This window comes from Thamnophis sirtalis, unplaced genomic scaffold (genome assembly GCF_051295495.1).
Source record: "Thamnophis sirtalis isolate CommonGarterSnake01/CBP01778 unplaced genomic scaffold, rThaSir2_p1.2 scaffold_15, whole genome shotgun sequence".
In the NCBI taxonomy this organism is placed as follows: Eukaryota; Metazoa; Chordata; class Lepidosauria; order Squamata; family Natricidae; genus Thamnophis; species Thamnophis sirtalis.
The window spans coordinates 12,231,835-12,520,192 of NW_028261395.1; the positions used below are offsets into that span (position 1 = coordinate 12,231,835).

The following is a 288,358-nucleotide window of genomic DNA, read 5'->3' on the forward strand; positions in this document are numbered from 1 at the left end:
TGGGCCCCAGACTCTTCCATCTCTTCCCAAGTGATCTATGTGAGGGGACAGAAAGGGAACTCATCAGGTTTGCAGATGGCACCAAGCTTGTGGGAATTACTAGAATATAAGCTCAATATCCAGAAGACACAAACATTGGACGCTACCTAACAAGATGCAGTTCACTGGTGAGAAAAGCCAGGATCTGCACTGAGGAGACCCCAATGCCCAGGTACAGAACAGGGGGTAGCAGGCTCAGCAGTGGCACCTGTGGAAGGATCTCCTGGCAAAGCACTTAAGGATCAGCCAGAACTCTGCTGCAGATGACAAAATAGGCCCAGGCAGTCTTAGGCAGCAATAAAAGAGGGGCAGATTCAAGTCGGAGAGAAAGGCTGGTAGAGCTTTCTGTCTCTCTGGTCAGAGCATTCTTGGAATACTTTGTCCAATTCTGGTCACCCCAGAAAAGAAAAAGTTCTGGAGATTCTGGAAAGTGTGAAGAGAAGAGGAACAAAGATGATTTAAAGTCTAGAGGCCAAATCATTTGAGGAACGGTTGAGGGAGTTTGCTATGTTGAGCCGAGACAAGGTGGGAAGGATTGGGCAGCCATGATAGAATCTTCTGGCACTTTGAGGGGCTCCCACAGAGAAGAGGGGGGTGACTTCATCTCCAGAGCCCTGGAGGGAAGGAGAAGAGGAAATGGGTGGGAGTTTGTTAAAGAGAGACCTGATCTAAAAGTCAGGAGAAGTTTTCAAACAGTAGGAACAATTAAGCCAATGAATAAGTTGCCTCGCAAAGTAGAGAGTTCTCCATTTCTGGAAGTTTTCAAAGTGGGCAAGAGAACCATTTGACTGGGATGGTATAAAGTTCCTGCCTTGAGAAGAGGGCTGGACTAGAAGACCTCCAAAGTCCCTTCCAGCTCTATAAATCTACCTCCTCTGTTCTACCACCCCTAAGACTACTTCACCACCCACCACCCACCGGCCACTGACCAGCTCCAGTTGGCCTTTGTGGCCCCTGGCTTCCCCTCCTGTTGCTTCTCTCTTGCAGCCTCTGGAGAAGCAGGAGCTTCTGGCTGCCCCCGAGACCCTCAACCCAGCCCTATATTCCAGCTATGCCACCAGCTCCCTCAGCCTTGTGGCTTCCGGGGGTCTCTGCTGCCTCAAGGCATCTCCTGCAGACGCCTCGGCTCCCAGTTCAGCTTCTAGCTGTTCTCTTCTCTTCTCCTCTCCTGTGGGCTGCCCAGATCCCAGCTGCTCAGCTCGTTTGGCTGCTCGGTTCTGGCTCCCAGATCCGGCTCTGTTCAGACTCTCTGCCCCCTCACAGCAGAGCCCTCATCCTCCTCATTTCTGCCCCTCGGCCTCAGATGGCACTCCGAGGCTTCGAGCTGAGCCTGGGGATCCACCGCTACCAATCTCACCACTGCCATGGCCATCCCCTCCACCCTCCTTCTTGGCTCGGAGCCCTGGGATTCCTCAGTGCTCTCAGGGCCTGATGCTCAGTGGCTGGGAGGCTTTCAGCTCCAGCTCGGCTGACAGTCCTGCAGTGACTGGTAAGGTGGGGGTAAGGGAGGGGCTTCAGCTGGTAAAGGTGGGGCTCCCCTGACTTTCCTGGCACACTGGGTGGCAAGTCAAGGGAAGGGAGGGGAAGAATCTCTTTTCCCTTTCAAATGGATAAAAGGCCGCCCTTCCTCTATTCCATGTATGGGGAGAGAGAGTGTCAGCAAAGTTGTCCCATGTGTTGCTCACTCAGGAGTGCCAACATCATTTCTGAAGAAGGCCACTTGGCTGGTGACCTCCCTGTGGAGATCTTCCCTGACCTTCTCCAAACACCTGTTCTGCAGCTCTAATTCTTGGATGGCCATTCTGACATGGGTCAATCCTTCTCTGTTGCCCTCCAGAGTTTTCTGCAGGTCTTCCATTCTGGCCTGGTAAACACAGGTCTGCTGATGCTGCAGATGGTTGAGGTGCTTCTTCTCATTTCCCCCTCACATTCCGAACAATGGAGACTTTCTGCTTCAGTTGGCTGGAGTGGCTTTTCTCCACAAAGTGGAACTTTGGTCCATCTCAGCCAGTTCATGCTGCAGACTCTAGAGGGGCTTCTTGAGTTCTTAAGAAGGTTCCAGGCCGCTTTGAGGAGCTTCTCAGAGGTTCTAAGGCAGCCTTCTCAAGTTTGAGGAAGGCCACTTGGCTAGGAACCTCAGACATTTCTTTCTGGAGTTCTTCAGTGTGTTTCACCAAAGATTCTTTCTCTGGCTCTAACTGGTGGATCATTGTGTTGGCATGGTCCAAGCTTCCTTTGTGGTCCAGCAGAGTTTTCTGCAGGTCTTCTGTTGTGGTCTGAAGTTGATCCACTGTCTGCTTGAGACAACTGTGCTTCTCTTTCATCCGTTGTTTGTCTTTCATGGATTCCTGGATCTGAATGTCAACGGAATCTGGTTAATCTGGAGATCATGGAGGCCATCACTGCTCATTGAGAAAACAGCCCAAGGATATTCTCTAAAGGACCTTTTCTTCCCTGCTGCTGACCTGTTTGGAAAATGGAGAGACACAGTCACTTCTTCTCAGGGGACATTTTGTTAATTGCCTAAAGTCCACAGATGCCTTCAAGTGGCCCAGTTTGAGAAGGACTGACTTAATCCATCACAAGTGATCTCCCGTCAAACTATCCTGACTTCCCATTTGATTCTGGCTCCCATTCGAGGCTTATCTCCTATCAAGACTCTCCAAAGGAGTCAGAATCTACGATCAGTCAATTCAGCCCCCTCTGGCACTGCTAGGGGGTTTCACGTGAGAGGGAACGGGGGGGACCATTCGGATTAGGAAAAAGCCCCCCCCCCCCTCCAAGTACTTACCAGTCCCATCCAAGGCAGGAAATCCTGGTGGGTCCCTTTGAGCCAGTCCCTCTCTCTCAGCCACAGCCTACCTCACAAGCATGTTGTTCTGAGGATGATGGAGTCTTCAGTATGTTCACTGCCTTGAGCTATTTGGAGAAAGAATAAAGGTGGATAAAACTCTGAGTAATTTAAAATAAAAAATAAGTCGATCAGCAGGATGAGTCTGTTTGGGAAATAACTACATCTGGCCAATGGAATCCCATTTTTTATGTTAATCTTTCCAGGTCAGTTTCTACCTTTGGGGTCTCAATGCCTCTCCAACTGGGACAACCTGGAGCCAATTTTTTCCCCTAGATCACATTGTCGTGTTTGGTTGCACCCACACTTTTCTAATCTCTCCCCCTTATTTCTGCCTTAGAGGGAAGGGTCTCTCCCTCCTGAGGAGCCCAGGCGAGGGAGACCCTGCAATGCCCCCAGTGCCATCCATCCAATCCAGCCACTTCCAAGGGATGTTGAGCAGAGCCTCCATTATGTGGTCCAGACTCCCCAAGGATGATGGAGGTTGCCATGGCGAGCTCCAGCCAATGATCTCAGGAGGAGCCTCTGATGTCACAAGCCAAGCATTTGATTGGCCTGGACCTGAGATTTGAATAATAATCGCCAACTGGCTGCCTTTCCCTGGGGGGGGGGGAGTTATCCATTGATGAGCCAATCCTGAAGGAGCTTTGCGCCCCGAATTCAGTTCAGCCAGAGTGGCTCCCTCTGAAGGGGGAACCCTCCGTCGCCTGGAGAGGTTGGGGAGCCCCAGATTCCGCCCCTTCTCTGGGGATGGAGTCCAGATTGAGAATCTTGTCCCTTGGATCTGGAATCTGGTATGAGAGAGCCAGAGAATCCAGGTTTCCCTGCACCTGCCCAGATGATGAAAGGGAAATATGCATAAAATATTAGATATTATTCCTCTTAAAAGGGCATTGTGGGAAGGTGCCTGAAGAAACAATGGATCCAATGATGTACAGTCCCTAACCAAGTATCCTACACATAGTCCTCAATTTATATCCATTCATTTAGCAACAGTTCCAAGTTCCACAGCCATTGAAAAAAGTGCTTTATGATGGGTCCTCATACTTTTGACTAGTGCAGCACATAGTCGCCACTTGGGTTCCTGGCAATCAACATGGATTTTTGACAAGGAAAATCAGTGGGCAACTACTCTTGTTCTTAATCACAGGGTTTGTTTTAATCATCTTCATTAAATATGGAGAAACTCCCATTGTCAAAGCCAAAAACCGGGACCTCTCCTACATCCTCCTGGTCTCCCTCCTGCTTTGCTTCTTGTCTTCTTCTCTCTTCATTGGTCAACCAAGGAAAGCCACCTGCCTTCTCCGACAAACGGTTTTCAGCATCATCTTCTCAGTTGCCGTTTCTTCTCTCTTGGCCAAAGCCATCATGGTGGTGCTGGCTTTCATGGCCACAAAACCAGGAAACCGAGTGAAGAGATGGTTGGGGAAGAGCTTGGCCAACTCCATCATCCTGTCTTCTTCTGCAGTCCAAATTATCATCTGCTCCATCTGGCTGGGAGTTTCTCCCCCCTTCCCTGACTCTGACCTCCACTCCCAGCCTGGAGAGATCATCCTGCAATGCAACAAAGGGGCTGTTGTCTTAGTTTGAGTCCCGCATCTCTCTAGAGGTGAAAACGGGGTGAGATAGACCGCAAATTAAATGAAAACAGCGGTTTTCAAAGTCTATGGGAAATTGCACTAACAATAGTAGCCTGCCATCTCGTGGCCATTTCGCATATGACAGACAACAACCTGTAATTCCAAAAATTAATGTAAATAAAATAAGGATGCAAATCGGGCGAAATCCGACATGAGATCTTACTTTGAGTCCCCCATCTCTATTGAGATGAAAACGGGGTGAAATAGACCTCAAATGAAAACAGCGGTTTTCAAAGTCTATGGGAAACTGCTTTAGCAATAATAGCCTGCCACCTCGTGGCCATTTTGCGTATAGCAGGTGGGGACTAGACATCGCAAAAGTTAATATAAATAAAAATATTCAGGGTGGGGATTGGGCGAAATCCGACGTAGGATCTTATTGTGAGTCCCACATCTCCCTAGAGGTGAAAACGCGATGAAATAGACCTCAAATTAAATGAAAACGTGAATGAGAATTTAGTCCTGTATAGCTGATGCTCTACTTCCCTCCTCTACATCTAGGAGACAAATGTGTCTGTCCCAGTTCTTGTCAAGATAGTTAAAGTCCCCCATTACTATTAGAGTGTGCTTTCTGCTGCATATCTTAGTCAACCGATTAGCAAAATGTTCATTTATATCCTGTCAACCATCCCACTAGCAAGTAGCATATGCGACCCGGAGGGGGGGAGAGAACCTCCTGGAACATAATAAAGTATAACTTTACTTAGATCCATAAAGGGACAGACCAGTGGTGGATTCCTACTGGTTCAGACTGGTTCGACCGAAGAGGTAGTGGTTTGGCAATCTGGGTCACTAGAACCAGCAGCGACTCAGGCCTGCCACGCCCTCAAAGTGGTTCTCCCGGTGGTGCCATAGGCTCCACCATCTTGTTTTTCACTTTTGCACATGCACAGAAGCATTTTTCTTGCATTGTGCATGCCTGTGCAGCATACATAAAGCGCACGCGTAAGAGGCGTGCATGAGGCGTGCACGAGCGATCTGGCAGTAGAGCCTGCGGGAACCGACTGTAGGAAGTTATCACCCAGCCCTCTCCCAGAAAAATGAAATATCCTAGGAAATATTGAAAGGGCAGAATATTTCTCTGGATGTGAAAAGAAAGAAACATGTTTTAAAAGACAGAATAGCTGCCTGCAGCTTCCTGCCCATCCCCCTTTGTCAATGGGCCGTTAAGAAGGCCAAGCTAGTCCCTTTACATAATAAAGACTTCTCCACTGCAGCCCCAGGGGGATGGGAGTAAAGGCATGATAATATTGGCCCTTTACTCAACTGACCACATGGCATCTGAGAACTCAACCAAACTTGAGACTCTAAACACAGCCTAGAGAGTTGCCCCTGCATGGCTCCATGGGAGTCTGACAACCAATCAGAATACATTTCTTACACAGGAACAGGAAACAGAGAGGTGGGACTGAACAGGGTATAAAAAGCCTAGCAAGCCCCTCCCTCAGCCCTTCTCTTCTTCTCCACCAACGTAGAAATATGTGATCACCTTTTCTGTTCAGGGTTCAAGCCATGTGGCCCTGTCCACCAATAAACCATCTTTCCAAGAAGCCTCCATGTCTCCAGTGTCTTTTTCCCCACTTGGACCGAACCCAGAAGGACATTTCTTTCATCACCACCCCTGGGACAGATGAAGTGAAGCCAATTCTAAAGGTTGCCACAGGCAGCTGCGTAGGTGAAGTTCTCCTTTTCCCCTGTCCGTTGTTTGCCAATCCAACACAATCTTTGTGTTTTGGGAAACAGCCTGTGCCGTTTAAAGAGGACCCGTAACATAACCTTGAAGTGAATGAACTTCCACAGGGTGCGGCTGGCTCTCTTGAGTCCTTCCCCCCTGGGCTTCCACCCCCTCCCTTCCGATTCTGTTGTCAAGCTGAGAGGAAAATTGCAGGCAGGGATAGAATCCAAATCAGCGTTGATGTTTCCTCTGTTTGGATAGGGGGGGTCTGTAGAATATGGCAATGCCATTCCTTTCCCCTTGTCTATTAGCCCAAAGGGATTCAAGGAAGCCTTCGTCCCTTTTCCCCTGCATTTCTAATGAAGTGTAGCTACTTCTTATACAAAACGCAAATCTGCCACCTCTTTGATTAGATACGTTTCTTTTGAATAATTTAAATCTTAATAATTTAAATCTTCCAGCTAAATATTGCATGTTCTACATCTGTACAGGACACGGTGGCTCAGTCGCTAAGATGCTGAGCTTGTCGATCAGAAAGTTCGGTGGTTCAAATCCCTAGCGCCACATAACAGAGTGAGCTCCCGTGACTTGTCCCAGCTTCTGCCCACCTAGCAGTTTGAAAGAACCTTTACTGGACTTCTGTGGTTTAAGGCTGATGGCATTTTCCTGTCTTTGTACACGACTTACAAGCAGGCTTTTATCTCTTCCTTCTGCCACGTCTGACTTTTATATTTTAATTCCCATTTTATCCTGTATTATATCTGTGCATAGATTCCATCCTCTGATCCTTCAGTGGCACACAGAGCCCTCTCTGCGCTCACGCCAGCCCCAGCCCAGCTCCCCTGTGCATGTACATGCACGCCTGCCTCCCGCCATCCAGCTGATTTTGGGGCCTCTGTGACGGGCCAGGGCGCATGCGGGGGATGCGTGAACATGGGGGGAGGCGCTCGCATTGCGCAGCAAACTCTGGTGGATGGAAGTGAGTGTGACAGACCTGGCCCTGCAGTGCTTCCTCTCTCAGTTGGAGGCTTCCTTCAGCCTTCAAACAGTTGCAGATTGGGATTTATTTGGCTTCCAGGTTGGTGCAGGAGGCTTTCCAGGGCCAAAATGGGGTGTGGAAGCACAGGTTTTTTTTTTGTCTGTTTTGGCCCTGGAAAGCCGCCTGCACCAACCTTGACCCCCCCCCCCGGCAACTGTTTGAACTGAGCGAGGAAGCACTGGGGGGGGGGGGTGTCCAGGCCACTCACACTCGCTTCCAGCCTGCCAGAGTTCGCTGCCCCAGGGCAGGAATGAGAGCCTGTCCTGGGGAGCCCACTGCCGCTTGGGCAAGAAGGACAAGGACGAAGAAGAAGAGGAGGAGGAGAATGGCGATGCTTTGCACAAGCCGGCAGGGAGCGGTTCAGGTGGGGCTGGCTGGCTGGTTGGGGAGGGGGCAGTCATGGTGCTTAGGTGGCTACCACTGCCAGCAGCTTGCATGCCCCGACTGAAGGTGGAATTTGCCGGGGGAGAAATGAGAGGCTCTGCTCAGGGCTGAAATTCAGCAGGTTCTGACAGGAAATTTTGAGTAGTTCGGAGAATGGGCAGATTCCACCTCTGGCTGGCCCCAGAATGGGGTGGGAATTGAGATTGTGCAGCGTCGAGGCAATGAAGGATTGGACCATGGGATAGACTTGTGGGTGTTGGGGGCTGATGGCCAAATATGGCCTTTTCAGGCTCCTGCCTCGGTGTGCCTGTTTTCCAATTAGACAAACCGAGACAGGAAGATCATTTTATTACAAGTTACCAGAATATTCAGACAAAAGGGATTCCTCATTCAAAGAGGGAACCCCGATCTTCAGCTTACATCCCCTTTTATAGTTAACAGAACAAAGAAACCTGAAAGAGAAAAGTTGATTGGACGGGATAATAGCATACATATTTATTAAAATGAGGTCTGAAGGGGAATAAATTCTAAGGAGAAAGGTTGTTTAGGGTTCACAAGAGATAAGCCAGACCCCAATTTGTACTAACAAACTTTTCTTATCTGGAGCTAGTCTCCAGCTGGTTTATCAGTTTAGGAATGTTAAAAACTAATAAATCTTGAACATCACTTTAAAAGAAAGAATATAAATCAGATTAAAATACAAACTAACTATATTAGTTAAGAAATAACAAAACCCATGTTATTTTCCCCTCAGGGCAAACTCTTGGACTTTCAGCTAGGTGGGAAAACCTGGAAGCTTTCAGATTCGGGTTTTCCCAGATGTGCCAACGTGGCTATTTTAATAAAGTGGAATTTCGAGGAACTTCTTGCCTCAGATTCTTATTTTATTTGGGATGCTACTTGGAACTCTGAGAATCCCACTTTATCAGGATACCCTCATAAACAGCTTTTAAATAATCTTCCAACTCGATCGCTTATTGGGAAGGTGAACCAAGGCAGATTTGACTATCAGGCACAAGGAGTTTTGAAATCACCTCCAGTTTAGGATTAGTACAGGACCGTGGTGGTGAACCTATGGCACGCTTGCCCTAAGTGGCACGCCTAGCCATGTTGCCGGCATGTGTGGCCTTGCCTGTCCATCTTCCAAGTGTCTGGCGCACTGTACTTCATGCACCTGGCAGTGGTGAAAACCAGCGTGCGCATGCATACCGGTGAGCTGATCGTCATGTGTCCCAGAACCCGGAAGTTCGGCTTTTCTGGAGCGTGGCCACAATCAGTGTGCCCACATGAAATGTGCAGGTATGTGACATTTCCGTACCTTTTTGGCATTTGGTGCAGAAAAGGTTTGCCATCCCTGGCTCAGAGACTTCTAAGAACCAACCAGGATAGCTTCCAAACTCCGATCAGGGTCTTAGGGTTATATGTGAGTCCAACTAATTGTGGCATGTTTCACATCTGGTGGCCATAAAAACCCATGGTTTCTGCCTTATGCAAGCCGGCCAATGGCTGATGGTCTCTTCAGGTGTGTTTCTTGTTTTCCAAAATGGAGGTCACGTGTGGAGGGTTGTTGCTCTGCGTCCTTGTTTTTCAAACTTTAAGATGAATGGACTTCCACCCCCAGAATTCCCTACCCAACAATGCATCTCCCAGGATTCACTGGCCATCAAGCTGTCCTGGGAATTCTGGGAATCAAAGTCAGTTCATCTTCAAGTTCCCAGTCTGAAAAATGCTGGTCTGTATTCTCACCTTCTGTCAGGAGTTAAACTCTGCACCAAGACTTGGCTAATCAACACATTTCTGAATAAGCAGGAGACAATTTTGCAGATGAATCCTGGGTTGTTTGGCTAATCCCTGATTAGGCTTCCTCTTTTTTAACTTTTGTTTTATATCTGGTTTTTATCTTTCTCTCTCCCCTTGGAAGACCCAGCCCTGCATGGTTTCTCCCCCACAGGAGCCTCTCCTGGAAAGACACAAAGCAAACCTTGAGAAACCCCAGGGGCTGCATCCGCCCCCCCCCCCAAAAAAAAAATCACCCCAGGACCCATAAATCAGGATAGTCTCTCCCAAGGAATCAGGGGTGGGGGGAGCTGCCCCAAATTCCCTTCTCCTTCCTGGCCATTTTGGGCCTTTTCTATGGGTCTGGGCTTTGCTTTCCCAAGTGTCTTATGCATGAAAACAGGTGGCAGTGGAACATGGGATGAGCTCTGTTATGTATTCTGAAACCTTCAAAAGGGCTGGCAACAGCTCTGCTGCTCCCTGATTGGCTAGGACGCAGCAGAGGCTGTTGCTAGCCTTACCTAACAGCTAATCTTCCCTGATTGGCCGAGGTACTGCTTCAGCAGTTGCTGTGCAGTACCCGGCCCCTGATTGGTTAATGTGATTGTTACAACTACTATAAATACTGGGCGCGTTTTGTGAAGCCACGAATCGCTGTTATCTTACTTCTGTAATAATAAAGGTCATCTTTCTGGCTATCCATGGCTCCTGCATTTCCATCCACTCAATACCTTAAAACTGGCGATGAAGGTGGGATACGCGATTCCCGCAGGGCCTGGAACAAGAAAAAACAGCCAGTCGCAGCCACCTCTACCTCGCACAACTCCAGAGGCTACCCGAGCTACCTTTGCACAACTCCAGAGGCTACCTTCCAGCAGGAGCAGCAGCTGTAGCCACCGCCGTTGGAGCCTGCCAGCGTATCCGCCAACTTGGCATCGATCAGACGCGGCCTCCGTCCGCCCGAGGGGGTGTTCCGCACTCACCTTGGACGGAGCGCCGCCGATGCACAAGGACGAGCATTGGACCGCGAGGCTCAAACACAACTACCTACAGTTAAAAGAGTTCGTGAAGGACCCGCCGGAACCCAAGGCCAGCATGCGCCTAGCTGAAGCAATTTCCAGCAACCGAGGAGCTTCAAGTTACGCCAACTTGGAGGACGAGCAACAGACCCCCGGTCTACGCCTACTCTGAGGACGAGCCGCAGTCTGCGGAAGCCAACCTCAGCTGGAACTGTCTGGGCCCGAAGCCGTTGGGTTTTCCTTGCACCTCACGGATCCAGCCAGCTGTCCCGATAGCACAAACTGCTTCACGATCTGGCCACTCAGCCTGCCTGCGAAGTCTGTCTGCCTCTCTGCTATGGAGTCTGCCTGCCAGCCTGCCTGCAAAGCCTCGCTGCCTCCCGAAGAACCGCCTGCCTGCCTTCTGCCTCCACTGTCTGCCTCCCAACGAGAAGTTCGAGGAGCTCCGGGGCCAGCCGAGTTCAAGCCGCCGCGGCCTCCGCACCCTCACCGCCTGCGCAGCCTGCCCTGCCAGCTCTTTTCTTCCATCGGGCCTCCTCTCTGCCCTGCCGGCTCTCATCCGCCTCCGCCTCCCGAGCCGGCCGCTCTCAACGCTCCAAACCCAGGGCCGCCGTTCTCTCCCAACGAAGCCTGGCCACCTGCGCGTCTCTACTCCTCCCAAAATTTCAAAAGTTCGTGTGCCTTGCCATCTACGCCTCCAGGCCTCCGCTGCCACCCTTCTGCACGAGTCTCCAGCCTCCCAAGGCCACCTGCCTGCTCAGCCTTGCCACTGCTCCCCGCTCCGGTTTCCCGCTCACAGACCTCGCCTGCCTTCAACGAGGGTCCTGACGCCGCTGCTGCGGCCACCGCGCCTCACCGGTCCAATTCCAGACGCAAGAACGCCTCCCGAAGCCGCCTCCAGGGCCGGTCTCCGCTTCAGAGGTTGCCTCCGCTCAACGGACCTCCAATAGATTTTTTTTCTCTGGACTCCTCCGTGTGGCTTACAGCCCAGGATCGGAGGGTTTTCAATGGGGTTTTGTGAGCATGCGTAGAACAAGGGGGAAAAGGGAATGAGAAATTTGCTAAAATGGGGTAATGTAAATTAGAAGTCAAAAATAGAGTGTGCAGAGGAAATGTAGAGTGAATTAACTGGGGGAAAGGAGAAGTGGGGGAAAGGAGAAGTGAATGAATTTAACTGTACTTGAGAAGTGAATGAATTTAACTGTACTTGAGAAGTGAATGAATTTAACTGTACTTGAGATGTGCATTAGCTGGGGGAAAGGAGAAGTTTTAACTGTACATGAAATGTGAATTAACTGGGGGAAAGGAGAAGTGAATGAATTTATCTGTGCTTGAAATGTGAATTAACTGGGGAAAGGAGTGAAAAATGGAGTTGTCATACAATCTTCTCTAAACTACAGATCCCAGAATGCTCCTGGGGCTGTGCTCCTGGGGCATTATCCTTGTGATTTCTTCGTAATAACAATAGCAGAATTGAATTGCTTCTGGGTAATCTTAGTTCTAAAATGTTACACACACACACGCAAATGTAACACACAGACAAACTGACTAAAATGAGTTAAGGTTCTTACAATGTTCTGGAACGTTCAAAGCTCCTTGTTATGATCCTATGTGTCCGTCCCCCCCATCAAACAGTCACCACCTCTTCAAGTCCATCTACATCGAAGAGGCCTGGTCCGAGATCGTCTGCGCATGCTCCTTAGCCAAGCTTGCGCAGATCTGGGGGGAAGGGGTGTTATGTATTCTGAAACCTTCAAAAGGGCTGGCAACAGCTCTGCTGCTCCCTGATTGGCTAGGACGCAGCAGAGGCTGTTGCTAGCCTTCCCTAACAGCTAATCTTCCCTGATTGGCCGAGGTACTGATTCAGCAGTTGCTGTGCAGTACCCAGCCCCTGATTGGTTAATGTGATTGTTACAACTACTATAAATACTGGGCGCTTTTTGTGAAGCCACGAATCGCTGTTATCTTACTTCTGTAATAATAAAGGCCATCTTTCTGGCTATCCATGGCTCCTGCGTTTCCATCAACCCAATCCTTAAAAAGCTCCCTCCTTCCTAGGACTCAGAGACGGAACTTGGAGGGGGCTTTCCATCTGCAACATGAGGCTCCTGAGTTCCCCTTTCTCTCCCCCCCTTCATTCCTCCCTTGCTGTGAGGGGCAGCCTTGATTTCTCCATCTCTTTCCACTTGGTTTCTTCTGACTTCTCCCTCTCTGTGTGTTTATTTGTGGGTGTTTTTTTTAACTAGGCAAAGTTCTGATAATTACTTTTCCATTAAAGTTGATTTGATTCTTGTAGTCTGGACACACTGTTGCATCAGCCCTTTTGTAGGGGTGCCCTTGAGCATTGACTTTCAAAATAAAGCAAATGTTGGCATGGAATCAACAGGCAGCTACTTCAGATCCGTGACATGCTGGGGCATTAACTGTCTCTCGGGGTTTTCTCTCTAACCACGATGGCAACAAATGTCACATTTCTAGTTAGCTTCATCCACATGTGCCGTGTATTCCCTCTGGGCTCAGTTTCAAGCATGGAGACCCCAAACCTCTCAATTCTAAATGACCAGTTTAATTCGATATCTGCCCCTGTTATTATGAGCCATATGGGGATTATTTCCCTTTAATTTCCCTCCATTTCCCAAGAATGTTTGAATTCAGGAACGAGTTGAATTATCCAGGGATCTCTCCTCCTGAGAGGGAGAATTATGCTAAAAGTTTCAGCTCTGCTATTTGGCCGAATCTTCCAGGGGAGACTTTGGGCAGAGAAATAGGGAGTTTGGGGGCAGGCAAGGTCTGTACTCTTGAATGTACATCTCTCTCTTTTCAAGATGAAGCTGAGTGTTTCTCTGTGTTTGAATCAGGAAAGACACTGGATCATATTCCACCTTGTGAGTCTTCTTTGAATTCTTCTAATTCTTCTTTAAAAACAGGAAGGGGATTGATTGATTCGCCCCATGAATGATGGACCTCCTGCTTCTGCTTCTGATGCTGCTTTTGTTCCATCCAGTCTCTGGGAAGCTGGGAATGAAATGCCTGCAGAGTTTGGAGCACCAGGATGGAAAACAACCACAGAGCTTTAACAGCCCAGGAGACCATCTCATCGGTATAATCGCCACTGGAAGGGAAATATTGCATACAAACTTGCTTTTCAACATGGCTCCTTCTCTTCAGTTTGTTTTTCGTGATCCGTAAGTTATTCAAGGTGATAGAGTTGCACTCCCTCCATTCTAACACTCTCCTTCTTTTCTGTTTTTATTTTTCATTTATTCCTATATTGTGGATTGTGTCTAATTTCCTCAATGATTTTGATTTCCATAGCTTCTCTCTTTTGTCTGATTTTGTGAAAGAAACTCAAATCAAAAAATAGGCCTGAAAAAAAAAAGCTGAAAGGGCTGCAGATTATTTTCCTCTCTCAGTTCAATCCTTAATTTATCACTTGAATAATGAATTTTATTTAAAGTAGTGGTGGAACCAGTTGTAGTTGTCGTACCTCAGCCCATTTCCATATTTGCATAACTGATCATTGCTTTTGGATCAATGTTGGCTTAAGGTTCAGTAGGCTTTTGGAGGCTTATATATTTTAAAAAAGTATTTGTTGGTGCCCATTATAATAACATTTTTGTTTACAATAGGGATGTTTATGGTTTTCCAGATGCCTTAGTATTCATTCTCAACATCCAAACGGTCAACAAGAATTCCCAGTTCCTACACAATCTCACACTGGGCTACAACATCCATGACAACTATTGGAGCACTTTCCGTGCTTCAGATGCCTTGCTGGACATTCTCTCCACTGGAGAAGCCAATGTCCCCAACTACGGCTGTGGAAGGAAGGAGAACCTTCTGGCTCTTCTTGATGGAGCTAGAAGGGAGATCTCCATCCAGATGTCAACATTAGGAGGCACCTACAAAGTCCCACAGGTTTGTGTGTGTTTCTCTCCATCTGGCAAAGTGAGGGGTGGGTGGTGGTGGGTGAGCAATAGATGCAATCATGTCTTCTCCATGGAATCCAAGAGCTGCTTTTCTCCATATTAGCAAAAATGTCAATATTTTACCCCTTTAGGTTCATGTTGAGATTAATCATAAAAGGCCTGAAATGCAAGCAATTTATTCTCTGGAGAAGACATTCTACCAACTATTTGACTGATCAAAAATATCCCTGGTTGTTGGGGCCTCAATTGGCATCTTCATTTTCACATATAAAAAAGTTCTACAATATCCAGTCGGATTGAAGTCGGCAATAGTAGCATTTTATCTGTTTAAAAAGTGGAATAAAAAGAAGTCTAGCAATTATAGACCAAATTGACTAGGAGATGTTGTGGCTAAATTTTATGCCATGATCCTCTTAGTTAAACTTGAGAAAAATGGATTCCTTGCAGAAGAACCAGAAGGTTTTAGGTAGTGAAGAGCTATATAGATTTTATAATAAATATTGCATGTCAATAATCTAATATTGCTAACAATTTGTCTTAAAATCTCTTATCTATATCAGCAAACTAAAACAGAGTTTGTTGCACTAGATGTTAGTGCATTTGTCATAATTAACAGAGAAATATTATATAGGAAATTGATTGCCCTCAAAATGGAACTCAGCCTGTTGGCCCTGATCCAAGCTCTTTCTCCAGTTCCTTGTTTAAGAGGGAGGTTTGGGTTCAATGGAGCCATGAGAAGAAGGATTGATACTTACCAAGGTGGAAGGGAAGGATGCATATTTGAACCCTTGTTAATCAGTCTAGATATTGACAACCTACTTCAACGAATGAAGGATCCAAACACAGATCATAAATAAATGTTATTTCATTCTTTGACAAAAATTACTAAATTAATGGGCCAGCGAAATGCAGTGCACATAGTATACAGTACTTTGATTTTAGAAAGGCTTTGACAAAGTAAACACCATCTACTTCTTCAAAAGCTAAAAATATATGGGATAGACAGCATCACCTCCAGATGGACTCAGCCTGTGGTCCTCAATGGAACTACGTCTACATGGAGGGAAACAAGCAATGGGGAACCCCAAGGTTCTATTTTAGGCCCAGTACTCTTCAACATCTTCATCAATGATTTAGATGAGGGATAAATGGGAAACTCATCAAATTTACAGAAGACAGTAACTGGCAGGAATAGCCAATACCCCAGAAGATAGGCTCAAAGTCCAGGTGGATCTAGATGGACTTGAACCCTGGGCCTAAGAAAATGAAATTCAATTTAGAGAAAAGTAAAGTCTTACACTTAGGCTAGAAAAACCAAATGTACAGATACAGATTAGATGAAACATGGCTCAATAGCAGTAACTGTGAGAGGGATCTTGGAATCTTAGTGTACAATCTATCAAATGTGAGCCAACAATGTGTGACAGCAGCCAAAAAAAGCCATTACAATCCTAGGCTGCATCAACAGAAGGAGAGAATCCAAATCACGTGAAGTATTGGTACCGCTTTATAATGTCATGGAAAAACCACCCTTGGAATAGTGCATGGATGGAGAACCTTTTCAGCACCAAGTGCTCTTGTCAGGGACGCGATCTGGAAGAGGAGTTGCCCAGTGTGCATGCGCACCAGGCAGCTCCTCTTCCGGTTTCTGGCATGAACGCGTGCAATGATCAGTTGGCTGGTGTGCATGCGCATGTGGAAACCGGAATACCATCTCTTCCAGTTTCTGGCACTGCAATGCACGCAAATGCCAGCTGATCATTGTGCACACATGTGCACTAGAAACCCAGAAGAGCAACAGGTAAGGCCACGCATGCCAGGCAACATGGCTTTGCTCAAACTAAGAAGCTGAGGCAGTGGGCACCATTTCCCCTCCTGAGGCCTCCATGCATCAGGGCCCCCCAGAAACACTCTGCCAGCCAAATGCTTCTTTCTTAATTTTGCAGTTTCCGTACGTGGGGCTTGCAAAGGTAAGGCATGAGCTCAGCCGGCGGGTGGGGGGTGGAGGGTGGCTGGGGTGATTTGGGTGGGGCAGCCTCATGGTCCCAAGTGGGATTTATCCGGCCTGTGGGCCGTAGTTTGAGGACCCCTGGAATAGGGTCTCCTTCTTGAGCAGAGGGTTGGACTAGAAGAACTCAAAGTTCCCTTCCAACCGTTTTATTTTGTTATAACTTCTGTTATAGGTACATATGTTTAGCATGCTAAATACCTATTGGAATATGCTGATTTACACTGTGATATTATCATACTTACACATTGGATTATATACCCTGTGAGGAAGACTTGGGTTCTTTTCTCATAATAATTATCTGATACTTAATAAATCAAGCTCAAAAGTTATGGTCTTTGGGAAATGACATCCTAGCCATAGATGGTCAGCCAATAGAGCAAGTAAGACCTTTCCTTACCTGGGGTAGTTTTCTCTGAGACTGAATCTTGGCTCCCTCATCATTAAAGGAGCTCAGTTAGATCAAAGACATGAGTGAAAGTGGTGCTTAAAAGAAAACCTCATAGCTCTCCAGCTTCTTCAGCCCCAATTATTGAAGTATGTGAGGCCAAGTTTTTCCCCATGTTCTTACATCAATCTGATGTTTGGCGCTTCAGAGAGAAACCACCAGCAGAACCAACTGAATCCCAGCCGCTGAGGAGTATCTTGGGGTGGACAAAAGGACTCCAGCTGCTGCCCCTCAGAGCTGATTTGGGAATTTACACAATTTCTGCTTTGCCTAAAATCAGAAAATATGGGTATTGGCATTAAATTTAATCTATGAAAACTGACAGACTCAGAAAAATGTGGCTGTTAGAACAGAGAAAACTTCAATTAAAGACCAATCTTGTATTGTACAACTGACAAGTTGTATTAGGAATTGACCAATGTTCCCTCTAATTTTTTTTCAGTGTGAGTGGGAAAGTATAGTGTTTGAGCGGCACAGTTTCATGCCTGAGCACCTAAGAGAGCCACAGTTTGAACTGCTGTCACGTCTGCTGGACATTTGCGCAATATTCCAAGCGTCAAGCGCCGATTGCGAGCGAGGTTTCAGCCTGATGAATGCCAGGCATGAAAATGTGCTACTCAAACACTATACTTTTCCGCTCACCCTGAAAAAAAAAGACTTCTGCTCAGCTTTTACATTGTTAGACTGGCTAGAGAGAGACATGGCACCAACAGGGTCCTGGGTCCTGGCATTTTGCAGGCAACCTGTCCTCTCACATTCTTTGGAATGCAACCCATCACATGTGAATTAGATTTTGCCAATTATCCTATTAAAAGATAATCCTATTATTCTAAAATACGACTAACTCAATATTAAAAACTGTAAATATTTAATCCTGATAAATAATAGCAGTAATTGTTATTTAGTATGAGTAAAATCAGTATTGATATATCAATATATCTATCAAAATTGACAATAAACACTAAAATAACAATACAAATATATAATGTGAAATATAAATGTAATAAATATAATATATAAATGCAACATAAATGTAATAAAATAATTTATCATGAAACTCTCCCCCTTTAAAGTAGTAAGATCAATTAAATAGTCTAGCAAGTTTGGACTATATGCTATATGTTATGTTACTTAAGAATATATATACCTCAGAATCAGATACAACATCCACATCATTTCCAAATGAATCGATAAAACCATATGCCATGCCAAAACTATTTTAAATAAAGATATGAAATTAATCAAGTCTTGCATTTATTTTTCAAAATGAATGTACTATTTTTTTGTTATTTGAGTTTGTACCCCATCTTTTCATCTCCAAGGTATTCAAAGCAGCTAAAAGATTTTTTTAAAAAAAATTGAAATCTACTTAAAAACTGGTGTTAACATCACCATAATCTAATTCAAAAAGCCTGGCTAAAAGGGGAATTATCCTTTTCTAAAACCAAAAAAGAAAGAACTGCTTGTATTCTGTAGTATTTAATCAATGCATAGCTTTCAAATGTAATCCAAATTATATATCTAAACAACATTATAAATCATTTAAATATCAGAAGATTCGAGCATTGTTTTTTCTGATCTCTTGGCAGAAAGGATGTGTACTGGCATTTTATGGAATTTAAAATGATTAAGTCCATGACACAAATTGCACAATAGGAAATCCAGGCCAGAATGCATTTAACTTATTGTATCACCAGGGACCAGAATTTAGCAGGCCCAGGGAAAAAAAAGTAGGTAAGGCCACTTTATAGCTAAATTTGATACCATTTAAAATTAAATAGGATTAAAATCTGTGGTTTATAATTTACCCAGTTGTGTAATGTTGCCCGCCCCACTCCTTTCGCCGGCAGTAGCCCGCTGCACCAAGGGGGCATGTAAGAGGGAGGGGGAAAACAGGAGGAGTTACGAGTCGGGGGAGCAGGTTGAAAGCCACCGCACAGGTGGAAAGGCAGCCAACCAGCCTGCCACCGCCGGCCACCGCCAGCCCCGCCACTCTTCCCGCCCCCTTCCCAGCCCCACAAAGTCCAGCAGTCCCAGCAGAAGCAGCCCCGGGTCTCCACTGCCGCTCTCCATATTTTCTGGGCGGGGTCTCGCAGGAAGGAATCCCCTCTCCAAGGGATCCCCCGCCCCGAACATGGACTTGAAGAGCCGTTCTCTTCAAAACAAGTCTGGGGAGGTCCTTTGCAGGCGGCAAGTTGTAGCCGCCTGCAAAGGACTTCCCCACGTTTCCTTTACAGAAATCTCTGCGCGGCAGATAGATACTGCTGCGCGGGATTTTTTTGTGACGTGCGCGGCCGCGCAGGCGCGCACCTTAGAGGGAACAGTGGAATTGACCTCTCCATGTTTCTTGTACAACTGGAGAAAAAGCTACAAAGATTCCTCCACAAAGAATCTGGGCCATAGAAGCATTAAAATATGCAGCAACCCTCAAAATTATAATAGGCCGTTTATTGGAATAGAATACTTCAGTTGGCATTTGCACATGTTAATCTAATTGAAATAAATTGTAGGGGTAAGATACAGTAATATGATTTACATTGTTTATAGTTTTTTAATTTGTTTATTATTTTCTGCTTTTATTATATAATCTGGCTAATATTCTGTCTTTAATATTTTAAACAATGTCTAATTAACAAATTATTCTAATGCTTTCTTGAGAACAAGATTGGATTTATTAAAATCTAATATTGTGGACTTGATCTGACCGCAAATATAAGACAGCATTCTTCATTGTGGAAGGTTTTTGAATGCAGCTCAGAATCTGATAAGTCCATTGAAACTCTGAAGATGAGGCTACGGATTATCAGCTTTTATTTCTGCAGAAAGCAAAAGACTAGACGACCTTTTGGTCTCCCACCTTAACAGATCAGGCAGGGAGAGAAAAACCAAAAAAAGCACACCAAAAACTTTTCCAAATATCTTACAGCTCACACAGCTTGCACAGAACATCATTGCTATAGAAACATAAATTGATATCATGTGAATTTCATGATTTTTCTCAGTGCTCTGAAAACAATGGACTTTAAAAGGGAAAAGAAATACATTTTCTGGCATATAACTCAGAGCTTTGTTAGGGAATGCAGAAGTTACATTTTAAGTTACAAACAAGGCTCCTTGGCAGAATCCACATTTTACTTTTCACAAGACGTTACTTTGCTAGGCTAAGCTTGGCAATTTGCCTAGAAGCAGGATGGCGAACCTATGGCAACAGGTGGCACGCGGAGCCATTTGTCAGGGCACGCGAAGTGTTGCCCTGTTACCTGGCAGGCACGCATGCCATTTCAGTTCAGCCTTTTTAAAAGCCATTTTTCGCCCTCCCTAGGCTTCAGGGGCTTTATAGGAGCCTGAGGAGAGCGAAAACAGACCCCCCCCCCCGAGTCCCTGAAGCCACCAGAGTCCAAAAAAAGGGCCCTAAGGGCAAACTGGATGCTTGGGAACAGACTTCCGGTTCGCTCGTAGGGCAGGTTTAAGCCCTCCGGAGCCTTCAGGGACATTCAGGGGGCTTCCCTGAAGCCTTGGGAGGACTAAAAATGACCCTATGAGCAAACCGGAAGTCCCTGAAGCCTTGGGAGGACTAAAAATGACCCTACGAGCAAACCGGAAGTGACTTATGGTTTTCTCGTAGGGTCGTTTTTCGTCCACCGGAGCCGTCAGGGAAGCCTCCTGAGGGCTCCTGAAGGCTCCAAAGGGCTTAAACTGGCCCTATGAGCAAACCGGATGTCACTTCCATTTGCTCATAGGATCGTTTTTAGTCCTCCTGAGGCTTCAGAGAAGCTCCTGAAGCCTCCAGAGGGCCTCCGGGGAGGTGGGGGAGGCTGCTTTCACCCTCCCCAGGCTCCTATAAAACCTCTGGCGCCTGGGGAGGGTGAAAAAAGCATGCAAAAAAGGGGGGTCATAGCTGTTATGCACGCATGCACGTTGGCGGGGAGGTGTCACACATTGCATTATGGGTGCAGCATGCCCGCGCACGAACCCCCCCCCCCCCTGTGCTCACCCGCTTATGGCACGTGAGCCAAAAAAGGTTTGCCATCGCTGGCCTAGATGTTTTATCCATGCAAGTTTGAGAGCAACACATGCAGCACTCAGGTCATCTGTTAGTCCAGGGGTGTCAAACTCAATTTCATTGAGGGCCCCATTGTGGTTGATTTTGGAGGCCATGGTGGGCGTGCTCTCACTGCTGCTGTGCTCACTCTCCTTGGTTGCCAATGGTGAGTGCAGGAGGGCAAAGTATGTGGGTCAGAGGGAGGCCCACTCTCTCTCCTTATGAGACCTAGCTTTGTAACCAAAGCATCCTCAATGATAGGATGGGAGACCACCAGGAGAGGTCAGGAGAAGGGGACAAGGGGTTGGTAAAAGGCACCAGGGCTGCTGTAGATCAAGTGCTAAGGCAAGATTAACCTCACACTTTCACTCTCTCATTATAATCTCCTTCCTTCCCTTCTGTTAGCTGCCCTCTTCATTCTTCCTTCCCCTCTTTCCCTCTTTTTGCTTCCTTGCTCTCTTCCCCTCTTTCCTTATTTTTCTTGGTCTTTCCTGTCCCGACTGGGATGCTCCAATGCAAAAGGGGAAACATTCCTTGCCTTGTGATCAAATGCCACTTTTGCTAGTAGTTTGTGGCCACTGAAAAGACTGAGAACAAACCAGGCTCAGTTTATTCCATGCTTGCATTTCATGAGAGAAAGTGTGCTTCAGCCAGGGCACCCAAACTGCTGCCAATGGTGTGGGCGACAGCTGAGCAGGGAGGCAGGTTGTGTTTGTACTTTCATCCCCATTCAAGCAGGGCCCCTCATTTCCTCCCTGGGACAGTTGGGGCATGCAGGCTGCTGCCACCTAAGCACCATGATTGCCCCCTCCCCAGCCAGCCAGCCCAAGCGGCAGTGGGCTCCACAGGACAGGCTCTCATTTCTGCACTGGGGCAGAAAACTCTGGTGGGCTGGAAGTGAGTGTGGATGCCCCCCTCCCCAGTGCTTCCTTGCTAAGCTGGAGGCTTCCTTCAGCCTTCAAACAGTTGCAGGGTTTTTTATTTGCTCCCAGGTTGGTGCAAGAGGCTTTCCAGGGCCAAAATGGGGGGAAAAAACCCTGCACTTTCTGCACCCCATTTTGGCCCTGGAAAGCCTCCTGTACCAACCTCAAAGCAAAAAATTAAAATTAAAACCCTTGCAACTGTTTTAAGGCTGAAGGAAGCCTCCTACTGAGCGAGAAAGCACTGGAGGCCCAGACCATTCATTCCAGCCCACCGGAGTTTCCTGCGCAATGTGAGCACGTACACACACACACACACACACACACACACACACACTCACGCGTCCCCCGCCCTGGCCCCCCACAAAGGCCCGAAAACCAGCTGGCCGGCAGGAGGTGCGCCTGCATGTGGATGCTAGTGGAGCTGGGCTGGGGTGGCTGGTGTGCCGGGAGGGGACGCTCTGCATGCCACAGGTTCACCATCACGGCTCTAATCCTTTCAATTCCTTTTCCAGATCAATCATTTAGAAGCTTCAGAGGCTCTGAGTGATAAAAGCAAATTCCCCTTTTTCCACCACATGTTCCCCAAAGAAGGAATCCAGTACCCAGCAATTGTCCTGCTGCTCCTCCACTTCAGATGGACCCTGATTGGCCTCTTTGCTTCAGACACAGAAAAGGGAGAGAATTTCATGAGGACTTTTCCTCCTGTGCTTGTCAGGAATGGAATTTGTGTGGTTATATCACAACTGTTCTCAACAACTGGACATACAGCAGCCCTCCGGGATTCCCTCTCTAAGTGGAGACAAGTCAACGTCTTTGTTCACTTCATAGAATTTGATGTCATTTGGGAGAGAATTCTTCCTTTCCATTTAACTTTTATGCGTCTCCCAGGACCCATTGAGGGGAAAGTCTGGATCTTCACAAGCTTTAAAGGGTACAGAATAAACAAGCTCAGACTTCTCAGATACATCCATAGTATTTGGAACTTTGGTTATCTGCCAAAAGAAAGGCCAAAAGATTCTGCCTTTAAACCCTTTTTCTTTGTGGAAGAAAAGTTTCAAGATCATTATTTTCATTGTTCTCTTTCCAAGAATGTCTTTTCTGTCAAAGGCCGCAGAAGATGCACCCAGAAAGCCCCAATGGAGACCCAGAGGAAATGGGACAGATTAAGGGGCCCAAATGACTACCAATATTACAGTCTCGCGAAGACTCTGGTCCAGGCCCTGAATGCTGCATATTCCTCCAGATCGAGGAGGGGAAGGAAAGAGGATGAAAAGATCTTGGGGTCTCCAAGGCTGCAGCCATGGCAGGTAAGGGGATCCCGATATGGATCCATTAATCTTAGATCCTTTGGAGGAGGAATCCAGAGGAGGAGGAGGGGAACCATGTCAACAGATCTGGCCAATCTAATTATTCAGAGAATTAGTGGTTCCAAAGAGTAGATACCATGGCATTTTTATATTTAGCACTGCTAATTGGAAAATGCTGTATTCTTTTCAAAATAAATCCCCTTATTTGTGGGTTTGTGATTAGCCTGGTGGAATTCCACCTTCCTTCCGTCCCCATTGCAGGTGGGTCTGTGTGCAGCTGGACAGGCAGCTAAGCCCCCCTATTCTCCTCCAATGAAAGGGAGCCTGGCCTGGATCTGGATGCTTTATTGGGAGGAGAGGGCAGGTGAAATTGAGGAGATGCAAAGAGTGGAAATCAAATAGAAAGACGAGATAGGCAGCATTAACTAACAGCCAGCAAAGAAGCATCTGGACCCTCTCCAGCGATGCTCCGTGTGAGGGACGGAGGCCATCTCCGGATGACCAGGGGTCTCGGTCACAACGGCTGCTTCCGTCTTCTCCAAAGGCTGACAGAAAAGGGAGTCTGGCTTCAGACCTTATAGTTAGGCTTATCTGGCCGCGGCCACTAGGTGGCGCGAGAGCAACAACAGCACAAGAGTCACCGTATTTTTTGGAATATAAGATGTACCTTTTCCCCTCAAAAAAGAGGCTGAAAATCTGGATGCATCTTATACATCCAATACAGCATTTTTTGCCTCCCGAAGCCCCGCCCCCTTCACCAAAATGGCCCTGCATAGCCTTATGGAGGCTTTCAGAGAGCTCCTGGGGGCTGGGGAGGCAGAGTAATGAGGAAAAAATGGACCATTTCCCCCCCCCCCAACCCCCAGCAGCACTCTATAAGCCTCCATAAGGCTATGCATGCAAATTTTTGGGGGCAAAAAACAGGCTTGTTTTTGCGAAAAACAGGCCATTTTTTGCTCATTTTAGCCCCCCCCCCCCAAGCACTATGCAAGCCCCACAAGGCTATTCATGACTTTTAAAAAAGTGGGGGGGGCGTTTTCACATAAACAGGCTGTTTTGGGGAGGTTTGTAGAGTGTATAAACCTTTTTTTCCCTCTCGGAAAGCTCTTTAACTGGTTGATGAGAATTACATTGATCTAGTGCTGTGCCAGCAGAAACAAAGTCTTAGGTGCTGCAGATTGTCAGCGATTTCCTTCTCCAGCACATGGATAAATACACCTGGAAACATATACCTACCTATCTACTCTCTCTCTCGCTCCCTCCCTCCCTACTATATTTCTCTCTCTATCTCTTTTTATTTCTCTCTCTCTCTCCCTACCTACCTACTGTATTTCTCTCCTTTCTCCACCTCTACCTACTTAACTACTTTTTTTAAAAAAAGAAAAGCCTCTTCAAAACCTTGGTGCATCTTATACTCTGGTGAATCTTACACTCCAAAAAACACAGTACATGTTGTGGCATGACAACCTTTATAAATTAGGAGGAGACCCTGAGACCATCTAGCCCAACCCCTCATCTCTTCAGGAATCCCAGTTCAAGCTTCTCTGACTGATGGCTGCTCAGTCTTTGCTCTCAGACGATCCATGAAGAGGAGACTGAACTTCTCTGCTTTACTGGCTGAGCTCTAAAACAGCTCATCCTTTTATCATATTTTTTATCTCATTCAGTTAAAATCTCCTCTCTTGTAACTGAATTCACTTTTTCCATGTCTGCCACTCTGGAATAAGAGCGAGCAGATCTTACACTCGTGTGTAACAGGAGTCAGTTATTGGAAGAGGGTTCTATCCAGTGGTGGAATTAAAATGTTTTTACTACTGGTTCTGTGGCTTGGTGGTCTTGTGACTGGGTGGGCATGGCTTGGTGCTCATGTACCTGGGTGGGCGTGGCTTGGTGCTCATGTGATTGGGTGGGTGTAGCCAACTTGACATCACTCACGTCAAGAGATACCTTGCCTGGCCTCTCCTTTCGTCAACAAGATACAATTTCCCTGTCTATTTATTTACTACTAATGAACATCCAAAATACACAATTTAATCCTATCTATATATGCCATATGTGTACATACATATTACAAGGTATAGTGTGTTTATAGGCACACAAAAAGATACATTACTTTATACACTGTATGTGTATACACACACACACACACAGCTCTTCTAAAACTATACACATTCAACCTCACTTATTGCGTTTGGAAAAAGACACCCAGAGTCCACTTTCTGGCACACATTTAACTATCACTTCTGCACACTACAACATTACACAGGCCTTCAGATGTTCTTCCCTAGCCTGCACATGACTGTCAGAGCCAGGAGATGTCATAGATTGAGTAAAATGTGGCAAAACTCACTTAACAACACTCTTGCTTAGCAACCAAAATGTTGGGCTCAATTGTTATAAGTCAAGGACTGTCTCTGCATTCCTCTGCATGGCAGCCTTGTCCTAGTAAACTCCTTCCCTTTTCTCGCAATTTTCCTCTCTGTTAGAGGCACCAAAATAATCCAGAGGATATAAGGTCTCCAGCTGGAGCAGGGGGTTGGACTAGATGGCTTCCAAGGTCCCTTCTGACCCTACTAGAGCAGGGGTTGGACTGGAAAATGACCTCCAAGATCCCTTCCAGCCCTTTCAAACATTGTTGTGCTGTTTGAAAGAGCCTTCTGAAGCCATGGCTTGTGTCCTTCCTTCCTCTCATTTTCACTCTCACCCTCCCTCCCTCCCTCTCTCCCTCCCTCCCTGTATCTATTGACCCATCCATCCAACTATATCTCATTCACTTCCTCCTCCCTCTCTCTCTTTCTTTCTTTCCCTTTCTCTATAACTCCCTCTTTCTCTCCCTCTCTCCTTTCCTTTCCTTTCCCAAATCTCCCTCAATCTTCTTGAAAGGATCCATTTCATCAGTCATCCGTCCTGTCCACTTTGAGTCTTCAGGGTCCAGCCATCTCCAAGCAGCCTGCCTTCAAACCAGACTCCTCCTTCAGGGATGCCAGCAACAAATTAAATTCCACTCCATCCAATCCATCCTATTCAACAATTGTTGCTTGCTTCTGATTATCGCCTTTAAGTTGATTTAAAACCCTTGTTATTTTATCAAACTTTTAAAATGAAGTTTCAAATAAGGCTTCTAAGTTGAAAGACTTTATATTCTTTAAATCACATCACAGAAACTCAGGATCCTCACTAACTTTTCAGACTGAGAAAAGAGCTGGTGGGAGATTTGTTATTTCAGATCTGCAAAAAACTTTTTAATGTCATATTACAATCAAGGAGAATTAGCACATTTAGAGAAGTTTTCCATCAGGATGACCAGGGAGAACATTAGCCTGACAACTTTCTTCTTGATCAACCCATGCTTTCTGGGAAACCTGTTGTTTTCAAAGAGTTTATGGATCATCTTTTTTTCTCTCTGTTCATTTTATTTGTCATTTGCTCTAGAATGTTCCCTATAATTGACCAATTGTGTCGATTATATTTTCTTTATATTTTGTCACTAAATGATTAACAATTTTTTCTCAAACTTTTTCATTCACTTTTGAAGATAATGGCAGTATTTGTATCCTATTTAAACATATTTGGAGATTGGACAATTGTAGAAGAAAGATTCAATGTGGGATAAGAAACAAAGTTTTCTGCTTTTCAAATTCCTGGATGTTCCCATTCTAGTTTCATCCCTTTCTGGAGAAGAATGAATATTGGAATATTTCTAATATTAAACTATACTTGGACCAAAATGGAGAGATAACAGCAGATCTGACTATTGACAGCTCCTTGGTTCTCCCCAAAAAGGATGTTGTTGAAAAGACTCTGGGGTATTTTATAAGACAGAGACTTTCTATCAAAGAAGATGCTCTTTCACGGCTAAAGTTGCTCAATAAGGTGAGATAAATTTTGTGTCTTTTCTCTGTTTTCCAAAGCCTGAGGTCCAATTTCAAAGCCGAGAGTCTCCAGGGTGGTTGGCATCCCATGCCAGTTGGTGTTATCTGATTGTAGTTCTTCAACAGACGGGACCTACAGTGAGTGGAGGGGCTTTGCCATGTTTTATGGAAATCTTTCAAGATCTTACTGGTCAGAGGTTTCTTTCTTCATCACAGTTTTATTCTTTTTTGAAAAATCTAATGGAATAGAAATTTCCTAAATCTTTTACAATAAATTTTATTTTCAGTTTTAATATGAATATATCATCATATGTAAATCTTTTTTCAATTCCATCTCTGCTGACTTTATTAAGTAGAAAAGTTCTTTATTGTAATGTTAAATGCCAAAAGCAAAAGGGAGGAACTAAATGAAGAATCTGCCAGTAGTTAGTTATACCTCCTGCATCTTCTTAGTAGTAGTCAGGTATTTCATATTTACTTACATGAAGACCAGAGGCTATTTGGCTAATGTCAGTGTCTATCTCTATTTTCCATGAATGTTGACTACTAACACATTTTCTTTGGCTTTCTTCATTTTTCTGCTCAGTCCCTGCCTCAGTCCAACTGTGCAGAAAATTGTCATCCTGGATTTGTCAAGAGGGCTCGAGAAGGAGAGCCAGTTTGCTGCTATGACTGCATTCCTTGTCCGGAGGGGACCTTCTCCACTCAGGAAGGTGGGTCACACTGAGGAAAATGAGAGGCTTTGTGGAACTGGATCCATCCAGAACCTTTTCATGAAAGTGCAAGTTAAAAGACACAAGCTCAGCTTTTTTTAATTTTTAACATGCACAGTTTCTTATCTAAAAGGAAGTAAATCAAAAAGTCTTTGAAGGAGGGGCTGGGAGGAGATGGGAGGAGTGGTTGGGAGACTGGGCAAGCTTTACTAATAGCAGAGGAAACATCTCTCCTCCTTTTTAGTCTGGATATGTGCTAAGTTCACCTTTCTAGTAACATCCGAGTTCTTTGAAACTTGATGGATTGTTTTAGGTCCACCTTCTGAAAGACCCTGCAATTCACTGTATATTGGATCCTCCCCTTGAGGATCACTGAAAAGGTGTCACTGGTCCATAATGTGGTGCTGTGGATAGTTATGGAGGCAACTCATTGCACAAATATTCTGCTAATCATATAGATCAATCAATCAATCAATCAATCAATCAGAGAAGAGCTGGAAAGGACCTTGGAGGTCTTCTAGTGCTGCCCCCTGCTCAAGCAGGAGACCTAATACCATTTCAGACAAATGACTATCCAGTCTCTTCTTAAAAAACATCCAATGTTGAAGCACCCACAACTTCTGGAGGCCAGCTGTTCCACTGGTTAATTGTTGTCACTGTTAGGAAATTTCTTCTGGATTCCATATAGCTTTCAGATGTTACAGGATACTGTAGGTATCCTCTAAGTCCAGTATATTAACTGCCATGTGGCAGGACTCTAAATATTTGTATAAAAAGATTATATTATTCATTATTAACCTGTAATATTGTAGCTTCCTTTGAATTACATTACATGTTAATAATTAGAAATAATTAACACCCTAGGACTTTCCTCAACTTCATATATCTAGCTACTTTAAAAAAAAATTAAATCCTTCTTATGCTATTTTTAATGAAAAATAAAAGGAACAAAATATTAAAGAAAATTGATTTTTTGGTTTCTCAGATGCAGAAAAATGCACCAAATGTCCAGATGACAAATATCCAAATGAGGCCAGAGTCCAATGTATCCCCAAAGTTATAGCCTTCCTGTCTTATGAAGAACATCTGGGCATCATCCTGGTCTCTTTTGCCCTGCTCTTGTTCCTAACTACAGTCCTTGTTTTAATTATCTTCATTAAATATGGAGAAACTCCCATTGTCAAAGCCAACAACCGGGACCTCTCCTACATCCTCCTGGTCTTCCTCCTGCTTTGCTTCTTGTCTCCTTCTCTCTTCATTGGTCAACCAAGGAAAGCCACCTGCCTTCTCCGACAAACGGTTTTCAGTATCATCTTCTCAGTTGCCGTTTCTTCTCTCTTGGCCAAAACCATCATGGTGGTGCTGGCTTTCCTGGCCACAAAACCAGGAAATCGGGTGAAGAGATGGTTGGGGAAGAGCTTGGCCAACTCCATCATCCTGTCTTCTTCTGCAGTCCAAATTATCATCTGCTCCATCTGGCTGGGAGTTTCTCCCCCCTTCCCTGACTCTGACCTCCACTCCCAGCCTGGAGAGATCATCCTTCAATGCAACGAAGGGGCCGTTGTCATGTTCTACGTCACCCTCAGCTACATGGGCTTCCTGGCTGCCATCTGCTTCACGGTGGCTTTCCTGGCCAGGAATCTGCCTGGGGCCTTCAACGAAGCCAAGCTGATCACCTTCAGCATGCTGGTCTTCTGCAGTGTCTGGGTGACTTTTGTGCCCACCTACCTGAGCACCAAAGGGAAATACATGGTGGCTGTTCAGGTCTTCTCCATCCTGGCCTCCAATGCTGGTCTGCTGGGCTGCATCTTCATCCCCAAGTGCTACATTATCCTTCTGAGGCCAGACCTGAACACAAAGGAGCATCTCACAGCCAGAATAAATGTAAAAACATGAGACGTAACACCATGAGTTTAAAGAATTGTAAAGTTTCCTTTTATTTGAAAGAACACATTATTTCCACTTAGAGAGTATGCAGGAGTCAAAGAAAATCATATCTATATTTTGGGGAATGGGGAATGATGGAATGCCTGGAATTCTTGTAACTCCCTTCCCTTTAATCTCAATAAATCTTGCTAAAGTAAAAGTCATTCAGAGGAATTTGCTGTCCAGCAGCTGCCAATGAACATGGCACCTTTTAAAAATTCATTGGAACAATTATTCCTACTGACAGCAGCTAAAAGTGTATCTGTGTGTGAGTGAGTGAGAAGGAAAAGAGGAAAGATGGAAGCTGTAAGAACCAACCTCCAACCATGTTGTATGATAATCTCCATGAGAGCCATTGCTCTTCCCACTAAGCCAGAGAGGTCACAGGCCTCCAGGTCTTCTCTCGTATGTGTTGTGGCCCGCTGGCAGCCAGAAGAGCTGGCAGCAGAGTCAGAGAGTGAGAAGGTTGGGGAGGAACATGGGCCAGTCCTGGGGGCTGAAGAAAGTTCAGACAAGGGCTCTGCATCAGAGGCAGAGAGGGAGCTAGACAGCAGTGAGGCAGAAGAACACCTGGAGCCTGTTCCCAGCGTGCGCATGCTCAGAATTGCCAGAAGAGAAGAACAATTAAGAAAGCAGGGTCGACTTGGGAGTAAAGCCACACTTTAGAGGTGATTGGCCCCTCCCATAGGAAACAAAAGAGGAATGAAAGGGGTGTGGGCTTTTGCAGGAAACAATTTTTTCATTCAGTCCGGAAAGTTCTGTTTGTGACTATAAGAGACTCTGTGCCAAGTGTGGCCTTGCCTTCCGTTTGGAAACTAGTTATCTGGCAGCTCTCCGAGCGAGATAAGGTTCGTGTGGATAAACATTCCTCTGAAAGACTGTTTGCCAAGCCTTGCTGACTGTGAATGAAAGGAATTCACAGTCGTGTAAAGAAAAGAGGTTTTGCAGGGACCAAGACTTTGCTTCTTGCTTTCTAAGGATGCCTGGCTCAGAACAAGTTGGTCCAGTCCTGTGCAATGGGATTTTCTATGAGATCCACCATCTTCACTCCATCCCACTATTGGTTATTTTGCAACCGGTTCTTCCCCCAACACATTGGGCTAGAATGAGGCTGGAGTCCAGGAGACGTGGGTGGAGAAAACCTGGAGAATGAGCCACAAGACATCTTGACCAGAATGGAACTGCCTGTGGCTGCACCATGTGAATAGTGGCAAGCAGGAGATTGGGAGTATCGCAAACTCCCTCAGCCCTTCCAACATAACAACATCTAGGAGAAGAGGAGACTCACTCCAGGATTCCCAGTTTTTTCTTTCCGTAGAAATGGAGAAGGTTCAGTCTCTGCCCAGAAACAGACATCAGCTTGTCAAGGACCACAACCACCCCTGTGGCCTGTGAAAACCCTTTCTGAGAGAAGCAATAAACAGCTTTCTCAAACTTTGGTCTCCCTTTGCACACTTGAGCGACAGTCCAACAAGTTATTTGTTTCCAACTGTAGACCAATAATGGGTCTACGTCTACATGGAGGGACGTAAGCAGTGGGGCACCATGAGGTTCCGTCTTAGGCTCTTCAGTGTCTTCATAAACGACTTGGATGAGGAAATACAAGGGGAACTTAACAAATGTGGAGATGATACTAAGCTGGCAGGAATAGCCAACACCCTAGAACAGGGGTAGTCAACCTTTTTATATCTACCGCCCACTTTTGTATCTCTGTTAGTAGTAAAATTTTCTAACCGCCCACCGGTTCCACAGTAATGGTGATTTATAAAGTAGGGAAGTCAATTAAATTTAAAAAGGAAAGTGCTTCAGGGAAGGGAAGGGGGAGGGGGAACTGGCGGAGTGGGGAGTGGGGAGGGGATGGGAGGGGAATGGGAGGAGGAGAGGAAGGGGAGGAAGAGGGGGAGGGGAGGAAGAGGAGGGGGAGGAAGAGGGGAAGTCCATGTAGCTGAGGGTGACGTAGAACATGACAACGGCCCCTTCGTTGCATTGCAGGATGATCTCTCCAGGCTGGGAGCAATAGTCGCCTGCCATCTCGTGGCCATTTTGCATATGACAGACAGCAACCTGTAATTCCAAAAATTTATATAAATAAAATAAGGATGCAAATCAGGCGAAATCCAACATGAGATCTTACTCTGAGTCCCCCATCTCTATTGAGGTGAAAACGGGGTTTAATAGACCTCAAATTAAATGAAAACAACGGTTTTCAAAGCCTATGGGAAATTGCATTAGCAATAATAGCCTGCCATCTCGTGGCCATTTTGCATATGGCAGGTGGGGACAAGAAACCGCAAAAGTTAATATAAATAAAAATATTCAGGGTGGGGATCAGGCGAAATCTGACGTAGGATCTTATTGTGAGTCCCGCATCTCCCTAGAGGTGAAAACGCGGTGAAATAGACCTCAAATTAAATGAAAACGTGAATGAGAATTTAGTCCTGTATAGCTGATGCTCTACTTCCCTCCTCTACATCTAGGAGACAAACGTGTCTGTCCCAGTTCTTGTCAAGATCGTTAAAGTCCCCCATTACTATTAGAGTGTGCTTTCTGCTGCATATCTTAGTCAACCGATTAGCAAAATGGTCATTTATATCCTGTCAACCATCCCACTAGCAAGTAGTATATGCGACCGGGGCGGGGGGGGGGGGGAGAGAACCTCCTGGAACATAATAAAGTATAACTTTACTTAGATCCATAAAGGGACAGACCAGTGGTGGATTCCTACTGGTTCAGACTGGTTCGACCGAAGAGGTAGTGGTTTGGCAATCTGGGTCACTGGAACCAGCAGCGACTCAGGCCTGCCACGCCCTCAAAGTGGTTCTCCCGGTGGTGCCATAGGGTCCGCCATCTTGTTTTTCACTTTTGCACATGCACAAAAGCATTTTTCTTGCATTGCGCATGCCTGTGCAGCATGCATAAAGCGTACGTGCGAGAGGCGTGCACAAGGTGTGCATGAGGCGTGCACGAGCGATCTGGCAGTAGAGCCTGCGGGAACCCACTGTAGGAAGTTATCACCTAGCCCTCTCCCAGAAAAATGAAATATCCTAGGAAATATTGAAAGGGCAGAATATTTCTCTGGATGTGAAAAGAAAGACACATGTTTTAAAAGACAGAATAGCTGCCTGTAGCTTCCTGCCCATCCCCCTTTGTCAATGGGCCGTTAAGAAGGCCAAGCTAGTCCCTTTACATAATAAAGACCTCTCCACTGCAGCCCCAGGGGGGATGGGAGTAAAGGCATGGTAATATTGGCCCTTTACTCAACTGACCACATGGCATCTGAGAACTCAACCAAACTTGAGACTCTAAACACAGCCTAGAGAGTTGCCCCTGCATGGCTCCATGGGAGTCTGACAACCAATCAGAATACATTTCTTACACAGGAACAGGAAACAGAGAGGTGGGACTGAACAGGTTATAAAAAGCCTAGCAAGCCCCTCCCTTGGCTCTTCTCTTCTTCTCCACCAACATTGAAGCATGTGATCATCTTTTCTGTTCAGGGCTCAAGCCATGTGGTCCTATCCACCAATAAACCATCTTTCCAAGCAGCCTCCATGTCTCCAGTGTCTTTTTCCCCACTTGGAGCCGAACCCAGAAGGACATTTCTTTCATCACCACCCCTGGGACAGATGAAGTGAAGCCAATTCTAAAGGTTGCCACAGGCAGCTGTGTAGGTGAAGTTCTCCTTTTCCCCTGTCCGTTGTTTGCCAATCCAACACAATCTTTGTGTTTTGGGAAACAGCCTGTGCCGTTTAAAGAGGACCCGTAACATAACCTTGAAGTGAATGAACTTCCACGGGGTGCGGCTGGCTCTCTTGAGTCCTTCCCCCCTGGGCTTCCACCCCCTCCCTTCTGATTCTGTTGTCAAGCTGCGAGGAAAATTGCAGGCAGGGATAGAATCCAAATCAGTGTTGATGTTTCCTCTGTTTGGATAGGGGGGTCTGTAGAATATGGCAATGCCATTCCTTTCCCCTTGTCTATTAGCCCAAAGGGATTCAAGGAAACCTTCGTCCCTTTTCCCCTGCATTTCTTATGAAGTGTAGCCACTTCTTATACAAAACGCAAACCTGCCACCTCTTTGATTAGATACGTTTCTTTTGAATAATTTAAACCCTCCAGATAGATATTGCATGTTCTACATCTGTACAGGACATGGTGGCTCAGTGGCTAAGATGCTGAACTTATCGAACTTATGGCTTTTATCTCTCCCTTCTGCCACGTCTGACTTTTATATTTCAATTCCCATTTTATCCTGTATTATATCTGTGCATAGATTCCATCCTCTGATCCTTCAGTGGCACACAGAGCCCTCTCTGCACTCACACTGGCCCCAGCCCAGCTCCCCTGCACATGTACATGCACGCCCGCCTCCCGCCATCCAGCTGATTTTGGGGCCTCTGTGACGGGCCAGGGCGCATGCGGGGGATGTGTGAACATGGGGGGAGGCGCTCGCATTGTGCAGCAAACTCTGGTGGATGGAAATGAGTGTGACAGACCTGGCCCTGCAGTGCTTCCTCTCTCAGTTGGAGGCCTCCTTCAGCCTTCAAACAGTTGCAGATTGGGATTTATTTGGCTTCCAGGTTGGTGCAGGAGGCTTTCCAGGGCCAAAATGGGGTGTGGAAGCACAGGGTTTTTTTTGTCTGTTTTGGCCCTGGAAAGCCGCCTGCACCAACCTCAACACCACCACCCCTGCAACTGTTTGAACTGAGCAAGGAAGCACTGGGGGGGGGGGGGGTGTTCAGGCCACTCACATTCGCTTCCAGCCTACCAGAGTTCGCTGCCCCAGGGCAGGAATGAGAGCCTGTCCTGTGGAGCCCACTGCCGCTTGGGCGAGGAGGACAACGACACGAAGAATAGGAGGAGGAGGAGAATGGCGAGGCTTTGCGCAAGCCGGCAGGGAGCGGTTCAGGCGGGGCTGGCTGGCTGGTTGGGGAGGGGGCAATCATGGTGCTTAGGTGGCTACCACTGCCAGCAGCTTGCATGCCCCAACTGAAGCTGGAATTTGCCATGCCGGGGGAGAAATGAGAGTCCCTGCTCAGGGCTGAAATTCAGCAGGTTCTGACAGGAAATTTTGAGTTGTTCGGAGAATGGGCAGATTCCACCTCTGGCTGGCCCCAGAATGGGGTGGGAATTGAGATTGTGCAGCATCGAGGCAATGAAGGATTGGACCATGGGATAGACTTGTGGGTGTTGGGGGCTGATGGCCAAATATGGCCTTTTCAGGCTCCTGCCTCGGTGTGCCTGTTTTCCAATGAGACAAACCGAGACAGGAAGATCATTTTATTACAATTTATCAGAATATTCAGATAAAAGGGATTCCTCATTCAAAGAGGGAACCCCGATCTTCAGCTTACATCCCCTTTTACAGTTAACAGAACAAAGAAACCTGAAAGAGAAAAGTTGATTGGACGGGATAATAGCATACATATTTATTAAAATGAGGTTGAAGGGGAATAAATTCTAAGGAGAAAGGTTGTTTAGGGTTCACAAGGGACAAGCCAGACCCCAATTTGTACTAACAAACTTTTCTTATCTGGAGCTAGTCTCCAGCTGGTTTATCAGTTTAGGAATGTTAAAAACTAATAAATCTTGAACATCACTTTAAAAGAAAGAATATAAATCAGATTAAAATGCAAACTAACTATATTAGTTAAGAAATAACAAAACCCATGTTATTTGCCCCTCAGGGCAAACTCTTGGACTTTCAGCTAGGTGGGAAAGCTTTCAGATTCGGGTTTTCCCAGATGTGCCAACGTGGCTATTTTAATAAAGTGGAATTTCGAGGAACTTCTTGCCTCAGATTCTCATTTTATTTGGGATGCTACTTGGAACTCTGAGGATCCCACTTTATCAGGGTACCCCCATAAACAGCTTTTAAATAATCTTCCAACTCGATCGCTTATTGGGAAGGTGAACCAAGGCAGATTTGACTATCAGGCACAAGGAGTTTTGAAATCACCTCCAGTTTAGGATTAGTACAGGGCCGTGATGGTGAACCTATGGCACGCTTGCCCTAAGTGGCACGCCTAGCCATGTTGCCGGCATGTGTGGCCTTGCCTGTTCATCTTCCAAGTGTCTGGCGCACTGTACTTCATGCACCTGGCATTGGTGAAAACCAGCGTTCGCATGCGCACCGGCTATCTGATCGTCATGTGCCCCAGAACCCGGAAGTTCGGCTTTTCTGGAGCGTGGGCACAATAATCGTGCCCACATGAAATGTGTAGGTATGTGACATTTCCGCACCTTTTTGGCACTCAGTGCAGAAAAGGTTTGCCATCCCTGGCTCAGAGACTTCTAAGAACCAACCAGGATAGTTTCCAAAACATGATCAGGGTCTTAGGGTTATATGTGAGTCCAACTAATTGTGGCATGTTTCACATCTGATGGCCATAAAAACCCATGGTTTCTACCTTATGCAAGCCGGCCAATGACTGATGGTCTCTTCAGGTGTGTTTGTTGTTTTCCAAAATGGAGGTCACGTGTGGAGAGTTGTTGGTCTGCGTCCTTGTTTTTCAAACTTTAAGATGAATGGACTTCCACCCCCAGAATTCTCCACCCAATAATGCATCTCCCAGGATTCACTGGCCATCAAGCTGTCCAGGGAATTCTGGGAATTAAAGTCAGTTCATCTTCAAGTTCCCAGTCTTAAAAAATGCTGGTCTGTATTCTCCCCTTGTGTCAGGAGTTAAACTCTGCACCAAGACTTGGCTAATCCAGACATTTCTGAATAAGCAGGAGACAATTTTGCAGATGACTCCTGGGTTGTTTGGCTAATCCCTAATTAGGCTTCCTCCTTTTTAAGCTTTTGTTTTATATTTCTGGTTTTTATCTTTCTCTCCCCACTTGGAAGACCCAGCCCTGCATGGCTTCTCCCCCACAGGAGCATCTCCTGGAAAGACACAAAGTGAACCTGGAGAAACCCCAGGGTCTGCGTCCGCCCCCCCCCCCCAAAAAAAATCAGCCCTAGGACCCATAAATCAGAATAGTCTCTCCCAAGGAATCAGGGGTGGGGGGAGCTGCCCCAAATGCCCTCCTCCTTCCTGGCCATCTTGGGTCTTTTCTATGGGTCTGGGCTTTGCTTTCCCAAGTGTCTTATGCATGAAAACAGGTGGCAGTGGAACATGGGATGAGCTCCCCTCTTCCAAGGACTCAGAAGATGGAACTTGGAGGGGGCTTTCCATCTGCAACACGAGACTCCTGAGCTCCCCTTTCTCTTCCCCCCTTCATTCCTCCCTTGCTGTGAGGGGCAGCCTTGATTTCTCCATCTCTTTTCACTTGGTTTCTTCTGACTTCTCCCTCTCTGTGTGTTTATTTGTGGGTGTTTTTTCAACTAGGTAAAGTTCTGATAACTACTTTCCCATTAAAGTTGATTTGATTCTTGTAGTCTGGCCACACTGTTGCATCAGCCCTTTTGTAGGGGTGCCCTTGAGCATTGACTTTCAAAATAAAGCAAATGTTGGCATGGAATCAACAGGCAGCTACTTCAGATCCGTGACATGCTGGGGCATTAAATGTCTCCTGGGTTTTCTCTCTAACCACGATGGCAACAAATGTCACATTTCTAGTTAGCTTCAGCCACATGTGCCGTGTATTCCCTCTGGGCTCAGTTTCAAGCATGGAGACCCCAAACCTCTCAATTCTAGATGACCAATTTAATTCAATCTCTGCCCCTGTTATTATGAGCCATATGGGGATTATTTCCCTTTAATTTCCCTCCAGAGAATTTCCCAAGAATGTTTGAATCCAGGAACGAGTTGAATTATCCAGGGATCCCTCCTCCTGAGAGGCAGAATTATGATAAAAGTTTCAGCTCTGCTCTTTGGCCAAATCTTCGAGGGGAGACTTTGGGCAGAGAAATAGGGAGTTTGGGGACAGGGAGGGTCTGTACTCTTGAATGTCTGTCTCTCTCCTTTCCAGGTGAAGCTGAGTGTTTCTCTGTGTTTGAATCAGGAAAGCAACTGGATCATATTCCACCTTGTGAGACTCCTTTGAATTCTTCTCATTCTTCTTTAGAAACAGGAAGGGGATTGATTGATTCGCCCCATGAATGATGGACCTCCTGCTTCTGCTTCTGATGCTGTTTTTGTCCCATTCAGTCTCTGGGAAGCTGAGAATAAAATGCCCACTGAGTTCGGAGCACCAGGATGGAAAACAACCACAGAGCTTTTACAGCCCAGGAGACCATCTCATCGGTATAGTTGTCACTGGAAAGGAAAGACTGCATACAAACTTGCTTTTCAACGTGGCTCCTTCTCTTCAGTTTGTTTTTCGTGATCCGTAAGTCATTCAGGGTGATAGAATTGCACTCCCTCCATTCTAACACTCTCCTTATTTTCTGTTTTTATTTTTCATTTATTCCTATATTGGGGATTGTGTCTAATTTCCTCAATGATTTTCCATGGCTTCTCTTTTTTGTCTGATTTTGTGAAAGAAACTCAAATTGAAAAATAGGCCTGAAAAAAAGGTGAAAGGACTGCAGATTATTTTCCTCTCTCAGTTCAATCCTTAATTTATCACTTGAATAATGAATTTTATTTAAAGTAGTGGTGGAACCAGTTGTAGTTGTCGTACCTCAGCTCATTTCCATATTTGTATAACTGATTACTGCTTTTGGATCAATGTTGACTTAAGGTTCAGTAGGCTTTTGGAGACTTATATATTTTTAAAAAGTATTTGTTGCTGCCCATTATAACAACATTTTTTTTTACAATAGGGATGCTTATGATTTTCCAGATGCCTTAATGTACATTTTCAACATTCAACTTCTCAAGAAGAATTCCCAGTTCCTGCACAATCTCACACTGGGCTACAACATGCATGACAACTATTTGAGCACTTTCCGCACTTCAGATGCTTTGCTGGACATTCTCTCCACTGGAGAAGACAATGTCCCCAACTACGGCTGTGGAAGGAAGGAGAACCTTCTGGCTTTTCTTGATGGAGCTGACAGGGACATCTCCGTCCAGATGTCAACATTAGGAGGCACCTACAAAGTCCCACAGGTTTGTGTGTGTTTTTCTCCATCTGGTAAAGTGAAGGGTGGGTGGTGGTGGGTGAGCAATAGATGCAATTATGTCTTCTCCATGGAATCCAAGAGCTGCTTTTCTTCATATTAGCAAAAATGTCAATATTTTACCCCTTTAGGTTCATGTTGAGATTAATCATAAAAGGCCTGAAATGCAAGCAATTCATTCCCTGGAGAAGACATTCTACCAACTATTTAACTGATCAAAATATATCCCTAGTTTTTGCGGCCTCTATTGGCATCTTCATTTTCACATATAAAAAATGTCTACAATATCCAGTCGGACTGAAGTCGGCAATAGTAGCATTTTATCTGATTAAAAAGTAGAATAAAAAGAAGTCTAGCAATTATAGGCCAAACTGACTAGGAGATATTGTGGCTAAACTTTATGCCATGATCCTCTTAGTTAAACTTGAGAAAAATGTATTCCTTGCAGAAGAACCAGAAGGTTTTAGGTAGTGAACAGCTATATAGATTTTATAATAAATATTGCACGTCAATAATCTAATATTGCTAACAATTTGTCTTAAAATCTCTTATCTATATCAGCAAACTAAAACACAGTTTGCTGGCTTTCTAAATGTTAGTGCATTTGTCATAATTAACAGAGAAATATTATATAGGAAATTGATTGCCCTCGAAATGGAACTCAGCCTGTTGGCCCTGATCCAGGCTCTTTCTCCAGGTCCTTGTTTAAGAGGGAGGTTTGGGCTCAATGGAGCCATGAGAAGAAGGATTGATACTTACCAAGGAGGAAGGGAAGGATGCATATTTGAACCCTTGTTAATCAGTCTAGATATTGACAACTTACTTCAACGAATGAAGGATCCAAACACAGATCATAAATAAATGTTATTTCATTTTTTGACAAAAATTACTAAATTAGTGGACCAGCGAAATGCAGTGCACATAGTATACAGTACTTGGATTTTAGAAAGGCTTTGACAAAGTAAACGAAAGCTAAAAATATATGGGATAGACAGCATCCGCCCCAGATGGACTCAGCCTGTGGTCCTCAATGGAACTACATCTACATGGAGGGAAACAAGCATGCCGGTTTGGCATCACGCCGATGCGAGCTGCCGACAGATCCTCTGCTCGGTTCGCCCGGCCTTTTGCACGAGCGTGGCTGTAGCAGGCAAGGTCTTTTCGAGGTGCGAGGACCAGTGGAGAGGGGAAGCATCGGAGCAGCAGAGGGAGAACGGCGATTTCCCCCACGAAGCGAGAGGCTCCCTCAGATCGAGTGCAAAGGAGTTCGGCTGATTAATGGCCGACCAGAAGACGTGACTGCCAGCCTTTAACAAGGAAGGGAAAGACAGCTGCAGGGAACATATCGGATTGAAAGACGGTAAACGAAAGACCTTGATTTAAGAACCTAAATTTGAAGAAATTAATAATATAATTGTTCTGAGCACGGATACGTAAGTGGGTGCATTGAGCTGAAGCGGCAAGTAAAGACGGACAGGGAAAGATTTAAGAGAGCCGAGTGGCAGATCGGATAGAGAAGGACTGAGTTTTTGAATATTTAAATTTGGAGGATTAACAGTGGGCAAGACGGTGAAGAGAAAGACAGTCGGTTGGATCTGTCCTCCTCGTGGGAAAAAGGGGAAAAAGATCTGTGAGTCACAAGGGTTTGAATCAGCTTTAAAACTTTGGTGAGGCGGTGCCGAGGCATACTGATAGAGAGAACAGAAGGGCGACACCTTGAAAGCTAAAACTGAGCGCCGGGGGGGGGGGGGGAACAAACCACCCCCCCTGCCTCTTTCTTTACCTCACTGACAACAAGAAGTGATTGATGGGTGAGCTTTGAAACGACTTTCGTGAGCTCTGACCTCTCCCGTCTCTTGACTCTCCACGCTGAAACGTTTTTTCCCTATCTAGTGGACGCCTCTTAGATACTACAGAACTGTTCTACTGTATACTGTATAGTACTGCTCTAATTTAACTATCTTTCTTTTTTTGGGGTGTGCATTATAGTGGATTGATTGTTGTTGAACAACACACTGAGACTTGGGTAACTGATATATTGTTAACATTACTGTCTAGATACCTAACTCATTGGTTAATCAATTAATTAATTAAGTATAAATTATTCAAAAAGTTTATAGATTAATGTAATAGAACTGTATAAATACTCTAACAGCAGCTAGAAGGTACTGGAACTACAGATCAAAAGGGGAGAGCTGAATTAAGTTAAATGGCAACAAGAATAGTAACCTTAACTAAAGGAAGCAAAAAACAAACTTCTCTATCCACTCCGGTGAGGGAAAAGTCGCCTGAGGGCAGGCAGACGGGAGATAAGACAGCCTCAACTTCACAAGGCCAGGAGGTAACAATGGACTCTCTACAGGAAGCAATATTGAAGATGAATGAAAACATCACCAAAGGCCTGGAGGGAGTAAAGAACGAAATGAGTGAAGCCAAAAATAATATGGGGAGGATTGAAGAGCATGTAGGGGCTATCCAAGCAGCTTTGTCAAGGAATGAACAGGAAATCAAAAAAGTTAAGGAGAGAACGGAAAAAGTAGAAAAAAAGGATAAGACAGAGGATAGACTGGAATCCATAAACACAAATCTGGAGGAGGCCATCCTCCACCTAGAATTAGAGAGATCAGCGTTTTATTTGAGACTACAAAATGTAGAAGAAGCGAGAGATGAAAATCTTTGGGAGCTGATTGCAGAAATTCTGGGACTAGTTCTCGACAGGCCCAAAAATGAGGTCATTAACGAATTGGATGAAGTTTACAGAATTAACACAAGTTTTGCGAGACGCCATCGACTTCCAAGGGAGATCCATGTGAGGGTTCTAAGAAGACAATTGAGAGAGGATATTTTAAGCACAATAAGAGGGGACTCATTAACATATAAAGGTAAAGAAATTCTTATCTTAAAGCAGATCCCCTGGAGAGTTAGAGAGAAGAGAAGGAAATATAACTTCCTCTCCTCACAATTAAATAGACATAGAATCCAGTTTTGATGGCTCCTTCTGGAAGGAATGCTAGTAACATGGAGGGAAAAGAAGTACCGGATAGACACCTTGGAGAAAGCTCAAGAATTCCAGGAACTTTTATTTGCAGACGAAGAGAGGTTTAATAAAGAAGGAACCTTAAGTAGAAGACAGGAAGATATTATAACTGAATCCCAACTGGAGGGGCGAGAGACGAGAGAGGTCAGAGAGCAAGAGAGATATGGCAGAGAAGAATCAAGAGCAAGGTCATCAATTGAGACAAGATCTAAAGGTGCCCTCAAAGCAAACAACATGTAAAGGAGTTGAGGAATGGGAAACGAATATACTATCAGCAAATATAAATGGTCTTAACATAACATCAAAAAGAAAACGTGTACTGTTGGATTTATTGAAACAAAAGTTAGATGTAATCTGTCTTCAGGAAACCCACATTAAAGAAAAATATAATAACCTGTTGAAATGCCCAAAATTAGGTAAAGCATTTTGTTCGTCAGCACAAACAAGAAAAAGGGGAATTGTGATGTATATAAAAGAATGGTTGAACCCCAAATTAATATATGCAGATAAAGAGGGTAGAATATTAATGGTGGAGATAACGAATGGTGGGGAAAATTTTTTACTAGTTGGAATTTATGCCCCAAACCAAAAACAAGAAAGATTTTATGTAAATTTACACAAGAGGATAAATGAAATAAAGTGGCAAAATATATGTATCCTAGGGGATTTCAACGCAGTAGTAGACGGTAAAATGGATTACAAGGGTTTACACAAGAAAAGTACTAGAAGGAAACTACCGACTACCTATGCAAATATGGTGAAGGAACTAGACCTCTATGATGTCTGGCGAACAATGAATGACAAGATACAACAGTACACATTCTACTCTCAACCACATAATTCTTGGTCCCGTATCGATATGGTCTGGTCAAACCTGGCACTACTTATGGATACTGTAAATATTGAAATAACAACAAACAAATGGGCCGACCATCATCCAGTCTTATGGCAATGGAAAGGAAAGACAAGGATAAAATCTAGGTGGACACTAAACCAGAACATATTACAAGAGAAACAATTTGTACAATCAATAGAAAAGGAATTGGGATATTTTTTCAAAGAAAACGGTAAAGAGCAGACATCAATACAAAATGTCTGGGATATGATGAAGGCAGTCATGAGGGGAACATCAATAGCTTATATAGCAAGAAGAAATAAAATGCATAGGGAAAAACTTAATACATTGAACAAAGAATTAAGAGAGATAGAGCTGCTGATTCAGAAAGAGCCAGACAATATTAAATACAGGGAAAAAGGAGAGTTAATTAAACACCAAATAAATTTGATTTCTCAAGAGGAAGTAGCACAAAACATTAAGAGAATGAAGCAGAATTATTTTGAACATGCAAATAAAACTGGGAGATGGCTGGCTCACAAAATAAGAAAAGATGATGCAAAAAGAACTATTAAACAACTGAGCGACGAGGAGGGGAACTTGAAACAGGAAATAGGGGAAAAGAAAAAGATTGTACAGAACTACTATAAGAAACTATATGAACCGGACGAAATTAGTGAACAAGACATCAGAAAATACCTAATAGAACAGAAACCTCCAGTCTTGCCGGAGGAGATGAGAGAGATGCTTGACAAGGAAATTACACAAGAGGAATTGAAAAAGGCCATTCAAAAACAAAAAAAACAATAAAACACCTGGTCCAGATGGGCTTCCGTCGGAAATCTATAAAAAACTCCAAAATACCGTAAAAGACAAATTATTACAATTATTTAATGAGGCACTACAAAACGGTAAGGTTCCAAAATCATGGGGGGAAGCTTTCATTACCCTAATACCAAAGGAAGAGGCGGATAGTAGTAAAATTCAAAACTATAGACCTATATCCTTGTTAAACGCGGATTACAAAATTTTTATATCAATTTTGGTGGAAAGATTGAAAATAATATTAAATCAAAACATCCATTCGGACCAAAACGGCTTTCTCCCTAGAAGACACATTCGGAACAATACAAGAATAATAATTAACACCTTGGAATTCTACGAAACAAGATCTGAGAAACAATTAGCATTAATTTTTGTCGACGCGCAGAAAGCATTCGATAATTGGAATTTTTTAATCACACAACTAAAAATGATGAAATTTGGCGACAAATTTATTAAGATTATAGAAACTATATATTCACAGCAATTAGCAAACATTATAATTAATGGAGAATTAACAGAGAGGGTACGAATCGGAAAGGGTGTTAGACAAGGGTGTCCGCTCTCCCCATTACTATTTATTATGTCGTTAGAGGTACTCCTAAATCAGATAAGATTAAATCAGGAAATTAGGGGTTTGACCATAAAAAAAGAACAATATAAAACACAGGTCTTCGCTGATGACATGGTCTTTATTGTGGAAGACCCTCTAATCTCAGGACCGAAATTAATGAAGGACATTGAGGACTTTAGGCATGTGGCCGGATTAAAAATAAATAAGGAAAAAACAAAAATGATTATAAAGAACTTTCCCAAAAAACAGATAGAAGAACTAGAGAAAGCAATGGAATTAAAGGTAACTAAAAAGGTCAAATACTTTGGGATTTGGCTATCTGCGAAATGCTCTTCTATAAAAGAAGATAACTATGATAAACTATTACGAAACATCCAAAAAGATTTTAAAAATTGGTCGAAGCTACAAATATCATTGATGGGAAGAATCGCAGTAATCAAGATGAATGTCTTGCCAAAAATACTCTATTTATTTCAAACGGCACCAGTCAAATTAGGAGAAAATTTTTATAACGATTTGGATAAAATGGTACGAAATTTTGTGTGGAATGGCAAAAAGCCTAGAATAAAATATAAGCATCTTCAAGATAAAAGAGCGCAAGGTGGAATGGGCCTACCGGAATGGAAAGCATATCATCAAGCAGCAACAACAATGTGGATAAAAGAGTGGGTAATGTTAACCAACAAAAGAATCCTAATGATAGAGGGCCACGACTTGCAATGGGGGTGGCACAATTACTTATGGTGTGAGGGAAATAAAGTCCACAATTATTTTAGAAGACACCATTTAAGAGGGGTACTGATTAAGGATTGGCTGGAAATTAGAAGGAAATTCTACATCCAACTACCCAAATGGATATCCCCGACGGAAGCCCCGATATACCCAAATTTGATAAATTTTGACAAAAATGTTATTTACAAACAGCTGTTAGATGACCAAAATAGACTAAATTCCAGGGAAAATTTGGCTGAAATGGGAATAAATATTGATTGGTGGCCATATTTTCAAATACAAAATAAATACAAATCAGATCTAGCACAATTTGGCTTTCAGGACAAGGACCAGGAATTGGATAAAATCTTAATAGGACCAGACGAGAAATTAATCTCGAAAATATATAACTGCTTGCTGATCCGAAAAATGGAAGCAGAAAGAGTGAAAGAAGTCATGGTAACCTGGGCCCAGAATATCGGCCACACAATTGACCTGGATGACTGGGAAAGGGTATGGGAGTGGAACCTGAAATTAACGAAATCGACGGCCTATAAAGAAAATATATACAAAATGTTCTACCGCTGGCATCTCCCTCCGACAAGACTGGCAAAAATTTTCTCAAAATTATCGGCCAAATGCTGGAAATGCAAAACAACGCTGGGCACGTACTACCACATGTGGTGGAGATGTCCGGTGGCTAAGACATATTGGAAGCGAACGCTAAGATGGCTGAATGAAATCATGTCAATTAAATTAAGTCTTAAGCCGGAAATGTTTCTATTAGGGATAACAGATCAAAAAATATGTAAAACCAATCAATACCTTCTCGCCCACATCTTGACGGCGGCAAGGATCGCTTACGTGCAGTGCTGGAAGAGTGAAAATGCCCCCACTAGCACAATGGTGATGAACAAAATCTTAGAATTAGCAGAAATGAACAGATTGACAATGCGGATTAACGATCCAGATGGATCTAGAAAGACTTGAATCCTGGGCCTATCTAGCAAAAGGAAATCCAATGTAGAGAAAAGTAAAATCTTACACTGAGGCTAGAAAAACCAAATGTACAGGTACAAATTAGGTGAAACCTGGCTCAATAGCAGGAACTGTGAGAGGGATCTTGGAATCTTAGTGGACAATCTCTCAAATGTGAGCCAACAATGTGTGGCAGCAGCCAAAAAAAGCCATTGCAATCCTAGGCTGCATCAACAGAAGGAGAGAATCCAAATCACATGAAGTATTGGTACCGCTTTATAATGTCATGGAAAAACCAGCGTTGGAATAGTGCATGGATGGAGAACCTTTTCAGCACCAAGTGATCTTGTCAGGGACGCAATCTGGAAGAGGAGTTGCACAGTGTATATGCCAATGCATACATGTGCACCAGGCAGCTCCTCTTACCGTTTCTGGCATTCACCCACATGACAATCAGCTGGCTGGTGCGCATGCACTCGCAGAAACCGGAAGACCAGCTCTTCCCCTTCCTGGCACTACTGTACACACAGAGGCCAGCTTATTGTTGCACACACATGCGCACCAGAAACCCGGAAGAGCAATGGACAAGTCCGCGCGTGCCAGATGACATGGCTCTGCGTTCCACTCAGCCCAAGCTAAGAAGCTGAGGCAGAGGGCGCCATTTCCCCCTCCTGGGGCCTCTGTGCATCCCGTTTTTGGCTTCCCCAGTCCCCAGAAACACTCTGCCAGCCAAAAACTTTGGTCTTGCTTTACAGCTTCAGTCCGTGGGGCTTGAAAAGGGAAGCCCTGCGCTCAGCTGGTGGGTGGGGGCTGGAGGGTGGGTGGGGTGATTCGGGCGGGGTAGCCTCGTAGTCCCATGTGGGCCCGATTAATGGCTTCAGTGGGCTATATCTGGCCTGTGGGCCGTAGTTTGAGGACCCCTGGTATAGGGTCTCCTTCTTGAGCAGAGGGTTGGACTAGAAGACCTCAAAGGTCCTTTCCAACCCTTTTATTTGGTGATAAGTTCTGTTATATGTATATATGTTTAGCATGCTAAATACCTATTGGAATATGCTGATTTACACTGTGATATTATCATACTTACACATTGGATTATACACCCTGTGAGGAAGACTTGGGTTCTTTTGTCATAATAATTATCTGATACTTAATAAATCAAGCTCAAAAGTTATGGTCTTTGGGAAATGACATCCTAGCCATAGATGGTCAGCCAATAGAGCAAGTAAGGCCTTTCCTTACCTGGGGTAGTTTTCTCTGAGACTGAATCTTGGCTCCCTCATCATCAAAGGAGCTCAGTTAGATCAAAGACAGGAGTGACAGTGGTGCTTAAAAGAAAACCTCATAGCTCTCCAGCTTCCTCAGCCCCAATTATTGAAGTATCTGAGGCCAAGGTTTCCCCCATGTTCTGACATCAATCTGATGTTTGGGGCTTCAGAGAGAAACCACCAGCAGAATCAACTGAATCCCAGCCGCTGAGGATTATCTTAATGTGGACAAAAGGACTCCAACTGCTGCCCCTCAGAGCTGATTTGGGAATTTACACAATTTCTGCTTTGTCTAAAATCAGAAAATGTGGATATTGGCATTAAATTTTATCTATGGAAACTGACAGACTCAGAAAATTGTGGCTGTTAGAACAGACATAATTTCAATTAAAGACCCATTTTGGATTGTATTACTGACAAACTGTATTAGGAACTGAGGTCTCCCTGTTTCTTGTACAACTGGAGAAGAAGCTAAAAAGATTCCTCCACAAAGAATCTGGGCCATAGAAGCATTAAAATATGCAGCAACCCTCAAAATTATAGTAGGCCGTTAGAATACTTCAGTTGGCATTTGCACATGTTAATCTAATTGCAATAAATTGTAGGGGTGAGATACAGTAATATGATTTACATTGTTTATAGTTTTTTACTTTATTTATTATTTTCCACTTTTATAATACAATCTTGCTAATATTCTGTTTTTAATATTTTAAACAATGTCTAATTAACAAATTATTATAATGCTTTCATGAGAACAAGATTGGATTTATTAAATATTGTGGACTTGATCTGACCCCAAATATAACACAGCATTCTTCATTGTGGAAGGTTTTTGAATGCAGCTCAGAATCTGATAAGTCCAGTGAAACTCTGAAGATGAGGCTACGGATTATCAGCTTTTATTTCTGCAGAAAGCAAAAGACTGGATGACCTTTTGGTCTCCCACCTTAACAGAGCAGGCAGAGAGAGAAAAACAGGAGTGCGCCAAAAACCTTTCCAAACATCTTACAGCTCACAGAGCTTGCACAGAACGTCATTGCTATAGAAACATAAATTGATATCATGTGAATTTCATGATTTTTCTCAGTGCTCTGAAAACAATGGACTTTAGAAGAGAAAAGAAATACATTTTCTGGCAAATAACTAAGAGCTTTGTTAGGGAATGCAGAATTTACATTTTAAGTTACAAACAAGGCTCCTTGCAGAATCCACATTTTACTTTTCACAAGACGTTACTTTGCTAGGCTAAGGTTGGCAATTCGCCTAGAACCAGGATGGCGAACCTATGCCACGCGTTCTACAGGTGGCACACGGAGCCATTTGTCAGGGCACGCGAAGTGTTGCCCTGTTAGCTGGCAAGAGTGCATGTGCAGAATGGCCAGCTGAGTTCAGCCTTTTTTAAAGCCATTTTTCGCCCTCCCTAGGCTCCAGAGGCTTTATTTGAGCCTGAGGAAGGCGAAAACAGTACCCCCCCCTCCGAGGCCCTGAAGCCACCAGAGTGCAAAAAACCAGCCCTACAGGCAAACCGGAAGCTAGGAACAGACATCACTTCCAGTTTGCTCATAAGGTCATTTTTAGTCCCCCATAGGCTTCAGAGAAGGTCCTGAAGCCTCCGGAGGGCCTCCAGGGAAGCAGGGGAGGCTGTTTTCACCCTCCCCAGGCTCTCATAAAACCTCTGCTGCCTGGTGAGGGTGAAAAAAGCATGCAAAAAAAGGGGGTTGTGCCTGTTATGCATGCATGCACGTTGGGGGGGAGGTGTCACACATTGCATTATGTGTGCAGCACGACCCTCCCGAGCTCCCCCGCTTATGGCACGTGAGCCAAAAAAGGTTTGCCATCGCTGGCCTAGAAGTTTTATCCATGGAGTTGGCACCTTAGGTTACAATGGAGCTTCTCTCAACAGCAATTTAACAAAAGCTGAATTAGGTTACACTCTGTGTATGCTCTAATCCAGTGATGGCAAACCTTTTAGAGATCGAATGCCCAAACTGCAACCCAAAACCCACTTATTTATCTCGGATTGCCAACACGACAATTTAACCTGAATAATGAGGTTTTAGTTTAGAAAAACAACTCATAGGTGATTAATGTCTTTTCTCTGAAAAAACCCCCACAATAACAGCACTTTCAATGATACAAAGACCTTTTTATTGAAAGGTAAAAGTTTGCATTTGGCATCCTTTTGATTAATGTGACCTTTGCTGTTGAATGCACACTGATAATTTTTCTAACCTTGACTCAGACTTTGGAAGTTTGAGAGCAACACATGCAGCACTCAGGTCATCTGTTAGTCCAGGGGTGTCAAACTCAATTTCAATGAGGGCCCCATTGAGGTTTAATTTGGAGGCCATGGTGGGCGTGCTCTCACTGCTGCTGTGCTCACTCTCCTTGGTTGCCAATGGTGTGTGCAGGAGGGCAAAGTATGTGGGTCAGAGGGAGGCCCACTCCCACTCCTTATGAGACCTAGCTTTGTAACCAAAGCATCCTCAGTGATAGGATGGGAGACCACCAGGAGAGGTCAGGAGGAGGGGACAAGGGGTTGGTCAAAGGCAGCAGGGCTGCTGGAGATCAAGTGCTAAGGCAGGATTTACCTCACACCTTCACTCTCTCTCATTATAATCTCCTTCCTTCCCTTCTTTTTCCTTCCCTCTTCATTCTTTCTTCCCCCCTTTTCTTATTTTTCTTCGTCTTTCCTGTCCCGACTGGAATGCCCAAATGCAAAAGGGGAAACATTCCTTGCCTTATGATCAAATGGCACTTTTGCTAGTACTTTGTGGCCACTGAAAAGACTGAGAACAAACCAGGCTCAGTTTATTCCATGCTTGCATTTCATGAGAGAAATCGTGCTTCAGCCAGGGCACCCAAACTGCTGCCCATTTTGTGGGCGACAGCTGAGCAGGGAGGCAGTGTGTATGTGTACTTTGATCCCCATTCAAGCAGGGCCTCTCATTTCCTCCCCGGCACAGTTGGGGCATGGAGGCTGCTGCCACCTAAGCACCATGATTGCCCCCTCCCCAGCCAGCCAGCCCCACCTGACCTGCTCCCTGCCAGCTCCTGCAAATCCTTGCCATTCTCCTCCTCCTCTTCTTCGTTTTGTTGTCCTTCTCGCCCAAGCGGCAGTGGGCTCCACAGGGCAGGCTCTCATTTCTGCACTGAGGCAGAAAACTCTGGTGGGCTGGAAGTGAGTGCAGATGGCCTCCCCCCCCCCCCCAAATGCTTCCTGGCTCAGTTGGAGGCTTCCTTCAGCCTTCAAACAGTTGCAGGGTTTTTTCTTTGCTCCCAGGTTGGTGCAAGAGGCTTTCCAGCGGAAAAATGGGGGGGAAAAACCCTGCGCTTTCTGCACCCCATTTTGGCCCTGGAAAGCCTCCTGCACCAACCTCGAAACAAAAAATAAAAAATAAAACCCTTGCAACTGTTTTAAGGCTGAAGGAAGCCTCCTACTGAGCGAGAAAGCACTGGAGGCCCAGACCATTCATTCCAGCCCACCGGAGTTTCCTGCGCAATGTGAGCACGTGCACACACACACACACACACACACACACACTCTCACACGTCCCCCGCCCTAGCCCCCCACAAAGGCCCGAAAACCAGCTGGCCAGCAGGAGGTGCGCCTGCATGTGGATGCTAATGGAGCTGGGCTGGGGTGGCTGGTGTGCCGGGAGAGGCTCTGTATGCCACAGGTTCCCCATCATGGCTCTAATCCTTTCAATTCCTTTTTCAGATCAATGATGCAATCGCTTCAGAGGCTCTGAGTGATAAAAGCAAATTCCCCTTTTTCCACCACATGTTCCCCAAAGGAGGATTCCAGTACCCAGTAATTGTCCAGCTGCTCCTCCACTTCAGATGGACCCTGATTGGCCTCTTTGCTTCAGACACAGAAAAGGGAGGGAATTTCATGAGGACTTTTCCTCCTGTGCTTGTCAGGAATGGAATTTGTGTGGTTATATCACAACTGTTCTCAACAACTGGACATACAGCAGCCCTCAGGGATTCCCTCTCTAAGTGGAGACAAGTCAACGTCTTTGTTCACTTCATGGAATATGATTCCCATTGGGAGAGAATTCTTCCTTTCCATTTAACTTTTATGCGTCTCCCAGGACCCATTGAGGGGAAAGTCTGGATCCTCACAAGTTTTGCATCATATGAAATGGACAAGCTCAGACTTCTCAAATACATCCATAGTGTTTGGAACTTTGGTTATCTGCCAAAAGAAAGGCCAAAAGATTCTGCCTTTAAACCCTTTTTCTTTGTGGAAGAAAAGTTTCAAGATCATTATTTTCATTGTTCTCTTTCAAAGAATGTCTTTTCTGTCAAAGGCCGCAGAAGATGCACCCAGAAAGCCCCACTGGAGACCCAGAGGAAAAGGGACAGAGAAAGGGCCCAAAATCACTACGAACCTTACAGTCTCGCGAAGACTCTGGCTCAGGCCCTGAATGCTGCATATTCCTCCAGATCGAGGAGGGGAAGGAAGGAGGGAGAAAAGATCTTGGGGTCTCCAAGGTTGCAGCCATGGCAGGTAAGGAGATCCTGATATGGATCCATTAATCTTAGATCCTTTGGAGGAGGAATCCAGAGGAGAAGGAGGGGAACCATCTCAACAGATTTGGCCAATTTAATTACTCAGGGAATTAATGGTTCCAAAGAGTAGATACCATGGCATTTTTATATTTAGCACTGCTAATTGGAAAATGCTGCATTATTTTAAAATAAATTCCCGTATTTGTGGGTTTGTGATTAGCCTGGTGGAATTCCACCTTCCTTCCGTCCTCATTGCAGGTGGGTCTGTGTGCAGCTGGACAGGCAGCTAAGCCCCCCTATTCTCCTCCAATGAAATGGAGCCTGGCGTGGATCTGGATGCTTTATTGGGAGAAGAGGGCAGGTGAAACTGAGGAGATGCAAATAGTGGAAATCAAATAGAAAGACGAGATAGGCAGCATTAATTAACAGCCAGCAAAGAAGCAGCTGGAACCTCTCCAGCGATGCTCCGTGTGAGGGACGGAGGCCGTCTCCGGATGACCAGGGGTCTCGGTCACAACGGCTGCTTCCGTCTTCTCCAAAGGCTGACAGAAAATGGAGTCTGGCTTCAGACCTTAGAGTTAGGCTTATCTGCCCCCGGCCACTAGGTGGCGCTAGAGCAACAACAGCACAAGAGTTCCCGTATTTTTCAGAATATAAGACGCAGCCTTTTTCCGTCAAAAAGAGTTTGAAAATCTAGGTGCGTCTTATACATCCAATACAGCATTTTTTGCCTCCCGAAGCCCCACCCCCTTCACCAAAATGGCCCTGCATACCCTTATGGAGGCTTTCAGAGAGCTCCTGGGGGCTGGGGAGGGCAGTAATGAGCAAAAAATGGACGATTTTTGCCCCCCCCCAACCCCCAGCAGCACTCTATAAGCCTCCATAAGGCTATGCATGCATTTTGTTTGCACAAAATGGGGTTGTTTTTGAGAAAAGTTGGCCATTATGTGCTCAGTTTTGCCCTCCCCTAGGAACAGTCTGCAAATCCCACCAAGGCCATTGATGACTTTTTTAAAAGGGGGGGGGGGGCGTTTTCACAAAAACAGGCTGTTTCGGGAAGGTTTGCAGAGTGTAAAAACTTCCCCCCCCTCTTGGAAAGCTCTTTAACTGGTTGATGAGAATTACATTGATCAAGTGCTGTGCCAACAGAAACAAAGTCTTAGGTGCTGCAGATTGTCAGCGATTTCCTTCTCCAGCACATGGATAAATACACCTGGAAACATCTACCTATCTACCTACTCTCTCTTTCTCCCTCTCTCCCTACTGTATTTCTCTCTCTATCTCTTTTTATTTCTCTCTCTCTATCCCTCTACCTACCTACCTACCTACCTACCTACCTACCTACCTACCTACCTACCTACTTTTTTTAAAAAATTGCGTCTTCAAAACCTTGGTGTGTCTTATACTCCGATGCATTTTATACTCCGAAAACTACAGTACTTGTTGTGGCATGACAACCTTTATAAATTAGGAGGAGACCCTGAGACCATCTAGCCCAACCCCTCATCTCTGCAGGAATCCCAGTTCAGGCTTCTCTGACTGATGGCTGCTCAGTCTTTGCTGTCAGACGATCCATGAAGAGGAGACTGAACTCTGCTTTATTGGCTCAGCTCTAAAACAGCTCATCCTTTTATCATATTTTTTCTCTCATTCAGTTAAAATCTCCTCTCTTGTAACTGAATTCACTTTTTCCATGTCTGGCACTCTGGAATAAGCGTGAGCAGATCTTACACTCATGTGTAACAGGAGTCGGTTATTGGAAGAGGGTTCTATCCAGTGGTGGGATTCAAATCTTTTTTCTACTAGTTCTGTGGGCATGGCTTGGTGGTCATGTGATTGGGTAGACGTGGCCAACTTGACATCACTCACGTCAAGAGGTACCTTGCCTGGCCTCTCCTTGCATCAACAAGATACAATTTCCCTGTCTATTTATTTACTACTAATGAACATCCAAAATATACAATTTAATCCTATGTATATATGCCATATGTTTACATACATATTACAGGGTATAGTGTGTGTATAGGCACACAAAAAGATACATTATCTACTTTATACACTGTATGTGTATGTACACACACACACACACACACACACAGAAACACAGAGCTCTTCTAAAACTACACATTCAACCTCACTTATTGCGTTTGGAAAAACACACCCAGAGTCCACTTTCTGCCACACATTTAACTATCATTTCTGCACATTAGAACATTACACAGGCCTTCAGATGTTCTTCCCTCGCCTGCACATGACTGTCAGAGCCGGGAGATGTCATGGATTGGGTAAAATGTGGCAAAGCTCACTTAACAACGCTCTTGCTTAGCAACCAAAATGTTGGGCTCAATTGTCATAAGTCAAGGACTGTCTCTGCCTTCCTCTGCATGGCAGCCTTGACCTAGTAAACTCCTTCCCTTTTCTGGCAATTTTCCTCTCTGTTAGTGGCACCAAAATAATCCAGAGGATATAAGGTCTCCAGCTGGAGCAGGGGGTTGGACTAGATGGCTTCCAAGGTCCCTTCTGACCCTACTAGAGCAGGGGTTGGACTAGAAAATGACCCCCAAGATCCCTTCCAGCCCTTTCAAACATTGTTGTGCTGTTTGAAAGAGTCTTCTGAAGCCATGGTTTGTGTCCTTCCTTCCTCTCATGTTCTCTCTTTCCCTCCCTCCCTCCCTCCCTCCCTCCCTCCCTGTATCTATTGACCCATCCATCCAACTATATCTCATTCACTTCCTCCTCCCTCCCTCCCTCTCTTTCTTTCCCTTCCTTCCATAACTCCATCTTTCTATCTCTCCTTTCCTTTCTTTTCCTTTTCTTTCTTCTTCCTTTTCTTTCGTCCCCTGACTCTCCCTCAGACTCCCAGGAAGGAAGGGAGGGAGGGAGGGAGGGAGGGAGGGAGGGGGTAGGGAAGGAAAGGAAATGGGAAAGAAGGAAAGGATAAAAAACAGTGGGAATGGGAGCAAGAGGCCACAGCAAAGGCAGCCAAACAAGCTGGGCTGCATGGACATGTGGTTGAGGCAAGGGAGCCAAAGAGCAGCTGCAGCAATGACTCTAAGGCCCCAGCCAAGGCCTGCAAGGCAAGTAGTGGTGGGGCAGTGCATGGCCAGGCAGAATTTTTACTATGTGGGGGCTGAACTTGCTGAATCCCACCACTGGCTGTATCCTCCCGTCTCCAACCAAGAGATTGTGTCAGTTGGAAAAGAGGCTCCCAGATTCCTCCTGATCTTCAGCTCTTCTCCTTGTTGTGTTTCCTCAAGGCTAAGAGCAGCTCCTTTGATCTCTTCCTTGGCTTCATTGTCTTTCCCTGAAGTTCACGTAGATTTTATACAAATTCTCCTCCAACCTCGGTGCCTACAAGGCAGGGGTGGGTTTCTCACCCCGTTCCAACCGGTTCGGTTGGAACGAGGCCGGCGGCATCCTCGTGCATGCACGCGCCGTGCGCGTGCACACGTGCGCCACACGCATGCGTACTGGCATCTGTGCGATGCTCCAGCTGCTCCTGGAGGATCGCGCAGGCGTTGTATGCGTCCTGCGCATGCGTGGAAGCGCAGAATTCGGCAAAACTGGGTAAGGAGCAGGCGCGCGCGCGCGGGCGCGCAGGCGCGGGGGGGAGGCCTTCGCCGTTCCCGGAAGTTACTTACTTCTGGGTTCGGCGACCAACTGGATCGCGGGGACCGCCGCGAACCGGTTGAAACACACCCCTGCTACAAGGGGACCTGGTCGTTGAGTTGGGGTCTCCCCAAACCAGAACATTCACTTCAGTGGTGGGTTTCAATTTTTTTAGAACCTATTCTGTGGGTGTGGCCTACTTTGTGGGTGTGGCTTGGCAGTCATGTGACCGGGCAGGTATGGCCAACTTGACATCACTCATGCAGACTCAGTCACATGACCACCCCCCCCAAGCCATGTGGCAATTTTTTGGGGAACTCCTATGAAAGGGGGGGAACCTTCCAAAAATAGACAACTGGAGGATTAAGGGCTGAAATTAGGGAGATCGGAGAAGTCACAACAGAGAGGAATCCAGTAGAAAGCTATCACACATTGGGGAAAGAACTTTGGGAGATCTGAGGAGGCAAGACAGAGGGGAATCCAGGAGAAAACTCCTGAGCTTGCCTCTGCTGTCTGATGGATCGTGCCGCTGGACCTGTCCAGCGGGCGGGGGTGAGCGTGGAGCAACAGAGCTGGGGCAGGCAGGCAGGCGTTTGGAAGTTACGTCCGGGTCCATTTCACCATCCGGTTATCCCGATCCGGTGAGAACTGGCAGAAACCCACCACTGATTCACTTCCTGAGATTCTTACAGCTGCATCTCCCTTCTTTCCATGAACATCTCCCGGCTGACTCAGATTCTGTTTCCAGTTAACTACGATTTTGAGTCATTTTCACAAGTAAATATATCAAGTTTGGTATCCCTCATCTTTTTTACAGTCCATCATTCATGTTCTTATATGAGACTTTATTGTTAGTCAAGTCCTAGTTGCTAAAAATCAGATATTTTTCTACTGCTTTTTACTTATGCGCCCTTCTCTTCGTGGTAATCATAAATATTGTTTCTGGAAACTCTTATAAAAATTTTTATTCAAAAAGGTAAAATAAAACTATTACAATGATAAAACAAAAGTAGACAACACATTTTTTTAAAGGTGCATTAAAAACAGGCAAAAACATGCATATCCCCCCCCCCCTGTTGAACACAATATAGCAGTAATAGTTTCTCCCCCTTGCAAAACAGCCCCAATATTATAAATTACACATCTATTTGCAACTACTTGACTTGTCATCTATCTGCTGTATATAAAAAACGTAGTTAACAGGCAATACAACAATAGTCCTTCGGGATTGGGCGGCATATAAATGTGTCTAATAAATAAATAAATAAATAAAATAAATAAAGTTAAATTTCAAAAGTTCAAACTTCTGTGTTATCTGCTGTTGTATTTAACCCACAGAATATTTACAGGGGCTTCTTCTCTACTACAGACCACCACATTCATTACCTCTGATCCATCCAGAATCTGCCCAGGGTTAAACAGCTTTGGTTGATTCTTAATAATAAGACATTTCCTTAAAATTTTAATTAGGATCTTTCTCAACAACTGCTTTCCATTCCCCAAAGTCATGGAACCTCCTGAAAATGGAAACATGACGACTCTTAAACTCCGTGGCATGACAAAACCGCGCTCGACTAAAGCGCGCCTGATTAAACCGCGTCACTGACGTCATCAACAGGGCGACAACAGCGAGCGCGGAGAAAGAAGGGTGCTTTAAATAACACTTTGAAAGCAAGCCGATTCAAGTTAAGGTAAGGGTTAGGTTTAGGGTTAGTATTAGGTTTAGGGTTAGGGTTAGGTTTAGGGTTAGGGTTAGGGTTAGGGTTAGGTTAAGGGTTAGGGTTAGGGTTAGGGTTAGGGTTAGGGTTAGGGTTAGGGTTAGGGTTAGGGTTAGGGTTAGGGTTAGGGTTAGGGTTAGGGTTAGGGTTAGGTTAAGGGTTAGGATTAGGTTAAGGGTTAGGTTAAGGGTTAGGTTTAGGGTTAGGTTTAGGGTTAGGTTTAGGGTTAGGGTTAGGTTTAGGGTTAGGTTTAGGGTTAGGGTTAGGGTTAGGTTTAGGGTTAGGTTTAGGGTTAGGTTTAGGGTTAGGTTTAGGGGGGTTAAGTTTAGGTTTAGGGGTTAATTTTAGGTTTAGCGTTTACAGCGTGCTTCTGTCTCCGCGCTGTTGTCGCCCTGTGATGACATCAGCTACGCAGTTTCGTCGAGCAGGCTTTAGTCGAACGCGGTTTTGTGGTGGAACCCTTAAACTCTTTGTTTTCCAGTTAAATATGACAAGTTCATTCCCCAATTTCCCTCAATCTTCTTGATAGAATCAATTTCATCAGTCCTCCATTCTGTCCGCTTTGAATCTTCAGGGTCCATGGCCTCTCCAGCCATCTCCAAGCAGTCTGCCTTCAAACCAGACTCCTTCCTCAGGGATGCCAGCAGCAAATTAAATTCCAGTCCATCCAATCCATCCTATTCAACAATTGTTGCGTGCTTCTGATTATTGCCTTTAAGTTGATTTAAAACCATTTTTATTTTATCAAACTTTTAAAATGAAATTTAAAATAAAGTTTCAAATAAAGCTTCTAAGTTGAAAGACTTTATATTCTTTAAATCACATCAAATTAGCTTACTCTAAGATCCTATTAATTACCATATTAATAACAGAAAAATTGACGACTAATGGCAAATTATAATCCATCACCTTCAGGTTTCATAGGAAAGATTAAAAATTGTTAAAAATTATTTGAGTAACATTTTGAAGACAGTTTTTATCCATTTAGTTATCATACCACCTCTCAAGTTTCCACAAAATTCACAAAATTCTTTGTGAGTCCTTTATTAAAACCCAGTTCTATCACCAGAGCTCCCATAATCCATTTAGAAAGTGTAATGATATGTGAGAATGACTTTTGGGGTGAGCAGAAGAGAGGCTGCCTAGGGAGGGATCGGATAAGAGGGGAGAATCCTGCAGCTGCATAATGGGAGAGAAACTCAGAAAGGATCCTCCCTAACTTTTCAGGCTGAGAAAGTGGGAGATTTGTTCTTTCAGATTTTAAATTTTTTGTTAAAGTCACATTACAATAAAGCAGAATTAGCACATCTGGAGGTGTTTTCCATCAAGATTAAAAGGGGGGAGATTAGCCTGAAAGATTTCTTCTTGATCAACCCATCCTTTCAGGGAATCAACCTGTTGTTTTCAAAGAGTTTATGGATCATCTTTTTTTTCTCTGTTCATTCTATTGAATGTTCCCTATAATTGACCAATTGTGTGGATTATATTTTCTATATACATATTTTGTCAGTATGTGATTGACAGATTTTTCTCAAACTTTTTCATTCACTTATGAAGATAATGGCAGTATTTGTACCCTATTTAACCATATTTGGAGATTGAACAATTGTAGAAGAAAGATTCAATGTGGGATAAGAAACAAAGTTTTCTGCTTTTCAGATTCCTGGATGTTCCCATTCTAGTTTCATCCCTTTCTGGAGAATAATGAATTTTGGAATATTTCTGAGGCAAAACTGTACTTGGACCAAAATGGAGAGATAAGAGCAGATGTTGGCATTCACGGCTTCTTGGTTCTCCCCAACGAACATTCCAGGGAAGAGATTCTGGCGTATTTTATAAGACAGAGACTTTCTATCAAAGAAGATGCTCTTTCACAGCTAAAGTTGCTCAATAAGGTGAGAGAAATTTTGGTGTCTTTTCTGTTTTCCAAAGCCTGAGGTCCCATTTCAAGTGGGCAAAGCCTCCAGGGTGGTTGGTCTTCCATGCCAGTTGGTGTTATCTGATTGTAGTTTTTTAACAGATGGGACCTAAGTGGAGGGGCTTTGCCCTGTTTTATGGAAATCCTTCAAGATCTTACTGGTCAGAGGTTTCTTTCTTCATCAGTTTTATTCTATATTTAAAAAAATCTAATGGAATAAAAGTTTCCTAAATCTTTTACATATGTCATCATACTTAATTTTTTTTCAATTCAATCCATTAATAAAGTTTAAAGTAGAAAAGTACTTTATTGTAATATTAAATACCAAAATCAAAAGGGAGGAAATAAATTAAGAATCTTCCAGACTTCCTGGGCAGGACCTTGCTGATGGTAGCAGCTTAATAGAGCTGCTCCCGAGTTCCTGGTCGCGTTATCTGTCTAGACATCTGACAGGTACCTTATCCTTCAGGCAAAGAAGGGAAGGAGAAAGATCCAACTGGCAAAGTGCCTTTTTGATCTTTGCAGCTTTTATGTCTGCGAAGAGAGGGGAGGGCAGCTGAGGCTGAATCATCTCCGTGCCGGAATCTACAGCTGTTTTTTTACAGCCCAAAGTAAGATCCCCCCACTTAGAACAATATTTGAACTATTTGATTTTAATACAAGCAGAGTCCATACCTGAGAACTTCATTTGCTTATTTAAATCTTAGCTTCATTTTTTACAAGATCTTTCTTTGTTAATTTGGCTACTTAAAAAAGCTTTTAAAATGGCGACTGTGAATTCTCCGTAACAATGCTCACCTTCTTAATCTTCTTGCAAAGAACAGCTATAAAATTTCAAAGGAAGGGAGTGATTTATCACTCTGCCTTATAGCCGGCCAGCAGACTTTCATTAATTAGTTTCACTTCTACAAGATTTTACAAGACCTTTTTTAATTAACTTTGCTAATATATATTTCTAATATAGAGAAGTCTAAAATGACGTTGAATATGCTGAGCTGTTTCGTTATAATGCTTTTTTTCTGAAACCTTCTGAAAAGTCCTACAGAGCTAATAAAGGGGTGATTTAATACATCTTTTCGTAGCTGCATAGCGGGCCAGTAAAGTTTGATTAATTGCTTGAAGATAAGACTTGGAATGGCCTCAAAACTAGGTTCTGGACTGAAACACCCTCCTAGAAGTACATCCCCAATACCTGGCACAAAGCCGCAGCCTCCACCCTCTATGCCCCCTACTGGAGACTTGCTAACGAAAGAACTTTTTTTGGAAACTTTTAGAGTTTTGAAAGAGGAGATAAAAGAACTTAAGGCGGACTTGTATGATAAAATTGATACTAGGATTGATAAAATGAAAGATGATATGCTGGGACTTGTAACTGTATTGACAGAACATGTTTCTGGAATTGAAGATAATCTAGAGGATCTTTACAAAGCTAATACCAATTTGACATCCAAAAGTGAGGTGGTTCAACAAAAAGTTGAAAATGCTGAAAAACAAATTATTATGATACAGTACAGGCAGATGGAGCTGGCATTAAGAGTAAGGGGGTTACGTGAGGATAAACAGGAGAACTTGAAACAGATTCTTTCAGAAGCTTTTGATTGTCTGGTGGGAAGACCGGGGTCTAACTTTGACTGGCAGATCGATAAAGCTTATCACGTTAATTCTTGGGTGGCAAAACAGAAGCAACTTCCCCGAAACGTAGTTATATATTTCACTACAAGAGAGCTCAGAAACATGATACTACAAGAGTCCTATAACACTAGGCTCCAAATTGGGAGCCAGGATTTGACTATTCTGAAAGAAATACCACCTCAAATGCTAAGAGCCAGGAGAGACTACGCTTTTTTAGTGGAAGAACTCAGAAACCATCAGATACAGTACAGATGGGATGCACCATTTGGTATTATATTTACATTTGACAGGCAAAGATATCGTCTCAACTCCGTATGGAAAGCTTGAGATTTTTATCACAATATTTTGAAGGTGGGACACCCTGCACCATCTGGATCTGGAGAAAGACCACAAGAAGGACAAGACAGACAGCAAACCACACAACTACCAGACAAGATGTACCATCTCCCCTCCCTAAAAGGGCAAGGTGTTATGGAACAAAGACCTAGCCGTATGACTACCAGATGAATGGAAAAACAAGCTAAAAGGCAACAGCCTCAACAATCACCGGCCATCGATCAAGGAGTTACAGCAACAAGCTCAGAAGCCATGGGAGGAGCTAGGCCAAAGGTTAAACAGGCCATGAAGGAGGCTCTAAAAAAGCTTCAGGTAACCAAAGATGACATCTAAGTTTCTAACATGGAATGTCAATGGATTGAATTCTCCACAGAAGAGAAAGAAAATATTTCACTATCTTAAACAGTTTAAGAATGATATAATATGTTTGCAAGAAACTCATATCAAATCAACTGACCAAAAATATTTGATTAACCCAAAACTTGGTCAACATTTTGTAGCTTCTGCTATGGAAAAGAAAAATGGTATAGTTGTATACTTAAGAAAAGACATCAAAGCTGAATTAATTGAAGCAGATACCTTTGGAAGATATATCGCATTAGATCTAATCTTAGAAGGGAAAAAGACATTACTTTTGGGAATTTATGCTCCTAATCAACAGCAAGACGGATTCTATAGAAATCTTCATGCTAAATTAGTGCAGTGGGATTATAGGTCTTGCATACTATTGGGCGATTGGAATGGTGTGATAGACACTAAAAGAGATAAGAAGACTTCTCACCCAAATACTAAGATGCGAGCAAAGTTACCCAAACCTTTTTTTGACATGATGGACGACTTTGAACTAAGAGATATTTGGCGAGAAAGAAATGCAGAGGAATATGATTTCACTTTCTTTTCTGATAGACATCAATCCCTTTCAAGGATTGATTTTATACTAATCACCAATGATTTGCTTTCTAGGGTGAAGAAGACAAAGATTGTGGCTAGGGTCCTTTCGGATCATAACCCAGTTTGGATGGAATTGGGAAGGGCAGTGCAGGCAAGAAGGTCTTGGAGATTGAATGAAAACTTATTTAGATATGAAAAGTATATTAATGATTGTAAAAAATTGTTATCTAAATACTTTGTTTTGAATATGAATAAAGGTACACCTATGGAATTCGTATGAGATGCAAGCAAAGCGTATATGAGGAGTGCTGATGAATATAAATAAAACACATAGATATAAACAAGGGCTAAAACAAACAGAATTGGAAGAGGAAATTAAGAGGAAAGAGTTGGAGTTAACAATGAATCCAGGTGATACAAAGGTTAAGGAAGCAATCACCATATTAAAATCTCAATTTGACATGTTGATCTCTGACCAGATAGCCACTAGTTTATTATATGCAAAACACAATACTTTTTGTAACGCGAACAAACCTGACAGATGGTTAGCTTATCAGATTAGGAAAAAAAGGAAAACTCGAAATATATCTAAACTGACTTACAGAGGGAAGGAGGTGTTTCAACAGGAGGAGATTCAAAAGGCATTTCGGGAATTTTTTACAGAATTGTATAAAGGGGATAAAATTAATGGTTTAGCTATAGATAAATATTTAGATAAAGAGAAAATACCTCCAGTTAGAGAAGAGCACAGGCAAAAATTGAACCAACCAATAACCTCGGGGGAAATTTTGCAGATAATTAAGCAATTAAAGTTAGGGAAAGCACCAGGTATAGTTGGTTTGACAGCGGTTTACTATAAAAAATTACAGTTAGAGGCTTCCGGGGAGGGACTTGCCGTCATCGGCAGCTTAACGGAGCTGCCCCCAGATTCCTGGTTCGTTATCTATTTAATATCTATTAGATATCTCTTTTTTCAGGCTAGAAAAAAGCAGAGAGCGACTCAGTCGGCAAGAGTCTTCTTTGAAGTTCGCAGTTTTTTTGGGGGGGCTGCGAAAGGAGGGGGAGAGTCAGCCAAGGCTGAGTCATTTACTCCGGCCAGAAAATCTCAGCTGTTTTTTTTACAGTGCAAGGCAAGACCCCCCCCCCTTGGACAATTTTTGTAACTATGTTATTGAAATTAAGACAGGCAGAAACCGAACTTGAGAACTCTATTTTTTTTCTCCTACCAAAAATCCCAGTTTCAACATGATAAAAAAATCCCTTTGTGCAATTGGTTCTAAGATGGCGATCTTGTAGCTTTCGCATTTGTATAATTTTAGCTTCCTGGCACAGCCGACAGAGAGAAAGATCAAAGGTATTGCCTGATAGCATTCTCCAACTAATTAACATTGTTTCCTTGAAGACCTACCAAGAATTTATTTTTATTTTTCTTATCAATTTTTAAAAGCTGTTAAGCCTCCTTGTCAATATAGAGATATTTTAAACACAGATGAATATGAATTGTTTCATTACAATGCTAACTTTTTGAGATGTGCTTTGTTACAACGTTCCTTTTTGAAATCTTTTGAAAAACCTCTATGAACAAATAAAGGGGGGACTCAACACTTTCTTCCCTTGCAAGTTACATAACGGGCCAGCAGAGTTCGAGTAATACTTGACTAATTGTTTGAAATAATGGCACCAAAATCAAAGTCGGGGAGACGTTCTTTTAGCAATACACCTCATGCATTTGGCATGAAGTCGCAGCCTTTACCTTCTACGCCCCCTACTGGAGATTTGCTAACGAAAGAATTTCTTTTTGAGACACTTAGAGAATTCAGAGAGGAGATAAAGCAACTTATTACAGACTTTTCTGACAAGTTTGACACTAGGATTGCTAATACAAAGGAGGACATGATAGGATTTGTAACTGTATTGACAGAGTATGTTGCTGGAATGGAAGATAAGCTAGAGCTTCTGGAGGAAGCCAATACCAACTTGACATCCAAAATCGAAGTGATGCAACCAAAAGTTGAAAAAGCTGGAATGGAAGATAAGCTAGAGCTTCTGGAGAAAGCCAATACCAACTTGACATCCAAAATTGAAATGATGCAACAAAAAGTTGAAAATACAGAAAAACAAATTGTTATGATAAATTATAAAAAGATGGAGCTTGCATTAAGAATCAGGGGACTGCGTGAAAGGGAACAGGAGAACCTGAAACAGATTTTCTCAGAGGCCTTCAGTCGTCTGGTGGGAAGACCGGGAATCAACTTTGATTAGCAGATTGAAAAAATTTACCGCCATAATTCTTGGACGGCAAAACAGAGACAGCTTCCTCGAGATGTAATCATATATTTTGCTACAAGAGTCTAGAAATAGGATACTACAAAAGTCTTATAATACCAAGCTACAAATTGGCAGACAGGATCTGATTGTCTTCAAAGAAACACCACCCCAAATGTTAAGAGCCAGGAGAGATTACGCTTTTCTTGTGGAAGAACTCAGAAACTGTCAGATAGATGGGATGTGCCATTTGGTATTATAATTACACTTGGTGAGCAAAAATATTGTCTCAATTCTGTATGGGAAGCCCGAGATTTCTATCATAAGACCCTGAAGGTGGGGCATTCTGAATCATCTGGATCCGGAGAAAGACAACGAGAAGGACAAGATAAACAACAAATTACACAACCACAAGATAGAAAGCGTCATCTTTCCTTCCCGGTAGGGCAAGGGATCAGAGAACAAGGACCTAGTGGTACGACTACTAGACGAATGGGGAAATAAGGCAGACTGCAACAACTTTAATAGTTATTGGCCATTGATTAAAGAGTTATGTCCGAACTTTTTATAAAAGAGAAAGAAAATATTTTGCTATTTCAAACAGCCTCAATCTTGAACATGGTCAATACTTTGTGACTTCTGTCATGCAAAAGAAAAATGACATAGTTGCATACTGAAGAAAAGATATTGACTTGATGGATAATTATGAACTTTTATATAAATTACTGATGATTTATTTTCTGGGGCGAAGAGGACGGAGATTGTGGTGGGGGTTCTTTTGGATCATGGCCCAGTTTGGATGGAATTGGGAAGGGTAGTGCAGGTAAGAAGATCTCGGAGGTCGAATGGAAGCTATTTTGATATGAAAAGTATATTAATGATTGTAAAAATTGCTATTTGAATATCATGTTCGGAATATGAATAAGGGCATATTTAGGGAATTTCTAGGAGACACAAGAAAAGCATAGATGAGAGGAGTACTGATGAATATAAAAATATATATGTATATATATGTATATTAGAAAATCAAGGAGTATATGAAATCCCATGCACTACTTGCCCCGCCACATACATCGGACAGACCAACAGAAGAATAAGTGCACGCATTGAAGAACACAAAAATGCAATCAAAAAAGAAGAACCAACTTCTTCCCTGGTCCAACACCTCAAAGCCACAGGACATAAAATTGACTTCAATAAGACAAGAACCATCGCCAAGGCCGAACACTTCAACAACCGTATAATCAGGGAAGCAATCAAAATAGAAAAACACCCACATAGCATGAACAGGCGAGATGACACCTCCCGCCTGCCAGCCCTTTGGAAACCCGCCCTCATTAACAAACGAATCCCAAACATGAAGAAAGAGACCAGGCCCACACTCACAATAGCCACACAGAATACTACCAAAAAACATCCACAAAGAAAACAACCAAAAACACAAACTGATGAGGAGGCACGACCCAGAACCAGAAGGCAGACTGCTAAAGCACAATCAGCCTCTTCAAAACCCCTCCTACCCTCACAGGAAACACAACCCCCCAAACAATCAGAACAGAACACCCCTCCACCAAATAATGACACACTTCCACCTAATCAAGACACACCCAAACCCCCATTCAATCAGTTTTAATCCCCTACTGGCAGTTAAAACTTAATCCCCTACTGGCAGTTAAAATTTAATCTCCTACCAGCAGTTATAAGGAACAAACAGCCAAGATCCCACACTACTCCTGGAAACACCAAACCTGAAGTAGTCAGCAGCAGCCTGAAGATGACGAATGTGACTTCGTCAAAACGTCGCCAAGACATCTCCAATTCTACGCGGGAGAAAACCCGAACAACTAGAGACCTACATATATATGTACGTATATATACATATATAGGTGTGTGAAGGTATATATATATATATATATATATATATATATATATATATATATATATATATATATATATATATATATATATATATATATATATATATATATATATATATATACATACATACATACACACACACACACACACACACACATACATACATACACACACACACAAATACAAGGCAAAAAAAAAGAGTTGGAAGAGGAAATCAAAAGAAAAATTCGAAATGTATCTAAATTGTGTTATAGAGGAAGGAGGCACAAAGGGAACAAAATTAATGGGTTTGGAAATAGACAGAACAAAGCAAACTGTTTAAATTTGTGTAATGGTGAGAAGCTGAGTTTAATGTATACGAACAATGTAAACTGCTCATTATGGGACTAAGAAACTCCAGATAGTTTATGTTTAACATTAGTAATAACTTAAACTGTTCAAAATTTGGGTAACAGTAAGAAGCTGAGCTCAATGTTGAGATATTTTAGACTGTGATTGTTAAAATGCTATACCGTGTACAGGCTCTGGGAAATTGGGGGGAGGGAAGGGAGGTGGGGTTCTGGGGGGAGGGGGGGAGAGGGGAAATACAATATGTGTTAAATTCTAAAGTACATGATTCCACTTGTATACTGTGGCTTTTTAATGTTAGTGTTAAAATAGAACAAGCTGAATATATTGGAAGGTAATAGAAGTACACCGAAGGGAGGAGTTGAGAGAAAGAAGAAGGAGAGTGGAGAGGGTGAGAGAGAGAGGAGGAGAGAGAGAGAGGAGGAAGAGAAGGAAGGGAGGGATTGGATTAAGAGAGGGAGTGATAGAAGGGGGGGAAGTAGGTAGTAGAGGGGTATGTAAGAAGGAAGAATGAAAGTTGGAGGGGGTTGAAAGAGGGTGTATGGTGGGCCAAGGAGGTATATTGGGCTTGTATTGTAGAGGGCATTTTCTATATAAGTGAGGGCTGTGTTTATTATTCAATGTTATATGTCCCAGTTATGCACAGTAAACATGTGATTGTATAGAATGGAATGGAAATAAAAAAATTTAAAAAAAAAATTTAGTTAGAAATGGTAGAACCTCTTAGAGAATTATTTAATAAGATTCAAATGGAAGGTAAGTTGCCTCCATCTTGGAAGACAGCTTTATATCTTTGATACCCAAAGAAGATCAAGATACCACCCAACCAAAAAATTATAGACCTATCTCATTACTTAATGTAGATTATAAAAATTTTACTAAAATACTAGCAAATAGGTTAATGCTGGTTATTCAACAATTGATACACACCGACCAAACAGGTTTTATACAGGGGAGACAGATGAAAAGTAATGTTAGATTAATTATTAGAATATTTGGGAAAGAACAACCAAATTCCTGCTGCGTTCATATTTTTGGATGCTGAGGTGGAAACTGGCAATTTCTGTTGAAGATATTGCAAAAAATGCAGACAGTAAACAGCACAAATCATAGTCAATGGAAGTTTAACAGACTCTTTTCAAATTGGAAAAGGTACAAGACAGGGCTGTCCTATTGTTTATTATAACTTTGGAAGTATTGTTGAATAAAATACGGGGCTTGGATGATCTAAAAGGGATCAAGATTAGGCAGCAAGAATACAGAGTGCGCGCTTTCGCGGATGATTTGGTCATAATATTGGAACAACCGCAGGAATCCAGTATGGTTTTAATGAATACGATTAATCAATATGGTCAAGTGTCTGGTTTTAAAATAAATTTAGGAAAAACAAAAATATTAGCTATAAATATGAATACTAAACAAAAGGAAGAACTAGGATGGATGCTAGGATGTGAGGTAGTCAAAAAAGTCAAATATCTTGGAGTTAATATTTTAACCTCAAACGGGAAATTATATAAGCATAATTATGAACCACTTTGGCATAATATACAGATAGAGATGAAAAAATGGGAGAAATTGCACTTATCTTTGCTGGGTAGGATAGCGGCAGTGAAAATGAACATCTTACCAAAAATTTTATTTCTCTTCCAAATGTTACCTATACTTAAAAAAGATGCGAATCTTTTAGAATGGCAGAAGGGTATCAACAAATTTGTATGGGCAGGAAAGAAGCCAAGGGTAAAGATGAAAATAATACAAGATGTACGCGAGAGAGGAGGCTTGAAATTACCTAACCTAAAACTATATTATGATGCAGTGGCGCTATCTGTAATTAGTGATTGGACTCATTTAACTAATGATAGAATATTGAATATTGAGGGACACGATCTGGTATATGGTTGGCATGCCTACCTGTTATTCAACAAAAAATTGGACAAGAATTTTAAAAGTCATATTTTAAGAAATGCTTTACTGCGGGTCTGGAAAAAATACCAATATAAATTAAATGACAAGATACCCATGTGGGCAATTCCTAGACACGCAATTGAAAATATGAATATAGCACAAAAACAGGATAGAATTATCTACAGACAGCTTCTCATTTTGGAAAGGGGGGTACTACAACTAAAATCTTTAGAGGTATTAAAAGAGGAGAAGGTAGTTCAAACATGGTTCCAGTATGGGCAATTACAGGCCAGGTGGAAAATAGATTAAAAAATTGGTTTTATCAAAATTGAGGATAATCTGTTTAAACAAATAAGAGATCAAAGTTTAATGCATATAAAGAGGATATATAATGTACTAATACAGATGGATTCGGAAACAGAATTAGCTAAGGTTGTATGATAAAGTGGGCTCAAAATATTGAAGAACCAATAATGCTGGATACATGGGAAAGAATCTGGGTAAGAAATATGAAATTTACACAAGCTCAAAACCTGAGAGAAAATTTTTATAAGATGTTCTATAGATGGCATTTAGATCCTAAAAAGCTGGCTTCTATGTATCCGAATTTAAAGCCTAAATGTTGGCGATGTGGTTCTCTCGATGCTACATATTTTCATATATGGTGGACCTGCCAAAAACCTAAGGCATTTTGGATAAAAATATGGTGGATTATGCAAAATATTTTTAAAAGAAGAATAAAGTTTACTCCTCAGTTATTTCTACTAGGTATAAGTACTGATTTTACAGTGATAGAGACTTGATTCTGCATTTAATAATGGCAGCAAGACAGTTGGTGGCGCAATACTGGAAGAAGGAGTTGCCTACAACTCAAGAATGGACATTGAAAGTTACAAATTTAGCCAAGATGGCTAAAATATCGGCATATCTTAAAGATCATTCAAATGAGAGATATAAACAAGACTGGAAAAAATGGATTGAGTATATACAAAACAAATATGGGACTAAGAAATTCCAGATAGCCTATGCTTAAGATCAGGAATGATTTAAACTGTTCAAAGTTAGCGTAGCAAGAAGAAGCTAAGACCAATGTAGAGATGTTATTAACCCCTTTTTTTTCTTTATTTCTTTTTTCTCAATATATTTTACACTGTGTTTGCTAAAAATCTATACCGTGTACGGGCTCTGGGAAGTCGGGGGGTGGAGGGAGGTGGGGTGTTGGGGGGGGAGGGAAGGATATATACTAGGTTGGGTTAGATTTCAATGTAATGCGACTTCACATGTATACTGTTTTTCTTTAATTTCTCTGTAAAAATAGGATAAGTTAAGTACATTGACATATAGTGGAAATACACCAAGGGGAGGAGGAGAGGGATAGAAGAAATAGGGGTAGAGAGGGCAGGAGAGAGGATGGGAGGGAGGGTGAGAAGGAAGGGAGGGAGTGGATCGGGAGAGAGGAGTGGTAGAGGGGGAAGGGAAGTAGGGTAGAGGGGATGATGGAGGGAGGATAGAAAGTTGGAGGGGGTGGAAGAAAGAGGTGTATGGAGAGTGGAAGAGGTATATTGGGTTGCTATTTTTTTGGGTATTGTTGTCAAGAGGAATTGCTGCGATTATTGTTTAATGTTGTATGGCTCCGGCTATGTACAGTATATATGTGAGTGTATGAAAATGAAAAAATGGAAAATAAAAACCTTTTTCAAAAAATAAAATAAAATAAAGAATCTTCCAGTTGTTATCCCTCCTGCATCTGTTTAGTAGTCAGAGATTTCATATTTACCTCAGTGAGGACCAGAGGCTACTTGTCTCCATCCATTTCTCCCTCCATTTTCCATGGACGGAGAATCCTAACATCTTTTCTTTGGCATTCCTCATTTTTCTGCTCAGTCCCTGCCTCAGTCCAATTGTGCGGAAAATTGTCATCCTGGATTTGTTAAGAGGGCTCGAGAAGGAGAGCCAGTTTGCTGCTATGACTGCATTCCTTGTCCGGAGGGGACCTTCTCCACTCAGGAAGGTGAGTCACACTGAGGAAAATGGGAGGCTTTGTGGAACTGGATCCATCCAGAACATTTTCATGAAAGTGCAAGTTAAAAGACAGATTGAAGTTCACCAGTTTTTTTTTAACCTGCACAATTTATTATTTAAAAGGAAGTAAATCAAAAAAAAATTTGAAGGAGAGGCTGGGAAGAGTCGGGAGGAGGAGGTGGAAGACTGAGCAAGCTTTACTACTATTTAAGGAAATATCTCTTCTGCTTTTTAGTTTGGACTTGTGCTGCTAAATTCACTTTTCTAGGAACATCCGAGTTCTTTGAAATTTGATAAATTGTTATAGGTCCACCTTCTGAAACACCTTGCAATTCACTGTACATTGAATCCTCCCCTTGAGGATCACTGAGAAGGTGTCACTGGTCCATAATGTGGTGCTGTGGATAGTTATGGAGGGAACTCATTATGCAAATATTCTGCCAGTCATATAGATCAATAAATCAGAGCTGGAAGGGACCTTGGAGATCTTCTACCCCTGCTGAAGCAGGAGAATCTATACCATTCCAGACAAGTGACTGTCCAGTCTCTTCTTTAAAACATTCAGTGTTGAAAAACCCAAAACCTTTGGAGTCCAGTTGTTCCACTGGTTAATTGTTCTTACTATTAGGAAGTTTCTCCTTAATTCAAGATTGTTTTTAAGTGTTACAAGATACTGTAGGTGTCCTCCAAGTCCAGTATATTAACTGCCATGTGGCTGAACTCAGGATGTTTGCCTAAAATATATATATATATATATATATATATATATATATATATATATATACATATATATATACATATATATATATATATATATATATATATATATATATATATATATATATATATATATATATATATATATATCCTTCTTATGCTCTTTTTAATGAAATCATTAATAAATACTTCTTGGAAAATGTCCATGGTATCAGTTGTTATCCAAAGAAGGTATTTACTGTAAGATAAAAGGACAGAATATTAAAGAAAATTGCTTTTTGGTTTCTCAGATGTGGAAAAATGCATCAAGTGTCCAGATGACAAATATCCAAATGAGGGCAGAGTCCAATGTATCCCCAAAGTTATGGCCTTCCTGTCTTATGAAGAACATCTGGGCATCATCCTGGTCTCTTTTGCCCTGCTCTTGTTCCTGACTACAGTCCTTGTTTTAATTATCTTCATTAAATATGGTGGATCTCCCCTTGTCAAAGCCAACAACCGGGACCTCTCCTACATCCTCCTGGTCTCCCTTCTGCTTTGCTTCTTGTCTCCTTCTCTCTTCATTGGTCAACCAAGGAAAGCCACCTGCCTTCTCCGACAAATGTTTTTCAGCATCATCTTCTCAGTTGCCGTTTCTTCTCTCTTGGCCAAAACCATCACGGTGGTGCTGGCTTTCCTGGCCACAAAACCAGGAAATCGGGTGAAGAGATGGTCGGGGAAGAGTTTGGCCAACTCCATCATCCTGTCTTCTTCTGCTGTCCAAATTATCATCTGCTCCATCTGGCTGGGAGTTTCTCCCCCATTCCCTAACTCTGACCTCCACTCCCAGCCTGGAGAGATCATCCTTCAATGCAACGAAGGGGCTGTTGTCATGTTCTACGTCACCCTCAGCTACATGGGCTTCCTGGCTGCTATCTGCTTCACGGTGGCTTTCCTAGCCAGGAATCTGCCTGGGGCCTTCAATGAAGCTAAGCTTATCACCTTCAGCATGCTGGTCTTCTGCAGCGTCTGGGTGACTTTTGTGCCCACCTACTTGAGCACCAAAGGGAAATACATGGTGGCTGTTCAGGTCTTCTCCATCCTGGCTTCCAGTTCTGGTCTGCTGTTCTGCATCTTCATCCCCAAGTGCTACATTATCCTTCTGAGGCCAGACCTGAACACAAAGGAGCAGCTTACAGCCAGAACAAATGTAAAAACATGAGATATAAGACCATTATGATATTGGAAGAATTGTTAAAGTTTATTTTGTTTGAAAGGAGATATTCTTTCCATTTAGACAATATACAGGAGTCAAAGAAAATATTCATATGTTTCAAAATAGGATATTATTGAATTGTTCTAGCTCCCTTCCTTTTCAACTTAATAAACCTTGCTGAAAGTCATTCAGTGGAATTTGCTGTTCAGCAACAGCTACTGAATGTGACACCTTTAAAAAATAATTCTGCCACTTGTTGCTACAGCTAAAAGTGTTTGTGTGTGTGTGAGAGAGAGAGAGATAGAGAGAGAGGGAAGGAGGGAGGGAGGGAGGAGGAGAAGGAGAGGGAGAGATCAGGAAAAGGGGTGAGGAGGAAGCTGTGGGAACCAAGCACCAGCCTGGTTGCCTGATCCTCTCCCTGAGAAAGCCGGAATGATGTGAAATGCCATGTTTGACTGGCTGTCAGCTGGGGAGGGAAATCTTCATCCCTCTTATAGAATTCTTTCTTCATTTCCTGATAAAATCTCCTTTGCAGAAAGTGTTCAGCAGAAGAGCTGCAGAAGATTCATCCAGGTCCAAGAGGGGGCTGAATAAGAGAGGAGGGACTTCAAGGTTTTTAGGAAGAGGCACCCATGGAACCTCTTCTGCTCTCCAACCACAGAGATTGCAGATCAATTGGGAATCAATGTTTAGGTTTCTGAATGGCTCCTAATCGGGAATAGAATCCCTCTGAAAATTCTATTTTAAAGAGATAAGAGAAGCTCTGATGGATCAGACCAAGATCAGTCTAAGATTCAGTGACCACACAGAGGCCTCTGGTTCTCCCACAAGCAGAAGAAGGCAGAGACTTATGGCTTTGCTCAAGGTGGAACAGACATTTCCCCACAATTTCACTTCCCTCCATCCCACCACCCAATATTGGACACGCAGCCATCTCACACTCTAGGAATCCCCAATTCTGTTATCCAACATTCATCTGAGAAAATATCTCCAAGTTTCAAGCTCCCCCTCCCCTGCTCTGCCCCCCATCAAAAAGGACTGGAGGACTGGAACTCGTGTCTCCTGTTGATTGGCCCAAAGTCAGTCATTTGGCTTTTATTTTGAAGGTGGAATTAAAACTCCCGCGATTGGCAGAAAGTCCCTCAGCTTGGCTTTGATTCCCACCCCAGCAGGCACTCCTTGTCCCTCCAACACAAAAGTCTCTTTCTGCGCACGCGCTTCCCTGCTCCCCCAGACAGACAGCTGTCACTCAAGCCCCTGCCCTGCCCCGCTTCCTCGCACCCTGGTCGGGCAGTGCCATCCCCTGCTGGCAGTCTGCCTGAGCCCCCGGCCCTCCCGCCGCCTCGTCCCCGCAGAAGCCTCCTCGGGGCTGGCCGGGAGCCTTGCCAGGGAGCCAGTCGGAGCGCCGAGGGTGAGCGAGGGATCAGACAGGCTTCCTCCCATGGGGGCTGCGGGGATGGTGGGCAGGGGCTCCCTGCGCCTCTTCCCACCCAAGCCACGTCGGGGCTCCGGCTCCAGAGGCTCCTGCGCCCCCGCCCAGGAGAGCGGCTGAAGGATCTGTGGGGGTCGGGGGTGGCCCCAGGACCTGAGAGCCGGAGAAGCCCAGGGGGGTCTGAGCCCACGGGGGACCCCAGGAGGCTACTGGGCGAGACTCTCTCGGCACCTCCCCACCGCAGACTGTGCAAGGCAGGTGGGCGATCGCTGCAGAGGGGGCGGCGTGGGAGGAGCGGATCGGGCACCCCCAGTTGCAGGGGGTGGGCGGGGAGAAACGGCGCCCGGCTCCACTCCCGGGGCAGGAGAGGCCAGGAGCAGCGGCTCCAAAGTTGGATGCCCTTGGAAGGGGGGCGGGGGAGGGTGGCAGGGAAGCAAACTTTGTGTGTGTGTGTGTGTGTGTGTATGTGTGTGTGTGTGTGTGAATCTTCCCCCTTTTTAATCTGCATCCAGGTAAAGGGGTCCTTGTTTGTCCCTCTCACCCCCTTAGTCACTTCCCTGCTCTTCCTCTGACCCAGCACTTCAGGAGTTCAGGAGTAAGCTGTGCGAACTGTAGTAAAGTAGCAGAAAGAACCCAGAAGGCATGTACAGAAAAATTAATAAACACGGAAACCTTTGCCTTCCAACAATTGGCGACCCACGAAGGGACTCTTAGCTCACCCATCCACCGACCCAGGCCCAAGGAATCACTGCCCTCTTGCCAGCTGTGGATGTTTTCGTCTGCAGGACTTCCACGACTCAGCACAGCTAAAAAGGGTAGTAAAAGGAGATCCGGAGTTTGAACTCTACAGCTCCCTGAAAGGAGGTGAGTACCGTTCCAAATTTTTTTACTTAGGGTAACACGGGGGAGTAAAAGAGTGTGTGCGTGTGCGTGTTTGTGTGTGTGTGTGTGTGTGTGTGTGTGTTGGAAGGCTCAGATCCACAAGTAGCGATCGGAATCCACCTCCCCTGCCTAACCCTCAGCTGCACCTCAGCCTGCTGCTAGTCCGAAAGGGCAGTGACCGGCAGGGGTGAGAAAGCAAAGGGGGGGGGTGTCTTGTTGGGGTGTGGAAACTGATTTGCGAAAAGGGATACCAAGGCAGCCGAGCGGGCAACAAGTGGGGGAAAAATATTGCTAAAAAGTAACGATCCGAGTGGGGGGAAACAAATCCCAGGAAAATCGTACATTGTAGCTAAAGCCCAGAAAAGGTAGAGAAAGGAAAAGAGGAGGTGCGCATACCCGCTGATGACAGAACCCCTCCTGGGTAGCTGCAGGGCCGGTCCTCCCGAGTCTTTCCCCAGGACTCGAAAACTGTTGGAAAGTCCCTGCGAGTAAGGGTGCAAAAGACCCCGTGTAGAGGGGCGCGAAGGTTCCCACGGTGAGGAACGTGAAAAGGCCCTCCATAGGGCGCGAAATGTCCCTCCATAGGGTGCGAAAGAGTTCCCTCCGTAGGGCAAGAAAAAGTCCCTTTAAAAGGGAGGGGTGAGAAAAGGTCCCCTAAGGACGCGAATTTTGAAGCGGGAAATACGAAGCGGCAAGCCCGGCTAGGATGAAGTGAGCGCCACATCTGAGCGGGATCATGGGAAGCGGTAGCTCAAGGGCAGCCAGGGAAACCCCCCCTAAGGGAGCTGTTGGGGGGCCTGGGACGAAAAGCAGATGCCCGTCCTGGCCGGAATGAAAAAAAGGAAAGCAAAGGAGATATGTAGAGAATGGGCTTTACTCAAGGATGAAACTGGGAGACCAATTGGGCCAAAGAGCTGTTCATTTAACTTTAAAATCCTGAAACCACTTAGACCTAGAATTAAAGCTAGCCACTTACCCTACTGGTACTGCTGGGCCGAGCTACCTAGACTTAAAGACCCCCCCCCCCCTAGAGAAACCTCTGGAGAAAACGGGTAAACACCCTGAGAAGGAAGAAACAGGAGTACATTTCATGGCTCCCCTCTTAAGTAAACCAGTACCAGGAAGGAATAGGGGACAGTTAGAGTATGTACTGACACATACCCCATTTTTGGCCTCAGAGCTAGTAATCTGGAAGAGGGACACCCCCACATTCAGGGCCGATCCTCAAACAGTGATACAGACCATAAGGTCCATAGTGGAAAGCCATAACCCCTCATGGGGAGACATGACCCGGTTGCTGCCCGTTCCTTTAACGAAAGACGAGCTCCTCAAACTATTTGAAACAACTGAGCTAATTGCCAAACGACCCGTCATAGCTGCGCCGGGGCAAGTAGCCCGGCCAAGGGTTGCTTGGCCCCTACACTGTCCCGATTGGGATTATAACGATGCAAATCACTGGGATGAATACAGTAGGGCGAAGAAAAACCCAATAGAGGCCCTAGAGGAAATAGGGACGGAGCCCCTCAACTGGGCTGAATTTCAAAGGGTCACACAGAGAGAAGTGGAAAATCTGGATGCCTTCTGGGTACGCTTGTCGGAAGCAGCCGCCACATATGCCCGCCCAGACCTCCACTGTCAGAAAGATCAAAGAATATTGGCCTCGGCGTTTGTCAATCAATCAGCTGATGACATCCATGAGCATTTTCACTAGTGGGAGTGCCAGGGCTAGCAGTGCGAATTCCAGAAGTTTCAATAGCCTGGCATGTACCCCAGCAAAAGGTTTAAGTTCGACTTCCCAGGCGCTGGATGCCTTGAACAGAGAGCTGCGACAAGTTAGAGAGGCCACCTTGGAGAATCGTGCAGCAATAGACTTCCTATTGTTGAAACATAACAATGGATGCACAGAATTCAGAGGGCTGTGCTGCTTCAATCTAGATCAAAGCTCTGAAATTGTAGAGAAGGGCATCCACCACTTAAAAGAAGAATTGGCTCAGAATATAGGCCATGACCCACCCTGGTCATGGATTTATTCCTGGCTACCAGACTTCCATTGGCTAAAAGTACTCCTGGCAGGAATCGTCGCAGCCTGTGTCATAGGAGCCCTCATGCCTTGTCTCTGCCATTGCATTCCCCCTTGTCTAGCCTGCTTAAGGACCTGCCAACCCTCTCAAGCCCCACAAAGGACAACCAAACATCGCCAAGCAGCCCTCAGGATGATCCAGGTAGACCAGGACTTTCAAGGATACCCAGACGAGGCACCCAACGATACCGAGGGGCAAAAATAATTGACATCAATTATTTTGCCCCAGTTCAGAATGAGGGATTGTAGGAAGGTAGCAGAAATAACCCAGAAGGCATGTACAGAAAAAAATTAATAAACACGCAGCCAGGAGCCACAGCCAGAGAAAGCCCCACACGTAGCCAGGAAAAGGTTACACTCAGTCACAAAAGGAACGTGAGAGAATAGGATTAGGAAGTTGGGGAAAAAACCCCAAGTCTAGCAATGACCAGTCAGAATAACACAAACACAAAATCCAATCCCAAGATAACACAAACGTCATGACTATTTACATAGAGCAGACACCTTGGTATAAGCGCCCAAACAGGAAAACACCCTCCTCCGCGTGTCTTAGGACAGGAATAGCCCAAGGACGAGACACTGGACGAATGAAATCCGAAGACAAGAGAATCAAGATCAGAACAATCATCTGGAATAAAAGAACTTTATAAAATCCGAATTTACACAAGAGCCTGAAGCAAGAAAATCTGTATAAAAGGGGAAACCAAACTGTATATGGTCTGCTGCAGACCCGGGAACGACAGAGCTGTGTCTCGTCCTTCCTATTCGTTCTTTCTTCAATAAAAACTCATAACTTCCAGGCAGCTGTCTTCACGAAACTTTCTTTTAGCCTCGCTGGTGACTCCCAGCTGGGAACAGACCGGAAACCTTTGCCTTCCAACATCTAGCTTAGTGGAGCTTCCATATGAAGAGGCAGTCTACAACAAAAGAGCCAAAAGATGAGAAATAGGCAGCTTTGGTGATCTGTTGGTAGCTTCCCGGAGGCCTTCGGCTGGTGTTGATTTGTGTAGGAAAGGTGGAGAAGGTGAGCTTTGATTAGATCCCAAGTCATGTCCTTGGGATTCTACTGGCTTGATGATGTCATCCTTCCAGCTCAACTGTCTGTTAACTGTCAATCATCTGAGTGAAGATGGCTTTCAGGAGGCAAGTAGTCTTCGGAAGGGCTCCTGGGCTCTTCCCAATTTTGTAGCCATCTTCTCAGAGGGTGGGAAATTTCACCGGTGGGAACAGCCGTTTCTTATCTTCTTAGGAAAGAAAAACTGTCCCCAAATTTTTTTCAGGGCAGTTTTCTCTTTAATTCCTAATTGGCACGAAGAGCCTGCTTTAATTACTTTCCATATGATTAGGATCGCATAGCATCTTTATTTGTTTGTTTGTTTGTTTGTCAAACATGTACAAGATGACAAGTATAGGTATGAAGATAACCAAGGGAACAACGGAAATAAATACAGATAAATGGGGTCAGTAAGACAGGGACGGTAGGTGTGCTGGTGTGCTTATGCACACCCCCTTTACAGACCTCTTAGGAATGGGGTGAGGTCCATAGTAGACCTCTGAATTAAGAAAACCTTCTTAAAATTAGATCAACTCAACATATCTAGTCATGTAAAACCAAAACCAGGTTAAAAGCGAGGAGCTCAAGCCAAGAGTATTATTTTCCCACTCTGGTTTCTTGAGTCAGGGAGATTCTGGAAAACAGGCTTCAGTTGTTCCCTTTACTTACATCCCTTTTTCTCTCTTCTAGGGCATTTCTCAGCTGCTTCTCCTGTTTCGGAGGGAGAAGGGAGAAGGCGAGGGGCCCAGCAGCTGATGCTCCCAGTTCTCCAGCCTGCCGACTGGAGGACGTCACCAAGGCTCCCAAGAAGACATCTGTGACTTTTACTGTGGATGTGGAGCTGCAGAAAAAAGAGCGATGTGGTGAGTTGACGTTTTGGATTGGGCTGGAACATTGCGAGGAAACGGGAAGGATTTCCTTTAGTCATGGACACCTAAATGTAGGGATATGCAGAACACAGACCTGCATCTTTGCAGATTCCAGGTGGCACAGAGGGAGGGGTCACTGGCCAGGCTGTTCCTGACCCACTAATCATCCCTCCTTCTGCAGCTTCTGCCTCTATGTTGACTCCCCCCAATCGGCTCTTTTCCTTCCAATTGGCTCTTCTCCTTCCAATTGGCTCTTCTCCTTTCCATTGGCTCTTCTCCTTTCCATTGGCTCTTCTCCTTTCCATTGGCTCTTCGGCGAACCTTGAAGATGGTTCGGTGGCACTTATTCACATCTTGGTGAGTGGGCAGGGAGAATATAGAGCAAGGTTTGCCTGGGGCCTCAGTGAGAAGATGCCTCATGGCCAGGAGACTCCACCAGCTCTGTCAACCAGAGAAATCTTTCATCTGGGGGAGAGCTAAAATGCTGCTGAGCACCTGCATCTCCTTTCCCAGATATCCCCAAAAATGACAGGATTTGAAAGAAGATCCTCTTCACCAAAAGGGAGATCAAAAGTGAAGAGAACTTACTCCATCAAGCTGCCTGTCATAAAAGGGACCGACAGAGGAGCCAGAAACTATGGGAAGAGGTCCAGGAGAGGATGAAGAAGACAGACCAACCAATAGGTACCCCTTGGAATTAGAGGGCCCCATAGCTAAGCTTTTCTCCCTGGTGTGAATCCCAGTCTCAATGGGGTGCAAAATATTCCCTGGGATGGAGAAAGAATCAAAAGGGTTTCCCCCTCCCTTTCTGAAATGGAGAACACAGGGGACCCTGGGGGAAAGACACCCCACAGCCTCCCAAACTTAGAACCTGACTCTTCTCCATTGCAGCAGGAACGCAGCAGCATCCAAGGCCTCTCTTCCATCGCCACTCTGTTTAGGCAGAAGCAGAGTGGGCAAATGGCAAACAAACAGATCCCATCTCTGAAGCTCTTTCCACCCTTCCTGCATCTCCTGTTCAGGGTTTCTCCCTCTGGGAAGCCAGGTGAAGCTCTCCCTGCAGCTCCCACCAAGTCCTCACATTCAGATGGTTTCTCCCTTCTGCAGCCTTTCCTGGGAAAGAAGAGAAGGACTCAATGTGAAGATCTTTCCACATTCCATGCATTGTTCTGCTTTCTTCCTGAGGGGATCCTTTGATGGGAAGGGAGGGATCTCCTCTTCCTGAGACTCTTTCCAGCCTTTGATCATTGAAATGGCTTCTCCTCTTGGTTCTTTGGCTGCCTCCACCTGTGTACTGGACCCGTGTCCCTCCTGGCTGGTTGCTAACAGCAGGGAGGTGACACAGGGCTGGATCCAAGCGGTTATTACCGCCTCGCTTCGGGAGGGGCACTTCCCCGCCGCACTTAAAACGGCGGTGGTGAGACCCCTCCTGAAGAAACCATCTTTGTATCCAGCCGTACTTAACAACTACCGTCCAGTCTCCAACCTCCCCTTTATTGGGAAGGTTGTTGAGAAGGTGGTGGCCTACCAGCTCCAGAGGTCCTTGGAGGAAGCCGATTACCTGGACCCCTTCCAGTCCGGCTTCAGACCTGGTTACAGCACAGAAACCGCTTTGGTCGCATTGACCGATGATCTCTGGAGAACCAGGGATGGAGGCCACGCCTCCATCTTGGTGCTCCTTGACCTCTCGGCGGCTTTCGATACCATCGACCATGGTATCCTTCTGCGACGACTGCGGGAGGTGGGGGTGGGAGGCACTGTTTTGCAGTGGTTCTCCTCCTACCTCTCGGACAGGTCGCAGTCGGTGTTGGTCGGGGGACAGAGATCGACCATGAGGCCCCTAACATATGGGGTGCCGCAGGGGTCGGTCCTGTCCCCCGTACTATTTAACATCTACATGAAGCCGCTGGGCGAGATCATTCGGAGGCACGGGATAAGATACCACCAATATGCGGACGATACGCAGCTGTATCTGTCCGCCCCGTGCCAACTCAATGAAGTGGTGGACGTGATGAACCAGGGTCTTGAGGCCGTCAGGGACTGGATGAGGGCTAACAAGCTTGTACTCAACCCAGAAAAGACCGAGTGGCTGTTGTGTTTCCCTCCCAAAAATTTGGTTAGTGTTCCATCGCTCAGGCTGGGGGTCCAAATTTTACACCCCTCAGACAGGGTTCGCAACTTGGGAGTCCTCCTGGATCCACAGCTGACCTTTGATTACCACCTGTCGGCTGTGACCAGGGGGGCATTTGCCCAGGTTCGCCTGGTGTGCCAGTTGCGACCCTACCTGAATCGGGAGGCTCTCACAACAGTCACTCGCGCCCTCGTGACCTCTAGGCTGGAATACTGCAACGTGCTCTACATGGGGCTGCCCTTGAAGAGCATCCGGCGGCTTCAGCTAGTCCAGAATGCGGCCGCACGAGCAATTGTGGGTGCACCTTGGTTCACCCACATAACACCTATCCTCCGCGAGCTGCACTGGCTACCTGTTGACCTCCGTGTGCGCTTCAAGGTGCTTCTTACTACCTACAAAGCCCTTCATGGTAGTGGATCTGCGTACTTGGGAGACCGCCTCCTGCCAATCACCTCCTCTCGACCCATAAGATCTCACAGATTAGGCCTCCTCCGAGTGCCATCTGCCAGCCAGTGCCGGCTGGCAACTACGCGGAGGAGAGCCTTTTCAGTAGCAGCTCCGACCCTTTGGAACGATCTCCCTGTGGAGATTCGTACCCTCACCACCCTTCAGACCTTCCGCACAGCCCTCAAGATCTGGCTATCCCGCCAGGCCTGGGGGTAAAGAGCATAATCTGCCCCCACCCAAATGTTGAATGAATGTTGCTTGATTTTAATTATACATTGTGTTTTTATGTTATTGTATGTTTTCCCCTCCCATACAAGTTGTTAGCCGCCCTGAGTCCCCTCAGGGAAAAGGGCGGCCTATAAATAAACTCAACTACAACTACTACAACTTTTCCTCCTTTTAGTTGGAGGGGACTCTCCTCCCAGGTCAAGTACAGTTGGAGGGGACTCTCCTCCCAGGTCAAGTACAGTTCCTTGCGATGACATCAGATTTGGCTCTGAATAATTCTCATCAACTCCTAGACTGAAATAAAGAAAATCCCATTAAAACACAAGAAGGAGAGATCTGTCTACCTACTTTGTGTGTCTTCTTTTATCAGCAATAATGTATTTCTTCTCTTTCAATTTGTTGAAATTTGGGTTGTTTTCATTTTGACTCTGTCCCAGACAATTTAAGATATCCTTGCTAGGCCATTTGTACATTTCACAACAGGTTGGTTTTTGTTTTATGTGGGTCCCGCTTCCATTAGGCTTAGAAAAGGAGCGAGGTCAGGTTTGACTGGATTCAAGGGAAAAAAGCGGGTGGTAAACTCCATCTAAGGCTAAATACCAGCATGAGACCGATAGTTGACAAGTACCGTAAGGGAAAGTTAAAAAAAGGACTTTGAAGAGAGAGTTCAAGAGGGTGTGAAACCGTTAAGAGGTAAACGGGTGGGGTCTGCGCAGTCCGCCCGGAGGATTCAACCCGGAGGGCGAGGTTAGCTGTGCCAGCGGATCCCCTCCCTCCCGCCGCCCCCTCGCGGGAAGGTGGGTTCCGGGAGGGGACCGCCGCCTGGATGGCTCCGCCCCTCGTTGGGCGCATTTCCGCCGGAGCGGTGCACCGCAACGACTCCGGGTCAGCTAGGTGGCCCGCTGCCCTCGCTGGGTGGCGGGTGTTACAGCCCGCCGGCAGCAATTCTCACCGCATCCTGAGGCCGAAGGAGAAGACCACCACCACACCCGCCTCCCCCACCGGCTCCCTGCCACCGATCCCGCCGCTGTGGATAATTATGGGGGAACTCATTACACAAATAATCTGCTAGTGAAGTAGATCAATCAATCAGAATAGAGCTGGAAGGAACCTTAGAGGTCTTTTAGTCCTACCCCCTGCTTAAGCAGGAGGCCCTATACCAGTGATGGGGAACCTTTTTTTGCCCCTGTGCCAAAAGGGGGGGGGAGCGCAAGGGCATCCAGGAAACTGAGTGAAGAGATGGTTGGGGAAGCGTTTGGCCAACTCCATCATCCTTTCTTCTTCTGTTGTCCAACTTGTCATCTGCTCTATCCAGGGACATACAGTCAGGGGAGGTGGGGCCTCACCAGTGTCATGAGGAAAAGAAAAGAAAAAAGGAAAAAGGCTAAGGTAGTTGCTGCCAGAATGACTCTGCTTAGTGCTAACTGCAGGGGGAGGCGAGAGAACTACGGGCCTCCTTTGCATAAGGAATTTTTTGCCTTTTAACCCTTGCTCAGAGTTAAGCAAGGGTTAAAAGGTGAAAAATTCCTTATGCAAAGGAGGCACGTGGTTCTCTGCCTCCTGGTCTGGGAGCAGCAGGTCTTGCCTAAGTTGCCTTTTTCTTTTTACATTTTCATCATGGCGGACAAGAGGAGAGTTGAAATGATCCTCTGACACAGCTGGAAAAGGTGGGTCCGAGGGAGGGGGCAGGGGGGAAGAATTCAAAATTCCAATCATCCATCCCCTATAATATGCAGCTATAAAGTGATATTTGATGTTTGACCGAGTATATAAGTGTAGTAATATGGGACATCATTTTGAAATGGTCAGTTTCCTATAGAAAATTATAGTTATTCTTGAACACTTCCCAAAATTCACTGCAACATGTATGTATTATTTGGTTCACCAGTTGAGACAGAAATAGTTCCCTGAAGAATATTTAAAGTGGTAAAAAGAAGCTGACGTCTTCAAATGAGGAACCCGGTCAAGGTTGGAGCGAGAGTTGCGGAGGCGAAAGGCAAAGAGGGGTGGGGGTGGGGTGCCAAGAGCCCCCTCCCCTTTTTGCACTCCACAAGCCAGGCCCGCAGCAGCAAGAGGTTCAGCTCCGCTTCTATCACCCCCCCTCTGCTCCAGAGAAGCCGGCCGCGGGTGAGTCTCCGCAGCCCTGGTTCCATCTCCAAGCAGCCCCGGAAGGAAACGGTACAGCCCCGCTTCCCTCCTTGGACTTTCCGGGAGCGGAGGACCCGCATTCCGCTCCCCCTTCCAAGCCCCGAGTGGCCAGCCTTTTGCCTCCGTGGCTCTCGCTCCAGCCTTGTCCGGGCTCCTCCTCGGCGGGCCTGCTGGAGCTCTGGGAAAAAGCAGCAGGAGTCGAGGCTGGCCACTCGGGGCTTGGAAGGGGGAATGGAATACGGGTCCTCCGCTCCCGGAAAGTCTGGGGAGGGAAGCGGGGCTGGCCCATTTCCTTCTGGGGCTGCTTGGAGATGGAACCGGGGTTGCGGAGACTCACCCGCGGTCAGCTTCTCTGGAGCAGAGGGGGGGTGATAGAAGCGGAGCTGAGCCTCTTGCCCCTGCGGGCCTGGCTTGCAGAGTGCAAAAAGAAGAGGGGGGGCTCTTGGAACACCCCACCCAGGGGAGAGGGCCTCTTGGAACATCCCACCTCTCTTCGCCTTTCACCTCCACGGCTCTCGCTCCAGCCTGGGCAGAAACCAGCACTCTTTTGCTGCGGGTGGGATGTACCCCTGGTGGCCTGCGGTTCCGGCGCCTGCAAGGTGGAAGTGTTTGCCCTGCGGTGCGGGCAAAAGCCGAAAGAAAGCGCCCCGCCGCTTCTGTCTGACATAGAGGCGCCCCCGGGCCCCACAGCTGGGTCGGACATAGCTGCGGGGCGCAGGGCGCCTCTATTTCAGACATAGCTGCTACCGGGGGGGGGGGGGGCAAAAGCCATTTTCTTTCTTTTTGCCTCACCAGCCATAAGCTTCACCACACGTCACTGGCTCTATCTGGCTGGGAGCTTCTCCCCCATTCCCTGACTCTGACCTCCAGTCCCAGCCTGGAGAGATCATCCTCCAGTGCAACGAAGGGGCCGTTGTCATGTTCTACGTCACCCTCAGCTACATGGGTTTCCTGGCTGCCATCTGCTTCACGGTGGCTTTCCTGGCCAGGAATCTCCCTGGGGCCTTCAACGAAGCCAAGCTGATCACCTTCAGCATGCTGGTCTTCTGCAGCGTCTGGGTGACTTTTGTGCCCACCTACCTGAGCACCAAGGGGAAATACATGGTGGCTGTTCAGGTCTTCTCCATCCTGGCCTCCAGTGCTGGTCTGCTGGTCTGCATCTTCATCCCCAAGTGCTACATTATCCTTCTGAGGCCAGACCTGAACACAAAGGAGCAGCTTACGGACAGAATAAATGTAAAAGCATGAGACATAATGCCATAATACTGAAAGAATTGTAAAATTTCCTATTATTTGATAGAAGACATTAATTATTTCCACTTAGCTAGTATGCAGAAGTCAAAGAAAATTATATCAACATGTTGGGAAATGGGAAATGGTTGAATGAGTGTAATTTTTGTAACTCCCTTTTCAGCTCAATAAATCTTGAAAGTCATTCAGAGGCATGTTCCTTTCCCACTTATTTTGCTTGTCAGAAGGTCAGAAATGGTGATCACATGACCCAAGGACTCTGCAACCATCATAAATACATGCCAGTTGCCCAGGATCTAAATTTGGATCATGTGACCATGGGGATGCTGCAGTGGTCATAAGAGAGAAAAATGGTCATAAATCGCTTTTCTCAGTGCCATTATAACTCTTAAGGGTCAGTAGAGAAATAGTTGTAAGTTAAAGACTCCTTTTACCATTGCTAGGAGTTGGTCCTGGATGATTTGGGCCCAGGGCTGCTTTGGGGGCCATAAACTCCTGAGCTGCCTCTGAGCTCCCACCTAGGGATGGCCATCTGAAGTCCCCCCAGCACCATAATCTCAGGGGACTCCACCGCCCACCCAGCCCCAGAGATCAGGCAGGGAGTCTGGTGCAAGAACAGCAGCCCTCACTGACCCCTCCGAGTGCCTAACTGAAGAAACAGCCTCTCTCATCTGGCCATCTGTGGGGCAAGAGTCCTGCATGCCCCCCAAGCATCCAGGAGTTAAACTCTGCACCAAGACTTGGCTAATCCACACATTTCCGAATAAGCAGGAGACAATTTTGCAGATGAATCCTGGGTTGTTTGGCTAATCCCTGATTAGGCTTCCTCCTTTTTAGCTTTTGTTTTATATCTCTGGCTTTTATCTTCCTCTCCCCCCTTGGAAGACTCAGCCCTGCATGGCTTCTCCCCCACAGGAGCCTCTCCTGGAAAGACACAAAGTGAACCTGGAGAAACCCCAGGGGCTGCATCCGCTCCCCCCCCCCCAAGAAAATCAGCCCTTGGACCCATAAATCAGGATAATCTCTCCCAAGGAATCAGGGGTGGGGGGAGCTGCCCCAAATGCCCATCTCCTTCCTGGCCATCTTGGGCGTTTTCTATGGGTCTGGGCTTTGCTTTCCCAAGTGTCTTACGCATGAAAACAGGTGGCAGTGGAACATGGGACTTGGGCTCCCTCCTTCCCAGGACTCAGAAGATGGAACTTGGAGGGGGCTTTCCATCTGCAACATGAGGCTCCTGAGCTCCCCTTTCTCTTCCCCCCTTCATTCCTCCCTTGCTGTGAGGGGCAGCCTTGATTTCTCCATCTCTTTCCACTTGGTTTCTTCTGACTTCCCCCTCTCTGTGTGTTTATTTGTGGGTGTTTTTTCAACTAGGCAAAGTTCTGATAACTACTTTTCCATTAAAGTTGATTTGATTCTTGTAGTCTGGCCACACTGTTGCATCAGCCCTTTTGTAGGGGTGCCCTTGAGCATTGACTTTCAAAATAAAGCAAATGTTGGCATGGAATCAACAGGCAGCTACTTCAGAGCCGTGACATGCTGGGGCATTAACTGTCTCCCGGGATTTTCTCTCTAACCACGATGGCAACAAATGTCACATTTCTAGTTAGTTTCAGCCACAAGTGCCGTTTATTCCCTCTGGGCTCAGTTTCAAGCATGGAGACCCCAAACCTCTCAATTCTAGGTGACCAGTTTAATTCAATATCTGCCCCTGTTATTATGAGCCATATGGGGATTATTTCCCTCCAGAGAATTTCCCAACAACCAAGAACTTGTTGAATTCTCCAGGGATCCCTCCTGAGAGGGAGAATTATGATAAAAGTTTCAGCTCTGCTCTTTGGCCAAATCCTCCAGGGGAGACTTTGGGCAGAGAAATAGGGAGTTTTGGGACAGGCAGAGTCTGTGCTCTTGAATGTACATCTCTCTCTTTTCCAGATGAAGCTGAGTGTTTCTCTGTGTTTGAATCAGGAAAGACACTGGATCATATTCCACCTTGTGAGACTCCTTTGAATTCTTCTAATTCTTCTTTAGAAACAGGAAGGGGATTGATTGATTCACCCCATGAATGATGGACCTCCTGCTTCTGCTTCTGATGCTGCTTTTGTTCCATCCAGTCTCTGGGAAGCTGGGAATGAAATGCCCGCAGAGTTTGGAGCACCAGGATGGAAAACAACCACAGAGCTTTTACAGCCCAGGAGACCATCTCATCGGTATAATCGCCACTGGAAAGGAAATATTGCATACAAACTTTCTTTTCAATGTGGCTCCTTCTCTTCAGTTTGTTTTTCGTGATCTGTAAGTCATTCAGGGTGATAGAGTTGCACTCCCTCCATCCTAACACTCTCCTTCTTTTCTGTTTTTATTTTTCATTTATTCCTATATTGGGGATTGTGTCTAATTTCCTCAATGATTTTGATTTCCATGGCTTCTCTCTCTTGTCTGATTTTGTAAAAGAAACTCAAATCGAAAAAAAAGCCTGAAAAAAAAGCTGAAAGGGCTGCAGATTATTTTCCTCTCTCAGTTCAATCCTTAATTTATCACTTGAATCATGAATTTTATTTAAAGTAGTGGTGGAACCAGTTGTAGTTGTTGTACCTCAGCCAATTCCCATATTTGTATAACTGATCATTGATTTTGGATCAATGTTGACTTAAGGTTCAGTAGGCTTTTGGAGGCTTATATATTTTTAAAAAGTATTTGTTGCTGCCCATTATAGTAACAATTTTTTTTTACAATAGGGATGTTTATGGTTTTACAGATGCCTTAGCATTCATTCTCAACATCCAAATGGTCAACAAGAATTCCCAGCTCCTGCACAATCTCACACTGGGCTACAACCTCCATGACAACTATTGGAGCACTTTCCGCACTTCAGATGCCTTGCTGGACATTCTCTCCACTGGAGAAGCCAATGTCCCCAACTACGGCTGTGGAAGGAAGGAGAACCTTCTGGCTCTTCTTGATGGAGCTCCCAGGGACATCTCCGTCCAGGCATCAACATTAGGAGGCACCTACAAAGTCCCACAGGTTTGTGTGTGTTTTTCTCCATCTGGTAAAGTGAGGGGTGGGTGGTGGTGGGTGAGCAATCGATGCAATCATGTCTTCTCCATGGAATCCAAGAGCTGCTTTTCTCCATATTAGCAAAAATGTCAATATTTTACCCCTTTATGTTCATGTTGAGATTAATCATAAAAGGCCTGAAATGCAAGCAATTCATTCAACCAACTATTTGATGGATCAAAAAATATCCCTGGTTGTTGGGGTCTCTATTGGCATCTTCATTTTCACATATAAAAAAGTTCTACAATATCCAGTCGGATTGAAGTCGGCAATAGTAGCATTTTATCTGATTAAAAAGTGGAATAAAAAGAAGTCTAGCAATTATAGGCCAAATTGACTAGGAGATGTTGTGGCTAAACTTTATGCCATGATCCTCTTAATTAAACTTGAGAAAAATGGATTCCTTGCAGAAGAACCAGAAGGTTTTAGGTAGTGAACAGCTATATAGATTTTATAATAAATATTGCATGTCAATAATCTAATATTGCTAACAATTTGTCTTAAAATCTCTTATCTATATCAGCAAACTAAAACAGAGTTTGTTGGCTGTCTAGATGTTAGTGCATTTGTCATAATTAACAGAGAAATATTATATAGGAAATTGATTGCCCCCAAAATGGAGCTCAGCCTGTTGGCCCTGATCCAAGCTCTTTCTCCAGTTCCTTGTTTAAGAAGGAGGTTTGGGTTCAATGGAGCCATGAGAAGAAGGATTGATACTTACTAAGGAGGAAGGGAAGGATGCATATTTGAACCCTTGTTAATCAGTCTAGATATTGACAACCAACGAATGAAGGATCCAAAAACAGATGATAAATAAATGTTATTTCATTCTTTGACAAAAATTACTAAATTAATGGACCAGCAAAATGCAGTGCACATAGTATACAGTACTTGGATTTTAGAAAGGCTTTGACAAAATAAACGACCATCTACTTCTTCAAAAGCTAAAAATATGTGGGATAGACAGCATCACCCCCAGATGGACTCAACCTGTGGTCCTCAATGGAACTACGTCTGCATGGAGGGAAAGAAGCAATGAGGGACCCCAAGGTTCCATTTTAGGCCCAGTACTCTTCAACATCTTCATGAATGATTTGGATGAGGGATAGATGGGGAACTCATCAAATTTACAGAAGACAGTAACTGGCAGAAATAACCAACACCCCAGAAGATAGGCTGAAGGTCCAGGTGGATCTAGAAAGACTTGAACCCTGGGCCTAAGAAAATGAAATTCAATGTAGAGAAAAGTAAAGTCTTACACTGAGGCTAGAAAAACCAAATGTACAGGTACAGATTAGGTGGAACCTGGCTCAATAGCAGAAACTGTGAGAGGGATCTTGGAATCTTAGTGGACAATCTCTCAAATGTGAGCCAACAATGTGTGGCAGCAGCCAAAAAAAGCCATTGCAATCCTAGGCTGCATTAACAGAAGGAGAGAATCCAAATCACGTGAAGTATTGGTACCGCTTTATAATGTCATGGAAAAACCATCCTTGGAATAGTGCATGGATGGAGAACCTTTTCAGCACCAAGTGCTCTTGTCAGGGACGTGATCTGGAAAAGGAGTTGCCCAGTGTGCATGCACACTAGGCAGATCCTCTTCCGGTTTCTGGCACTGCAATGCATGCAAATGCCAGCTGATCATTGCGCACACATGTGCACCAGAAACCCAGAAGAGCAACAGGCAAGGCTGTGCATGCCAGGCAACATGGCTTTGCTCAAACTAAGAAGCTGAGGCAGTGGGCACCATTTCCCCTCCTGAGGCCTCCGTGCATCCTGGGCCCCCAGAAACACTCTGCCGGCCAAATGCTTTTTTCTTAATTTTGCAGTTTCAGTACGTGGGGCTTGCGAAGGTAAGGCATGAGCTCAGCCGGCGGGTGGCTGGGGTGATTTGGGTGGGGCAGCCTCATGGTCCCATGTGGGTCGGATTAATGGCTTCAGTGGGATTTATCTGGCCTGTGGGCCGTAGTTTGAGGACCCCTGGAATAGGGTCTCCTTCTTGAGCATAGGGTTGGACTAGAAGACCTCAAAGTTCCCTTCCAACCGTTTTATTTTGTTATAACTTCTGTTATAGGTACATATGTTTAGCATGCTAAATACCTATTGGAATATGCTGATTTACACTGTGATATTATCATACTTAAACTGGGTTCTTTTCTCATAATAATTATCTGATACTTAATAAATCAAGTTCAAAAGTTATGGTCTTTGGGAAATGACATCCTAGCCATAGATGGTCAGCCAATAGAGCAAGTAAGACCTTTCCTTACCTGGGGTAGTTTTCTCTGAGACTGAATCTTGGCTCCCTCATCATCAAAGGAGCTCAGTTAGATCGAAGACAGGAGTGAAAGTGGTGCTTAAAAGAAAACCTCATAGCTCTCCAGCTTCCTCAGCCCCAATTATTGAAGTATGTGAGGCCAAGGTTTCCCCCATGTTCTTACATCAATCTGATGTTTGGGGCTTCAGAGAGAAACCACTAGCAGAACCAACTGAATCCCAGCCGCTGAGGAGTATCTTGGGGTGGACAAAAGGACTCCAGCTGCTGCCCCTCAGAGCTGATTTGGGAATTTTCACAATTTCTGCTTTGCCTAAAATCAGAAAATATGGCTATTGGCATAAAATTTAATCTATGAAAACTGACAGACTCAGAAAATTGTGGCTGTTAGAACAGAGAAAACTTCAATTAGAGACCAATCTTGTATTGTACAACTGACAAACTGTATTAGGAACTGAGGTCTCCCTGTTTCTTGTACAACTGGAAAAGGAGCTAAAAAGATTCCTCCACAAAGAATCTGGGCCATAGAAGCATTAAAATATGCAGCAACCCTCAAAATTATAGTAGGCCGTTTATTGGAATAGAATAATTCAGTTGGCATTTGCACATGTTAATCTAATTGAAATAAATTGTAGGGGTGAGATACAGTAATATGATTTACATTGTTTATAGTTTTTTAATTTGTTTATTATTTTCCGCTTTTATTATACAATCTTGCTAATATTCTGTCTTTAATATTTTAAACAATGTCTAATTAACAAATGATTCTAATGCTTTCATGAGAACAAGATTGGATTTATTAAAATCTAATATTGTGGACTTGATCTGACCCCAAATATAACACAGCATTCTTCATTGTGGAAGGTTTTTGAATGCAGCTCAGAATCTGATAAGTCCAGTGAAACTCTGAAGATGAGGCTACGGATTATCAGCTTTTATTTCTGCAGAAAGCAAAAGACTGGACGACCTTTTGGTCTCCCACCTTAACAGATCAGGCAGAGAGAGAAAAACAGGCGCACACCAAAAACTTTTCCAAACATCTTACAGCTCACACAGCTTGCCCAGAACGTCATTGCTATAGAAACATATATTGATATCATGTGAATTTCATGATTTTTCTCAGTGCTCTGAAAACAATGGACTTGAGAAGGGAAAAGAAATACATTTTCTGGCCTATAACTCAGAGCTTTGTTAGGGAATGCAGAACTTACATTTTAAGTTACAAACAAGGCTCCTTGGCAGAATCCACATTTTACTTTTCACAAGACGTTACTTTGCTAGGCTAAGGTTGGCAATTCGCCTAGAACCAGGATCGCAAACCTATGGCACACGTGCAACAGGTGGCACGCGGAGCCATTTGTCAGGGTACGCAAAGTGTTGCCCTGTTACCTGGCAGGCACGCAGGCCATTTCAGTTCAGCCTTTTTAAAAGCCATTTTTTGCCCTCCCTAGGCTCCAGAGGCTTTATAAGAGCCTGAGGAGGGCGAAAACAGACCCCCCCCCCGAGTCCCTGAAGCCACCAGAGTCCAAAAAAAGGGCCCTAAGGGCAAACTGGATGCTTGGGAACAGACTTCCGGTTTACTCATAGGGCAGGTTTAAGCCCTCCGGAGCCTTCAGGGACATTCAGGGGGCTTCCCTGAAGCCTTGGGAGGACTAAAAATGACCCTACGAGCAAACTGGAAGTGACTTATGGTTTTCTCGTAGGGTCGTTTTTCGTCCACTGGAGCCGTCAGGGAAGCCTCCTGAGTGCTCCTGAAGGCTCCGAAGGGCTTAAACTGGCCCTATTAAAAGATAATTTGACAACTAGACAGATTCTTTGGGTTTTAAAAGTTTCTTTACCATGTGGAATGGGATAAAGGAATGATTACCCTTAAGATTAGTTGTTCTGTTTGCTCCCCCTAACTAAAACAAATGAAACAGGATATTTGTACCAATACCCCCTGTGGGGAGGAAAATGAATAATGAATGTCATGTCTCTGTTTTGGGAGATTGTGTAGAGGTCTACATGACACAGGAAAGGGGTCTACGTGACACAGGAAGGCCAGGTATTTGGGGATGATTGATAAGTTGTCAAAGAGTATAAAAGACTGTACAGAACTGTCATTCGGGGTTCAGGTTTTGCTCCTGAACCTTTGCGCAAATAAACCTTTCCCTTTGACAAAGAGCTGGTCTTGTCTCATTTTCTGCAACATTTCTGGCACCCCAGAATGGGACAACCAGGCGATCTTTCGCTCCGGACGACCAGGACCCCACGCTGGCGGAAGGATCCGAGCCCCGGGTACCTCAGGCGCCACGAGGCTTCTTGCTTCGGAGGAATGGGGGAGGACACCTTCCACCATCGAGGGAAATCCAAGTCAGCCCAAGGATCCTTTGTGTGAGTAAGGGAAAGGAGAAAATCTGAACAAATCCTGGCCAGGACGAGAGGGAATACAAGACCTGCTGGCAGGCAAGTATAATATAGTGTTGTGTACCTACTCCTTTAGAGAGTAGAAGAGGGTGCCTGATCACCACCCTGGACTCGGGACGTCGATCCTAATGAAGTCCGTGTTAGGTTGTATGGGAAGTTAAACCACTGCAGTTTCCGTTGGTGACTGTTGAGTATCCAGCACCGCGGGTCAGTGGTAGTGTTTTAGAACATGGGAGGAGGAGGTAGTGTCCTGAGAACACCCCTCCAGTGTATGTTGAAGAATTTTAAGAAGGCATATAATGGGGATTATGGGGTAACCCAGTAACCCAGGCTAATTTAAAAATATTTTGTGAGTCAGAATGGCCCACTTTTGGTGTAGGATGGCCCCCAGAGGGAACTCTGAATCCTAGGGTTATAAGCTTAGTCCATCAAGTTGTAACAAACTCAGGAACTGGCCACCATCAGATGAACTGAAGAGAAGTTCTATCTGAGTTTTGTTTAGTTGTTGTTGTTATTTTTTTACCCAAAGTGACTGAGGAGGCCACAGGGATAGTTAGAAAGCTGCCACAGCAGCAATAGTTGTCTTTAAAAAGGAAAGTGGAGCTTGAGCCCCACCCAGATGCAAGTGATGTGTTAATGAAAGTTGTCTCTATAAATCTTGGATCTTTAAAAATATGCCAGCGCTCTGCTGGGAGGTCCAATCTAGAACCTGGCCAAACAGTGTGTGGACAAACATCTCTATACATTGTCTCTAAAAATCTTGGATCTTTAAAAATATGCCAGCGCTCTGCTGGGAGATCAAGATAGAAACGGAACATCACAGGGCAGAGACAGGTATTAACAAAATAGTGCTTAAAGAGATAGAATAACGGGCGTAACTTCGAGCAAAAGTAAGAAATTTAGCAGGTAGTAAGGTAAAGCCTGACTGAATGGGAAGACCTAGGTAACTGGACTTGATTAATTTGATGTAATGTCCGTTAAAAATTCTTAGATGTGAATCTATACTAATAACATGTAGAATTGAATGGCGTTGAATTGATTGTGATATGTTTAACCAAGCTAGCAGAATAAATAAGCTTCTCAGCTTGGGCTTGAAGCTGTGGGAAATGGGAGCGTAGTTAGGATTTAAGCTGCTCTCTGAGTTTCCCCGCTGCCTGGAGAATGAGCCACATGTTCCCCAGATAAAAATAAAAAATAAAAAATTGAAGATTTAAAGGGGCAGAACCTCCCCCAGGCCTGAAAGTGTTGTTTCATGGTATGTGTGCATATATATGTGTGTGTGTAATCATTTTCAGACCTGAAGGGAAGTTGAGATCCCTTAATAATAGAAAATGGAGCTCATTGGCTTATGTACAGCTCCCTGAAATACTTGTAATAACTGCTTTGCATGGAGAAAGAATGAAATGGGATATTTGTGTGTGAAATTAATTTACACAAGCAGTCTGATTGCCGTGCGAAGGTGAGCATGTTGGTGGTAAAAGTTAGTGTGAATGTACTGACTCGCTTTTGCTTAAAGAAACGGAGAAAATTTGTTGAGAGAATGCAGAGTGGAAAAAAGGAGTGAGAATTCCGGTGTGGGTTATTAATTTTTTTTCCCTTTGTCCTCTTTCTGTCTAGTGGGAGGGAAAGTTTGTCTAAAATGTCTGTATTATCTGTATTGTAGAAGTAGCTACAGAGAGAGAGAGAGAGAGAGATCCCATTAAGAATTATGTTGCACTGGTGGTCTCATGAGTAGGAGTCCCCGGGCTCACTGTGTATAATTTAAAATAAAAAATACTGAAAAGCCTGGATTGCACATTAGCTAAACTCAATTTGGCCTCACAAAAATAAGAGCTAGGGCAGATTCAAGAACCATCCCTTCGAAATGGGCAGCCTGTAACTTAAAGGGAAAGCAAGGCTGTGAAAAATTTTGGAATTTCTGATTCCTTGAAACTTGTTTGGAAGCTCACAAAAGAGATATTTGATATTAATTGGCATGGAAAATTGGATACTGTAAATTTCTTTCCAGAAATTGTGCCCTGGTTGCTAGACCTTCATGGTTGAAAGCTCTCTGGGAGCCACTGAAGGGATCCTTCTGCTGTCTCAATGCCTTTCCATTGGGAGAATTAGGTCTGCCTCATCTGACCAATTTTACTCTTTTGTCAAGAACATGTGCGTTCCACTCACATGTTTTGAAAAAAAAGGAGGGATTGTAGGAAGTTATCACCCAGCCCTCTCCCAGAAAATGTAATATCCTAGGAAATGTTGAAAAGGCAGAATATTTCTCTGGATGTGACAAGAAAGAAACATGTTTTAAAAGGCAGAATAGCTGTCTGCAGCTTCCTGTCCATTCCCCCTATTTGTCAATGAATCATTAAACCCTGAGCTAATCCATTTTAAGTTGGTTGTTAACTTAAGGATTTTTTTTTTCCTTTAAAGAGCAAGTATCAGGAAAGGGGGGAAGTGCGGCTTGGCTTTTCTGCTCTCTTTAACAATTTTTTTTTCTCTTTACCCTTCTGTCTGAGAAAGGAGGGGCTACTGGGTGGACTGCTCATGTAGCTTTGCTTTTCATTGTTTGGGTTTTCTTATATTTTCTTTTCTGCTCTGAATATAATTTTAATTAATTCTGGAAAAGTTTTGAGGTTTAAGATGTAAAACTAAACCTATATAAAAAGAAATGATTTTGAAAGATTTTGTTTGCATTTGTACGTGTTTTAACCTACTTAATGAGAATATGCTTCCATCTGAATGGAATCTGAACTAACTCACATTTTACTAAAAGCAGAGAACTGACACAAAAGTTTGATCCAAATATATTTCAGAGCATGGACCCAAAGTACTCTATTTAGATTGCCTTGGGTTCTGTTCTCAGGGTAAGTGTATTAGCAAATACCAAAGGGAGTCGAGATGTTGATCCAAGTACTCCCTTCACCTAAATGTGTTTTGCAATGAGACAGGGAAAAATAGGCAGGTTGTATTTAAATGAAGCCAGTACTATACCATAAAAAATGGAGTTTTGTTTGCAGTTTATTATGCAACCAACTATTTGTGTCCAAAAAGTTTTGGTGCTTTTTCCCCCTTCATTGTATTGATTTCTGGCTTCCAGGTACAATTGCAATGCTTACAAGAAATAAAGCCTTATTTATGTTGGCCAAAGAGCAGAATGAGAAATGGAAGTTCTCAGACTCTTACAGCATAACTGTATTTCCATATTTCTATTTCTTTGGCCACATCAGCTGCAATTCGGGTATTTTTATAATGTGAGCTAAGCAGTCGTAATAAGGGTGCTACATATGATCATCAGTAGTGTCTTTAAGTCCTTAGATTCTATCCTTACCCAAACTAGAATTATTTGAATTAATAGGTAGTAAAGAATTTTGAGTCTCTCCTTGCCAGCATTTAAGATTGAGGAGTGACTAATTTGATATACTTTTCTCCAGTGGTGTGCGATCCAAGTATTTAGAGATGACTGAGAATGGAGGTGATAAATAGATGGAGAACCTGAAGATAGACAGACCTTCCCTAATGAAAAAGAGATCATCCTAAATAGTTTTCATTTAAAGAAAAATGGCCTTAAAATGGCTCTCTTTGAGCTGATCATGCTATGAGAAAATATTCTTTAATTTGGAGGAGAAGCTATCCTCCGTAGTAATTATTTTATGCCATAATGTGTTTTGTGTGTCTCCTTATAAAAATGAGGAATTTTGAAGGAAGGAAGTAAAGGTTTCTGAAAACATTTTATACACTGGGGAAATGCTACTTCCTTCCTAAGCATATTTTATTATTACTGTATTTGCATGTCTGAGGGGGGAAATGGATTGGGTAACAGAATTGAGTGTCTGAGGTATCTTTTTACATAGCAATAGCAGTAGACTTATATACCGCTTCATAGGCCTTTCAGGCCTCTCTAAGCGGTTTACAGAGAGTCAGCATATTGCCCCCAACAATCTGGGTCCTCATTTTACCCACCTCGGAAGGATGGAAGGCTGAGTCAACCCTGAGCCGGTGAGATTTGAACCGCTGACCTGCTGATCTAGCAGTAGCCTGCAGTGCTGCATTTAACCACTGCGCCACCTTGGCTCTTACATGATGTCATTTCTCACAATTTCACTTTATGTGGGGATGAAGGACTGCAAAATACATCAGAAAAGGAATGATACTGATTTCAAATTGCAATACTGCTCATACAATTCTCCATACTTTTAACTACCTCAATACTATGTTGAATGTACAATTTTGTGGAGATCCATGACTTGAAATAACAAGCACATTGTTCCTAAAATTCTTATGCGTCCTTCAATGTCAGTCCTCCATAAATGAGACAGCAGAGCAGACATCTGAAAATTATATTTCAGGCCCTTTACACTCAAAATATTAGTTAATAATTAACACTGGAATTGCGGTGGGAGAGTTAATTTGTCTAATCCAACCAGCAAAACTCTCCTAAAACAAATGATCTTATTTAAGATATTTATTCAAGACACAAGTTGTTGCCCCTTTTAGAAAAAAAAATCTAAAAGATGGGAAATGTGGAATGGAAATTGTGACAGAAGCTCAGAAAGTATATGTGAACAGAGATGGAAGAAAGGATAAGAAAGTGTTGTTGTCAGTTGTAGGAGTAATGATGGATAAGAGGTTAGGAGACCAGAAAAGAAAGAGAAAGGACTTTGGAAATTGAGGATAATGGAAAGGAAGGTGGCAAGGCAGAGGAAGAGGAATGTGGGCAGGACAAAGTGGAAGGACTCGGTGTTTTAGATGTGAAAAGGACGGACATTTTTCTAGAAACTGTCCACAAAAGAAAATAGAAAGAGAGAGGGAACAGCAAGTATATTGACTGATGGATGAGGATGAAGAATAGGATGGGAAGGATGAAATGTTTGTTGGTTATTGTGGATCATTTGACTCAATGGGGGGAAATGCAAATGCAAATACTATTGTTAGAATTTTGTTGGAACATATTGTACCCAGAGGAAAGAAGTGGGAATATCACCATGTAAGATGTTATTTGGAATACCAAATATGGGGAGGGAAGGTCTACCAAACATTGAATTAAAAGACAAAATGTTTAGAAAATATGTACAGGAACTGTCCAGATCTTTTTCTCTCTTAAGACAGAAAGGCATTCATGTGCAAAATGCCACCCTTGAACTTTGCAGTGCACCAGTTAAAAGCAGGACAATGGGTGCTGATGAAGACCTGGAGAGATGGAAAACAAACTCCAAGTTGGGAAGGACCTTTAATTGTCCTGTAAACTACTGAGACTGCATTTCAAACTACTGACAAAGGGACTCATTACCTCTGAATGAGAGAGCCTGTGCCAGCCCTAAAGGAATGGAAGGTGGAGTCTCACCAAGGAGACCCACTGAAGCTGAAGTTTCAATGGACTTAATGGACTGGTGGACAATCATGCTACTGATAGGAAGGGAAATATTTGCACTCGGACTAATTTTTGTGTTATGAAGAGCAGAGTGGTTGCCTATGCTCTTCCCTCAATTGCAGAAAACTATGATTGAACAAATTCCATTGCGTGCCCTCCCGGATGTCTTGGTTTTGTAATTGTACTTGTGGATATTGTTGTTGTTCTTCTCATTGTATTGATTGTGTTTTGTGTGTTGGGTATAAGGTGTTTATACACCAATTCATCACTGGAAAATGGACCACAATATAAAGAATTTGAAATTGGAATAGATAGAAAAGGAAAAGATCCATAGCGTTGGCTAGAATTGGAAAAAAAAAACCTAAAACAAATACATAGAAGTATATTTAGTCATAATATCGGGAATTTGAAACATTAGAATTGCCTGAATTCCCCATGAGAGTTGAAAATCTGTTTGTACAATTGGCTGAAAAAGAGAAAACTCTTACGAAAGAAAAAAAACCTGTTTTATGTGCGGTGGTATGAAAATGGGAGAACAGTGGCCATGGGAAGTCTTGGAAGCTATCCCACAGATATTCAATAATATGTTTAGATTATCTGGACTCTGTCAACCAACTTAGTGGGAAGGAACTGTTTTACAAGAAACAAGAATGTAACGGTGGGAGACCTCATATGTTTAGGGCTCTGGGACTAGGAATATAAATTCTGGACGTCATCCAATAATGGAACAGAGCCTGAAAACTTTGATACCACCATACTTCATTATCTGGGTAGTAAATCAGAAGTGTGGATTTCCCCAGATAATATGTATTGGATAGGTGGCAACCTTGCATATGAGAGATTATCAAGGAATTGGTCAGGATCCTGTGTTCTTGGATGGATCAAGCCCTCCTTCTTCCTATTACCCATCCAGTCCAGGCAGGTACTGGGAGTCCCTGTTTATGACCCGGTAGGCCTGCAAAGGCGTAGAAGGGACATGGAAACGGCATTTTCCAATTTCCCCTGTAAAGAGTTGGTCGAGTATGAAAAGACTGATGTTTGGGACTCGGAAAGAATAGTCTGTACCTATGGGCGAATTACTTGGGCAGAGAATGGGTCATATGGATACCTGACACCTATCTATATGTTAAACAGAATTATCTGATTACAAGCGGTGTTGGATCTGGCTGGTAAAAGGTTAGATAAGGCCCTAAACGTATTATCTGGAGCCACGGACAAACTCAGGATAGCAGTATACCAAAATAGATTGGCCCTGGATTATATCCTGGCTAAGGATCGAGGTGTGTGTGGGAAAAAAAATTAACCTTTCTAATTGTTGTTTACAAATGGATGAAACAGGAAAAGTCATTAAAGAATTGACCACTGAAATGAGACAACTCACTCATAATGCTGACCAGAAATGGAGTGGATATAACTTTAAAGAGATCTTTTAGTGGATGGTTCCCTAAACTGCCTGGTCTGCAAGCTATAGTGGCTCTAATAGGTTTAATCGCCACAGGTGGTATCATCATCCTATGCATTCTCCCCATCTTCATAAAAACGATAACTAACAGCCTATCATTATTAGCAAAAAGGGAAGCAGTGACACAGGTGATGGCAATGTGGGAATATGAGAGAATAACGGGTACATAACATTGTGAAACTCCTCCTAAAAGGCGGAAGAGTTTCAATGGGGGGAATAAAAGAGAATTTGACAACTAGACAGATTCTTTGGGTATTAAAAGTTTCTTTACCATGTGGAATGGGATAAAGGAATGATTACCCTTAAGATTAGTTGTTCTGTTTGCTCCCCCTAACTAAAACAAATGAAACAGGATATTTGTACCAATACCCCCTGTGGGGAGGAAAATGAATAATGAATGTCATGTCTCTGTTTTGGGAGATTGTGTAGAGGTCTACATGACACAGGAAAGGGGTCTACGTGACACAGGAAGGCCAGGAATTTGGGGATGATCGATAAGTTGTCAAAGAGTATAAAAGACTGTACAGAACTGTCATTCGGGGTTCAGGTTTTGCTCCTGAACCTTTGCGCAAATAAACCTTTCCCTTTGACAAAGAGCTGGTCTTGTCTCATTTTCTGCAACACTATGAGCAAACCGGATGTCACTTCCATTTGCTCATAGGGTCCTTTTTAGTCCTCCTGAGGCTTCAGAGAAGCTCCTGAAGCCTCCAGAGGGCCTCCAGGGAGGTGGGGGAGGCTGTTTTCACCCTCCCCAGGCTCCTATAAAACCTCTGGCTCCTGGGGAGGGTGAAAAAAGCATGCAAAAAAGGGGGGTCATAGCTGTTATGCACGCATGCACGTTGGCGGGGAGGTGTCACACATTGCATTATGGGTGCAGCATGCCCACGCACGACACCCCCCCCCCCTGTGCTCCCCCGCTTATGGCACGTGAGCCAAAAAAGGTTTGCCATCGCTGGCCTAGATGTTTTATCCATGCAAGTTTGAGAGCAACACATGCAGCACTCAGGTCATCTGTTAGTCCAGGGGGGTCAAACTCAATTTCATTGAGGGTCCCATTGTGGTTGATTTTGGAGGCCATGGTGGGCTGCTCTCACTGCTGCTGTGCTCACTCTCCTTGGTTGCCAATGGTGTGTGCAGGAGGGCAAAGTATGTGGATCAGAGGGAGGCCCACTCTCTCTCCTTATGAGACTTAGCTTTGTAACCAAAGCATCCTCAATGATAGGATGGGAGACCACCAGGAGAGGTCAGGAGGAGGGGACAAGGGGATGGTAAAAGGCAGCAGGGCTGCTGGAAATCAAGTGCTAAGGCAGGATTTACCTCACACCTTCACTCTCTCTCCTTATAATCTCCTTCCTTCCCTTCTTTTTCTTTCCCTCTTCATTCTTTCTTCCACTTTTCCTTCTTTTTGCTTCCTTGCTCTCTTCCCTTCTTTCCTTATTTTTCTTGGTCTTTCTTGTCCCGACTGGGATGCTCAAATGCAAAAGGGGAAACATTCCTTGCCTTGTGATCAAATGCCACTTTTGCTAGTAGTTTGTGGCCACTGAAAAGACTGAGAACAAACCAGGCTCAGTTTATTCCACGCTTGCATTTCATGAGAGAAAGGGTGCTTCAGCCAGGGCACCCAAACTGCTGCCAATGGTGTGGGCGACAGCTGAGCAGGGAGGCAGGTTGTGTTTGTACTTTCATCCCCATTCAAGCAGGGCCTCTCATTTCCTCCCTGGCACAGTTGGGGCATGGAGGCTGCTGCCACCTAAGCACCATGATTGCCCCCTCCCCAGCCAGCCAGCCCCACCTGACTTGCTCCCTGCTGGCTCCTGCAAATCCTCGACATTCTCCTCCTCCGCCTCTTCTTCTTCGTGTCGTTGTCCTTCTCGCCCAAGCGGCAGTGGGCTCCACAGGACAGGCTCTCATTTCTGCACTGGGGCAGAAAACTCTGGTGGGCTGGAAGTGAGTGTGGATGGCCTCCCCCCCCCCCTCAGTGCTTCCTTGCTCAGTCGGAGGCTTCCTTCAGCCTTCAAACAGTTGCAGGGTTTTTTCTTTGCTCCCAGGTTGGTGCAAGAGGCTTTCCTGGGCCAAAATGGGGGAAAAAAACCCTGCCCTTTCTGCACCCCATTTTGGCCCTGGAAAGCCTCCTGCACCAACCTCGAAGCAAAAAATAAAAAATAAAACCCTTGCAACTGTTTTAAGGCTGAAGGAAGCCTCCTACTGAGCGAGAAAGCACTGGAGGCCCAGACCATTCATTCCAGCCCACTGGAGTTTCCTGCGCAATGTGAGCACGTACACACACACACACATATACTCATGTGTCCCCCGCCCTGGAGCTGGGCTGGTGTGGCTGGTGTGCTGGGAGAGGACGCTCTGCATGCCACAGGTTCCCCATCACGGCTCTAATCCTTTCAATTCCTTTTCCAGATCAGTGATGTAGAAGCTTCAGAGGCTCTGAGTGATAAAAGCAAATTCCCCTTTTACCACCAGATGAATCCCAAAGAAGGAATCCAGTACCCAGCAATTGTCCAGCTGCTCCTCCACTTCAGATGGACCCTGATTGGCCTCTTTGCTTCAGACACAGAAAAGGGAGAGAATTTCATGAGGACTTTTCCTCCTGTGCTTGTCAGGAATGGAATTTGTGTGGTTGTATCACAACTGTTCTCAAAGATTGGGTATACTGCATACCTCAGGGATTCCCTCTCTAAGTGGAGACAAGTCAACGTCTTTGTTCACTTCATGGAATATGAATATATTTGGGATAAAATTCTTCCTTTCCATTTAACTTTTATGCGTCTGCCAGGACCCATTGAGGGGAAAGTCTGGATCCTCACAAGCTTTAAATGGTTCACAATAAACAAGCTCAGACTTCTCAGATACATCCATAGTATTTGGATGTTTGGTTATCAGGTAAAGGAAAGGCCAAAAGATTCTGCCTTTGAACCCTTTTTCTTTGTGGAAGAAAAGTTTCAAGATCATTATTTTCATTGTTCTCTTTCAAAGAATGTCTTTTCTGTCAAAGGCCGCAGAAGATGCACCCAGAAAGCCCCACTGGAGACCCAGAGGAAAAGGGACAGAAAAGGGATCCAAAATGACTACCACTATTACAGTCTCATGAAGACTCTGGCCCAGGCCCTGAATGCTGCATATTCCTCCAGATCGAGGAGGGGAAGGAAGGAGGGAGAAAAGATCTCGGGGTCTCCAAGGCTGCACCCATGGCAGGTAAGGGGATCCCGATATGGATCCATTAATCTTAGATCCTTTGGAGGAGGAATCCAGAGGAGAAGGAGGGGAACCATCTCAACAGATCTGGCCAATTTAATTACTCAGGGAATTAATGGTTCCAAAAAGTAGAGACCATGGCATTTTTATATTTAGCACTGCTAATTGGAAAATGCTGTATTCTTTTCAAAATAAATCCCCTTTTTTGTGGGTTTGTGATTAGCCTGGTGGAATTCCACCTTCCTTCCGTCCCCATTGCAGGTGGGTCTGTGTGCAGCTGGACAGGCAGCTAAGCCCCCCTATTCTCCTCCAATGAAAGGGAGCCTGGCGTAGATCTGGATGCTTTATTGGGAGAAGAGGGCAGGTGAAACTGAGGAGATGCAAAGAGTGGAAATCAAATAGAAAGACGAGATAGGCAGCCTTAACTAACAGCCAGAAAGAAGCAGCTGGAACCTCTCCAGCGATGCTCCGTGTGAGGGACGGAGGCCGTCTCTGGATGACCAGGGGTCTCGGTCACAACGGCTGCTTCCGTCTTCTCCAAAGGCTGACAGAAAATGGAGTCTGGCTTCAGACCTTAGAGTTAGGCTTATCTGCCCCCGGCCACTAGGTGGGGCTAGAGCAACAACAGCACAAGAGTTCCCGTATTTTTCAGAATATAAGACTCACCTTTTTCCCTCAAAAAAGAGGCTGAAAATCTGGGTGCATCTTATACATCCAATACAGGATTTTTTGCCTCCCGAAGCCCCGCCCCCTTCACCAAATGGCCATGCAAACCCTTATGGAGGTTTTCAGAGAGCTCCTGGGGGTTGGGGAGGGCAGTAATGAGCAAAAAATGGACCATTTTTGCCCCCACCCCACCCCCCAGCAGCACTCTATAAGCCTCCATAAGACTATGCATGCAATTTTTCTAACAAACAATGGGCTTGTTTTTGAGAAAAAGGGCCATTTTTTGCTCACCCCCCCCCCACCAGGAGCACTCTGCAAGCCCCCCCCCCAAGGCTATTCATGACTTTTTTAAAAGGGGGGGGGCGTTTTCACAAAAACGAGCTGTTTGGGGGATGTTTGCAGAGTGTAAAAACTTTTTTTTCTCCTGTTGGAAAGCTCTTTAACTGGTTGATGAGAATTACATTGATCAAGTGCTGTGTCAGCAGAAACAAAGTCTTAGGTGCTGAAGATTGTCAGCAATTTCCTTCTCCACCACCTGAATAAACACACCTGGAAACATCTACCTACCTACCTGTTCTCTTTCTCTCCCTCCCTCCCTACTCTATTTCTCTCTCTATCTCTTTTTATTTCTCTCTCTCTATCCCTCTACCTACTGTATTTCTCTATCTCTACATCTCTCTCTCTCTATCCTTTTATCTATCTCCCTACCTACCTACTGTATTTCTCTCTCTTTCTCTCCCTCTACCTACCTACCTACTTTTTTGGAAAAAAAATTGCCTCTTCAAAACCTTGGTGCCTCTTATACTCCGGTGAATATTATACTCCAAAAAATACAGTAAATGTTGTGGCATGACAACCTTAATAAATTTGGAGGAGACCCTGAGACCATCTAGCCCAACCCCTCCTCTCTGCAGGAATCCCAGTTCAAGCTTCTCTGACTGATGGCTGCTCAGTCTTTGCTCTCAGATGATCCATGAAGAGGAGACTGAACTTCTCTGCTTTACTGGCTCAGCTCTAAAACAGCTCATCCTTTTATCATATTTTTTCTCTCATTCAGTTAAAATCTCCTCTCTTGTAACTGAATTCACTTTTTCCAAGTCTGACACTCTGGAGTAAGAGTGAGCGGATCTTACACTCATGTGTAACAGGAGTCAGTTATTGGAAGACGGTTGTATCCAGTGGTGGTATTCAAATCTTTTTACTACTGGTTCTGTGGGCATGGCTTGGTGGTCATGTGACTGGGTGGCTGTGGCTTGGTAGTCATGTGATTGGGTGGGTGTGGCTTGATGGTCATGTAACTGGGTGGGCGTGGCTTGGTGGTCATGTGATTGGGTGGGTGTAGCCAACTTGACATCACTCACGTCAAGAGGTACCTTGCCTGGCCTCTCCTTGCGTCAACAAGATACAATTTCCCTGTCTATTATTTACTACTAAAGAACATCCAAAATACACAATTTAATCCTATGTATATATGCCATATGTGTAGATACATATTACAAGGTATAGTGTGTGTATAGGCACACAAAAAGATACGTTATCTACTTTATACACTGTATGTGTATGTACACACACACACACACACACACACACACACACACACACACACAAACACAGCTCTTCTAAAACTATACACATTCAACCTCACTTATTGCGTTTGGAAAAAGACACCCAGAGTCCACTTTCTGCCACACGTTTAACTATCTCTTCTGCACATTAGAACATTACACAGACCTTCAGATGTTCTTCCCTAGCCTGCACATGACTGTCAGAGCCAGGAGATGTCATGGATTGAGTAAAATGTGGCAAAGCTCACTTAACAACGCTAACCAAAATGTAGGGCTCAATTGTCATAAGTCAAGGACTGTCTCTGCCTTCCTCTGCATGGCAGCCTTGTCCTAGTAAACTCCATCCCTTTTCTGGCAATTTTCCTCTCTGTCAGAGGCAATCCAGAGGATATAAGGTCTCCAGCTGGAGCAGGGGGTTGGACTAGATGGCTTCTAAGGTCCCTTCTGACCCTACTAGAGCAGGGGTTGGACTAGAAGATGACCTCCAAGATCCCTTCCAGCCCTTTCAAACATTGTTGTGCTGTTTGAAAGAGTCTTCTGAAGCCATGGTTTGTGTCCTTCCTTCCTCTCATTTTCTCTCTTTCCCTCCCTCCCTCCCTCCATTTATCTATTGACCCATCCATCCAACTATATCTCATTCACTTCCTCTTCCCTCCCTCCCTCCCTCTCTTTCTTTCTTTCCCTTCTTTCTGTGTGAAGTTATCATCCATCCCTCTCCCAGAAAAATGAAATATCCTAGGAAATATTGAAAAGGCAGAATATTTTTCTGGATATGAAAAGAAACATGTTTTAAAAGACAGACTAGTTGCCTGTAGCTTCCTGCCCATCCCCACTTTGTCAATGGGCCATTGAGAAGGCCAGGCTAGTCCACTTTACATAATAAAGACTTCTCCACTTTAGCCCCAGGGGGGATGGAGTAAAGGCATGATAATGTTGGAACTTTACTCAACTGACCACATGGCATCTGAGAACTCATCCATACCTGGATTCAAAACACAGCCTAGAGAGTCGTCCCTGTATGGCCCCATGGGAGTCTGACAACCAATCAGAATACAATTCTTAAACAGGAACAGGAAAAAGAGAGGTGGGACTAAGCAGGTTATAAAAAGTCTAGCAAACCCCTCCTTCAGCCCTTCTCTTCTTCTCCACCAACATTGAAGCATGTGATCACCTTTTCTGTTCAGGGCTCAAGCCATGTGGCCTTGTCCAACAATAAACCATCTTTCCTATGGGCTCTGGGAAGTTGGGGGGGGAGGAAGGAAAGGAAGGAAGGAAGGAAGGAAGGAAGGAAGGAAGGAAGGAAGGAAGGAAGGAAGGAAGGGAGAAGGAAAGGAAAGGAAATGGGAAAGAAGGAAAGGATGAAAAACAGAGGGAATGGGAAGGGAAGGAAAAAGGAAAAGAGAAAGGAAAGAGGGAAAAGGTGAAGAATGGCCACTGCTGGAGTGGTCGGGAGCAGCCTGAGGTGGACATTCGGGAGCAAACCAAGATGAGAAGGAGGCCACGGCAAAGGCAGGCAAACAGGCTGGGCTTCATGGCCACGTGGTCGAGGCAAGGGAGCCAAACAGCAGCTGCAGCAATGACTCTAAGGCCCCAGCCAAGGCCTGCGAGGCAAGTAGTGGTGGGGAGAGATGTGGACAGGCAGAAGTTTTACTATCAGTTCACTCAAACTGGGCCGGACCGTCTGAATCCCACCACTGGCTGTATCCTCCCTTCCCCAACCGAGAGATTGTTTCAATTGGAAAGGGGGCTCCCAGACTCCTCTTGATCTTCAGCTCTTCTCCTTGCTGTCATTCCTCAAGGCTAAGAGCAGCTCCTTTCAACTCTTCCTTAGCTTCATTGTCCTTCCCTGAAGCTCACCTAGATTTTGTGCAAATTCTCCTCCACATGTGATGCCTGCAAGAGGACCTGATCCTTGAGTTGGGGTCTCCTCAAACCAGAACGTTCACTTCCTCAGATTCTTATGGCTGCATTTGCCTTCTTTCCATGGACATCACTCTGCTGACTCAGATTCTGTTTCCAGTTAACTACGATTTTGAGATCATTTTCACAAACATACATATCAAATTTGGTATCCTTCATGTTTCTTCCAGTCCATCATTAATGTTCTTATATGAGACTCCATTGTTAGTCAAGTCCTAGTAGATAAAAATCAGATACTTTTCTACTGCTTTTTACTTATGAACCCTTCTCTGTGTGCTAATCATAAATATTGTTTCTCAAAACTTGATATTCCTCTAATAAAATTTTATTTTATTCAAAAAGATAAAATACAAGTTTTGGAAAATAAAACTATTACAAAGACAAAACAAAACTAGATAAAACATTAAAAACAGACAAAGACATTCATATTGTCTCCCCAATTGAATACAATATAGCAATAATAGTTTCTCCCACTTGGAAAATAGGCCCACAATTATAAACGATATATATCTACTGGACTTGTCATCTATCTGCTGCATATAAAAAACATAGTTAACAGGCAATCCAACAATAAAGTTAAATTTCAAAACTTCAAAATTGTCTGTTATCTGCTATTGTATTTAACTCATAGAAAATTTCTACCACAGACCAACACAATCATTACCTCTGATCCATCCATAATCTGTCCAGGGTTAAACATCTTTGTTTGATTCTTATAATAAAAATGCATTTCCTTAATATTTTAATTAGAATCTTTCCCAACAACTGCTTTCCATTCCCCAAAGTTATAGGATGTCCTATAAATGCAAACACAACTCTTAAGACTTGTTTTCCAGTTAAATTTGGCAAGTCCATTCCCCAATCTCCCTCAATCTTCTCGAAAGAATCCATTTCATCAGTCATCCGTTCCGTCCACTTTGAGTCTTCGGGGTCCATGGCCTCTCCAGCCATCTCCAAGCAGCCTGCCTTCAAACCAGACTCCTCCTTCAGGGATGCCAGCAGCAAGTTAAGTTCCAGTCCATCCATCCAATCCATCTGATTCAACAATTGTTGCTTGCTTCTGATTATCACCTTTAAGTTGATTTAAAACCATTGTTATTTTATCAAACTTTTAAAATGAAGTTTCAAATATGGCCTCTAAGTTAAGGTGACCAGATTTTCAGATTGGTAAAGAGGGACACCATTGACCGGGGGGTGTGGGGGTGTGGAGGGAGGTGGGCCGCGGCGGTTACTGCCAGCCTGTGGCCTCGCTAGGGACGTCTGGTCACCTTAATTATACACATCCTCTCTCTCTCTATCCATCCATCCGTCTGTCTGTCTATCTGCCTGCCTATCTAGTTATGGTATCCCTCTCCCTCTTTCCCCCTCTCTTTCTCCATCCATCTGTCTGCCTGCCTATCTATCTCTCTCTCTTTCTCTCTATCCATCCGTCTATCTGCCTGCCTATCTATCTATCTAGTTATGGTCTCTCTCCCTCTCTCTCCCTCTCCCTCTCTCTCTCTCTCTCTCTCTCTCTCTCTCTCTCTCTCCCTCCCTCATCTCATTATCATCTATCTCAGTGTTTCTCCACCTTTATTAAAAAAAATAATTTTTTTTATTTTTTTTGTTACATAGATGACACATACCCACAACAATAAAAAAAGAAAAAAGAAAAAAAAACAAAAAAAAAACCCATCATCACATATAGCATGTCGTTTGGTTACAAGTGTTTTAACATTTATCATTCTTATACATTTATTATTTCATTTAATAGGTTATAATATACAGCTTGGGTTGCTTTGTTTACCATCCCTTCCTCCTGTTATAACACCACCTTATTTTCCCTTTCTTTTCTCCCTTCCTCCCTTCTCTACTTTCTTCCTTCCTGCTCTCCTTTCCCTTCCTTTTTCCTGTACCTTTCTCCTACTCCTGCTCTTCATCATCCCCTTCCTACCCTCTCTCCTCCTCTTTCTCTCCTTTCCATCCTCCTCTCCTTACCTCTTTCTTTTCACCCTCTCTCCCTTCTCTACTTTCTTCCTTCCTCCTCTCCTTCCCCTTCCTTCTTCCCTTACCTCTCCTTTACTCCTACTCTTCCTCTTTCCCTTCCTAACCTCTCTCCTTCCTTTTCTCTCCCTTCCATCTTCCTTTCCTTTCCCTTTCCTTCCTCCCTCCCTTCTCTAGTTTCCTCCTTCCTCCTCTCCTTCCCCTTCCTTCTTCCCGTACCTTTCTCCTACTCCTGCTCTTCCTCTTCCCCTTTCTACCCTCTCTCCTCCTCTTTCTCTCCTTTCCATCCTCCTCTCCTTACCTCTTTCTTCTTTCCCCCATCTTCCTTTCATTCTCTCCTCCTTTCTCCCTTTCTCCCAACTCCCTTTCTGGGAGTTGAAGTCCACACACTTTCAAGTCTCCAAGATGGAGAAACATTGATCTATCTAATTAATATAATTATTTCTCCCTCTCTTTTTCACTCTCTCTCCAGCGCACACACGCAAATGCATAGGGCAGCCCACCTCACACACAGGTAACTCCGGGTGGCTTACAACATTATGATGCACGTCTCCCCATAGGGGAGGAGATGGGGAAGCCGGGGGCCCGGAGATCACCCGGGGGATGCCGAGGATGCCCCAACTCAGCCCCTCTTCCCGCTCCAATCATGCGCCACTACTTCCTCCGAGCGTGGCGCTTTACTCACTCCTCGGAGCATTCGCAACTTTGCTCCTTCCAATTTCTTGGCCCGGAAGGCTGGCCGGGCTCCGCCTACCACGGGCCCCCATTGGTCCAGCGGGCCGAAGAACGCGAGAGGGGTGCGTTTGGGAGGGAAAAGCGCACGAAGAAGGACTTTGTAAGGTCCCAATTCTCAAGGTTGTTGTTCTCCAAAAGGTCTTAGACAACATTTTATTCACCCAGCAAGAGTGTAGTCACGCAAGTGGAACCAGTTTCAAATTAAAAGAGGATTGCGACTATTTCCACCAAGTATAATTAAACCGAACATTAAATAGAAATACCGTAGGTGGAGACCGGTTAGCCAGCTATTCCTGTATAGGGTTTTAATCTTTTTTTTAAAAAGGACGAAGAAAAAGGAAGCACGGGAAGAGAGGTAAAAACGACCAAGGTCAATGATGGTGCATCCACACAGACATGAATAACCTCGCGTGAGGAAGGAAAGTAAAAGGGGCGCTTGAAGGCTAAAGAGCCAGGTGGGAGAGGCTTCGGGGAAGCGGCAGCATTAAAGGTTTCTCTTTCCTTTTGCAGTGTGTTTGTTTGTCGTCACATAAGTGAGTGTTAGGCTCTGCGGGTCTCCCCACCATCTCCCAGCTGAGGCGATATATTTTTTCTTCTTTCTCATTTAAAAAGCTTGTCGCGAGTCCAGGGAAGCGAGCGAGGTTCCTCATTCTGCCCGCCTGTGAATCTCATGACCGCCAGAAAAAGAAGGGGGGACTGGGCGGCGCCCCTTTAATTAAAAAAAAAGCCTACCTCAGTTCCCCTCAGATTAAAGAAACTAAGCAAGCGGCAGGACTAAACAGCAGGAAGAATTCCTCTAGCCCTCCGCCCGAGTCCCCACGAGCCGTTGAGCAAAGCGAACGGGGAGGGGGAAGAAGACGACGGCTCTCCCCAACCCAGGTCCTCGCCTGGCAGAAAGCGCCTCTCCATCCGCGACCCCACTAACCCGGCTCTACCAGCAAGGGACATGGGAGAAGGACAGGGCCCTTAACCAATCGCAGCACAGGGCGACACGGGGGCGACTGACACTAGTTTGAGTGGTCACGGCCGGCACAAACTACCGTCAGTCGCTCCGTGCTCATCAAAACAAATCTGGGGAGGTCCTTTGTGGGCGGCCACTCCTAGCTGCTTGCGCCCGGCGCTGCGGCTGAAATAAACCCCCAAAGCCCCTGCCGCCACCAGAAATCTGCTGCTGCCTCCTCCTCCAACAGCAGTGCTTTTGCTTTGACAGAAATCACTGCAATGGTTGCAGCAGCAGCAGCAGCAGCCCCAAGTGCGCCGATCTCGGCGTTTTTCGCATCGGGGTGTGCTGCAAGAAGAGGGAGTGAGTGAAGACCTTTTCTAGCCGGCGCAAAGGACTTCCCTCCACAGTAGGGCGGCTGGGGGGAGGAGACAGCCCACCCGCCAAACTCCGCGAAGGGGGAGAAGGAGAGGAGGGCCGTCTCCTCCCCCCAGCCACCCTACTGTGTAGGGACAAAGGCTAGTGGAGGAGGCGGGGGGGGGAAGCCAGACCGTGGTGGCAACTGCCAGCTGCGGCCTCCCTAGGGAAGGCCTTCGCAAGGGAAGACCATTCCCTTGCTAAAGGCCGCCGCCGCCCACCCGAACCGGCGAAGCCTCCCAATTCCCACAAGTTACTCGCCAGTGAAGCAGCAAAAGCAAACGGCGAAGGCGAAATGAAATGGAGACTCACGTGGCATGCTTAAGCAGACTCCAGCCAATCAGTGCGCTGGCCGGGATGGAAAACTTTAAGCACGCCCGCCGCGTGCTTAAAGTTTTCCATCCCAGCCAGCTCACTGATTGGCTGGAGTCCAGGCCAATCAGTAAGCGGCAGGCTGGGCTGGCTTAGATTTTTAGTGTAGAATAGAATAGATGGGGGAACGGAACGAGCGAGCTAGCAGCAGCTGATGGGCGGGGGAGCCAGCGAGCGCCAAAATAAAGTGGGTTTTTTTGAGAATGGCCCCGGACACAGGAAAAATTATGAGAAGACGTGCCTGCCCCGCCAGATGCAGGATGTCTGGTCACCTTACTCTAAGTTGAAAGACTTTATATTCTTTAAATCACATCAAATTAGCTTACTCTAAGATCCCATTCATTACCGTATTAATGACAACATAGAATAATTGATGACCAAAGGCAAATTTGTATCCATTACTTTTAGGTTTCATAAGAAAGATTAAAAAGGGTTAAAATTATTTGAGTATCATTTTGAAGACAGTTTTTATCCACTTAGTTATCATACCATCCACCCCTCAGGTTTCTAATCCTATTGCAAAATTATTATTTTTTTCAGGCTTTAATAATTTTATTTTTTATTACATAGACAACATCACATAACAATAGAAAAAAAAACAATCGGAAAAGGAGAAGAAAAAAAAAGGGGGGGAAACCCATCATCACATACAATATGTCATTTGATCACAGGTGCATCCCTACTACGTTTATACATCCCGTATCTCTCTGTTGTATATTTAATAAACACCACAATAAGCTAGGGTTTAAAAAAAGGGGGGGAGGAGGAAGACAAAAAAGACAAAAATTGTATCATCATTTACTTTTTTCAATTAAGGCATAAGTATATCATTTTTCATTTCCAAAAAATTTTTTCCCCTATCCACCGATAAAACAAATCCCATATCTTATAAAATTGTTCATCCTCTTGCTCTCTAATTTCAAATGTCAATTTACTCATTTCAGCACAGTCCATTATTTTTTGGATAACTTCTTCCTGTTTTGGTATTGTTTTGTTTTTCCAGTTTTTTGCAAATACAATTCTGGCTGCTGTTAACACATTTACAATCAGATATTTTAAGTCTTTGTTATAGGTTTCTGGTATGATCCCCAATAAATTATTTCTGAGTCCTTTACTGAAATCCAGTTCTATCACCTGAGTCCCCATAATCTATTTAGGAAGAGTAATGATGTGTGAGAATGATTTTTGGGATGAGGAGAAGAGAGGCTGCCTAGGGAAGGATCAGATAAGAGGGGAGAATCCTGCAGCTGCATAACGGGAGAGAAAGAAACTCCGGATCCTCACTAACTTTTCAGACTGAGAAAAGAGCTGGTGGGAGATTTCTTCTTTCACATCTGCAAAAAAATGTTTTAATGTCGTATTACAATCAAGTAGAATTAGCACATTTAGAGAAGTTTTCCATCAGGATGACAAGAGAGAAAATTAGCCAGAAAACTTTCTTCTTGATCAACCCATGTTTTCTGGGAAACCTGTTGTTTTCAAAGAGTTTATGGATCATCTTTTTTTTTCTCTGTTCATTTTATTTGTCATCTGCTCTAGAATGTTCCCTATAATTGACCAACTGTATCCATTATATTTTCTCTATATTTTATCACTAAATTATTGACAAATATTTCTCAAAATTTTTCATTCACGTATGAAGATATTGGCAGTATTTCTATCCTATTTAACCTTATTTGGAGATTAGACAATTGTAGAAGAAATATTCAATGTGGGATAAGAAACAAAGTTTTCTGCTTTTCAAATTCCTGGATGTTCCCATTCTAGTTTCATCCCTTTCTGGAGAAGAATGAATTTTGGAATATTTCTGACAATAAACTGTACTTGGACCAAAATGGAGAGATAAGAGCAGATCTGGGCATTTCAGGCTACTTGGTTCTCCCCAAGGAGGAAGCCAAGTATGTGATTCTGGCGGATTTTCAAAAAGAGAGACTTTCTATCAGACAAGATGCTCTTTCACGGCTAAAGTTGCTCAATAAGGTGAGATAAATTTTGGTGTCTTTTCTCTGTTTTCCAAAGCCTGAGGTCCCATTTCAAGTGGGCAAAGCCTATATAGTCTCCAGGGTGGTTGGCATCCCATGCCAGTTGGTGTTATCTGATTGTAGTTCTTCAATAGATGGGACCTACAGTAAGTGGAGGCGCTTTGCCATGTTTTATGGAAATCTTTCAAGATCTTACTGCTCAGAAGTTTCTTTCTTCATCACAGTTTTATTCTTCTATTGAAAAATCTAATGGAATAGAAATTTCCTAAATCTTTTACAATAAATTTTATTGTCCGTTTTAATATGAATATATCATCATATGTAAACCTTTTTTCAATTCCATCCACTGTTCCCTCTAAGGTGCGCGGCTGCGCGGCCGCGCACCTTGCAAGAAAGCCCCGCGCAGAGTTTCTATCTACCGCGCAGAGAAACTATGTAAAGGAAACGTTTTGCAGGCGGCTACAACTGGATCCGGCAGTGCTGTTGCCTGTTGGAGGAGGAGGAGGCGAACCAGCCTGCCACCACTGGCCACAGCAAGCCCCGCCGCTCTTCCCGCCCCCTTCCCAGCCCCACAGTCCAGCGGACGCAGAAGAAGCAGCCCCGGGGCTCCGCTGCCATCCCAGGGGAGGAAAATCATGTTGGACCAGCAATGGCTGCAACAGTGAGGAGTTAGGAAGTGGGGGATGCAAATGCCCAGCTGTCCGCAAGGCATAGAAATCCTCCCATTCCCCATAATCCTGTCAGAGCTGAAGAAGCTCTGTGCAAACCCCCCCCCCCTTTGTTCCCATCTTGCCTGAGCTCAAAACCGCAGCCTTTAAATGAGGCTCAGCATAACGCGGAGGAAGGAAGGCGTTTCCTTCTGGGGAAAGAGCTGGAGGCCAGGAGAAAGATCCAAACGCGGACCCTGGCTATCTCCCCCCCACACCTCCTCGCTTCCAGGAACTCCCCGCAACCCCCCGCCCCACAAGAGAGACATCAGCGCCGCCCCGAGGGACAGGAGGGGTCCTGGGCGCAGCGGCATCGTCTCCCCCCCCCGCCCGAATAGGGACTCCCAAGTTTTCTAACATTATCTGTTTCTTCTGTTTTTCAATGCAATCAGAGACAAAAATGTTATGTCTGAAATTAAAACACAAGAAGATTGATATAACTTCAGAATATAGGAGAAATATAAGCTTATTTACTAGATATTCAGGAATAAAACCAACCTTATGAATAGCTTTCACACAGGAAAAAATATTTCAGAATGCAGAAATGAAGAAGCTGGAGACTTGCTTTGCAACATATTTTACGCACCAATTAGGAAATTTTAATTTTAAAAAACTTAAGAGAAAAAAATACCCCTCACAATAACCCATATTCTTAGAGACTTTCATTTTGCATCTACAATACATGAGGGTGCCTTAGCACCTTGGAGCCATACAGTGGTAGGAAGGGACTGTGATAATAGTTGAATTCTATTTTAATCCACTCACACTTTATAATTCTATGCCTAATGTTAATCTTTATTTATTCTCAATAACACATTAAAACCTTTAAAATGCTTTTGTATGAAATCATGCTAGAAAGAATCATGTGTCTCTAACAATTTTATTGAAATTATCAAACAGGCAGTGACATTTTAATAATTTGAGACACAGTTTACAGAAAGCAAAATTGATTGGGGTTATTATAATTCCCCATTTGTTACCAGAGTTTACTTCTGACAAAAAACAGGACGAAGCCCTAGGAAGGGCTATTTTACACATTCCTTGAGGGGCTTAATAGTTAAGGCGCTGGATTAGGATTTAAGAGACCTGGTTCAAAACTACCCTCAAAACACAGTCACTTTTTTTTGCAGGAAGGGGGAGTTGAGCTGGTGCTCTGCAGATTTTGATTTTAGAAAAAGAAAATAAAGGCTTCTTGGTCCACCTGGACCGGAAAGTCAAAATCCAGAAAATTAACCTTGTTTAGGAAAGTTTTGCACTGATAGAAAAATAGTGTTTTCCAGTGAAAGTTTTTTCCCTACTTTTCCTTGTTTGCTTTTTTGGCCTCTATTCCTTCTCTTCTCTCCTCTCCTCTTTTCTTTCTTCCTTTTTTCTTTCCTTCCTTCCTTCTTTCTTCCTTTCCTCTTTCTCTCTCTTTCTTTTTTCTGCCTCTTTTTCTTATCCTCCCACCCTCCTCTCCCCTTTCTTTTTCTCTTTCTTCTCTTTCCTTTTTTGTCTCTCCCTCTGTCTCTGTCTCTCTCTCTCTCTCCCTTCTTTCCTTCCTCCCTTCCTTCCTCTCCCCTCTTTGTTTGCTTCTTTAAGTGCTCCAATTGCTAATCTATATCAGTTGGTAATTTATTCATAACTTGCTAATATCACTGCAGACTATTGGATAGTAAGGGGGAAAGTATAGTCCTCAACTTACAACAATTCACTTAATGACTAAAGCTACATCAGCACTGAAAAAAGTGAATGACAGCTGTTCTTCACACATGATCATTGCAGCATCCCCATGGTCATATGATCAAAATTTGGGTCTTTGGCAACTGCCTCATATTTATGACGGTTGCAGTGTCCTGGGGTCACCTTTTGCAACCATCTGCCAAGGAAAGTCAGTAGGAAAGTCAGACTGACTTAACAACCAGGTTACTGATTTAACCGCAGTGATTCACTTAACTGTAGCAAGAAAGGTTGTAAAATGGGGCAAAACTCACTTAACAAATGTCTCACTTAGCAATAGAAACTTTGGGCTCAATGATGGTCGTAGATTGAGGACTACCTGTATAGGGAGATTTCTTTACTTAATGGATATTTACATGGTAGAATTGAGTTTCAAATAACACTAAGTTCGTTGTCTTGGGTGACATCTATGAAAAAAATCCAGGTGCTCAGGTATGAAAATGTGCTGCTCAAACACTATACTTTTCCGCTCACACGGAAAAAAAATTAGAGGGAACATTGATTCCATCTCTGCTGAGTTTATTAAGTAGAAAAGTCCTTTATTGTAATGTTAAATGCCAAAAGCAAAAGGGAGGAACTAAATGAAGAATCTGCCAGTAGTTAGTTATACCTCCTGCATCTTCTTAGTAGTAGTCAGGGATTTCACATTTACTTACATGAAGACCAGAGGCTATTTGGCTAATGTCCGTGTCTATCTCTATTTTCCATGAATGTTGACTACTAACACATTTTCTTTGGCATTCTTCATTTTTCTGCTCAGTCTCTGCTTCAGTCCAACTGTGCGGAAAATTGTCATCCTGGATTTGTCAAGAGGGCTCGAGAAGGAGAGCCAGTTTGCTGCTATGACTGCGTTCCTTGTCCGGAGGGGACCTTCTCCACTCAGGAAGGTGGGTCACACTGAGGAAAATGGGAGGCTTTGTGGAACTGGATCCATCCAGAACCTTTTCATGAAAGTTAAAGTTAAAAGACACAAGATCACCCTTTTTTAATTTTTAACATGCACAATTTCTTATCTAAAAGAAAGTAAATCAAAAAGTCTTTGAAAGAGGGGCTGGGAGGAGATGGGAGGAGTGGTTGGCAGACTGGGCAAGCTTTACTAACAGCAGAGGAAAAGATCACTGAAAAGGTGTCACTGGTCCATAATGTGGTGCTGTGGATAGTTATGGGGGTAACTCATTGCACAAATATTCTGACAGTCATGTAGATCAATCAATCAATCAGAGTAGAGCTGGAAATAACCTTGGAGGTCTTCTAGTGCTGCCCCCTGCTCAAGCAGGAGACCTGATACCATTTCAGACAAGTGACTGTCCAGTCTCTTCTTAAAAACATCCAATGTTGAAGCACCCACCACTTCTGGAGGCCAGCTGTTCCACTGGTTAATTGTTGTCACTGTGAGGAAATTTCTCCTGAATTCCATATAGCTTCCAGATGTTACAAGATACTGTAGGTATCCTCTAAGTCCAGTATATTAACTGCCATGTGGCAGGACTCTAAATATTTGTATTAAAAGATTATGTGATTCATTATTAACCTTTAATAATGTAGCATCCTATGAATGACATTACACATTACACCAGAAATAATTAACACCCTAGGACTTTCCTCAACTTCATATACCTAGCTACTTTAAAAAAAATTACATCCTTTTTATGCTATTTTTAATGAAAAATAAAAAGAACGAAATATTGAAGAAAATTGATTTTTGGTTTCTCAGATGCAGAAAAATGCACCAAGTGTCCAGATGACAAATATCCAAATGAGTCTAGAGTCCAATGTATCCCCAAAGTTATAGCCTTCCTGTCTTATGAAGAACATCTGGGCATCATCCTGGTCTCTTTTGCCCTGCTCTTGTTCCTAACTACAGTCCTTGTTTTAATTATCTTCATTAAATATAGAGAAACTCCCATTGTCAAAGCCAACAACCGGGACCTCTCCTACATCCTCCTGGTCTCCCTCCTGCTTTGCTTCTTGTCTCCTTCTCTCTTCATTGGTCAGCCAAGGAAAGCCACCTGCCTTCTCCGACAAATGTTTTTCAGCATCATCTTCTCCGTTGCCGTTTCTTCTCTCTTGGCCAAAACCATCACGGTGGTGCTGGCTTTCCTGGCCACAAAACCAGGAAATCGGGTGAAGAGATGGTTGGGGAAGAGCTTGGCCAACTCCATCATCCTTTCTTCTTCTGCAGTCCAAATTATCATCTGTTCCTTCTGGCTGGGAGCTTCTCCCCCCTTCCCTGACTCTGACCTCCACTCCCAGCCTGGAGAGATCATCCTGCAGTGCAACGAAGGGGCTGTTGTCATGTTCTACGTCACCCTAAGCTACATGGGCTTCCTGGCTGCCATCTGCTTCACGGTGGCTTTCCTGGCCAGGAATCTGCCTGGGGCCTTCAACGAAGCCAAGCTGATCACCTTCAGCATGCTGGTCTTCTGCAGCGTCTGGGTGACTTTTGTGCCCACCTACCTGAGCACCAAAGGGAAATACATGGTGGCTGTTCAGGTCTTCTCCATCCTGGCCTCCAGTGCTGGGCTGCTGGGCTGCATCTTCATCCCCAAGTGCTACATTATCCTTCTGAGGCCAGACCTGAACACAAAGGAGCATCTCACAGCCAGAATAAATGTAAAAACATGAGCTATTGAGAGTCACAAACACACCATTATTCGCAAAAGTACTATTTTTTACCTGGCTACTAAAGGGGATTCAAAATAATTTAATCATTAAAACACACCTATCATAAAAGTATGATAATTCTTTTACTGTGAGCAACATTTACCAATTCTAAAAAAACCCCAGTTGTTTCTACAATTATAAAAAATAAGAGCTTCACCCCACCACTTTTAAAAGTCTATGGGAAATTGCATAGCAAGAGAGCCTGTCCTCTCGTGGCCATTTTGAGTATGGCAGGTGGGGGCCGCCGATCGCAAGAGTTTAAGATAAATGAAAGCAATGGGGTTACAGAAGGGGGGGAAATTGGACATGGAGTTGGGCAGGTGATGATAAAAAACATCACCAGTTATAATAAGAAAAACAACTGTACGTATATAGCATCGCTAATTATGAGAAATGCTGCATGATATTCTTTCCTGATCATTCCTCAAGCCCTTGTGTGTGTTTAGACCTTATAAAACCAAGAGATTTAGGTTCGATATACACCTAAGAGGTAATCCTAGAGAGAAGCAACCTGGAATTAAGGAGAAACTTCCTAACAGTGAGGACAATTAACCAGTGGAACAGCTTGCCACCAGAAGTTGTGGGTTGTCAGAAGAGATTGGACAGCCACCTGCCTGAAATGGGACAGGGCTGTGGGGGTGAACCTATGGCACTCCACAGAGCCCTCTCTGTGGAGACGCAGCCCAGCTCCATTGTGTTTCACTCCATCAATTTCTTGTGAAAGAAAAAGATCTCGCGAAGTTGGAATTGATTGAATTTTTTTCACTCGCGTGCTTCATAGTATAAGATCTCATTCTCCTCTTGAAGCCCATTACGACGCGGAGCCACAATGTGAACAGTGGTGGGGTTCAAAAAAAATTTCTACTGGTTCTGTGGCTGTGGCTTGGTGGGCGTCGCATGGCATGGCCTGGTGGGTGTGGTGTGGCCTGGTGGGCGTGGCGTGGCCTGGTAATCCAATAATCCAATTCCACCCACATTCCTGGCACACACAGCCAACATGCCTGTGCGACCCCCATTTCGGTGCTGGCAGGCCTCCCTGAAGCCTCCTGGGACCAAAAACAGTGCATGGGGTGGGCAACGCATCCCACCAGCCTCTGTGCGCTTCTCCCAGCAGAGACCTGAAAATCAGCTGGCCAGTGGGAGGCGTGCGCATATGTGCAGTGCAACTGACCTGGGCGACAGCTCGCATGCCAGCAGAAATGGGTCCGCATGCGACCATTATGGATATAAGCAATGGGAAAGACAATGCCATGCCCCCGTCGGTAGTCTGACTCTAAGATGGAAGGTGAAGAGCTGACAGAGAGCGGGAGAGTGGCTCCATTGGCAGTGGAGGAAACTGGGGAACGGCAAAGTCAGGCTGGGCAGAGCAAGGGAGAGGTAGAACAAGGGAGAGGGTTCTGATGAAGACCAAGGACCTCCTCCAGGATGGCGAACCTGTGGCACGCGGAGCCATTTGTCAGGGTACGCAAGGCGTTGCCCTGTGAGCTGGCCAGCTGAGTTCAGCCTTTTTTAAAGCCATTTTTTGCTTCCAGAGGCTTTATAGGAGCCTGGGGAGGGCGAAAACAGCCTCCCCCACGCTCCACAGGCTTCAGGAGCTTCCCTGAAGGCTCCGGAGCACAAAAAAACGGCCCTACGGGCAAACCGGAAGTTTGGGAACGAACTTCCAGTTTGCTCGTAGGGCCGGTTTAAGTCCTCTGGAGCCTTCGGGGGCCTTCTGGAGGCTTCACTGAAGGCTCCGGAGGATGAAAAACGGTTTGCTCGTAGGGCTGTTTTTAGCCTCCGGAGACTTCAGGGAAGCGCGGGTGCGGCACACCCACATACGACCCCCCCCCTTCGCTCCCCCCACTTATGGCACATGAGCCAAAAAAGCTTTGCCATCGCTGTCCTAGGGCATGCAGGGAAGAACGGAGAAGAGAGCAACCTGGGTTGCGTGGCTTACGAGGAAGGAATTCCCTACACAAGGCACACCTGGGGATGGAGTTTAAAGGAGAGACAAATGGGAGGGGCAGTTGTCAGGGACAAACCCGGAGCTCATCTGGTGTTAACTTCTTATCTGAGTTCCTGGCATCCTCCCAACTGCTTTGATTTTCTGCCGTGCTACTGCTACTTCATTTGTGGAACTCCTTATCTTGCTTGCCCTGCCAGATTAATCACCTTATCTTGCCTTGTTGGATTTATACTTGGACGTTTTCTGCTTACAACGTTTGGACTGGAGTCTTGTCAGCCAAAGGAGGTTACAGGTTCGTCAGAGAGTTTTTCTCCTGGCCGGAGAGTTGAAAGGGACGTTGGGGGCCCAGTTGGTGATAATAAAGAGACTCATGCTGGTCCTCTGGCTGTGTTGCCTTTGTGCCACACCCGGGGTCATCGCAATGGCCTTCAATTATGAACCCCAAATGTCTGTCACTAAGCAAGACAGTTGGTGACTTTGGCCCCGTTTTACAACCTTCCCCACCACCGTTGTTAAGTAAACCACTGCAGTTGGGGAAGTTTGTAACCCGGTTGTGAAGTGAATCTGGCTTTCCCCATCGACTTCGCTTGTCAGAAGGTCCCCAAAGGGGATCATGACAACCATCACAACTACCTATCGGTTGCTAAGCATCTAAATTTCGTTGACGTAACCGTGATGGGGATAATGCATGGAAAAGTATGGAAAGTGGCAATAAATCACTGTTTTCAGTGTCTTTTTAACTTCAAACAGTCACTAAATGAATTGTCGTAAGTTGAGAACTCTCTTTATTACCTAATTTAACTGTGGCAGAGCTCTCTCTCTCTCCCTTTCTCCCCCTCCCCCTCTCTGTTTTATTCCACCCTTCCCTCTCCCCCCCTCTTTCTCCCTCTCTCCTTCCCTCTCTCCATCTCCCTCCTTCTCTCTCCCTCTTTTTATCCCTCCTTCTCGCTTTTCTTCATCCCTCCCTCTCTTCCCCTCCCTTTCTATCCCTCCCTCGCTCCCTCTCCCTCTTCCTCTCTCTCCATCCATCTCCCTTTTTCTATCCCCCTCTCTCCCCCTACCTCTTTTTATCCCTCTCCCTCTTTTTATCCCTCCCTCCCTCCCTCTTTTTATCCTTCTCACTTTTCTTCTTTCTATCCCTCCCTCTCTCCCCCTCCCTTTCTATCCTTCCCTTGATCTCTATCTTCCTCTCTCCCTCTTTCTATCCCTCAGTCTCCCTTTCTATCCCTCCATCTTTGCCCCACCCTCCTCTCTCTCTCTCCCTCTCCATCTTTCTATCCCTCCCTCTTTCCCTTTCTCCCACTCCCTTTCCTTCTTTTGATTCCTCCCTCTCTTCTTCTCCCTTTCTATCCCTCCCTCGCTCCCTCGCTTCCTCGCTCCCCCTCTCTCCCTCTGTCTCCCTCTTTCTATCCCTCACTCCCTCTCTCCCCCTCCCTCTTTCTATTCCTCCCTCCCTCTCTCTCCCTCTCCTTCCCCTCCAACTTTGGAGATCTGTTTCTGTTGTTCGCAGTCACTGCTGTAACTTTTTTTTTGAAACTGCGTTTATTTACGCCTTGGCCAAATGGATATGCAGGGACGGTTAAACAATGGCCAAGGAGTCTTTCTTTGCTGGATAAATGGATGGGACTTCCTTTGCTTTGCTTTGCTTTCCATGTGAGATTTGCCCATTCCTAGGCATCATTTTTGTAGCGAGGGTTTCCTGCAGAGGGGCCAGGCTGCTGCATGGTGGCCTAAGGTTCCACCACCACCGTGCTGGATGTCACGCGGGTGCCGTACCAGCCCTTCCAGAACACCGTATCCTGACCGCCGTGTTCAAAACGGACGAAGCGCACGCCGGGACCGTAATCGGCGAAGGTGTGAGTGATCTTAAGGCAGGGAGAGAAAAGAGAAAACTCGGATGAAAGAGCAGAGAGTTCGACGCATCGCCCCCCCGCAGCCCCCTTTCCTCTGCCCAGGGCAGTGGTGGGTTCCTACCAGTTTGGCTGAACCGGTAGTGGTATGGCGGCCTTGGTCACTTGGACCAGCAGCGACCCAGGCCTGCCACGCTCCCGAACCGGTTCCCCCGTCGTTGGCGCCATCTTGTTTTTTAGTTCTGCGCATGCACAGAACGATTTTAATTGAACTGTGCATCCAGCGTGGGCACAAGCGTACCGGCAGTAAAGCCACCCCTGGCCCAGGGGATGTGGGGGAGCAGGGTCCCAGCCCAATTTGAGAACAGATCTGAGTTCTTTGAAACTTGATGAATTGTTTTAGGTCCACCTTCTGAAAGACCTTGCAATTCACTCTTTATTGGACCCTCCCCTTGAGGATCACTGAGAAGGTGTCACTGGTCCATAATGTGGTGCTGTGGATAGTTATGGGGGCAATTCTTTGTACAAATATTCTGACAGTCATGTAGATCAATCAATCAATCAATCAATCAATCAGAGTAGAGCTGGAAAGGACCCTGGAGGTCTTCTAATGCTATCCCCTGCTCAAGCAGGAGACCTGATACCATTTGAGATGAGTGACTGTCCAGTCTCTTCTTAAAAACATCCAATGTTGAAGCACCCACAACTTCTGGAGGCCAGCTGTTCCACTGGTTAATTGTTGTCACTGTTAGGAAATTTCTCCTGAATTCCATATAGCTTCCAGATGTTAGAAGATACTGTAGATATCCTCTAAGTCCAGCATATTAACTGCCATATGGCAGGACTCTAAATATTTGTATAAAAAGATATATGATTCATTATTAACCTGTAATAATGTAGCATCCTATGAATTAAAGAGCCAAGAGCCAAGGTGGCGCAGTGGTTAAATGCAGCACTGCAGGCTACTGCTAGATCAGCAGGTCAGCGGTTCAAATCTCACCGGCTCAGGGTTGACTCAGCCTTCCATCCTTCCGAGGTGGGTAAAATGAGGACCCAGATTGTTGGGGGCAATATGCTGACTCTCTGTAAACCGCTTAGAGAGACCTGAAAGGCCTATGAAGCGGTATATAAGTCTACTGCTATTGCTATTGCTAATTACATTACACATTACACCAGAAATAATTAACACCCTAGGACTTTCCTCAACTTCATATACCTAGCTACTTAAAAAAAATTACATCCCTCTTATGCTATTATTAATGAAAAATAAAAGGAACAAAATATTAAAGAAAATTGATTTTTGGTTTCTCAGATGCAGAAAAATGCACCAAGTGTCCAGATGACGAATATCCAAATGAGGCCAGAGTCCAATGTATCCCCAAAGTTATAGCCTTCCTGTCTTATGAAGAACATCTGGGCATCATCCTGGTCTCTTTTGCCCTGCTCTTCTTCCTAACTACAGTCCTTGTTTTAATTATCTTTATTAAATATGGAGAAACTCCCATTGTCAAAGCCAACAACCGGGACCTCTCCTACATCCTCCTGGTCTCCTTCCTGCTTTGCTTCTTGTCTCCTTCTCTCTTCATTGGTCAACCAAGGAAAGCCACCTGCCTTCTCCGACAAACGGTTTTCAGCATCATCTTCTCAGTTGCCGTTTCTTCTCTCTTGGCCAAAACCATCACGGTGGTGCTGGCTTTCCTGGCCACAAAACCAGGAAACCGAGTGAAGAGATGGTTGGGGAAGAGCTTGGCCAACTCCATCATCCTGTCTTCTTCTGCAGTCCAAATTATCATCTGCTCCATCTGGCTGGGAGCTTCTCCCCCCCTTCCCTGACTCTGACTTCCACTCCCAGCCTGGAGAGATCATCCTGCAATGCAACAAAGGGGCCGTTGTCATGTTCTACGTCACCCACAGCTACATGGGCTTCCTGGCTGCCATCTGCTTCACGGTGGCTTTCCTGGCCAGGAATCTGCCTGGGGCCTTCAACGAAGCCAAGCTGATCACCTTCAGCATGCTGGTCTTCTGCAGCGTCTGGGTGACTTTTGTGCCCACCTACCTGAGGACTGAAGGGAAATACATGGTGGCTGTTCAGGTCTTCTCCATCCTGGCCTCCAGTGCTGGGCTGCTGGGCTGCATCTTCATCCCCAAGTGCTACATTATCCTTCTGAGGCCAGACCTGAACACAAAGGAGCAGCTTACAGCCAGAACAAATGTAAAAACATGAGCTATTAAGAGTCACAAACACACCATTATTTGCAAAAGTACTATTTTTTACCTGGCTACTAAAGGGGATTCAAAATAATTTAATCATTAAAACAGACCTATCATAAAAGTATGAGGATTCTTTTACTGTGAGAAACATTTACCAATTCTAAAAAAAACCAGTTGTTTCTACAATGATCAAGAATTGTAGTATCTATCAGCAATTCTAAATATATGGAACTGGCCTGGGCAAGGACCACGACAACTGTTTCAATCACTACTTTAAACAAAAGTTAGCATTCAATTGATGAAGTCAAGTTTGGATGGAAAGAAGGAAAATAATCTGGAGTTGTTACAGTTTTTATTTCGTCCCATTTTGGGATTTCAGCAACTTCCACAGAATAAGAGAAAAAGGGAGAAGCTTTGGAAATCCAGACCAGGCAGGAGATTAGAGACAGGTCCTTTCGTATAGGAGTAAGTGGAGTAAAGAGAAAAGAAGGAAAGTGTTAAGAGGAATGCAAACAGAGGAAAGGAAACTCCAGCACAGGGAATGACTTAGAATGAAACTGACCAGGAGGAGCCTGGTTGGAAGTCCTTGTTGTATGCAATCTTCTGGTGAAGCTGAGGATTCTCCCAATGAGAGATTCTCCTGGCCTGGAAAAGCTCCATGGATTGTTTCTATCCTGGTGCTCCATACTCAGCAGCAGGGACATGCAGGCAGGGGAAGTAACAAAGAAACACTGTGCACAAGTTTCAAAGTGCAGCGCAGTGTTTTTTAGTGTCTTTAAATGTGACTGAAAATATCCACCTTCCGTCCCTTCTGAACTCTGATTTCTGATTGGTGAAATCAAGGAAGACTTTGCCCAGAGACCGATGATGCTGCAGAAGGGAGAATTCCCATTGGTCCTCTGGGGCTTCATCAGTTCCTGGGAAAATGGGATTTGCTGGTTGTAGCCTGCACATCGGGGGTTTGTCAGGCATTGCCTCGTCTGAAGCCCCGTTCTGGGCTCAGCATTTTTTCTGCGATCCCTTCGCTTTGGGGAGAGAGGGAAGCAGCGTGGGATTGGACTGCCTGAGCCAAAGGGGTCCACGGGATCTTGAGACTTGATTTTTGAGCAGTACCAAACCTTTCCACTCTTTCCTTTTCCTTTCTGTCCTTCTTCTAACTTCCTTTCTCTTTTCCTTTCCTTCTTTTCCTTTCCTTCTTTTCCATTTCCTTTCTCTTTCCCTTTCATTTCTCCTTTCCTTTCCTTCTTTTCCTTTTCCTTTCCTTCTTTTCCATTTCTTTTTCTTTTTCCTTTCCTTTCTCTTTTCCTTTCCTTTCTTCTTTCTCATTTCCTTTCCTTTTTCCTTTCCTTCTTTTCTATTTCCTTTCCTTTTTCCTTCCCTTTTCTTGTTTCCCATTTTCTTTCCTTTCCCTCCCCCTCCCCTCCCTTCCTTCCTGGGGGTCTGAGGGAGAGGGAGGAGACCCTTTTCCTCCTTGCCCCCCTCCCAACATCTACTCTGATGGCAATTATGGGTAAAAAAAATTCAGGTGCTCAGGCATGAAAATGTGCTGCCCGAACACTATACTTTTCCACACACACGGAAAAAAAAGAGGGAACATTCCAGATGTTACAAGATACTGTAGGTATCCTCTAAGTCCAGTATATTAACTGACATGTGGCAGGACTCTAAATATTTCTATAAAAAGATATATGATTCATTATTAACCTGTAATAATGTAGCTTCCTATGAATTACATTACACATTACACCAGAAATAATTAACACCCTAGGACTTTCCTCAACTTCATATACCTAGCTACTTAAAAAAAATTACATCCTTATGCTATTTTTAATGAAAAATAAAAGGAACAAAATATTAAAGAAAATTGATTTTTGGTTTCTCAGATGCAGAAAAATGCACCAAGTGTCCAGATGACAAATATCCAAATGAGACCAGAGTTCAATGTATCCCCAAAGTTATAGCCTTCCTGTCTTATGACGAACATCTGGGCATTATCCTGGTCTCTTTTGCCCTGCCAATGAGCTCTGGAGGAGCCTCTGATGTCACAAGCCAAGCATTTGATTGGCCCGGACCTGAGATTTCAATAATAATTGCCAATTGGCTGCCTTTCCCGGTGTGGGGGGGGCGTGGCTTATCCATTGATAAACCAATCCTGAAGGATTTTTAAGCCACAAATTGGCTTCAGAGTGGCCAATGAAGGGGGAACCCTCGGTCGCCTGGAGAGTTTGGGGAGCCCCAGAATCTGCCTCTTCTCCGAGGATGGAATCCAGATTGGGAATCTTGTCCCTTGGATCTGGAATCTGGTATTAGAGATCCAGAGAATCCAGGTTTTCCTCTCCATGCCCAGATGAAGGGGAGCCGAGAGGGAAATATATGCATAAAAGATTAAATATTATTAATATTCAAAAGGCATTGAGAGAAGGTGCCTGAAGAAAAAATGGATCCAATTTTGTACAGTCTTACCAAGTACCCTACAGGATGTCCTCGATTTATATCCATTCATTTAGTGACAATGCCAAGTTTCACAGTCATTAAAAAAGTGATTTATGATGGGTCCTCACACTTACGACTAGTGCAGCACATAATGACCACTTGAGTGCCTGGCAATCAACATGGATTTATGACTAGCAAAATCAATGGGCGAAATGGTGTTTGTTTCATGACTGCTGAATTCACTCAACATCCGCAGTGATTCGCTTAACAACTGTGGCAATAAACATTGTAAAATTCAAAACAACTCACTTAATGACCGCCTAGCTTAGCAATGGCATTTCTGGCCCCAATTCTAATCATAAGTCGAGGACTACCGATAGGATGCAGGAGCAGGCTGGTTTGGAGAAGCTTATGCAGGGCTGGATTTAAGCAGGGTTGGGAGACCACCAGGAAATGCCAGGGTTAGGTTGAGAGGAAGGCAGTGGCCAACCTATCTTGCTATGTAGAAAAGTAGGTGGAGGCCCTTTAATGACTCTGTGCCAATCACTAAATGACTGTGCATTCTAGTCCCGCCTTAGACATCAAAGGCAGCTGGGGACTTTGAGCCAATCACCAGAAGGGTCTGATTTCAATTCCCAGGGCCCAGCTAGGACTCTATGCTGCCCCCTACAGGCAGTGAGGTTCAGCTGAACCCTGGCAAGAGGGAGGGGCTGTGGCTGGTGTATATATTTGTGTGTGTGTCTATATTTGTGTGTCTGTGTGTCCAGGAGTTTCTCTCCTTTGCTCTCGGATGGGGCTGTTCTACCCTAGAAGGACCCAGGGGGAAACTTGGGGTTCTGCTGGGAGACAAGGCGGCAGTGGTGACCAGCAGGGCCTCTGCCCAAAATCTGCCCTGCCTTAACATTGAAAATGGTTAAGACAGCAGGAGATCCTGAGTTCCAGTCCTGCCCTAACCCTGAAAGCCTGTTTGCTGACCTCGGGACAGACCCTCTTTCAGACAAGCCAACCTCACAGGGTGATTGTTGTGGGGGGAAAGGGGAGGAAGAGGAAGACGAGTTGGACATCTTCACCTCCTTTAGTTAGTTGGAAAAATAATAAAACAGCGGGGGAAAAATCTAAGGAAAATAAAAACCTGCTTCTGTTTGCATGGAATCTGTCCTGGCCTTGTGCAGATCCAGGAATTTCTCTTCTCATCAGGGAGGAAGAGGTTTTTTTAAAAATCATCCGTTCCATCATCACTTGCTCCCTTTTTTCACTTCCTCTGGAGGCCCCAGTGAGGACCTCAGACTCCCTCCCAGCCTTGGGACACAGCCGGTCTCTCTGTTTCTTTGGGAAAAGTTCCTTCCCCAAGCAGAGTCTGCCTGAGCCCCATCATCCACTTCCCTCCCTGCCTAACATCAGCTGAATTCCTCCCTTCAGACAATAGGAAAAAGGGGGTTTGCACAGAGTCTCTGGGTCAGTCTCCGTTCTTCCACTCCCTCCACAAAGCCCAATTCCCCCTCAGTTCCTGGACACCTCCGGCCATCGGTCAGCTGAGCTCTCAGCAGGGCCAGAATGGCTGCGAATTGGGATGGAAGGGACCACAAACCCTCTTCAAGCCTTCCCAGCCACAACGGACTCTCAGACACAGACTGTGGCCTCACAGAAGCTCCTCAATGGGGCCTTTATGGGGAATCAGGGAGGGTCATATGGGATCAATCTCCCAACACTCATCCTAGAGGGCTGTGATGATGAACCAATGGCACGCGGAGCCCTTTTTGCTGGCACGTTAGCCGTCACCCAGCTCAGATGCACCGCACATGGCCGCGTGCCTCCCGCCAGCCAGCTGAGTTCTGGGTCTCTGGTTCCAGCGGGAGACGCATGTGAATGCGTGGGGAGTAGGGGGAGGTCACATGCGCATGCACAGTGGGGGGGCGGGGGGAGGGTGCATGCAGGCTCCAATTATACCTGCCTCTTCCCCAAAACAACTACCTGATATTCAGGACGTTGAGTGCACAAGTCCTACTAAACCTTGACCTTAATTGTTATCTACCATGAGCTCTCTGGGCAAAAAGAAGGCTCCGGATTTAATTAACAATGAAAGTGGGGCTGTCTTTCCATGGACTCACCTAACTGTAGTTCTTCTACCTGCTGCAAAGGTTTCCTGACCAGCCTTGTTTGAGGGACACGTCCTCATGACCTCCCTCTCACTTCACTCCAGTTCTAGAAATTGGACAGTCAGTTTTAATCTCATTTCAGACATGACAGCTGTATGGATGGAAGAAATGAATATACAAATAAACAAATCACATCTCCTTTAAAGCTGACAGCCCTCATTTCTAAGGAATTTTGCCTCCCTCCCTTAACTGGGAGACTGTTTTGGACTATATTAAAAGGGGGAGCAGGATTGCAATCTTTTATTTAATTAATCCAGAAGAAACCTTTGCAGATCCTACTGGTCAAAGGTTCCTTTCTCCATAACAGTTGTATAACATTTTTAAAAATAGAATAAAAATGTAATGAAACGCTTGGATTAGATGTTATTCTAAAATTTAAATTGAAACGTTTACCATCCTTAAAAACCACAGCTATATGAAGAATGGAGGAATGGATATTAATACAGCCATGAGGAGGAACCCACCGGTTGTCACTTAAGGCTTCAATCTTTTCTCATTTCCCTTCCTCCAGACTTTATTAAGCTAAAAAAAAGGGTTAGTAGTTATATCTTTTGTAATCTTTCAGCACAAATTAGAGATTTCATATTTTGCAATAGTGGTGATTTCACATTTACCTCAGTCTCATCTCACCTCGTCTTTTGTCAAAAATGCAGAGCTAGAAAGGGGGGAATTGTTAATTAAAATTCTAAAAGATTAAAAACTGCTCAGTCCCTGCCTGAGTCCAAATGTGTGGGAAATTGTCATCCAGGATTTGTCCAGAGGGCTGGAGAAGGAGAGCCAGTTTGCTGCTATGACTGTGTTCCCTGTCCGGAGGGGACCTTCTCCACTCAGGAAGGTGGGTCACACTGAGGAAAACGGGAACTCTTGGGGAACTGGGTTTATCCACAGCATTTTGATGAAAGTACAAATGTTAAAAGATACATTGAAGATGTATCAAGGATGACACAAGGAGAGAGAATACGCCCTCTGCTGGCAGCGTTATGTAAACACCTCTTAAAGTGGCAAAGACTTTTGGGGACCCCCTCATAGTCTTCAACCGGCTACACTAATGCTGATTCCTTTTCAATGCATCGGCCTTACAGTTGCATCAGCTTTTACAGCTGGTCAGCTCTTAAATCACGATACCTTAAGACACAGTTTCTTATCTAAAGGGATGAGTAGAAAAAGGACCATGAAGTGGGGGCTGAGAAGTGATGGGAGGAATGGCAGAATTCTTTGAAACTTGAGGGATTGTTTCAGGTGCATCTCCTGGAAGGATTGTTGTGATGGGTTCTACAGGGGCCTCCCCTTCAGAGTCACTGAGAAGGAGTCACTGGTCCTCAGTGAGGTGGTGTGGATAATCCTTAGTGCCCCTCATTACACGTATAGTAGCAGTGCTCCTAGTAGCCAATCTAGATTACTTGCAGGACTTGGCCAGCCAGCTGGATTTCAAAAGGAAGGCATCATCTTGGTCCAATATTGATTACGTTTTTAGGTACTTACATTATTTATATCCTGCCTTTATTTTGCTTACAAATAACTCCTGGTGGCAAAGATATCCAACACACCTTCCTTCTCTCCCTATTTTCCCCACAATGACCCTGCAAGAGGGGTTGGGCTGAGAGAAAGTGACCGGTTCTTGGCCAAAACCATCACGGTGGTGCTGGCTTTCCTGGCCACAAAACCAGGAAACCAAGTGAAGAGATGGTTGGGGAAGAGGCATGGGTGCCTCTTCCTAGAAACCTCAAAGTCCCCCACCCCCCTTATTCTCCACCCTTCTTGGACCTGGATGGATATTTTGCAGCATTGAAGGTTTGTGACCTGGTCAATTATGTGGCTGCCTTTAGACAGGATCCCTTCAACCTCCTCCTGGGGAGAGTCTCAAGGTCCCCTTTCTCTGGGCATCTTCTCCAGCCCTTCACAGACAAGACAATCTTGGAAGAGGACCAGAGAAAATGCTTTAGGTCGAAATTGTAGAGTGGGAAATTCAAGGGTGTGAAAACCACTATTTTAATTCTCTGGTTGATCAAAGAAAAAAAATACAGTGGAAATTTTTTTTACTTTGTTTTTATTATTTTGGTATGAAGTTCATACCAAAATAAAAACAATCCCAAACTGAAATCCCAGACAGCTGTTCTGCTGAACCCTTTCTGCAAAGGAGGTTTTATCAGGAAATCAAGAAAGAATTATATATTCGATTTCCCTCCCCAGCTGACAGCCAGTCAAACATGGCATTTCACATCATTCTGGCATTTTCAGGGAGAGGATCAGGCAACCATGATAGTTCTTGGTTCCCACAGCTTCTTCCTGAACTCTTTTCCTTCTCTCTCTCTCTCTCTCTCCCTCTCCCCCCCCCTCTCTCTCTCTCTCTCCCTTTCTCCCTCCCTCTCTCTCTCTCTCTCTCTCTCTCTCTCTCTCTCTCACACACACACACACACACACACACACACACACACACAGACATAAAACAAACACAGGTGCAGTCAGTTAAAATACTCTCCACAGTGCAGCAGCAGTAGAAGGTCACCAGCAATTTTCCATTCCGCTGTTGTTTCCTGAGAAGTCTCCGGGAGTTTAGTCTCTGCTGGGCCCTTTTGAGCAGGGCTGCAATGTGATCGTCCCAGGTCAGGTCCTCTTTTATGACAAGACCCAGAAACGTAACACTGGCCACTTGCTCCACTCGGTCTCCATTGATAAGCAAGGGCTGGATGTCTGATCAATTCCTTCTGTAGTCCACTATCAGCTCCTTGGTGTTATTTGTGTTACGGATCAAGTCATGGTTTACACACCATGAAAGCAACTGTTCCACCTCACCTCGATAGGCAGACGCATCTCCCCCCCCCTAGGGGGGGGAACACAATTGTTGTATCATCTGCAAATTTAAGAATAGTATTACTGGGGTGAGTGGGAATGCAGTCATGGACATAAAGAGAATAGATTCAGGGACTCAACACGCAACCCTGTGCTGTACCAGTATTAAGAATAAGGGCTGAAGAGATATGATTACCTAATCTGATCTCTGAGAGCGGCCAGAGAGGAAATCCATAATCCAAAGGAAGATTGAATAAAAAAGGCCAATATTTGAACGTTTAGTTTATAAACATAGTTCTGCCTTAGGCATGAATGCCAGCTGGGTGAGCTTGGGACAAAGTTCAGGAGGCTCTGAGTTCTAATCCTCCTACAGCCATGAAAAGTTCCTGGGGGACTTTGGGCCAATCCCCAGGACTCTTGAGTTCCAGTCCTTCCTTCATTTTTACTGAATGGGGGTGTGAAACTTGGAGAAAAGTTCTCAGATTAATGTAGAATACCCAGAATTGGGGATTCCTAGAGTGTGAGATGGCTGAGTGTCCAATATTGTGTGGGGTGATAGACAAAAGTGAAACTGTGGGAAAACACTTGTTCCATGTGGGGAAAGCCATAAGTCTCTCCCGCCTTCTGCTTGTGGGAAAACCAAAATTATTTCTGTGAATCTTGGAGTGACCTTGGTCTGTTCCATCAGAGCTTTTCTTATCTCCTTAAAATGGAATTTGCAAAGGGATCCTGTTTGCAATTAGGAGCCATTCTGATACCTAAACATGGATTACCAACTGATCAGCAATCTCTGTGGTTGGAGAGCAGAAGAGCTTCCATGGGTGCCTCTTCCTAGAAACCTAGAAGTCCCCCCTCCCTTATTCTCCCCCTTGTTGGGTCTGGATGGATATTATGCAGCATTGAAGGTTTTTGACCTGGTCAATGATGTGGCTGCCTTTAGACAGGATCCCTCCAACCTCCTCCTGGGGAGAGTCTCAAGATCCCCTTTCTCTGGACATCTTCTCCAGCCCTTCACAGACAAGACAAGCTTGGAAGAAGAGCAGAGAAAATGCTTTAGGTACAAATTGTAGAGTGGAAAATTAAAGGGCCTGAAAATTGCTATTTTATTTCTCTAGTTGAGGAAAAAAAAAACACAGCAGAAATTTCTTTACATACCGTATTTTCACGACTATAAGCCGCACTGAAAATCCTAAAATTTGATCAAAAACCGGCAGTGCAGCTTATAACCCGGTGCGCTTTATATATGGAGCAGTTTCCCTCCCCAGCGCCCAGGCTTTCTCCTCCGTTCCTGCCTGTTCCTGCCTCCCATTCCTTCCACCATCTGAGCAGTTTCCCTCCCCAGCGCCCAGGCTTTCCCCTCAGTTCCTGCCTGTTCCTGCCTCCCGTTCCTTCCACCATCTGAGCAGTTTCCCTCCCCAGTGCCCAGGCTTTCCCCTCAGTTCCTGCCTGTTCCTGCCTCCCGTCTGTTCCACCTTCTGAACAGTTTCCCTCCCCAGCGCCCAGGCTTTCTCCTCAGTTCCTGCCTGTTCCTGCCTCCCATTCCTTCCACCATCTGAGCAGTTTCCCTCCCCAGCGCCCAGGCTTTCCCCTCAGTTCCTGCCTGTTCCTGCCTCCCATTCCTTCCACCATCTGAGCAGTTTCCCTCCCCAGTGCCCAGGCTTTCCCCTCAGTTCCTGCCTGTTCCTGCCTCCTGTCTGTTCCACCTTCTGAACAGTTTCCCTCCCCAGCGCCCAGGCTTTCTCCTCAGTTCCTGCCTGTTCCTGCCTCCCATTCCTTCCACCCTCTGAGCAGTTTCCCTCCCCAGCGTCCAGGCTTTCCCCTCAGTTCCTGCCTGTTCCTGCCTCCCATTCCTTCCACCCTCTGAGCAGTTTCCCTCCCCAGCGCCCAGACATTCCCCTCAGTTCCTGCCTGTTCCTGCCTCCCATTCCTTCCACCCTCTGAGCAGTTTCCCTCCCCAGCGCCCAGACTTTCCCCTCAGTTCCTGCCTGTTCCTGCCTCCCATTCCTTCCACCATCTGAGCAGTTTCCCTCCCCAGTGCCCAGGCTTTCCCCTCAGTTCCTGCCTGTTCCTGCCTCCCGTCTGTTCCACCTTCTGAACAGTTTCCCTCCCCAGCGCCCAGGCTTTCTCCTCAGTTCCTGCCTGTTCCTGCCTCCCATTCCTTCCACCCTCTGAGCAGTTTCCCTCCCCAGCGTCCAGGCTTTCCCCTCAGTTCCTGCCTGTTCCTGCCTCCCATTCCTTCCACCCTCTGAGCAGTTTCCCTCCCCAGCGCCCAGGCTTTCCCCTCAGTTCCTGCCTGTTCCTGCCTCCCGTTCCTTCCACCCTCTGAGCAGTTTCCCTCCCCAGCGCCCAGGCTTTCTTCTCCGATTGGTTTTAATGGGGAGGTCCGATGGAATAGCGCTTAATGGGAGAAGGATTAATAGTTTCTCGGGTTCAAGCTGCGGATTCTAACTTTCACAAAGGGAACTAAAGCTGAGCAGGTAATTGCTTTATTAAAGCCGATTCAGTTCGCGGGAGATATTTGGTGCGCTTCTTTGAAAATCTCCCTCCCAATTCTGCCCAACGCCTCCCCGACCTTACTGGACGAACGGTGCGGGGGGTGGGTGTATCATGTAGTGCGGAGTCCGAGGAGTGGCAGATGTTGTGATTTCGTTAGTAATTTGTTTGTTTGCGCGCGTGGATGAATGTTGCAAAAAAAATGTGCGGCTTATAACCCGGTGCGCTTTATATATGAAAAAAGTTTGAAAAATTAACGTTAACTGATACTGCGGCTTATAACCCGGTGCGGCTTATGGTCGTGAAAATACGGTACTTAACTTTGTTAACTTTTTAAAATTTTGGCATGAAGTACATACCAAAATAAAAACAATCCCAAATTGAAATTGCAGGCAGCTGTTCTGCTGGACACTTTCTCTAAAGGAGGTTTTATCAGGAAATAAAGAAAAAATTATATAAAAAGGATGAAGATTTCCCTCCTCAGCTGAGAGCCAATCAAACATGGCATTTCACATCATTCCGGCTTTCTCAGGGAGAGGATCAGGCAACCAGGCTGGTTCTTGGTTCCCACAGCTTCCTCCTCACCTCTTTTCCTACTCAGTCTCTCTCTTACATACACACTTTTAGCTGCTGTCAATAGGAACAAGGGCCCAAAATATTTTTCTATAAGGTATCCTGTTCAGTAACTGTTGCTGAACAGAAAATTCCTCTGAATGGCTTTTACATAGTTATCATTAGCAAAAATTTATTGAGCTGAAAGGAAAGGGAGTTACCAAAATTCCATTCAATAGTTTCCCATTTTGAAACATATACATATGATTTTCTTTGACTCCTACATACTATACAAAGAATTAACATCTCCTTTCAAATGAAAGAAACTTTAATAATTCTTCCAATATCATAATGGTGTTATTTCTCATGTTTTTACATTTGTTCTGGCTGTAAGATGCTCCTTTGTGTTCAGGTTTGGCCTCAGAAGGATAATGTAGCACTTGGGGATGAAGATGCAGACCAGCAGACCAGAACTGGAGGCCAGGATGGAGAAGACCTGAACAGCCACCATGTATTTCCCTTTGGTGCTCAGGTAGGTGGGCACAAAAGTCACCCAGACGCTGCAGAAGACCAGCATGCTGAAGGTGATCAGCTTGGCTTCGTTGAAGGCCCCAGGCAGATTCCTGGCCAGGAAAGCCACCGTGAAGCAGATGGCAGCCAGGAAGCCCATGTAGCTGAGGGTGACGTAGAACATGACAACGGCCCCTTCGTTGCATTGCAGGATGATCTCTCCAGGCTGGGAGTGGAGGTCAGAGTCAGGGAAGGGGGGAGAAATTCCCAGCCAGAAGGAACAGATGATAATTTGGACTGCAGAAGAAGAAAGGATGATGGAGTTGGCCAAGCTCTTCCCCAACCATCTCTTCACCCGGTTTCCTGGTTTTGTGGCCAGGAAAGCCAGCACCACCGTGATGGTTTTGGCCAAGAGAGAAGAAACGGCAACTGAGAAGATGATGCTGAAAACCGTTTGTCGGAGAAGGCAGGTGGCTTTCCTTGGTTGACCAATGAAGAGAGAAGGAGACAAGAAGCAAAGCAGGAGGGAGACCAGGAGGATGTAGGAGAGGTCCCGATTGTTGGCTTTGACAATGGGAGTTTCTCTGTGTTTAATGAAGGTTGTTAAAACAAAGCCTCTGGTTAGGAATAAGAATAGTGCAAAAGAGACCAGGATGATGCCCTCATGTTCTTCATAAGAGAGGAAGGTTATAATTTTGGGGATACATTGGACTCTGTCCTCATTTGGATATTTATCATCCTGACACTTGGTGCATTTTCCGCATCTGAGAAAACCCCAAAACAATATTTCTTTAACATTCTTTACATTTCAGGAAATAGCTTTTGGGGACAACAGCAGAAAACAAGAATATTTCCCAAGATGCATTTCTTAATTCCACAGAAAAAAAGAAATTATCATTTTTGAATATCTATATAGGTAAAGTCTACAGTATTAAGGTAATTCTTACGATTTGAAAGATTTCCTGTATAATGTGCTGAACCTTCATAAAAGCGTTATTAGAGGTAAATAATGAATCAGTTAACCTTTCCAGGTAAACCTCCTGAGCCTTGACAGAGGACACTTCTTGACACCGACAGTTTTGTCTAGTGGTTAAGGCATCAGGCTAGAAAGGGAGTTCCAGTCCTCCCTGAGCCTTGAAAGCCAGCTGGGTCCTTTTGAACCGGTCACTTTCTCTCAGCCCAACCCCTCTTGCAGGGTCATTGTGGGGAAAATAGGAGGAGAAGGAAGGTGTGTTGGATATGTTTGCCACCAGGAGTAATTTGTAAGCATAATAAAGGCAGGATATAAATAAAGTAAGTACATAAAAACGTAATTAATATTGGACCAGGAAGATGCCTTCCTTTTGAAATCCAGCTGGCTGGCCAAGTCCTGCAAGTAATCTAGATTGGCTACTAGGAGCACTGCTACTATACGTGTAATGAGGGGCACTCAGGATTATCCACACCACCTCACTGAGGACCAGTGACTCCTTCTCAGTGATTCTGAAGGGGAGGCCCCTGTAGAACCCATCACAACAATCCTTCCAGGAGATGCACCTGAAACAATCCCTCAAGTTTCAAAGAATTCTGACATTCCTCCCATCACTTCTCAGCCCCCACTTCATGGTCCTTTTTCTACTCATCCCTTTAGATAAGAAACTGTGTCTTAAGGTATCGTGATTTAAGAGCTGACCAGCTGTAAAAGCTGATGCAACTGTAAGGCTGATGCATTGAAAAGGAATCAGCATTAATGTAGCCGGTTGAAGACTATGAGGGGATCCCCAAAAGTCTTTGCCATTTTAAGAGGTGTTTACATAATGCTGCCAGCAGAGGGCGCATTCTCTCTCTTTGTGTCCAGTGTCCATTGCTAAGTTCTCCCTGTAGAGTTAAGAAGATTGATTGCTTGTCAGGTATTTGCATACCAGGTGTATAAATCTGAATGTGTCTTGTGTATAAACCACTGGTAAATGCCGAAGTCACTGTGTGTTGTGTTTTGCTCCTGGGTTGTCTCCTAATAGTAGTCACACTGCAAACGCTCTGACACTTCACATTTTGACAATAAGCAAGAAAATCTTCAATGTATCTTTTAACATTTGTACTTTCATCAAAATGCTATGGATAAACCCAGTTTCCCAAGAGTTCCCGTTTTCCTCAGTGTGACCCACCTTCCTGAGTGGAGAAGGTCCCCTCCGGACAAGGAACACAGTCATAGCAGCAAACTGGCTCTCCTTGTCGAGCCCTCTGGACAAATCCAGGATGACAATTTTCCACACATTTGGACAAGGATAACAGATAACAGATTAACAGAGTTGGAATGGACCTTGTAGGTCTTTTAGTCCAATGCCCCCACTCAAGCAGGAAACCCTACAGCATTTCTGACCGATGACAGTTCAGTCTCTTCTTGAAAGCTTCCAGGGATGAAGCTCCCACAACTTCTGTTCCATTAGTTGATTTTTCTCACTGTCAGAAAGCTCCTCCTTATTTCTAGGTTGAATCTCTCCTTGGTCACTTCCCATCCATTATTCCTTGTCTGGCATTCAGAAACATTAGCCAAGTATTTTCTGAACTTCACTTAGGTGAATATGAAATCTCTGATTCATTTTAAGCAGACGTGGGATATATAACAATGGCAGATTGTTCATTTAGTTTCTCCCTTGGGCTTCTGGCATATCTGGCAGGATGGAATTGAGGAAAGATTTAAGTATTAAGAAAGATCTCTTCTTTTCCTAGAGGGTAAACATACCTAGTTTCCTTAGCCGTTTAGTGATTTAGCCTCCAGATCAACCAGGAAGCAACCTGGGATTAAGGAGAAACTTCCTAACCGTGAGAACAATTAATAATCAGTGGAGCAGCTTGACTCCTGAGGTTGTGGGTGCTTCATCAACGGGGGTCAGTTGTCTGAAATGGTATGCGATCTCCTGCTTGAGCAGGGGTTGGACTAGAAGATCTCGAAGGTCCCTCCCAGCTCTATTCTGATTGATTGAAATCCTGTCAGCAGCCTCCCAAGTGGGGCATGGCTAAATCAGCATTAAAAATGTTTCAAGCTACAGCATGTAAAGGATACCTTGGTCCATAGTATGGAAGCCTTCCAAGCAGTCTAAGAAGACTCTGTGTGTTCTGTTCCCTATATTCAATTCTCTTTGAAGGTCTTCCCCTTAATGATCAGATTTAGCCAACTTGAAATGGGTTCAATAGCTTTCAAAAATAAATAAAGGATACCTATATTTCACTTCTTGAGCCACTTGAACCGTAAAAGAGCATCTTGGTTAATAATAAATCTCTCTCTTTGAAAACTCTCCAGCTGCTCTTTAATGGCATCCTTCTTATGGAAAGTAACCCAGCTTATGATATTCAAATCTGCAGCTACATCTCCATTTTGATCCAAGTACAGTTTCTTCTTGGAAAGATTGCAAAATTCACTTGTCTCCAGAAATGGATGGAACTGGAATAGAAACACCCATGAAGGTTGAAAGCAGGAAGCTTGGTTTCTTACCACTCGTGGTCTTTTCACATGTGAATCTTTCTTCTAGAGTTGTCTAATTTGCAAATTTTGTGGATTGGGAAATAAGTGTTATCACTGTCTTCAAAACTGACAAAGGTTCAGCAAAATTTGTCAATCATATATAGAAAAACTACATTTGTATTGATGAAATATCATTGACCAAATTTCTCTATGAAAGAGAATATTTTAGAACAGACCACAAATAAATTGAGCAAAGAAACAAACAAAGAGATTATTTGTAAACTCCTTGGGAAAAACAGGGGGATTTCCAGAAAACGTGGATTTCTCAAGAAGAAAGTTGCCAGGCTAATCTTCTCCCAGGTACACCAGGTAGAAAACATAACGACATGAGGTGATTCGACTTTATTGGAAGACCACATCAAGACAATCTCTCAAGTCTGAAGTTTAAATCTCCCACCAACCCTTTTTCAAGCCTGGAGAATTACACAAGATCTAAAAAAATGTTTACGACAGAGAATGAGGTGGCTGGATCCTGTTCCATTTCCACTGGGTCTCCAGTGGGGCTTTCTGGGTGCATCTTGCCCTGTCTTTGACCGAGAAGATGGACTTTGAAACAGAACAGTGAAAATACTTATCTTGATATTGAGGTCCCACAAAGAAACTGTGTTCAAAGGGATCATCCTTAGGACTTTTTTTCCTGAAAAGCAAAGTTCCAAATACTGTGGACATATTTGAAAAGCCTGTGCCTTCTCATTGTCGCTTCACCCAAGATTGGCAAGATCCAAACTTTCCCTTCAGTGGGTCCTGGCAAGTGTGCAAGTGCTGAATGGAAAGGAAGAACTCGGTTTGCAAGAGGAACATTTTCCAGGAAGTGAACAAAGACATTGACTTGTCTCCACTTAGAGAGGGGAGCTGTATTTCCATCTATGGAGAATCGTTGTGATTCCATTCCTGACCAGCATAGGGGTGAAAATCCTCATGAAATTCTCTCCCTTCTCGGTGTCTGAAGCAAAGAGGCCAATCAGGGTCCATCTGAAATGGAGGAGCAGTTGGACAATTACTGGGTACTGGAATCCTTCTTTGGGGAGCATCTGGTGGAAAAAGGGGAATTGATTTTTATCTCTCAAGGTCTCTGAAGCAATTCTATCACTGATCTAAAAAAGCAATGAAGAATGCTATGTTATATTGGGGGTTAGATCAAATCCAAAACGTTAGATTTTAATAACTCCAACCTGGTTCTCAGGAACCTACTAGAAGAATTTATTGTCAATTAGCCATTAAGCCATGTCAATATATATATATTATTATGTTTTCATTCTATACAATCACATATTCACTGTGCTTAATCAGGGCATATAACATTGAGTAATAAACACGGCCTTTACTTATATAGAAAATGCCCTCTACAATACAAACCCAATATACCACCTTGGCCCGCCAAACACCCTCTTTCAACCCCCTCCAACTTTCATTCTTCCTTCTCACACACCCCTCTACGCCTACTTCCCCTCCCCTTCTTTCTAACCCTAACCCTATCACTTCCTCTAATCCATTCCCTCCCTCCCTTCTCCTCCTCCTCTCTCTCACCCTCTCCACCCTCCTTCTTCTTTCACTCGACTCTTTCCTTCGGTATATTTCTATTACCTTCCAGTATATTCGGTTTGTTCTATTTTCGCACTAACATTGAAAAGCCATAGTATACAAATACAATCATGGAATTTAACACATATTGTATTTCCCCCCTCCCCCCTCCCCCTAAATCCCCACCTCCCTTCCCTCCCCCCGACTTCCCAAAGACCATACGTGGTATAACTTTTGGACAATCACAGTCTAAAATATCTCTACATTGAACTCAGCTTCTTACTGTTACCCAAATTTTAAACAATTTAAATTGTTACTGATACTAAGCATAAGCTATCTGGAGTTTCTTAGTCCCATATTTACTTTTTATGTAATCAATCCATTTTTTCCAGTCTCGTTTATATCTCTCGTTTGAATGTTCTTTGAGATATGCTGAAATTTTGGCCATTTCGGCTAAGTTCATAACTTTCAAAGTCCATTCTTGAATTGTAGGTAAATCTTTCTTCTTCCAATACTGCGCCACCAAGAGTCTTGCTGCCGTTATTAAATACAGAACCAAATTAGTCTCTGCTGCTGTAAAGTCAATACATATACCCAGTAAAAACAACTGGGGGGTAAATTTTATCCTTCTTTTGAAGATGTTTTGCAGGATCCACCATATTTTTATCCAAAATGCCTTGACATTACGACATGTCCACCATATATGAAAATATGTAGCATCACAAGAACCACATCTCCAACATTTAGGTTGAACATTTGGATACATAGAGGCAAGCTTTTTAGGATCTAGGTGCCATCTATAAAACATCTTATAAAAATTTTCTCTCAAGTTTTGTGCTTGTGTAAATTTCACATTTCTTACCCAGATTCTTTCCCAGTTTCAAGCATTATTGGTTCCTCGATATTCTGAGCCCATTTTATCATACAATCCTTAATCAGTTCCGTTTCAGAATCCATCTGTATTAGTACATTATATATCCTCTTTATATGCATTGAGCTTTGATCTCTTATTTGTTTAAACAAATTATCCTCAACTTTTACAAAGCCAATTTTTTGATCTGTTTTCCACCTAGCCTGTAGTTGACCATACTGAAACCACATTTGAACTACCTTCTCTTCTTTAAGTACCTCTAAAGATTTTAGTTGCATCACCCCTCTTTCTGAGATAAGAAGTTGTCTATAGGTGGTTCTATCGTGTTTTTGTTCTACATTCATATTTTCAATTGCATGTCTAGGAATTGCCCACATGGGCACTTTATCATTTAATTTATGTTGATATTTTTTCCAAACCTGCAATAAAGCATTTCTTAAGATATGATTTTTAAATTTCTTATCCATTTTTTTGTTAAATAACAGGTAAGCATGCCAACCATATAACAAGTCATATCCCTCGATATTCAAAATTCTGTCATTAGTTAGATGAATCCAGTCACTAATTGCAGATAATGCCACTGCGTCGTAGTATAATTTTAAGTTAGGTAATTTCAATCCTCCTCTTTCACGTGCATCTTGCATTATTTTCATCTTTACCCTCGGCTTCTTTCCTGCCCACACAAATTTGTTGATACCCTTCTGCCATTCTAAAAGATTCGCATCTCTTTTAAGTATTGGTAACATTTGAAAAAGAAATAAAATTTTTGGTAAAATGTTCATTTTTACTGCCGCTATTCTACCCAGCAAGGACAAATGCAGTTTCTCCCACCTTTTCAACTCCAACTGTATACTATGCCAAAGTGGTTCATAATTATGCTTATATAATTTCCCATTTGAGATTAATATATTAACTCCAAGATATTTAACTTTTTTAACTACCTCACATCTTAGCATCGCCCCCAGTTCTTCCTTCTGTTTGATAGTCATATTTATAGCTAATATTTTGGTTTTTCCTAGATTTATTTTAAATCCTGAGACTTGACCATATTGATTGATCGTGTTCAATAATACCCTACTAGATTCCTGCGGTTGTTCCAATATTATAACCAGATCATCCGCAAATGCACGGACTCTATATTCTTGCTGTCTAATTTTAATCCCTTTTAGACCGCCCAAGCCCCGTATCTTATTCAACAGTATTTCCAAAGTTATAATAAACAATAATGGGGACAGAGGACAGCCCTGTCTTGTACCTTTTTCAATTTGAAAGGAGTCTGTCAGACTTCCATTGACAATGATCTGGGCTGTTTGCTGCTGATATATTGCGCCAATTGACCGTAAAAAGCCATCTCCTATCTGCATTTTTTGCAATGTCTTCAGCAGGAATTGCCAATTAACTCGATCAAAGGCTTTCTCCGCATCCAAAAATATGAATGCGGCCGGGATTTGATTGTTCTTTCCCAGGTATTCTAAAGCGTTAATAATTAATCTAACGTTGTTCTTCATCTGTCTGCCCTGTATAAAACCAGTTTGATCGGTATGTATCAATTGTTGAATTACCCCCATTAGCCTATTTGCTAATATTTTAGTAAAAATTTTATAATCTACATTGAGTAATGAAATAGGTCTATAATTTTTTGGTTGGGTAAGGTCTTGGTCTTCTTTGGGTATCAACGATATGAACGCAGTCTTCCACGAAGGGGGCACTTTCCCTCCCGATTGAATTTTATTGAATAGTTCTCTGAGGGGTTCTACCATTTCTAACTGTAAATTTTTGTAATAAGCAGCTGTTAAACCATCTGTGCCTGGTGCTTTTCCTAACTTTAATTGTTTAATTGCCTGCAAAATTTCCCCAGAGGTTATAGGTTGATTCAGCTTATGCCTATGTTCTTCTCTAACTAGGGGGATTTTCTCTTTATCTAGGTATTTGTCTATATCTACGTCCTTAATTTTATCCCCTTTATACAACTCTGTAAAAAATTCCCGAAATACCTTTTGAATCTCTTCCTGTTGAAACACTTCCTTCCCTCTGTAACACAATTTGGATACATTTCGAGCTTTCCTTTTTTTTCTAATCTGATAAGCCAACCACCTACCGGGTTTATTTGCATTGCAGAAAGTATTATGTTTAGCATATAATAAACTGGTGGCTACCTGGTCAGAGATCAGCATATCAAACTGAGATTTTAATATAGCAATTGTTTCCCTAATCTTTGTATCTCCTGGATTCAATGTTAATTCTGACTCTTTCCCTTTAATTTCCTCTTCCAATTCTTTTCGTTTTTGCCCTTGTTTGTGTCTATGTATTTTGTTTATATTCATTAATACTCCTCTCATATACACTTTGCTTGCATCCCATACATATTCCATAGATGTACCCTTATTCATATTGAGAACAAAATATTAGATAGCAATTTTTTACAATCATTAACATACTTTTCATATCTAAATAAGTTTTCATTGAACCTCCAGGACCTTCTTGCCTGGGCTACCCTTCCCAATTCCATCCAGACTGGATTATGATCTGAAAGAACTCTCGCCATAATCTTTGTCTTCTTCACCCTGCAAAGTAAATCATTTGTAATTAGTATAAAATCAATCCTTGAAAGAGATTGATGTCTGTTGGAAAAAAAGGTAAAGTCAGTTGGACAATTACTGGGTACTGGAATCCTTCTTTGGGGAGCATCTGGTGGAAAAAGGGGAACTGATTTTTATCTCTCAGGGTCTCTGAAGCAATTCTATCACTGATCTAAAAAAGCAATGAAGAATGCCCTGTTATATTGGGGGTTAGATCAAATCCCAAATGTTAGATTTTAATAACTCCAACCTGGTTCTCAGGAACCTATTAGAAGAATTTATTGTCAATTAGCCATTAAGCCATGTCAAGATGAATAATATAGAACACAGAGCATAATAAGTCCATACATAAAAATAAAAATGGAAAGTAATAAAAAAATAAGTGAGAAAGAATATGAATAAAAATTGGAAAACATATGTATTCATTATCCTTAAAATTTGCCACAGTCATACCCAAATATCCAGTACTCAATGGAAGAGTTTTGCTCCAATAAGGGGCTGCATTATATGTAATTTTGGAATTCTGATCACCCAGAAAATCAGTTGTTTTGATTTAAGCAATGAGTCATTTGTCTAACAATGCAGTCCAAGATCTTTCTCTTTCTTAGACAGTAGACATTCCAATAACAGATGTATTAAGATGCATGACATCTTCTTAACTGGGGCTCCACAAATAAAATCCTTTTCATTATAAGCAGTTGATTACATTTCTTTAATTAACCATTATGACGAGCTTTTCAAATGTTGTTCAAATAAATACGACCCTGAGATATTAAGGCATTTCTGCGTCTCAATACTTGGCAATTTGGGAGGTCTCTTTGTAGCAGCTCACCCACTTCAATGTGCCAACCTTATTGAGAGGTTGGGTGTATCTTTCTCTGCTCGGATATCCCAGATTCTTTGTGCAGCCTTCTCTTGAACTTGTTCTCCGAGTACGCAAGAGACAGGGAAACCACAGCTCCTAATAGGATTTGTCAGATGTTCAAGGAAAGTGGTCCGTAATTGAAATTTTGTTGGTTCTGACAGACCAAAATTTGGGGTTCTCTCATTTTCCACTAATTTCATTTTAGATCAATGATAATATTCCCTAATTGTAGTGAGAGAGAGAAATGAACAACTTCCTAAATTAGTTCTGAGGACAGAAGCTAAAGTTCTTTTATCCATCTTTAAGATACTCTTCAGATGCTGGGACTGGAATTGTACTAAGCATGAACTATCTTAACTATAGTTTGATATAGGAGCTTGGAAATACAGACTTTAATATATTGGGCTAAGGAAGCTGGATGGTTTTTAAAATTTAAGCAGCAAATTCACTGAGTCCCCTGCTCTAAAAGCGCTTCATTGAACAAGAGTGAGTGAACTTTCAGTTCTGGAGAAAAGTACTCTAAATAAGGAAAGATGTTAATTCACTCTATTGACTCACCATCAAATAGCCATATATGTCTATGATGTTATTTTCCAAACACCCTAACTGTTGACTTTCATTTATTAATTTTAAAACAATTATTAGCACAGTAGGAAGCAACTCTTCTCAACAACCCAAGTTGAAACTATAAAAGTAATATCATAACATCAGCAAAGAGGCATTTATCTCCTAAGGCATCCTTACTTCATGCCTTGATTTTGACATCTTTTCATTCATTTCTTTTAACTTTTCTCCCCCCTCCCCCTCTCCTTCCTTCCTTCCTGTGTTCATTCCATGGGGTGAGAGGCAGCCCTGATTTCGTTTTTTCTAACCTCTCTCTCTCTCCCCCTCCCTCCCTCCCTCTCTCTCATTTTTTTAACTCTGCAAAATTCTGGGAACTAGTTTTTTCAATAAAGTTGATTTTGTTCTTGGAGACAGGCCATACTATAGTATCAGCCCTTTTATGTGGTGCCCTTGAGCATTAGCTTTCAAAATAAAGTACATTTTGGTTCCAACTCAGCTGCCAACTATTTCAGTTCTGTGATATGCTCCGCCATTAACTGGTCCCTGGAGTTTTGTCTTTTATTACTATGCCAACAAATCTCAGATGTATTTGTTTCTTCAGCCACAGGTAATGTGTATTCCCTCTGGGGTCAGTCTCAAGCCTGGAGACCCCAAATCTCTCAATTCTAGATGATGGCTTTAATTCGATATCTGCCCCTGTTATTATGAATCACATGGGGATTATTTCCCTTTCATTTCCCTCCAGAGAATTTCCCAACAATTTTATAGTCCAAGAACTGGTTGAATTATCGAGGGATCCCTCCTGAGAGGGAGAATTATGATAAAAGTTTCAGCTCTGCTCTTTGGCCGAATCCTCCAGGGGAGACTTTGAGCAAAGAAATAGGGAGTTTGGGGACAGGCAGGGTCTGTGCTCTTGAATGTCCATCTCTCTCCTTTCCAGATGAAGCTGAGTGTTTCTCTGTGTTTGAATCAGGAAAGCAACTGGATCATATTCCACCTTGTGAGACTTCTTTGAATTCTTCTAATTCTTCTTTAGAAACAGGAAGGGGATTCATTGATTCGCCCCATGAATGATGGACCTCCTGCTTCTGCTTCTGATGCTGCTTTTGTCCCATCCAGTCTCTGGGAAGCTGGGAATGAAATGCCCGCAGAGTTTGGAGCACCAGGATGGAAAACGACCACAGAGCTTTTACAGCCCAGGAGACCATCTCATCGGTATAGTCACCACTGGATGGGAAAGACTGCAAACAAACTTGCTTTTCAACGTGGCTCCTTCTCTTCAGTTTGTTTTTCGTGATCCGTAAGTCATTCAGGGTGATAGAGTTGCACTCCCTCCATTCTAACACTCTCCTTCTTTTCTGTTTTTATTTTTCATTTATTCCTATATTGGGGATTGTGTCTAATTTCCTCAATGATTTTGATTTCCTTGGTTTCTCTCTCTTGTCTGATTTTGTGAAACAAACTCAAATAAAAAAAGGCCTGAAAAAAAAGCTGAAAGGGCTGCAGATTATTTTCCTCTCTCAGTTCAATCCTTAATTTATCACTTGAATCATGAATTTTATTGAAAGTAGTGGTGGAACCAGTTGTAGTTGTCGTACCTCAGCCCATTTCCATATTTGTATAACTGATCATTGCTTTTGAATCAATGTTGGCTTAAGGTTCAGTAGGCTTTTGGAGGCTTATATATTTTTAAAAAGTATTTGTTGCTGCCCATTATAATATATATTTTTTTACAATAGGGATGTTAATAGTTTTACATATGCCTTAGGATTCATTTTCAACATTCAAACGCTCAACAAGAATTCCCAGCTCCTGCACAATCTCACACTGGGCTGCAACATCCATGACAACTATTGGAGCACTTTCCGCGCTTCAGATGCCTTGCTGGACATTCTCTCCACTGGAGAAGCCAATGTCCCCAACTACAGCTGTGGAAGGAAGGAGAACCTTCTGGCTCTTCTTGATGCAGCTAGAAGGGACATCTCCATCCAGGCATCAACATTAGGAGGCACCTACAAAATCCCACAGGTTTGTGTGGCTTTTTCTCCATCTGGTAAAGTGAGGGGTGGGTGGTGGTGGGTGAGCAATAGATGCAATCATGTCTTCTCCATGGAATCCAAGAGCTGCTTTTCTCCATATAAGCAAAAATGTCAATATTTTACCCCTTTATGTTCATGTTGAGATTAATCATAAAAGGCCTGAAATGCAAGCAATTCATTCCCTGGAAAAGACATTCTACCAACTATTTGATTGATCAAAAAATATCCCTGGTTGTTGGGGTCTCTATTGGCATCTTCATTTTCACATATAAAAAATGTCTACAATATCCAGTTGGATTGAAGTCGGCAATAGTAGCATTTTATCTGATTAAAAGGTGGAATAAAAAGAAGTCTAGCAATTATAGGCCAAATTGACTAGGAGATATTGTGGCTAAACTTTATGCCATGATCCTCTTAGTTAAACTTGAGAAAAATGTATTCCTTGCAGAAGAACCAGAAAGTTTTAGGTAGTGAACAGCTATATAGATTTTATAATAAATATTGCATGTCAATAATCTAATATTGCTAACAATTTGTCTTAAAATCTCTTATCTATATCAGCAAACTAAAACACAGTTTGCTGGCTTTCTAGATGTTAGTGCATTTGTCATAATTAACAGAGAAATATTATGTAGGAAATTGATTGCCCTCGAAATGGAACTCAGCCTGTTGTCCCTGATCCAAGCTCTTTCTCCAGGTCCTTGTTTAAGAGGGAGGTTTGGGCTCAATGGAGCCATGAGAAGAAGGATTGATACTTACCAAGGAGGAAGGGAAGGATGCATATTTGAACCCTTGTTAATCAGTCTAGATATTGACAACTTACTTCAACAAATGAAGGATCCAAACACAGATCATAAATAAATGTTATTTCATTTTTTGACAAAAATTACTAAATTAGTGGACCAGTGAAATGCAGTGCACATAGTATACAGTACTTGGATTTTAGAAAGGCTTTGACAAAGTAAACGACCATCTACTTCTTCGAAAGCTAAAAATATATGGGATAGACAGCATCCGCTCCAGATGGACTCAGCCTGTGGTCCTCAATGGAACTGCATCTACATGGAGGGAAACAAGCAGTGGGGGACCCCACGGTTCTATTTTAGGCCCAGTACTCTTCAACATCTTCATCAACGATTTCGATGAGGGATAGATGGGGAACTCATCAAATTTACAGATGACACTAAACTGGCAGGAAGAGCCAACATCCCAGAAGATAGGCTGAAGATCCAGATGGATCTAGAAAGACTTGAACCCTGGGCCTATCTAGCAAAAGGAAATCCAATGTAGAGAAAAGTAAAATCTTACACTTAGGCTAGAGAAACCAAATGTACAGGTAGAGGTTAGGTGAAACCTGGCTCAATAGCAGGAACTGTGAGAGGGATCTTGGAATCTTAGAGGACAATCTCTCAAATGTGAGCCAACAATGTGTGGCAGCAGCCAAAAAAAGCCATTGCAATCCTAGGCTGCATCAACAGAAGGAGAGAATCCAAATCCCGTGAAGTATTGGTACCGCTTTATAATGTCATGGAAAAACCACCCTTGGAATAGTGCATGGATGGAGAACCTTTTCAGCACCAAGGGCTCTTGTCAGGGACATGATCTGAAAGAGGAGTTGCCCAGTGCGCATGCCAGTACATGCATGTGCACCAGGCAGCTCCTCTTCCAGTTTCTGGCATTCACCCACATGACAATCAGCTGGCTGGTGCGCATCCACTCGCAGAAACCGGAACACCAGCTCTTCCCCTTCCTGGCACGACTGTACACACAGAGGCCAGCTGATTGTTGCACACACATGCGCACCAGAAACCCGGAAGAGCAACGGGCAAGGCTGCGTGTGCCAGGTGACATGGCTCTGCGTTCCACTCAGCCCAAGCTAAGAAGCTGAGGCAGAGGGCGCCATTTTCCCCTCCTGGGGCCTCTGTGCATCCCGCTTTTGGCTTCCCCAGTGCCCAGAAGTACTGTGCCAGCCAAAAACTTTGGTCTTGCCTTACAGCTTCAGTCCGTGGGGCATGCAAAGGTAAGTCCTGCGCTCAGCTGGTGGGTGGAGGCTGGAGGGTGGGCGGGGTGATTTGGGCGGGGCAGCCTCATGGTCCCACGTGGGCCAGATTAATGGCTTCGGTGGGCTATATCTGACCTGTGGGCCGTAGTTTGAGGACCCCTGGAATAGGGTCTCCTTCATGAGCAGAAGGTTGGACTAGAAGACCTCAAAGGTCCTTTCCAACCCTTTTATTTGGCGATAAGTTCTGTTATAGGTAGATATGTTTAGCATGCTAAATACCTATTGGAACATGCTGATTTACACTGTGATATTATCATACTTACACATTGGATTATATACCCTGTAAATAAGACTTGGGTTCTTTTCTCATAATAATTATCTGATACTTAATAAATCAAGCTCAAAAGTTATGGTCTTTGGGAAATGACATCCTAGCCATAGATGGTCAGCCAATAGAGCAAGTAAGACCTTTCCTTACCTGGGGTAGTTTTCTCTGAGACTGAATCTTGGCTCCCTCATCATCAAAGGAGCTCAGTTAGATCGAAGACAGGAGTGAAAGTGGTGCTTAAAAGAAAACCTTATAGCTCTCCAGCTTCCTCAGCCCCAATTATGGAAGTATGTGAGGCCAAGGTTTCCCCCATGTTCTTACATCAATCTGATGTTTGGGGCTTCAGAGAGAAACCACCAGCAGAACCAACTGAATCCCAGCCGCTGAGGAGTATCTTGGGGAGGACAAAAGGACTCCAGCTGCTGCCCCTCAGAGCTGATTTGGGAACTTCCACAATTTCTGCTTTGCCTAAAATCAGAAAATATGGCTATTGGCATAAAATTTAATCTATGGAAACTGACAGACTCAGAAAATTGTGGCTGTTAGAACAGACAGAATTTCAATTAAAGACCAATCTTGTATTGTACTAACAAACTGTATTAGGAACTGAGGTCTCCATGTTTCTTGTACAACTGGAAAAGGAGCTAAAAAGATTCCTCCACAAAGAATCTGGGCCATTTAAGCATTAAAATATGCAGCAATCCTCAAAATTATAGTAGGCCGTTTATTGGAATAGAATAATTCAGTTGGCATTTGCACATGTTAATCTAATTGCAATAAATTGTAGGGGTGAGATACAGTAATTTGATTTATATTGTTTATAGTTTTTCAATTTATTTATTATTTTCCGCTTTTATTATACAATCTTGCTAATATTCTGTCTTTAATATTTTAAACAATGTCTAATTAAGAAATTATTCTAATGCTTTCCTGAGAACAAGATTGGATTTATTGAAATCTAATATTGTGGACTTGATCTGACCCCAAATATAACACAGCATTCTTCATTGTGGAAGGTTTTTGAATGCAGCTCAGAATCTGATAAGTCCAGTGAAACTCTGAAGATGAGGCTACGGATTATCAGCTTTTATTTCTGCAGAAAGCAAAAGACTGGATGACCTTTTGGTCTCCCACCTTAACAGAGCAGGCAGAGAGAGGAAAACTTTTACAAACATCTTACAGCTCACAGAGCTTGCACAGAACGTCATTGCTATAGAAACATAAATTGATATTATGTGAATTTCATGAGTTTTCTCAGTGCTCTGAAAACAATGGACTTTAGAAGGGAAAAGAAATACATTTTCTGGTGTATAACTCAGAGCTTTGTTAGGGAATGCAGAACTTACATTTTAAGTTACAAACAAGGCTCCTTGGCAGAATCCACATTTTACTTTTCACAAGACGTTACTTTGCTAGGCTAAGGTTGGCAATTCGCCTAGAACCAGGATGGCGAACCTCTGGCACGCGTGCCACAGGGTTCCACCACAAAACCGCGTTCGACTAAAGGGCGCTCGCCGAAACCGCGTAGCTGACGTCATCACAGCACGACAACAGCGCGGAGAAAAAAGCATGCTGCAAACGCTAAACCTAAAATTAACCCCTAAACCTAAACATAACCCCCCTAAACCTAATCCTAAACCTAACCCTAAACCTAACCCTAAACCTAACCCTTAACCTAACCCTAAACCTAACCCTAAACCTAACCCTTAACCTAACGCTAAACCTAATCCTAACCATTAACCTAACCCTAACCCTTAACCTAACCCTAACCCTAACCCTAACCCTAACCCTAACCCTAACCCTAACCCTAAACCTAACCCTTACCTTAACTTGAATCGGCTTGCTTTCAAAGCGCTATTTAAAGCACCCTTCTTTCTCCGCGCTCGCTGTTGTCGCCCTGCTGATGACGTCAGCGACGCGATTTAATCAGGCATAATGAGGTTTTCGTTTAGAAAAACAACTCATAGGTGATTAATGTCTTTTCTCTGAAAAAAAACCCACAATAACAGCACTTTCAATGATACAAACACCTTTTTATTGAAAGGTAAAAGTTTGCATTTGGCATCCTTTTGATTAATGTGACCTTTGCTGTTGATGCACACTGATAATTTTTCTAACCTTGACTCAGACTTTGGAAATTTGAGAGCAACACATGCAGCACTCAGGTCATCTGTTAGTCCAGGGGTGTCGAACTCAATTTCATTGAGGGCCCCATTGTGGTTGATTTTGGAGGCCATGGTGGGCGTGCTCTCACTGCTGCTGTGCTCACTCTCCTTGGTTGCCAATGGTGTGTGCAGGAGGGCAAAGTATGTGGGTCAGAGGGAGGCACACTCTCTCTCCTTATGAGACCTAGCTTTGTAACCAAAGCATCCTCAATGATAGGATGGGAGACCACCAGGAGAGGTCAGGAGGAGGGGACAAGGGGTTGGTCGAAGCCAGCAGGGCTGTTGAAGGTCAGGTGAATTTACCTCACACACCCAATCTCTCTCCTTATAATCTCCTTCCTTCCCTTATTTTTCCTTCCCTCTTCATTCTTCCTTCCCCTCTTTCCCTCTTTTTGCTTCTTTGCTCTCTTCCACTCTTTCCTTATTTTTCTTTGTCGTTCCAGTCCTGAATGGGATGCCCAAATGCAAACGGGGAAACATTCCTTGCCTTGTGATCAAATGCCACTTTTGCTAGTAGTTTGTGGCCACTGAAAAGACTGAGAACAAACCAGGCTCAGTTTATTCCATGCTTGCATTTCATGAGAGAAAGTGTGCTTCAGCCAGGGCACTCAAACTGCTGCCAATGGTGTGGGCGACAGCTGAGCAGGGAGGCAGGGTGTGTGTGTACTTTCATCTCCATTCAAGCAGGGCCTCTCATTTCCTCCCTGGCACAGTTGGGGCATGCAGGCTGCTGCCACCTAAGCACCATGATTGCCCCCTCCCCAGCCAGCCAGCCCAAGCGGCAGTGGGCTCCACAGGACAGGCTCTCATTTCTGCACTGGGGCAGAAAACTCTGGTGGGCTGGAAGTGAGTGTGGACGGCCTCCCCCCCCCCCCCCCAGTGCTTCCTTGCTCAGTTGGAGGCTTCCTTCAGCCTTCAAACAGTTGCAGGGTTTTTTCTTTGCTCCCAGGTTGGTGCAAGAAGCTTTCCAGGGCTAAAATGGGGGGGAAAAAACCTGCGCTTTCTGCACCCCATTTTGGCCCTGGAAAGCCTCCTGTACCAACCTCAAAGCAAAAAATAAAAAATAAAACCCCTGAAACTGTTTTAAGGCTGAAGGAAGCCTCCAACTGAGCGAGAAAGCACTGGAGGCCCAGACCATTCATTCCAGCCCACCGGAGTTTCCTGCGCAATGTGAGCACGTACACACACACAGACACACATACTCATGCGTCCCCCGCCCTGGCCCCCCACAAAGGGCCCGAAAACCAGCTGGCCGGCAGGAGGTGCACCTGCATGTGGATGTTAGTGGAGCTGGGCTGGGGTGGCTGGTGTGCCGGGAGAGGAGGCTCTGCATGCCACAGGTTCCCCCATCACGGCTCTAATCCTTTCAATTCCTTTTCCAGATCAATAATGGAATCGCTTCAGAGGCTCTGAGTGATAAAAGCAAATTTCCCTTTTTCCACCAGATATTCCCCAAAGAAGGATTCCATTACCCAGCAATTGTCCAGCTGCTCCTCCACTTCAGATGGACCCTGATTGGCCTCTTTGCTTCAGACACAGAAAAGGGAGAGAATTTCATGAGGACTTTCACTCCTGTGCTTGTCAGGAATGGAATTTGTGTGGTTGTATCACAACTGTTCTCAACAACTGGATATACTGCATACCTCAGGGATTCCCTCTCTAAGTGGAGACAAGTCAACGTCTTTGTTCACTTCATGGAATATGAATTCATTTGGGACAGAATTCTTCCTTTCCATTTAACTTTTATGCGTCTGCCAGGACCCATTGAGGGGAAGGTCTGGATCATCACGAGTTTTGCAGTGTACAGAATAAACAAGCGCAGACTTCTCAGATACATCCATAGTATTTGGAGCTTTGGTTATCTGGTAAAAGGAAGGCCAAAAGATTCTGCCTTTGAACCCTTTTTCTTTGTGGAAGAAAAGTTTCAAGATCGTTATTTTCATTGTTCTCTTTCAAAGAACGTCTTTTCTGTCAAAGGCCGCAGAAGATGCACCCAGAAAGCCCCAATGGAGACCCAGAGGATAAAGGACAGATTAAGGGCCCGAAATCACTACCAACCTTACAGTCTCGCGAAGACTCTGGCCCAGGCCCTGAATGCTGCATATTCCTCCAGATCGAGGAGGGGAAGGAAAGAGGGAGAAAAGATCTTGGGGTCTCCAAGGCTGCAGCCATGGCAGGTAAGGGGATCCCGATATGGATCCATTAATCTTAGATCCTTTGGAGGAGGAATCCAGAGGAGAAGGAGGGGAACCATCTCAACAGATTTGGCCAATTTAATTACTCAGGGAATTAATGGTTCCCTCCTTCCATGGCATTTTTATATTTAGCACTGCTAATTGGAAAATGCTCTATTCTTTTTAAAAATAAATCCCCCTTTTTTGGGTTTGTGATTAGCCTGGTGGAATTCCACCTTCCTTCCGTCCCCATTGCAGGTGGGTCTGTGTGCAGCTGGACAGGCAGCTAAGCCCTCCTATTCTCCTCCAATGAAAGGGAGCCTGGCGTGGATCTGGATGCTTTATTGGGAGAAGAGGGCAGGTGAAACTGAGGAGATGCAAAGAGTGGAAATCAAATAGAAAGACGAGATAGGCAGCATTAACTAACAGCCAGCAAAGGAGCAGCTGGAACCTCTCCAGCGATGCTCCGTGTGAGGGACGGAGGCCGTCTCCGGATGACCAGGTGTCTCGGTCACAACGGCTGCTTCCGTCTTCTCCAAAGGCTGACAGAAAATGGAGTCTGGCTTCAGACCTTAGAGTTAGGCTTATCTGCCCCCGGCCACTAGTTGGGGCTAGAGCAACAACAGCATAAGAGTTACCGTATTTTTCAGAATATAAGACGCACCTTTTTCCCTCAAAAAAAGAGGCTTAAAATCTGGGTGCATCTTATACATCCAATACAGCATTTTTTGCCTCCTGAAGCCCCGCCCCCTTCACCAAAATGTTTGTGCATACCATTATGGAGGCTTTCAGAGAGCTCCGGGGGGCTGGGGAGGGCAGTGAAGAGCAAAAAATGGACCATTTTTGCCCCTCCAACAAGGAGCACTCTGCAAGCCCCCCCCAAGGCTATTCATGATTTTTTTTAAAAAAGGGGGGGCTGTTTTCACAAAAATAGGCTTTGCAGTGTGTAAAACATTTTTTTTTCCTTTTGAAAAGCTTTTTAACTGGTTGATGAGAATTACATTGATCAAGTGCTGTGCCAGCAGAAACAAAGTCTTAGGTGCTGCAGATTGTCAGCGATTTCCTTCTCCAGCACATGGATAAATACACCTGGAAACATCTACCTATCTACCTACTCTCTCTCTCTCCCTCTCTCCCTCCCTACTGTATTTCTCTATCTCTTTTTATTTCTCTGGCGCCCTCTGGCAGGGAGGAACCTTTGTCACTTGCAGCTCCTTAGAGAAAGGGGAAAGGGGCAGTCCTGAAGGTCACTGCACTGTGTTTCTGAAGACACAACGCTGACTCAGACCTGGCCATATTCAACCTCGAAAGGTTTGTTCATTTGGTTAGCTGGTTGACTCTGTCTGGAAATGGAGCTGGGCTCAGGTTGGGTGGCAGGGCTGCCCCCTGCTCTGGGCTGATGGGAAGGATTTCCCCCCTCCCTTCCCTCAGGCATCCAGATGGAGAAAGTCTTTGACTACAGTGAATACTGGGAGGTGGCCCGGGGCCTCTACGCGGCCTTCGACTGCACGGCCACCATGAAATCTGGCAACGCAGACGTCTACGAGAACGAGATCCCCGGTGGCCAGTACACCAACCTGCACTTCCAGGCCCACAGCATGGGGTTGGGTCACAAGTTCAAGGAGGTGAAGAAAGCCTATGTGGAGGCCAACAAGCTGCTTGGTGACCTCATCAAGGTCAGTCTGCCCACCCCAGTCCTCTCCCCTCCTGGAGCGCAGGGTGGACATCACAAACGTGGGCGGGCAAAGAAACTCTCAAAAAGATTCCAGGTCTTTGCATAATTATCTGTTTAGCCAGCGGCGTCACTGGCTAAAGGGCTCCAGGCCTCTCAAGGGTTGACGGTCTCTAATTCAAAGAGAAATTGCCTCTTCAAAACCTTGGTGTATCTTATACTCCAGTGAATCTGGAGGAATCCCAGTTCAAGCTTCTCTGACTGATGGCTGCTCACTCTTTGCTCTCAGACGATCCATGAAGAGGAGACTGAACTTCTCTGCTTTACTGGCTCAACTCTAAAACAGCTCATCCTTTTATCATATTTTTTCTCTCATTTAGTTAAAATCTCCTCTCTTGTAACTGAATTCACTTTTTCCATGTCTGACACTCTGGAATAAGAGTGAGCAGATCTTACACTCGTATGTAACAGGAGTCAGTTATTGGAAGAGGGTTCTATCCAGTGGTGGGATTCAAATCTTTTTACTACTGGTTCTGTGGCTTGGTGGTCTTGTGACTGGGTGGGCGTGGCCAACTTGGCATCACTTATGTCAAGGGGTACCTTGCCTGGCCTCTCCTTGCGTCAACAAGATACAATTTCCCTGTCTATTTATTTACTACTAATGAACATCCAAAATACACAATTTAATCCTATGTATATATGCCATATGTGTACATACATATTACAAGGTATAGTGTGTGTATAGGCACACAAAAAGATACATTATCTACTTTATATACTGTATGTGTATGTACACACACATACACACACACACACAAACACAGAGCTCTTCTAAAACTATACACATTCAACCTCACTTATTGCGTTTGGAAAAACACACCCAGAGTCCACTTTCTGCCACACATTTAACTATCACTTCTGCACATTAGAACATTACACAGGCCTTCAGATGTTCTTCCCTAGCCTGCACATGACTGTTAGAGCCAGGAGATGTCATGGATTGAGTAAAATGTGGCAAAGCTCACTTAACAACACTCTTGCTTAGCAACCAAAATGTTGGGCTCAATTGTCATAAGTCAAGGACTGTCTCTGCCTTCCTCTGCATGGCAGCCTTGTCCTAGTAAACTCCTTCCATTTTCTGGCAATTTTCCTCCCTGTTAGAGGCACCAAAATAATCCAGAGGATATAAGGTCTCCAGCTGGAGCAGGGGGTTGGACTAGATGGCTTCCGAGGTCACTTCTGACCCTACTAGAGCAGGGGTTGGACTAGAAAATGACCTCCAAGATCCCTTCCAGCCCTTTCAAACATTGTTGTGCTGTTTGAAAGAGTCTTCTGAAGCTTCTGTGTCCTTCCTTCCTCTCATTTTCTCTCTTTCCCTCCCTCCCTCCCTCCCTCCCTCCCTCCATGTATCTATTGACCCATCCATCCAACTATATCTCATTCATTTCCTCTTCCCTCCCTCCCTCTCTCTCCTTCTTTCTTTCCCTTCCTTCTGTGGGAAGTTATCATCCAGCCCTCTCCCAGAAAAATGAAATATCCTAGGAAATATTGAAAAGGCAGAATATTTCTCTGGATATGAAAAGAAACATGTTTTAAAAGACAGAATAGTTGCCTGTAGCTTCCTGTCCTTCCCCACTTTGTCAAAGGGCCATTGAGAAGGCCAGGCTAGTCCACTTAACAAAGACCTCTCCACTGCAGCCCCAGGGGGGATGAGAGTAAAGGCATGATAATGTTGGAACTTTACTCAACTGACCACATGGGATCAGAGAACTCATACATACCTGGATTCAAAACACAGCCAAGAGATTAGCCCCTGCCTGGCCCCATGGGAGTCTGACAACCAATCAGAATATATTTCTTACACAGGAACAGGAAACAGAGAGGTGGTTATAAAAAGCCTAGCAAGCCCTTCCTTCAGCCCTTCTCTTCTTCTCCACCAACATTGAAGGATGTGATCACCTTTTCTGTTCAGGGCTCAAGCCATGTGGCCCTGTCCAACAAGAAACCATCTTTCCTATGGGCTATGGGAAGTTGTGGGGGGAGGGAGGTGGGGTGTTAGGGGGGAGGGTAGGGTAGGGGGGATATATACTATGTGTTAGATTTCAGTGTAATGTGATTTCACATGTATACTGTTTCTCTTTAATTTCTCTGTAAAAATAGGACAAGCTGAATACATTGACATATAGTAGAAATACACCAAGGGGAGGAGGAGTGGGATAGAAGAAAGAGGGGTAGAGAGAGCGGGAGAGAGGATGGGAGGGAGGGTGAGAAGGAAGGGAGAGAGTGGATTGGGAGAGAGGAGTGGTAGAGGGGGAGGGGAAGTAGGGTAGAGGGGAATGATGGAGGGAAGATAGTAAGTTGGAGTGGGGTGGAAGAAAGAGGTGTATGGAGAGTGGAAGAGGTATATTGGGCTTCTATTTGAGTTTGAGTTTGAGTTTCATTTTATTTATATTTCTGGGGGTATTGTTGACAAGAGGAATTGCTGTGATTATTTAATGTTGTATGGCCCCAGTTATGCACAGTATATATGTGACTGTACGAAAATGAAAAATGGAAAATAAAAACATTTAATGTAGAAAAAAAAGAAACCATCTTTCCAAGCAGCCTCCATGTCTCCAGTGTCTTTTTCCCCACTTGGAGCTGAACCCAGAAGGGCATTTCTTTCATCACTTCCATAACTCCCTCTTTCTTTCTCTCTCTCCTTTCCTTTCTTTTCCTTTTCTTTTTCCTTTTCTTTCATCTCTCTCTTTCTCTCTCTTTCTCCCCCTTCCTTTCCTCCTTCCAAAGCTAGAAGATCCACCTGAAACAAAAACTCCTTTGGATGAAACCACCCATTTTACACACACACACGCACACACAAATACACACACATGCACACAGACACTTCCATCCAGCTCTGTGGCTCCCCTCATTGTTTGATTTTAGTGGTGGCCGATGTCCTTTCCAAGCACCCGGCAGCATCGCTCGCATCCCAGGAAAGCCCGGCTGATTAACTTACTGGGATGCGCTTCGATCGGTGCCTCTTCTGCGCAGGCAATCTTCTCTCTCTGGAGCAGGCAGAGAAGGGGGACTTTAAGGTGACCAGACATAACGCTTTTGGCGTGACACCCCCGCTTTTTGATGCATTTTCCCGCGTCCCGCCCGCTTTTTTAAAAGGCACGCTTTTTTTGGCGCTCGCAGCTCCCGCCCATCAGCTGCTGCGCTGGCTCATCGTTCTGTTCTATGCTACCTACAAATTTAAGCCAGCCCAGCCTGCCGCTCACTGAGTTGATTGGCTGGACTCCAGCCAATCAGTGAGCTGGCCAACCAGCTCACTGATTGGCTGGACTCCTTAGCTGAGGACGCATGGGCGAGTCTCCATTTTATTTTGTCTTTCTTGTTGGGGTTGCAGCTGCGCTTACTGGTGGTGAGTAAAATAAATCATGTTTTGTAAAAAAATTTACTCGGGAGTAAATTTTACTTACTCCCGAGTAAAAATTTTACTCGGGAGTAAAATTTACTCCCGAGTAAAAATTTTACTCGGGAGTAAAAAGCGGCTGCCGGTCGGGCAGAGAACTTCCACGTGGTTCCATCCAGACTTGCCGCCCGTGCTGGCTGTGAACTCCGCAAAGCCAAAGGGGGAGAAGGCAGGGGGCTGTCTCCTCCTCCCAGCCCAGCAAACAGTCCTTTTTTCAGCTGTGCAGACAACTTCCACGTGGCTCTCGCAGCCCGGCAGAAGCATTTTTTCGGGGGAGGGCTCTGCCTTAAGCAAGAATTGCATTAAAGACCAGAGCAACAATTATTTGCCTGGAGAGACAAATAATTCCTAGGGATACTTGCCATGTTCTTTCATCACCATGACGATCTTATTTTTTTGAGCTAAATGTATTTTTCCAGTTTGAATTGGGCATAATCTTTTTTTATTGATCCACTGTCAGGAAGAGGGATTATAATTTAAAACAGATGATTTCAGTGGCATCTTTTTTATTAATTTAAATTTCTTTCCGTTCTCCATACCCATCTTCTTGTATCAAATAATAGCTGTGGATTCATTGGTATTAAATGTATATGTTTGAAGCAGTGCAGGAAATCTTGAAAACTTAGGAATTTCTCTCCCCTCTGTGGCATTAGGCCTTAGTATCTGATTTGCTATATAACTTAGCAGTAGTTATTAGCACTCTTGGTGAATGATTCCCTTTTCTCAAATTATCTTGAACAATAGTTTGCAGTGTTTTCATATCTTGCACCCAGCTTTTTAAATTTATTATTAAATAATTTGTATTCTATCAGGGGCTTTCAGCAGTTTACAGCAACAAAAATGCCAAATAAAATTATATTATTATAAAATCATTGTAACAATTCCACAAAAACAATAAAAAGAAAATCCAGTGATAAAACCATATTAAATCCCAATGGCTCTAGAAGACAGAATAATTTGTACAGCCTTCCTGAATGGACAGCAGGTTAGGGCTCCCTGCTCTGGAGGAGGTTTCCAAAGGATGGGCAGGGCACCAGCTGAGACCTTTCTCCTGAGAAAGCCCTACCTTTGTCATGAATGGGATTACAGGGCCTCCCCAGAAGATATTTAAAGCTCTGGTAAGATAGCTTTGAGGGGGTGGTCTTTAAATATTTGGACTTCAAGCTGATTTTGGAACATCTGTAAATTTGAAAGCACAAAAAATGCTATTGGCTTGTTTCCAGATGAGTCATTTACTGTAAGGAGTATAGGCTCAATGTATTTTAAAATAATATTTTATTTATTGTGCATATGATTTTTTAAAATAGTGGTATTCTGTGTTGATTCTTTTTTTAAATTGTCTTAGACTATTTAAAAAAAGATTCTATCCAAAATAAATTGAAACAAGCCATTTTTAAAATTTCTATGCACAATACTTTGAAATGGACTCAGGAGTCATGATTGACACTGAGTGAATTTGCACTTTTAATAATCAGGAAGATACAATGGCATTGAAAAAAGAGACTGATGACCATTTTTCACACTTAGCGACCATTTTCACACTTAGCGACCGTTGTGGCATCCTCATGGTTACGCGATCAAAATGTTGATGTTTGGCAACGGATTCGTATTTCTGATGATAGTTTGAAATGGTGACAGTATAAATTATTGCTGGTGTAATACTTAACAATGGTTTTTAAGGATTTCTTTTATTTATAGAATACCTTTTTTATTATTTTGGGGGGATTTTTACTTTTAAATTGTTTATAAAATGTATTTACTACAAGAAATGTTCCTTTTTGCAAATGTGATCTTTGCAAATCTTTGTGATGCAATATGTTCAGACCAGGTTTATGTGTCTCAAAGTGGCTGCTATTCTATGGGCAGGCCAGGTTGGTGCAAGGGCAAGGCAGCTTTGCCAGATTTGGTGTGTTTCACCCTCATTGAATTTTATATCGTATAAAGAATGGAAGGAGGAAGGAAGAGAAAAAAGGAGGAAGGGAGTGAGTGAGGAAAGAAGAGGATGGAAGGAGGGAGGAAGGAAGGAAGAGAGGGAAAGAGCAGAAGACAGATAAGGTGAAGGTAGATAAGCAAGAGGAATGAAGGAAGAAGTGAGGAGTCTCGAGGAGGGGGAAAACATTTAGTGACCAAAGTTACAATGGCATTGAAAAAAGTGACTGATGACCATTTTTCACACTTAGCGACCGTTGAGACAATTTTTCACACTTAGCAACCGTTGAGACCATTTTTCACACTTAGCGACCGTTGCAGCATCCTCATGGTCACGTGATCAAAATTTTGTTTGGCAACAGATTCGTATTTATGCTGGTTTCAGTGTCCTGGGGTGACCTTTTGACAAAAAAAAATTTTTTTAATCAAGCCCCCCCCCCCCCCCCCCCCGTCAAGGGTGTCCCTCTTTTCCAATCTGAAAATCTGGTCACCTTAGGGGACTTGCAGGGATAAGAGTGTGAGTGTGTGTGAGAGAGAGAGTGGGAGGGGGGAGGAGAAAAAAGAAAAAGAGAGTGAGGAATCAGAAGCTTTTCAACCTTGTGGGCCGCCTGGGAGGAGGCAGAAACAGGGCGAGGGCCTCTCCCCATATCCTCTGGATCTCCTTCCCTCTTCCCCAAGTTTTTCTTTCCTCCCATCCATTCTCTCCCCCACTCCTGAGAGGGAGGCAGCGTTGCTTTGCGTGGGAGTTTTTTGGGCTCAGGAAGGGGCAGCGGGGGGTGGGTGGGAGTTGGGTTCCCCATAACTTCTTTGGAGAAGCGTCATTCTGAACTCCGCATTGGTTGCAGAAACGCAAAGGGGTGGGCAGCCTTGGAGGGCCTGTTCATCCTCCCCCTTTTCCTCTCAGCCCTGCAAAACCAGAAATCTCCCCTCCCCCTCTAAGCAGCAACTGAGCCTGTGCAGGGGAGAGGATGGGGGGGGGGGGCGGAGAAGAAGATCTGAAAGATCCGAATTCTGCAGCAAGAGGAGTTTCTGCAATGGGGAGGGGGAGGGGGAGGGGGTAGCCCCAGCTTCCAAAGGCCTTTTAGCCATAATTGTCATCAGACCAGATGTTGGGGGGGGTCAAGGAGGAAAGGGGTCCCCTGACTCACCCTCAGACCCCCAGGAAGGAAGGAGGGAAGGAAGGAAGGAAGGAAGGAAGGAAGGAAGGAAAGGAAGGAAGGAAAGGAAGGAAGGAAAGGAAGGAAGGAAAGGAAGGAAGGAAAGGAAGGAAGGAAAGGAAGGAAGGGGGAGGGAAAGGAAAGGAAATGGGAAAGAAGGAAAGGATGAAAAACGGAGGGAATGGGAAGGGAAGGAAAAAGGAAAAGAGAAAGGAAAGAGGGAAAAGGTGAAGAATGGTCGCTGCTGGAGTGGTCGGGAGCAGCCTGAGGTGGACATTCGGGAGCAGACCAAGACGAGCAGGAGGTCACGGCAAAGACAGGCAAACAGGCTGGGCTGTGTGGCCACGTGGTTGAGGCAAGGGAGCCAAACAGCAGCTGCAGCAATGACTCTAAGGCCCCAGCCAAGGCCTGCGAGGCAAGTAGTGGTGGGGAGAGACGTGGCCAGGCAGAATTTTTACTATCGGTTCACTCGAACCGGGCCGGACTGTCTGAATCCCACCACTGGCTGTATCCTCCCTTCCCCAACCGAGAGATTGTTTCAATTGGAAAGGGGGTTCCCAGACTCCTCTTGATTTTCAGCTCTTCTCCTTGTTGTCTTTCCTCAAGGCTAAAAGCAGCTCCTTTCAACTCTTCCTTGGCTTCATTGTCCTTCCCTGAAGTTCACATAGATTTTGGGCAAATTCTCCTCCACGTGTGATGCCTGCAAGGGGACCTGGTCCTTGAGTTGGGGTCTCCCCAAACCAGAACGTTCACTTCCTCAGATTCTTATGGCTGCATTTGCCTTCTTTCCATGGACATCACCCTGCTGACTCAGATTCTGTTTCCAGTTAACTACGATTTTGAGATCATTTTCACAAACATACATATCAAATTTGGTACCCTTCGTGTTTCTTCCAGTCCATCATTAATGTACTTATATGAGACTCCATTGTTAATCAAGTCCTAGTAGATAAAAATCAGATACTTTTATACTGCTTTTTACTTATGAACCCTTCTCTGTGTGCTTATCATAAATATTGTTTCTCGAAACTTGATATTCCTCTTATAGTTTTGAAAAATAAACTATTACAAAGACAAAACAAAACTAGATGAAACATTAAAAACAGACAAAGACATGCATATTGTCTCCCCAATTGAATACAATACAGCAATAATAGTTTCTCCCACTTCCAAAATAGGCCCACAATTATAAACTATATATCTACTAGACCTGTCATCTATCTGCTGTATATAAAAAACATAGACAATTGTAGAAGAAAGATTCAATCTGGGATAAGAAACAAAGGTTTCTGCTTTTCAAATTCCTGGATGTTCCCATTCTAGTTTCATCCCTTTCTAGAGAAGAATGAATTTTGGAATATTTCTCACTGTAAACTGTACTTGGACCAAAATGGAGAGATAAGAGCAGATGTAGCCATTCACGGCTTCTTGGTTCTCCCCAAAGAGGATCCCAGGAGAGAGATTCTGCCGTATTTTGAAAGACAGAGATTTTCTATCAACCAAGACTTTCTTTCACGGCTAAAGTTGCTCAATAAGGTGAGATAAATTTTGGAGTCATTTCTTTGTTTTCCAGGGTCCCATTTCAAGTGGGCAAAGCCGAGAGTCTCCAGGGTGGTTGGCATCCCATGCCAGTTGGTGTTATCTGATTGTAGTTCTTCAACAGACGGGACCTACAGTGAGTGGAGGGGCTTTGCCATGTTTTATGGAAACCTTTCAAGATCTTACTGGTCAGAGGTTTCTTTCTTCATCACAGTTTTATTCTTTATTGAAAAATCTAATGAAATAGAAATTTACTAAATCTTTTACAATAAATTTTTTCTCTGTTTTAATATGAATATATCATCATATGTAAATCTTTTTTCAATTCCATCTCTGCTGACTTTATTAAGTAGAAAAGTCCTTTATTGTAATGTTAAATGCCAAAAGCGAAAGGGAGGAACTAAATGAAGAATCTGCCAGTAGTTAGTTATACCTCCTGCATCTTCTTAGTAGTAGTCAGGGATTTCATATTTACTTACATGAAGACCAGAGGCTATTTGGCTAATGTCCGTGTCTATCTCTATTTTCCATGAATGTTGACTACTAACACATTTTCTTTGGCTTTCTTCATTTTTCTGCTCAGTCCCTGCCTCAGTCCAACTGTGCAGAAAATTGTCATCCTGGATTTGTCAAGAGGGCTCGAGAAGGAGAGCCAGTTTGCTGCTATGACTGCGTTCCTTGCCCGGAGGGGACCTTCTCCACTCAGGAAGGTTTTATTTGATTTGATTTGATTTGATTAAACTTGTATGCCACCCTATTCCCCGAGGGGGGACAGGGCGGCTAACAAACCAAATAGGGAAATGGGGAGTACAAAAGACAAAGAAGACAAAACAAATTTAAAAAAACAAATTAAAAAACTCATCAACAGCCGCAACCATTCAAGTGGGGTTGGGAACTCATCAGCCGGATTATATGATTCATTATTAACCTGTAATAATGTAGCTTCCTATGAATTACATTACACCAGAAATAATTAACACCCTAGGACTTTCCTCAACTTCATATACCTAGCTACTTTAAAAAAATACATCCTTCTTATGGTATTTTTAATGAAAAATAAAAGGAACAAAATATTTTAAAAATTGATTTTTGGTTTCTCAGACGCAGAAAAATGCACCAAGTGTCCAGATGACAAATATCCAAATGAGTCCAGAGTCCAATGTATCCCCAAAGTTATAGCCTTCCTGTCTTATGAAGAACATCTGGGCATCATCCTGGTCTCTTTTGCCCTGCTCTTGTTCCTAACTACAGTCCTTGTTTTAATTATCTTCATTAAATATGGAGAAACTCCCATTGTCAAAGCCAACAACCGGGACCTCTCCTACATCCTCCTGGTCTCCCTCCTGCTTTGCTTCTTGTCTCCTTCTCTCTTCATTGGTCAACCAAGGAAAGCCACCTGCCTTCTCCGACAAACGGTTTTCAGTATCATCTTCTCAGTTGCCGTTTCTTCTCTCTTGGCCAAAACCATCACGGTGGTGCTGGCTTTCCTGGCCACAAAACCAGGAAATCGGGTGAAGAGATGGTTGGGGAAGAGCTTGGCCAACTCCATCATCCTGTCTTCTTCTGCAGTCCAAATTATCATCTGCTCCATCTGGCTGGGAGCTTCTCCCCCATTCCCTGACTCTGACCTCCACTCCCAGCCTGGAGAGATCATCCTGCAATGCAACGAAGGGGCCGTTGTCATGTTCTACGTCACCCTCAGCTACATGGGCTTCCTGGCTGCCATCTGCTTCACGGTGGCTTTCCTGGCCAGGAATCTGCCTGGGGCCTTCAACGAAGCCAAGCTGATCACCTTCAGCATGCTGGTCTTCTGCAGCGTCTGGGTGACTTTTGTGCCCACCTACCTGAGCACCAAAGGGAAATACATGGTGGCTGTTCAGGTCTTCTCCATCCTGGCCTCCAGTGCTGGTCTGCTGGGCTGCATCTTCATCCCCAAGTGCTACATTATCCTTCTGAGGCCAGACCTGAACACAAAGGAACAGCTTACAGCCAGAACAAATGTAAAAACATGAGCTATTAAGAGTCACAAACACACCATTATTTGTAAAAGTTTTTTTTTTAATCTGGCTACTAAAAGGGATTCAAAATAATTTAATCATTAAAACAGACCTATCATAAAAGTATGAGGATTCTTTTACTGTGAGAAACATTTACCAATTCTAAAAAAACCAGTTGTTTCTACAATCATCAAGAATTGTAATATCTATCAGCAATTATAAAAAATATGGAACTGGCCTGGGCAAGGACCACGAGAACTGTTTCAATCACTACTTTAAACAAAAGTTAGCATTCAAGTGATGAAGTCAAGTTTGGATGGAAAGAAGGAAAATAATCTGGAGTTGTTACAGTTTTTATTCCGTCCCATCTTGGGATTTCAGCGACTTCCACAAAATAAGAGGAAAAGAGAGAAGCTTTGAGAATCCAGACCAGGCAGGAAATTAGAGACAGGTCCTTTCATATAGGAGTAAGTGGAGTAAAGAGAAAAGAAGGAAAGTTTTAAGAGGAATGCAAACAGAGGAAAGGAAACTCCAGCACAGGGAATGACTTAGGAAGGAAACTGACCAGGAGGAGCCTGGTTGGAAGTCCTTGTTGTATGCAATCTTCTGGTGAAGCTGAGGATTCTCCCAATGAGACAGTCTCCTGGCCTGGAAAAGCTCCATGGATTGTTTCTATCCTGGTGCTCCATACTCAGCAGCAGGGACGTGCAGTCAGGGGAGGCAGGGGAGGCAGAGCCTCACCACTGTCCTCATGAAAAGAAAAAAAATGTAAAAGAAAAAGGGAAGAGCTGAGGTCAGGCTGAGCTAGTTGCTGCCAGAGTCACTGTGGATGTCTCTGTTTAACTGTTTAAAAAAGCCTCTGCAAAGCGCCCTCTACAGGAGGAGGCAGGAGAATGACGTGCCTCATCTAGTCTGACTTTAGGCATTTTATGATCACTCGAGCAGACTTAAGCAAGGGTTAAAAGTGTAAAAATTCCTGACGTAGGTGAGGCACATCGTTCTCCTGCCTCCTCCTGTAGAGGGCGCTTTTTCAGAGGCTTTTTTAAACAGTTAAGCAGAGTCATCCACGGTGACTCTGGCAGCAACTAGCTCAACCTGACATCAACTCTTGCCTTTTTCTTTTACATTTTTTTTTCTTTTCATGATGGCAGGCAAGAGCAGAGTTGAAATCCTCTCTGAAACAGCTGGAAAAGGTACGTGTGGGTTGGAGGGAGGGGGAGGAATTCAAACTTCATCCTCAATTATAGATCCCTCCCCAAGTGTAGTTTGATTGCAGGCACAGCCACGTTGCCTTTTCAAACACACACACAAACACACAGACACAGCTGGATAAAACTATATAGACCCAGCTTCACTGATTACAAGTTTGAAAAGGCAATGTGGCTCTGCCTGCAATAAAAGGCTCGGATCGGAAGGCAGCAGGGGAATGAGGGGAGGGGTATGGCAGAGGAGCTGATTTCAAGTCATTGGAAAATATATCCAATCCAACTTCTGTGTTTCTGTTTGTTTGAGAGAGAGAGAATGAGAGAGGGAAGAGGGTAGGAGAGATAGTCCAATCCAACTTCTCTGTGTGCGTGTGTCTGTTTGACAGAGGGGGGAAGGAGGGAGAAAGGGAGGAAGGAGGTGGAGGGAGAAGAAAAAGAATGAAGGAAACTTTTTCGCAAAGGAGAAAAACAAATGCTGTCGCTTTAAATCGGAACTGAGCATGCCTGGCTGTGCAATTCTGGTAATTGAAGTCCACAAGTCTAAAAAAATTTGAAATCCACCATTGTGTCTGTGCCTCACCAGCCATAAACCTCACCGCACGTCACTGCTCAGCGGGTACTTCATTCTCAGCTTCCCAGACACTGGCTGGGATACCAGCAGCACCAGAACCAGGAGCAGGAGGTCCACAATTCATGGGGTGAACCAATCAACCCCCTTCCTGTTTCTAAAGAAGAATTGGAAGAACTCAAAGGACTCCTGTTATGTTCTGGGCAAAGATTGGAGGCGAGGCCAGAGTGAATTCTAACAGCCCTTCATTCAATACTGCCTGCGAGGTATCAACTCCCTGGCTGTCACAGCACCTTTTAAAGTAAACTGATCACCCGAACAACCAATCAGGAGAGAGCATTTTCCCGCTCCAACAGAGGACCAGAATGAAAACTTCAACTGACAACTATACACTATACACCTTCTGTACCTCAAAAATAATAAGACCTCCCCGAAAATAAGGACAAGCACTTATTTCAGGGGTTAAAAGAAAACAAGACCCTGTCTTCTTTGGGGGGAAACACAGTACAATACCACATTTTTCAGAGTATAAGACACTCTGAAGTGTAAGACGCACCTAGCTTTCGGGGAGGAAAACAAGGGAAAAATATCTCCCTCCCAGCAATTTGCCTCCTTGCAACAAACAGCACAGACAATATACACTGCTTGTAGTGTTATATTTCAGACTATACTTGTACAGATGCTGTTAAAATTCATGTGCTTTCTGGAAGTATAGTTATTCTCTGCTATTTAAAAGAAAAGCGCTTTTTAAAACAATAGCATGGAGCCTCTTCAGATCATGCATTTATTTTAAAAAGCTTCTTCATTTTGTTAAATTGTCTAGAATAATAAAGCAGTCTTTAAAAAATAAGCCTAATGATTTGAACATTCTATAGGCATTTATAGTTGTCGACTTGCCTCCTTGCAGCAAACAGCCTGATTAGTGCAAGAAAAAAAAATCTGCCTCCCAGCAATTTGCCACGGAGCAAACAGCAAATTTCACTTTCCATTTCTTCCGATCATCAGCTTTTCAGGCTGCAGGGATTGCCATAGCCTGTTGAAGCCCCCGCAAGCCCCCATTTGCTGCAAAGAGGTAAATTGCTGGGAGGCAGAAGCCAAAGGGTTGGGACCAGTGGGTGGGTGGGGCTACATTCAGTGTATAAGACGCACCCAAATTTTCACCCTCTTTTAGGGTGGGGGGAGCTGCGTCTTATAGTCTGAAAAATGCAGTATATAACAACTCTCACAAAGTGGAATATCCAGGTGATTTCATGATTCAAAAGGAAAGAAGCTAAGCTTCAACTGAAAAGGAAAAGCTTGAATAACAAGGATATTGACCTTCTGCTGTCCTTCAACATGGTCTCTTGTCTCCAGAGACTGCTGGGGAAGATCACCCAGAGCTATAGAGTTTGGTGCCATTCTATTTATTCTGTTCTGTTCTGTTCTGTTCTGTTCCGTTCCGCTCCGCTTTGCTCCACTCCACTCCACTCCACTCCACTCCACTCCACTCCACTCCACTCCACTCTACACTACACTACACTACACTACACTACACTCTACACTCTACTCTACTCAGCGATGGTGGCACAGTGATTGGAATGCAGTTCTGCAGTTTCCTTTTGCTGACTGCCAGCTGACTGCAATTTGGCAGTTCAAATCTCACCAGGCTCAAGGATGACTCAGCCTTTCGTCCTTCCGAGGTGGGTAAAATGAGAACCCAGATTGTTGGGGGCAATAGGGTGCTATTGCTATTCTACTCCACTCCACTCCATCCTAGTCTACTCTAGTCTATTCTATCCTTAGGCATTAAAAACCATCTGGATGACTACAGTCACTCTCACCCCAGAATTCCAGGTTCAGGCAATAAACCAGCTGATCAATTCATGTTTGTCAATCAATTCCTATTGCAACCAATGAGCAATCAACTGGGTACAAATATGAAAAAAAACCTCAATGGAAAATGTCCCAAAGGTGATTTATCAAGAGGCAAATGGACTTCCTTGTTTTCCTTTGAACATGATTACATGTCTTAATTTTAAAAACAGCAACTAGCACCATTTTTAACAACAAAATTGGACCCTGAATCTTCTCCTGGAATACGTTTTGTGTTTGGGTTGCCATCTCGTGGCCATTTTGAGTATGATGGACTGACAGCAGTCATCTCAAAATGTAATATAAATAAGAATAAGTAATAAAAATAATTGCTTCAAAAAAAAATCCATGGGAAATTGCGGGACCAATAACAGCCTGGCACCTCGTGGCCATTTTGAATATTGCAGGCAGAAGCCAGTGATGGAAAAGTTTAATGTACTGTATTTTTCAGAGTATAAGAAACACCTTTTTTCCTCAAAAAAGAGGCTGAAAATCTGGGTGCATCTTATACACTGAATACAGCATTTTTTGCCTCCCAAAACCTCGCCCCCTTCACCAAAATGGCTGTGCAGAGCCTGTAGGAAGCATCTAGAGAGCTCCTGGGGGCTGGGGAGGGGTTAAATGAGTGAAAAACAGACTAGTTTTTGCTCAATTTTGCCCCCCCCCCAGTCCCCTCCTAAAGGCTATGCATGCCCCTTTTTTGAGAAAAATATTGGCCATTTTTTGCTCTTTGGGGGGGCACCCCATGAGCACTCTACAAGCCTCCTAAAGACTATTCCTGCTCTTTTATTGTGTGACAGCAATAGTGGCATTTCATTGGCCCCCACGAGGAAAGAAACCTAGTTACATCTCTAAACTTCGGAACCGCCTCATCACATTGTTCCTCTATCCATCCTGTAGCTTCCCACTTGGTAATCCCTTCTTCCATTGCCGAGAACCTTTCTCTGTAGGAAGGTGGGGTGAGAACCTGTTGGGGCATTGCAGGTGAGACTGGACTCTGTGGGGGGAGGGGGTCAATCCCTGGGTTGGCTACTGCCCAGTTATCTGCCATGGTGCCATCTGCTGAGGGAGGGCAGGTGCCCACTGGCATCCCTTCCATCCATGACCTGGGGTTCAGACCCATCCCGGGGTTGCCTGATTCACAGGTTGCAGTTCAACCAACGACCATTTCCTTCATTTCTCTCCCTTTTGTGCTCCTTCCTATGTCGCTGTTTGTTTGTTTGCCTCTGATAGCTGCCTTTAGAGAATTTGCTTCCATCTGAATGGAATCTGATATGTTGGAGTGTTGACTCAAAGTGCCTCTTTCTGGATTGCTTGTTTTATTTTTTGAAGCTGTTCTTCTTCCCTCCCTCCTTTACACCTGAGTGCATTTTTAATTTGAGAAAAAGGGAGAGAAATGAAGGAGATGGTAATAAATAGAAAGTAATGAGTATTATCACATGAAGTAGAAATTGGTTATGTTATAGGAATTTGTTCCATTGGAATATGTATATGTGTTGTGCTGCTGTAAATTCTCCTTCTGAGAATTTGGTTGTTGGGCATTTGTGGCACATGTGCCTCTGCGAAAGCATGTGCTTCATGGGTCCTTTCAAATGCCATCCCCATTCCCTCCAGGAATTGGCAAGCAACTCAAACTACCAGAGCAATCCTCACACCTTTTGTGCTGTTCATAGGCCAATCAGGAATAACAAAAGATAAACACTGCCTGAGGGGAGTCTCTCTATGTTAGGGTATATGACTGAGTTTTACAATGTAGTTAGCTTATATGAATAAAGTAATTATAATATTAAGAGCTTTGGCGTAAAAGTAAGAGAAGGAGTCTGAGGAATTGTGACAAGTAGAAAGTCGTGATTTTAACTTTCCTGTGGCCATTGTATATTTGGGGGGGTGGGGGTGCAAAGGATTTTCTAGCTCGGACCAAAGGCAACTGGGCGGAGAAACAACCCCCCCCCCAGAGGAAACTCCACATGGAACACTTTCTCCCTCCCTCTCTCTTTCTCCCTTCCCTTCTTCTGATTGGCTGGCGGTGAACTGTCACCTGAGCCCAAAAGCCAAGGGTGAACAGTGTTTCTCCCAAAAGCCCAGTGAGAAGGAGCCTGGGACTGAAGAGGCAGGGTCCCATTGGCCGGAACGATCAGCTTGGGTCCTAACAGAGGAGGCAAGAGGGTGGAGGTTAATGGCTGGGGGTGGAGGGTAGGAGGAGAACAGTCCCATTCCGTCTGTTTCCGCCACACCACAAATAATTCTGCACTTGGGCTGCTGCTCCCCAAACCTCCCAGTCATCCCTCAGTTGCACTCCTGCCGCACCTCACCTATACTTGATTCTGTAGTTGGGCTGTGGTTCCCCCACCCAACACACATATAATCCTGGACTTGAGCTGATGTTCCCTTCACCCCACAGTTGATCCCACTGTTGGGTTGCTCTCCCCCCACCAGCCCACACCTGATTGTAAGGTCGACTACTGCTCTTCCCCCAACCCCACACCTGATCGTGTAGTTGTGTTGCTGCACCACCCCACCCCACATGTGATCCTTCAGTTGGGCTACTTTCTCCTCTACCCCAAATGTGATCCGTCAGTTATGCTCATGGTCTACCCCACCCCACACACAATACTGAGTTGGGCTGCTGCTTCCCCCACCTCCCCCAACTGAAGGATCACATGTGGGGTGGGGTGGTGCAGCAGCCCAACTACATGACCAGGTGTGGGGTTGGGGGAAGAGCAGCAGTGGAACTTACTTGCAGTGGTCATGTGACCAAGTGGGCGTGGTCACATTGGAAAATGTTGTGAAAATCATTTAACAACACTCTTGCTTAGCAACCAAAATTTTGGGCTCAATTTTGATCATAAGTTCTTTTTCTCTTTCCTTCCTTCCTTCCTTCCTTCCTTTCTTTTTTCTTCCTTCCTTCTTTCTTTCTTATGTCTCTTTCTCCTTCTTTTGTTCTTTTGTTTCTTTCTTCTTTCTTTCTTTCTTTCTTCTTTCTTTCTTTCTCTCTTTCTTTCTTTCTTCGGCTGTAGGACAAGCCCATGTGGCGTGTGCTCCCTTCTCTTCGACAGCCGCCTCGTTTCCAATGGAGGGGGGGATCCATGCAGAGGAAGGGGTAATGTTTGGCAATACGCTTAAGCCAAAAATGAATCAAAATGAAGACAAACAGAGGCTTGAAAAAGAGAGAAAACAGACTTTATTCTCTGATCAAAGTGAAAGTTCTGGGTAAAAAGGCCCAAACCCATGCACAAGAGACATGGGAGGAAAGTTCCACAAACACTGGATGACACTGTGTCCTTTCTTATACCCAAAAAAGTCTTTGCTCTTCGTATTCTCATTATTCTAAATTACTCTGGTCATATAATCTAACAACATTGTAAAACTCAAGTCATATATCCTAACTGACTAATTACTCTAAATGACTCTAGTCATATAATCTAAATAGATTATAAAACTTCATCATATATCCTAACTTAGATTTACATCCTTCCTGGCAGGGTTTATGTTTTGTTATCTTTTCCCTTCTCTGTTTGCTTAATTGCCCTTTTGTCCCCTTATTAGCAGCACAAAGGGTGTGAGGATTGCTCTGGTATTTGAGTTGGAGCACAGGTGGCGCAGTGGTTAAATGCAGCACTGCAGGCTACTGCTAGATCAGCAGTTCAGCGGTTCAAATCTCACCGGCTCAGGGTTGACTCAGCCTTCCATCCTTCCGAGGTGGGTAAAATGAGGACCCAGATTGTTGGGGGCAATATGCTGACTCTCTGTAAACCGCTTAGAGAGGCCTGAAAGGCCTATGAAGCGGTATATAAGTCTACTGCTATTGCTATTGCTGATTCCTGGAAGAGGCAGGGTGGCATATGAAGGAGTCAAATCTTATCACAGGAAGAATGCCATCGATTGCAAGCATATATTTTTACAGATGCTTAGAAGGAAAATACTTTCACAGCAGTATAACATATCTGTATACTACAACAGAAGAGATATCTAGAATAATAAATTTCTACTTTAATGGGATAATACTTATTACTTGTATTACTATTCCCTTCAAAGGAAAAATGCAAAAAATGCCCAAAGGGAGACTTGTGCATTCCTGCCACGGGAATATGAAATTAAATTTCCAATCTTCTCTTCATTGTCCTTTTAAACTCCTACAATACAGAACTTTATCACCGTAAATATTTAAATTCTTAGGGATTTATTCCTCTGCTTTCATTTGTGTCTGTGGAGCTTTGTCAAGCCAGGCGGCAGATCCAGCTGAGGAGAGTTTTTGGCTTCCACTGAAAACGCACCGTTTAAAGTTTTCTCTCCTCCCGGGAATAACAGACTCTTCTTTAACTGCTATGTTTTTCAAGCAAGACTTTTCTACCTCCATTCAGAGGGAAAAGAAGAAAGCAGCCTCCTAACCTCCCTCCCTCCTCCGCCACGGGTTTTCCGATGACCTGGAGATCAAATTCCTAAGTGGGATCGGGAGAAGAGCTGTATCCCTACAAGTTTTAAAGAGGAAGACATTGGGGGGGGGGGAGTGACTCGCTAACAAACTCTACTTTCGCTTTATCTCCTTCGGTCTTAATCTGTTTAAATCGCCTTCGGTATTGCGCGGGGGGGGGGGACGACACAGAAAGTATTGCGTTTCAATGACACTTTGTGGCAAGGACACGCGTTAGTTGCGCCCTTTCCTGGCTTCTGTGCGCAAAGAGGTCAGCCTCAAAACGACTCCGGCAAAGCGGCAAGAGGGGAACGGCAGCCGCTTCCCTCTTCCAACAGCCCCAACCCCTCTCCGGGAAAGTGGCTTTTGTCGGTTGCCTTTTGAAACTCCGGAGGGCCCAGCAGAGCCTGCCAGTCAAGCCTTCCCGATGTTAAGCAAGGGAAACATCTGTTGCTTCAGTAGAAAGGAAAGCTACTTCAGAGCTACGGTTGGCGTTGGGCCGGCAAAGGCTTCCCACTGACCTCCCCCCCCCCTCCGAGTTCCTGATAGATCGAATTATTTCAGCAACATCTCCCCCCACCACGGCACCCCGCCTCTCCCTCGCACGTCACCTCCGCTCCGTTCTCCAGCAAGCCTTATGGGGTTTTTTTTGCCTTTAGGAATAAGAATGTTTAAAAGGCTTTTTTTTAAATTTGGAAACAAAAAAGATGATAAAGGTTCTGCAAGAGCGAATCTCCGTCGCACGGCTACGCTATTTCTTCCTCCAAATAATGGTCACCGCTTATTGTAGCGAGTCAGCCTCCGAACTTCAGTCCAGGCTCTGCAATTACCTTCTCTCCCCCCCCCCCCAAACCCGCAGAAAGAGGGGGGAATCGGTCATTATCATTAGCACTCTCTCCCACGCCTGGCCTCCCCTTTGGAGGTAAGGGGCGGGGAAGACCAGATCTCCCGGGGACACAAATATTCCCCAAGTGGCCGCCACCCGCTTCTCGTCTCCCTCCCCCTCCCCCTAGAAAACGGGAGAGGAGTGAAATAATGCTGCGCTTTGGAAACGCGGATCTCCAACGCCAGGTCCACGCCAGGAGGTTCGGAGCTTCCCTCCAGGACACCTGCACAGCTAGCAGCGTCCACAGGCTCCATGGGGAAAGACGGGCGGTGGGAAAGGGGAGCAAGTGCGCTTGCCCGCCTGCCCACTCCAATCTCGCCCGCCCAGCTCCCAAACCCCGCTCTTCGGAAAGAGTTCTCCAGCAGCCTCTGGCAAGGTGTCTTCCCCGCCCCGCTCGGGCCGAAAGCAAATCAAGACAATAAAATATAAAATGCTGGTTTACCTTTCTCTGCTGCTTCTCTCCCAGGCTGGATCCAAGGGGCCGTTGTCATGTTCTACGTCACCCTCAGCTACATGGGCTTCCTGGCTGCCATCTGCTTCATGGTGGCTTTCCTGGCCAGGAATCTCCCTGGGGCCTTCAACGAAGCCAAGCCGATCACCTTCAGCATGCTGGTCTTCTGCAGCGTCTGGGTGACTTTTGTGCCCACCTACCTGAGCACCAAAGGGAAATACATGGTGGCTGTTCAGGTCTTCTCCATCCTGGCCTCCAATGCTGGTCTGCTGGGCTGCATCTTCATCCCCAAGTGTTACATTATCCTTGTGAGGCCAGACCTGAACCCAAAGGAGCATCTCACAGCCAGAACAAATGTAAAAACATGAGGCATAACATCATGAGTTTAAAGAATTGTAAAGTTTCCTTTTATTTGAAAGAACACATTATTTCTACATAGATAGTCAAAGAATATCATATGTACATGTTTCAAAATGAGAAATGGTTGAACAACTTCAATTCTTTTAACTCCCTTCCCCTTCATCTCAATAAATCTTGCTAAAGAAAACTCCGTGAAACTCATTCAGAAAAAAATGTTGATCAGAATAAAATAGGATAGGCCAAGTATATTGACATGTAGCGGAAATACACCAAGGAGCGGAGGAGTGGGAAAGAAGAAAGAAGGGCAGAGAGGGATGGGAGAGTTGGTGGGAGGGAAATGTGAGAAGGAAGGGGGGGAGTGGATGTGGAGAGCGGAGTGGTAGAGGGGGAGGGGAAGTAGGGTAAAGGGGGATGATGGAGGGAAGATAGAAAGTTGGAGGGTGGTGGAAGAAAGAGGTGTATGGAGAGCGGAAGAGTTATATTGGGTTTCTATTTTCTGGGGCATTGTTGACAAGAGGAATTGATGCAATTATTGTTTAATGCTGTATGGCGTTGGCTATGTACAGTATACATGTGAGTGTATGAAAATGAAAATGAAAATAAACATTGTGGAATTAAAAAGGAAAAAAAAATTGTTGATCAGCAACAGCTACTGAATGTGATATATTTTAAGAAATTATTTGAGCAATTATTCCTACGGAGAGTTCATGTGTCTGAGAGAGGAAGAAGACAAGAGGTAAAATGGAAGCTGTAGGAACCAAACTCCAATCATGTTGTATGACAATCTCCCTGAGAACTACTGCCTGTCCCACCAGGCCGGATAGGGTGGCCTCCTCCAGGTCCTCTTCCAAGAAGATCAGATTAGCCCCTGCAGCCCCTGTGAAAGTGGATTCCCCATGAGATCCACCATCCTCTCTCCATCCCCTTATTGGGCGATGAGGACACCACAAACAGCCAATTTTCTCCCCAATGCATGGGCCAGATTGAGACTGGAGTCCAGAAGATGTGGGTGGAGAAAACTCAGGGATCAGTCAGACTACATGGTGGCCAGAGGGGGCTACCTGTGTCTGTACCATGTCAACAGGTGGAAGCAGGAGGTTGGGTGTGTTGTGAACTCCATCAGGGAAAAGAGTTTCTGACTCCAAGGTGGAACATTGCAACATTGGAAAGTCTGGTTCAGCAATGGGAATGTTACGCTCCATTTGGGTTGTAAGTGGGGGATGACCTACTTCAATTTATTTTTGTTATCTCTGCTTCTGAGTCTGCAAGTCTCAGATCTGGGAGGGGGAGGGGCGGAGAGGGTTGGGGAAGCCAGGGGAGGGGAGGGTGCATGGGGCTGTGGGTGGTTACGTGAACGAGGGAAACTTCCTCAGTGACTTTATGGGGAAGCCGGCAGGGAAGGTTGCAAACGGTGATGATCCTGGGGCATTGCAACTGGGTGTGCAAGATCCAGATAGCGATTGTGTGATTATGGGGGTGCTGGGATGGCCAGAACTCCAAGGACCGGCCAGAACCAGCATTCATTGAGTGCTGTTGTAACTTGGAATGGTTGATGACCCAATGGCCATAGGTCGAGGACTTCCTGTACTGTAAGATGCTGGGATCTCCATTTCTTTTGTTTCAGCCATGAAGAACTAGTAAGAGAACTATTTACTTTCGGGCCCATTCAGATACGGTGCAGGGAGGAAGGTTGGCAGGGAAGGTCAGAGGAGTCAAGATAGAGGCCACCATTCACGTCAAAATGGGCTGAGCTTCGCTTGTATCGTTTTGCCCCCCCCATCCTGTCTGTTTTGACCACGTCCTGCAGAGCCTCCCCAGATGCCATCGCTGGAGCTCAACGGGGAGATGAGATACTCACCCTTCACTTCATGCTGTGTCATCAGATCTCCCTTCTTGGGTGGGGGTCTCCTATGAGGGGGCAGTTGGCCTTTGAGTCCTGCATGGTGGGGAAGAGGGTCCCAAGCAGAGTCCATTGGGGCAGGGAGGGAGCCCCAGAAGCCCCAAGAGAGGGTCTCCCTAGTCAATCCGGCTGCCTCTTGCTGGATCAAGTATCAGATTTGGGGGCTGGATGACCCTGTGGGATTCATTGCCTAGTTTGGAAATAAACAATCAACAGAGTTTTTAGAGTTTTTTTAGAGTTTTATTGGGATTTATATGCCGCCCTTTTCCCTGAGGGGACTCAGGGCGGCTTACAACCACAGGGGAGGGGGGTGCAATGTCAAAAACAAAACAATGTGTGAACAAAGAAAAAATAGTAAAAACACAACTTTCGTTCAGCAATCAAACACTCGGGCGGGTAAATTGGAAGCCTATCCCCAGGCCTGCTGGGAGAGCCAGATCTTGAGGGCTGCGCGGAAGGTCTGGATAGTGGTGAGGGTACGGATCTCCATGGGGAGTTCGTTCCACAGGGTCGGAGCTGCAACAGAAAAGGCTCTCCTCCGTGTGGTCGCCAGTCGGCATTGACTGGCAGATGGGATTCGGAGGAGGCCCAGTCTGTGCGATCTAATTGGTCGATTTAGGGAGGTAATCGGCAGAAGGCGGTCTCTCAAGTACCCAGATCCACTACCATGGAGTGCTTTAAAGATGGTCATCAGTACCCTGAAGCGCACCCGGAGACCAACAGGTAGCCAGTGCAGCTCGCGGAGGACGGGTGTAACGTGGGCGAACCGCGGTGCGCCCACTATCACTCGCGCGGCTGCATTCTGGACTAGCTGTAGTCGCCGGATGCACTTCAAGGGCAACCCCATGTAGAGCCCATTGCAGTATAACGTCCAAAGAGAAAAGAATGGTAATTTTATTCTGCACTTTGCAAAGCGGGTGGACCAGGTACACACAGGTACATTGGACACACCCCAAATCATCAATCCATTTGCCTTGCATTCCCTAGAACCCTTACAAATTTCCTCCCACCTCTTCTTCATTGGCTTAGTAATCATGATGTCACAACCCATCCAAAGTGTCTAAAATGAATACCTTTTCTCCGCCCCTGATTTCATCTCCCGCTACGCTAATTCTATCTCCCCCTGCCCTTATTTACGAATTTCCTTTCATGGTCCTGGTTCCTAGGGGTTCTCTCTAGAGTAACGATCATATCAGTGAATTCTGGTTATGGCCTCTTTCTAGCACAGTGGAGTAATAAAATAATATAAAGTGTTTATATCTTACTGAAATAGTCCCCTAGGGGGAGCTATACCATGTGGTAATGGCGGAGAGAAGGAATATGTAAATACTTGAGAGGAGAACAATGAACTGTAGGAGGAGTGGCTATGATTGAGCGGGAAAAATGTGATTGCTTGATTGGCCAGAAGGATGCCAAGGGCTAATTGGTTAAAAATTGTATTCCCAAATAAGGTAAAAGATAGGGTAATTATTGTCTCTGATTGGTCTGTAACCACCCTTGTCAGGCAAGCTGACCAGGAGTAGGAGGAGTTAGGTAGGGTATAACTGCTGTTTCACTTTCGAATTTGGTGTGGCTCTCCTTTGTGACTCAGGTGAAGTCAGGGTGAGACCCACCAACGCTTTGCAAACCGTTTTCAAATTAACTCTGATTTTTGGATAATAAAAAGGAACTTTATTTTTCTACCCCGAACCTCGTCTCTAGAATTCTTTTAAAATTCTACAAACAAATTGGGGGCTCATCCGGGATCCAATCTGCGCTGGAACTCTGAGGGATTCTCCTCAGGTGCACCCCTTTCCTTTTTGAAAGGAGAAGAATCACCCAGAGGACTGCGCAGCTCTTGGAAGCCCGTAAAAATTGTGCGATAGACGAGCAGTAGGGGGGGTTGAATAAAGGGAAAGGGGTTGAATAAAGGGAAAGAGGTTGAATAAAGAGGAAGAGACGGCTTGGAGATCGACCGGGAAACATCTGTGCACAGAACCCTGAGTGAGTACCTGGTAAAGGCACCAGAACACGACCCAGGGCGGTCACGGTTAGAGTTGTGTGGTGAGAATCAACAACGGGGGCCGGGAGGAAGTCCTTTTGAGGGGTCTCAGGGGGGACCCGCAGGACGGAGTGAGTGAAGGGGATATTGTTAAATGTCCGGGGACGGTGATGTGTGAGTTTGGAAGGGTTGTTGAGAGGGACATAGGAACACATACTCGGGAGAAAGGTTAGCCATCAATCGGGAAGATGGGTGGTGGAAGTTCAATTAAACCAAAAATGAAGTATGTAAAGAAAATGAGAAGGAATCCCAAACTTAAAATCAATCCAAATGGCCCGTTAGGCCAGATATTGGCTGGGTGGGGGTCCCCACCCTATAATCGAGAGGTTTTAAGGCTGGGATTAACTAAAGAGAATATGGTAAATTTGTGTTGTTTTATTTGGTGGAAAGATAATAATGTTGAGTGGCCACGAGATGGCGCTGTAAAATTACTTTCAATGCCGTAATCTGTATGATTACGTGAAACAAAAGGGAGGTTTGTAGGGGAAATGAGCTAGCAAACGTGAGGAAAGATTTAACAAGGCAGATGGAGGAAGAGGAACTAATTAGACAGCCTCCTTTGGATTCCACACAAGAAGGAGAACAAATTAAGCAATTCCCTTTAAGGGAAACCCCGAACGGAAATGATCCCAATGGGATTCCGATCATAACATATGTACATGAACCCTTGCGATCGTCCGAAGTACGGGCATTTAAAAAGGAAATGAAAAGTTTTGTTGAAGATCCTCTGACCGCAAGTGACCAGTTAGATGCCTTATTAGGACCTAACGTTTATACCTGGGATGAAATGCAAAATATAATGAGAACTTTGTTTAGCCCAGAGGAAAGAAATTTAATTAGGACAGCTGCAATGGCAATTTGGGAAAGGGAGAATCCGGGAGTACAAGGAAATCAAATCAGAGGGGACATTAAATACCCATTGGTGAGACCAAATTGGAATAATAATGATGCAGAGGGAAGACAGAATATGATGGATTTGGGATCAATAATCATAAAAGGAATGAAAGAAGCTATTCCACAAGCACAAAACATGACCAAAGCAGTAAATATAAATCAAGGGAAAGATGAGGACCCGGCGATAGATTTGCAGCGTCTTAAAGACGGAATGCGGAAATATGCTGGGGTACATCCGGACAATGCTCTAAATATCCAATTGGTGAAAATCCAGTTTGTTACCAAAGCCTGGCCGGATATTGCTAAGAAATTACAGAAGAGGGAAAATTGGACCACGGAAGGTATGAAGGTTCTGTTAAGAGAAGCACAAAAGGTTTATGTAAACAGGGAGGAGGAGGTAGTGTCCTGAGAACACCCCTCCAGTGTATGTTGAAGAATTTTAAGAAGGCATATAATGGGGATTATGGGGACCCCCTCAGCAACCCAGGCTAATTTAAAAATATTTTGTGAGTCAGAATGGCCCACTTTTGGTGTAGGATGGCCCCCAGAGGGAACTCTGGATCCTAGGGTTATAAGCTTAGTCCATCAAGTTGTAACAAACTCAGGAACTGGCCACCATCAGGTGAACTGAAGAGAAGTTCTACCTGAGTTTCTTCCCCAAAGCGATTAAGAAGTCCACAGGGACATGTTAGAAAGCTGTTAATAGTTGTCTTTTAAAAGAAAAGTAGAGCTCGAGCCCCACCCAGATGCAAATGATGTGTTAATAAAATATCTATATATCTTGCTCTTTAAAACTATGCCAGCGTTCTGCTGGGAGAGCTAAGAGTTTGGACCTTTAAAACTATGCCAGCGCTCAGCTGGGAGATCCAATCTAGAACCCTGGCCAAGCAATGTGTGGACAAACATCTCTATACATTGTCTCTATAAATCTTGACCTTTAAAAATATGCCAGCGCTGCTGGGAGATCAAGATAGAAACGGAACATCACAGGGCAGAGACAGGTATTAACGAAATAGTGCTTAAAGAGATAGAACAACGGGTGTAACTTCGAGTAAGAAAGTTAGCAGGCGATGAGGTAAAGCCTGACTGAATGGGAAGACCTAGGTAATTGGACTTGATTAATTTGATGTAATGTCTGTTAAAAAAAAAATATCTTAGATGTGAATCTATACTAATAACATGTAGAATTGAATGGCGTTGAATTGATTGTGATATGTTTAACCAAGCTAGCAGAATAAATAAGCTTTTCAGCTTGGGCTTGAAGCTGTGGGAAATGGGAGCGTAGTTGGGATTTAAGCTGCTCTCTGAGTTTCCCCACTTGGAGAATGAGCCATAAGTTCTCAAGGAAAGAAATTTGAAGATTTAAAGTGACAGAACCTCCCCCAGGCCTGAAAGTTTTGTTTCATGGTATGTGTGCATGTGTGTTTGTAATCATTTTCAGACCTGGAGGGAAGTTGAGATCTCTTAATAATAGAAAAAGGAGCTCATTGGCTTATGTACAGCTCCCTGAAATAATTATAATAATTGCTTTGTATGAAAGAAGAATGAAATGGGATATTTTTGTATGTGAAATTAATCTAAACAAGCAGTCTGATTGCAGTGCAAATGTATGTCATGGTAAAAGTTGATATGAATGTACTATAAAGAAACAGTAAGCTGCAAGATTGTTTAATGGTATGTGCATGTATGCTTGTGTGTTATCATTTCCAAACCTGAAAGGAGGGTGAGATCCTCTAATAAATAAAATGAAGCTTGGTGGCTTGTGAAAAAGCTTACTGAAATAATTATAATGATTGGTTGGCATGAGCAAGCATGATTACAGTATGAATGTATATGTCCCCGAAAGTGATAACTGAAGAGATCCAAAGACCTGTGATCGCCTGCGTGAATCCCCCCCCTCTTTTCCCCCTGAGTCATTCTTTGGAGGAAAACAGGAGAGGTGGGGAGAGAGTGTATGTATGTGTTTGAGTGAACACATGAGGGAATTGTGCCTATTTAGGGAAGTAGGTGAATTATTGCAAACATGATTAATCAAAGATAAGTATGGGGACAGGTTGGACAGTAGAGAGTAATGAGAAAGTGATAAAAGAGTGGGAGAGAGGGAGAAAGAAAAAGAGTGAAAGAGACAGAAAGAGACAGAGGACAGAATTGTTGCCTATAGCTTTCTGCCCACCCCCAGCTAATGGGCCATTAAGATGGCCCGGCTAGCTCACTTTACATAATAAAGACTTCTCCTCACTGCAGCTGTAGGGGGAAGGGATATTACTCAACTGACCACAAGGCATCTGAGAACTCATCACAGCCTAGATGAGAGAGAAGAATGGAAAAGAAAGAAAAAGAAAGTGAACAGAAACAAAGAGGTAGAGGATGAGAGAAACAGAGAGAGAAGAGAGGAAGAGGAAGTGTTGGGTTTAGAGGAAGAATGAGATGTGCAGATAGTTAAAATTCAGTTTGTAACTAAGGCGTGGCCAGACATTGCCAAGAAATTGCAGAAAAGGGAGATGAGGTTGAGAAGAAGGGAAACGGGTTGGCAGATCAGGAAGCTAAAGAAGCTGGTATGAATGAAGTTGTTGAACAAATCAAAATTATGATTCCCCATGTGTATGAAATGAAAGAAATACCAATTTTTAATGAGAAGGAAGAAAAAAAAATTAAAACAAATGGGGGGAAAGAAGGATGAAGAGGGGAGATGGTGGTTACCAGATGGGAGACAAATCCTCAATTACCCCCTAATGAGACAAATCTTTGAGAGATTACATGAGGGGAGCCATTGGGGAACTCAGGCTTTGATTGATGAAGTACTAAAGAAGTATACAGGAATAAAAGTTTATACTGCCGCGCAACAAGTGACCCAAAAATGTATAATTTGTCAGAGGGTAAATCAAAACCAATTAAGGGAAAAACAAAGAGGAGGGAGGCTTTTAGCGCTTTATCCTTTTCAAAATATACAAATAGACTTTACTGAAATGCCACAGGTGGGAAGATATAAATATTTGTTGGTTATTATAGATCATTTAACGGGGTGAGTGGAAGCCTACCCATGTTTTGATGAAACTGCTAGAACTGTTGTCAGATTAATCTTAGAGCATATTATACCAAGATATGGAGTGGTTCAGAGAATCGATAGTGATCAGGGAAGACATTTCACGGGGAAGATTACTCAAGGAATTGCTAATGTATTGGGAATTAAGTGGGACCTGCATAGCCCGTGGCATCCGCCCTCTAGTGGAAAGGTGGAGAATATGAATGGAAAAATTAAAGTAATGCTGACAAAGTTGTATTTGGAGACAGGAATGAATTGGATGAAAACTTTGCCAATAGCCCTGTTTAGGATAAAAACACAACCCAGGAGGGATGTGGGAGTCTCACCTTATGAAATGTTATTTGGGATGCCACTAAGGAATGCTGGGATACGAATGGGGAATTTACCTAGTAAAGACAAACAATACTTGCAAATACTGTCCCAGACTTTTGATTCTTTCAGAAAAGCGGGCTATTTAATACAGACTCCTCCATTGAGCTTCAAAGTACATTCCATTGAAGTGGGAGACCAGGTGTGGATAAAGACTTGGAAGGACGATTCCCTAAAGCCAAAGTGGGATGGACCATTCCTGGTGTTGCTGACCACAGACACTGCCATCCGGACGAAAGAAAAAGGCTGGACCCACTACACCAGAGCGAAGAGAGCCAACTTGGAGGAGTCGGAAACATGGAAAGCCTTTCAAAAAGAACCGTTGAAACTGGTGTTTAAAAAAAAAAACAAAAAAAAAACAGTGACTTATATCCTTTTGAATATAACCCTAGTGGCGGTTGGGGGAGAATTATGGATTGAACCGCCTAGAATCTTTGAACCTGATGGAACTTGGACACAAATTCGGTGTTATAATGACAAGGAGAGTGAGTGTTTTCCCATGAATTGGATCTTTGAACCCAAAATTTGGTGGTATGAATCTAAGTTACAACCAAACTGGCAACAAGTAGGTCAGGAGGAAAGTTGGATAGTGGTAACACAAAAGAGAGGGGGTAAGTGTCAAACCACTCTATATTTGCAAATAAACCTAGAGACTATAGGAAGATATACCTGTACAATGTGGGAGGAGAAAGACTATTTAAACACAAGCTCTTTAGTGGTCTCCCCAAGTTCTTTCGAATTTCCTCCTATCCCCTCGTGGATGCTGACTGCTTCGGCTATTAGGAGACTGCAGAGAAAGAATAGAGCCGTTGGTATGGTGATCTGTTTGAAAAGTGGGGGACATCGAAAGGGAGAGTTCCAATACTGGAAAACTGCCCAATATGGATGTAATCTGACTCTGGAGGTAACACCAAGGCAAACTCAGAGAGATCCAGCTTGGACTTGTAAAAATCAAAGTAGAGAGTGGATGAGTGGAATCACCCAGATGTGTGAAAATGCAACCAGGGGAGACTCAAGGTGCTATGGATAGGGAAGGCCTTGTAGTTCAGTGGTTGTGGCACGGAAGGGGAAGGCACTGAGAATCTCCACTTTCTATGTGATAATACTAGGAGTCAGTATTTACAACCAGGAAGGGGTTGTGTAAAGTATTGTGGGAACCTGCTCGGAGTCATCAACCAGCCTATCCCTTAAACCCCCATGGAAAAAGAAAGAACAGAGCATTACTTGCCATAACCCAGGCCTACTCACAAGGTATAATGTGACCCTGTGGGTTGGACTGGGAATTATTAGTGGACAACCTGGGGCAGCATTACTAAAATATCTTAATCATACGGTGGTCACCAAAGAAGAAAAATGGGAGCTTTCATTAGATGTATGTAGAGCAATGGATATGATAGCCTTCCGAAAATGTGGTTCACAAACCTGGACTGGCCTGTTAGATGAAGGAGGGTTCCTAGGGGACATTTTCAGAAACTGGAAGCAAGCCTTATTTATGGTTGGTGTAATTTTTATTGGATTAATGTTGTTGCCATGTCTAATCCCGGTAATAAGAAACTTAGTAATCACAACTGTGAAAAGTATTATGCAGGCCCAACAAACAGAGAAAACAATGATGGTACTAAAGGAAATTGGTAACCAAATACACCTGTTGGAAAGTATGGACACTCTACACCCTATGAAAAATACTGAAACTGAGAAAGAAAGATTGAAAGAAATAAAAGAAAATATTAAACAAATCACCAAATAAGAAATGGGGGAATTGGAGTAATAAAATAATATAAAGTGTTTATATTTTACTGAAATAGTCCACTAGGGGGAGCTATACCACGTGGTAATGGCAGAGGGAAGGAATATGTAAATGCTTGAGAGGAGAACAATGAACTGTAAGAGGAGTGGCTATGAATTGAGCGGGAAAAATGTGATTGCTTGATTGGCCAGAAGGATGCCAAGGGCTAATTGGTTAAAAATTGTATTCCCAAATAAGGTAAAAGATAGGGTAATTATTGTCTCTGATTGGTCTGTAACCACCCTCGTCAGGCTAGCTGACCAGGAGTAGGAGGAGTTAGGGAGGGTATAACTGCTGTTTCACTTTCGAATTTGGTGTGGCTCTCCTTTGTGACTCAGGTGAAGTCAGGGTGAGACCCACCAACGCTTTGCAAACCGTTTTCAAATTAACTCTGATTTTTGGAAAATAAAAAGGAACTTTATTTTTCTACCCCGAACCTCGTCTCTAGAATTCTTTTAAAATTCTACAAACATTAAATATCTCATCTATATCAGCAAAGTAAAACACGGTTTGCTAGCTTTCTAGATTTTAGTGCATTTGTCATAATTAACAGAGAAATATTATATAGGAAATTGATTGCCCTTGAAATGGAACTCAGCCTGTTGGCCTTGATCCAAGCTCTTTCTCCAGTTCCTTGTTTAAGAGGGAGGTTTGGGCTCAATGGAGCCATGAGAAGAAGGATTGATACTAACCAAGGAGGAAGGGAAGGATGCATATTTGAACCCTTGTTAATCAGTCTAGATATTGACAACTTACTTCAACGAATGAAGGATCCAAACACAGATCATAAATAAATGTTTTTTTCATTCTTTGACAAAAATTACTAAATTAGTGGACCAGCGAAATGTAGTACACATAGTATACAGTACTTGGATTTTAGAAAGGCTTTGACAAAGTAAACCACCATCTACTTCTTCGAAAGCTAAAAATATATGGGATAGACAGCATCCGCCCCAGATGGACTCAGCCTGTGGTCCTCAATGGAACTATGTCTGCATGGAGGGAAAGAAGCAGTGAGGGACCCCAAGGTTCTATTTTAGGCCCAGCACTCTTCAACATCTCCATCAACGATATGGATGAGGGATAGATGGGGAACTCATCAAATTTACAGATGACACTAACCTGGCAGGAATAACCAACACTCCAGGAGATTGGCTGAAGATCCAGATGGATCTAGAAAGACTTGAACACTGGGAGTATTTAACAAAATGAAATTCAATGTAGAGAAAAGTAAAGTCTTACACTGAGGCTAGAAAAACCAAATGTACAGGTACAGGTTAAGTGAAACCTGGCTCAATAGCAGGAACTGTGAGAGGGATCTTGGAATCTCACAATCTCTCAAATGTGAGCCAACAATGTGTGGCAGCAGCCAAAACAAGCCATTGCAATCCTAGGCTGCATCAACAGAAGGAGAGAATCCAAATCATGTGAAGTATTGGTACCGCTTTATAATGTCATGGAAAAACCACCCTTGGAATAGTGCATGGATGGAGAACCTTTTCAGCACCAAGTGATCTTGTCAGGGACGCAATCTGGAAGAGGAGTTGCACAGTGTACATGCCAATGCATACATGTGCACCAGGCAGCTCCTCTTACCGTTTCTGATATGCACCCACATGACAATCAGCTGGCTGGTGCGCATCCACTCGCAGAAACCAGGAGACCAGCTCTTCCCCTTCCTGGCACTACTGTATACACAGAGGCCAGCTGATTGTTGCACACACATGCGCACCAGAAACCCGGAAGAGCAACGGGCAAGGCCGCGCTTGCCAGAAGACATGGCTCTGCGTTCCACTCAGCTAAGGTGACCAGATTTTCAGATTGGTAAAGAGGGACACCATTGACCGGGGGGGGGGGGGGGGGGGCGCTTGATTAAAAATTTTATATTTTGTCAAACATGACCCCAGGACACTGAAACCATCATAAATACGAATCTGTTGCAAACATCAAAATTTTGATCACGTGACCATGAGGATGCTGCAACGGTCGCTAAGTATGAAAATGGTCGCTAAGTGTGAAAATGGTGATCAGACACTTTTTTCAATGCCATTGTAACTTTGGTCACTAAATGAACTGTTTGAGACTTGCATTATAATGCCTTATGCCAGCTTACATTTTCAAGAGAGAGAAGCTAAACTCCTTGTTAGAATTGAAATAGAAATGAATAGAGTAGAGTAAAATAGAATAGAATAGTTTATTAGCCAAGTGTGATTGGACACACAAGGAATTTGTCTTTGGTGAATATGCTCTCAGTGTACATAAAGAAAAATAAAATGGTAAGATAGTGGGATCCTTGCTGCACCAAGCCTTCTCTAATCCTCTCACTTTCATCAAAAACAGTAAAAATCACTCATGCTTTTTTATTTCTATTTATTATTTTGCTATGGCCACATATGAATATATATGCACATTCCAAACAGATTTTCTTACTAAACAGCCACCATTCTCATCCATAGGCCACTAAATGCCTCACCAACCTTTTCTGTATTCTTTCATTTCCTTCCATCCATTTATTTATTTAATACAGAGTAGATTAGGCTGTCAGCCTTAGTCATTCTTCTAACATGACAACAATTCTTACCAACAAGGACGGTATTGGCACATTTTAGCTAATGCAACCTAAACATAACCAAAGCCTATTTCACTTCAAGTATGCTAACTTTATTCTATGCCTTCCCACGCATTACATGGCTTGAACGTTCGCGGATCGCCACCAAATTGCACAGGTGGTTGTTCTACCAGATGGAAATCCTTACTTTTTCTCGAAAACGGGAGAGAGGCTGCCTTTCCTAGTCTAGCCCCGTAACAACAACCCTACGAGGTAGGCTGGGTTTTTTAAAAAAGCAAGTGTCGGGGAATTCTGCAACTGCATCACCTCTTCGCTGCTCTCGCTTCCCAGGGAGCTCCCTTTCCTCTCACCAAGCAGCCCGTTCTCGGAACAAAACGGAGAGGCTCAGAGGCGGATACGCCTGGCAGTCGATGGGGATGGTGCTGAGAGGGGCGTGCGCTGGGAAAGGAAGCTTGCGCGGTCTGCCTCTGAGCCTCTCCGCGCAGTCACCCCCTTCCCCGTCACGCCCCCCACCCCAAAAACAAACCACCAGCGCTCCTCCCGCTCCCCCACTCCCCAGGCCTGCAGCGCCTTTTCTTCCCGTTCTGCTCCGAGCCACCGTCACGGACCTCTTTTGGCTCCGCTCTAGGCACGGGCTGCCGCGCCGCCGTCCTCCCCTCCATCATTCCCCCTCCTCCCAGAGCACCACCGGAAACATGCCAACCTCAATACGGATGCAAAGGCATCACATCGCCGCTACCCATGTTCACGAGGCGCCGGGCATTGCAGGGCACAGAGGAAGCCAGCAGACAGAGGGGAGACTTGGGGAGGGGGGAAGGAAGAGATCCCGTCCAGGGTGAAAAGAGGGAAAAGCGGAGAGCCTACCCTGGATGGGATCTTTTCCTCCCTCTCCCCTCCCCCCCCCGGTCTCCCGTCTGTCTGCTGGATTCCTCTGCGCCCTGCGATGCCTGTCTGGGTTGGCTTCCTTGGACACTCAGCTGCCATCCCACCCCCACCTTCCCTCCGACCAACTGTCAGTTTATTCTTTCTGCACGTGAAAGCCCTTTAGTCAGTGGAGTGTGCGCTGGGAGGAATCTCTCTTCTCCTCCCTGCACGGACCCCAATTCCACTTATGGCCTCAGGTCTATTTACCAGTTAGAGGGTCTGGAATTGATCGTTGCCAGTTGGGGGGCGTAGAGGAAGCCAGCAGACAGAGGGGAGGCTTGGGGAGGGGGGAAGGAAGAGATCCCGTCCAGGGTGAAAAGAGGGAAAAGCGGAGAGCCTACCCTGGATGGGATCTTTTCCTCCCTCTCCCCCCCCCCCCGTCTCCCGTCTGTCTGCTGGATTCCTCTGCGCCCTGCGATGCCTGTCTGGGTTGGCTTCCTTGGACACTCAGCCTCCACCCCCACCCCCACCTTCCCTCCGACCAACTGTCAGTTTATTCTTTTTCCACATGAAAGCCCTTTAGTCAGTGGAGTGTGTGCTGGGAGGAATCTCTCTTCTCCTCCCTGCACGGACCCCACGGTGCCTGCATCAGAGCTCGGGCGGGATTCAGGTGAAGGAAAGGACTTTTCTTTTGCCGGCATCAGAGCTCGGGCGAGCAAAAGCAAGTACCTTAATCAGTGGACTATGCGCAGGAACGAATATATCCCCTCCTCCCTGCATGCATCCACTGAATAAAGTGCTTCCTCTGGCCCGCCTGATCTCTGCTGCGGGCGAAAGGGAGCTGGGGGGACAGGAGATTCCTCCCTCCATGTGAAAGCTCTTTAGTCAGTGGAGTTCGTGCTGGGAGGAATCTCTCTTCTCCTCCCTGCACGGACCCCACGGACCCCAATTCCACTTATGGCCTCAGGTCTATTTACCAGTTAGAGGGTCTGGAATTGATCGTTGCCAGTTGGGGGGCGCAGAGGAACCCAGCAGAGAGACGGAGACCGGGGGAGGGGGGAAGGAAGAGATCCCATCCAGGGTAAAAAGAGGGAAAAGCGGAGAGCCTACCCTGGACGGGATCTCTTCCTCCCCCACCCCCCGGTCTCCCGTCTGTCTGCTGAGTTCCTCTGTGCCCTGCGATGCCTGGCGCCTCGTGAACATGGGTGGTGGCGATGTGATGCCTTTGCTTTGCAGGTGCCTCAGTTGATCGTGGGCGGATCTCAATTGATGAGGAACTCAATAATGGTGGCACATAAAGCTTTTTTCCCCCCTTGGAAACTGAAGCTCGTTTAAAGAAAAAGGGAAGGGCGGGCAGCTTCACGTAAGTGAGTAACTCCGGCGGTGGGAATTGGGAGGCTTTGGGTGGGCAGCGGCGCTTCCCTTGCAAACGGGGATCAGCGCACTCGCTGCCTCCCCCTCCCCTGGGAGGAGCTCTGCAGCGGGACAGACGAATGGAGGGGGAGATCACCCCTTCCTTTTCCGAGTGCCCAAACCCCGTCATCCCTGGCCTGCACCCCTGTGCCCAGGCTCCTTTGGCTTTGGGGCTAATCTGAATGGGTGGAGCAGGGGATCCCCAGGGCGGAGGCCTCCCGGTGCAACGGTCTTCCGCAGCTCCAGAGCTAACCTTTGCCTTCCCGCCCAGGATTGCAAGGCTGGAGGCCTCGGCAGCAGCCACCCCCACCCCCAGCCGGCCAACCCTCGCCCGTACCATGAGTTTACCGGCCAGGTATCCATTGAGCTGGAGGGCAGGCACCGTGGCTTCCTCGCGGCTAGTCTCCCTGCTTTCCCCGGGCTCGGCTCCATTTCCTCCCCACCCATTTTCACTCCCTTGACTGAGGCCTTCGCCCCGCCCAAACCTACCTGCCAGCGGACCCTTGCTACGAACCTCCACAAGGAGAACCGATACACGTGGCCGCCTCTTTTCCCTTCCGCGGCCACTTCCAGCCTGCCTTCTCACATGCTGGTCAAGCGCTACCCGCCCGTCCTTCGCTTTGGGGATCCTTCGCTTGCTCTCTTCGGCGCGCTTTGCATTTTTAGCCCTCACTTCTCATCTCTGCCTCCCCGGCTCAGCTGCCCCCTCGCTTCCCCCACCCGCCAACGATCATCCCAGAGACTGCAAGCAGAGACTAAAGGAAGACCGCATTTCAGTTAGCGCACCTCGGAGTCACCGATGCCGGCTTCCCCGCTGCGACTGGCGGGAACGGCAATGAAAGCTCGGGCTTCACTCCTCCGTCTGGGGCTGCGGCTAACAGGGATGGCCAAGCGCTTTCCTCAAAAACCCCGCCTTCCACACACACCCGGCTTCCAAAATCTGGGGAGTTGCGGGGAGGGACGATCTTCTTCCCCTCTCTCAGGTTGCCCGGTTCCCCCCCCCAGTTCCTCTCATGAGTAGCTCGCAAGGGAAGGCCTTCCCTTCCCTTGCTAAAGGCCACCGCCGCCCACCCGAAGCGGCGAAGCCTCCCGATTCCCACCGGCACCGGAGTTACTCACCAGGGCAGTGCAGCAAAAACAAACAGCGGAGGCGAAATGAAATGGAGACTCGTGAGAGTCACAACTTGCGCGGCGTGCTTAAGCGGACTCCAGCCAATCAGTGAGCTGGCTGGGATGGAAAATTTTAAGCACCCTCGTGCGTGCTTAAAGTTTTCCATCCTAGCCAGCTCACTGATTGGCTGGAGTCCAGGCCAATTAAATCAATGAGCGGCAGGCTGGGCTGGCTTAAATTTGTAGGTAGCATAGAACAGAACGATGAGCCAGCCCAGCAGCTGATGGGCGGGAGCTGCGAGCGCCAAAAAAAGCGTGCCTTTTAAAAAGGCGGGCGGGACGCGGGAAAATGCGTTGGAAGGCGGGTGTGTCCCGCCAAAAGCGGGACGTCTGGTCACCTTACACTCAGCCCAAGCTAAGAAGCTGAGGCAGAGGGCGCCATTTCCCCCCTCCTGGGGCCTCTGTGCATCCTGCTTCCCCAGTCCCCAGAAACACCCTGCCAGCCAAAACTTTGGTCTTGCTTTACAGCTTCAGTCCGTGGGGCTTGCGAAGGGAAGGCCTGCGCTCAGCTGGTGGGTGGGGGATGGAGGGGGGGAGTGTAGCAGTTGTAGCAGTTAGACTTATATACCGCTTCATAGGGCTTTCAGCCCTCTCTAAGCGGTTTACAGAGTCAGCATATTGCCCCCAACAACAATCCGGGTCCTCAGTGATTCGGGCGGGGCAACCTCATGGTCCCATGTGGGCCCAATTAATGGCTTCAGTGGGCTATATCTGGCCTGTGGGCCGTAGTTTGAGGACCCCTGGAATAGGGTCTCCTTCTTGAGCAGAGGGTTGGACTAGAAGACCTCAAAGGTCCTTTCCAGCCCTTTTATTTTGTTATAACTTCTGTTACAGGTACATATGTTTAACATCTAAATACCTATTGGAACATGCTGATTTACACTGTGATATTATCATACTTACACATTGGATTATATACCCTGTGAGGAAGACTTGGATTCTTTTCCCATAATAATTATCTGATAATAAATCAAGTTCAAAAGTTATGGTCTTTGGAAATGACATCCTAGCCATAGATGGTCAGCCAATGGAGCAAGTAGGACCTTTCCTTACCTGGGGTAGTTTTCTCTGAGACTGAATCTGAGCTCCCTCATCATCAAAGGAGCTCAGTTAGATCAAAGACAGGAGTGAAAGTGGTGCTTAAAAGAAAACCTCATAGCTCTCCAGCTTCCTCAGCCCCAATTATTGAAGTATGTGAGGCCAAGGTTTCCCCCATGTTCTTACATCAATCTGATGTTTGGGGCTTCAGAGAGAAACCACCAGCAGAACCAACCGAATCCCAGCCCCTTTCTAGCCTGATGCCTTAACCTAAGGTGACCAGATTTTCAGATTGTTAAAGAGGGACACCATTGATTGGGGGGGGGGGGGCGGCTTGATTAAAAATTTTATATTTTGTCAAAAGGTCACACAAGGCGATTATATGACCCCAGGACATTGAAAGCATCATAAATATGAATCTGTTGCCAAACATCAAAATTTTGATCATGTGACCGTGAGGATGCTTCAACGGTCACTAAGTGTGAAAAATGGTCGCTAAGTGTGAAAATGGTCATCAGTCACTTTTTCAATGTCATTGTAACTTTGGTCACTAAATGTTTGAAAGCTAAAGCTAGCTTGCATTATGCTAGCTTACATTTTCAAGAGAGAGAAGCTAAACTCCTTATTAGAATTGAAACAGAAATGAGTAGAGTAGAGTAGAGTAGAATAGTTTATTACCCAAGTGTGATTGGACACACAAGGAATTTGTCTTCCGTGTACATAAATAAAATAAAATACAATACATTCATCAAGAATCAAAAGTTACAACACTTAGTGATAGTCTCTCTCTCTCTCTCTCTCTCTCTCCCCCCCCCCCTCTCTCTCTCTCACACACACAAATACAGACACACTCCTCCTCTGGATTCAATGGGGTTTAGGAAATTCCCCCATCTCACACACTCCCTCTTTATTTCTCTCTTCCCTCCTCTGGATTCAATGGGACTTTTAGAAAATCCCCACTCCTGTGCACACACTCCCTCTTTCTCTCTCTGTCTCTTCCCTCCTCTGGATTCAATGGGGTTTAGAAAATCCCCACTCCTGTGCACACACTCCCTCTTTCTTTCTTTCTTTCTTTCTTCCCTCCTCTGGATTCAATGGGGTTTAGAAAATCCCCACTCCTGTGCACACACTCCCTCTTTCTTTTGTGGGAAGTTATCATCCAGCCCTCTCCCAGAAAAATGAAATATCCTAGGAAATATTGAAAAGGCAGAATATTTCTCTGGATGTGAAAAGAAACATGTTTTAAAAGACAATAGTTGCCTATAGCTTTCTGCCCATCCCCAGCTAATGGGCCATTAAGATGGCCAGGCCAGCCCACTTTACATAATAAAGACTTCTCCTCACTGCAGCTGTAGGGGGAAGGGATATTACTCAACTGACCACAAGGCAACTGAGAACTCATCACAGCCTAGAGAGTAGCCCCCTGTATGGCACCATGGGAGTCTGACAACCAGTCAGAATACATTTCTTACACAGGAACAGGAAACAGAGGTGGGACTGAACAGGGTATAAAAGCCTAGCAAGCCCCTTCCTCAGCCTTTCTCTCTTCTTCTCCATCAACATTGAAGCATGTGATCACCTTTTCTGGTCAGGGCTCAAGTCATGTGGCCCTGTCCAACAATAAACCATCTTTCCAAGCAGCCTCCATGTCTCCAGTGTCTTTTTCCCCACTTGGAGGTGAACCCAGAAGGACATTTCTTTCAACACTTTCCTTCTTCCCTCCTCTGGATTCAATGGGGTTTAGAAAATCCCCACTCCTGTGCACACACTCCCTCTTTCGTTCTCTCTTCCCTCCTCTGGATTCAATGGGTTTAGAAAATCCCCACTCCTGTGCACACACTCCCTCTTTCGTTCTCTCTTCCCTCCTCTGGATTCAATGGGGTTTAGAAAATCCCCACTCCTGTGCACCCACTCCCTCTTTCTTTCTCTCTTCCCTCCTCTGGATTCAATGGGGTTTAGAAAATCCCCACTCCTGTGCACACACTCCCTCTTTCTTTCTCTCTTCCCTCCTCTGGATTCAATGGGGTTTAGGAAATCCCCACTCCTGTGCACACACTCCCTCTTTCTTTCTCCCCCTTCTCTCTCTCTCTCTCTCTCTCTCTCTCTCTCTCTCTCTCTCTCTCTCTCTCTCTCTCTCTCTCTCTCTCTCTCTCTCTCTGCTTTTGATTTGCATTAGTACTACAGCACATTTCTACTAAGCTCCTGTAAATCTATGCTTTTGATACACATACTGCTGCATAGCATTCACTAAAGGATTCCATGTGTTATCATTTTTCCTAGCTGGGTCTTTGGTGCAATAAGTAAAAGAATTTGCAAGCATGTAGGTATGACATATGGTGAGCTCATGTAACTTGAGGCTGCCACTTGTTCCTCTGAAGCCACAGCCATTTCTTCCTTTGAAATCTCTTCAAATCAAAGTCCTTTAAACATTATGCCAAGCAAATTGGAGTTCTACAATTCAGATCCTGTTTCAACCATGATAATTGGCAAAAAAAATTTACTACAACATGCCCTGCATATTTCATTATCTGGAACGTCATTTGAGGGATCAGGATGGGTCTTCAGCATTTTAAAAACAGGGATGCTGGAGCTAAAAACCTCAGTGTAAAATACTTAGAGCAAGAAAGATTTTGAGAGATCCGTGCTCTTTGCGAGCTTGGAAAGCGGGGGATTACGCCGTCTTGGCCAGCCGATCCCCCCACCCACCCACCCCACCCCCGTCCTCTTTTCTCCGCCAGAACCCGGGCGGGGGGGGGGCTCGGTGGCGACCACCTCCATCCCCGCGCTTCAAACCCTCTTCCTCCACTCCACTCCAAAACTCCCCGGGGCAGAAGGAGGGGTGGAGGTAGAAGCGTTCAGTTTTTAAAAAAGACTGGGGGGAAAAAGAATTGAATTGAAAACAGTAATGAGAGAGATGAAAATCAGAGTATCCCAAAAAAACCCAACCCAACCCTTTTTTTGTGTTGTTCTCCACGCTTCGCTCCAGGATCCAGATGAGGAAGGCTACGGCCGTTCCCAAATTTTTTTTCCCTCTCCCTCTTTCTCTCTCTTTCCCCCCACAAAAAGCAGGACGTAATAGAGCTGTTTCGAGTCCCGATCATTCGGGATCCATTCAGAATCATATCGCCGCCAAACTCTTAAAGCTTTATCAACTATACAACAAACCCCCTTTTTCTCCCCTCTTCTCCCCTCCTTCACTCGGTCATTCCCCCGAAGTTGAAACCTGAGCGGGGCAGCGATTCCCCTACATGTTTCAGACACGTTGGAGAGAAGTGGGGTTCACCTCTCGCTTTCTCCCCGCAACTTTAAAGGAGCACGCATCGGGGTGTGCTGCAAGAAGAGGGAGTGAGCTCAACATCTCAGCTTTGCTGCCCAGCACTGGCAGAGAGGGTGGCTCCCCACCTACACAGAGCACCTGAGCTGGGCACCGCGTTACCCCTGCCCTGCGTACTCAGACCAGCTGAGCCTCCCTGGACATCGCAGCAGCCCCAAGTGCATGGGATCTCGGCGTTTTTCACATCAGGATGTGCTGCAGGAAGAGGGAGTGAGCTTAACATCTCAGCTTTGCTGCCATTGCCCAGCGCTGGCAGAGGGGAATCCTGTCTCGGCCTCGGGTGGCTGCGGCAGAAGCAGCGAGCTTTCCCCGCTGCATAGGGATGTGGGGAAAGAGCTCGGGCACCCAGTTTTCTCTCCCCCCTTCTTTCCTTCTCTCTCTCTGCTCTGGGAAAGGAGCAGCACTCTGGCGAGCCCAGAGAGATTCCCCTGTTCTCTCTCTCTCTCTCCCCCCCCCCCTCTCTCTCTCTCTCCCGGCCCTTCCAAGCCGAGGTGGAGAGGGCGGGAAGAGGAGTCCAAGGGGGAGGGAGGGAGGAAGGGGAGGTGGCTGCGGCAGCTGGGCGATGGCCAGCAGCGGCCGAAGCAGGGGGAGGGAGAGCGAGATTTTGGCAAGGCGGCTGCGGGAAGGACTGAGGGAGGAGGAGAGAACGGGGCTGCTAGGAAACGGAGAGGCAGGAGAGCGAGGCGGCTGCCGGCCGTTTCACCTCGCGCAGAGAACTTCCACTCGTTCCCGGGGCTTGTGCCAGGCGGCACAATCTCCGGAACCGAGTGGAAGTTCTCTGCGCGACTGAAACGGATGCCGCCACAGGAGAGCCGCAGGGGAGGGTGGCGGGATGCTACCACGCCTTGCGGACTGGCGGCGTGGTCGCTGGGAACCGCGCAGCACAGGCCCCGCCACACCAGCAGAAGCTCCGTGAGTCCGTGACCGAGTGGAAGTTTTCTGCGCGAGCGGCGGGGGCTGTTTCACTCACGCAGAAAACTTCCACTCGGTTCCAGAGCTTCTGCCGCCCATGGCGGCACAGCACAGGGGCTGGCTGTGACCGAGGAGGTGAAATGAACTCCGCAAAGAAGGAGAAGGAGGAGAGGAGGGCTGTCTCCTCCCCCCAGCGCTTCCCGATTCCCACCGGTAGCAATTCATAACATGATTACTCACCAGTGAGTAAGAGCAGCTGCAACCCCAAAAGATGAAATGAAATGGAGACTCGCGCAGGCGTGCTCAGCTAAGCAGAGTCCAGCCAATCAGTGAGCTGGTTGGGATGGAAAATTTTCAGCATGTGGCGTGCTGAAAATTTCCCATCCCAGCCAGCTCACTAATTGGCTGGAGTCCAGGCAAATCCAATCAGTGAGCAGCAGGCTGGGCTGGCTTAAATTTGTAGGATAGAATGGAACGATGAGCCAGCCCAGCGAGCTAGCAGCTGATGGGCGGGGGAGCGAGGGAGCTGCAAGCGCCAAAAAAAGTGTGTTTTTTAAAGAACCTTGCGGGACGCGGGAAAATTCATGAAAAAGCATGGCTGTCCCGCCAAATGCGGGACGTCTGGTCACCCTATGTTTGGGGCTTCAGAGAGAAACCATCAGCAGAACCAACCGAATCCCAGCCACTGAGGAGGATCTTGGGGTGGACAAAAGGACTCCAGCTGCTGCCCCTCAGAGCTGATTTGGGAATTTTCACAATTTCTGCTTTGTCAAAAATCAGAAAATATGGGTATTGGCATAAAATTTAATCTATGGAAACTGACAGACTCAGAAAATTGTGGCTGTTAGAACAGAGAAAACTTCAATTAAAGACCAATCTTGGATTGTACAACTGACAAAGAATCCACAAAGAATCTGGGCCATAGATTCAGCATAAATATGCAGCAATGTTCAAAAATTATAGTGGGCCGTTTATTGGAATAGAATACTTCAGTTGGCATTTGCACATGTTAATCTAATTGCAATAAATTGTAGGGGTGAGATACAGTAATATGATTTACATTGTTTATAGTTTTTTAATTTGTTTATTATTTTCTGCTTTTATTATACAATCTTGCTAATATTCTGTCTTTAATATTTTAAACAATGTCTAATTAACAAATTATTCTAATGCTTTCATGAGAACAAGATTGGATTTATTAAAATCTAATAGTGGACTTGATCTGACCCCAAATATAAGACAGCATTCTTCATTGTGCAAGGTTTTTGAATGCAGCTCAGAATTTGATAAGTCCAGTGAAACTGTGAAGATGAAGCTACGGATTATCAGCTTTTATTTCCGCAGAAAGCAAAAGACTGGATGACCTTTTGGTCTCCCACCTTAACAGAGAAGTCAGAGAGAGAAACACAGGCGCACACCAAAAACTTTTCCAAACATCTTACAGCTGTTTTCACCCTCCCCAGGCTCTCATAAAACCTCTGCTGCCTGGGGAGGGTGAAAAAAGCATGCAAAAAAGGGGGGTCGTGCCTGTTATGCATGCATGAACGTTGGGGGGGAGGTGTCACACATTGCATTATGGGTGCAGCACGCCCGCGCACGAACCCCCCGAGCTCCCCCGCTTATGGCATGTGAGCCAAAAAAGGTTTGCTATTGCTGGCGTAGAAGTTTTATCCATGTAGTTGGCACCTTAGGTTACAATGGAGCGTCTCTCACCAGCAATTTAAGAAAAGCTGAATTAGGTTACACTCTGTGTATGCTCTAATCCAGTGATGACAAGCCTTTTAGAGACCGAACCCTCAAACCGCAACCCAAAACCCACTTGTTTATCTCGGATTGTCAACACGAAAATTTAACCGGAATAATGAGGTTTTAGTTTAGAAAAAAAACTCATAGGTGATTAATGTCTTTTCTCTGGAAAAAAACCCCACAATAACAGCACTTTCAATGATACAAACACCTTTTTATTGAAAGGTAAACGTTTGCGTTTGTCGTGCTTTTAATTAATGTGACCTTTGCTGTTGAATGCACACTGATAATTTTTCTAACCTTGACTCAGACTTTGGAAGTTTGAGAGCAACACATGCAGCACTCAGGTCATCTGTTAGTCCAGGGGTGTCAAACTCAATTTCAATGAGGGCCCCATTGTGGTTGATTTTGGAGGCCATGGTGTGCGTGCTCTCACTGCTGCTGTGCTCACTCTCCTTGGTTGCCAATGGTGTGTGCAGGAGGGCAAAGTATGTGGGTCAGAGGGAGGCCCACTCTCTCTCCTTAGGAGACCTAGCTTTGTAACCAAAGCATCCTCAATGATAGGATGGGAGACCACCAGGAGAGGTCAGGAGGAGAGGACAAGGGGTTGGTCAAAGGCAGCAGGGCTGCTGGAGATCAAGTGCTAAGGCAAGATTAACCTCACACTTTCACTCTCTCATTATAATCTCCTTCCTTCCCTTCTTTTTCCTTCTCTCTTCATTCTTTCTTCCCCTCTTACCTTCTTTTTGCTTTCTTGCTCTCTTTCCCTCTTTTTTTATTTTTCGTGGTCTTTCTTGTCCCGACTGGGATGCTCAAATGCAAAAGGGGAAACATTCCTTGCCTTGTGAACAAATGGCACTTTTGCTAGTAGTTTGTGGCCACTGAAAAGACTGAGAACAAACCAGGCTCAGTTTATTCCATGCTTGCATTTCATGGGAGAAAGTGTGCTTCAGCCAGGGCACCCAAACTGCTGCCAATGGTGTGGGCGACAGCTGAGCAGGGAGGCAGGGTGTGTGTGAACTTTCATCCCCCTTCAAGCAGGGCCTCTCATTTCCTCCCCGGCACAGTTGGGGCATTGAGGCTGCTGCCACCTAAGCACCATGATTGCCCCCTCCCCAGCCAGCCAGCCCCACTTGACCTGCTCCCTGCTGGCTCCTGCAAATCCTCGCCATTCTCTTCCTCCTCCTCTTCTTCTTCGTGTCGTTGTCCTTCTCGCCCAAGCGGCAGTGGGCTCCACAGGACAGGCTCTCATTTCTGCACTGGGGCAGAAAACTCTGGTGGGCTGGAAGTGAATGTGGATGGCCTCCCTCCCCCCCCCCAGTGCTTCCTGGCTCAGTTGGAGGCTCCCTTCAGCCTTCAAACAGTTGCAGGGTTTTTTCTTTGCTCCCAGGTTGGTGCTTTCTGCACCCCATTTTGGCCCTGGAAAGCCTCCTGCACCAACCTCGAAGCAAAAAATAAAAAATAAAACCCCTGAAACTGTTTGAAGGCTGAAGGAAGCCTCCTACTGAGCGAGAAAGCACTGGAGGCCCAGACCATTCATTCCAGCCCACTGGAGTTTCCTGCGCAATGTGAGCACACAGACGCACAAACACACACACACACACACACACACACACACACACTGCATACTCACGCGTCCCCCGCCCTGGCCCTCCACAAAGGCCAGAAAACCAGCTGGTCGGCAGGAGGTGCACCTGAATGTGGATGCTAGTGGAGCTGGGCTGGGGTGGCTGGCGTGCCGGGAGAGGACGCTCTGCATGCCACAGGTTCCCCATCACGGCTCTAATCCTTTCAATTCCTTTTCCAGATCAATTATTTAACAGCTTCAGAGGCTCTCAGTGATAAAAGCAAATTCCCCTTTTTCCACCACATGTACCCCAAAGAAGGAATCCAGTACCCAGCAATTGTCCAGCTGCTCCTCCACTTCAGATGGAACCTGATTGGCCTCTTTGCTTCAGACACAGAAAAGGGAGCGAATTTCATGAGGACTTTCACTCCTGTGCTTGTCAGGAATGGAATTTGTGTGGTTATATCACAACTCTTCTCAAAGATTGGGTATACTCCATACCTCAGGGATTCCCTCTCTAAGTGGAGACAAGTCAACGTCTTTGTTCACTTCATGGAATTTGATATCATTTGGGACATAATTCTTCCTTTCCATTTAACATTTATGCGTCTGCCAGGACCCATTGAGGGGAAAGTCTGGATCCTCACAACTTTTACAGGGTATAAAATGGACAAGCGCAGACTTCTCAAATACATCCATAGTATTTGGAAGTTTGGTTATCTGGCAAAAGAAAGGCCAAAAGATTCTGCTTTTGAACGATTTTTCTTTGTGGAAGAAAAGTTTCCAGATCCTAATTTTCATTGTTTTCTTTCAAAGAATGTCTTTTCTGTCAAAGGCCGCAGAAGATGCACCCAGAAAGCCCCACTGGAGACCCAATGGAAAAGGGGCATGATGAGGTCCCAAAATGACTACAACCTTTACATTCTCATGAAGACTCTGGCCCAGGCCCTGAATGCTGCATATTCCTCCAGATCGAGGAGAGGAAGGAAGGAGGGAGAAAAGATCTCGGGGTCTCCAAGGCTGCAGCCATGGCAGGTATGGGGGTCCCCATATGGATCCATTAAACTTAGATCCTTTGGAGGAGGAATCCAGAGGAGAAGGAGGGGAACCATCTCAACAGATCTGGCCAATTTAATTATTCAGGGATTTAATGGCTCCAAAGAGTAGATACCATGGCATTTTTATATTTAGGACTGCTAATTGGAAAATGCTGTATTCTTTTCAAAATAAATTCCCGTATTTGTGAGTTTGTGATTAGCCTGGTGGAATTCCACTTTCCTTCCGTCCCCATTGCAGGTGGGTCTGTGTGCATCTGGACAGGCAGCTAAGCCCCCCCCCTATTCTCCTCCAATGAAAGGGAGCCTGGTGTGGATCTGGATGCTTTATTGGGAGAAGAGGGCAGGTGAAACTGAGGAGATGCAAAGAGTAGAAATCAAATAGAAAGACAGGATAGGCAGCATTAACTAACAGCCAGCAAAGAAGCAGCTGGAACCTTTCCAGCGATGCTCTGTGTGAGGGACGGAGGCCGTCTCCGGATGACCAGGGGTCTCGGTCACAACGGCTGCTTCTGTCTTCTCCAAAGGCTGACATAAAATGGAGTCTGGCTTCAGACCTTAGAGTTAGGCTTATCTGCCCCCGGCCACTAGGTGACGCTAGAGCAACAACAGCACAAGAGTTCCCGTATTTTTCAGAATATAAGATGTACCTTTTCCCCTCAAAAAAGTGGCTGAAAAAGTGGGTGCGTCTTATACATCCAATACAGCATTTTTTGCCTCCCGAAGCCCCGCCCCCTTCACCAAAATGGTTGTGCATACCCTTATGGAGGATTTCAGAGAGCTCCTGGGGGTTGGGGAGGGCAGTAATGAGCAAAAAATGGACCATTTTTGCCCCTCCTACAAGGAGCATTCTGAAAGGCCCCCCACCAGGCTATTCATGACTTTTTTTTAATAAAAGTGGGGGCGTTTTCACAAAAATGGGCTGTTTAGGGGAGATTTGCAGAGTGTAAAAACTTTTTCCCCCCTCTTAGAAAGCTCTTTATCTGGTTGATGAGAATTACATTGATCAAGTGCTGTTCCAGCAGAAACAAAGTCTTAGGTGCTGCAGATTGTCAGCGATTTCCTTTTCCAGCACATGGATAAATACACCTGGAAACATCTACCTACCTACCTACTGTCTCTCTCTCCCTCCCTCCCTACTGTATTTCTCTCTCTATCTCTTTTTATTTCTCTCTCTCTATCCCTCTACCTACCTACTGTATTTCTCTATCTATATATCTCTCTCTATTTCTCTCTCTCTATCCCTTTATCTACCTCCCTACCTAACTACTCTCTCTCTCTCCCTACCTATCTACTGTATTTCTCTCTCTTTCTCTCCCACTTCCTACCTACCTACTTTTTTTAAAAAAAATGCCTCTTCAAAACCTTGGTGCATCTTATACTCCGATGCATCTTATACTCCAAAAAATATGGTACATGTTGTGGCATGACAACCTTTATAAATTTGGAGCAAACCCTGAGACAATCTAGCCCAACCCTCCTCTGTGCAGGAATCCCAGTTCAAGCGTCTCTGACTGATGGCTGCTCAGTCTTTTCTCTCAGACGATCCATGAAGTGGATGCTTTAGTGGCTCAGCTCTAAAACAGCGCATCCTTTTATCATATTTTTTTCTCTCATTTACTTAAAATCTCCTCTCTTGTAACTGAATTCACTTTTTCCATGTCTGACACTCTAGAATAAGAGTGAGTGGATCTTACACGCGTGTCTAACATGAGTCAGTTTTGGAAGAGTGTTCTATCCAGTGCTGGGATTCAAATCTTTTTACTACTGGTTCTGTGGCTTGGTGGTCATGTGACTGGGTGGGCATGGCTTGGTGGTCATGTGACTGGGTGGGCATGGCTTGGTAGTCCTGTGACTGGGTGGGCATGGCTTGGTAGTCTTGTGACTGGGTGGGTATGGCTTGATGATCATGTGACTGGGTGGGCATGGCTTGGTGGGCATGTGATTAGGTGGGCATGGCTTGGTAGTCTTGTGACTGGGTGGGCATGGCTTGGTGGGCATGTGACTGGGTGGGCATGGCTTGGTGGGCATGTGACTGGGTGGGCATGGCTTGGTGGGCATGTGATTAGGTGGGCATGGCTTGGTAGTCTTGTGACTGGGTGGGCATGGCTTGGTGATCATGTGACTGGGTGGGCATGGCTTGGTGGGCATGTGACTGGGTGGGTGTAGCCAACTTGACATCACTCACATCAAGAGATACCTTGCCTGGCCTCTCCTTGCGTCATCAAGATACAATTTCCCTGTCTGTTTCTTTACTACTAATGAACATTCAAAATACACAATTTAATCCTATGTATATATGCCATATGTGTACATACATATTACAAGGTATAGTGTTTGTATAGGCACACAAAAAGATACGTTATCTACTTTATACACTGTATATGTACACACACACACACACACACACACACACACACACACTCTTCCAACCAGCTCTGTGGTTCCCCTCATTATTTGATTTTAATGGTGGGCTGGTGGCCAAAGTCCTTTCCAAGCGCCTGGCAGCATCGCTCGCATCCCAGGAAAGCCCGGCTGATTAACTTACTGGGACGCGCTTCCATCGGTGCCTCTTCTGCGCAGGCAACCTTCTCTCTCTGGAGCAGGCAGAGAAGGGGGACTTGCAGGGATAAGAGTGTGAGTCTGTGTGTGAGAGAGAGCGAGTGGGGGGAGGAGACAAAAGGAAAAAGAGAATGAGAGTGAGGAATTAGAAGCATTTCAACCTTGTGGGCTGCCTGGGAGGAGGCGGAAACGGGGCGAGGGCCTCTCCCCGTTTCCTCTGGATCTCCCTCCCTCTTCCCCAAGTTTTTCTTTCCTCCCATCCATTCTCTTCCCCACTCCTGAGAGGGAGGCGGCGCTGCTTTGCCTGGGAGTTTTTGGGGCTCTGAATGGGGCAGCGGGGGGGTTGAGTTCCCCAGAACTTCTTTGGGAGAAGCGTCATTCTGAACTCTGCATTGGTTGCAGAAACGCAAAGGGGTGGGCAGCCTTGGAGGGCCTTTTCACCCTTCTCATTTTCCTCTCAGCCCTGCAAAACCAGAAATCTCCCCCCCTCCAAGCAGCAACTGAGACTGTGCAAGGGGGGGGGGGGCAGGAGCAGAAGTTCTGAAAGATCCCAATTCTGCAGCAAGAGGAGTTTCTGCAATGGGGAGGGGGAGGGGCAGCCCCAGCTTCCAAAGGCCTTTTTGCCATAATTGCCATCAGACCAGATGTTGGGGAAGGGGTCAAGGAGGAAAGGGGTCCCCTGACTCACCCTCAGACCCCCAGGAAGGAAGGAGGGAAGGAAGGAATGAAAGGAAGGAAGGAAGGAAGGAAGAAAGGAAGGAAGGAAGGAAGGAAGGAAGGAAGGAAGGAGGAGGGAAAGGAAAGGAAATGGGAAAGAAGGAAAGGATGAAAACGGAGGGAATGGGAAGGGAAGGAAAAGGGGAAAGAGAAAGTAAAGGAAAGAGGGAAAGGTGAAGAATGGCCGCTGCTGGAGTGGTCAGGAGCAGCCTGAGGTGGACATTCGGGAACAGACCAAGACGAGCAGGAGGCCACGGCAAAGACAGGCAAACAGGCTGGGCTGTGTGGCCACGTGGTTGAGGCAAGGGAGCCAAAGAGCAGTTGCAGCAATGACTCTAAGGCCACAGCCAAGGCCTGCGAGGCAAGTAGTGGTGGGGAGAGGCAGAATTTTTACTATCGGTTCACTCGAACCGGGCCGGACCGTCTGAATCCCACCACTGGCTGTATCCTCCCTTCCCCAACCGAGAGATTGTTTCAATTGGAAAGGGGGCTCCCAGACTCCTCTTGATCTTCAGCTCTTCTCCTTGTTGTCTTTCCTCAAGACTAAGAGCAGTTCCTTTCAACTCTTCCTTGGCTTCATTGTCCTTCCCTGAAGTTCACGTAGATTTTGTGCAAATTCTCCACCACGTGTGATGCCTGCAAGGGGACCTGGTCCTTGAGTTGGGGTCACCCCAAAACAGAACGTTCACTTCCTCAGATTCTTATGGCTGCATTTGCCTTCTTTCCATGGACATCACCCTGCTGACTCAGATTCTGTTTCCAGTTAACTATGATTTTGAGATCATTTTCACAAACATATATATCAAATTTGGTATCCTTCATGTTTCTTCCAGTCCATCATTAATGTTCTTACGTGAGACTCTATTGTTAGTCAAATCCTACTAGATAAAAATCATTTACTCTTCTACTTCTTTTTACTTATGCACCCATCTCTGTGTGCTAATCATAAATATTGTTTCTCGAAACTTGATATTCCTCTTATAAAATTTTATTTTATTCAAAAAGGTAAAATACAAGTTTTGAAAAATAAAACTATTACAAAGATAAAACGAAACTAGACAAAACATTAAAAACAAAGGCATGCATATTGTCTCCTCAATTGAATACAATATAGCAATAATAGTTTCTCCCACTTGCAAAATAGGCCCACAATTATAAACTATATATCTACTCGACTTGTCATCTATCTGCTGTATATAAAAAACATAGACAATTGTAGAAGAAAGATTCAATCTGGGATAAGAAGCAAATTTTTCTGCTTTTCAAATTCCTGGATGTTCCTGTTCTAGTTTCATCACTTTCTGGAGAAGAATGAATTTTGGAATATTTCTGAATATGAACTGTACTTGGACCAAAATGGAGAGATAAGAGCAGATGTAGGCATTCTCGGCTTCTTGGTTCTCCCCAAAGAGGATCCCACAAGAGAGATTCTGGCGTATTTTGAAAGACAGAGACTTTATATCGATCAAGATGTTCTTTCACGGCTAAAGTTGCTCAATAAGGTGAGAGAAATTTTGGTGTCTTTTCTCTGTTTTCCAAAGCCTGAGGTCCCATTTCAAGTGGGCAAAGCCTAGAGTCTCCAGGGTGGTTGGCATCCCTGGTGGTGTTATCTGATTGTAGTTGACTACTAACACATTTTCTTTGGCATTCTTCATTTTTCTGCTCAGTCTCTGCCTGAGTCCAACTGTGCGGAAAATTGTCATCCTGGATTTGTCAAGAGGGCTCGAGAAGGAGAGCCAGTTTGCTGCTATGACTGCGTTCCTTGTCCGGAGGGGACCTTCTCCACTCAGGAAGGTGGGACACACTGAGGAAAATGGGAGGCTTTGTGGAACTGGATCCATCCAGCACATTTTCATGAAAGTGCAAGTTAAAAGACACAAGCTCACACTTTCTTTAATTTTTAACATGCACAATTTCTTATCTAAAAGGAAGTAAATCAAAAAGTCTTTTTTTTATTTTTATTTTATTTTATATACATAAGCACATCAATAAAACACATAAACACATTAACAAAAATAACCACATAACTTAAAAACAACATAGGAACAATAAGTTCCATCATATATCATACAGCAGTTCCGAATCGGTTTCTTTGCAGTTAGTGTTTTCCTTTCTATACATTTCTATCTTGTGTTCGTAATCTCGTTACTCATTATCCATTTTTATTATACATACAACCCCCCTCCCCCCCACACAGTGACAGTCATTCACAGCCCAACTTTTTTCTTTCCTTCCCCATTGTTAGGTCTGTAAGCCACATTTTCTCATTACAAAATTCAGGGATCTATTACAATACCCATGTTCACTTTTAACTTTCCCCATTTTAAGTCCCTGCTGTTCTCCTTGTCGCCCACCTATACCATAAGTTCCAGCTAAGGTAATGTTCTGTTTCTCCTTTGTCCCTCAGCCAACCCGTCTTTCTGTCCATTTCTGCACATTCATAGATCTTTTTAATTATAGCATCTTCCGACGGTATGGTAGTGGATTTCCAAAACTGTGCATAAGTTATTCTTGCGGCCACAATTATATGTAGGCTCAAATGCCATATAGAACTGCTCATGTTTTCTGGTTTAATGCTTAGTAGAAGGTTCTCGGGTTTCCATTCCATGTTTGCCCCGGTAACCTCGTTTAGCCATTTTTTAATCCTTTTCCAGTATTTCGTGGCCTCAGTACAGGACCACCGAATATGGTAGAATGTGCCATCCTTTCTTCCACATTTCCAACACAATGGAGATAACCCAGGGAACATCGTGGCTAACCTCGTTGGGGGGAAGTGCCACCTATAAACCATCTTGTATATGTTTTCTTTGAATGCTGTAGATATTGTAAGTTTAATGGTCTTACTCCATAGATCCCACCATTTGCCCATTTCAATTTCATAACCTAGGTTTCTCTCCCATACTATTAGAAGGCTTTTGTCCATCTCTTCATTAGCATCTTGGCAGGTCAAAAATTGGTAAATCTTCGATAACATTTTCTAGTCTCCACCAAACAAAATCTTATCTAGCCCCTGAGGGTTTGGGTAGATCCCAAACCGTACCTTATCGCTTTTAAACCTGTTTCTAACCTGTAAATATTCCCACCATTCCAGATTCCTGCCCTGCTGCTCTAATTCCATCTTTGTTTTCATGTTGCCATCTTTGAGGTGGGGCCGAGGTGGCGCAGTGGTTAGGGTGCAGTACTGCAGGCCACTTCAGCTGACTGTTATCTGCAGTTCAGCGGTTCTAATCTCACCGGCTCAAGGTTGACTCAGCCTTCCATCCTTTCGAGGTGGGTGAAATGAGGACCCAGACTGTGGGAGCGATATGCTGACTCTGTAAACCGCTTAGAGAGGGCTGAAAGCCCTATGAAGCAGTATATAAGTCTAACTGCTATTGCTATTGCTATTGCTATTCTGTCATGATGTCTTTATATGTTATGTTTCTTGTCCAATTAAATACACTGGGATGCATTAAGGCCTCTAATGGTGCCAACCAGCACGGAACCCTGAGATAGTATTTTTTCCTCATCTTTTCCCAGACCTCCATCAAAATCTTCCGAATATAATGTCCCATGAAGTACCTATGGGGGGTGTCTCTTTCTTGCCAGAGGGAGACGTGCCATCCCTGAGGGACGTCATGTCCCTCTATAGCCAATAGGCACCTTCTACTAAATATCACCCAATCCTTCACCCATGTCATAATTGCTGCATTATAATATGCTTCCCAGTTGGATACTCCGAAGCCTCCCAGTTCTCTACGTTTTTGCAATATTTGGGCTTTAATTCGTGCTTTCTTGCCTTGCCATATAAATCGAGCCACTATTGTCTCCAAAGATTTTTTAAAAAAAATTGTCCAATTTAGTTGGTGCCATTTGAAACAGAAACAAAAATTTTGGTAATACATATGCCTTGACTGTCACAATCCTGCCCATCAAAGACAGTTGTTTACCACTCCAATTAGTTATATCTTTAGATACCTGCTGTAGCAATTTCATATAGTTATCTACCTTGATAGAGGAACATCTCTCCGTGAGCCAAATTCCCAAGTATTGTATTTTATGGGCCATGTTAATCCCTAACAGGCTTTGTACTTCCCTTTTCTGGTTCAGAGTCATATTCTTAATTAACAGTTTTGTCTTCTCTTTCTTTATACGTAGCCCTGCTATCCTACCGTACTCCTCTATTTTACGTAAAAGTTGTATCCCAGAAGCCATAGGATCCTCCAGGATAAAAACAAGGTCATCGGCGAAAGCCTGGACCTTAAATTCCTGAGCTTTAGCTCGTAACCCTTTAATTTGTGTGTCACTCCTCACTATTCTAAGAAGGGGTTCTAATGTGAGGATAAACAGTAGGGGGGATAACGGGCATCCTTGTCTTGTGCCTTTACCAATCTCAATATCACCCGCCTCTTCTCCATTTACCAATAATGTTGCGGTTTGTCGTACATAAATTGCCCGAATTGCATTTAAGAAGTTTTCTCCAAACTTCATATTTTCTAATTGTGACAACATAAAGTTCCAATTTACCCGATAAAAAGCCTTTTGTGCGTCAAGAAACATAAAGGCCACTTGTTTATCCGGCCGAGCTTCATAATATTCTAAGGCATCCAAAATAATTCTAACATTATCTTTCAAATGCCTTGACGGCAGGAAGCCGTTCTGATCAGGGTGTATAAATTTATTAAGGAAGAATTTAAGTCTATCTGCCAGTATAGCTGCAAAGATTTTATAATCCACATTCAAAAGTGAAATGGGCCTATAGTTTTTAATTTGGGTGCGGTCAGCTTCAGCTTTAGGCAAAAGGGTTATATAGGCCTCAGCCCATGATTTCGGTGCGATAGAATCTGTCAAGACAGCATTAAATATTACTATCATCTCTTGTCCTAGGATTTCCAAAAAAGATTTATAGATTTCAACTGGCAAACCATCCATGCCAGGAGTTTTGTTGTTTTCCATTTTTTTGACTGCCTTTTCTAATTCATCTATTGTTATCTTTTGGTTCAGTACCCCTTTTGCTTCATTTGAGATACTGGGTAGATTTGCATTGTCTAAAAATTCCTTAATTTGGTCCTCAGAAATTTCTTTCCTACTATATAGTTGCTGAAAAAAACCTTGGATAATTTCCTGTTTCTCCCCCTTGGTTTCTACTAATTCCCCTTTACTATTCTGCAGTTGAGCTATACGTCTGCTCTCTCTTTCTTTTCGAAGTCTATAAGAAAGCCAATGACCCAGTTTGTTAGCATGCTCAAAAAAGTTTTGCTTAATCCCCCTAAGTTTCCGAGCAACATCCTCCTGGTCTAGAAGAGAGATCCCGTGCTTAATTCTAGCCATTTCTTCTTTTTTCCTATCATCTAGTGGGTTCTGTTGCAAGGCTTTTTCTACCACCTCCAGTTTAGCTACCCATTTTGCCCTCTCTTCTAATTTTTTCCTGTGTGTGCCTGTTGTATATTTAATAGCTAGGCCTCTCATATAAGCCTTGGCCGTATCCCAAAGTATTTGTGGAGTTACTCCTTTCCTATTTTCTTCAAAAAAAAACAACACCTCATTTCCCTTTTAAACATTTGCTGAAATTCTTGTTCTTTCGCTATCTCTGTATTCATCATCCACCTTCTCTTCCTCCCCTGCCTTACTCCTTTCCACACCAATAAGAGTGGATTATGATCAGCCCAGGTATTAACCTCAATTGCTGCTTCCTTAATCAAGTCCCCAATTTCTGGTGTCAACCAGGCCATGTCGATCCTAGAACAGGATTGATGTCTATGTGAAAAGAAAGTAAATTGTTGTTTCTGTGGGTGGAGTTCACGCCATACATCCTTTAATTCATATTCCTCCCTCATGTCTTCAAAGGTTTTGGGGAGAACTCTCCTCCTTTCTCTTAATCCCCCCCCCCTTTTGGATGTTTCCTGGGTTATAATCCATTGTCCTATCTGCCACCACGTTATAATCACCCACCACACATATGTGGTCATAGCCTAACTCTGCAATTTTTAGATGCAACTTTCTAAAGAAAGTACTTTGGTCATCATTCAGTGCGTATATGGCTACCAGCAAAATTTTATATCAACCAAATTTCAATTCAACCATTAAAAGTCTACCCTCTCCATCAGTATACACCAATTTAGAATCGATATGATCTTTAACATACAACACAATGCCCCTTTTCTTTTCATCTGCTAAACTTGTATACATTATACCCAACCGGGGGTAATACAACACATTTTGCTGGTGGTTAACTATATGTACTTCTTGCAGGCATGTCAAATCACAATTCTTTTTCCGTAGAGCATTCAGTATTTTATTTCTCTTTCTTAGTGAATTCAAACCATTTATATTTAAAGAAATTAAGTGGAGTTCATCCGCCATGTTTATTTGTGTAAGGCTTTGGCTTTTGTTGTCTGCCTCGTTTGCGGTCTCTCATCTCTGCTTTGTTTCTCATTTCCCCCTTTCTCATCTCCCGGGACACTATTCTTTCGCTCCTCTCCTCGGCTCTTGTTATCCAATTCTCCATCGTTATTCTGAGTTCCCCTCTTCAACTGGCTTTCCATAAAGTCTTGAGCATCTTGCAATGATTCAATCCGAAACCTCTGGCCTTGCCAGAGAAAAGATATCCCTTCTGGGAAAAGCCACCTATACATCACCTGAAGTTTCCTTTGTTGTTAGGTCCTGATATTTCTGCCTCCTTTCCCTCACTCTTCTTGGTATCTGTTTTAGTACTATCAACATTTTCCCCGCATACATGGTATTCTGGTCACGTGCCTTCTGGTAAATTTCTTCTCTCAGGGATCGTTTAGTAAACCTCACATGCACTTCACGTGGCAGTTTCTGTCTCCTAGTATAGGAAGTATAGACTCTATATACGTCATCAATGTCACTCTGTATCGACAACTTATCTTTCTGGGCGATCCCTGCTATCATCTCCACCATAATTTCCTTCAGTTTCTCCCCTCTTTCCTCTGGAATATTTTGAAATCTGAGAAAGAAGGCTGACTTTTCTAATTCCAACATAGCAATCTCATCTTCCAACCTTCTATTAATATGTAGCTGCCTCATCTCCCACCTCGCCATATTCTCTTCACTTTCCTTCATTTTTACTCCTAAATCTTGAATTTGACCCTCCTGTTTCTCCATTTTTGCCCAGATCTCCTTTTGCTGTGAATACAGCTGCTTCATTTCACCCCTCATGTCTCCCATTTCATTTTTAATGTCGGCCAGGGATTTTTCGGTGATCTCTTGATTCCTAGCCATATTATTTTGTATCGATAGCAAAGTTGTCTGTATATTTTGCAATGTGGGTGCCTTCTCTACCCCAGCCATATTGTCTAAAGTTCTGTGTGTTGTTGGAGGGGTGTGTTGCTAAGTTCACCTTTCTAGGAACATCCGAGTTCTTTGAAACTTGATGAATTGTTTTAGGTCCACCTTCTGAAAGACCCTGCAATTCACTGTATATTGGATCCTCCCCTTGAGGATCACTGAAAAGATGTCACTGGTCCATAATGTGGTGCTGTGGATAGTTATGGGGGCAACTCATTGCACAAATATTCTGCCAGTCATGTAGATAAATCAATCAGTCAATCAATCAATCAATCAGAGTAGAGCTGGAAAGGACCTTGGAGGTCTTCTAGTGCTACCCCCTGCTCAAGTAGGAGACCTGATACCATTTCAGACAAGTGACTGTCCAGTCTCTTCTTAAAAACATCCAATGTTGAAGCATCCACAACTTCTGGAGGCCAGCTGTTCCACTGGTTAATTGTTGTCACTGTTAGGAAATTTCTCCTGAATTCCATATACGGTAGCTTCCAGATGTTACAAGATACGGTAGATATCCTCTAAGTCCAGTATGTTAACTGCCATGTGGCAGGACTCTAAATATTTGTATAAAAAGATTATATGATTGATTATTAACCTATAATAATGTAGCTTCCTATGAATTACATTACACATTACACCAGAAATAATTAACACCCTCGGACTTTCCTCAACCTCATATACCTAGCTACTTAAAAAAAATTACATCCTTCTTGTGCTATTTTTAATGAAAAATAAAAGGAACGAAATATAAAAGAAAATTGATTTTTGGTTTCTAAGATGCAGAAAAATGCACCAAGTGTCCAGATGACAAATATCCAAATGAGGCCAGAGTCCAATGTATCCCCAAAGTTATAGCCTTCCTGTCTTATGAAGAACATCTGGGCATCATCCTGGTCTCTTTTGCCCTGCTCTTGTTCCTAACCACAGTCCTTGTTTTAATTACCTTCATTAAATTTGGAGAAACTCCCATTGTCAAAGCCAACAACCAGGACCTCTCCTACATCCTCCTGGTCTCCCTCCTGCTTTGCTTCTTGTCTCCTTCTCTCTTCATTGGTCAACCAAGGAAAGCCACCTGCCTTCTCCGACAAACGGTTTTCAGCATCATCTTCTCAGTTGCCATTTCTTCTCTCTTGGCCAAAACCATCACGGTGGTGCTGGCTTTCCTGGCCACAAAACCAGGAAATCGGGTGAAGAGATGGTTGGGGAAGAGCTTGGCCAACTCCATCATCCTGTCTTCTTCTGCAGTCCAAATTATCATCTGCTCCATCTGGCTGGGAGTTTCTCCCCCCTTCCCTGACTCTGACCTCCACTCCCAGCCTGGAGAGATCATCCTGCAATGCAACGAAGGGACTGTTGTCATGTTCTACGTCACCCTCAGCTACATGGGCTTCCTGGCTGCCATCTGTTTCACAGTGGCTTTCCTTGCCAGGAATCTGCCTGGGGCCTTCAACGAAGCCAAACTGATCACCTTCAGCATGCTGGTCTTCTGCAGCGTCTGGGTGACTTTTGTGCCCACCTACCTGAGCACCAAAGGGAAATACATGGTGGCTGTTCAGGTCTTCTCCATCCTGGCCTCCAGTGCTGGTCTGCTGGGCTGCATCTTCATCCCAAAATGCTACATTAGCCTCCTGAGGCCAAACCTGAACACGAAGGAGCAGCTCACAGCCAGAAGAAATGTAGAAATATGACACGGAGGAATTTGTGAGCTCCAAACTATTCTCCATACATGAATGGGGCAATCACTTTTGTTCAAATAAATATTTATTTTCTTCAAATAAATAAAGGGTTTCTGGAAGATTGTTTCTTTTTATTTAGACAATGCCTCTTTCTTGAGGATAGTAACAATATGAATATTCATGGTTATATCTTCTATTAAGTATGCATATTGATGAGTATCATTTGTCCTCCATTCCAGAAATGTATAAATATGAGTGCATCTTTTTGACTGTGAGATTTCCTCCCGCTGTTTTCTGGAGGGGAATTCGTCCAGTGGACACTGAATAAATAACAACTGCAGTGAACTTTGATTGTTGGGTTTTGGGGGTCCTGTGTTTGATTCCACAGAAACTGGTGTTAGGAGTGGGATTCACAGTCTTAGATCTGCTACCAGGGAGAACAGCTGGGGCAGCCCTATAGGATGAATGTTGTGAGATTGATCCCATATCCCTTCCCTCTGCCCCATAAAGGCACCATTTAGGGGCTTCTGTGTCTGAGAGTCCATTGTGGCTGGGGGGGAGGCTTGAAGAGGGTTTGTGGTCCCTTCCATCCCAATTCCCAGCCACTCTGGCCCTGCTGCAACCTCAGCTGAGCAATGGCCAGAGTTGTCTATGAAGCCAAGGGGAATTTGGCTTTGGGGTGGGGGTCAATGTGACCTTCCTGTGTCGAAGAACAGAGTCTGGCCGGAGGCTCTGTCCAAACTCCCTTTTTCCTTTGTCTGGATGGAAGAATTGCCTGAGCTGATCCTAGGCAGGGAGGGAAGTGGATGATGGGGCTCAGGTGGGCTCTGATTGGGGAAGGAACCTTTCCCAAAGAGACAGAGAAACCTGCTGTGTCCCAGGGATGGGAGGGGGTCCGAAGCCCCCACTGGTGCCTCCACAGGAAAGAAAGGGAGGAGTGAAATTGGAGGGGATGATAAAAAAACTTTTCCTCCTGGATGGGAAGAGAAACAGCCCCAGATGTGAATCCAAGGACCACAATCATCAGTGCAGGGAAGGAAAAGGGGAGGCTGGCCAGGAAGACCCTCCAACTCCAGAGAGAGACCGAGATCAGACAGACCCTGATCTGAAGAGAATCTCTCAGAATCTCTGGGAGAGAAGCAAAGGGAGATTTGTCGACTCCAAGGGTCTCGCAGGGGGATCCACAGGGGCTCCTGATGGTTTTGGAAACACCGGTGGGGAACTTCATGTCTGGCTGAATGTCTGAGGCAGTGGACAGAGTCAGACTCAGCGGTCATCATGTGTCCAGGGAAATGGACGAAGAGACCGACACCTTTCAGGAGAGGAGAAGGGGTCACAGGGGGGCTTCTTTCTGCTTCAGATTGGCTTTCTTCTGGGTGCAAATGGAGACGTTAAAATCCCCTCTGCCTCCAGCCCTTCCCTTGGTCTGCTGGCCAGTCCGGCTCCCAGAGAGAGGAGGGTGGCCAGTCTCTTGGCCTCCAGGAGGGATCCAGAGGACAGGAGGGTGGGACAGTGAGAGACCTCCAATCCTGCAGGGGCTTCTGGCCGTAAAAGCCGGGAGGAGACCCTGCTGGAGAAGGAGCTGCATTCGGCTGTGAGGGAGCAGATCAGGGGTTGGAGAGGGAGTGGAGGAGCACAGAGGTCGAAAGCCTCTGGAGATTTTTTCTTTTTTTCACGTTTCTGAACTGCCCATCTTCCTCAAGGAGTTCCCCGCTTTGTGAGCAAATCAGCTAGAGTGCAGACCACAAAGTTACACACACACACACACACACACACACACACACACACACACACACAATTAGCACAATGGAAAGTGGCCGACACTCCTACACAAGCAACTGGACTGTTGTTTTTCAAACTCATACAATAAGCTTATTCAGAGAAAAAAATATGGCAGGGATTTTTGAATAATTATGATACATTAGACAAAATGAAGAATTTTGACCTAAAAATTGGTGTGTGTGTGTGTGTGTGTGTGTGTGTGTGTGTAAAGAAGACCATACAGTAAAATAAAACGGCAACTGTCATTGTCATGCACAACCTTTGGGTGAGATTTCTCCCTGCAGTTCAACAGCCAATTTTGAACAGTCTGGAGACTTTTTCCTTGTAATTTGGAGGAGAAGCTAAATCAACCCTCTTAGGGGTCCTGGAAGAAGCTCCGATGGTTCAGAGCTCTGATGAAACCCGTGATGGATTTTACAGCCTCCACCGAAAGGACTTCAAAGCACGTCTGGCTTAGTGGTAAAAATGAAATGGAAAATCTTTAAAGCTGCAGCTGTTTTCTTTTGGGAATTCATCTGCTACTATATAATTGATAGACTTTATAGGATAGACTTTACATCCTCTTTATGCTGCATGCTCTACACGCTTTATACTGCTTTGGTAAGGCCTCACTTGGAATCCCACATCCAGTTTTGGTCACCTGATGCAAAAAAGATCTTGAGAGTCTGCAAACTGTGCAGAGAAGAGCAAGAAAGATGAGGAGGGATCTGGAGGCTGAATCGCATGATGAACAATGGCAGGAACTGGGTCCATCTGGGCCAATGAAGAGAAGGATTCGGGGTGTCCTGATAGCAGCCTTCCAACGGTTGAGAGGCTGCCACAGAGAGGAGGGGGTCCAGCTAGTCCCCAAAGCTCCTAAAGGCAGGACTAGAAGTGACAGATCGAAACTGATGCAGGAGAGAATCAACCTAGAATCCAGGAGACATTTTCTGGCAGGGAGAAGAATGAATCCGTGGAAGGGCCTCCCTCCAGAAGTTGTGGGGGCTCCATCCCTGGAGGCTTTGGAGAAGAGACTGGAGAGGCATTTGACTGGGAGGGTAGAGGGTCTCCTGAATCCCCTCCAATTCTCTCTTTCTTTTACCTTGCAAGGCTGCGATTTGAGGCCATCAAAGCGAATCATAACCAGACAAATCCTTTCATGCCATTACATGTATAAGTGAGGGAACATTATTTTCTATCTACTTCTTCCCGTCAATTGGATTCCACTTGAACCGTTTCTTTTCTCCAGCTGAGAAGAGGAGGAATTCCTGGCTCTCTCGGAGCTTCTCTAGGAGGTTGGGATGGATTCCATGCAAAGACGGGCAGGGAGGAGTTTTTGATGTTTTGTTAATGTTTCCCCTTCCCCAGGCCCCAAGCCCCCTCCTCTGGATTTCACGAGATCTCCTACAACAGGTAGTCCTCCACTTATGACCACAATTGACTCCAAATTTTCTGTTGCTAAGCGAAACAGCTGTCAAGGGAATATTGCCCCATTTTATGACCTTTCTTGTTAAGTGAATCACTGCAGTGGTTAAGTTAGTAACAGGGTTGTTAAGTGAACCTGGCTTCCCCATTGACTTTGCTGGTCAGAAGATCGTAAAAGGGGATCACGTGACCCCTGGACTCTGCAACCATCATAAATAGGAACCGATTGCACAGCATCTAAATTTTGATCATGTGACCATGGGGATGCTGAAATGTTCGTAAGTGTGAAAAGCGGTCATAAGTCTCTTTTTCAGTGACATTGTAAGTTTGAATGGTCACTAGATGAACTGCCGTAAGTCGAGGACTGCCTGTACAGTCTCTGTCTCTTGTCTGTTTGATGCCTTAATTCAAAGTCCCGAAGAGGAAGAGGAAGAGGCGGGGAAGAGGAAAGGCTTCCCTGGAGACCCCCGGGGACTGTTGACCCTCCTCAAGTCCCTGAGTTCCTGAAGGGGGTCCCAGCAGGAGCCCCAAAGCTCAGGAGGCTCAGCCTGAGGTCCCGGTGACCGACCCAGATTGGATCCTGCGATCTGGAATCTTTTAGGGGGAAAAGAGGAGAATTTTAAAAAGTAGAATAATGTGGCTGCAGAAGCATTCAGGCACAGCTGAAGCCCCTGAAAATCTTCTGATTTCTCATATACCCTAACAAATGGCTGAACCTTTGTTTCCTGTCAGGAGAAACTCCTGGTTGTTATAGCAGAAAGAGAAAAACTGAAGACACACAAAACACACCAAGTTATGTTTAATTTTGTTTTAATTTATAAAACAATGTCAAACTAGGAGCCTTTAATCTTAATTTGGTTGCCTCCTCATCTTCAGCTGGTGGTTCTGGTGACGCTTGAGGTACCTTGAACACAGAGGCCAAACCATACATAGACCCCAAAGATGATCAAAATCATTTTCCATCCCAAAATCAAATCTCTGAGCAAGAAAAAAAAACACTCAGGACAAGAAATCAAATTCTGCTCATCTACAGAACGAATTTTCTCTCAGGGAAACTGACAGATCAGGAAATTTTCATGGAATTGGGTTACAGCTGAATACAGTCACATTATTCATGGCTTTTGTTGTTATTTATCCTCCTAAAATATTTCAAATAGATTTTCAGTTGAATTGAATAGCTTAGATGTTATATTAACGGTGGGAAAAGATCTTGGTCTGATTTTATTTTGCATCCATTATTTTTTGCATCTACTCTTCTTCCTCCATCCGTTTTCTCTTTCAGAAATGGATCCAAATGAACTGCTGTGGCCATCCAGTGACAGACCCCAGAATGTCCTTGGAGACCCCTGGAAAGTGACCTTGTTCATCTTTGGGGTCTATGTATTCATTGGCCTCTGCATTTTTCTCCATGTGCAAGTAAGTTGCTCCTGATCAGGGGAGTGGTGTCACCACAACCTGGGGAGCCCTGGGGCACTGGGAGCCCCCCCCCCAAATGTTGGTGGAACTAACAGGAGAAAGGATAGAACCCCTCAGGGCTGGAAGGGACCTTGGAGGTCTTCTAGCCCAACCCCCAATATTTTCTTGAAAAGCTCCAGTAACGGAGCCCCAATTAAGAGTAAGCTTTATTATTGTCCTTCAGAAAATAATGTACCAGTCAGTTACATTTTATTTTTTTCTTCTTCAATCCCCAGAAAAAGGTGTCTGCAAGTGTCACCAGAGTAACTAAGCAAAGATGTGGAGGCCACCATAATCACTGTGGAATCCTACATACCTGAACCTCATCTACCCCAACATCACCTCCATTGATGGGCGAAGGATGTCAGATGTTCTATCTTGCACAACAATGTGATGGTTGGAAAGTGTTTGGAGGAATTTGGTTGTCAGGTTTTTCCCATTATGATGATATTATTGTTGTGTAATTCTTACATGGATTTTTTTTTTATTAAAATATTAAATTGGTGCTTCTTTTGCCCCAGGATGAATAGCTGCCATGGGTTAAATCCCAAAACAACTGGAGCCCTATTTGAACCCCATCGGCATTGAAAACGTCACCATCGGTCAATTGCCAAAGGCCGATTTCCTTGGAACAGCTGACATCCAGTCTGAACATCTGGCTGACTGTGTGAAGAACCACAATCCCCCCGAGAGGCAGGACCTTCATGTGGTTGTGGGGCTTGTGTGCTCTGAGGAAGATGTGGGCTACAACTGAGGTTCAAGCATGCTGTACAGGACTCAGGAGAGGAATCAGATAAAGAGTGTCTTTCCCATAAACAATACGGGTAAAACACACATGACAGAAACCCAGATTGGCTGTCTAGTTGCCCAGGTCAAGAAGGACCGTGCCAGGGGTTCAAATTCCTGGATATCTGGTGGAAAATGACCTGCAGGACTCAGGGATGATGGCTGAGCATCCAGGCCAGCAGCTGCTGAACAATTGGAAGGAAAATGTTATTCCGATTCTCCCCAAGTTGGCATTCAGACTCAGCAGGGGTCCCCCCCCCTTCCTTACCTGAATTGGTTCTTTTCTTTTCTTCTTTTTATGCACTTTTTAATGTAGTTTTATGGGGGTTTGTTTGGATGTTTTTTTCATTTTTTGGAGGTTTTGAATTGTTGGAAGAAATGTCCCTCTGGGTTCGGCTCCAAGTGGGGAAAAAGACACTGGAGACATGGAGGCTGCTTGGAAAGATGGTTTTAATGTGGACAGGACCACATGGCTTGAGTCCTGAACAGAAAAGGTGATCAGATGCTTCAATATTGGTGGAGAAGAAAAGAGAAGAAGAGAAGCTGAGTCCCTGATTTTATGCGCTCTCTGGCCTTTGATCTTGATCTTGTATTCTAATTGGTTGTCAGACTCCCATGGAGCCATGTAGGGGCAACTCTCTAGGCTGTGTTTTGAATCCAGGTTTGGTTGACTTCTCAGATGCCATGTGGCGAGTTGGATAAAGGGCCAATATTGTCATGCCTTAATTCCATCACTCTGGAGCTGAAGGGGAGAATTCTTTATTATGTAAAGTGGACTAGCTCAGACTTTAATGGCTCATTGAAAAAGGGAGATGGGCAGGAAGCTGCAGGCAGCTATTCTGTCTTTTAAAACATGTTTCTTCTTTTTCACAACCAGAGAAATATTCCGCCTTTTCAATATTTCCTAGAATTTCATTTTTCTGGGAGAGCTGGGTGATAACTTCCTACAATCCCTCCTTTATTTTTTCAAAACATGTGAGTGGAACACAAATGTTCTTGACAAAAGATTGAAATTGGTCAGATCAGGGAGACTTACTTTTTCTGATGTAAAAGCACTATGAAGTGATATATAAGTGCTATTGCTATTAGGAAACTGGAGGCCAAAGCATACCAAGAACAGTTCCAGGAACTGGGCATGGTTAGTCTAGTGAAGAGAAGGACCAGGGGAGACATGAGAGCATCTTCCAATACTTGAGGGGCTGTCACAGAAAGAAAGGGGCCAAGCTATTTTCTAAGGCACCTGAAGGCCGGACAAGGAATAATGGAGGGAAACTGAACAAGGAGAGATTCAATCTAGAACAAAAGAGAAATTTCCTGACGGGGAGACCAATCAACCAATGGAGCAGAAGTTGCCTTCAGAAGGTGTGGGAGCTTCATCCCTGGGAAGTTTAAACTAGAGACTAGACAGGAACCTGTTAGAAATGGTGAAGGGTCTCCTGCTTGGGTGGGGGCATTGGACCAGATGACCTACAAGCTCCCTTCCAACTCTGTTAATCTATTCTAGTTTCTAGAGAGGCTGGGAAGGATTCTATATGTGCATGCCCCAAACTGTGAATGCAGAAATGCTTAATTCCTTCTTTGAATTTCTTTTTAGGCACAAAGGAAAAATATGTAAAAAGAACACAAAAGAGATATATCGGTATACAATTCCAAATAAGCACAAACTTCCTAAGGTGGCTGACCAATTGCACCCAGTGAGTAGTCCTTCATGGAGCGACATCTACATGGAGAGAAATATTCAGAGGGGCACCTCAAGTTTCTGCTTTGGGCTCCAGACTCTTCCATATCTTGCTAAATGATCTATGTGAGGGGATAGAAAGGGAACTCATCAGGTTTGCAGATGGCACCAAGCTTCTTGGAATTACAAGAAGCCCAAAATCCGCCCTGCCTTAACATTGACAAGGGTTAAGGCAGCAGGCTAGGAAGCAGGAGATCGTAAGTTCAAGTCCTGCCTTAGCCCTGAAAGCCTGTTTGCTGACCTCGCGACAGACACTCTCTTTCAGACAAGCCCACCTCACACGGTGATTGTTGTGGGGAAAAGAGGAGGAAGAGGAAGAGAAGTTGGACATCTTCACCTCCTTTAATTAGTTGGAAAAATAACCAGATCCAGATCCAGATAGCGATTGTGTGATTATGGGGGTGCTGGGATGGCCAGAACTCCAAGGACCGGCCAGAACCAGCATTCATTGAGTGCTGTTGTAACTTGGAATGGTTGATGACCGAATGGCCATAGGTCGAGGACTTTCTGTACTGTGAGATGCTGGGATCTCCTTTTCTTTTGTTTCAGACATGAAGAACTAGTAGGAGAACTATTTCCTTTCGGGCCCATTCAGAAGGTCAGAGGAGTCAAGATAGAGGCCACCATTCACGTCAAAATGGGCTGAGCTTCGCTTGTATTGTTGTGCCCCCCCCCCATCCTGTCTCTTTTGACCACGTCCTGCAGAGCCTCCCCAGATGCCATCGCTGGAGCTCAACGGGGGAATGAGTTGTTCGCCCTTCACTTCATGCTGTGTCATCATGTCTCGCTTCTTTTGGGGGGGGTCTCCTATGAGGGGGTAGTTGGCCTTTGAGTCCTGCATGGTGGGGAAGAGGGTCCCAAGCAATGTTCCCTCTAATTTTTTTTTCAGTGTGAGCAGAAAAGTATAGTGTTTGAGCGGCACATTTTCATGCTTGAGCACCTGAATTTTTTTCACAGATGTCACCTAAGACAACAACGAAATCAGTGTTATTTGAAACTCAAAGTTATGTTTATTCAAGGTACCCGCTTAATTAAAAGTGTTATATAATATCAGTATCACTTAACAACGCTCCTGCTTAGCAACCAAAATGTTGGCTCAGAAAGTCTGGCATTTGAAACAAAAAATAGCCTTTAAAGTTGTGGTGTGTTAGGAGCATTTTTATTCTTGCATTTTAAACACACACACACACACACACAAACACACACACACGGAGAGAGGGAAACATAGGAACTTCAAAGGTGAATAATTTGAAATGGTAGTTGGAGAAAATAGTGTAAGTAAAATAGTGCTTTATATAATTAATGAACAGGGTTTTTTTTAATAGCTTCTTTTTACATTCATTTCTGTGTTCATTTTCTTGGGAATGAAATTCCTTGAGGCTAACTTAATTTTTGGAAGAAAAAAAATGATGCCTGTAAACCAGCAAGAAATTTAAGACAATCTTTAAAATTTGTATTCGAAGAATTTAACAAGAAGGCATTCCTTTCAGCAAACATTTCCTATTTTTACTGCCTTTCATTCACCCACTTTTCACTGATATGTTTATACATATTCATTAAGTGACAGCAATAGCAATAGCAGTTAGACTTATATACCGCTTCATAGGGCTTTCAGCCCTCTCTAAGCGGTTTACAGAGTCAGCATATCGCCCCCCACAGTCTGGGTCCTCATTTTGGCAGACAGCATTGCTTTTTCTACATTACTGTATGAAAATGTCCTGCATCTAAAAATGACTGATCTATGGCCTTATCACTGCTGTGACGAGCCCCACCCCAGAATAACTGCTGCCGCCTCCTCCTCCTCCTCCAACAGCACCACCACATTTGCTGCCCAGCGCTGCAGCTGAGGTGAAGCCACCAAAGCTCCCGCTGGCGCCCCCGCCCATGGCAGCGGCGGCGGTGCCTGCCTCCCCCTCCGCTCGGAACACCTCACCTAAGCAGGGGCGCTGGCGGGAGCTTTGGCGGCTTCACCTCAGCCGCAGCGTTGGGCGGCAAATCCAGCAGTGCTGCTGGGGGAGGAGGAGGCAGCAGCAGATATTCCATTCGAGCAGAAAGCAGGGCAAGGGATGGGAGGAAAGAAAAGAGCCTGAAGTGCCCGAAGCAATGGGCTTCCGGAAGGCGGAAAGCGGGGGGGGGGAAATATCGGCAGGTCGGGCGTCCAGGAGAGCCATCTCGGTGCCGCCGAGCGGGAGGGGACACCAGGTGCTAGGCTGCCTCTGACTCACCCTCTCCATGGCTCCCCAGGGCTGAAGCAAACCAAGCAACAAAGCGAGCTAGAAGGACCGGCTTTTTTAAAAAATATTTCTCCCAGTCTGGGGAAGTCCTTTGCGGGCAGCCAGTTCTAGCCGCCTACAAAGGACTTCCCCATGTTTGCTTTGATAGAAATCTCTGCGCGGCAGTTAGAAACTGCTGCGTGGGGGTTTCTTGCTATGTGCGCGGCCGCACAGCCGCGCACCTTAGAGGGAACAGTGGTCCCAAGCAGAGCCCATTGGGGCAAGGAGGGAGCCCCAGAAGCCCCGAGAGAGGGTCTCTCTAGCAATGTTCCCTCTAATTTTTTTTCAGTGTGGGTGGAAAAGTATAGTATTTGAGAAGCACATTTTCATACCTGAGCACCTGAATTTTTTTCACAGATGTTTCACAGAGCAATTGATTTATAGGATCCGAATTGGAATGGAGAAAAATGGTTTTGTGCGTATGTGTGTGTGTGTGTGTTTGAGTGAGCGAGGGATCCAGTAAGGGAAGTGCGCCTATTTAGGAGAGAAGGTAAATTATTGCAAACATGATCAATCGAAGATAAGTATGGGGACAGGTTGGGCAGTAGAGATAAAGTGATAAAAGAGTGAGAGAGAGGAAGAAAAAAAGAGGGAAGAGAGACAGAAAGAGACAGAGAAGGACAGAGAAAGTGACAGAAGAGTGGGAAAGAAGGAGAGAGAAAAAGAGACAAAGAGAAAGAGGGTGAAAGAGACAGAAAGACAAAGAGGAGAGAGAAGGAGAAAGTGACAGAAGAATGGAAAAGAGAGAGAGAGAAAGAGAAGAGAGACAAAGAGAAAGAGGATGAGAGAGACAGAGAGAGAAGAGAGGAAGAGGAAAGAGTAAGAGAGAACATCTCATTTCAACCCTAAGGTGCAAATATTCTCTTTGATTGGTAATTTTATTTGTTCTTTTACTATCCAATACTCTCATTTCTCCTTAAATTCATCAATAATTCCCTTCTTTTTATTGAATTTATCACAATACCATGAGAACAACTTTTTCAGCATAGCTTTACAACTATTTAAAATATATAGTAATTAGTCTATTTATAAGTCACTAAGTGCAAAGAAACAGATTCAGAAAGTTGGCTTCCCTTTTTGTAATTGCCTTTTGCCTGCTTAATTTTCTACCTACATTTTTGATAACTGATATTCACGTTGACCCAAGAAGCCCATCATAGAAAGAATCCCTCCCTATGAACTTTGTTGGGTTTCCATGGAATGAAGTTTGATCTTTTTCTCAACCCTACAGTAGCATATTCTTTCTAAGGAGGATATAATCAAGATAGTCCATAATTGCCTAGCAATCTAACAGTATGGCGATTGACAATCTCTTTATATTTCAACTCTAACTCTTTCAGTCTTAAAGGTTTGGTGAGGAGAAATCCAAAAATACTTTTAAAGAGGAAAAAAAATGCTTGGCAAGGGAAACTGCGAGCCGAAAGGAAGTCTTGCTGGGAAGACGCGGCAGCAGGGCTTTAAAGGGCTCCCCCCTCCCCAGCCAGCCAGCCCACCCAGCCCATTCTTCCCCTGCCACCACTGTATCCAACAGGCCAAGTTGCTGGGAGGAGAAAGTTTGGGCTGCAGGACATGAGATTTCCCATGCTTCCATTCCCCACAATCCTGTCAGAGCTGAAGAAGTTCTGTGCAAAATTCCTCCTTTGTTCCCATCTTGCCTGAGCTCAAAACCGCAGCCTTTAAATGAGGCTCAGCATAACGTGGAGGAAGGAAGACATTTCCTTCTGGGAAAAGAGCTGGAGGCAGTGAGAAAGACCCAAACGCGGACCCTGGCTATCTCCCTCCCCCACCTCCTCGCTTTCAGGAACTCACCGCAACGCCCTGCCCCGCAAGAGAGACATCAGCGCCGCCCCGAGGGAAGGAGGGGTCCCAGGTGCAGCGGCATCGCCCCCCCCCCAAATAGGGAGGCCTTTTGCACCTGCAACCGGAGCCACTAGTTTGCGTTCAGCGGCTGAAAAGATCGCTAAAATCCGCCCAGGACAGCTACGCCTTCTGTCCGTAAAGTTTGTGGGAGAGGAAACAGCGCTGTGTTCCTTTTTTTTTTTTCTCTGTGTAAATATGTTTTATTTTCATTGTTTTATACTGTGCATAACCGGGGAATATAACATTGAACAATAAACACAGCCCACCCTCTTGTCAACAATACCCCCCAAAATACAAACCCAATGTTCCTTTGCGTGCCTTCCAGGGCCCTGGAGAAAGACCTCTCCGCCCCACGCTGATGCCTGATTCTCCTCGATCCTTCAAGGAGGGAAAATGGGATCTTGGCAGGCAAGGGATATTTCAGCAGGAGTCAGAGGGTGAACCAACACATTTGCTGCCCAGCGCTGCGGCTGAGGTGAAGCCGGCAAAGCTCCCACTGGTGCCCCCACCCATGGCAGTGGCAGTAGTGCCTCCCCCTCCGCTCGGAGCACCTCAGCTGGACTTTGCATTACCCCTGCCACCTCCTCCTCCTCCGTGCCATGAGGCCTTTTTTCCCTGCTCCTGCCCCCCTCCACCGCCTTTCTACTAGCTCCCGTGGCCTCATGGCTCTTCAAAAGCATGGCGGAGGAGGAAGTGGGAGGGATAACACGGGGCCCAGCTCAGGTGCTCCGCGTGGAGGGGGAGGCACCACTGCCACAGGTGGGGGTGCCGGTGGGAACTTTGGCGGCTTCACCTCAATTGCAACGTCGGGAGGCAAATCCAGCAGTGCTATTGGAGGAGGAGGAGGCGACACAAGATATACTGGTGGCGGCGGGGGGGCTGGGGATTCATTTCAGGCGCAGCGCCGGGCTAAGATTGGCCGCCCACAAAGGACCTCCCTGGGCTTGCTTTGCTAAACACAGGGTGACTGATGCTAGTTTGAGCAGCTGCGGCCGGCGCAAACTACCATCAGTTGCTCCGTGCTCATCAAAACAAGTCTGGGGAGGTCCTTTGCGGGCGGCCAGTTCTAGCTGCCTGCAAAGGACTTCCCCATGTTTGCTTTGAAAGAAACTGCTGAGCGGGGTTTTCTTGCCATGTGTGCAGCCGCGCAGCCGCACACCTTAGAGGGAACAGTGCTCTCTAGTCAATCCGGCTGCCTCTTGCTGGATCTAGTATCAGATTTGGGGGCTGGATGACCCTGTGGGATTCATTGCCTAGTTTGGAAATACACAATCAACAGCCAAAACGTCCAAGAGAAAAGAATGGAAATTTTATTCTGCACTTTGCAAAGAGGGTGGACCAGGAACACACAGGTACATTGGACACACCCCAAATCATCAATCCATTTGCCTTGCATTCCCTAGAACCCTTACAAATTTCCTCCCACCTCTTCTTCATTGGCTTAGTAATCATGAGGTCACAACCCATCCAAAGTGTCTAAAATGAATACCTTTTCTCCGCCCCTGATTACATCTCCCGCTACCCTAATTCTATCTCCCCTTCCCTTATTTACGAATTTCCTTTCATGGTCCTGGTTCCTAGGGGTTCTCTCTAGAGTAACGATCATATCAGTGAATGTTGTAGTGATGAAGAAAAATACAGACGCAGGAAGAAGCTTAATGGGAATGCCCTCTTTCCACAGCTCTTGAGAGCTCCCCTTTTATTGTCATAAAACAGTTTACGTGGCAGAAACTAATTCATTCATCAAAGTACCCTTGTACTGATTGGATTAACTAGACAGAGTCCAAACTATGGTTGATGTTATCCATGTGAGAAGGTTAATAGACAGCTCATGGTTTGTTGTTGCAAGCGATGGAATGTGCCTAAGTGCCCACACTTATTAAGGAAGGATCAGGTTAATGACCATGTGCTGAGTTGCATTACTCAGGCTTCATACTTATTAAAGAAGGATCATTGTGCTGACTGTTGCATTTTCTCAACGTGGTTTGCTAGCTATTGAGAAAAGCAAACATCCCCACAGTGAATTCCAGTTATGGCCGGTTTCTAGCATAGCAAAGGCCTCTGATCCCGGCTCCTTAGTACAATTCTCAGGCTCCAGCCCAGCTCATGAGATTAGAAGCATATAAAATGTATTTCCATCACAGGCCAACCTGTCTTCCTTCAATTCTGTAGAAACTATACAACTCTGTTTCCCACCACATCTTACTTACTAAGCCAATGAGGAAAAGGTGAGAGGTAAATTGTTAAGGGCAATTGGGGATAGAAGGCAAATGTATCAATGACTTAAGGTGTGTCCACCGTATCTGCATGTGTTTGTGTGGTGGTCCATTCACTTTGAAAAGCAGTAAATAAAATGAGCATTGTTTTCTCTTGGGAGTTTTAGCTGGTCATTGTTTATTTCAAAAACTACAGGTGAAGATCGAAAAATTAGAATATCGCACAAAAGTTCATTTATTTCAGTAATGCAATTTAAAAGGTGAAACTAATATATGAGATAAGACTCATTACATGCAAAGCAAGATAGTTCAAGCCGTGATTTGTCATAATTGTGATGATTATATCGGACCTCTGAAAAGTATAAGCACTTATACTTAGTACTTGGTTTGGGCCCCTTTTGCAGCAATTACTGTCTCAATGTGGCATGGCATGGAAGCTATCAGCCTGTGGCATTGCTGAGGTGTATGGAAGACCAGGATGCTTCAATAGCAGCCTTCAGTTCTTCTGCATTGCTTGGTCTCATGTCTCTCATCTTTCTCTTGGCAATGCCCCATAGATTTTCTATGGGGTTCAGGTCAGGAGAGTTTGCTGGCCAATCAAGCACAGTAATCCCACGGTCATTGAACCAGGTTTTGGTGCTTTTGGCAGTGTGGGAAGGTGCCACGTCCTGCTGGAAAATGAAGTCAGCATCCCCATAAGGCTCATCTGCGGAAGGAAGCATGAAGTGCTCCAAAATCTCCTGGTAGACGGCTGCGTTGACCCTGGACTTAATGAAGCACAGTGGACCAAAAACAGCAGATGACATGGCTCCCCAAATCAACACATTCTAATATTTCGAGTTTCACCTGTAGACAATGAATCCCACAATCTCTTCACAGGAATGGGGCATGGGGGCTGCCCCTGGGCCGGCCTTTGCTTTCCGCTGGGTGGTCCATGCATGGAAACAGGTGGCAGTGGAATATGGAATATGGTCTCTACTCTGTTTCCAGGACTCAGAAGATAGAACCTGGGGGGGGGGGTTGCAGATCACCTTTCCATGTGCAACACGAGGGTCCTGAGCTTCCCTTCCCTCCTTCCCTCACTCCCTCCCCACATGGGGTGAGAGAGGCAGCCTTAATTTCCCCATCTCTTTTCATTTGGATATTTTTTAACTTCTCTCTCTCTCTCTCTCTCTCTCTCTCTCTCTCTCTCTCTCTCTCTCTCTCTCTCTCTCTCTCTCTGTGTGTGTGTGTGTGTGTGTGTGTGTGTGTGTGTGATTTATTTTAACTCTGCAAAATTTTGGCAACTACTTTTTCACTAAAGTTGATTTTGTTCAACAGACTGGCTGCACTATTGCATTAGCCCTTTTGTGTGATGCCCTTGAGAATTAGCTTCCAAAATAAAGTAAACTTTGGTTCCAACTCAGCTGGCAGCTATTTCAGATCTGTGACATGCTCTGGCATTAACTGTCCCCTGGAGTTTTGTCTTTATGTAACAAATATCAGATTTATTTGTTTCTTCAGCCACAGGCACCGTGTTTTCCCTCTGGAGTCAGTTTCAAGCATGGAGACCCCAAACCTCCCAATTCTAGATGACCAATTTAATTCAATCTCTGCCCCTGTTATTATGAATCAAATGGGGATTATTTCCCTTTCATTTCCTTCCAGAGAATTTCCCAACAACCTTTGAGTCCAAGAACTGATTGAATTATCCAGGGATCCCTCCTGAGAGGGAGAATTATGATAAAAGTTTCAGCTCTGCTCTTTGGCCGAATCCTCCAGGGGAGACTTTGGGCAGAGAAATAGGGAGTTTTGGGACAGGCAGGGTCTGTGCTCTTGAATGTCCGTCTCTCTCCTTTCCAGGTGAAGCTGTGTTTCTCTGTGTTTGAATCAGGAAAGACACTGGATCATATTCCACCTTGTGACAGTCCTTTGAATTCTTCTCATTCTTCTTAAGAAACAGGAAGGGGATTGATTGATTCACCCCATGAATGATGGACCTCCTGCTTCTGATTCTGATGCTGCTTTTATCCCATCCAGTTTCCGGGAAGCTGAGAATAAAATGCCCACTGAGTTCGGAGCACCAGGATGGAAAACGACCACAGAGCTTTTACAGCCCAGGAGACCATCTCATTGGTATAGTCAACAGTGGAGCAGAAACATTGCATACAAAGTTGCTTTTCAACGTAGCTCCTTCTGTTCAGTTTGTTTTCCGTGATTTGTAAGTCATTCAGGGTGAATGGAATTGCACTCCCTCCATTCTAACACTCTCCTTCTTTTCTGTTTTTTTTTTTTTCATTTATTCCCTATATTGGGGGATATGTCTAATTTCCTGAATGATTTTGATTTCCTTGTCTTCTCTCTCTTGTCTGATTTTGTGAAAGGGATTCAAAAAGGGGTCTGAAAAAAAGCTGAAAGGGCTGCAGATTATTTTTCTCTCTCAGTTCAATCCTTAATTTATTGCTTGAATCGTGAATTTTATTTAAAGTAGTGATGGAATCGATTGTAGTTGTTGTACCTCAGCCAATTCCCATATTTGTGTAACTGATCATTGGTTTTGGATCAATGTTGGCTTAAGGCTCAGTAGGCTTCTGGAGGATTATATATTAAAAAACAGTATTTGTTGTTGCTGTTGATTATAATAACATTTTTTTTACAATAGGCAAATTTCTTCTTTTTCTAATGGCTTACTATTGATTTTCAACATTCAACTTCTCAAGAAGAATTCCCAGCTCCTGCACAATCTCACATTGGGCTACAACATCCAAAACAACTATTTGAGCACTTTCCGCACTTCAGATGCCTTGCTGGACATTCTCTCCACTGGAGAAGCCAATGTCCCCAACTACGGCTGTGGAAGGAAGGAGAACCTTCTGGCTCTTTTTGATGGAGCTGACAGGGACATCTCCATCCAGGCATCAACATTAGGAGGCATCTACAAAATCCCACAGGTTTATGTTTTTCTCCATCTGTTAAAGTGAGTGGTGGTTAGTGGTGGGTGAGCAATAGATGCAGTCATGTATGCCATGATCCTCTTAGTTAAACTTGAGAAAAATGCATTTCTTGCAGAAGAACCAGAAGGTTTTAGGTAGTGAATAACTATATAGATTTTATAATAAGTATTGCATGTTAATAATCTAATATTGGTAACAAATTTGTCCTTAAATATCTCATCTATATCAGCAAAGTAAAACACGGTTTGCTGGCTTTCTAGATGTTAGTGCATTTGTCATAATTAACAGAGAAATATTATGTAGGAAATTGATTGCCCTCAAAATGGAGCTCAGCCTGTTGGCCCTGATCCAAGCTCTTTCTCCAGTTCCTTGTTTAAGAGGGAGGTTTGGGCTCAATGGAGCCATGAGAAGAAGGATTGATACTTACTAAGGAGGAAGGGAAGGATGCGTATTTGAACCCCTGTTATTCTGTCTAGATATTGACAACTTACTTTAACATATGAAGTATCCAAAAACAGATGATAAATAAATGTTGTTTCATTCTTTGACAAAAATGGCTGATTTAGTGGACCAGCAAAAGGCAGTGCACGTAGTATACAGTACTTGGGTTTTAGAAAGGCTTTGACAAAGTAAACCACCATCTACCTCTTGGTAAGCTAAAAATATGTGGGACAGACAGCATCACCCCCAGATGGACTCAGCCTGTGGTCCTCAATGGAACTACGTCTGCATGGAGGGAAACAAGCAGTGAGGGACCTCAAGGTTCCATTTTAGGCCCAGTACTCTTCAACATCTTCATCAATGGTTTGGATGAGGGATAGATGGGGAAATCATCAAATTTGCAAATGACACAAAAGTGGCAGGAATAGCCAACACCCCAGAAGATAGGCTCAAGATCCAGATGGATCTAGATAGATTTGAACACTGGGAGTATTTAACAAAATGAAATTCAATGTAGAGAAAACTAAAGTCTTCCACTGAGGCTAGAAATACCAAATGTACAGGTACAGATTAGGTGAAACCTGGCTCAATAGCAGGAACTGTGAGAGGGATAAGGAAAATCTCTCAAATGTGAGCCAACAATGTGTGGCAGCAGCCAAGAAAAGCCATTGCAATCCTAGGCTGTATCAACAGAAGGAGAGAATACCTATTGGAATATGGTGATTTACACTGTGATATTATCATACTTACACATTGGATTATATACCCTGTGAGGAAAACTTGGGTTCTTCTTCTGACGCAGTATCCTGGCCAATCAGGTTGGCTCGGCTGGCTAGTAACAGGCTAATCAGGGCGCAGCCTAGACTGTTGCTGGCTTCCCGGTCGTAAATGGAGGATTTTATGAATCTTCAAAACCCCTTCCCCCCCGGCTTAGAGCGCATGCCCCTGAATAGAGTGGGTGAAGCCTATCCAGGGGGTCCGCAGGCGCCGGCCCATCAAGAGCTCCAGGGGGTTTTGTTGGTCATTGGGCAGGGGGTGGAGTGTTGGCTTAGCAGGTAAGCCGCCACCCTCGTCTGCCAGTCATCCCGGTCCATGCGGCCCAGTGCCTCCTTTGCTGAGCGGACTGCCCATTCCGCCCGGCCATTGCAGGCCGGGTGGTACGGGGCTGTGGGCGCATGCTGGATTCCCTGACAGGCCAGGAATTCCTGAAATGCGGTAGAAGTAAATTGGGGCCCGTTGTCAGATACGATTACGTCCAGCAACCCGTGGGTTGCGAAAAAGCAGTGAAGGGCCCTGGCTGTACTCTCAGCTGAGGTGGAGGTCATGAGGACCAGTTCCATCCAGCGAGAGTAGCCATCTACCACAATCAGGAATGTCTGGCCATGGAAGGGGCCGGCAAAATCTATGTGGAGGCGGGACCACGGGCATCTCGGAGCCTCCCACTCTTGAGCAGGCCTGGCTGGGGGGTTAGGACAGGAGAGCTGGCAGGTGGTGCAGCGGCCTATGTAGGCCGCAATCTCTGAGTCCAGCAAAGGCCACCAGACATAGCTGCGGGCTAACGCCTTCATCCGCGCTATGCCGGGGTGGTCTTTGTGGAGCAGAGGCAGGACCTGGGTCCGCAACGCAGCAGGGATCACTACCCGATCCCCCCAAATGAGACAGCCGCCGTGGAGGGACAGCTCAGCTTGCCGGGCTTTAAATGGCCGGAAACAGTCGTCTACCTTCCCCAATGGCCATCCCCTTGGAGGAAGCAATCAAGGGAGAGAGGATGGGGGGGGGGGTGTCGGCTTGTCGCCAGCCAAAAGCCCAAGGAGCGGCTTATGGTCAGTGACAAGAGTAAAATGCCGACCATACAAATAGTCGTGAAACTTTTTAACCCCGGACACTGCAGCCAGAGCCTCCTTGTCTATCTGGCTGTAGTTGCGCTCCGCTGAGGAGAGTGTCCGGGAGTAAAAAGCCATGGGGGCCTCTGAGCCATTTGGGAGGACATGGCTCAGGACCACCCCCCAGACCATAAGGGGAGGCATCACAGGCTAACGTCAGCGGCAGCTTGTCGCTATACTGTACTAAGACAACCGCTGATGTAAGCGTGTCTTTGACAGCCGCGAACGCATGTGCTTCGCGGCTGCCCCAGTGCCAGACCGCGGATCGGTCAAGTAACCGATGCAGCGGCTCGACTAGTGATGCCTTATGCAGCACGAATGGCGCGTAAAAATTCAAAAGCCCCAGGAACGCCTGCAGCTCTGCCTTGGAGGAGAGAGTGGGGGCATTCCTGATGGCTGCCACCGTAGCAGGTGTAGGGTGGATTCCTTGGGCGTCAATCAAGAAACCCAAGAACTCCACCCTAGGAACAGCAAACGAGCATTTGCTGCGTTTGAGTTTTTTTTTTATTATTATTATTAAATGTTTTTTTAGTTTTAGTTTAAAGCTGGTACAACATCTTTCTTAATATATCAATCAATTACAGATAATACAGAAAAAAACAAAGACAACAATCAGAAAAACAAAACAAAACACAGGTATCTATTATGAAAAAATAGGAAGTATATCAACTGGTTACAACATGTTTTGGTGCTTCTCTTCGATTGACTCCTATTAATTCAAGTATCTTAACTCGAATATTTGCCATATCAACATCATTATACCTCCGGTTTTAATTATTATAATTATTTAAACATCCTTCATCCTTAGTTATGCTAAGGAATTAGTCCATAACACATGCTGGCAGTTCATTTACTTATTTGTAAAATCCTCTATTATCATCAAATCCTCATATTCTATTTTAACTAGACATCCATAATATTCAATTATATCATATATCCTAACATTTTCCCAATATTGATTAACATTTAATTATATGGATTTTATTTAATTTTTTAATAGTGCTAATTATTATAGTTAATACTCTTTATGTATACCCTAAAGGTATTTTCTCATATCCAATTGTTAGTTATCATATCGACTCCACATTATATACATTACTATTAATATCAATTATTATTCAGCAATATCTGTTACACAAAAAAGCAATTAGATTTAGCTAATTTTCAGTTATATTCATCAATCTATCAACCAATTCCAAATTATATATATTGCTATCTATATCAATCATTATTCAGCTATATCTATTACAAATTGAAGTGATCCAATCTAGATTCTATTTTAGCTAAACATCCATAATATTCAATTATATCATGTATCATAACATTTTCCCAGTATTAATTAACATTGGATTGTATGGATTCTATATAGTTTTTTAATAGTGCTAATTATTATAGTTAATACTCTTTATGTGTAATCTAAAAGTATTTTCTCATATCCCATTGTTAATTATCATGTCAACTCCACATTATATACATTGCTATCAATATCAATTATTATTCAACAATATTTGTTACACAGAAAAACAATTAGGTTTAACTAGTTTTCAATTGTATTCAACAATCTATCAGCCAGTTCCAAATTATATATATTGCTATCCATATCAGTCATTATTCAGCTATATCTATTACAAATTAAAGTAATTCAATCTAGCTAATTTTAATTTTTATTGTCCCATCTGTCAGCCTGTGTCCCTCCAGCCACAAGGTTTTCTCCGTCCAGTAGCCGTTCGTTGAATAAATTTACCAAATGTTTCCATAAGCAAGTCCAAACAAAAGTATTTCGGCACCTTTGGATTCTGAATGTCAGTGATGAAGTAATAAAGTTGTTCTTGGTTTATAAAGCTTCCCAATTTAACTTTAATTCTCAAGGGTGGATTCTCCATTCCTTCTGCACACTGTCCCTTTAAATGAGCCGTCTTTATGGCTTCCCCCTTCTTCTCTTCCTCTGAGATAGACCAGACACCATTTCTCACATTTTCCGTTTGTGTTTCAGGAACATTTAAGCATTCCACGTTCTCAGTTTTAGCTTCATATTTTAGAATAAATTGATCCAGTTTTCTTTCCAATCTTTGGTAAGAATGAAAAAGTTCTCTACACGCAGAGAAAAGAGTCTGAAATGAAGTCTTGGAAGTATCTTGGGACGCCATGATGTGTCGTAGTTAAAATAAAGGCTCTCTTTTTTTTTTCCCCAGAGGCTTCAAAGCACTTTTTACTTTTTTTAGTCTCTTACCGGCTGTCAATCTTATCTAGTTGTAAACAGAGCTGGATAGTAAAGTAATAAAAATGTCGAATCGTGACGGGCTAGTTAGTAGGAAATAAGTTTTACGATCCACTTAGGGAGATTCAGAGGGGGGAGAATATCGCGGAGTTTCTTGAAGCATTTAAGAGGTAGAGTAACCACCAGTCATAAAACCATTAGAAAAGCTAATTCGCCGCTGATCTTCTGTTGTTTGGTTTTCAATTAGCTTAATTTTTAACAGGAACAATCTCTCTTGGATAATAAAATCAGCTTACCAGATGATATCACTTCTTCCATTCTTAGGGGCGACCTGCAGTTTCAGTTAGCACACAGCTAATCCAAAAAGGAATTGGCACGGGGAGTTAATACCCTCCCCCAGAGATTTGCGATTATCTCTGGGGTCCTGGGTCCCTCCCCACCTCCACTGTCGTCTTCGGGACAGCTGGGGTTCAAAGAACCCGTCCAAAGATCCTTTGGTATAGAGGAATTTCAGGAGTAGCCTAAAACTCCATCTTCTCACTGCTAAGCCCCGCCTTCTTCCCGCGTTTGAGTTTTAAACCCCTAAAACGCAGGAGGACCTTCCTAAGGATTTCGATGAGTTCTGAGCGGCTGGAAGCAGCGATCAGAATGTCATCGAAATACGGCTTCCTCAACCCCAATTATTGAAGTATATGAGGCCAAGGTTTTCCCCATGTTCTTACATCAATCTGATGTTTGGGGCTTCAGAGAGAAACCACTAGCAGAACCAGCCGAATCCCAGCCGCTGAGGATTATCTTGGGATGGACAAAAGGACTCCAGCTGCTGCCCCTCAGAGCTGATTTGGGAACTTACACAATTTCTGCTTTGCCTAAAATCAGAAAATATGGGTATTGGCATTAAATTTAATCTATGGAAACTGACAGACTCAGAAAATTGTGGCTGTTAGAACAAACAGAATTTCAATTAAAGACCAATTTTGGATTGTATTACTGACAAACTGTATTAGGAATTGATGTCTCCATGTTTCTTGTACAACTGGAGAAGAAGCTAAAAAGATTCCTCCACAAAGAATCTGGGCCATAGAAGCATTAAAATATGCAGCAACCCTCAAAATTATAGTAGGCCGTTTATTGGAATAGAATACTTCAGTTGGCATTTGCACATGTTAATCTAATTGAAATAAATTTTAATGGTGAGATACAGTAATATGATTTACATTGTTTATAGTTTTTTAATTTGTTTATCATTTTCCGCTTTTATTATACAATCTTGCTAATATTCTGTCTTTAATATTTTAAACAATGTCTAATTAACCAATTATACTAATGCTTTCATGAGAACAAGATTGGATTTATTAAAATCTAATATTGTGGACTTGATCTAACCCCAAATATAACACAGCATTCTTCATTGTGGAAGGTTTTTGAATGCAGCTCAGAATCTGATACGTCCAGTGAAACTCTGAAGATGAGGCTACGGATCATCAGCTTTTATTTCTGCAGAAAGCAAAAGACTGGACGACCTTTTGGTCTCCCACCTTAACAGATCAGGCAGAGAGAGAGAAACAGGAGCACGCCAAAAACTTTTCCAAACATCTTACAGCTCACACAGTTTGCACAGAACGTCATTGCTATAGAAATATAAATCTATGTCATGTGAATTTCATGATTTTTCTCAGTGCTCTGAAAACAATGGACTTTAGAAGGGTAAAGAAATACATTTTCTGGCAAATAACTAAGAGCTTTGTTAGGGAATGCAGAACTTACATTTTAAGATACAAACAAGGCTCCTTGGCAGAATCCACATTTTACTTTTCACAAGACGTTACTTTCCTAGGCTAAGCTTGGCAATTCGCCTAGAACCAGGATGGCGAACCTATGGCACACGTGCAACAGGTGGAATGCGGAGCCATTTGTCAGGGCACGCAAAGTTTTGCCCTGTTAGCTGGCAAGCGCGCATGCGCGCAGTGGCCAAGTGAGTTCAGCCTTTTTAAAAGCCATTTTTCGCCCTCCCTAGGCTCCGGAGGCTTTATAGGAGCCTGTGGAGAGTAAAAACAGTCCGTCCCCCCCCCCCCCCCCGATAACCTGAAGCCACCAGAGTGCAAAAAACTGGAGTTTCCTGCGCAATATGAGCATGCACACACGCACGCACGCACACAAACACACACTGCATACTCACGCATCCCCTGCCCTGGCCCTCCAAAAAGGCCCGAAAACCAGCTGGCTGGCAGGAGGTGCGCCTGCATGTGGATGCTAGTGGAGCTGGGCTGGGGTGGCTGGTGTGCCGGGAGAGGAGGCTCTGCATGCCACAGGTTCCCCATCACGGCTCTAATCCTTTCAATTCCTTTTCCAGATCAATTATGGATCAGCTTCAGAGGCTCTGAGTGATAAAAGCAAATTCCCCTTTTTCCACCACATGTACCCCAAAGAAGGATTCCATTACCCAGCAATTGTCCAGCTGCTCCTCCACTTCAGATGGTCCCTGATTGGCCTCTTTGCTTCAGCCACAGAAAAGGGAGAGAATTTCATGAGGGTTTTTACTCCTGTGCTTGTCAGGAATGGAATTTGTGTGGTTGTATCACAACTGTTCTCAACAACTGGATATACTGCATACCTCAGGGATTCCCTCTCTAAGTGGAGACAAGTCAACGTCTTTGTTCACTTCATGGAATATGATTCCATTTGGGAGAGAATTCTTCCTTTCCATTTAACACTTATGCGTCTCCCAGGACCCATTGAAGGGAAAGTCTGGATCCTCACAAACTTTAATGGGTACAGAATAAACAAGCGCAGACTTCTCAGATACATCCATAGTATTTGGAACTTTGGTTATCTATATAAAGAAAGGCCAAAAGATTCTGCTTTTGAACACTTTTTCTTTGTGGAAGCAATGTTTCAAGATCATTATTTTCATTGTTCTCTTTCAAAGAATGTCTTTTCTGTCAAAGGTCGCAGAAGATGCACTCAGAAAGCCCCACTGGAGACCCAGTGGAAAAGGGATAGATTAAGGGCCCGAAATAACAACAACCATTACAGTCTCACAAAGACTCTGGCCCAGGCCCTGAATGCTGCATATTCCTCCAGATCGAGGAGGGGAAGGAAGGAGGATGAAAAGATCTTGGGGTCTCCAAAGCTGCAGCCATGGCAGGTAAGGGGATCCCGATATGGATCCATTAATCTTAGATCCTTTGGAGGAGGAATCCAGAGGAGAAGGAGGGGAAGCATCTCAACAGATCTGGCCAATTTAATTACTCAGGGAATTAATGGTTCCAAAAAGTAGATACCATGGCATTTTTATATTTAGCACTGCTAATTGGAAAATGCTGTATTTTTTTCGCTGGGTGAGATCATTCACCGGCACGGGATTAAATACCATCAGTATGGGGACGATACCCAGTTATATCTGTCCGCCCCGTGCCAACTCAGTGAAGCGGTGGAAGTGATGTGCCAGTGCCTGGAAGCTGTTAGGGTCTGGATGGGAATGAACAAGCTTGCACTCAACCCTGACAAGACCGAGTGGCTATGGATGTTGCCTCCAAGGATAGTCCAGATAATCCATCCCTAAGCCTGGGGTGTGTGTGAAATCTTACACCCCTCAGAGAGGGCCCGCAACTTGGGTGTCCTTCTGGACCCACAGCTGACATTAGAACACCATTTGTCAGCTGTGACCAGGGGAGCTTTTGCCCAGGTTCGCCTGGTGCACCAGTTGCGGCCCTACCTGGACCAGGGGGCACTTCAAATGGTCACTCATGCCCTTGTCACCTCAAGACTCAACTACTGCAATGCGATCTACATGGGGCTGCCCCTAAAAAGCGTTCGGAGACTACAACTGGTCCAGAATGCAGCTGCGTGAGCGATATTGGGTGTACCTAGATACACCCATGTTACACCCATCCTCCATGAGCTGCACTGGCTTCTGATCGGTCTCTGAACGCACTTCAAGGTGCTGGTTATCACCTTTAAAGCCCTACATGGCTTAGGGCCTGTCTTCTACGGGACTGTCTTCTGCCACATACCTCCCAGCGTCCGATAAGATCTCACAGGGTGGGCCTTCTCCGTGTGCCGTCAACTACAGAATGTCGTTTGGCGGCTCCTCGGGGGAGGGCCTTCTCTGTAGCTGTTCCGGCCCTATGGAACGATCTACCCCCAGAGATCTGGACCCTCCCCACTCTCATGGCCTTCAAAAAGTCTATTAAGACCTAGCTTTTCTGGCAGGCCTGGGGCTGTTGACCTCTTGAATGAGGTCCAGCCCCACTACGGTTGAGTGTGTGTTGTGTTTTAACCTGCTTTGTCTTTTACTTTTTAGACTTTTTAGTACTTCTCAAATTGTCTTTTATGTAAGCCGTCTGGAGTCCTTCGGGATTGGGCGGCATATAAATTTATTAAACTTAAACTTTTCAAAATAAATTCCTGTATTTGGGGGCGTTTGTGATTAGCCTGGTGGAATTCCACCTTTCTTCCGTCCCCATTGCACGTGGGTCTGTGTGCAGCTGGACAGGCAGCTAAGCCCCCCTATTCTCCTCCAATGAAAGGGAGCCTGGCGTGGATCTGGATGCTTTATTGGGAGAAGAGGGCAGGTGAAACTGAGGAGATGCAAAGAGTGGAAATCAAATAGAAAGACGAGATAGGCAGCATTAACTAACAGCCAGCAAAGAAGCAGCTGGAACCTCTCCAGTGATGCTCCGTGTAAGGGACGGAGGCCGTCTCCGGATGACCAGGGGTCTCGGTTACAATGGCTGCTTCCATCTTCTCCAAAGTCTGACAGAAAATGGAGTCTGGCTTCAGACCTTACAGTTAGGCTTATCTGCCCCCGGCCACTAGGTGGGGCTAGAGCAACAACAGCACAAGAGTCACCGTATTTTTCAGAATATAAGAAACACCTTTTTCCCTCAAAAAAGAGGCTGAAAATCTGGGTGCGTCTTATACATCCAATACAGCATTTTTTGCCTTATGAAGCCCCGCCCCCTTCACCAAAATGGGCCGGCATACCCTTATGGAGGTTTTCAGAGAGCTCCTGGGGGCTGGGGAGGCCAGTAATGAGCAATAAATGGACCATTTTTGCCCCTCCAACAAGGAGCACTCTGCAAGCCCCCCCCCCCAGGCTATTCATGACTTTTTTAAAAAAAAATGGGGGGGGCGTTTTCACAAAAATGGGTTGTTTAGGGGAGATTTGCAGAGTGTAAAAACTTTTTCCCCCTCTTGGAAAGCTCTTTAATTGGTTGATGAGAATTACATTGATCAAGTGCTGTGCCAGTAGAAACAAAGTCTTAGGTGCTGCAGATTGTCAACGATTTCCTTCTCCAACACATGGATAAATACATCTGGAAACATCTACCTATCTACCTACCCTCTCTCCCTCCCTCCCTTCCTACTGTATTTCTCTCTCTATCTCTTTTTATTTCTCTCTCTCTATCCCTCTACCTACCTACTGTATTTCTCTATCTCTATATCTCTCTCTATTTCTCTCTCTCTCTATCCTTTTATCTACCTCCCTACCTAACTACTCTCTCTCTCTTTGTGGTTTTGTGGTGGAACCGCTTGGTTCTATGGGTGGGCATTGGACTGGGAGGACATGGCTTGTTGGGCGTACAATTGTGTGGGTGTGGCTTGGTCATGTGATTGTGTGGGTGTAGCCATCTTGACATCACTCACATCAAGGGGTGTCTTGCCTGGCCTCTCCTCATCTCAACGAGATACAATTTCCATGTCTATTTATTTACTACTGAATATCCAAAATGCACAATTTAGTCCTATGTATATATGCCATATGTGTACCTACATATTACATAGTATAGTGTGTGTATAGGCACACAAAAAGATACATTATCTACTATATATACTGTATGTGTATGTACACACACAGACACACACACACAGAGAGAGAGAGAGAGAGAGAGAGAGAGAGAGAGAGAGACACACACAGCTACTCTAAAACTATATGTGAAGGTCCCAGAAGATAACACTCTACACATTCAACCTCACTCACAGTCAGTAGCCGAGCTGGCAGTTGAGTTCCCCAGGCTTATGGTGCTGGGGGATTTCAATTTGCCTTCGCTCGGCGAACACTCTGATGGAGCGCAGGAGTTGCTCCATCAGAGTGGCTTCCATGACAGCCATGGACTTGACCCAAGTAATTCAAGGCCCGACTCACTCAGCGGGTCACACGCTTGACCTCGTATTTCTCTCGGAGCAGTGGAGTTGTGATCTTGGTTTGAGGGGTATTGAGATCTTGCCCCTGTCATGGTCTGATCACTTCCTACTGAGGCTTGACTTTCGGAGACCAAACCCCCACTGTAGGGAGGAGGAACCAATTAGGTGGTTCCACCCCAGGCGTCTTATGGACCCTCAGGGCTTTCAGACGGTGCTTGGTGTTATACCTGATACTCTCATCCACAGTCCGGTGGAGGCCTTGGTTGCTGCTTGGAACTCAGCGGCGGTGGAGGCTCTTAACCGGATTGCGCCTTTACGGCCTCTCCAAGGTAGTGGATCCAGGAGGGCTACTTGGTTCACTGAGGAACTCCGGGAGATGAAACACCAAAAGAGATGCCTAGAGTGCCGCTGGAGGTCCAGTAAGTCCGAGTCAGACCGAGCATTGTTGAGAGCTTGCATCAGAGCCTATCTCCTGGCAATTCGGACATAAAAAACTCATATTTTTCCACTCTGATTGCATCCGCTGAGTCGCGCCCAGCCACCTTGTTCAGAATAACCCGCTCCCTCTTGAAAGGGAGGGATGCGAGTAACCCTTTACAGGGTAGAGCTGAGGAATTTGTCCAATTTCTCGCGGATAAAGTTGCTCGGCTTCGGACAGACCTGGACTCCAATTGCTCAGAGCCAGCCAAGGTACCGGGGGAGGGTCTTGAGCGGAGTTTATGGATTGATTTTCAACTTGTCACACCTGAGGAAGTGGACAAGGCCATGGGAGCAGTGAGTGCCTCTACTTGTGTGCTGGACCCGTGCCACACCTGGCTGGTCGCGAACAGCAGGGAGGTGACACAGGGCTGGATCCAGACGATAGTTACCGCCTCTCTTTGGGAGGGGTCCTTCCCGCCCCTCCTAAAGGCAGCGGTGGTGAGACCCCTCCTGAAGAAGCCGTCTTTGGATCCATCCATTCTAAGTAACTACCATCCAGTCTCCAACCTCCCCTTCATTGGGAAGGTTGTTGAGAAAGTGGTGGCCTCTCAGCTCCGGCGGTCCTTGGATGAAACCGATTATCTAGACTCCTTCCAGTCTGGATTCAGGCCTGGCTACAGCACGGAAACTGCTTTGGTCGCAACTGATCAATGATCTCTGGAGAGCCAGGGACGGGGGTCATGCCTCCATCCTAGTGCTCCTTGACCTCTCAGCGGCCTTCGATACCATCGACCATGGTATCCTTCTGCAGTGGTTGCGGGAGGTGGGAGTGCGAGGCACCGTTCTTCAGTGGTTCTCCTTCTACCTCTCAGGCAGGTCGCAGTCGGTGTTGGTTGGAGGGCAGAGGTCGACCCCTAGGCCGCTCAAGTATGGGGTGCCGCAGGGTTCGGTCCTGTCCCCCCTTCTGTTTAACATCTACATGAAGCCACTGGGTGAGATCATTCGGCGGCACGGGATAAAATACTACCAATATGCGGACGATACACAGCTGTATCTGTCCGCCCCGTGCCAACTCAGTGAAGCAGTTGACGTGATGTGTCAGTTCCTGGAGGCTGTTAGGGTCTGCATGGGTGTGAACAAGCTTGCACTCAATCCCGACAAGACTGAGTGGCTTGTGTTTTTCCCTCCCAATAATTGGCCTTGTATTCCATCTCTCAGGCTGGGGGGTGAAATTATACACCCCTCAGACAGGGTTCGCAATTTGGGAGTTCTCCTGGATCCACAGCTGACCTTAGAACACCACTTGTCAGCTGTGACCAGGGGGACATTTGCCCAGGTTCGCCTGGTGCACCAATTGCGTCCCTACCTGAACCGGGAAGCACTCAGAACAGTCACTCACGCCCTTGTGACCTCAAGACTGGACTACTGTAATGCGCTCTACATGGGGCAGCCCTTGAAGAGCATTCGGAGACTTCAGCTTGTCCAGAATGCAGCCGCGCGAGCGATTGTGGGTGCACCTCGATACACCCACGTTACACCTATCCTCCGCGAGCTGCACTGGCTGCCTATTGGACTCCGGACGCATTTCAAGGTGCTAGTCATTACTTTTAAAGCCCTACATGGTATCGGACCTGGGTACTTGAGAGATCGCCTCCTGCCAATTACCTCCCTACGACCAATTAGATCCCACAGATTAGGCCTCTTCCGGATTCCATCGGCTAGCCAGTCTCGGGGGAGAGCCTTCTCTGTGGCTGCTCCGGCCCTTTGGAACGATCTCCCCGTGGAGATTCGGACCCTCACCACCCTTCAGGCTTTCCGCAAAGCCGTTAAGACCTGGCTGTTCCGGCAGGCCTGGGGCTGATGAGTTCCCAGCCCCACTCGAATTGTTGCGGCTGTTGAGGAGTTTTAATCTGTTTTTTGTAATTGTATTTGTCTTGTTTGTTTTCTTTGTATTACCCCTTTCCCTACTAGTTTGTTAACTGCCCTGAGTCCCCCTGGGAATAGGGCGGCATACAAGTTTAATAAACCATAAACCATAAACTTACTACTTTGGAAAAACACACCCAGAGTCCACTTTCTGCCACTCATTTAACTTAACTAGAATATTTTACATAAAAAGGATATAATAATAGCTATAGTCAAATCAATGTCTAATAATCATAATAATTGCATACATATATATTAGATTAATGATATGAGACTTTATGTAAATTGTAAGTGAAGACTATTGTGGGGAAGCACAAAAGCTTTGTAACCAATCAACACACTGTAGGAAATAGGTTTTTATACTCTGGGTGTGTTTATGTCTGTTTGTTTTATGTTTGTTTAAAATTAAAAATTTAAAAAAAAAAACTTCTGCACATTAGAACATTTCATAGGGCTTCAGATGTTCTTCCTTAGTCTGCACATGACTGTTAGAGGCAGGAGATGCCATGGATTGAGTAAAATGTGGCAAAGCTCACTTAACAACGCTCTTGCTTAGCAACCAAAATGTTGGGCTCAATTGTCATAAGGCAAGGACTGTCTCTGCCTTCCTCTGCATGGCAGCCTTGTCCGAGTAAACTCCTTCCCTTTTCTGGCAATTTTCCCCTCTGTTAGAGGCACCAAAATAATCCAGAGGATATAAGATCTCCTGTTGGAGCAGGGGGTTGGACTAGGTGACCTCCAAGGTCCCTTCTAGCCCTAGATTGCTCTGCTGTTTCATAGTCTTCTGAAGCCTTCCTTCCTCTCTTTTCTTCTCTCTCAACCTCCCTCCCTCCCTCCCTCCCTCCCTCCCTCCATGTATCCATCTATCCATCCATCAATCCAACTATATCTCATTCACTTTCTCCTCCCTCCCTCCCTCTCTCTCCCCCTTTTTTCTATCTCTTTTCTTTCTTTTTTCTTTTCTTTCTTGTCTCTCCCTTTTCTCTCCCTTTCTCTCTCTCTCTCTTCCAACCAGCTCTGCGTCTCGCATCATTGTTTCCTTTATGTGGCAGGCCGGCATCGCTCGCATCCCAGGAAAGCCCTGCCAATTAATTTCCTGGGGTGCAGGTACCGTGCTGGCAGTACCCTTGGATCGGTGCCTTTTCCATGCAAGGAAACCTCTCTCTCTGGAGCAGACACAGAAGGGGGACTTACGGGGAGCTGGAAGGGCAGGCGGCTTCTTTACATCACACGTTGGAATGGGAGGAGAGAGAGAGAGGAAGAAAGAAAGAGAGAGGGGGGAGGGAGAGGGAGGGAGGGAGAGGGAGCAAAAGCTGTTCAACCTTGTGGGCCACCTGGGAGGAGGCAATAGAGAACCTTTCCCCATTTCCTCTGGATCTCCCTTCTTCTCCCCCCCCCCCCCGGTTTTCCTTTCCTCCAATTCATCCATTGCTCCCCCCTCCTAAGAGTGAGCTGGTGCTGTTTTGCCTGGGAGTGTTCTGGGTTCTGGAAGGGGCGGGGGGAGATTGTGGGGGTTTTGGCTGGGCTCCCCAGAACTTCTTTGGGAGAAGTGCCATGTCAGGTTTCCAAATAACATCCAAAATTAAATCACAGTCCAAGGCAAAGTATTGCTCAAAGTTCCAATTTGCTAAGAGAGCCATGTTGGCACATCTGGGAAACCCCAAATCTGAGCTTCCTGAGTTTTCCCCACCCAGTTGAAAGTTCAAGATGTTGCCTCCACACCCACAGGTCCATCCCATGACCCAATCTTCCACTGCCATGCTGGCAATTGCACCCATCCAGTTCCGGTCAGGTGCAGAGACAAAGGATGGCCTTGAATTCTAGAAAGGAATTTTATTTTGGCTACATAGCATATCTTCCCCACTCCCAATTCCCCACACTAGAAACTACATAATTAAATCATAGAAAGTGTGGCAGGCCAAAGATCCAAAAAGGAATACGGCTGCAGGCCTGACAAGTTTGGTATCCCTCAAATTTCTTCCAGTCCATCATTAATGTTCTTATACAGTACAAGACTCCATTGTTGGTCAAATCCTAGTAGCTAAAAATCAAATATTTTTCTACTGCTTTTTACTTATGCACCCTTCTCTGTGTGCTAATCATAAATATTGTTTCTGGAAACTTGATATTCCTCTTATTATATTTTATTTTATTCAAAAATGTAAATTATAAGTTTTGGAAAATACAACTATTACAAAGACAAAAAAACTAGATAAAATGTTTTTTTTTAATTGTGCATTAAAAACATAAAAAGACATGCATATTGTCTCCCTAATTGAATACCATACAGTAATAATAGTTTCTCCCACTTGAAAAATAGGCCCACAATTATAAACTACACATATATTTGAAATACTTGACTTGCCATCTATCTGCTGTATATAAAAAACATAGTTAACAGGCAATCCAACAATAAAATTAAATTTCAAAACTTCAAAATTGTCTGTTATCTGCTATTGTATTTAACTCACAGAAAATTTGTAGGGGCTTCTTATCTACCAAAGACCACCACACTCATTGCCTCTGATCCATCCAGAATCTGTCCAGGGTTAAATATCTTTGTTTGATTCTTAATAATAATACATTTCCTTAAAATTTTAAATAGGATCTTTCCCAACAACTGCTTTCCATTCCCCAAAGTCATAGGACCTCCTGTAAATGGAAAAACAACAGCTCTTAAGACTTGTTTTCCAGTTAAATATGACAAGTCCATTCCCCAATCTCCCTCAATCTTCTTGAAAGGATCCATTTCATCAGTCATCCGTTCCGTCCATTTTGAGTGTTCAGGGTCCATGGCCTCTCCAGCCATCTCCAAGCAGCCTGCCTTCAAACCAGGGGTGGGTTTCGACCGGTTCGCACCGGTCCCTGCGATCCGGTTGGTCGCCGAACCCGGAAGTAAGTAACTTCCGAGAACGGCGAAGCCCCCCCCGCGCCTGCACACCCACGCCCACTCCTTACCCGGTTTTTACGAATTCTGCGCTTCCACGCATGCGCAGAACGCATACAGCGCCTGCGTGATCCTCCAGGAGCAGCTGGAGCATCGCGCAGACACTAGTACGCATGCGCGCGCTGCATGCGTGCGTGAGGATGCCGCATGCGTGCACGCGCGCACCGCATGCGTTTGCGAGGACGCCATGTGCGTGCGCAAGGACGCCGCGTGTGTGCGCGAGGACGCCGCGTGCGTGCGCGAGGACGCCGCGTGCGTGCGCGAGGACGCCGCCGGCCTCGTTCCAACCGAACCGGTTGGAACGGGGCGAGAAACCCACCCCTGCTTCAAACCAGACTCCTCCTTCAGGGATGCTAGCAGCAAGTTAAGTTCCAGTCCATCCATGCAATCCATCTGATTCAACAATTGTTGCCTGCTTCTGATTATTGCCTTTAAGTTGATTTAAAACCATTGTTATTTTATCAAACTTTTAAAATGAAGTTTCAAATAAGGCTTCTAAGTTGAAAGACTTTATATTATTTAAATCACATCAGATTAGCTTACTCTAACATCATATTAACAGCCATATTAATGATAACATAGACAAATTGATGACCAATGGCAAATTGATATCCATTACCTTTAGATTTCATAGGAAAGATTAAAAAGGGTTAAAAATTATTTGAGTATCATTTTGAAGACAGTTTTTATCCAATTAGTTATCATACCACCCCTCAGGTTTCCAATCACATCACAAAATTCTTTGTGGGTCCTTTATTGAAATCCATTTCTATCACCAGAGTCCCCATAATCTATTTAAAAAGTGCAATGACATGTGAGAATGAATTTTGGAATGAGGGGAAGAGAGGCTGCCTAGGGAAGGATCAGATAAGAGGGGAGAATCCTGCAGCTGCATAACAGGAGAGAAAAAAACTCGGGATCCTCACTAACTTTTCAGACTGAGAAAAGAGCTGGTGGGAGATTTGTTCTTTCAGATTTTCAAAATTTTGTTAATGTCGCATTACAATCAAGTAGAATTTGCACATCTGGAGGTGTTTTCCATCAGGGTGACCAGGGAGAAGATTAGCCTGACAACTTTCTTCTTTATCAACCCATGCTTTCTGGGGATTTATCTGTTATTTTCAAAGAGTTTAAGAATAATATTTTTTCTCCGTTCATGTTATTTGCCATTTGCTCTAGAATGTTCCCTATAATTGACCAACTGTGTCAATTATATTTTCTCTATATTTTGTCAGTATATGATTGCCAAATTTTTTTCAAACTTTTTCATTCACTTATGAAGATAATGGCAGTATTTGTTTCCTATTTAACCATATTTGGAGATCAGACAATTGTAGAAGAAAGATTCAATCTGGGATAAGAAATAAAAGTTTTCTGCTTTTCAAATTCCTGGATGTTCCCATTCTAGTTTCATCCCTTTCTGGAGAAGAATGAATTTTGGAATATTTCTAACTTTAAACTGTACTTGGACCAAAATGGTGAGATAAAAGCAGATCTGGGCATTCGGGTCTCCTTGGAATATCCCAGGAGTGAGATTCTGGCATATTTTGAAAGACAGAGACTTTCTATCGACCAAGATGCTCTTTCACGGCTAAAGTTGCTCAATAAGGTGAGATAAATTTTGATGTCTTTTCTCTGTTTTCCAAAGCCTGAAAGGTCCCATTTCAAGTGGGCAAAGCCTGTAGTCTCCAAGATGGTTGACTATAACTCCTGTATCTTCTTAGAAGTAGTCAGATATTTCACGAACACCAGGCACTATTTGGCTAATGTCCGTGTCTATCTCTATTTTCCATGAATGTTGACTACTAACACATTTTCTTCTGCTTAGTCCCTGCCTCAGTCCAAATGTGTGGACAATTGTCATCCTGGGTTTGTCAAGAGGGCTCGAGAAGGAGAGCCAGTTTGCTGCTACGACTGCGTTCCTTGTCCGGAGGGGACCTTCTCCACTCAGAAAGGTGAGTCACAATGAAGAAAATGCGAGGCTTTGTGGAACTGGATCCATCCAAAATATTTCCATGAAAGTGCAAGTTAAAAGACAGATAGAAGGTCAACTGTTTTTTTTTTTAACCTGCACAATTTCTTATCTAAAAGGAAGTAAACCAAAAAAACCTTGAAGGAGGGGCTGGGAAGAGATGGGAGGAGTGGGTGGCAGACTGGGCAAGCTTTACTAATAGCAGAGGAAACATCTCTCCTGCTCTTTAGTTTGTACATGTGCTGCTAAGTTCACCTTTCTAGTTAAATCTGAGTTCTTTGAAACTTGATGGATTGTTTTAGGTCCACCTTCTGAAAGACCTTGCAATTCACTGTATATTGGATCCTCCCCTTGAGGATCACTGAGAAGGTGTCACTGGTCCATAATGTGGTGCTGTGGATAGTTATGGGGGGAACTCATTACACATTCTGCCAGCAATACAGATCAATCAATCAATCAATCAATCAATCAATCAATCAGAATAGAGCTGGAAGGGACCTTGGAGGTTTTCTAGTCCTACCCCCTGCTCAAGCAGGAGACCCTATACCATTTCAGACAAATGACTGTCCAGTCTCTTCTTAAAAACCTCCAATGTTGAAGAACCCCAAACCTCTGGAAGCCAGTTGTTCCACTGGTTAATGGTTCTCACTGTTAGTAAGTTTCTTCTTAATTCCAGGTTTCTTCCAGTTGTTACAGGATACTGTAGGTATCCTCCAAGTCCAGTATATTAATTGCCATGTGGCAGGACTCAGGGTGTTTGCCTAAAAATATTATATGATTCATTATTAACCTCTAATAAAGTAGGTTCCTATGAAGATTCTACATATTACAAAGGAAATGATTAACATCCAAGAACCTTCCTCAACTTCATATACCTAGCTACATTTTTTTTAAAAAATATATCCTTTTTATGCTCTTTTTAATGGAATGGTATCAGCTATCATCCAAATAAAGTATTTCTTGTAAGATGAAAAGACAGAATGTTAAAGAAAGTTACTTTTTGGTTTCTCAGATACAAAAAAATGTACCATGTGTCCGGATGATAAATATCCAAATGAGCCCAGAGTCCACTGTATCCCGAAAATTATAACCTTCCTATCTTTTGAAGAACATCTGGGCATCATCCTGGTCTCTTTTGCCCTGCTCTTGTTCCTAACCACAAGCCTTGTTTTAATCATCTTCATTAAATACAGAGAAACTCCTATTGTCAAAGCCAACAATCGGGACCTCTCCTACATCCTCCTGGTCTCCCTCCTGCTTTGCTTCTTGTCTCCTTCTCTCTTCATTGGTCAACCAAGGAAAGCCACCTGCCTTCTCCGACAAACGGTTTTCAGCATCATCTTCTCAGTTGCCGTTTCTTCTCTCTTGGCCAAAACCATCACAGTTGTGCTGGCTTTCCTGGCCACAAAACCAGGAAACCGAGTGAAGAGATGGTTGGGGAAGAGCTTGGCCAACTCCATCATCCTTTCTTCTTCTGCAGTCCAAATTATCATCTGCTCCATCTGGCTGGGAGTTTCTCCCCCCTTTCCTGATTCTGACCTCCACTCCCAGCCTGGAGAGATCATCCTGCAATGCAACGAAGGGGCCGTTGTCATGTTCTACGTCACCCTCAGCTACATGGGCTTCCTGGCTGCCATCTGCTTCACGGTGGCTTTCCTGGCCAGGAATCTGCCTGGGGCCTTCAATGAAGCCAAGCTGATCACCTTCAGCATGCTGGTCTTCTGCAGCGTCTGGGTGACTTTTGTGCCCACCTACCTGAGCACCAAAGGGAAATACATGGTGGCTGTTCAGGTCTTCTCCATCCTGGCCTCCAGTGCTGGTCTGCTGTTCTGCATCTTCATCCCCAAGTGCTACATTATCCTTCTGAGGCCAGACCTGAACACAAAGGAGCAGCTCACAACCAGAACAAATGTAAAAACATGAGATATAAGACCATTATGATATTGGAAGAATTGTTAAAGTTTATTTTATTTGAAAGGAGATATTCTTTCCATTTAGACAATATACAGGAGTCAAAGAAAATATTCATAGGTTTCAAAATAGGAAATTATTGAATTGTTCTAGCTCCCTTCCCTTGCAACTCAATAAACCTCGCTGAAAGTCATTCAGTGGAATTTGCTGTTCAGCAACAGCTTCTGAATGTGACACCTTTAAAAAATAATTCTGCCACTTGTTGCTACAGAGAAAACTGTGTGTGAGAGAGATAGAGAGGGGGGGAGGAGGGAGGGAGGGGGAAAGAAGGAGAGGGAGAGGTCAGGAAAAGAGGTCAGGTGGAAGTTGTGGGGGGGAAAGTACCAGCCTGGTTGCCTGATCCTCTCCCTGAGAAAGCTGGAATGATGTGAAATGCCATGTTTGACTGGCTCTCAGCTGGGGAGGGAAATCTTCATCCCTCTTATAGAATTCTTTCTTGATTTCCTGATAAAACCTCCTTTGCAGAAAGTGTTCAGCAGAAGAGCTGTTTGGGATTTGAGTTTGGAATTGTTTTTATATGTATTTCACAGCAAAATGATAATAAATTCAATAAAAAATAAAATGTGTAAAGAAATTTTCACTCTATATTTTTTCTTTGCTTACCCAGAGAAATAAAATAGCAGTTTTCAGACCCTTTAATTTTCCATTCTACAATTTTCTCTGCTCCTCTTCCAAGCTTGTCTTGTCTGTGAAGGGCTGGAAAAGATGTCCAGAGAAAGGGGACCTTGAGACTCTCCCCAGGAGGAGGTTGAAGGGATCCAGTCTCAAGGCAGCCGCAACATTGACCAGGTCACAAACCCTCAACGCTGCATAATATCCACCCAGGTCCAAGAAGGGGGAGAATAAGAGGGTGGGGTGGAGGCTTTGAGATATTCTGCTCTCCAACCATAGAAATTGCTGATCAGTTGGGAATCAATGGTTAGGTATGAGAATGGCTCTTAATTGTGAATGGAATCCCTCTTAAAATTCTATTTTAAGGAGATAAGAAAAGCTCTGATAGATCAGACCAAGTTCAGTCTAAGATTCACAGGAACCCACACAGTGGGTTCTCCCATTACAGAAGTTCTCGCCCAGCAGGCTTTCATGCCTAAGGCAGGACCAGACCCCACAGTGCCCTGGTGATTGGCTCCAAGTTCCTCCTTTAGCTTTGAACTTCCAGTGATTGGCACAAAGTCCTTCAGCAGCCTTTAATTTCCGCACCTTCACCTGGCACTCTTCCCCCAACACAAAAGGCTTCTCCTGCAGCTGCGCCTCCTCCCTTCCCTCTCGCCTTTCCCCAACAGACAGCTGCTCTGAGCCCCAGCGGACCCCGAGGGGACTGCAAGGGGAAGCCTGTTTCGGCAGCCCCGCACATTCTGCAAAGTGAGGAGGGGCGCCGCGGAAGGTGCGGCGGGGAAGCGGCTCTTGGGAGGAGCAGGTCGGGCACCGCCGGCCTCCAGGGAGAGTTTCTCTCCGAGGTTCCAGCCGTCGGGTGGGAGGGAAAAGACGCCCGGCTTCACTCCCGGGGCAGGAGAGGCAAGGAGCAGCGGCGGCTGCGGTGCAAATTTGGAGGCTTCTGAAAAGGGGGGAGAGGAGCGACTCTTTTCTGCGGGGGGGGGAGGGGTGTCAGTCGATTTTCCTGCCTGCGTCCAGGGAAGGTTGGAAGAGCCGCGGTGTCGCCTGGAGCTTTTCATCAGCTGCAGATTTGAGCGCTCTCTATTCTCCCCTCCCTCTCCAATGATCGGAAAGGATGCCCCAACTTTCTTGCCCTCCCTCCAGTTACTTCCCCGACCTTTGCCCCACCCGGGGCGCCGGTCCTTGAGCTGCTTGCTGAGAAGCCCGTGGAGGGGTAGCAGAAGGGCATTCTCCCCCCCCCCCCTCCACTGAAAATCCAAGGCCCCTCAGCTCCCGGACCCACCGTTTATTTGTGCGGGGGGAGGCAGAATGACTGACTCAGCATGGCTCCTCTTCACTCCCCCATTTATGGACAGCCACATCTGGAGGAGAAGTTTCCTCTGATGGAAAAGCTGAGTCCACTCAGGATGGAGGTGGGCTGAAAGCTCCCTTTTGCCGGGTTGAGGTAGAGCCGGTTCCTCTCCATCCAGACCTTCCCAGCTGACCGGGGTTCCTCGCGGCACCCCCAATGGAAAGAAGGTCACCTGGGGGTGTGTGTTTCCGAGGGCTCCAATCTGCTCCTCCGGACAAACCTCTGGGCGATTCCAGCGCTCTTGGGAAGAGGAGGGGGCCGTACACACAAACACAAACACAGCCAAGAGAGGACCCCCCCCCCCTTCCATGGCCACCTTACACTTTTGCGCTAACGCTGCCGCTGCTGCTCCTCTCCCCGAGCACCGCCTCTCCCCTGCCCGCTACGCAACCTCGGCAAACGGAGCCTCAAAGCGAGAGAAACCTCCGAGGCTTCCCAGAGGGCGACGCTGGAGGCCGGCAGTAGCCAATCCGCCGCTCCGAAGCGCAGCTTCCCCGTCAGCCTTTCCCTCCGTGGCTCCGCGGGCTTCTCTAGCCCATCAGCCCGGTTCAGTCCCGGGAGAGGCGCCGAGGGAAGCTCCAGCCCTTAGAGGCCCCTCCCCTGGAGTGCTTCTCCCCTCCCCATCTGGATCTGGGGAGCGCCACACTTCGGTCTCACCGCTGCGGTTCCCCGTGAAGCTCTCCTCTTCTCGGCGGGCCCCCTCCCGCAGCCTCTCGAGACAGAGCCCCGACGTGGCCCCGGGAGGAAGCGGCGTCGAACTGGCCACCCTCTCGAGGATCGCCGCCCGGCTGGGAGAAAGCCCGTCCAGGCGCCTCAGCGGGGCTCCTCTTCCTTCTGCGGCTTTCCTGGAGGGGCTCCGGGCAGCCTCTAAGGGCGAAGCAGGGGGCGGGGTGAGGGAAGAGGAGGAGGCCGTCAAGGGGAAACGATGCCACCAAGGCAGTGCAAAGAAAGAGGAAATACAGGGAAATAGACAAGAAGGGGGGGAACCCAGTCTCCCCCAATTTCCTAGGCAGCTGCCTTGTCCTTCCCACAGGGGGCGCTCTTCCTCCCCATTCGTCTACTCTAAGTGTTCAGCCCCACCCTCTGCGCCCCCCCCCCCCGCAGCCTTTGCCGTCCCCGCCAAAGGGCTCCGCAGCCCCCAAGACCCTCGCTTGAGTCCCCCCCCCCCCACTTTGGACTTCAGCCACACCATTTGCGGAGACAGCCAAGTGGAGCTGAAGGGCCCGAAGGAAGCTGGGATAGTGCAGATGATCCCTTCCTGACGGCCATTCAACGAGTCCCAGGAGACCCTCTCTTCCCCGGCCGTCCCGATGGATCTCTTCCTCTTCAACGTGGCAGGGACTGGATCTGGCCGGGGATGATTGACAGCGCCTGGGTATTTCGGGCTGGTTGTTGCGGGAGCCTGACTGGGTGGGTTTTGCTCAACTGTGTAAGAGGTGTGTAAGGGAACGTCACAAATAGGCACTTTGTAGCAGGTGATCAGGGAGGAAAACTCCAATGAAGGAAAAGACAGGAGGCGGAGGGTGGGGGGAAGATGGGAAGAGAGAGGGAGGGGAAGGGGGAGAGAGAGAGATCAATGGATCCCCAGAAGCAAAGACAGCTGTGTGGGCTCCCTTGTGAAGAAGGCAGAGTTCTGATGGTTCTCTGAAGATCTGAGTATGTCAGGCTGCTGTGTATTCAGTTATATGTAGCTACAAAACAACCCAAAGAGAAGGAAAGAGGGGGGGGGGGTATTTTCCCCTCCAGGTTCAAGGCAGGGGACAAAGAGTGAATGCAGATCCCTCCTTCATTGGGAAGATCACCTGCATTTTGTCCCCGGACAGGAGATCCCGCAGAAGCGACACCTTTTCTTTATTTATTCCAGAGACTGATGTGGACGCCCACCTCATGTGCAACATCCCTGGGCAGGTGGGTGCATAAGAATAACACATAAAACCCGACAAAAGGAGCCCATGTGGGGCCCCCAAAACCATCCATTCCTCAAAGCTTCTGGACTCCAGTCTCAACCTGCTCCTTGTGTCAGGGAGAAGAACCGGCTGTTTGAGGGTCCTGATCTCCCAATTAGGGGAGGGGGAGGATGCAAGATCTCATAGAAAGAAAACCCTCCTTCACAGGGCAGGGGCAGCTGGGGGGAATTGTGCCGACTGGGTCTCTTGGGATGGCAACATCCAAGCAAGGGAGCCTTCAGCCTTCATCCCCCCACCTGGCTTGGTGTGAAGGGCAAGGCTTCCCATGGAGATGATCAATCAACAGGGTTGGAACAAGGTCCTCCCAGCTTCCATCGCAGCTCTTTCCCTACTCACTCTTTCTCACACAGAGGTACAGTTTCAGCCACTGTCAGCAGCAATAATTGCTGAAATTATGTTTCATGAGGTGTCCAGTTCATTGGTGGTTGCTGAATATTAAACTGAATGACTTTCACAGAGTTCTCTTTAGCTAGATTTATTGGGATGAATAGGGAAATTTAAAAGGGTGACCCTAGTTCAGTTGAAAATTATAGACCAATTTCTTTGTGTTGTGTTACAGGCAAAGTTATGGAATCAATCGTAAACCAATCCACTGTTCAACACTCAGAGACAAATAACTTGCTCTCCGACAAACAGTTTGGCTTTAGGAAAAACTCTTCCTGTAATTTACAACTTTTGTACTGTAAAAATATCTGGACTGCTTGTCTTGATCAAGATAAAGCTGTAGATGCAATTCACATAGATTTTTGTAAGGCTTTTGATGCAGCAGCATATGATAAAGAGATGTTGAAATTAAATTCTTATGGCATTTCTGGACCTGCTTTTTTTGTCTAACAGAGTGCAGAAAGTCCAAATGGGGAACTCGCTGTCTAATCCTGCATCAGTTAATGGGGGTGTCTTAGCAGCGTCTTAGGTCCCACACTTTTCTCGCTCTATATCCACAATTTATGTGATCAACTTAAAATCAACTTTTGTCAATGATGTAAAATTATTTAATACTACAGATGATTCTGTTGTTTTGCAAAGTGATCTGGACTCTGTGTCTGAATGGTCCAATCTGGTCACCGTTCGGTCTTCAGCTAACTTTCAGGCAGGCTTCCCCAGGTTCTGGCAAGACGTTCTTGACTCCCACAGGAAAGAATGTTGCAGTCAGACTTAGGTATTGCATATAAAATTATACGTAGTTATGCTTTACCTGTAAATGACTGTTTTCATTGCAATAAGCATGAACAACCACTTTAAACTCAGTGTTTAAGGTGGCGCAGTGGTTAAATGCAGCACTGCAGGCTACTGCTAGATCAGCAGGTCAGCGGTTCAAATCTCACCGGCTCAGGGTTGACTCAGCCTTCCATCCTTCCGAGGTGGGTAAAATGAGGACCCAGATTGTTGGGGGCAATATGCTGACTCTCTGTAAACCGCTTAGAGAGGCCTGAAAGGCCTATGAAGCGGTATATAAGTCTACTGCTATTGCTATTGCTATTGCTATATCGTTCTAAACTTGACTGTAAAAAATATGATTTCTGTAATAGATTTTTGACAAAGTCTGGACTGCTCTACCTGATTCAGTTGTCTCAACTACAAATGTTCACAGTTTTAGACCCAAATTGACTTCCATGGACCTCACTTTATACTTAAGAGGTCCCTAGAGGGGGCAAGCATAAGTGCACTAACATGGCTATCGTCCCTGTCATTGTGTCTTTATATTATTTCTGTTTTCATTTTTGTTTGACAAATTACAATACATTTTTTAAAAATACAAGAATTGCACTCATTCAACCATTTCTCATTTAAAAACATTTCCCATATATGATTTTCTTTGATTCCTGCATGCTATAAGTGGAAGTAAATTATATCTTCCTTCAAATAAAAGGATAAAATGCAGCCAGCCAGTCTACCTCAACAATGAAAGCAATTATATAAAAGGATGCATTTTTTAAATAACACAATATTATGTCTCATGTTTTTAAATTTGTTCTGGCTGTGAGATGCTCCTTTGTGTTCAGGTCCAGCCTCAGAAGGATAATGTAGCACTTGGGGATGAAGATGCAGCCCAGAACTGGAGCCAACATTTCTATCGAGAAATATCCTTCTGGGTTCTGTGGGGAAAAAGACACTGGAGACATGGAGGCTGCTTGGAACGATGATTTAATGGTGGACAGGACCACATTGCTTGAGTTCTGAACAGAAAAGGTGATCACATGCTTCAGTGTTGGTGGAGAAGAAGAGAAGGAAGGACTGAGATGCTGAAAAGTTCCCTGGTTTTATGCCCTCTCTGGCCTTTGATCTTGAGCTTTCTGATTGGTTGCCAGACTCCCATGTGGCCATTCAGGGGCAACTCTTTAGGCTGTGTTTTGAATTCAGGTTTGGTTGAGTTCTCAGATGCATGTGATGAGTGGGTAAAGGCTAATCATGCCTTAATCCCATCATCCTAGACCTGAAGGGGAGAACTCTTTATTATGTAAAGGGACTGGCTTGGCCTTCTTAATGGCCCATTGACAAAGGGGGATGGGCAGGGAGCTGCAGGGAGCTACCCTGTCTTTAAAACATGTTTCCCCCTTTTCACATCCAGGGAAATGTAATATTCTGCCTTTTCAATATTTCCTAGGATATTTCATTTTTCTGGGAGAGGGCTGGGTGATAACTTTCTACAGGCTCATTATCTCATTATCTATCTGGCAGGCATGTGGAATGAGCCTTTCTGGAAGTAATATTTTATTTGGGGGGGAAGGGTTGGTTGCTTCCCATAGAGGGAAGGGAAGAAGAAAGAAAGAAAGAAAGAAAGAAAGAAAGAAAGAAAGAAAGAAAGAAAGAAAGAAAGAAAGAAAGAAAGAAAAACCAGCACAGCAATTTAGGGCTAAAAGTCTACTCAGAGATCATCTAGTCCAACCCCCTGCTGCAGCAGAAAACCTTACATTGTCTGGATTATTTTGGTGCCTCTAATAGAGAGGAAAATTGCCAGAAAGGAGAACTAGTTTACTAGGACAAGGCTGCCATGCAGAGGAAGGCAGAGATAGTCCTTTGACTTATGACTCCAATTGAGCCCCAAATTTTGGTTGCTAAGTAAGAGCGTTGTTAAGTGAGCTTCACCACATTTTACCCAATCCATGACATCCCCTGGTGAGTGACATAAAGTTGGCCATGCCCACTCAGTCACGTGACCACCATGCCATGCCCACAAAATAAGTAACACCCACAGAATAGGTAGTAAAAAAATTTGAACCCACCCCTCCTTTCCTCCCAGGGGGGCAGCGGGGATGGCGGACGGGGGCTCCTTGCGCCTCTTCTCTCCAGCGCCTCGTCAGGTCTCCAGAGGCTGCGGCACCCCCACTGAGAGCGGCCAGAGGACCCGCGGGGAACGAGCTCAGCGGAGAGCTGGAGAACCCCCCCCCCAGGCGGCCTCTGGGGCTCGGAGCCTCCGTGGGACCTCGGGGCAGCTGGAGGGGGTCCTAATCCTTCTCTTCGGTTAACTAGAAATTCTAGGACAATCTCTCAATTGGCTAATGGAGGATGCAGCCCTCTTCCAATAAGATGCCACACAGAAACTTAAGATCTGTTTCCTGTTATCCCAGAGTGTCAGGCATGGAAAAATGAACTCAGTTGCAAAAGAGGAAACTCAGTGAAGCAGAGGAGTTCACTCTCCCTTTTGAGGACTCAGAAAGTCCTCGACTTACGTCCTAGTGGCTAGCAACAAGCCAAGCCAAGCCCTGATTGGCTAAGGCGTGGCTTGGCTGAGTGCGGGCCGCTAGGGGCGCACTCATTGGCTATCCCTGCTTGACAGCTCCAAATAAATAGCTGTCAAGCAGGGAAGGTGCTGAATCGCCTGTAAATAGTTACCTTGAATAAACCGCTTGTCCTGACAGTCCTGGCTCCCATCTCGTCCTTCCATCGATCTTCAAAACTCCCCTTCACTGTTTGTCTTTCTCAGGTGCAAGTAGCCAGGAACAGCAGTTGAGCTCAAAGTCAACAAAATCCATGGGGGGGAGGGGGGAATGGAGTTGTTGGAACATAATGTTTCTAACAAGATGATGCATTGAACCCCCACCTGCTCAGCTCCTACGATCTTCATGCAAAGACCAAGCAGTCATCAGACAGAAAAGCTTTAAGTCCTGCAGAGAGGAGGGGTTGAGCTAGATGGTCTCAGAGTTTCCTTCAAAGGTTTAAATTCTATGGTGCTAATTTCAAACCCCTGCCTACAGTATTTTATTGAAAAATGTATGCATGGTTTTAAAATTAGCAGTGTTTAACACCCCTTTCCATGAATAATTAAATTGCCCCAAACTCTTGGCCTTTTGTACTCCAAAGAGCTCTGATGGTTCCCCTCCGTTTCCTTTGGATTCTTCCCAAAAAGTAAGGAAATCTGATGGATCCTTGTCGGGACCCCTTACATGACACGGCTGCAGCCTTGGAGGCCCCAAACTCTTTGACCCCTTTGTTTCTCCTCCTCAGAATGGAGGAATAGGCAGCATTCAAGGCCTGGGCCAGAGTCTTGGTGATACTGTACACATTGGGGTTATTTAGGACCTGGATCCTGTTCCATTTCCACTGGGTCTCCAGTGGGGCTTTCTGGGTGCATCTTCCCCTATCTTTGACTGAGAAGATGGACTTTGAAACAGAACAGTGAAAATACCCATCTTGATATTGAGGTCCCACAAAGAAACTGTGTTCAAAGGGACTTTTTTTCTGAAAAGCAAAGTTCCAAATACTGTGGACATATTTGAAAAGCCTGTGCCTTCTCATTGTCGCTTCACCCAAGATTGGCAAGATCCAAACTTTCCCTTCAGTGGGTCCTGGCAAGTGTGCAAGTGCTGAATGGAAAGGAAGAACTTGGTTTGCAAGAGGAACATGTTCCAGGAAATGAACAAAGACATTGACTTGTCTACACTTAGAGAGGGGAGCTGTATTTCCATCTGTGGAGAATCGTTGTGATTCCATTCCTGACCAGCATAGGGGTGAAAATCCTCATGAAATTCTCTCCCTTCTCGGTGTCTGAAGCAAAGAGGCCAATCAGGGTCCATCTGAAATGGAGGAGCAGTTGGACAATTACTGGGTACTGGAATCCTTCTTTGGGGAACATCTGGTGGAAAAGGGGGAACTGATTTTTATCTCTCAGGGTCTCTGAAGCAATTCTATCACTGATCTAAAAAAGCAATGAAGAATGCCATGTTATATTGGGGGATAGATCAAATCCCAAACGTTAGATTTTAATAACTCCAACCTGGTTCTCAGGAACCTATTAGAAGAATTTATTGTCAATTAGCCATTAAGCCATGTCAAGATGAATAATGTAGAACACAGAGCATAATAAGTCCATATATAAAAATGGAAAGTAATAAAAAAAATAAGTGAGAAAGAATATGAATAAAGATTGGAAAACATATTTATGCTTTACCTTTAAATGTGCCACAGTCATACCCAAATATCCAGTACTCAATGGAAGAGTTTTGCTCCAATAAGGGGCTGCATTATATGTAATTTTGGAATTCTGACCACCCAGAAAATCAATTGTTTTGATTTAAGCAATGAGTCATTTGTCTAACAATGCAGTCCAAGATCTTTCTCTTTCTTAGACAGTAGATGTTGAATACTAGCGCGGGAAATACAAGCGCGGGAATAAGGACTCCCTTTCTGATTGGTTCCCGGGCGGAGCCGGTTCAATCCTCGCCCTGATAGGTCGAGCTACTCGACGCCCCATTGGCTCCTCGTTCAAACCCGGGGGTATAAATGTTTGGCGCGAACCACGCCACGTTGAATCGTAGTTACTCTGACCTCAATAAAGGTTGCTGTTGCATACCCGTTTGTCGCGTCCTTTCCCTTCGCTCCAAGATGCAAAACTGGCGACGAGGATGGGATTCCGATTCCCGCGACCACGGAGAAGAACAAGCCAGCTGCCACCGCGTCTGAACCAGCACGAACGCTACCCTCAGGCTGAGAACTCCGGCAGCGAACGCAAAATTTTCTCCACCCTCTTCCTCCCTCTCTCTGGCTCCACACCACGATGGCATCATCGCTTCCTCCTTTCGCGCCATTCGGAGCCGCCGGAGAATCATGGGACGGCTTCATGGAGCGTTTCGAGTGCTACTTAATCGCATCGAAGAACCAGGCACAGACCGACGAGGAGAAATGCAGCTTCTTCTTGTCCTGCTGTGAACCTTCCATGTTCGCCTCTGCGAGAGCCCTGGCCGCCCCGAGGCCAGCCTACAAACTTGGGTGGGACGAGCTGATGTCCAGGCTGAGGAACCACTACGCTCCCTCACCCTCTCTGATCGCGCGCCGCTTCACCTTCCGCCGCCGAGTGCAAAAGCCCAACGAATCCATCAGCCAGTTTCTAGAGGCTTTGCGCACAGTGGCCGCCCAGTGCGATTTTGCAGACCTGGAGGAGAACCTCGTGGAGCAGTTTGTATGCGGGGTCCGCGACGTGCATTTGCGCAGCCGCATGCTCCGGAACCACAAAATCACCTTGATGCAAGCCGTGGAGACCGCGCGAGCAGCGGAGCTCTCCGAACAATCCACGGCCGACATCGAACGCCTCCAGCTGAAAACCCCCGCCCAAACCGCCGCGGGGCCTTCCACCCAGACGAACCTCGTCGACGACCTCTCTCCTGCTGAAGACGAGGAGGAGGAAACCGTCGGACAAGTGAGGACGCAGCCGAAGCGGAGGCCACACCAGCAACCACCGACGCCCGCTCAGCCAGCCTCAAACGCACCTTGCCGCGGATGCGGCGGCCGCCACAGCCGCGCATCCTGCCCGTTCCGTTCCGCCGTCTGCCGCCGCTGCCGAGGAGAAGGACACCTCGCCAGGGTCTGCCGGGCTCTCGTGCCAGCCCCATCGTTTATGCAGCCCAGCGACCAGCGCCAGGCACCGCAACGCCGCCAACAGCCACGTCCTGCGAGGCGAGCTGAGGACTGCCACTCAACCTACCAGTCCTCCAGCGCCGACTGCGTGGTCTACCAGGCGTCCCACGTTCCCGCCGGCGATCGCAAAATCAGCACCGCCGTCCGACTCGAAGGTCAGCTTTGTCGAATGGAGGTGGACTCCGGGTCTTCCCGTTCTCTCCTATCTTGGGCCTTGTTTTCCCGCCTTTGTCCCGGGGTTCCCCAGAGCAAATTGCGCCCCGTCGGGGTCTCCAGGGAAATGGGATTCCCACGGCAGGAATATTCCACATCCAGGTGGAATACGGGGATTTTAAGGGGAAACTCCCAGTTCTAATCGTCAGGAACGATCTGCCCGCTCTCCTTGGGTTGGATTGGTTTCCCGCCTTGGGCCTCACCATAGAGGGGGTGCACAGGGTAGTCCCCCTCACCGTAGATAGCGTTCTAGATGAGTTCGCAGATGTGTTCGATGGGAAATTGGGCTGTTATAAGGGCACCCCCATTTCCCTCTGCCTCGATCCCCAGGTCGCTCCCATTAGGCTGAAGGCACGCAGGGTCCCCTTCGCATTGAGAGCAAAGGTAGACGCTGAACTTGATAAGCTTATAGAGCAAGGGGTAATCGAGCCCGTAGATCACGCCCGTTGGGAAACCCCCATAGTTCTCCCGGTCAAACCCGACGGATCGGTGAGAATATGTGCCGACTATAAGTCGACCATCAATTTGGCCCTGCAGGCAAACCCATATCCGGTTCCCGTAGTGCAACACCTACTCCACTCCTTAGGGCAGGGCCGCATTTTCGCCAAGCTAGATATGGCACAGGCCTACCAGCAGCTTCCCGTAGACGACGATGCGGCTACAGCCCAGACCATCGTCACCCACCGCGGGGCCTTCCGTTGCCGCCGCCTCCAATTCGGCGTTTCGGTTGCCCCGGGGATTTTTCAGAGCCTCATGGAGCGGTTGCTCCACGGGCTCCCAGGCGTCGTTCCCTACTTCGACGACGTCCTGGTCGCAGCCCCCAGCCACTCGGAACTCCTGAAAACACTGCGGGAGGTTCTCACACGTTTTAGGGAGGCAGGACTAAAACTAAAGCGCAGCAAATGCGAAATTGCTGTTCCCAAAGTAGAATTCTTGGGGTTCCTCATTGATGCCCAAGGCATCCACCCCACTCCTTCCAAAGTCACCGCCATCAAAAACGCACCCGCACCCACCTCTAGGGCGGAATTGCAGGCGTTCCTGGGGCTTTTAAACTTCTACGCCCCTTTTATTCCCCACAAGGCGTCGCTAGCTGAGCCGCTACACCGACTGCTTGACCGGTCAGCGGCCTGGCAATGGGGTAGCCGTGAAGCGCACGCGTTCGCGGCTATAAAAGACATTTTGACCTCGTCGGCAGTCCTAATTCAATATAGCGATAGGATGCCCCTAGTTCTGACTTGCGACGCCTCTCCCTATGGCATAGGGGCGGTCCTGAGCCATGCCCTCCCGAACGGCTCAGAGGCCCCCATAGCCTTCTATTCCCGGACACTCTCCTCCACGGAGCGGAACTACAGCCAAATCGATAAAGAAGCCCTGGCTGCAGTGTCCGGCATTAAGCGGTTCCATGACTACCTCTATGGTAGGAATTTCACCCTTGTCACGGATCACAAGCCGCTCCTGGGGCTACTGGCAGGCGACAAGCCAACCCCCCCCATTTTGTCTCCCCGCATGACACGCTGGACGGAGTTCCTAACGGCGTATTCGTATACGCTGTTATACCGTCCGGGTAAGCAGCTAGGGCACGCAGACGCCCTGAGCCGTTGCCCTTTGCCAGAGACGGACACAGCCCACGTGCCCGCGCTCTCTATTTTGTCCATAGCCGAATCCGACCTCCCAGTCTCTGCCGCGGACGTCGCAGCTTGCACGAAGGCTGACCCCGTCCTATCCCAAGTAGCTTCATGGGTTTTGAGGGGTTGGCCCGCGGAAAAGGTAGCGGAAGAATTCCGACCATTTAAAGCACGACAAGCCGAACTCGCCCTTCACGGGGGTTGTCTTGTTGGGGGGATAGGGTAGTGATTCCCACAGCTCTGCGGGCACGAATCCTGCCCGCACTCCACAAAAACCACCCAGGCATAGCGCGAATGAAAGCCTTAGCCCGTAGCTATGTGTGGTGGCCCTTGCTAGATTCGGAAATTGCAGACTACGTAGGCCGATGCAGGATCTGCCAAAACTCTAGGCCGAATCCCCCCACAGCCGCCCCTCGTGAGTGGGAAATCCCTAGAGGCCCATGGTCCCGTTTACACATTGACTTTGCAGGCCCCTTCCACGGCCGAAACTTCATGATAGTAGTAGATGCTTACTCCAAGTGGGTGGAGCTGGTAATCATGACCTCCACCACAGCAGAGAGTACAGTGAGGGCCCTGCGTAAGATGTTCGCCACCCATGGGTTACCGGATGTGATAGTCTCGGACAATGGGCCCCAGTTTACCTCCACCACGTTCCAAGAATTCCTGGCCGAACAAGGAATCAGACACGCAGCCACAGCCCCTTATCACCCAGCTAGCAACGGCCGGGCGGAGCGCGCAGTTCGCTCTGCCAAAGAAGCTTTGGGCCGCATGGACCAGGGCGACTGGCAAGAAAGAGTGGCGGCTTACCTCTTGAGCCAGCACTCCATACCCTGCCCAACGACTAATAAAAGTCCCGCGGAGCTCTTGATGGGTAGGAGATTGCGAACCCCCCTAGACAGGCTCCATCCACTTTACGCAGGGGATCTGCCGAGCAACCTGGGGGCCCTCCCTTCCCACGCATTTAAGTTAGGGGATCCTGTATGGGCCCGCTCCTTTTCTGGGGATCCACGGTGGGTTCCCGCAACCATCACAGCCCTGACTGGCCCCTGTTCCTTCAGGGTCGGCCTGGCCGACGGAACACAATGGAGGCGCCACGTGGACCAGTTAAGGCGACGCCTCCCCGCGGAAACAGACGGCCCGAACCTCTCAGACACCCGCTCTCAGCATGAGCCACCCTCGATGACCTTCCCCCCAACGGACCGCCTCCACCCGGGGAACAGGGGACAAGCCGATACGAACTTTTCGGACAGACGCGCCTCAACCGGCTACTCCTTTCCTCGAAGCCCTTATCGAGACTCTGAACCTACACCCCAACCAGACTGCACGGGGCCACTGTCGGACGCTCCTGTTGCCACGGAGACGCCACCCCGGGCAAACGGACATCGGGCACCGGGCCCGGGGCCAGCGCCATCTCTTGGGACCACGTCGCAGATTCACCGCCCCACCACGGACACACCTCCGCCGGCGGTTTCCCCCCCGACGACAACCGCCGGGGAGCCACGAAGGTCGGGACGAGAACGTCACCGTCCCACCTACTTGAAAGACTATGTTTGCCCTTCCTAAGGAACTCTTTGACTAGGGGGGGAGGGGTGTTGAATACTAGCGCGGGAAATACAAGCGCGGGAATAAGGACTCCCTTTCTGATTGGTTCCCGGGCGGAGCCGGTTCAATCCTCGCCCTGATAGGTCGAGCTACTCGACGCCCCATTGGCTCCTCGTTCAAACCCGGGGGTATAAATGTTTGGTGCGAACCACGCCACGTTGAATCGTAGTTACTCTGACCTCAATAAAGGTTGCTGTTGCATACCCGTTTGTCGCGTCCTTTCCCTTCGCTCCAAGATGCAAAAGTAGACATTCCAATAACAGATGTATTAAGATGCATGACATCTTCTTAACTCCACAAATGAAATCCTTTTCATTATAAGCAGTTGATTATATTTCTTTAATTAACCATTATGACTAGCTTTTCAAATGTTGCTCAAATAAATACGACCCTGAGATATTTCTGCGTCTCAATACTTGGCAATTTGGGAGGTCTGTTTGTAGCAGCTCATCCACTTCAATGTGCCAACCTTATTGAGAGGTTGGGTGTATCTTTCTCTGCTCGGATATCCCAGATTCTTTGTGCAGCCTTCTCTTGAACTTGTTCTCCGAGTACGCAAGAGACAGGGAAACCACAGCTCCTAATAGGATTTGTTAGATGTTCAAGGAAAGTGGACTGTAATTGAAATTTTGTTGGTTCTGACAAACCAGATTTTGGGGTTCTCTCATTTTCCACTAATTTCATTTTAGATCAATAATAATATTACCTAATTTTAGTGAGAGAGAAAAATGAACAACTTCCTAAATTAGTTCTGAGGACAGAAGCTAAAGTTCTTTTATTCATCTCTAAGATACTCTTCAGATGCTGGGACTGGAATTGTACTAAGCATGAACTATCTTGACTATAGTTTGATATAGGAGCTTGGAAATACAGACTTTAATATATTGGGCTAAGGAAGCTGGATGGTTTTTAAAATTTAAGCAGCAAATTCAGTGAGTCCCCTGCTCTAAAAGCGCTTCATTGAACAAGAGTGAGTGAACTTTCAGTTCTGGAGAAAAGTACTCTAAATAAGGGAAGATGTTAATTCACTCTATTGACTCACCATCAAATAGCCATCTATGGCTATGATGTTATTTTCCAAACACCCTAACTGTTGACTTTCATTCATTAATTTTAAAACAATTATTAGCACAGTAGGAAGCAACTCTTCTCAACAACCCAAGTTGAAACTATAAGAGTAATATCATAACATCAGCAAAGAGGCATTTATCTCCTAAGGTATCCTTACTTCATGCCTTGATTTTGACATCTTTTCACTCATTTCTTTTAACTTTTCTCCCCCCTCCCCCTCTCCTTCCTTCCTTCCTGTGTTCATTCCATGGGGTGAGAGGCAGCCCTGATTTCATTTTTTCTAACCTCTCCCCCCCCCTCCCTCTCTCTCATTTTTTTTTAACTCTGCAAAATTCTGGTAACTAGTTTTTCAATAAAGTTGATTTTGTTCTGGGAGACAGGCCATGCTATAGCATCAGCCCTTTTGTGTGGTGCCCTTGAGCATTAGCTTTCAAAATAAAGAACATTTTGGTTCCAACTCAGCTGCCAACTATTTCAGTTCTGTGTTATGTTCTGCCATTAACTGGTCCCTGGAGTTTTGTCTTTTATTACTATGCCAACAAATCTCAGATGTATTTGTTTCTTCAGCCACAGGTGATGTGTATTCCCTCTGGGCTCAGTTTCAAGCATGGAGACCCCAAATCTCTCAATTCTAGATGATGGCTTTAATTCGATATCTGCCCCTATTATTATGAATCACATAGGGATTATTTCCCTTTCATTTCCCTCCAGAGAATTTCCCAACAACCTTTGAGTCCAAGAACTGGTTGAATTATCCAGGGATCCCTCCTGAGAGGGAGAATTATGATAAAAGTTTCAGCTCTGCTCTTTGGCCAAATCCTCCAGGGGAGACTTTGGGCAGAGAAATAGGGAGTTTTGGGACAGGCAAGGTCTGTGCTCTTGAATGTACATCTCTCTCCTTTCCAGATGAAGCTGAGTGTTTCTCTGTGTTTAAATCAGGAAAGACACTGGATCATATTCCACCTTGTGAGACTTCTTTGAATTCTTCTAATTCTTCTTTAGAAACAGGAAGGGGATTGATTGATTCGCCCCATGAATGATGGACCTCCTGCTTCTGCTTCTGATGCTGCTTTTGTTCCATCCAGTTTCTGGGAAGCTGGGAATGAAATGCCCGCAGAGTTTGGAGCACCAGGATGGAAAACGACCACAGAGCTTTTACAGCCCAGGAGACCATCTCATCAGTATAGTCTCCACTGGAAGGGAAATATTGCATACAAACTTGCTTTTCAACGTGGCTCCTTCTCTTCAGTTTGTTTTTCGTGATCCGTAAGTCATTCAGGGTGATAGAGTTGCACTCCCTCCATTCTAACACTCTCCTTCTTTTCTGTTTTTATTTTTCGTTTATTCCTATATTGGGGATTGTGTCTAATTTCCTCAATGATTTTGATTTCCTTGGTTTCTCTCTCTTGTCTGATTTTGTGAAAGAAACTCAAATCGAAAAATAGGCCTGAAAAAAAAGCTGAAAGGGCTGCAGATTATTTTCCTCTCTCAGTTCAATCCTTAATTTATCACTTGAATAAATGAATTTTATCTAAAGTAGTGGTGGAACCAGTTGTAGTTGTCGTACCTCAGCCCATTTCCATATTTGTATAACTGATCATTGCTTTTGGATCAATGTTGACTTAAAGTTCAGTAGGCTTTTGGAGGCTTATATATTTTTAAAAAGTATTTGTTGCTGCCCATTGTAATAACATTTTTTTTACAATAGGGATGTTTATGGTTTTTCAGATGCCTTAATATACATTTTCAACATTCAAATGGTCAACAAGAATTCCCAGCTCCTGCACAATCTCACACTGGGCTACAACATCCATGACAACTATTTGAGCACTTTCCGCACTTCAGATGCCTTGCTGGACATTCTCTCCACTGGAGAAGCCAATGTCCCCAACTACGGCTGTGGAAGGAAGGAGAACCTTCTGGCTCTTCTTGATGGAGCTACCAGGGAAATCTCCGTCCAGACGTCAACATTAGGAGGCACCTACAAAGTCCCACAGGTTTGTCAGTGTTTTTCTCCATCTGGTAAAGTGGGTGGTGGGTGGTGGTGGGTGAGCAATAGATGCAATCATGTCTTCTCCATGGAATCCAAGAGCTGCTTTTCTCCATATTAGCAAAAATGTCAATATTTTACCCCTTTATGTTCATGTTGAGATTAATCATAAAAGGCCTGAAATGCAAGCAATTCATTCCCTGGAAAAGACATTCTACCAACTATTTGATTGATCAAAAAATATCCCTGGTCGTTGGGGTCTCTATTGGCATCTTCATTTTCACATATAAAAAAGTTCTACAATATCCAATCGGATTGAAGTCAGCAATAGTAGCATTTTATCTGATTAAAAAGTAGAATAAAAAGAAGTCTAGCAATTACAGGCCAAACCGACTAGGAGATATTGTGGCTAAACTTTATGCCATGATCCTCTTAGTTAAACTTGAGAAAAATGTATTCCTTGCAGAAGAACCAGAAGGTTTTAGGTAGTGAACAGCTATATAGATTTTATAATAAATATTGCATGTCAATAATCTAATATTGCTAACAATTTGTCTTAAAATCTCTTATCTATATCAGCAAACTAAAACACAGTTTGCTGGCTTTCTAGATGTTAGTGCATTTGTCATAATTAACAGAGAAATATTATATAGGAAATTGATTGCCCTCGAAATGGAACTCAGCCTGTTGGCCCTGATCCAAGCTCTTTCTCCAGGTCCTTGTTTAAGAGGGAGGTTTGGGCTCAATGGAGCCATGAGAAGAAGGATTGATACTTACCAAGGAGGAAGGGAAGGGTGCATATTTGAACCCTTGTTAATCAGTCTAGATATTGACAACTTACTTCAACAAATGAAGGATCCAAACACAGATCATAAATAAATGTTATTTCATTTTTTGACAAAAATTACTAAATTAGTGGACCAGCGAAATGCAGTGCACATAGTATACAGTACTTGGATTTTAGAAAGGCTTTGACAAAGTAAACCACCATCTACTTCTTCGAAAGCTAAAAATATATGGGATAGACAGCATCACCCCCAGATGGACTCAGCCTGTGGTCCTCAATGGAACTAGGTCTGCATGGAGGGAAACAAGCAGTGAGGGACCCCAATGTTCCATTTTAGGCCCAGTACTCTTCAACATCTTCATCAATGATTTGGATGAGGGATAGATGGGGAACTCATCAAATTTACAGAAGACAGTAACTGGCAGGAATAACCAACACCCCAGAAGATAGGCTCAAGGTCCAGGTGGATCTAGATGGACTTGAACCCTGGGACTAAGAAAATGAAATTCAATGTAGAGAAAAGTAAAGTCTTACACTTAGGCTAGAAAAACCAAATGTACAGGTAGAGGTTAGGTGAAACCTGGCTCAATAAAAGGAACTGTGAGAGGGATTTTGGAATCTTAGAGGACAATCTCTCAAATGTGAGCCAAAAATGTGTTACAGCAGCCAAAAAAAAGCCATTGCAATCCTAGGCTGCATCAACAGAAGGAGAGAATCTAAATCATGTGAAGTATTGGTACCGCTTTATAATGTCATGGAAAAACCACCCTTGGAATAGTGCATGGACGGAGAACCTTTTCAGCACCAAGGGCTCTTGTCAGGGACGCAATCTGGAAGAGGAGTTGCACAGTGTACATGCCAGTGCGTACATATGTACCAGGCAGCTCCTCTTCCGGTTTCTAGCATGCACCCACATGACAATCAGCCGGCTGGTGTGCATGCACTCGCAGAAACTGGAACACCAGCTCTTCCACTTCCTGGCACTACTGTAAACACAGAGGCCAGCTGATTGTTGCACACACGTGTGCACCAGAAACCCGGAAGAGCAACGGGCAAGGCCGCACGTGCCAGGTGACATGGCTCTGCGTTCCACTCAACCCGAGTTAAGAAGCTGAGGCAGAGGGCGCCATTTCCCCCTCCTGGGGCCTCTGTGCATCCCGTTTTTGGCTTCCCCAGTCCCCAGAAACACTCTGCCAGCCAAAAACTTTGGTCTTGCTTTACAGCTTCACTCCGTGGGGCTTGCGAAAGGAAGGACTGCACTCAGCTGGTGGGTGGGGGCTGGAGGGTGGGCGGGGTGATTTGGGCGGGGCAGCCTCATGGTCCCACGTGGGCCAGATTAATGGCTTCGGTGGGCTATATCTGGCCTGTGGGCCGTAGTTTGAGGACCCCTGGAATAGGGTCTCCTTCATGAGCAGAAGGTTGGACCAGAAGAACTCAAAAGTCCTTTCCAACCCTTTTATTTGGCTATAAGTTATGTTATAGGTACATATGTTTAGCAGGCTAAATACCTATTGGAATATGCTGATTTACACTGTGATATTATCATACTTACACATTGGATTATATACCCTGTGAGGAAGACTTGGGTTCTTTTCTCATAATAATTATCTGATACTTAATAAATCAAGCTCAAAAGTTATGGTTTTGGGGAAATGACATCGTAGCCATAGATGGTCAGCCAATAGAGCAAGTAGGACCTTTCCTTACCTGGGGTAGTTTTCTCTGAGACTGAATCTTGGCTCCCTCATCATCAAAGGAGCTCAGTTAGATCAAAGACATGAGTGAAAGTGGTGCTTAAAAGAAAACCTCATAGCTCTCCAGCTTCCTCAGCCCCAATTATTGAAGTATGTGAGGCCAAGGTTTTCCCCATGTTCTTACATCAATCTGATGTTTGGGGCTTCAGAGAGAAACCACCAGCAGAACCAACCGAATCCCAGCCGCTGAGGAGTATCTTGGGGTGGACAAAAGGACTCCAGCTGCTGCCCCTCAGAGCTGATTTGGGAATTTTCACAATTTCTGCTTTGCCTAAAATTAGAAAATATGGATGTTGGCATAAAATTTAATCTATGGAAACTGACAGACTCAGAAAATTGTGGCTGTTAGAACAGAAAAAACTTCAATTAAAGACCAATCTTGTATTGTACAACTGACAAATTGTATTAGGAACTGACATCTCCATGTTTCTTGTACAATTGGAGAAGAAGCTAAAAAGATTCCTCCACAAAGAATCTGGGCCATTTAAGCATTAAAATATGTAGCAATCCTGAAAAATTATAGTAGGCCGTTTATTGGAATAGAATAATTCAGTTGGCATTTGCACACGTTAATCTTATTGCAATAAATTGTAAGGGTGAGATACAGTAATATGATTTACATTGTTTATAGTTTTTTAATTAATTTATTATTTTCTGCTTTTATTATACAATCTTGCTAATATTCTGTCTTTAATATTTTAAACAATGTCTAATTAACAAATTATTCTAATGCTTTCATGAGAACAAGATTGGATTTATTAAAATCTAATATTGTGGACTTGATCTGACCTCAAATATAAGACAGCATTCTTCATTGTGGAAGGTTTCTGAATGCAGCTCAGAATCTGATAAGTCTAGTGAAACTCTGAAGATGAGGCTACGGATTATCAGCTTTTATTTCTGCAGAAAGCAAAAGACTGGACAACCTTTTGGTCTCCCGCCTTACAAGAGCAGGCAGAGAGAGAAAAACTTTTCCAAACATCTTACAGCTCACACAGCTTGCACAGAACGTCATTGCTATAGAAACATAAATTGATATCATGTGAATTTCATGATTTTTCTCAGTGCTCTGAAAACAATGGACTTTAGAAGGGAAAAGAAATACATTTTCTGGCGTATAACTCAGAGCTTTGTTAGGGAATGCAGAACTTACATTTTAAGTTACAAACAAGGCTCCTTGGCAGAATCCACATTTTACTTTTCACAAGACGTTACTTTGCTAGGCTAAGGTTGGCAATTCGCCTAGAACCAGGATGGCGAACCCATGGCACGCGTGACACAGGTGGCACGCGGAGCCATTTGTCAGGGCACGCGAAGTTTTCCCCTGTTACCTGGCAGGCACGCATGCTATTTCAGTTCAGCCTTTTTAAAAGCCATTTTTCGCCCTCCCTAGGCTCCAGAGGCTTTATAGGAGCCTGAGGAGGGCGAAAACAGACCCCCCCCCCGAGTCCCTGAAGCCACCAGAGTCCAAAAAAAGGGCCCTAAGGGCAAACTGGATGCTTGGGAACAGACTTCCGGTTCGCTCGTAGGGCAGGTTTAAGCCCTCCGGAGCCTTCAGGGACATTCAGGGGGCTTCCCTGAAGCCTTGGGAGGACTAAAAATGACCCTACGAGCAAACCGGAAGTCCCTGAAGGCTCTGGAGGACTAAAAATGACCCTACGAGCAAACTGGAAGTCCCTGAAGGCTCTGGAGGACTAAAAATGACTCTACGAGCAAACCGGAAGTCCCTGAAGGCTCTGGAGGACTAAAAATGACCCTACGAGCAAACTGGAAGTGACTTATGGTTTTCTTGTAGGGTCGTTTTTCGTCCACCGGAGCCGTCAGGGAAGCCTCCTGAGTGCTCCTGAAGGCTCCGAAGGGCTTAAACTGGCCCTATGAGCAAACCGGATGTCACTTCCATTTGCTCATAGGGTCGTTTTTAGTCCTCCTGAGGCTTCAGAGAAGCTCCTGAAGCCTCCAGAGGGCCTCCGGGGAGGTGGGGGAGGCTGTTTTCACCCTCCCCAGGCTCCTATAAAACCTCTGGCGCCTGGGGAGGGTGAAAAAAGCCTTCAAAAAAGGTGGCTCGCAGCTGTTATGCACGCATGCACGTTGGGGGGGAGGTGTCACACATTGCATTATGGGTGCAGCACGCCCGCACACGAACCCCCTGCGCTCCCCCGCTTATGGGAGTTGAGACAAAATTTTTTTTGCCATTGCTGGCCTAGAAGTTTTATCCATGCAGTTGGCACTTTAGGTTACAATGGAGCGTCTCTCACCAGCAATTTAACAAAAGCTGAATTAGGTTACACTCTGTGTATGCTCTAATCCAGTGATGGCAAACCTTTTAGAGACCGAATTCCCAAACCGCAACCCAAAACCCACTTGCTTATCTCGGATTGCCAACACGACAATTTAACCTGAATAATGAGGTTTTAGTTTAGAAAACAACTCATAGGTGATTAATGTCTTTTCTCTGAAACCCCCCCCCCACAATAACAGCACTTTCAATGATACAAACACCTTTTTGTTGAAAGGTAAACGTTTGCATTTGACGTGCTTTTGATTAATGTGACCTTTGCTGTTGATGCACACTGATAATTTTTCTCACCTTGACTCAGACTTTGGAAGTTTGAGAGCAACACATGCAGCACTCAGGTCATCTGTTAGTCCAGGGGTGTCAATCTCAATTTCATTGAGGGCCCCATTGTGGTTGATTTTGGAGGCCATGGTGGGCTGCTCTCACTGCTGCTGTGCTCACTCTCCTTGGTTGCCCATGGTGTGTGCAGGAGGGCAAAGTATGTGGGTCAGAGTGAGGCCCACTCTCTCTCCTTATGAGACCTAGCTTTGTAACCAAGCATCCTCAATGATAGGATGGGAGACCACCAGGAGAGGTCAGGAGGAGGGGACAAGGGGTTCGTCAAAGGCAGCAGGGCTGCAGGAGATCAAGTGCTAAGGCAAGATTAACCTCACACTTTCACTCTCTCATTATAATCTCCTTCCTTCCCTTCTGTTAGCTGCCCTCTTCATTCTTCCTTCCCCTCTTTCCTTCTTTTTGCTCCCTTGCTCTCTTCCCCTCTTTCCTTATTTTTCTTTGTCTTTCCTGTCCCGACTGGGATGCTCCAATGCAAAAGGGGAAACATTCCTTGCCTTGTGATCAAATGGCACTTTTGCTAGTAGTTTGTGGCCACTGAAAAGACTGAGAACAAACCAGGCTCAGTTTATTCCATGCTTGCATTTCATGGGGACAGACGACAGGACAGCAAAACTGTCAAAATGATGGCTCTGGTAGTTGATCAGAGCTCCTCTGTTTTTTTATGTGCAACAGCTTTAGCATTTAAGAACAGAGACAGGGAGGATAAGAGAGCAATCCGTCTGTGTGTGTGTGTGTGTGTGTGTCTTTGTGTGTGTGTCTTTGTGTGTGTGTCAGAGAAAGTGTGCTTCAGCCAGGGCACCCAAACTGCTGCCAATGCTGTGGGCGACAGATGAGCAGGGAGGCAGGGTGTGTGTGTACTTTCATCCCCATTCAAGCAGGGCCTCTCATTTCCTCCCTGGCACAGTTGGGGCATGGAGGCTGTTGCCACCTAAGCACCATGATTGCCCCCTCCCCAGCCAGCCAGCCCCACCTGACCTGCTCCCTGCCGGCTCCTGCAAATCCTCCCCATTCTCCTCCTCCTCCTCTTCTTCGTGTCCTTGTCCTTCTCGCCCAAGCGGCAGTGGGTTCCATAGGACAGGCTCTCATTTCTGCACTGGGACAGAAAACTCTGGTGGGCTGGAAGTGAGTGTGGATGGCCTCCCCCCCCCTGGTGCTTCCTCGCTCAGTTGGAGGCTTCCTTCAGCCTTCAAACAGTTGCAGGGTTTTTTCTTTGCTCCCAGGTTGGTGCAAGAGGCTTTCCAGGGCTAAAATGGGGGAAAAAAACCCTGCGCTTTCTGCACCCCATTTTGGCCCTGGAAAGCCTCCTGCACCAACCTCAAAGCAAAAAATAGAAAATAAAACCCCTGCAACTGTTTTAAGACTGAAGGAAGCCTCCAACTGAGGAGAAAGCACTGGAGGCCCAGACCATTCATTCCAGCCCACCGGAGTTTCCTGCACAATGTGAGCACACACACACACACACACACACACACACACACACACACACACTGCATACTCAGGCGTCCCCCGTCCTGGCCCCCCACAAAGGCCAGAAAAACAGCTGGCCGGCAGGAGGTGCTCCTGCATGTGGATGCTAGTGGAGCTGTGCTGGGGTGGCTGGTGTGCCAGGAGAGGAGGCTCTGCATGCCACAGGTTCCCCATCACGGCTCTAATCCTTTCAATTCCTTTTCCAGACCAGTGATACAATCGCTTCAGAGGCTCTGAGTGATAAAAGCAAATTCCCCTTTTACCACTACATGTTCCCCAAAGAAGGATTCCAGTACCCAGCAATTGTTCAGCTGCTCCTCCACTTCAGATGGACCCTGATTGGCCTCTTTGCTTCAGACACAGAAAAGGGAGAGAATTTCATGAGGACTTTTCCTCCTGTGCTTGTCAGGAATGGAATTTGTGTGGTTATATCACAACTGTTCTCAACAACTGGATATACTGCATATCTTAGGAATTCTCTCTCTAAGTGGAGACAAGTCAACGTCTTTGTTCACTTCATGGAACATGAATATATTTGGGATAAAATTCTTCCTTTCCATTTAACTTTTATGCGTCTGCCAGGACCCATTGAGGGGAAAGTCTGGATCCTCACAAGCTTTAAAGGGTACAGAATAGACAAGCGCAGGCTTCTCAAATACATCCATAGTCTTTGGAACTTTGGTTATCTGGCAAAAGGAAGGCCAAAAGATTCTGCCTTTGAACCCTTTTTCTTTGTGGAAGTAAAGTTTCAAGATCATTATTTTCATTGTTCTCTTTCAAAGAATGTCTTTTCTGTCAAAGGCCGCAGAAGATGCACACAGAAAGCCCCACTGGAGACCCAGAGGAAAAGGGACAGATTAAGGGGCCCAAATGACTACAGCCATTACAGTCTCGCGAAGACTCTGGCCCAGGCCCTGAATGCTGCATATTCCTCCAGATCGAGGAGGGGAAGGAAGGAGGGAGAAAAGATCTTGGGGTCTCCAAGGCTGCAGCCGTGGCAGGTAAGGGGATCCCGATATGGATCCATTAATCTTAGATCCTTTGGAGGAGGAATCCAGAGGAGAGATGGGGAACCATCTCAACAGATTTGGCCAATTTAATTACTCAGGGAATTAATGGCTCCAAAGAGTACTTGGCAAGCCATCTCTGGGTTGAGTTCCAGGATGTTGCCTCCGGGGATGTGGACAAGGCCATTCGAGCTGTAAGTGCCTCCACCTGTATTATGGACCCATGTCCCTCCTGGCTGGTTGCCAACAGCAGGGAGGTGACACATGGCTGGATCCAGGCGGTCGTGACCGCCTCCCTTCGGGAGGGGCACTTCCCCGCCGCACTTAAAGCGGCGGTGTTGAGACCCCTCCTGAAGAAACCATCTTTGGATCCAGCCATTTTAAACAACTATCGTCCTGTCTCCAACCTCCCCTTTATTGGGAAGGTTGTTGAGAAGGTGGTGGCCTTTCAGCTTCAACGGGCCTTGGAGGAAGCTAGTTATCTTGACCCCTTCCAGTCCGGCTTCAGACCTGGTAACAGCACAGAAACCGCTTTGGTCGCATTGACCGATGATCTCTGGAGGGCCAGAGATGGAGGCCACGCGTCCATCCTGGTTCTCCTTGACCTCTCAGCGGCTTTCGATACCATCGACCATGGTATCCTTCTGCGACGACTGCGGGAGGTGGGGGTGGGAGGCACTGTTTTGCAGTGGTTCTCCTCTTACCTCTCGGACAGGTCGCAGTCGGTGTTGGTCGGGGGGCAGAGATCGTCCCTGAGGCCCCTAACATGTGGGGTGCCGCAGGGTTCGGTCTTATCCCCCCTACTTTTTAACATATACATGAAACCGCTGGGCGAGATCATTCGGAGGCACGGGATAAAATACCACCAATATGCGGACGATACACAATTGTATCTGTCCGCCCCGTGCCAACTCAATGAAGCGGTGGACGTGATGAGCCAGGGTCTTGAGGCCGTTAAGAACTGGATGAGCGCTAACAAACTGGTACTCAACCCGGACAAGACCGAGTGGCTGTTGTGCTTCCCTCCCAATAATTTGGCTGACATTCCAACACTCAGGCTGGGGGGTCAAATTTTACACCCCTCAGACAGGGTCCGTAACTTAGGAGTCCTCCTGGATTCACAGCTGACTTTCGACCATCAGCTGTCGGCTGTGACTAGGGGGGCATTTGCCCAGGTTCGCCTGGTCCGCCAGTTACGGCCCTACCTGAACCGGGAGGCTCTCGCAACAGTCACTCGAGCCCTTGTGATCTCTAGGCTGGAATACTGCAATGGGCTCTACATGGGGTTGCCCTTGAAGTGCATCCGGCGACTGCAGTTAGTCCAGAATGCAGCCGCGCGAGTGATAGTGGGCGCACCGCGGTTCGCCCACATTACACCCATCCTCCGCGAGCTGCACTGGCTACCTGTCAGTCTCCGGGTGCGCTTCAGGGTATTGATGACCACCTTTAAAGCACTCCATGGTAGTGGATCTGGATATTTGAGAGACCGCCTTCTGCCGATCACCTCCCTCCGACCGATTAGATCACACAGGCTGGGCCTCCTCCGAATTCCATCCGCCAGTCAATGTCGACTGGCGACTACACGGAGGAGAGCCTTTTCTGTTGCAGCTCCGACCCTGTGGAACGAGCTCCCCGTTGAGATTCGTACCCTCACCACCATCCAGACCTTCCGCACAGCCCTCAAGACCTGGCTCTCCCAGCAGGCCTGGGGATAGGTTTCCAATTTACCCGCCCGAGTGTTGACTGTTGAATGCATGTTGTGGTTTACCATTTTATTTTGTTCACTATTGTTTGTCTCTCGGTACTGCACCCCCTCCCCTTGTGATTTTAAGCCGCCCTGAGTCCCCTCAGGGAGAAGGGCGGCCTATAAATCTCAATAAAATGCAAATGCAAAAAAAAAAATGAGTAGACACAGTGGCATTTTTATATTTAGCACTGCTAATTAGAAAATACTGTATTTTTTTAAAAAATAAATTCCTGTATTTGTGGGTTTGTGATTAGCCTGGTGGAATTCCACCTTCCTTCCGTCCCCATTGCAGGTGGGTCTGTGTGCAGCTGGAGAGGCAGCTAAGCCCCCCCTTTCTCCTCCAATGAAAGGGAGCCTGGCCTGGATCTGGATGCTTTGTTGGGAGAAGAGAGCAGGTGAAACTGAGGAGATGCAAAGAGTGGAAATCAACTAGAAAGACGAGATAGGCAGCATTAATTAACAGCCAGCAAAGAAGCATCTGGAACCTCTCCAGCGATGCTTCATGTGAGGGGCGGAGGCCGTCTCCGGATGACCAGGGGTCTCGGTCACAACGGCTGCTTCCGTCTTCTCCAAAGGCTGACAGAAAATGGAGTCTGGCTTCAGACCTTAGAGTTAGGCTTATCTGCCCCCGGCCACTAGGTGGGGCTAGAGCAACAACAGCACAATAGTTACCGTATTTTTCAGAATATAAGACACACCTTTTTCCCTCAAAAAAGAGGCTGAAAAACTGGGTGCATCTTATACATCCAATACAGGATTTTTTGCCTCCCGAAGCCCCGCCCCCTTCACCAAAATGGCCATGCAAACCCTTATGGAGGCTTTCAGAGAGCTCCTGGGGGCTGGGGAGGGCAGTAATGAGCAAAAAATGGACCATTTTTGCCCCCCCAACCCCCAGCAGCACTCTATAAGCCTCCATAAGGCTATGCATACAATATTTCTGACAAGAATGGGCTTGTTTTTGAGAAAAAGGGCCATTTTTTGCTCATTCCCCCCCATCAGGAGCACTCTGCAAGCCCCCCCCCCAAGGCTATTCATGACTTTTTTAAAGGGGGGGGCGTTTTCACAAAAACGAGCTGTTTGGGGGATGTTTTCAGAGTGTAAAAACTTTTTTTTCTCCTGTTGGAAAGCTCTTTAACTGGTTGATGAGAATTACATTGATCAAGTGCTGTGTCAGCAGAAACAAAGTCTTAGGTGCTGCAGATTGTCAGCGATTTCCTTCTCCAGCACATGGATAAATACACCTGGAAACATCTTTCTCTCCCTCCCTCCCTACTCTATTTCTCTATCTCTTTTTATTTCTCTCTCTCTCTATCCCTCTACCTACCTACCCCCCTCTCTCTATCCCTACCTACCTACTGTATTTCTCTATCTTTATATATATATATATATCTATTTCTCTCTCTCTCTATCCTTTTATCTACCTCCCTACCTAACTACTCTCTCTTTCACTCTCCCTACCTACCTACTGTATTTCTCTATCTCTACATCTCTCTCTATTTCCCTCTCTCTCTATCCTTTTATCTACCTCCCTACCTAACTACTCTCTCTCTCTCCCTACCTTCCTACTGTATTTCTCTCTTTTTCTCTCCCTCTACCTACCTACCTACTTTTTCAAAAAAATTACCTCTTCAAAACCTTGGTGCGTCTTATACTCCGGTGAATCTTATACTCTGAAAAATACAGTAAATGTTGTGGCATGACAACCTTTATAAATTTGGAGGAGACCCTGAGACCATCTAGCCCAACCCCTCCTCTCTGCAGGAATCCCAGTTCAAGCTTCTCTGACTGATGGCTGCTCAGTCTTTGTTCTCAGATGATCCATGAAGAGGAGACTGAACTTCTCTTCTTTACTGGCTCAGCTCTAAAACAGCTCAGCCTTTTATCATATTTTTTCTCTCATTCATTACCTCTCTTGTAACTGAATTCACTTTTTCCAAGTCTGACACTCTGGAATAAGAGTGAGCGGATCTTACACTCATGTGTATCAGGAATCAGTTATTGGAAGAGCGTTCTATCCAGTGGTGGGATTCAAATAGTTTTACTACTGGTTCTGTGGGCATGGCTTGGTGGTCATGTGATTGGGTGGGTGTGGCTTGGTGGTCTTGTGACTGGGTGGGCATCGCTTGGTGGTCATGTGATTGGGTGGGCGTGGCCAACTTGACATCACTCACGTCTTAACTATCACTTCTGCACATTAGAACATTACACAGGCCTTCAGATGTTCTTCCCTAGCCTGCACATGACTGTTAGAGCCAGGAGATGTCATGGATTGAGTAAAATGTGGCAAAGCTCACTTAACAACGCTCTTGCTTAGCAACCAAAATGTTGGGCTCAATTGTCATAAATCAAGGATTGTCACCGCCTTCCTCTGCATGGCAGCCTTGTCCTAGTAAACTCCTTCCCTTTTCTGGCAATTTTCCTCTCTGTTAGAAGCACCAAAATAATCCAGAGGATATAAGGTCTCCAGCTGGAGCAGAGGGTTGGACTAGATGGCATCCAAGGTCCCTTCTGACCCTACTAGAGCAGGGATTGGACTAGAAAATGACCTCCGAGATCCCTTCCAGCCTTTTCAAACATTGTTGTGCTGTTTGAAAGAGTCTTCTGAAGCTTCTGTGTCCTTCCTTCCTCTCATTTTCTCTCTCTCCCTCCCTCCCTCCATGTATCGATTGACCCCTCCATCCAACTATATCTCATTCACTTTCTCCTCCCTCCCTCTCGTTCTTTCTTTCCCTTCCTTCTAACACCCCCTTTTCTTTCTCTCTTTCCATTTCTTTCTTTTCCTTTTCTAGCTTTTTCCAATTCTTTCTTCTTTCTGTCTCTTTCTACCCCTTCCTTTCCTCCTTCCAAAGCTAGGAGCTCCACCTGAAACAAAAACTCCTTTGGATGAAACCACCCATTTTACACACACACACACAGACAGACACTCTTCCAACCAGCTCTGTGGCTCCCCTCATTGTTAGATTTTAGTGGTGGGCCGGTGGCCGAAGTCCTTTCCAAGCGCCCGGAAGCATCGCTCGCATCCCAGGAAAGCCCGGCTGATTAAGGAGGCCACGGCAAAGACAGGCAAACAGGCTGGGCTGCGTGGCCATGTGGCAGGGGGTTGGACTAGATGGCTTCCAAGGACCCTTCTGACCCTACTAGACCAGGGGTTGGACTAGAAAATGACCTCTGAGATCCCTTCCAGCCCTTTCAAACATTGTTGTGCTGTTTGAAAGAGTCTTCTGAAACCATGGTTTGTGTCCTTCCTTCCTCTCATTTTCTCTCTTTCCCTCCCTCCCTCCCTCCCTCCATGTATCTATTGACCCATCTGTTGCAGAAAATGACAGGCGTTAGACATCTCAGGATACATGAAAATTTTATTAGGCAGCCAGGTTCAGAACATTAATGATGGACTGGAAGACTTGTCATAGAGAACATCTTGTGGTTAGGCACAGGCTTCCTGTTTCTATTGCAAGTCCCAACTCTTGTCTATGTGACTTTTAATATAGAAGTAAAAGGGTTCTAAGAGGCTGTCCAGCCTGACCCAGTAGGTTTCACACTTAATGTCCAAATCTCACTTTACGGCTGTTTACATCCATCCAACTATATCTCATTCACTTCCTCATCCCTCCATCTTTTTCTTTCTTTCCCTTCCTTCCATAACTCTCTCTTTCTTTCTCTCTCTCCTTTCCTTTCTTTTCCTTTTCTTTCTTTTTCCTTTTCTTTCATCTCTCTCTTTCTCTCTCTTTCTCTCTCTTTCTCCCCCTTCCTTTCCACCTTCCAAAGCTAGGAGATCCACCTGAAACAAAAACTCCTTTGGATGAAACCACCCATTTTACACACACACACACACACACACACACACAGACACACACACTCGCACACACTCTTGCAACCAGCTCTGCGGCTCCCCTCATTGTTTGATTTTAGTGGTGGGCCGGTGGCCAAAGTCCTTTCCAAGCGCCCGGCAGCATCGCTCGCATCCCAGGAAAGCCCGGCTGATTAACTTACTGGGATGCGCTTCGATCGGTGCCTCTTGTGCGCAGGCAAACTTCTCTCTCTGGAGCAGGCAGAGAAGGGGACTTGCAGGGATAAGAGTGTGAGTCTGTGTGTGTGTGTGTGAGAGAGAGAGAGAGAGAGAGGGGGTGGGAAAAAAAGAAAAAGAGAGTGAGGAATCAGAAGCTTTTCAACCTTGTGTGGGACGCCTGGCAGGAGGCGGAAACAGGGCGAGGGCCTCTCCCCCTTTCCTCTGGATCTCCCTCCCTCTTCCCAAGTTTTTCTTTCCTCCCATCCATTCTCTCCCCCACTCCTGAGAGGGAGGCGGCGCTGCTTTGCCTGGGAGTTTTCTGGGCTCTGGAAGGGGCAGCAGGAGGGGGGGGTTGAGTTCCCCAGAACTTCTTTGGGAGAAGAGTCATTCTGAACTCCGCGTTGGTTGCAGAAACGCAAAGGGGTGGGCAGCCTTGGAGGGCCTGTTCATCCTTCCCCTTTTCCTCTCAGCCCTACAAAACCAGAAATCTCCCCCACTCCAAGCAGCAACTGAGACTGTGCAGGGGAGAGGAGGGGGGGGGCAGGAGAAGAAGTTCTGAAAGATCCCAATTCTGCAGCAAGAGGAGTTTCTGCAATGGGGAGGGGGAGGGGGCAACCCCAGCTTCCAAAAGCCTTTTAGCCATAATTGCCATCAGAGCAGATGTTGGGGAGGGGGTCAAGGAGGAAAGGGGTCCCCTGACTCACCCTCAGACCCCAAGGAAGGAAGGAAGGAAGGAAGGAAGGAAGGAAGGAAGGAAGGAAGGAAGGAAGGAAGGAAGGAAGGAAGGAAGAAAGAAAGAAAGAAAGGCAGGGGAAGGGAAGGGAGGGGGAGGAAGGGGAGGGAAAGGAAAGGAAATGGGAAAGAAGGAAAGGATGAAAAACAGAGGGAATGGGAAGGGAAGGAAAAAGGAAAAGAGAAAGGAAAGGAAAGGAAAGATGGAAAAGGTGATGAATGGCCGCTGCTGGAGTGGTCGGGAGCAGCCTAAGGTGGACATTCGGGAGCAGACCAAGACGAGCAGGAGGCCACGACAAAGGCAGGCAAATAGGCTGGGCTGCGTGGCCACGTGGTCAAGGCAAGGGAGCCAAGCAGCAGCTGCAGCAATGAGTCTAAGGCCCCAGCCAAGTCCTGCGAGGCAAGTAGTGATGGGGAGAGACATGGCCAGGCAGAATTTTTACTATCGGTTCACTCGTACCGGGCCGGACCGTCTGAATCCCACCACTGGCTGTATCCTCCCTTCCCCAACCGAGAGATTGTTTCAATTGGAAAGGGGGCTCCCAGACTCCTCTTGATCTTCAGCTCTTCTCCTTGCTGTCTTTCCTCAAGGCTAAAAGCAGCTCCTTTCAAGTCTTCCTTGGCTTCATTCTCCTTCCCTGAAGTTCACGTAGATTTTCTGCAAATTCTCCTCCACGTGTGATGCCTGCAAGGGGACCTGGTCCTTGAGTTGGGGTCTCCCCAAACCAGAACGTTCACTTCCTTAGATTCTTATGGCTGCATTTGCCTTCTTTCCATGGCAGGGACATGCACTCACTAGAGGCAGGGGAGGCGGGGCCTCACCAGTTTCCTGAAGAAAAAGAAAGAATTTTAAAGATTTTTTTTAAATAATTAAAGCCAAGCTAGTTGTTACCAGAGTCCAACTCACAGTGACTTGGAGTCTGCTTAGTGCTAACTGTAGGGGGAGGCCAGAGAACTATGGGCCTCCTTTTCCTAAGGAATTTTTCGCCTTTTAACAGTTACTCAAGGGTTAAAAAGCAAAAAAAATTAGTATGCAAATGAGGCCCATAGTTCTCTGGCCTCCTCCTGAAGAGGGCACGTGGTGACTCTAGGAGCCACTATCCTAGCCTGCCTGGCCCTGGAGCCTGGCTAGACCAAATCTGGAATTTTGGCGCAGCTGAAAGGTATGTGGGTCAGAGGGACGGGGCAGGGGGGAGGAATTCAATTTATTTGTAATGTAATTGTAATTTGTTTTTATTGTGTCCGTGTGTGTGTGTGTGTGTGTTTTATTTTTTAAAGTGCCTTCCGGGCCGAGTGAAGCAACAACCTTCGGACAGGAAAGCATACAGCTTGTTAGAGAAGTAGATTTTAAGGGGGGTTTGAAACAATAGCAATCTTACAAGCTCAAAGTGGCACATTAATACAAAGTTTCTGTACAGGCTCCAAGCCATCTTGTTTCATTTCCATATTCAACATAAACAGCTAGGAAAAGTTGTTAGATTAAATCAGAGAAAAGAACAGACTTTCTGTGGTCTGAATGGATTTGTACTTGAAACTCCTGTTAATAAAGGATCGTGATGTGCATTTTGAAGGCAAAACTGCTTCAGATCAGCTGCAGCTTGGGGAAAGCTGGGGCTTGTGAGTTTGCCAACCGTGCGGGTGTGTGTGTGTGTGTGTGTGTGTGTGTGTGTGTCGTGGCAGCACCAAACGCAGAGTCTGACCCTCCGACAACCTAGCTGGAAAAGGATGGGGGGGAGCGGAAAAACAAGAGGCGGTTTGAGCCCAATCTAACGGAGGAGAGTCGCCTGTTCCTTTAATTTGCTCTGTTTCCTCCCCGCTCCATAATTGGCAAACCGCATCTTCACAAGCCAGGACCACGTGGTTCTCTTGGGGAGAGAGAGAGAGGGAGAGAGAGGAGGGCGCCTTTGGAAAGGGGGCTGCTGATGCAGAAATCCTCCCTCCCATCTCTCAGGTCTCTTTCCCCACCCCATCACTCCGCTCCCACCAAAATTCACCCTCTGACTTTCCAAGCCACCGCGATGTCCTCAGAGAAAACAGGTGAAGAAGCGCCCTGGAGGCATGGGGGGCGGGCGGAGTGGGAAAAACATGTGGGGGAGGGAATCATTAATGTTCTTATATGAGACTCTATTGTTAGTCAAGTCCTAGTAGATAAAAATCAGATACTTTTCTATTGCTTTTTACTTACAAACACTTCTCTGTGTGCTAATCATAAATATTGTTTCTGGAAACTTGATATTCCTCTTATTATATTTTATTTTATTCAAAAAAGTAAAATACAAGTTTTGGAAAATAAAACTATTACAAAGACAAAACAAAGCTAGATAAAACATTAAAAACAGTTAAAGACATGCATATTGTCTCCCCAATTGAATACAATACAGCAATAATAGTTTCTCCCACTTGCAAAATAGGCCCACAATTATAAACTATATATCTACTGGACTTGTCATCTATCTGCTGTATATAAAAAACATAGTTAACAGGCAATCCAACAATAAAGTTAAATTTCAAAACTTCAAAATTGTCGGTTATCTGCTATTGTATTTAACTCACAGAAAATTTCTACCACAGACCAACACAATCATTAACTCTGATCCATCCATAATCTGTCCAGTTAAACATCTTTGTTTGATTCTTATAATAAAAATACATTTCCTCAAAATTGTAATTAGAATCTTTCCCAACAACTGCTTTCCATTCCCCAAAGTTACAGGATGTCCTGTAAATGCAAACAGGACCTTTGTTGGGAAGGTTGTTGAGAAAGTGGTGGCCTCTCAACTCTGACGGTCCTTGGATGAAACCGATTACCTAGACTCCTTTCAGTCGGGCTTCAGGCCTGATTACAGCATGGAAACTGCTTTGGTCGCGCTGATCGATGATCTCTGGCGGGCCAGGGATAGGGGTCACCCCTCTATCCTTGTGCTCCTTGACCTCTCAGCAGCCTTTGATACCATCGACCATGGTATCCTTCTGCGACGGTTGCGAGAGGTGGGAGTGGGAGGCACTGTCCTTCGGTGGTTCTCCTCCTACTTCTCGGACAGGTCGCAGTCGGTGTTGGTCGGAGGGCAGAGATCGACCCCAAGGCCCCTCAACTATGGGGTGCCGCAGGGTTTGGTCCTGTCCCCCCTCCTATTTAACATCTACATGAAGCCGCTGGGTGAGATCATACACCGGCACGTGATTAAGTACCACCAATACGCAGAGGATACGCAGTTGTATCTGTCTGCCCGGTGCCAACTCAGCGAAGCAGTAGAAGTGATGTGCCAGTGCCTGGAGGCTGTTAGGGTCCGGATGGGAGCAAACAAGTTGGCACTCAATCCAGACAAGACCGAGTGGCTTCTGATGTTCCCTCGCAAAGATTGGCCAATTATTCCATCTCTCAGGCTGGGGGGTGAAATTATGCGCCCCTCAGAGAGGGTTCGCAATTTGGGAGTCCTCCTGGATCCCCAGCTGACTTTAGAACACCATTTGTCGGCTGTGACCAGGGGGACCTTTGTCCAGGTTCGCGTGGTGCACCAATTGTGACCCTACCTGGATCGGGAGGCCCTTCAGACAGTCATTCACGCCCTTGTGACCTCAAGACTGGATTATTGTAACACGCTCTACATGGGGCTGCCCTTGAAGAGTGTTCAAAGACTTCAGTTAGTCCAGAATGCAGACGCGCGAGCGATTGTGGGTGCACCCAGGTACACCCACGTCACACCTATCCTCCGTGAGCTGCACTTGCTACCCATTAGTCTCCGGATCTGCTTCAAGGTGCTGATCGCTACCTATACATGGCATCGAACCTGGGTACCTGAGAGACCGCCTCCTGCCGATTATCTCCCATAGACCGATTAGATCTCACAGGTTAGGTCTCCTCCCGATTCCATCCGCCAGCCAATGTCGGCTGGCGACTCCCCGGGGAAGAGCCTTCTCTGTTGCAGCTCCAGCCCTCGGTAATGACTGCCCCGTGGAGATCCGGACCCTTACTACCCTCCCGGCCTTCCGCAAAGCCACCAAGTCCTGGCTGCTGCAGCAGGCTGGGGGGGCTTGTGAAACATCCAGCCCCACGGAAATTGTGAATGTTGCGTTTTTTTTTAAAGTGTTGTCTTTGTCTAGTTATTTCCCCTTCCATTGTCTATTGTGAGCCGCCCGGAGTCCTTCGGGAGTGGGCGGCATACAAGACAAATAAATACAAATACAAATACAAACAAAACTCTTAAGACTTGTTTTCCAGTTAAATATGGCAAGTCCATTCCCCAATCTCCCTCAATCTTCTTGAAAGGATCCATTTCATCAGTCATCCGTTCCGTCCACTTTGAGTCTTCGGGGTCCATGGCGTCTCCAGCCATCTCCAAGCAGCCTGCCTTCAAACCAGACTCCTCCTTCAGGGATGCCAGCAGCAAATTAAGTTCCAGTCCATACATCCAATCCATCCGATTCAACAATTGTTCCTTGCTTCTAATTATCGCCTTTAACTTGATTTAAAACCATTGTTATTTTATCAAACTTTTAAAATGAAGTTTCAAATAAGGCTTCTAAGTTGAAAGACTTTATATTCTTTAAATCACATCAAATTAGCTTATTCTAAGATCCTATTCATTACCGTATTAATGACAACATAGAATAATTGATGACCAAAGGCAAATTTGTATCCATCACTTTTAGGTTTCATAAGAAAGATTAAAAAGGGTTAAAAATTATTTGAGTATCATTTCGAAGACAGTTTTTATCCACTTAGTTATCATACCATCCACCCCTCAGGTTTCTAATCCTATCGCAAAATTATTTCTGAGTCCCTTACTGAAATCCAGTTCTATCACCTGAGTTCCCATAATCTATTTAGGAAGAGCAATGATGTGTGAGAATGATTTTTGGGATGAGGGGAAGAGAGGCTGCCTAGGGAACGATCAGATAAGAGGGGAGAATCCTGCAGCTGCATAATGGGAGAGAAAAAAAACTCAGGATCCTCACTAACTTTTCAGACTGAGAAAAGAGCTGGTGGGAGATTTGTTCTTACAGATTTGCAAAAAATAATAATAATGTCGTATTACAATCAAGTACAATTAGCACATTTAGAGAAGTTTTCCATCAGGATGACCAGAGAGAAGGTTAGCCTGACAACTTTCTTCTTGATCAACCCATGTTTTCTGGGAAACCTGTTGTTTTCAAAGAGTTTATGGGTCATCTTTTTTTTCTCTATTCATTTTATTTGCCATTTGCTCTAGAATGTTCCCTATAATTGAGGAATTGTGTCGATTATATTTTCTTTATATTTTGTCACTAAATGATTGACAATTTTTTCTCAAACTTTTTCATTCACTTATGAAGATAATGGCAGTATTTCTATCCTATTTAACCATATTTGGGGATTAGACAATTGTAGAAGAAAGATTCAATGTGGGATAAGAAAAAAAGTTTTCTGCTTTTCAAATTCTTGGATGTTCCCATTCTAGTTTCATCCCTTTCTGGAGAAGAATGAATTTTGGAATATTTCTAATTTTAAACTATACTTGGACCAAAATGGAGAGATAACAGCAGATCTGACCATTGACAGCTACTTGGTTCTCCCCAAAAAGGATGTTGTTGAAAAGACTCTGGGGTATTTTATAAGACAGAGATTTTCTATCAAACAAGATGCTCTTTCAGGGCTAAAGTTGCTCAATAAGGTGAGATAAATTTTGGTGTCTTTTCTCTATTTTCCAAAGCCTGAGGTCCCATTTCAAGTGGGCAAAGCCGAGAGTCTCCAGGGTGGTTGGCATCCCATGCCAGTTGCTGTTATCTGATTGTAGTTCTTCAACAGACGGGACCTACAGTGAGTGGAGGGGCTTTGCCATGTTTTATGGAAATCTTTCAAGATCTTACTGGTCAGAGGTTTCTTTCTTCATCACAGTTTTATTCTTTATTGAAAAATCTAATGGAATAGAAATTTCCTAAATCTTTTACAATGAATTTTATTCTCAGTTTTAATATATCATCATATGTAAATCTTTTTTCAATTCCATCTCTGCTGACTTTATTAATTGGAAAAGTCGTTTATTGTAATGTTAAATGCCAAAAGCGAAAGGGAGGAACTAAATGAAGAATCTGACAGTAGTTAGTTATACCTCCTGCATCTTCTTAGTAGTAGTCAGGGATTTCATATTTACTTACATGAAGACCAGAGGCTATTTGGCTAATGTCCGGGTCTATCTCTATTTTCCATGAATGTTGACTACTAACACATTTTCTTTGGCATTCTTCATTTTTCTGCTCAGTCCCTGCCTCAGTCCAACTGTGCGGAAAATTGTCATCCTGGATTTGTCAAGAGGGCTCGAGAAGGAGAGCCAGTTTGCTGCTATGACTGCATTCCTTGTCCGGAGGGGACCTTCTCCACTCAGGAAGGTGGGTCACACTGAGGAAAATGGGAGGCTTTCTGGAACTGGATCCATCCAGAATCTTTTCATGAAAGTGCAAGTTAAAAGACACAAGCTCACCTTTTTTAATTTTTAACTTGCACAATTTCTTATCTAAATGGAAGGAAATCAAAAAGTCTTTGAAGGAGGGGCTGGGAGGAGATGGGAGGAGGGGGTGGCAGACTGGGCAAGCTTTACTAATAGCAGAGGAAACGTCTCTCCTGCTTTCTAGTCTGGATATGTCCTGCTAAGTTCACCTTTCTAGGAAGATCTGAGTTCTTTGAAACTTGATGGATTGTTTTAGGTCCACCTTCTGAAAGACCCTGCAATTCACTGTATATTGGATCCTCCCCTTGAGGATGACTGAGAAGGTGTCACTGTTCCATAATGTGGTGCTGTGGATAGTTATGGGGGCAACTCATTGCACAAATATTCTGACAGTCATGTAGATCAATCAATCAATCAGAGTAGAGCTGGAAAGGACCTTGGAGGTCTTCTAGTGCTACTCCCTGCTCAAGCAGGAGACCTGATACCATTTCAGACAAGTGACTGTCCAGTTTCTTCTTAAAAACATCCAATGTTGAAGCACCCACAACTTCTGGAGGCCAGCTGTTCCACTGGTTAATTGTTGTCACTGTTAGGAAATTTCTCCTGAATTCCATATTGCTTCCAGATGTTACAAGATACTGTAGGTATCCTATAAGTCCAGTATATTAACTGCCATGTGGCAGGACTCTAAATATTTCTATAAAAAGATTATATGATTCATTATTAACCTATAATAATGCAGCTTCCTATGAATTACATTACACATTACACCAGAAATAATTAACATCCTAGGACTTTCCTCAACTTCATATACCTCAAAAAAATTACATCCTTCTTATGTTATTTTTAATGAAAAATAAAACATCTGTGCATGCGTGAGAACGGGAATGGCTGCCGAGCCTCATCGCTCCGATTACTAGAAGACAATAAGAGACCAGTCTTGGCGGCCAGGACCCTTGATATGGTAACTGAGGGGTTCCTGTGGGGCGCCAATGTTCGGGCTCTCCAGGGAGGGGGCTGTTTGAGGAGGGGGCTGCCCTTGAGCGGCTCCGGGACGGCGTTACCTCCCCCGGCATGGTTTCTCTCGTCGGCCCTTTGGAACAGCTGGGAAGCGGCGGCGGCGGCTCTGTACGAGAGGCGGCGGCTTCGGCCCCGCTGCTTTGAGAGGTGCCGAATTTTTTCTCTGGCCGGGCAGCACCGAGGGGTTGGTTTATGCCCCGAAGAGGGGGTGGGGAGCCCAGGAGAGATGCTTGGACCGGACTGGGAGACAGAGGAACTGGTTTCCTGTCCCCACCGCAGCTCTGCTGACTCCCCCCCCCCTGCATCCTGGCGCGGCGTTTTTCTTCCATCTCGCCGCTGTTCCTGCAGGGCTTTACGCTGCCTGACTATTTGCCTGCTTGGACTGGGACTGCTTGGACTGGGACTGGAACTCTG

At 45.2% G+C, this 288,358-nt stretch overlaps 2 protein-coding genes and 2 long non-coding RNA genes across 4 annotated transcripts; all 4 read left to right on the plus strand.

Annotated features, from left to right (window-relative positions):
• Nucleotides 1–12,944: 12,944 nt before the first annotated feature.
• On the plus strand, nt 12,945–27,965 carry LOC148042470 (vomeronasal type-2 receptor 26-like). The gene is made up of 6 exons (XM_087702403.1): nt 12,945–13,608; nt 14,053–14,341; nt 22,286–23,080; nt 26,741–26,953; nt 27,539–27,665; nt 27,910–27,965. Exons 1-6 carry the CDS (start codon nt 13,379–13,381, stop codon nt 27,963–27,965), a joined length of 1,710 nt encoding a protein of 569 aa, XP_087558529.1. The 5' UTR covers nt 12,945–13,378.
• Nucleotides 27,966–37,638: 9,673 nt separating this feature from the next.
• LOC148042471 (vomeronasal type-2 receptor 26-like) lies at nt 37,639–165,143 on the plus strand. The gene is made up of 6 exons (XM_087702057.1): nt 37,639–37,865; nt 87,033–87,321; nt 101,266–102,060; nt 162,819–163,031; nt 163,618–163,744; nt 164,136–165,143. Exons 1-6 carry the CDS (start codon nt 37,639–37,641, stop codon nt 165,044–165,046), a joined length of 2,562 nt encoding a protein of 853 aa, XP_087558183.1. The 3' UTR covers nt 165,047–165,143.
• LOC148042472 (uncharacterized) lies at nt 73,021–78,073 on the plus strand. Its single transcript, XR_015695157.1, has 3 exons — nt 73,021–73,186; nt 73,757–74,071; nt 77,914–78,073. It is a non-coding gene; the product is annotated as an uncharacterized LOC148042472 (long non-coding RNA).
• A 12,773-nt stretch (nt 165,144–177,916) lies between the features above and the next one.
• LOC148042473 (uncharacterized) lies at nt 177,917–185,232 on the plus strand. Its single transcript, XR_015695167.1, has 2 exons — nt 177,917–178,646; nt 183,083–185,232. It is a non-coding gene; the product is annotated as an uncharacterized LOC148042473 (long non-coding RNA).
• The last annotated feature ends 103,126 nt before the right edge of the window (nt 185,233–288,358 follow it).

What these genes read in the sequence shown, in the direction of transcription:
- LOC148042470 (XM_087702403.1), top strand. Translation starts at nt 13,379, where the DNA reads ATGATGGACCTCCTGCTTCTGCTTCTGATGCTGCTTTTGTTCCATCCA. An exon ending in GCACCTACAAAGTCCCACAG is followed by an intron (nt 14,342 to 22,285) that starts GTTTGTGTGTGT and finishes TTCCTTTTCCAG; the next exon opens with ATCAATCATTTAGAAGCTTC. An exon ending in CAAGGCTGCAGCCATGGCAG is followed by an intron (nt 23,081 to 26,740) that starts GTAAGGGGATCC and finishes TTCCCATTCTAG; the next exon opens with TTTCATCCCTTTCTGGAGAA.
- LOC148042471 (XM_087702057.1), top strand. Translation starts at nt 37,639, where the DNA reads ATGGACCTCCTGCTTCTGCTTCTGATGCTGTTTTTGTCCCATTCAGTC. An exon ending in CAAGGCTGCACCCATGGCAG is followed by an intron (nt 102,061 to 162,818) that starts GTAAGGGGATCC and finishes TTCCCATTCTAG; the next exon opens with TTTCATCCCTTTCTAGAGAA. An exon ending in GACCTTCTCCACTCAGGAAG is followed by an intron (nt 163,745 to 164,135) that starts GTTTTATTTGAT and finishes TTGGTTTCTCAG; the next exon opens with ACGCAGAAAAATGCACCAAG.